This window comes from Papio anubis, chromosome 7, assembly GCF_008728515.1.
Source record: "Papio anubis isolate 15944 chromosome 7, Panubis1.0, whole genome shotgun sequence".
NCBI classification, from domain to species: domain Eukaryota; kingdom Metazoa; phylum Chordata; class Mammalia; order Primates; family Cercopithecidae; genus Papio; species Papio anubis.
In genome coordinates, this window is record NC_044982.1 from 118,047,581 (window position 1) to 118,335,938 (window position 288,358).

The 288,358-nt window shown below is 39.4% G+C and overlaps 4 protein-coding genes and 2 pseudogenes across 13 annotated transcripts; 3 read left to right on the plus strand and 3 right to left on the minus strand.

Moving 5' to 3' along the window:
* Positions 1-21,933: 21,933 nt before the first annotated feature.
* Positions 21,934-183,295, minus strand: LRRC49 (leucine rich repeat containing 49). Of its 7 annotated transcripts, XM_021940672.2 has the most exons (16): positions 182,798-183,295; positions 182,104-182,160; positions 179,800-179,887; positions 174,751-174,853; positions 171,002-171,205; positions 163,247-163,313; positions 155,776-155,919; positions 138,779-138,840; positions 103,882-104,029; positions 87,624-87,707; positions 83,556-83,719; positions 66,869-67,106; positions 65,508-65,693; positions 62,619-62,728; positions 33,918-34,071; positions 21,934-22,609 (listed from the first exon to the last, which is right to left on the minus strand). In XM_021940672.2, exons 1-16 carry the CDS (start codon positions 182,843-182,845, stop codon positions 22,406-22,408), a joined length of 2,061 nt encoding a protein of 686 aa, XP_021796364.1. In that variant the 5' UTR covers positions 182,846-183,295; the 3' UTR covers positions 21,934-22,405. The 7 variants fall into 7 exon arrangements, with proteins under 7 accessions (XP_021796364.1, XP_009208787.2, XP_031524383.1 ...); XM_021940673.2 differs by lacking the exon at positions 182,104-182,160 and having other exon boundaries at positions 21,940-22,609; positions 182,798-182,959; XM_031668521.1 differs by lacking the exon at positions 174,751-174,853 and having other exon boundaries at positions 21,940-22,609; positions 182,798-182,956.
* On the minus strand, positions 58,250-59,194 carry LOC108586757 (annotated as a pseudogene). The gene has a single exon (XR_001904441.3). The product of XR_001904441.3 is annotated as a peptidyl-prolyl cis-trans isomerase A pseudogene (transcript).
* Positions 183,296-183,308: 13 nt separating the features above from the next.
* Positions 183,309-194,617, plus strand: THAP10 (THAP domain containing 10). Of its 2 annotated transcripts, XM_009210526.2 has the most exons (4): positions 183,340-183,896; positions 193,031-193,178; positions 193,289-193,464; positions 194,241-194,617. In XM_009210526.2, the coding sequence occupies exons 1-4, from the start codon at positions 183,468-183,470 to the stop codon at positions 194,274-194,276; spliced, it is 789 nt and encodes a 262-aa protein (XP_009208790.1). In that variant the 5' UTR covers positions 183,340-183,467; the 3' UTR covers positions 194,277-194,617. The 2 variants fall into 2 exon arrangements, with proteins under 2 accessions (XP_003901184.1, XP_009208790.1); XM_003901135.2 differs by having other exon boundaries at positions 183,309-183,896; positions 193,289-194,617.
* A 19,688-nt stretch (positions 194,618-214,305) lies between these two features.
* LOC101004094 lies at positions 214,306-215,698 on the minus strand (annotated as a pseudogene).
* Positions 215,699-220,394: 4,696 nt separating this feature from the next.
* LARP6 (La ribonucleoprotein 6, translational regulator) lies at positions 220,395-242,149 on the plus strand. 2 transcript variants are annotated; one of them, XM_003901134.3, is made up of 3 exons: positions 220,395-220,765; positions 237,163-237,373; positions 240,572-242,149. In XM_003901134.3, the coding sequence occupies exons 1-3, from the start codon at positions 220,566-220,568 to the stop codon at positions 241,634-241,636; spliced, it is 1,476 nt and encodes a 491-aa protein (XP_003901183.1). In that variant the 5' UTR covers positions 220,395-220,565; the 3' UTR covers positions 241,637-242,149. The 2 variants fall into 2 exon arrangements, with proteins under 2 accessions (XP_003901183.1, XP_009208785.1); XM_009210521.4 differs by lacking the exons at positions 237,163-237,373; positions 240,572-242,149 and adding an exon at positions 222,911-223,206 and having other exon boundaries at positions 220,481-220,765.
* A 32,685-nt stretch (positions 242,150-274,834) lies between these two features.
* LOC103885919 (60S ribosomal protein L29-like) lies at positions 274,835-276,591 on the plus strand. The gene has a single exon (XM_021940671.2). The coding sequence runs from the start codon at positions 275,651-275,653 to the stop codon at positions 276,122-276,124; it is 474 nt and encodes a 157-aa protein (XP_021796363.2). The 5' UTR covers positions 274,835-275,650; the 3' UTR covers positions 276,125-276,591.
* The last annotated feature ends 11,767 nt before the right edge of the window (positions 276,592-288,358 follow it).

Here is a 288,358-nt window from a genome sequence, read left to right on the forward strand (position 1 = left end):
TGCTATAATGAGCTGGGAAGTTTTTTCTCTTTTTCCATTTTCTTGAATAAGATTAGGAAATGTTTCTCAACCTTTTTTTTTTTTTTCCATTATACTCACTCCCTCCCCCAGGGCCTTTTTAGGCGTTTTTTTTTTCTAATCTTCCACCATAAGTTTTTTTTTTTTTTTTTTTTTTTGAGATGGAGTCTCGCTCTGTCGCCCAGGCTGGAGTGCAGGGACCGGATCTCAGCTCACTGCAACCTCTGCCTCCCGGGTTTACACCATTCTCCTGCCTCAGCCTCCCGAGTAGCTGGGACTACAGGCACCCGCCACCTCGCCCGGCTGGTTTTTTGTATTTTTTTAGTAGAGACGGGGTTTCACCGTGTTCGCCAGGATGGTCTCGATCTCCTGACCTCGTGATCCACCCGTCTCGGCCTCCCAAAGTGCTGGGATTACAGGCTTGAGCCACCGTGCGCGGCCCCACCATAAAATTTAATACCACATACTGTATCTGTGTACCATGACCCTTTACAGGGCAGAGACTATTTTAATATGTAAGATTTTTTTTTTTTTTTTTTTTTTTTTTTAACCTCCTCCTCTAAAACTAATTGATTTCAATCTCAATGAGTTTGTAAAGCTTTTACCTAGAAAACTTGCAAATGGAAAACCTTCTGGATTACAGGTTTTGGGAACAGGAGAGCTTTGATTACCATTTCACTTTTTGAATGCTTGCTGTTCTAGTTGATGTTTGTATTTCTTCTTGGGCCAATTGGGAATTTAATTTTGATCCCAGAAATACAGAGCTGGTACATACTAGTATGGCATCCTTTCTGGTGGATCAAGTGTCCATCTTGATGAGTCAGTGCCTAAGATTTACGTGTTGCCGAGTAATTTAAATACTTGTAGAACAAAATCTACCTAATTTAAGATTTAAAAGATATGAAAATATAGTTATTCACAATATTTTATTTTTAAAAAATTTCTTATGCATCTGCTATTATTTCCCCATTTATAATTCTGTTTTGTTTATTTATATCATCTTTCCTTCATCTTGAAGAGTCTTTCCAGAAGACCATCTTGTTTATTTATTTATTTATTTATTTATTTTGAGACGGAGTCTTGCTCTGTCGCCCAGGCTGCAGTGCAGTGGCACATCTCGACCGGGTTCACGCCATTCTCCTGCCTCAGCCTCCCGAGTAGCTGGGACTACAGGCGCCCGCCACCACGCCCGGCTAATTTTTTGTATTTTCAGTAGAGACAGGGTTTCACCGTGCTAGCCAGGATGGTCTCGAACTCCTGACCTTGTGATCCGCCCGCCTTGGCCTTCCACAGTGCTGGGATTACAGGCGTGAGCCACCGCGCCCGGCCTTGTTTATCTTTTTAAAGAAGCAACTTTTAATTTTGTTATTTTGTCCTCGGTAAGGTTTTCCTTTTAATAAAAACCAGCCCCAAAATAATTTTTCTAACAAAAAGCAGCCAGAAAAATCAAGCTGCAAGCATAGATAAACAAGCTGCAAGCTTGTATAGGTAAGTGCCAGCAGCTGTGCCAATAGAGAAAGAATACCTGGAAGCCAAGCGTATTCAACATGGAGGTTTCCTCTTCCCTTTGTCTCCGCGTGTTCAGATAACATGGCGCTGGCCAGGTAAAGACCCATTTGCATAATAAAAAGTTAGGGTGGGTTGGCCAGCTCGTCACAGCCTATGTAAATGACACACCTGGTCCAACCAATCCACTACGCCCTAGGTAAATCAGACACTGCCTCCTCAAGTTCGTCTGTAAAACCAACCGCATCTCACCCTAAACCCAGAAACCGCTCGGGCCTTCCTCTGCAAAAGGAAACTCTCTCTCCTTTCTTTCACCTATTAAACTTCTGCTTTTAAACTCACACCTTGTGTGTCCGCATCTTCGATTTCCTTAGTGCAAGACAACGAACCTTGGGTATTTCCCCAAACGACGCCACTTCAGTATTACTGTTTTTCATGTTCTTTACTTTGGTTCCTGCCCTTAATATTTCCCTATTTCTAATATCTTTAGTTTGTTCTGATTTTTCTTCTTCTTCTTGAATTAAACATTTGGCTCTTTAGTTTTCAATCTTTATTCATTCGTGATAAATTTATTTAGATTTATAAATTTCCCTCTATTACTTTAGCTATGTTCATATATTTTGGATTAAATGCCTTCAGTTTATTCTGTTTAATATTTTGTGAGCTTCTTTTTAATCTATTGATTATTTAGTTTTATGCTATTTAATATCCAGAGTTATGGGATTTTTAAAAAGTTATTACCAAGAACTGTGAAGAGTATTAAATTTTATCTTACTTGCAAGTTAACAAACCAGCCAGTCACAGTTTCAAAAATGCTGGCAGAAGACATAAGACTCCTGGATCAGAGACAAATAATTTAATTACTTCATTTTCTCATTAGTTCCCCTTGCTTCACAAGCCCCACAAGAGTGATACATACATGGGTCCAGGAGGATGCTGGAGGTGGGATTAAGTAACAGCTGAGGAACCCTGAGTTTAGGAAACTCCAATAAGGAGGCTATTAGCCAACCCACCCGACTGCTGCCTCAGTGGGAGATATTATCTTCATTTTACTGGACAGCAAACAAACCTGCCCTCTGCCATGAAGGGAGATACTATCTTTATTTTCCAAGGCTGTTTGCTATATAAACATCTTTGAAAATACAGTCCAGAACAAAAGTTAACAATGCCTCTGCTCAAAAGATATGCAGAAACATGAGAAATCCATGCAGCATTCTCTCCCAACTATTATTCTTTTGTAATTTATTTCTAACAAAATTGCACTGTGGTCAGGGAACACAGTCTGTGCAATATAGATCTTTAGAACTATTTATGCAGAAGGGTGGGGAAAGTTTCCATGAGTTTGAGCACCACACACCACACAACCTGCAGACCAACTTCATTCCCAGTATCCACACCAGGCATCTCCTCTTTCAGGGAATCTTCCTTAAATATTAGGTTGCAATCCATTTTGTTGAGGGCCTGGAGAGAAGGTGAATGAGGAAATAAATGCCTTAGGGCAACTAGTCATCATAACATGTATTCTCACCAGATTCTCAACCTGGCAGGATCTTGAGGTTGCAATGATATTCTCCCCACCTCCCCAACCTTTCTGTCCCACCTTCCAACACACACACACACACACATACACACGCACACACGCACACCCCTGGCATTTGGGCTGCTCTTGCTAATTTCTGTTCTACAGAAGTGATGAGGCCAGAAAAGTGATCCTGCAAAGCAATGTAGGGGACAGGTAAGAGCAAAATTTATCCTCCATAGCTGCACCTACTGCCCTACCGTGTCCCAATCCCAGACTGCTATGAGCTTCTAAACCATCTCACAACTGTCTTTGGTCTCCTCTGGCCTTCTCAGAGTTTTTATGTTAATTCCTCAGACCATGGCTTCTTTCCCACTTTCAGTTTCTCAACCCTGGCTGCATATTAGAAGGACTTGAAAGGTATTTTTAAAATGCCATTGTCCAGATTCTGCTTCTGGAGATTATCATACAATTGGTCCAAGGAGGGATCCAGATTAGCAATAGATTTCAAACCTTCTTGGGTGATTCTAATGGGCAACAAAGGTTTCAATCGTTGTCTGTAATTTCTACTGGGTCAGTTTTGGGAAAGGGACCTCACAGCCCAGGTTTCTTAATTTTCTTGTTCAGGAACTAAAAACCTATATTTTGTTTAATGCTGAAATTATTGAACTCATATACCTAATAAATACAAATTTTAAAAAGAAGTTATCTTGATGATTTAAGATGACTATAATTTGATTACATTATCTTAAATCATTTAAAACGCAATTATAAATTCACTATGATTTTTCCCCAACACTTCAAATATTATAAAACATTCACAAATGCAATGACTACACAGCTTATTATTAATATTACACTTACACTTGAACCTATTCTAAAGTCTCAGAACAATGGACTTATTCATTTCTTTGATAATTTATGTGCTTGTTTTATACCTTCCTGGGGGATATTAGTATACTTATTTTAATATCTTCCTAGGGTTTCAGTAATATATTTTTATTTCTTCCCAGGGGTGGAATAATATTACTAGACCCAAAAGAAAAAGTATACGTGCTTGGCCCAGCCAAGGCTGCAGGATCTGGATTACTGGCTGATCCATTTTTGGTCTGGCCTCAGGACTCATCATCAGGCTGAGTTAACTCCTGGTGTTACTACAATACAATTTTTAAAGTCACACCTTCACTTAGGTTTTATTTTTTTACAACCTGGTGTCTTTCAGGAAATGATGTACTTTTAAAATCTCACTTGGCCCAAGTTACAAAATCTTGCAAGGCCCTATCAGTATGATATATTGACTTGGTCTGCTACCTTTTTAAAGAATTACATATTCCTTACTGATGTTTTATTAAAATGAGCAGGGCCATCTAGTGGTTTCATTTCCTGTGAGATGAGACATTGTGTGTGCGTAATATACTCTTTCTCTTTGGGACATGTGACTAATTCCTCTGTTTGGAAGACCCTTGCTATGGACAAAATGTTTGTGTTCCCCCCAAATGTATATGCTGAGATTCTAACCCCAATATGATGAGATTAGGAGATAGGGGCCTTTGGGGGTGATTAAATTATAACTGTTCTCAAGAATGGGATTAGTGCCCAGGTAAAAGCAAACCCAGAGGTTTATTCATCCCCAGCACCATGTGAGGACACAGCAAGAAGGTGCCATCTATGAGAAACAGGCCCTCATCAGACACTAAATCTGCTTGCACCTTGATCTTTGTCTTCCCAGCCTCTGGAACTTTGAGAAATCGGTATTTGTTGTTTATAAGCCACCCAATCTATGGCATTTTGTTATAGTAGCCCAAATGCACTAAGACAACCCTGTTGGATCTTTCTTCTACTTGGTAATTTTGTGTGATCATTTATCTTGATTAAATATGGAATTTTTTGTTGCTTAAATTATCATATGTTAATCCCAGTACCAACCAATTCAGTCCTCCCTCTTCTTGAAGGAGGTTACTTGGTTCCATAATTTTATTTTTTCCTCAGAAATAAATATGTGCATATATATCTTTTATAGGAAAGTAATTCAATAGGAGAAATAAAATCGCCATATATAAACAATGTTCACTTGTTAAAATCCATTAACAAAAAAACATTCATAATTGGTTACCTATTTTTTATTACAACCATATTTTTGTACTAATTATGTCAATTGTTGAGTATAATTATGAATCTGTGGACTTTTATAGACTTAACATGTTCCAAGTAACCATAATAATAATATTTCATGCTAAAATTATCACAGCTTAGTCCATGGAAACCTTGAATTGGATCTTTGGCTTTTTGATATTGTCCCTAACATTTTAAAAATAAGATTTTTACTTTCTGGTAATAACAGGATATTCTAGGCTCATTCTGATTTTTTTAAATTTCTCTGAACAAAGAGTCATCTGTCCTCTGTAGAGTTCTGGTTTCTGTTACTTGACAATAGTATTAGAATGGTGGTTATGGGTGGATGCATAAAAAAGGAGACAGGCAAAAGTCCTGCCAAAGCTGTTGACCTACTTGCACTTGAAAATGGGACTTTAAAAAATAAATCATGGTTTCCAAAGATTTTTCAAATTTAAAGATGTATGTATTAGTCCATTCTCACACCGCTATAAAGAACTGCCCAAGACTGGGTAATTTATAAAGAGAAGAGGTTTAATTGACTCATAGTTCCATGTGGCTAGGGAAGCCCCAGGAAACTTATAATCATGGTGGAAGGGGAAGAGGCACTTCTTACATGGCAGCAAGTGAGAGAGAGAGTGAAGGAGGAACTGCTGGACACTTATAAAACCGTCTGATCTCGTGAGAACTCACTCACTATCACAAGAACAGCATGGGGTGTCGACACCGCCCATGATCCAATCACCTCTCACCCAGTCTCTCGCTCGACATGTGGGTATTATGGGGATTGCAATTCAAGATTTGGGTGGGGACACAAAGCCATATCAATGTTATATTGCTGAACTCTACTTTCCTTACAGTAAATGGTATTATCTGATACTAAGACTTTCTCCCCAGTAATAGCAGCCAGGTTAATAAACATATATGCCCCTAACACAGTCCAAGTACTATCTCTGCTTTGAGGGCTGCAGGATAGCATGAGATAAGCTGGATATAGCATGTTCCTCTTTTCTCCTTGTCATAGGGCCTTAGCTGTTCCTTGTCAGAATAGCTTACATGCCTTGCCACATAATACCACTGGAAATAACTTTGTAGAGATTGAGATTAATAGAGGCATTTTTTTTTAACGGCCATGAAGGTCTTGGAAGATGAGGACACAAAGAAAGACTGAAATCTGCAGACATTCAGACACAAAGGGACAAAACGATGACATCCAGAGAATAATGGAATGAGAGGGAGGGAGTTGTGTTTTCATGATGAGAAATGTGTGGGAGAGTAAGCACTGAGGGGATGGAAGAGAAGATAGCAAGAGGGCTACAGAGAGATTTGGGACAAAAAACAAAGGGCAAGATGACAGATTTGGAGAAAATGATTGATGTTGAGAGAGGATTTGCAGCAAGATATGAGAAGATATGAAAAAACAATGTGGGGAGACTAAAGGAAGAAAAGTGGACAGAAAGAAGAGAAAAAAAGAGAGCGAGATGCTTCCATAGTTTCTGTTTGGGACAATAAATACAAGCTGTAAATTCACTGACTGAAACAACCAGCTAGATTTGAATGGTTTTAGCTGAACTCAAATCCATTATGTAGGATATAGACTAATTAAGGTCTGAGCTCTGTGGGATTAGGGACATATTTCCATTTTCTCTTTTTGCTTGGCTCTGCTGGGTATCAATCATCAGGCTCATGTTTGGCTGCAGCATCTTCAAGTCCATCTCATTGGTCATTGTAGAGTAACAGGCTATGTAAGTTCAGCTACTACACCTCACTTCCCACCAACCATGGTGCTGATGACCTCTGCATTCTTACATTCCATGCTGGGATTAGCTGAAAGTCAAAGGTCTTGCTTGCCACACACATGGTTGATGAGTTCTATCATGTTACCATCTCCATCACTGTCAGCAGTCTATTCCACAGGGTGGAAGTCAGAAACAGGAATCTTACTAATACTTAAAGCCTTCAGTCTGCATCACAGTCTTATGAAATGCTTGGCTACTGGCCACCTTCTCTTCCCATACAGCAATTCATGTTCAGCTGGACACATGAGTAGTGATTAACATAGAAGTGTTGGAAGAATGACTCCCCAAATCTGCTACTCCAATGTTGGCTTGGGAAGAACGGCATAGGCCTTGTACATTTAAAAATGTGTAAAGGTAGCATTTTCAAAGCTGATTGCAAAATTTCTTTGGATTTTTCTTCTGGTTCTCTTGTTGCAAATTGTTAATTTTGTTAATTGAGACTTGTATCACTGGGGCCCCACCCAAAGTGAGACTTGTATCACTTTCTCATGGTGGTGAGTCTAATGTGGACTCCTTTCCAGATTTCAGGGAGAGGAAAAAGGGGTAATGGGTCCAGGGTCAGCATCTTCCTAAGCATTGGACCCACAACTTAGTATGCAGAAGACTCATCTGGGAGCCTGTTAAAAATGCTGGGACCCACCCACAGAGATTGGGTCTGAGGAAATGGAATGGAGGCAGGCAACCAGACTGTAAGATTCCCACAAGTGGTGCTGAGATAGGTGTCCCAAAGTCATTCTTTTTTTAAAACATGAGTTTTATTATTATTTTTTATTGACATATAATAATTGCACATATTTATGGGGTCTAGTGTTACATTTGAATACATGCGTTGAAACATGTATACAGCGTAACTAGCATATTACTCAGGCCATTCTTTGAGAAATGTTTCCCAGGATAATGACAGTAGGTCTTTGCTTACAAGGTGTCTTGCCAGTCCTAAAACCACCTGTATGATCCCCCGCTTGTGACAGGCACAGATGCATCTAAGTTTTCCTCTCAGACCACATTTCTTACTGTCACCATGGTCAACATCAGTTCTCAAGACAGACACCTGATCACTATTAAACTTCACCTGCATCGCTAATGTAGACTCTTCTTGAGCCCCACACGTTATTTAATATAGGTGGTCCTATCTTTTACTGCACAATGAGTCCCTGTATATCTGCTAAGAATCCAAAAGTTGAAGAGGAAAATTTATGTGTTATGGAAGACTTTCATTCCCAGAGAGCCAAAACAAAAAAAAAAGATAAAATCCATAGTAACATGTCCTGCCTTTTGGATTCCATCTTTGATGATATATTTCCAGCATTTTGTACATGTTCTTTACATTTTGGTCTTTTCTTGCTCTTTATGGCACTTTCATCATGTTTAATGATATCCATCTTTGACTCTATTGTAGTACCTGTGAGGTTTCACTTCTTATCACCAGTATCAGATTTACTTTTTTTTTTTCTACTCTCTGTGCTGTGCACACATGGTGATGCTTATAAGACTGAACAGTTGGCTGCCAGGCAGAGCCACAATGGAGTAGCTCAGAATGTTCTTTGATGGCTGGCTTATAAAAGCCTGAACTTCACATCTGGGAGGTGCATAGGACTCAAAACTGCAGGATGTAAGGATGTTAAAAGTCAGAAGCTGAGAATCGTCTCTAAAATAGGAATCCAGCTTAAATGAAACTAATTTGTCTAGGCAAAACCCAAGATAAAGCTTTATTACTCATTCAGATATTTTTCTTTTGGGGAGGTTGGGAGAGGAGACAGAATCTTACTCTGTCACCCATGCTGGAGTGTGGTGGCATGATCTCAGCTCACTGCAGCCTCCACCTTTCAGATTCAAGCAATTCTTGTGCCTCAGCCTCCCAAGTAGTTGGGATTACAGGCACGCACCACCATTTCCAGCTAATTTTTGTATTTTTAGTAGAGACAGGGTTTCACCATTTTGGCCAGGCTGGTCTCGAACTTCTGGCCTCAAGTGATCTGCCCACCTCGGCCTCTCAGAGTGCTGGGATTTTGGGTGTGAGCCACCATGCCTGGCCTCATCCAGATATTTTTCTAAGTGCTGGAGATACAGCCATGAACAAAGGAGACAGACATGGGTAGGGAACTTACAGACTGGAGGATGAGACAGGTAGGTAGGAGGGAAATTACAAATAAACTCTGTGAAAGATGCTCAGGATATTAATTAAGAAATGCATTCGGAAAACAAAAAACAAAAACCAGCTCTTAAAAATTAAAATTATAATAGCAAAAAATTAAAAAATCAACATGGGAACTTTCTGCTTTTAGTAATGGAGGACTATGTTATTTGAATTAACTATGTCACTGGATAAAAATTTTAAACAGTTAGATAAAATATATTAAAACTTTAAAATCATCGAAGACAAAACATGACTGTAAGGAATTATAAAGTCAAAGTAAAGTAAAAATGTGAATCCAGAAAGGTAAAAGAGCACGGAAGACACATTGACCCTCTGATGCTTGCCAGTCCTGGAAAACTAGGACTTTTGTTTTGATAACATCACAGAGAGATGGAAACAGAACTAAGAATCCAACAACCATAAAATTAAATTTCAAGCCCTGAACTTGGGTTTAAGATGGTCCCATACTAGTAGTGACCCCATAGTAGACTTTACTATATGATTGTTATATTCTAATGAAACTTTTTTGAAAAATAAAGGTGAAATAAAGACATTTTCAGATTTTAAAAACCTGGCTGGGCATGGTGGCTCAAGCGTGTAATCTCAGCACTTTGGGAGGCCAAGGTGGGCGAATCACGAGGTCAGGAGTTCGAGACCAGCCTGGCTAACATGGTGAAACACATCTCCACTAAAGATACAAAAAAAATTAGCCAGGCATGGTGGTGCATGCCTGTAGTCGCAGCTACTCGGGAGGCTGAGGCAGGAGAATCACATGAACATGGGAGGTGGAGGTTGCAGTGAGCCCAGATTGTGCTGCTGCACTCCAGCTTGGGCAACAGAGTGAGACTTCGTCTCAAAAAAAACCCCAAAAAACCAAAAAACCTTAGAGAGTTCTCCATCACAAGGACAGCACTAAACATTTCTAAAGGCTATGTAATATTTAGATTATAAAAGAGTGATTCCAGAAGGAAGTTCCGAGTTATAAGAAGGAATGAAGAGCAAAATATGTGGCGAATATATGAGGAGCTCTAAATGATTACTGACTTAAAAAAAAACAATAATATCCAATGGGATTAAAATACATTGGATTAAAATATACATTAATAATGCCATATAGCCTTTCCGCCCCAGCGTTGCTGGGCCTGCAGGTCTCTGTCGAGCTGCCGATGCGGGTCTTTTATTCTGCAGGATGGGGTTTGTTAAAGTTGTTAAGAATAAGGCCTACTTTAAGAGATACCAAATCAGTATAGTATTGGTATAAAAACAAACATACAAACCAATGGAACAGAATCCAGAATCCAGAAATAAATTCACATATTCACAGCCAACTGATTTTTGACAAAGGCACCAAAAACATACATTGAGGGAAAGGACACCCTTTTCAATAATAGTGCTGGGAGAACTAAATAGCCATATGCAGAATAAAATTAGACCCCCTACCTATCACCAAATATAAAAATCAACATAAAATGGAGTAAAGACTTAAACATGAAATAAAAAACTATAAAAATAAGAGAAGTGCCTCACGACATTGATCTTGGAAACAATGTTATGTATAAGACCTTAAAAACATAAACAACAAAAGCAAAAATTGACAAATGGTATTACATGAACTAAAAATCTTCCATACAACAAAGGAAACAACAGAGGGAAGAGACAACTGTAGAAAGGAAGAATATATTTGCAAACTATTCCTCCAACAAGGAACTAATATTCAGAATATGAAAGGAACTCAGACAACAGGAAAAAAAATCCAATCAAAAAGTGGGCAAAGGAAATAAATAGATATTTCTCAAAAGAAGACATACAAATGTCCAAAAATGTATTTTAAAATGTTCAACCTCCACTAGTCATCAGGGAAATGCAAATCAAAACCACAAGGAGTATCATCTCACCTCAATTAGAATGGCTATTATTACACACACATACACACACACACACACACATATGCTGGTGAGGATGCAGAGAAAAGGAGCTATTATACATTGTTGGTGGGAATTTAAATTAGTACAGCCATTATGGAAAACAGTGTGGGGATGTCTCAAAAAACTAAAGATAGAACTACCACATGATCCAATGACCCCACTGCTGGATTTTTATCCAAAAAAGAGAAAATCAGTGTATCAAAGGAATACCAATAGCTGTAACCTTGTTTATTGCAGCACTACTCACAATAGCTAAGATATGGAATCAACCTAAATGTCCACCAACAGACAAATGAATAAAGAAAATGTGATATATATACACACTGAAATATTATTCAGCCATAAAAAAGAATGAAATCCTGTCATTCACAGCAACAATAATGTGCCTGGAGCACATTATGTTAAGCAAAATAAGTTAGCCACAGAAAGATAAATGCTGCATGTTCTCAATCAGATGTGGGAGCTAAACATTTTTTTAGCTCATGGAAGTCACAAGTAGAATTGTGGGTATTGGAGGCTAGGAAGGGTAGCAGGGAGGGGAACGTGGGGAGAGGTTGGTTAACAAATACAAAATTACAGCTAGATGGAAGGAGTAAGTTCTGGTGTTCTACAGCACTGTAGGGTAAATATGGTTAATGATAATTTATTGTATATTTTCAAAAGACTAAAAGAGAATTTTGAATGCTCACAACACAAAGAAATGATAAACGCTGAGGTGATGGAATGCTATTTATCCTGATTTGATCATTACACATTATATACATGCATAGAAATTCACTCAATATCCCATAAATATATATGATTATTATGTATCAACTGAAAATAAAAAAAAAATGCCGTATTAAAAAAAGAGAGGGGAAGTAGTTTGAGTTAAAGTGTTCCAAGGTCCTTGTATTTTCCAGAAGGATGATAAAGATATTGATTAACATTAGAAACCAATGTTAATCAATGAGAAGGTAAAGATCTGTGATATAAGTTCTAGGGAAATCATTTATAAAATAAGAAACTGAGTGTATAACTTCTAAATTCATAGAGGGGAAACATGGTTAAAAAATACCCAGTAATTTTAAAAAAGTAATTGAAGGGAAAAAAGAAGTAAAACAAAACATGGAATAGGTGGCACAAGTAAAAATACATATCAAAATGTTTAATTTAAAATCAGTTGATTTTGTTCTTAAAAACTAATTTCAACTTTTAAAAGGCAAGATTGTTGAATTGGATACAAATATAAATTTAAATTATATATTATTTAAAAGAAACATATCTACAACATAAGAATATAGAAAGGTGGAAATTAAATCATGCAAAAAGATCTCATTCAAATATTAACTTTAAAAAGTTGGTATACCTATGTTAATATTGAACAAATTAGAATTTAAGGCAAAAAGAATTTTTAGAGATAGAAGACTCATTTCATGTCAAAAACATCAATTCAACAGGAAGATATGTCAGTTTTCAATTTGTATATACCTAATAACATGCCCTTAATAAATGCATAAAGCAAAAAATAATAGAGTACTAGCAGAAACAGACAAATCCACAGTCTTAGTGGAGATTTGAGTCTTTCAATAATTGATAAGAACAGCCAGAAAAGAAGACAGATGATTTGAACACTATAGTTAAGAATTTTCACCTAATTAATATACACAAATGTTATGGTCACCTTTTGGGAATGAGACAGACCCCTCAGTCAAACTTTGGTTCAGATGTTAATACTGATGACACCACACAAACACATACACCAAATAAGCCATGAAATGGTTTATTACTCACATAATGGGGCCAAATACTTGGAAACGGAACAATATACCTATAAGTAACCTCTGAGTTAGGGAAGAAATCACAAGAAAATTTAGGATATATTTCAAAGAATATGGCTTTTCCACTTTTCTTTTAGAAAACAGAGTAGGAGAGAACACAAAGCACAACAGAAAATTTTTACAGACCAATATCACTAATAAACACAGACACAAACACTTTTAAACAAATATTAGCAAATAATACTCAGAAATATGTTAAAGGTTAATATATAATTACATTATCCTAGTAATGCAAGGTTGGTTTAACATTTGAAAATCAATCAATGTAATCAATAACATAAGAATAAGGGAGAAGGACTATATGATTATTTCAATAGACGTAGAAAAATATCTGATAAAAGCCAATATTCTTTCATTCATGATAAAAAATTATCAGCGAAGGCCGAGATGGGTGGATCATGAGGTCAGGAGATCAAGACCATCCTGACTAACACGGTGAAACCCCCTCTCTACTAAAAATACAAAAATTAGCCGGGCGTGGTGGCGGGCGCCTGTAGTCCCAGCCACATGGGAGGCTGAGGCAGGAGAATGGCGTGAACCCGGGAGGCAGAGCTTGCAGTGAGTGGAGATTGTGCCACTGTACTCCAGCCTGGGAGACACAGCGAGATTCCGTCTCAAAAAAAAAAAAAAAAAAAATTATCAGCGAAGTAGGAATAATAGGAAACTTTCTCAGCCTGATAAAGGCTATCTGTGAAAACCCTACAGCTGGCTGAGTATGGTGGCTCATGCCTGTAATCCCAGCACTTTCAAAGGCTGAGGTGAGTGGACTGCTTGAGCCCAGGAGTTCAAGACCAGCCTGGGAAACATGGTGAAACCCCATCTCTATTAAAAATACAAAAATTAGCTGGGCATGGTGGTGTGTGCCTGTTGTCCCAACTACTTGGGAGGCTGAGGTGGGAGGATCCCTTGATCCCAGTAGACAGAGGCTAGAGTGAGCCATGATTGCACTACTGTACTCCAGCCAGAGCAACAGAGTGAGACCCTGTCAAAAGAAAAAAAAAAAAAAAAAAAGAAAAAGAAAAAAGAAAAAGAAATAAAGAGAGAAAGAAAAGAAAAATTAAAACCTACAGGTAAACTTATAATTGAACATTTTCACTCTAAAATTAGGGAAAGAGACAAAGGACAATAATGACCACTCCTACCACTTTTTAAAAAGACATCAAACTGGCAGTCCTAGCCTGTGCAATGAGGCGAGAAAAAGAAACAAAATGTATACAGACTGGAAAGGAAGATGTAACACCATCTTTATTTGTAGAAAAAATGATTTTATCTGTGTGGAAAATCCTAAGCAATTAATATTGCATGTTTACAGAATACAATGCATAAAGTCATTATGGTAAATTCTCATTATTTATGGTGAATATGGTCTCTAAAGTTGTCCTGAACATAAAATTAGTGAATACTACTGAACATTTGCTCTGATGGGAAATATAGGTTTAAGTTCCTGTGAGACTCTGGAACAATATTTTTAGTCAACTAATACTTAACCTTGTTATATGTGTGTTTCTGTTTAACGGCATCATGAAAAAAAAATATATATATATAATTGATTTATCAACATCAAACTCATGGCCAACAGCACTGTAACTCATGCCTCAACAAAGCTTATCTAACACATCCTCTGTGATGTCAGGCACATCTTCTTATGCTTGGGAGCATTAGAGAGCACTTCAGGCCTACCCCTGGGGGGCACTGTAAAGAGCAAAGTCAAAAAGCACAAAATGCACAAAAAGCACAAAAAGCAACAAAAAGCACAAAATGCAATAAACATGGCATTAAATATACTGTGAAAAGGATACTTGTTTACTTTCTGATAACTGAAACAAGAAGGGAGAGTATTGCCTTGATTAACCTCAGCTGGGAACATGTGCACTGGGGGCTCAAATTTGTCATCACTTTGTATATATCCACAAATGAATGTGGGGACTACAAATGAATTTTAGTGAGTAGGCAAATTATACAAAATCTGCAAATAATGAGGATCAACTATATATAAAAGTCAACTGTATTACTATGTATTTGCAAAAAAAAACTTGGGAATGAAAATTTAAAATAACTTTAAAATAGCAAAAAATATAAAATGCTTAGGAATAAATCTGCTTCAGAATAAAATTTAAACTGAAACCTACTAAATTTTGCTTTTAAAATGATCTAAATTAATGAAGAGCTATCCCATGTTCATGGATTGGAAGATCTTCTCCAATTCATCTATAAATTTAATATAATCCCACTAAAAATCCTAAAAGTCATTTTAAAAATAAATTGCCAAGCTGATTCTAAAATGCATATGGAAATGCAAAGACCTAGACTCACTAAAACAATGAAAACAATTTTGTAAAACAACAAAATTTGAGGGGTTATATTACCTGTCTCCAAGGCTTACATAGAGCTACAGCAATCAAAACTGTGCAGTAAAATTTGTGTAAAAATAGAAAAACTAAATAAATGAAATAGAACAGTAAGTCTAGAAAGAGACCTGCACATATATTGGTCAATTAATTTTCCAAAAATAAAATTGCCAAAGCAATTCAATGGGGAAAAAAGCCACTTTTTGCACCAAATTTTGCTGGAATGCTGGGTTTCTATAGAGAAAAGAAAATGAAGTTGTATCTCTACCTCAAACCATTCACAAAAATTAATTCAAGAAGAATTATGGTCGTGAATGTAATAACTATAAAGCTTCTAGAAGAAAGTAGAGGAGAATATCTTTGCAAACTTGGGGCAGGAAAACTGTTTTAGAGAGATTATAAAAGGCACTTGACATAGAAAATTGATGAATTGGACTTTCTCATAATTCAAAACAAAAGCATTGTATCTAGTATGTATAAAGAACTTACATGTATCAATAATAAAAAGACAATTCAAGTTAGAAAAGTGGGCAACAGATCTGAACATTTACTTCATAAAAGAAGATATAAAAATGACCAAAAGACACATAAAAATGTGATTAATATCATTACACATCAAGGAAAATAAAATTAAAGCAACAACCTGAAGAGGCCACACTAGAATAGCTGAAAATTAAAAAGTTCAAAACAACAGATGTTGGCACATATGTGGAGCTACCAGAACTCTCTATACATTGACGGAAGGAGTGTAAAATTGTACAATCACTATTATAAAAATTTAATGGCAGTTTCTTATGAAGTTAAACTTCAACTATTCTGACTCAGCAGCTCCACTGCACAAAAGGATTTGTACAAACATGTCTTCAATCACAAGAGCCCCAAATTGGAAACAACTCAATAGAATGGATAAGAAAACCATGATACATTTATACTAAGAAATAAAAAATTATTGGTACATGAAAATATGAATGATTCTCAAAAACATTATGTTGAGTAAAACAAGTCAGACACAAAAGAGTACCTATTATATGCTCCCATTTACAGAAAGTTCCAGAACAGACAAAACTAATCAATGGTGAAAGAAATTAGAATAATACTTGCTTATAGGGGATGGCCAAGGATTGACTAAGAAAACTTTTCTGAAGTGATTAAAATGTTGGAATTCTTAATTGGGATGTTGATATTTTCAAAATTCATCAAATTATACACTTATGTGCATTTCTCCATATGTAAACTTTATCTTTTAAAAAAAATCCTTGAAAGATCTCTTCTGTACACAAAAAGCCACTTTCAAGTACACACACATACACATACACACACACAGAGGCTCACTAACACATTAGATTGTAAAAAACGAAAGTCCTAATTGTTAGTGAATATATGGAACAACTGGAAGTTGTATTCTCTACTTGTGGGAGTGTAAACTGATACGAATCACTTTAGAAAGCAATTTGACAATATTTAATGCAGTTGAATGTGTCCATATGGCTCAGCAATTCCACAGTTAATTGCGTACTCCTAAAGCACGCATGTGAACAGGCATATTCAATGCAGCATTGTCTGTACTAGTTTTAAACTAGAAATCTCCTGATGCCCACCAACAGGAAAACAGATACATAAATCACTCATGAGCTGTACAACCCAATATCAAATAGCAGCAAAAATGAAAGAAGTGGAACTACTCCCATCAATGAGTATAATCCTCAGGAACATAATATTGAGTGAAAAAATGCAGAAGAATACATATTGCATGGCCCCATTTATATAAAATTAGAAAATATAAAAACTTAATTCAATAAGCTCCCTATGCATTTATGCATACATAGGAACAGCCAGAAAATATGAATGAGGCCAGGTGTGGTGGCTCATGCCTGTAATCCCGGCACTTTAGGAGGCAGAGGCGGGCGGATCACAAGGTTAGGAGATTGAGACCATCCTGGATAACATGGTGAAACCCCGTCTCTACTAAAAATACAAAACTTAGCTGGGCATGGTTGTGTGCTCCTGTAATCCCAGCTACTTAGGAGGCTGAGGCAGGAGAATCGCTTGAACCTGAGAGGCAGAGGTTTCAGTGAGCCAAGATCATGCCACTGTACTCCAGCCTGGCAATAGAGCAAGACTTCGTAAAAAAAAAAAAAAAAAAAAAAAGAAGAAGAAGAAGAATATGCATGAATAAGCACAAAATTCAGAATAGTGGTTACCTGGAGGGAGGGAAAGAAGGTGCACAGGGGCTCCACGTCTACTTGTAATGTTTGATTTTTAAAATCTGAAGCAAATGTGGAAAAATATTAAGATGTTATGCTTGGTGGTAGATACAGGGCATTTATTTGAGACACGATTCTTCAGGCATTTCTGCACACTGAAATATTTCAAGATAAACAAAGAGAAGAAGTCGACTCTCTAAGGGCTCAGGCTTAGAGGCACTTGTATATGGGATTAATAAATAGTTTCATTGTCTCCTGAAGAGAAATGGCAAACTATTCCACTCCCCAAGGAGTATATTTATTCTTTAGGAGTAATTTATTCTTTGGAGCTTTGAATATACCTTAACTCTTTCCATAAAGGATTTGAGGTATTTTGCAACAAACGACACGTACAATGAATCATGAAAACATAAACATAAGTAGAAAATCAGGATCAAATATACTAAACATTCCATCAATACTGGTTAACACAGTTGCTGTGATTAAATTTCAAACTTGGCTCTGAAGTTCTTGGCAACAGTAACCACTCCATCTCCATCTGACCCATAAAAGCAGATTATAAAAACTAACCTTTGTTCTTCAAGATTTAAATAAAATATTTTCCTGAGTAGTCTGTCTTTATTCTATTTTGCATTTTGCCTGCAGCTAACTAGCCAGATTCTCTGTCCCCCTTCTTTCTCTTTTCTTTCCTTTTTAAATTTATTAAATAAACTGTGAGATGGGAGAATAAAGCCCAGGTTTGCCCAAAGAGATGAATAGGATGTTTTTTGGTCTGTCAACAAACTGTTAATGATAGAAAATCATGGAATCAAACCAAGAGAAAATATAGGTGAATCATTAGCTGCTTTCTGAATAAGCAGTAAATTCTGAATTATGATGAATGAAATCACAAAGAAAAACAATAGGAGAAAAACAGAAGGAAAATCACAAAGAAAAACAGAAGGAAAAACTCAGATAAAAATGAAAATAAAAAGGCAAGTACAGATTGGGTGCGGTGGCTCATGCCTGTAACACCAGCACTTTGGGAGGCCGAGACAGGTGGATCACAAGGTCAGGAAATCGAGACAATCCTGGCTAACACGGTGAAACTCCGTCTCTACTAAAAATACAAAATAATTAGCGGGGCATGGTGGCAGGCGCCTGTAGCCCCAGCTACTCAGGAGGCTGAGGCAGGAGAATTGCTTGAACCCGGGAAGCAGAGGTTGCAGTAAGCCAAGATTGTGCCACTGCACTCTAGCCTGGGCGACAGAGTTAGACTCTGTCTCAAAAAAAAAAAAAAAAAAAAAGAAGGAAAAGAAAAGGCAAGTACACTATGATAATCTTATTTAGCAAGTGAAAGGTTTATTCTCTTAAATATAAAGATAGCATAAACAAGTACTGCTATATGCCAATGACTCCAAATTCTACAATTCTAGCCCATCTACACTTCTCAACTCCCAACTCATATTCACACCTACTTAACACCTGCACTTGGATATTTAACAACCATCTCAACATATGCTGAGATGTGTGGTATATCTTCTATATATTGTACATGTTGAGATACATTGTGTATTCCATAAGATGGAATTCCTGATTCTTCCTCCCAACAGATGTTCCATTCACAGATTGCTCTCATCTCAGTTGATGGCAACTCAATCTTTTCGGTAGTCCGAGCCAAAAACCTTGGGGCCATCACTGACTAATGTTTCTCATACTCCATATGCAATTCTGTCAGTAAAGCTTGTTGGCTTTATCTTTAAAATACACCCATGATCCAACTACTTTTTGACACCTCTGCCGCTACCACCTTGATCCAAGTCACAATTATCTCTTGCCTAGAACAGGGCAGCACCTTCCCAACTGGTCCCCCTAATTTATTTATTGTCCCCTCCTGAAGTTGATTCTCTACACATTATTGCAATGAATCCAGCTGCCAATATTTTATACTTTAATATGTATATCCTTAAATAATACACAGTATTGTACATGTGTACTTATACATTTATGCTAGTATTTATACTGCACACAATGTCTACAACATGCTTCACATGTAGACACAGTTGAGAAATTCTCATCTTTTATTTCCTATTCCTCAGCACAATGACAAAACATGAAAGTAGATCAGGAACGACCATGGGCATCAAAATTCTTCCCAGATGCCAGATCCTTAAGACTAACAGTGAATGTGGGTGCTGTTTACTATTTATTGGCTGAAATACCCTTAGGTGTGTTTTTTTTTATCCTCTCTATGCCTCAGTTTTCTAGTGTTCAAATGGGATTGCTATCATATATATATCGCAGCGTTAGGAAATTAAATGAGAATGTATATAAAGAGCTGATAATAGTGCAAGACATTGCTCAACGAATCTTTGTTGTTAAGATGGTTACTCACTGAAGAGAATATGAATCCCAGTGCATTTCCTGCCCGATCAGGAATAGATCAGGAGCATGGTAGGGCTGCACTGTCTTATGTGCCAGGCCTTCAGTGGAATGATGCTCAGGAAGTGAGGAGCTGATACCAGCACCATCCTCCGACTCAGCAGCACAGTTAACCAGCCTCAGGTCCACCTGCACACGTGGTAACCATCCCCAGGTCTAGCAGCACACTTCACCATCCAGCCACTGTACCAGAACATGGGGTAGAGTATCTCCCTAAATGGGAGTACTGAATGCTTCTGCTTTTGAGGCAAATGCAATTTTGTTTCTGCATAAGATCCCTTTTGGAAAAAAGCAATTCTTCAGCACACATTAGCCTAGAGAGTCTCAGACTGTGGATTTGCATCTCTTCCCCTTCCCTGAAAACCCTGGAAAATTCCAAGTAGAAATGGCAATTTGTTCCCTAGATCACCACTCACTCACAACATAGGACCCTCACTTGATCCCTAACCCAGCAGACCCAGGTCTCCTTGTCTTTTTATCTGGGGATTATCGTCACCCAGGAACTTCAGAAAGCAAAATGAGCTTGGAGGGTAAAACTAGATGGGAGGACCGCCATTGGAAGTTTGAGACCAGACAAAATAAGGATTCAAGAAGTAGAAATCAGTATGGGATGGTGGGAGCAGGTAGGAGCGAAAGGGAACTCAGGTAGGAAGGAAGGAGAGACGAAAGCTGAGGAATAAAGAGGCTTGGTTTCAGGGACAAGAGAAAGACCCTATTACCAGGCCTGAAGCAGGTCTGGGTAGAGCCAGCAGTGGCTGGGACTGCTTGCTGCCATTTCATTGAATGCTGACTTAGTGTTCCTAAAATTCCCAGGATGGCTGGGCCAAGAAAGCATGTGAGTGTCAAGTCTCTTTAGCATCAGGGATGGGAGGGTTAGGGGAGGAGAGACATGCAGGAAGCTGGACAGAGTATTAAACAGCCAGACCATTCACCTGCAAAGCCTAGAGTGGGAAGACTCCCGAAGAGTCACAAGTTCTTACGTCTTTCCAATCTGGCAGAAGTCCACAGACAATACACTTTTGGTTCTCCTCTCAATATCACTTTCAAGCTGGGATCTCATTTCTATACCAAACAAGACATAAGCCCCAGGAGAGATAACTGTTTACTAGCCAGATGAGAAATGGTCCATATGTTTCAGTTTGGAGAGGCTAAAGGATCAGAAAGCAAGGCTAATAGCTCCTCTGTCCTAGGGCACCAACCCTTTCAACCTACATCCGAAAGAGTAATAATTAAAGCTCAATGTATTGGGTGTTTGCTGTGTGCCAGGCATGACGAAAAATGCTTTACATGTATTGTTTCTTTTGATCCTCATGACTATCTTATGAAGTGTGTGCTATTAGGAGGAAACTGAGGTTACACACTAGTAAGCTGATGGCCTAAGTGCCAAGATGAAAAAACCAGGACAGCCTTTTAAGGCTATGATCAGAAAAATGGTAACCTGTTAAAGTTAAGCATTCCTTCTGGGAGAAGAGTAATTAAGAGATCTTAAGGATGTGGGTCTTTCTCAGAACCGCAATAGCAGCTTACCTAGCTTCCTTTCAGGTGTCTCTGCAAGTCTCTGCACGTCTTTGCTGTCGTACATCTTCTAGTCCTGTTTTCCCATATCCTGGTGGTCCTGCTGACATAATAGCTGCTAGGTAAAATCTAAGCAAACTGAAGAATTCAGTTTATTTATTAAGATTGTTTTTCTGAAGTGGCATAATCTCTAGCTATGGTAATAGGCTCCTACTACCCTTCTCACCAGCATGAATTTGATCTTCAAATGAAATTTTAAAAATTAGAACCCTTCACTCATGCATCCCTAATACTTCTGAGGCACAGGTACACATGCATGTCTATTAAGAGCCCCTGAGAGCTAATAATGGAAGGAAACACCTTGCAGAGAAGCAGACTTACTGATTTGTAACAGCATTTTACAATCACTCAGGATCTCCTAAGACAAAACATTTTCTTCCTATCCCAGTTTTGACTCATTTTCATATTTTCTGTCCATAGTGATTCCCAGGACCTCCTGTGGTTCCCTGAGAATGCATCCCTAGAAGAATGGGGCATCCTCCATATAGGTGAACAGCAGGAACCGTACCTAACTAAAGAGGAACATACAATAAATATGACAATTCTGACTGAATTGAGGCAAACATACTTTATTTTTACTAATTTATTAGTAAGTTTATTCTTCACTCATAAAAAGAACATATTTTTGGTTTTGAAATCATGACATAAAATAAAAAGGGAAATAACTGAAAATTATCAGCTAAAAGTAGGTAGATGCAGCTCATGCTGAATCATCAGCAAATACTACGTGCTTTGGGCTGTAGCAGGGCACCAATCAAAGCAAGAACCAAGGATGCAGTGCCACGCCAGCTCTGAAAACTGCTTAGCTCCCAGAGGTTGTTTGGTCATCACATACAGGAAATTAATCCTTCCTTTCTCCTTTCCTTCTTAACTTTTAGCTATGAGAACAGTGGGCAATAATGCTTTAATACTAGTCTTTCTAGTTTATAGGATAGTGTTGTTGTTTTAACATGTATAACCTGCATATTTTCAACCTTCAAAAAATAAAACTGCCAAAATCAACTGTAACTAAAGGCCATCTTTATTTTTGGTCTGTTATCTGCTGTAGGCAGAGCTTCATATAGGAATTTTTATTGCGAATTTCTATAACTGCATCCCTAACAAGCTCAATGAACATCTGTGGCCAAAGCTTCTGCAAAGCCTCATTTTTCATGTTGATTTCTGTGGCTTCCTTCACAAGGTCTTCTATATATGTTTTACAGAATTTCTTCTTTTCCTTTATTTCCTGTTTAAAAAAAAGAAAGTTTTGCATTAAATCATAACTAATCCAAAAGTCAAAGCAACAATTAGCGGAACCACAAAAAATGGAAATAATTTATTCTGACCCCCATCCCTCCCCCACCTACTCCTCAGAGCAGGAATTCTTTCCTAGTCACTGCTGACAGAGAGTTCTGCTTCAGTAAAGATAACAACAAGGGCCTCAGTCCTTCTCAGTCTACTCCTACCTCTGTTGGACAGCTCTGCTAGAAAATGTGTTTCTTTACTGGAATTGTTGAATCATAAGTACTCTTTCTCCTATCTCAGTTCAGGTCATTTAGCTCATACAAGTCAGCTGAATGCAGACTCACAGATTCCTGTGGTAAATGTATCAGGATACAGATAGTGATAATTTCAATTGGTATGATATTAGTTAATATCTATGTAACACTTTAAGTACCTATACTCTGAATTTACCCTCTATTACGGAAAAGCATAAAATGGTACACTACACTGACTTATGCAGCCTTGACCATTTGGAGAAAGTTGGGGGAAAGTGTACAAGGAGGAAGAGTAAACATATATAAACCTGGGATCCAGTACATTGCCTTCTAAAGAAACAGGTCTCCCACTCAACTTCTGGGTCTGGCAGTGTGCAAATGAAAAACCTGGTTCTAAACACAACAGAGGAATTTTGGGGCCAGAGGATATTTGAGCATTGTGCCCCAATTTCATCACAGAGGCTAAAACAAAGTGATTTTGTTTAATGCAAGAGTTTAACATTTATTTTGGCTATTGATACTTCTGGAGAGCATCAAGGCATGATCATGGAAAGTATAATATATATGGAAGAATCAGTGTAACACATCAGATAATCAGAATTATAAGGGAAGTAATGCACATCAATGAAGAAGGAAAGTAATAAATATCAACGAGACAATAGATTTAACTACTTGGAAAAGGATCCATTTAAATCTCCAAGTCAAATCAAAACACCAAAATAATTTCAAGATAAATTAAATGAGTTAAATTTAAAATATCATAGGCCAGGCATAGTAGCTCACATCTGTAATCCCAGCACTTTGGGAGGCCAAGGCAGGAGGATCGCTTAAGGCCAAGAACTCAAGACCAGCCTGGGCAACATAGTGAGACTCCATCTCTACAGAAAAACAAGAATAAAAAATTTAGCCAGGTGTAATAGCACATGCCTACAGTTCCAGGTACTTGGGAGGCTGAGGTGGGAGAATCGTTTGAGCCCAGGAGTTCAAGGCTATAGTTTCAGCTATGATCATGCCATTGCACTCCAGCTTGAGTAACAGAGTGAGACCCTGTTTCTAAAAAAAAAAGAAAAAAAATTTGGCCCGGGGCAGTGGCTCACATCTGTAATCCCAGCACTTTGGGAGGCCAAGGCGGGTGGATCACTTGAGGTCAGGAGTTCGAGACTAGCCTGGCCAGCATGGTGAAACCCCATCTCTACTAAAAACATAAAAATTAGCTAGGGTTGCGGCACACGCCTGTAGTCCCAGCTACACGGGAGGCTGAGGCAGGAGAACTGCTTGAACCTAGGAGACGGAGGTTGCAGTGAGCTGAGGTCATGCCACTGCACTCCACCTGGGTGACAGAGCAAGACTCTGTCAAAAAACAAAACAAACCAAACCAACAAAATTCTAAAAATTGCAGATATTGTCATTAAAATTATACCTACGAAGATTTCTAGGAAGTCCTAGCCAGAACGGTCAGGCAAGAGAAAGAAATTAAAAAGCATCTAAATAGGAAAAGAAGTCAAACTATCTCTCTTTGCTGACAATATAATTTCTATGCCTAGAAAATCCTAAAGACTCTGCCAAAAGGCTCTGGAACTGAAACAATTTTAGTAAAGCTTCAGGATATAAAATCAATGTACAAAATTTAGTAGCGTTTCTATACACCAACAACATCCAGGCTGAGAGTGAAATCAAGAACACAATCCCACTTACAATAGCCACAAAGACAATGAAATACCTAGGAATACAGCTAACTAAGAAGGTGAAAGATCTCTACAAGGAGAACTACAAAACACTGCTGAAAGAAATCAGAGATGATACAAATAAATGGAAAAACATTCCCTGCTGATGGATTAGAAGAATCAATATCATAAAAATGGCCATATTGCCCAAAGCAATTTACAGTTCAATGCTATTCATATCAAATTCCCAATGTCATTCTTCACAGAATTAGAAAAAAATTCTAAAATTCATATGGAACCAAAAAAGAGCCCAAATAGCCAAAGCAATCCTAAGCAAAAAAAAAAACAAAAAAAACAAAAAAACACAAAGCCAGAGGCATTATGCTACCTGACTTCAAACTATACTATTAAGCCACAGTAACCAAAATAGCTTGGTACTGGTAAAAAACAGACACATAGACCAATGGAACAGAATGGAAAACTCAGAAATAAAGCTGCACACCAAAAACCATCCGATCTTCAACAAGGGTGACAAAAACAAGCAATGGGAAAAGGACTCCCTATTCCATAAATGGTGCTGAGATAACTGGCTAGCTATATGCAGAAGACTGAAGCTGGACCTTTCCTATCTTTCACCATATACAAAAATTAAAAGGGATTAAAAATTTAAATGTAAGACCTCAAACTATAAAAATTCTGGAAAACTCTTCTCGATATTGGCCTTGGCAAAGAATTTTTGGCTAAGTCCCCAAAAGTAATTGCAACAAAAACAAAAATGGACAAATGGGACTTAATTAAACTAAAGAGCTTTTGCACAGCAAAAGAAACTATCAAGAGAGCAAACGGACAACCTACAGAATGGGAGAAGATATTTGCAAACTATGTATCTGACAAAGGCTTAATATCCAGAATCTATAGGGAATTTAAATCACCAAGCAAAAACCAAATAACTCCATTTAAAAAATGGGCAAAGGACATGAACAGGTACTTCTCAAAGGAAGACATACAAGTGGCCAACAAGGATACGAAAAAGTGCTCAGCATCACTAATCATCAGAGAAATGCAAATCAAAACCACAGTGAGATACCACCTCACACCAGTCAGAATGGCTATTACTAAAAAGTGAAAAGACAACAGATGCTAGCAAGGCTGTGGAGAAAAAGGAACTCTCATACACTGCTGGTGGGAATATAATTAAATTAGTCTAGCCACTGTGGAAAGCAGTCTGGCGATTCTTAAATAACTTAAAACAGAGCTACCATTTGGCCCAACAATCCCATTACTGGGTATATACTACAAAGAAAATAAATCATTCTACCAAAAAGACACATGCACTCGTATGTTCTCTGCTGCACTATTCACAATAGCAAAGACATGGAATCAACCCAGGTGCCCATCAATGGTAGACTGGATAAACAGAATATAGTATATATACACCATGGAATACTAACTACATAGCCATAACAAAGAGTGAAATCCTGTCCTTTGCAGCAATATAGATGGAACTGGAGGCCATAACCTTAAGCAAATTAATGCAGAAACAGAAAACTAAGTTGCATGTTCTCACTTATAAGTGGGAGCTAAGCACTGAGCACACATGGAAGACAGGAACAACATAAATATGGGAACAATATAGACGCTAGTAGGGGTGTGGGTTAAATAACTACCTATCTGGTACTCTGCTCATTACTAGGGTGACAGGATTCATACTCCAAAACCCAGTGTCACACAATACTCTCATGTAACAAATCTGCACTGTACCCCATATCTAAAAGATAAAATATTTAAAAGTAAAATAAAATAAAAATAAGAAAGATTCGTAATAAGAAAAAATGCTTACATCATAATGTTATGTGAAAAAAATAAAAATGTTCTGATAGGGTTTGGGTTATAGGAATGTATGATTTGTCAAAACTCAGCAATTGTACACCTAAGATGTACATTTCACTATGTAAGTTTTACCTCTAAATGGTAAAATTTACAAAGAAAAATACTCTATAGAATACTGAATTCCAATTAATGAAATGCACGCTAAATTATTTAGGCAGAAGCACACTAATGTCTGCAATCACTGTGAAATGAATTTAAAAAATCCCAAGGTAGACTGATGGAGGGATAGATACATAGATATGTGATAAAGTAAGTACACTGTATAGTACGATGCTAATAGTTGAGTGTAGGTTTTGGATATATGGATGTTTATTGTAAAATTCTTTCAACTTTGCTGTATGTTTGAAGTTTTTATTAAAAAGTTAGAAAAGAATGCATAAAAACTATTGAAGGAAATATATTGAAGTCTCATTAAGATTGTTTCTGAGTTCTTGGCTCACGCCTGTAATCCCAGCACTTTGGGAGGCTGAGGCGGGTGGATCACGAGGTCTGGAGATTGAGACCATCCTGGTTAACACGGTGAAACCCCATCTCTACTAAAAAAAAAACAGAAAAAATTAGCCAGGTGTGGTGGTAGGTGACTGTAGTCCTAGCTACTCAGGAGGCTGAGGCAGGAAATGGAGTGAACCCAAGAGGCAGAGCTTGCAGTGAGCCAAGATTGCGCCACTGCACTCCAGCCTGGGCGAGTGAGACTCCGTCTCAAAAAGAGAGAGAGAGAGAGAGAGAGAGAGAGAGAGAGAGGAAGGAAGGAAAGGAAGGAAGGAAGGAAGGAGGGAAGGAAGAAAGAAAGAAAGATTGTTTCTGAGTTCTGAGAATATTAGTATGTTTTCCTCCTTTTTAATATGTTTCTTCTTTTTCCCAATGCTTATGATTTTTAAATTTAATTTAATTTAATGTAACTTAATTTATTTTTTGGAGACAGGGTCTCACTCTGATGCCCAGGCTAAAGTGTAGTGGCATGATCTCTGCTCACTGCAACCTCTGCCTCCCAGGCTCAAGCGACCCTACCACCTCACCTTCTTGAGCAGTTGTGACCACAGGCGTGCACCACCACACCCAGCTAATTTTTGTATTTTTTTGTAGAGACGTGGCTTTGCCATGTTGCCTAGGCTGGTCTCAAACTCTTGAACTCAAGAAATCCACCCACCTCAGCCTCCTAAAGAGCTGGGATTATAGGCATGAGCCACCGCACCTGGCCCAAATGCTTATGATTTTTAAAACAAAATATGTTTTAAATTCCTGATTAATTAATGTAAGTTAATAATAAGTCCAAATTGCACTAACTTTCCTTAACAGAGGCATATTTTAAGAATTTTCTTATGACATATAAGGCACCTCTAAGTAATCACCATTCATGGGTCAACATGCTGATTTGATATAGTCATGTACTAAAACAATAAGTCACAGATTGACCAATCACAGAAGTATGTACAGATTTTGATGTGTGATAAGCAACAAATGGTTCCAGCTGGCCTCTTCTCTGATGAACTTCTCTCACTCTGAAATACTACAATTTGAACCTTAGCCACCTATATATACTAAGTTAGCTTGTTGATGAGAACAGAATGTAGCTGCTCCCTTTTAGCACTCAGTAAATCTGGACTACAGAGGAACTCCTACAAAGAAGGACAAGTGTGAATCACTAGAGATCAGCAACATTTTAGTTTGCTCATTTTAGAGCAATATTTTACAAGCAATGCATTTACAAGTAGAAGGCACAGAGCACATTTAGTGAATGCTTCTTTTACAGATTTCTAAATTGCTTAAAATAGAATTTTGAATTTAAAAAGACAAAATTCTAGTTAAGATTGGAAGATTTTTTATAATAATTTAGGATAACAAAAATTAAAACAAGTAAATGATATATTTTGTTAAATCACTTACATATTATACAAATGAAAATAATTCTTCATAACTGGCACAGTATAATTTACAGTGCTTTAAAATTTTCTGCTATAGTTACTTCCATTGTTTCTCTAGGAACATGTTGATACAGAATTGTATCTTCTATAATAATCCTTGATTTAGTAACTGTGTTTGAAACCGCATTTTTACTTCATCATTTCTCCTCTCCTCCAAGCCAATTATTCTGCATCTCCTTACAATATACCCTATAACTTATCAGGTGTCTGCCAGGACAACTCACTCAGCCTGTCCAGGATGATCCCATTGAAAGCACGTTAGAGACACCTCTCTTGCCCTGACCTGTCAAGGAGTTGTTGCTCCTTGGGTAATGCTTTTTCCATTCCCAAATGCTTTCATATACTCATCTCCTTTTGTCTCACAATATCCCTGTGGGATTCATAAAGCAAGTATTTTACAAGTTCAATCCTGATGAGATAAACTCTATACAATATTGCTTATATTATTTCATTAAACTAGAATTTTGTTGTTATGAAGATGGTTTGGGAAAAAGAAGGTCAACAGTGGGGTTTGTTATAGAGCAATTTTAACTACAATGGTACTTGTATTGGGATTTAATCCATATCTCCATTTTATAAATGGGAAACAAGGTCTATAGAGATTGAGAGATCTGCTCAGGATTAAGCATCTTCTATTAATACTTCCATAGAGAAAACTCTCTAATCTAGCCCTTGAAGAACTTACAGTCTAGTTGGGAGATGGCCTGCACATATAAAAAGTTAACTAAAAACATAAAACAGTAGATACATGCTGAGTAAAATGTTCAGACAGCAAATTACGAACAGTGCTCAGAAAAGAGAGAGCCCTTTGCAATGGGATGGTCAAGAAAACTTGAGAAAGCACCATGATATATTGTGAACGTGTCCAAGGTCAGAATTAGGACTCCATTCCAGAGGTGGCTCAGTCAATAATTCAACATGACCCTCAGTAACTCATCTGAGTTTCCAGTTTTCCTCATCTAAGAATAGGATTACATTCTTTAAAGTCCCTTTCGGCACTATGATTCTATGTCCATCTTAAATCTTTTTTAGATGAGTCAGGAGAATAGATGGACAACTACCAAGCAACAGATTTATGACATGTATAATGAAAAGGTCTGCTTAACCTGATTTGGAAGAACTTACCTCAATTAATTTTCTCAACAACTCAGGATGTATGGAAGACAAACTGAGCACTTTGTGCTGCAGTGATTTAAATATTTTTCAAGATGTAAGGAGCGTGGTATAAGTGAAGGAATGCTAGGCTGTGAGTCGAGAGAGTGATTAAGGGACTTGAGCAAGGTCTTTCAAGTACTCAGAAGTAGAATCAGGGGCTCGAATCCACATCTCCTGATTGTTAGATTAGTGTTTCTTTCCAAATATTTTGGGGCTTCAGATTCCTTCTTTCCTCTTTAAAATTTCTCAAAGCAGGAGTCAACATTCCCTGTCTTTACTTCCTGTCTTGCCCTGACCCGTCAAGGAGTTGTTGCTCCTTGGGTAATGCTTTTTCCATTCCCAAATGCTTTCATATACTCATCTCTTTTTGTCTCACAATATCCCTGTGGGATTCATAAAGCAAGTATTTTACAGGTTCAATCCTGATGAGATAAACTCTATACAATATGGTTTATATTATTTCATTAAACTAGAATTTTGTTGTTATGAAGATGGTTTGGGAAAAAGGTCAACAGTGGGGTTTGTTACAGAGCAATTTTAACTATAATGGTACTTGTATTAGGATTTAATCCATATCTCCATTTTATAAATGGGAAACAAGGCTTACATGACTGCACTGAAGCTATCTGTTTTTAAAAATCTGCATGCCTGTAGTTTCAGCTACTTGGAAGGACGAGGTAGGAGGATTTATTGTGCCCAGGAGTTCAGGGACAGACTGGGCAATGTAGAGAAAAAAACCACAATCACCTTGGATGACTGTCCAATTTACCAAAACATTTTCCTTTATGGTTTGTGCATCTATGGTGTTAAAAAATCATAGCCAACCCAATCAAGATCATAAAGATTTTCTCTCCTTATTAAAATAAAAACTTGAAACTTTTGCTTTTAATACTTGGGTTTTTATTTGGTCTGGAGTTAATTTTTTGTTGCATGGTGCAAAGAAGGGGTTCAATATGCTTTTCTGATTGAATATCCCATTTGGTCAGTATCATTTATCCCATTAGACTATTTCTTTACAACCACCCTGTTTTAATTGGTAGGTATTTATAATATGCCTTAATATCTAATAGTGCTAGCCTTCTTCTCATTGTTCTTCTTTTTAGGAGTTTTTGTAGCTAATTATGTTTATTTTTCCACATGTACTATAGTATCAACTTGTCAAAAAGCCTCAACAAAAAAGTTTTTGGTATTTTCATTGAAATTAAATGAAATTTTTAAGTTAACTTAAGGAAAATTGACATATTTTGCTTGAGATTCTTATCCAAAACATGTTATGTTTTTCCATTTGTATAAATCTTTTGTATGCTTCACTAATGTTTGAAAAGTTTTCTTTTTATAGATCCTGTATATTTATTATTAGGTTATTGTAAGATACATTATCTTTCTGTGTTGCTACTGTGAGTTCGGTTTTTCCTTATATCTTCTTTCTGCTTATTACTTGTAATATGGAAGCTGTTGACTTCTGCTACATTACTGAATTTTCTTATAGCTTTTTATGATTTCTAAATTAATATTCTTGGGATTTCCAGGTATTCAATAATATTATCTGCAAATATAAGTTTACTGCCTTCTTTTCAAATAACCATTGATTTCCTTCTCGTTTCATTGTATTATCTGTATTTAGAAAAATATAATAGTGATATTAGGCATCCTTGCTTGATACTTACTTCAGTGATGCATTGGTATTCTAGTCCTGTCTAACAAATTACCTCAAACTTGGCAGCTTAAAAGAACGTGCATCTATCAGCTCAGTTTCCATGTTTCAGGAACCCAGGCACGGCTTAGCTGGGTATTCTGCTCAGGACTTCATAAAGCTGAAATGAAGGTGTTGGCTAGGTTGTGTTTATTTCTGAAGCTCAGAGTCCTCTTCTAAGCCTAAGTGGTTGTTGGCAGAATTCAGTTCCTTGCAGCTGTGGGAATGAAATCCCTGTTCTCTTGTTGGCTGCTGGTCTGGGGCTGTTCTCAGGTCCTAAAAGCTTCTTGCAGTTCCCTGCCATGTGGGCCTCTCAAAACATGGGGGCTTATTTCTTCAAGGCCAACAGAAAAATCTTTCAGGGAAAGCCTGAATCCTCTCTTTTTTTTTTTTTTTTTTTTTGAGAAGGAGTCTCACTCTGTTGCCCAGGCTGGAGCGCAGTGGTGCGATCTCGGCTCGCTGCAAGCTTCGCCTCCCCGGTTCACGCCGTTCTCCTGCCTCAGCCTCCCAAGTAGCTGGGACTACAGGTGCCTGCCACCACGTCTGGCTAATTTTTTTGTATTTTTAGTAGAGACGGGGTTTCACCGTGTTAGCCAGGATGGTCTCCATCTCCTGACCTCGTGATCCGCCCGCCTCGGCCTCCCAAAGTGCTGGGATTACAGGCTTGAGCCACCGCGCCCGGCCGCTTGAATCCTCTTTTAAAGGACTTGCCAGATTAAGTCAGACTCACTCAGGATGATCTCCCTCTTCATTAACTCAAAGTCAACTGATTAGGGATATTAATCATGTCTGCAAAACCCCTTTACCCTTGCCATATTCTACTGGTTAAAGGCAAGACACGGGTTTTACCTACACCCATGGGAGGGGACTATACAAGGTATGGATACCGGGGTGTGGGGATCACAGAGGCCACCTTAGTTAGAATTCTGCCTACTACTTATGCTAGTGTTTCCAGAGTTTCCCCATCAAGCATAACACTTACTATCCAATTTCCATTTATCCTATTGATTGAGTTACAAAATTAAGAATAGGTATTGAATTGTGTGAAATTTCTTTTCAATGTCTATAGAAAGAATCATGATTTTTCACATTAGATCTATTAATTCACTAATACTGAATTTTTCCTGCCTTTCTAGGATAAACTACTCTTGGGTATAATGTTTGTTATTCATTTAATGTTCTGCTGTATTCTGGCTGACAATATTTTAAAAAGAGTTTTGCACCAATATTTTTAAATGTATGGTTTGGCTTTTTTTTTCCCTATGCAATGCTGGCATTTTTGGAATCAATGTTATGCTGTCTGTATTGAAAACATGGAAGAGTTTTCCTTCTTTTTCAATACTCTCAAACAATTTTAAAATCATTAGAATTCTCTGTTTCTTAAAGAGTTGGTAGATTTTACTGTGGAACTGTTCTTGGTTTAAATGCAGCTCTTTGATGTTTTACTAAATTTCTTTAATGTAAATTGGCATGTTTAGATTTACTAAATATAGTTGGCCCTCCATATCCATGGGTTCTGCATCTGTGCATTCAAACAACTGCAGATTGAAAATTTTTTTTAAATCACATCTGTACAGACTTTTCTTGTCATTATTCCCTAAACAATACGGTATAACAACTATTTACGTGGCATTTGCATTGTAGTATTATAAGTAATCTAGAAATGATTTAAAGTATATGGGAGGATGTGCCTTGGCTACATGCAAATACTATGTACTATGTCATTTTTTATCAGGGACTTGAGCATCTGTGCATTTTGGTATCTGCAGGAGATCCTGAAACCAATCCCCCATAGATACCAAACACAACTATATACATATTAATTTTTTCACTCATAGAACCAGCTGTATTCAGGAAGAGAAGGAGACATAATCCTGCCACCTTGGCTTTCATTTTCTTCTTTTGGCAACACTGGGAAACCCCTATTGGCCAAAGGATTACGTTCAATCTCTTTCGCATTGTTCTCTTACTATCTTTCTGGTCTCATCTTTTAACACTGTCTACCTCAATCTCTGAACTTCCACAACGATGACCTGCTTATAGTTCCTGGCCCTCTCCTTACATGTTTTATACTTCTATGCCTTATTTGCACTGTGCTATTTGCCAGAACTGCCTCTTTTCCCTTTGCAATACAGCTATATTTTATCTTTTAAGACTCATAAACAAGACACTCTGAACCTCTGACCACATAAAACATAACGGTTTAGTTCCCATTTTCCTGGCTAAGTGCTATATTAGGAATAGAACAGGTTGAAATTGTATGATTAAGTAATTATAAGAAAATGGTGTAGAATGAAAGATACGAATTAAAACATCAATGGCCCCAGTAAGGCGAACAAAAACGGAGGTCCTGCTGTGTTCTCTGATGGTCTGGCATGACGTAGCTAAGTACCTACAGCAAGCCTATAACCTACTTCTTACACAGATTGGGACCCTTGGTTCTGCTCTGGGTTCTAGATTTTTGCTACAGATTTACAGTACAGATTTCTTTTGAACATTTTTTTCTTCTGCTGAAATAACAATACTGAAACCCTTGGTTCTTCTTCATTTCAGGGCTCTATTTCTCCCTAATTGCCTGGGTACCTTCTGTCCCCGGCTTTGTAATATAAGGTTGACAAATATTCCAAAACAAAAAAGTTATCTTAACTAAGGGTAAAATGTACAACCCCCAAATTCCAAGCATGTGGGATATATCCTGGCATTAAATTGCAAAGATTAACAGTAGTTTTACCTCTAGCTTTTCATTGTAAAAGTCTCTCGTAGTATAATTTAATGTAGCACGATTTGTGTTTTCTCCTACAAGTCTTTTGCTGTCATTATTTTCTTCGTTGATAATACCAGGTTTTTTTCCTTTGGATTCTAGCAGATATCGAAATTGCTTTTTCCTGTAGAAAGACAGTAAAGAGATTTAGAGAGTTACTTATCAGACTTACTAAAACATGTCTATTTTTTGTTGACTTTAGAGGGGAACATATACTTTTTTGAACATATTATTTTAATGAGTTTGAGTTTATGATTTATTTGAGTTCAGTTTGGTACCCCAATCTTTCTACTAATTAATCTATTCAATCCCAATTGTTTTATCCATAACCTACCAGTCATCAATGAAAATATGTCTCAAGCATTTCTAAAATGGAAAGCACTCTCCTTTAATAAAAATCAATACAAAAATTAATCACAGAGCACAACACAACCCAAAAAGATATAGTAGGTCAAACTTTCAAAGTCTTTATGTCCCATAAAACATGCTAATTACCACTTATAAATCACACAAATGGTTAATAATTCCATTATGCAGTTTGGTAATATTACTCATAGCTAGAAAATGGAATGGGATCTTGGCTCAAGTTTAGGCAAAACCAAAATAACCCAAAAACCAAAAACCTCCAATTGTGAGCATATCATGGGAAGATTCTAGTAGGAGGTTAAATATTGAAACAAGAAGCCTCATTTGATTATGAAGAGGAACATATACAGTGATCACAGTATAACTTACAGAGCCATCAGCCATGATTCATCCTCATGAAGGTGGATTTTTGGCTTCCACCACTTAGGATGTCTCAAAATGATACTACTACTTTACTGTGAACTGTATACTGAAGACTGAGGGCTGAAGAGGAATTTAACTTTTTTAAAAATTTATTTTTCTCTGATCTAAAAGTATAACACAATCATTTTAGAGATTTTAGGAAGTACAAATTTGAAAAGTATAAAGAAATGGATAAAAACCACCCATAAGTTTTCATAAATTAATGATGTTCACATTTGAACAGGTAACCTACAGAATGGGAGAACATTTTTGCAACCTATCCATCTGACAAAGGGCTTATCTAGAATCTAGAAAGAACTTAAACAAATTCACAAGAAAAAAAAAACCCCATCAAAAAGTGGGCAAAGGATACAACAAACACTTCTCAAAAGAAGACATTTATGCAGCCAAAAGACATATGAAAAAATGCTCATCATCACTGGTCATTAGAGAAATGCAAATCAAAACCATGAGATACCATCTCACGCCAGTTAGAGTGGCGATCATTAACAAGTCAGGAAACAACAGATGCTGGAGAGGATGTGGAAGAATAGAAGTTCTTTTACACCGTTGGTAGGAGTGTAAATTAGTTCAACCATTGTGGAAGACAGTGTGGCAATTCCTCAAGGATCTAGAACTAGAAATACCATTTGACCCAGCAATCATTACTGGGTATATACCCAAAGTATTATAAGTCATTCTGCTATAAAGGCACATGCATACATATGTTTATTGCAGCACTATTCACAATGGCAAAGACTTGGAACCAAAATGCCCATCAATCTTAGGCTGGATAAAGAAAATGTGGCACACATACATCATGGAATACTATGCAGCCATAAAAAAGAATGAGTTCATGTCCTTTGCAGGGACATGGATGAAGCTGGAAACCATCATTCTCAGCAAACTAACACAGGAACAGAAAACCAAACATCACATGTTCTCACTCATAAGTGGGAGTTGAACAATGAGAACACATGGACATAGGGAGGGGAACATCACACACCGGCGCCTGTCAGGGGGTGGAGGGCTAGGGGAGGGATACCATTAGGAGAAATACCTAATGTAGGTGATGCGTTGACGGGTGGAGCAAACCACCATGGCACATGTATACCTATGTAACAAAACTGTACATTCTGCACACGTACCCCAGAACTTAAAGTAGAAAAAAAAAGATCTTTAAAAAAGTAATACTAATATTCACATTTGACATATTTCCTTGCAAACCTTTTCTATACATTTTTGTGAAAAATTAAGATTGTACTAAACATACAACTTTGTATACTGTTTTCACTTAATGCTATATAAGTATTTTCTATATCATTAAAAATTACAATTTTAATACCTGAATAAAAATCAACTGTGATATATATCACAATTTACTTAATTGGTTCCTCTTATAGGATAGTTACATAGTATAATTTTCTCACCTTTGTAAAGAAAAATGTGAATAACATATAAATCTTTATTTCTATTTATTTTATTTTAAGTTCCAGGATACCTGTGCAGGATGTGCAGCTTTGTTACACAGGGAAACATGTATCATGGTGGTTTGCTGCACCTATCAACCCATCACTAGGTATTAAGTCCCACATGCATTAGCTATTTATCCTGATGCTCTCCCTCCTCCTGCCCCCTGGTAGGCCCCAATGTGTGGTGTTCCCCTCCCTGTGACCATATGTTCTCATTGTTCAGCTCCTACTTATAAATGAGAACATGTGGTGTTTGGTTGTCTCTTCCTGTGTTAGTTTGCTGAGGCTAAAGGCTTCCATCTCCATCCATGTCCTTGCAAGGGACATGACCTCATTTCTTTTTATGATTGCATAGTATTCCATGGTATATATGTACCATAATTTCTTTATCCAGTGTATTGCTGATGGGCATTTGGGTTGACTCCATGTCTTTGTTATTGTGAATAGTCTTGCAACAAACATACATGTACATGTTACAATAGAATGGTTTATATTCCTTTGGGTATATATCCACTAATGGAATTTCTGGGTCAAATTGTATTTCTGGTTCCAGGTCTTCGAAGAATCACCACACTGTCCTCCACAATGGTTGAACTAACTTACATTCCCACTAACAGTGTCAAAAAGTGTTCCTATTTCTCCACAGCCTCACTGGCATCTGTTGTGTCTTGATTTTTTAATAATCGCCATTCTGAATGGCATGCGATAGCATTTCATTGTGGTTTCGATTTGCATTTCTCTAATAATCAGTGATGTTGACCTTTTTTTTCATATGTTTGTTGGCCACATAAACGTCCTCTTTTGAGAAGTGTCTGTTCATGTTCTTTGCCCACTTTTTGATGGGGTTTGTTTTTTTCTTGTAAATTTAAGTTCCTTGTAGATTCTGGATATTAGGCCTTTGTCAGATGGGTGGCTTGCAAAAATTTTCTCCCATTCTGTAGGTTGCCTTGTTTGCTCTGATGATAGTTTCTTTTGCTGTGAGGAAGCTCTTTAATTTGTTTAGATCCCATTTGTCAATTTTTGCTTTTGTTGCAATTACTTTTGACATTTTCATCATGAAATCTTTGCTCATGCCTCTGCCCTGAATGGTACTGCCTAGATTTTCTTGTAAGGTTTTTATAGTTTTGGGTTATTTAAGTCTTTAATCTATCTTGAGTTAATTTTTGTGTAAGGTGTAAGGAAGGGGTCCAGTTTCAATTTTCTGCACACGGCTAGCCATTTTTCCCAGCACCATTTATTAAATAGGGAATCCCTTCCCCATTGCTTGTTTTTGTAAAGTTTGTTGAAGATCAGATGGTTGTAGATGTGTGTTCTTATTTCTGAGATTTCTATTCTGTTCCATTGGTGTATATGTCTATTTTGGTACCAGTACCATCCTGTTTTGGTTACTGTAGCCTTGTAGTATAGTTTGAAGTCAGGTAGCTTGATGCCTCCAGCTTTGTTCTTTTGCTTAGGATTGTCTTGGCTATATGGACTTTTTTTTGGTGCCCTGTAAGTTTTAAAGTAGTTTTTTCTAATTCTGTGAAGAATGTCAATGGTAGTTTAATGGAAGTAGCATTGAATCTATAAATTACTTTGTCCAGTATGGCCATTTTCATGATATTGATTCTTCTTATCCATGAGCATGGAATGTTTTTCCATTTGTTTGTGTCCTCTCTGATTTCCTTCAGCAGTGGTTTATAGTTCTCCTTGAAGAGAAAACAAGCAGTTCTCCTTGAAGAAGTCCTTCACTTCCCTTGTTAGCTGTATTCCCAGGTATTTTATTCTGTTTGTAGCAATTGTGAATGGGAGTCCATTCATGATTTGGGTCTCTGCTTATCTAATATTGGTGTGTAGGAATGCTTGTAATTTTTGTATATTGATTTTGTATGCTGAGACTTTGCTGAAAAGTTGCTTATCAGCTTAAGAAGCTTTTGAGCTGAGACAATGGGGTTTTCTAGATATAGGATCATGTCATCTGCAAACAGAGACAGTTTGACTTCCTCTCTTCCTATTTGAATATGCTTTATTTCTTTCTCTTGTCTGATTGCCCTGGCCAGAACTTCCAATACTATGTTGAATAGGAGTGGTGAGAGAGGGCATCCTTATCTTGTGCTGGTTTTCAAGGAGAATACTTCCAGCTTTTGACCATTCAGTATGATATTGGCTATGGGTTTATCATAAATGACTCCTATTATTTTGAGGTACGTTCCATCAATGCTTGGTTTATTAAGCGTTTTTAACATGAAGGGATGTCGAATTTTATTAAAGGCCTTTTCTGCACCTATTGAGATAATCATGTGGTTTTGGTCTTTAGTTCTGTTTATGTGATGAATTACGTTTATTGATTTGCCTATCTGAACCAACCTTGCATCCCGGGGATGAAGCCAAAGTGATGGTGTTGAATAAGCTTTTTGATGTGATGCTTGATTTGGTTTGCCAGTATTTGACTGAAGATTTTTGTATTAATGTTCATCAGGAATATTGGCCTGAAGTTTTCTATTTTGTTGTACCTCTGCCAGGTTTTGGTATCAGGATGATAATAGCCTCATAAAATGAGACAGGGAGAAGTCCCTCCTTTTCAATTGTTTGGAATAGTTTTGGAAGAAATAGTACAGAATAGAAGGAGCCAAGAGGGCCGAATAGGAACAGCTCCAGTCTGCAGCTCCCAGCTAGACCAACACAGAAGGCGGGTGATTTCTGCATTTCCAACTAAGGTACCCAGTTCATCTCATTGGGACTGGTTAGTGGGACTGGTTAGGCAGTGGGTCCAACCCACAGAGGATGAGCAGAAGCAGGTTGGGGCATCACTTCATCTGGGAAGTCCAGGGAGCCAGGGACCTCCCTCCCAGAGCCAAGGGAAGCTGTGAGGGACTGTGCTACCCAGCTGGGTTACTATGCTTTTCCCATGAATTTGCAATCTGCTGATCAGGAGATTCCCTTATGTGCCTACACCACCAGGGTCCTGAGTTTCAAGCACAAAACTGGGCAGCTGCTTAGGAAGACACTGAGCTAGCTGCAGGAGTATTTTTTCATACTCCAATGGCGCTTGGAACCCCAGTGAGACAGAACCGTTCACTCCCCTGGAAAGGGGTCTGAAGCCAGGAAGCCAAGTGGTCTCACTCAGTGGGTCCCACTCCCACGGAGTCCAGCAGGCTAAGAACCACTGGCTTGAAATTCTCACTGCAAGCACAGTAGGCTGAAGTTGACCTGGGAGGATCAAGCTTGGTGGGGGGAGGGGTGTCCACCATTACTGAGGTTTTAGTTGGTAGTTTTCCCCTGACAGTGCTAAGGAGGCTGGGAGGTCTAGGCTGGGCATGGCAAAGTGACTCTGGCCAGACTGCTTCTCCAGATTCCACCTCACTGGGCAGGGCATCTCTGAAGGAAAGGTAGCAGCCCCATTCAGGGGCTTACAGACAAAATCCCCATCTTCCTGGGACAGAGCACCTGGGGAAGGGGTGGCTGTGGGCACAGCTTCAGCAGATTTAATCGTTCCTGCCTGCCAGCTCTGAAGAGGGCAGCTGATCCTGACAAGAGAGATTATCCCAGCACAGTGCACAAGCTCTGCTAAGGGAAAGACTGCCTCCTCAAGTGGGGTCCCTGACCCCCGTGCCTCCTGAATGAGAGAAACCTCTCAACAGGGGCCAACAGACACCTCATACAGAGGAGTGCTGGCTGGCATTAGGCCAATGCCCCTCTGGGATGAAGCTTCCAGAGGAAGGAGCAGGCAGCAATCTTTGCTGTTCTGCAGCCTCTGCTGGTGATACTCAGGTGAACAGGGTCTGGAGTGGACCTCCAGCAAACTGCAGCAGATATGCAGAAAAGGGGACTGACTGTTAGAAGAAAAACTACAAACAGAAAGCAACAACATCAACATAAAGGATCCCCACATAAAAACCCCATCCAAAGGTCATTAGCCTCAAAGATCAAAGGTAGATAAATCCACAAAGATGAGGAAAATCCTAAAACCAGAACGCCCCTTCTCCAAATGATTGCAACTCCTCCCCAGCAATGGCACAAATCTGGACAGAGAATGAGACTGACAAATTGACAGAAGTAGGCTTCAGAAGATGGGTAATAAACTCCTCTGAGCTAAAGGAGCATAGTCTAACCCAATGTAAGGAAGCTAAGAATCTTGATAAAAGGTTACAGGAATTGCTAAGTAGAATAAACAGTTTAGAGAGGAACATAAATGACCTGATGGAGCTGAAAAACATAGCATGAGAACTTCATGAAGCATATATAAGTATCAATAGCTGAATCAATCAAGCAGAAGAAAGCATATCAGAGACTGAAGATTAACTTACTGAAATAAGGCATGAAGACAAGATTAGAGAAAAAAGAATGAAAAGGAATGAACAAAGCCTCCAAGAAATATGTGACTATGTGAAAAGACCAAACCTACGATTGATTGGTGTACCTGAAAGTGAAGGACAGAATGGAACCAAGTTGGAAAACACACTTCAGAATATTATCCAGGAGAACTTCCCCAAACTAGCAAGACAGGCCAACATTCAAATTGAGAAAATACAGAGAACACCACTAAGATATTCCTTAAGAAGAGCAACCCCAAGACACATAACTGTCAGATTCTCCAAGGATGAAACAAAGGAAAAAATGTTAAGGGCAGCCAGAGACAAAGGTCAAGTTACACACAAAGGGAAGCCCATCAGACTACCAGTAGATCTCTCTGCAGAACCCTACAAGCCATAAGAGACTGGGGGCCTATATTCAACATTTTTAAAGAAAAGAATTTTCAACCCAGAATTTCATATCCAGCCAAACTAAGTTTCATAAGTGAAGGAGAAATAAAATCCTTTACAGACAAGCAAATGCTAAGGGATTTTGTCACTACCAGGCCTGACTTACAAGAGCTCCTAAAGAAAGCACTAAATATGGAAAGGAAAAATTGGTACCAGCCACTGCAAAAACATACCAAAATATAAAGACCAAAGACACTATGTAGAAACTGCATCAACTAATGTGCAAAATAACCAGCTAGCATCATGATGAGAGGATCAAATTCACACATAACAATATTAACATTAAATGTAAATGGGCTAAATGCCCCAATTAAAATAATCAGACTAGCAAATTGGATAAAGGGTTAAGACCCATTGGTATGCCGTATTCAGGAGACCTATCTCACTTGCAAAGACACACATACGATCAAAATAAAGCGATGGAGGAATATTTACCAAGAAAACGGAAAGCAAAAAAAGCAGGGGTTGCAATCTTAGTCTCTGATAAACCAGACTTTAAATCAACACAGGTCAAAAAAGACAAAGAAGGGCATTACATAATGGTAAAGGCATCAACACAACAAGAAGAGCTAACTATCCTAAATATGTATGCATCCAATATGGGAACACCCAGATTCATAAAACAACTTCTTAGAGACCTACAAAGGGACTTAGACTCCCACGCAGTAATAGTGGGATATTTTATTTTATTTTATTTTATTTATTTATTTATTTTCATTATACTTTAAGTTCTAGGGTACATGTGCATAATGTGCAGGTTTGTTACATATGTATACTTGTGCCATGTTGGTGTGCTGCACCCATCAACTCGTCAGCACCCATCAACTCGTCATTTACATCAGGTATAACTCCCAATGCAATCCCTCCCCCCTCCCCCCTCCCCCCTCCCCATGACAGGCCCCAGTGTGTGATGTTCCCCTTCCCGAGTCCAAGTGATCTCATTGTTCAGTTCCCACCTATGAGTGAGAACATGCGGTGTTTGGTTTTCTGTTCTTGTGATAGTTTGCTAAGAGTGATGGTTTCCAGCTGCATCCATGTCCCTACAAAGGACACAAACTCATCTTTTTTTATGGCTGCATAGTATTCCATGGTGTATATGTGCCACATTTTCTTAATCCAGTCTGTCACCGATGGACATTTGGGTTGATTCCAAGTCTTTGCTATTGTGAATAGTGCCGCAATAAACATACATGTGCATGTGTCTTTATAGCAGCATGATTTATACTCCTTTGGGTATATACCCAATAATGGGATGGCTGGGTCATATGGTACTTCTAGTTCTAGATCCTTGAGGAATCGCCATACTGTTTTCCATAATGGTTGAACTAGTTTACAATCCCACCAACAGTGTAAATTGTTCCTATTTCTCCACATCCTCTCCAGCACCTGTTGTTTCCTGACTTTTTAATGATTGCCATTCTAACTGGTGTGAGATGGTATCTCATTGTGGTTTTGATTCACATTTCTCTGATGACCAGTGATGATGAGCATTTTTTCATGTGTCTGTTGGCTGTATGAATGTCTTCTTTTCAGAAATGTCTGTTCATATCCTTTGCCCACTTTTTGAAGGGGTTGTTTGTTTTTTTCTTGTAAATTTGTTTGAGTTCTTTGTAGGTTCTGGATATTAGCCCTTTGTCAGATGAGTAGATTGCAAAAACTTTCTCCCATGCTGTAGGTTACCTGTTCACTCTGATGGTAGTTTCTTTTGCTGTGCAGAAGCTCTTTAGTTTAATTAGATCCCATTTGTCAATTTTGGCTTTTGTTGCCGTTGCTTTTGGTGTTTTAGACATGAAGTCTTTGCCCATGCCTATGTCCTGAATGGTATTACCTAGGTTTTCTTCTAGGGTTTTTATGGTATTAGGTCTAACATTTAAGTCTCTAATCCATCTTGAATTAATTTTCGTATAAGGAGTAAGGAAAGGATCCAGTTTCAGGTTTCTACTTATGGCTAGCCAATTTTCCCAGCACCATTTATTAAATAGGGAATCCTTTCCCCATTTCTTGTTTCTCTCAGGTTTGTCAAAGATCAGATGGCTGTAGATGTGTGGTATTATTTCTGAGGACTCTGTTCTGTTCCATTGGTCTATATCTCTGTTTTGGTACCAGTACCATGCTGTTTTGGTTTCTGTAGCCTTGTAGTATAGTTTGAAGTCAGGTAGTGTGATGCCTCCAGCTTTATTCTTTTGACTTAGGATTGTCTTGGAGATGCGGGCTCTTTTTTGGTTCCATATGAATTTTAAAGCAGTTTTTTCCAGTTCTGTGAAGAAACTCATTGGTAGCTTGATGGGGATGGCATTGAATCTATAAATTACCTTGGGCAGTATGGCCATTTTCACGATATTGATTCTTCCTATCCATGAACATGGTATGTTCTTCCATTTGTTTGTGTCCTCTTTTATTTCACTGAGCAGTGGTTTGTAGTTCTCCTTGAAGAGGTCCTTTACATCCCTTGTATGTTGGATTCCTAGGTATTCAACATTCTTAAAGAAAAGAATTTTCAACCCAGAATTTCATATCCAGCCAAACTAAGTTTCATAAGTGAAGGAGAAATAAAATCCTTTGCAGATAAGCAAATGCTTAGAGATTTTGTCACCACCAGGCCTGCCTTACAAGAGACCCTGAAGGAAACACTAAACATGGAAAGGAACAACAGGTACCAGCCATTGCAAAAACATGCCAAAATGTAAAGTCCATCAATGCTAGGAAGAAACTGCATCAAATAATGAGCAAAATAACCAGTTAATATCATAATGGCAGGATCAAGTTCACACATAACAATATTAACCTTAAATGTAAATGGACTAAATGGTGCAATTAAAAGACACAGACTGGCAAATTGGATAAAGAATCAAGACCCATCAGTCTGCTGTATTCAGGAGACCCATCTCACATGCAGAGACATACATAGGCTCAAAATAAAGGGATGGAGGAAGATCTACCAAGCAAATGGAGAACAAAAAAAAGCAGGGGTTGCAATCCTAGTCTCTGATAAAACAGACTTTAAACCATCAAAGATCAAAGGAGACAAAGAAGGCCGTAACATAATGGTAAAGGGATCAATTCATCAGGAAGAGCTAACTATCCTAAATATATATGCACCCAATACAGGAGCACCCAGATTCATAAAGCAAGTCCTTAGAGACTTACAAAGAGACTTAGACTCCCATACAATAATAATGGGAGACTTCAACACCCCACTGTCAACATTAGACAGATCAATGAGACAGAAAGTTAACAAGGATATCCAGGAATTAAACTCATCTCTGCAGGAAGCAGACCTAATAGACATCTACAGAACTCTCCACCCCAAATCAACAGAATATACATTCTTCTCAGCACCACATCACACTTATTTCAAAATTGACCACATAATTAGAAGTAAAGCACTCCTCAGCAAATGTACAAGAACAGAAATTATAACAAACTGTCTCTCAGACCACAGTACAATCAAACTAGAACTCAGGACTAAGAAACTCAATCAAACCGCTCAACTACATGGAAACTGAATAACCTGCTCCTGAATGACTATTGGGTACAAAACGAAATGAAGGCAGAAATAAAGATGTTCTTTGAAACCAATGAGAACAAAGATACAACATACCAGAATCTCTGGGACACATTTAAAGCAGTGTGTAGAGGGAAATTTATAGCACTAAATGCCCACAAGAGAAAGCTGGAAAGATCTAAAATTGACACCCTAGCATCACAATTAAAAGAACTAGAGAAGCAAGAGCAAACATATTCAAAAGCTAGCAGAAGGCAAGAAATAACTAAGATCAGAGCAGAACTGAAGGAGATAGAGACACAAAAAGCCCTCCAAAAAAATCAATGAATACAGGAGTTGGTTTTTTGAAAAGATCAACAAAATTGATAGACCACTAGCAAGACTAATAAAGAAGAAAAGAGAGAAGAATCAAATAGACACAATAAAAAATGATAAAGGGGATATCACCACCAACCCCACAGAAATACAAACTACCATCCGAGAATACTATAAACACCTCTGCACAAATAAACTAGAAAACCTAGAAGAAATGGATAATTTCCTGGACACTTACACTCTCCCAAGACTAAACCACGAAGAAGTTGAATCCCTGAATAGACCAATAGCAGGCTCTGAAATTGAGGCAATAATTAATAGCCTACCAACCAAAAAAAAGTCCAGGACCAGACGGATTCACAGCTGAATTCTACCAGAGGTACAAGGAGGAGTTGGTACCATTCCTTCTGAAACTATTCCTATCAATAGAAAAAGAGGGAATCCTCCCTAACTCATTTTATGAGGTCAACATCATCCTGATACCAAAGCCTGACAGAGATACAACAAAAAAAGAGAATTTTAGACCAACATCCCTGAAGAACATTGATGCAAAAATCCTCAATAAAATATTGGCAAACCGAATCCAGCAGCACATCAAAAAGCTTATCCATCATGATCAAGTGAGCTTCATCCCTGGGATGCAAGGTTGGTTCAACATAGGCAAATCAATAAATGTAATCCAGCATATAAACAGAACCAAAGACAAAAACCACATGATTATCTCAATAGATGCAGAAAAGGCCTTTGAAAAAATTCAACAGCCCTGCATGCTAAAAACGCTCAATAAATTCGGTATTGATGGAACGTATCTCAAAATAATAAGAGCTATTTATGACAAACCCACAGCCAATATCATACTGAATGGGCAAAAACTGGAAGCATTCCCTTTGAAAACTGGCACAAGACAGGGATGCCCTCTCTCACCACTCCTATTCAACATACTGTTGGAAGATCTGGCTAGGGCAATCAGGCAAGAGAAAGAAATCAAGGGTATTCAGTTAGGAAAAGAAGAAGTCAAATTGTCCCTGTTTGCAGATGACATGATTGTATATTTAGAAAACCCCATTGTCTCAGCCCAAAATCTCCTTAAGCTGATAAGCAACTTCAGCAAAATCTCAGGATACAAAATCACTGTGCAAAAATCACAAGCATTCTTACACACCAGCAACAGACAAACAGAGAGTCAAATCATGAATGAACTCCCATTTACAATAGCTTCAAAGAGAATAAAATACCTAGGAATCCAACACACAAGGGATGCAAAGGCCTACTTCAAGGAGCACTACAAACCACTGCTCAGTGAAATAAAAGAGGACACAAATAAATGGAAGAAACATACCATGCTCATGGATAGGAAGAATCAACATTGTGAAAATGGCCATACTGCCCAACATAATTTATAGATTCAATGCCATCCCCATTAAGCTACCAATGACTTTCTTCCCAGAATTGGAAAAAACTGCTTTAAAGTTCATATGGAACCAAAAAGACCCCACATTGCCAAGACAATCCTAAGTCAAAAGAACAAAGTTGGAGGCATCATGCTATCTGACTTCAAACTATACTACAAGGCTACAGTAACCAAAACAGCACGGTGCTGGTACCAAAACAGAGATACAGACCAATGGAACAGAACAGAGCCCTCAGAAATAATACCACATATCTACAGCCATCTGATCTTTGACAAACCTGACCAAAACAACAAATGGGAAAATGATTCCCTATTTAATAAATGGTGCTGGGAAAATTGGCTAGCCATAAGTAGAAAGCTGAAACTGGATCCTTTCCTTACTCCTTACACGAAAATTAATTCAAGATGGATTACAGACTTAAATGTTTGAACTAAAAGCATAAAAATCCTAGAAGAATACCTAGGTAATACCATTCAGGACATAGGCATGGGCAAGGACTTCATGTCTAAAACACCAAAAGCAACGGCAACAAAAGCCAAAATTGACAAATGGGATGTAATGAAACTAAAGAGCTTTTGCACAGCACAAGCAACTACCATCAGAGTGAGCAGGCAACCTACAGAATGGGAGAAAATTTTTGCAATCTACTCATCTGACAAAGGGCTAATATCCAGAACTTATAAAGAATTGAATCAAATTTACAAGAAAAAAAACAAACAACCCCTTCAAAAAGTGGGCAAAGGATATGAACAGACACTTCTCAAAAGAAGACATTCATACAGCCAACAGACACATGAAAAAATGCTCATCATCACTCGCCATCAGAGAAATACGAATCAAAACCACAATGAGATACCATCTCACACCAGTTAGAATGGCAATTGTTAAAAAATCAGGAAACAACAGGTGCTGGAGAGGATGTGGAGAAATAGGAACACTTTTACACTGTTGGTGGGACTGTAAACTAGTTAAACCATTGTGGAAAACAGTGTGGCAATTCCTCAAGGATCTAGAACTAGAAATACCATTTGACCCAGCCATCCCATTACTGTGGATATACCCAAAGGATTATAAGTCATACTGCTATAAAGACATATGCACACGTATGTTTATTGCGGCACTATTCACAATAGCAAAGACTTGGAATCAACCCAAATGTCCATCAGTGACAGACTGAATTAAGAAAATGTGGCACATATACATCATGGAATACTATGCAGCCATAAAAAAGGATGAGTTCCTGTCCTTTGTAGGAACATGGATGTAGCTGGAAACCATCATTCTCAGCAAACTATCGCAAGAACAGAAAACCAAATACCATATGTTCTCACTCATAGGTGGGAATTGAACAATGAGATCACTTGGACACAGGAAGGAGAACATCACACATCGGGTCCTATTGTAGGGAGGGGGGAGGGGGAGGGATAGCATTAGGAGATATACCTAATGTAAATGACGAGTTAATGGGTGCAGCATACCAACACGGCACATGTATACATATGTAACAAACCTGCACCTTGTGCACATGTACCCTAGAACTTAAAGTATAATAATAAAAAAAAAGAAAAAAAAAAGAATTCTTAGAAAAGTGAAAAAAAAAAAGTAATAGTAATTTTAGTAAAAGGTGCCTTAAATTTATTAATTCTCTTTCAAATGAAAAAAATGAAAATGGAAAGTTAAAATACAATCAAATCTTAAATATCTTTATTTTAGAAAGCATAATAAATATTTTTATTTCTACAAAAAAAAAAGTCAAGAAACAGCCGATGCTGGTGAAGCTGGGGAGAAATAGGAGTTCTTTCACACTGTTGGTGGGAGTGTAAATTAGTTCAACCATTGTGGGAGACAGTGTGGTGATTCCTCAAGGATCTAGAACCAGCAATACCATTTGACCCAGCAATCCCATTACTGGGTATATACCCAAAGGATTATAAATCATTCTACTATAAAGACACATGCACATGTATGTTTATTGCAGCACTGTTTATAATAGCAAAGACTTGGAACCAACCCAAATGCCCATCAGCGATAGACTGAATAAAAAAATGTGGCACATATACACCATGGAATACTATGCAGCCATAAAAAAGAATGAATTCATGTCCTTTGCAGGGACACGGATGAAGCTGGAAGCCATCATTCTCAGCAAACCAACAGAGAAGCAGAAAACCAAACACTTCATGTTCTCACTCATAGGTGGGAGTTGAAAAATGAGAACACTAGGACACAGGGGGGGAACATCACACACTGGGGCCTGTCGGGGGTGGGGGCAAGGGGAGGGAGAGCATTAGGACAAATGCCTAATGCATGCAGGGCTTAAAACCTGGATGACAGTTTGGTGGGTGCAGCCAACCATCATGGCACATGTATACCTATGTAACAACCTGCATGTTCTGCACATGTATCCCAGAACTTAAAGTAAAAAAAAAAAAAAAAAAAAAGTACAGAATAAAAGCTCCTCTTTGTATCTCTGGTAGAATTCAGCTGTAAATCCATCTGGTCCTGGGCTTTTTTTTGATTAGTAGGCTATTTATTATTGCCTCAATTTCAGAACTTGTTATTGGTCTATTCAGGAATTCAACTTCTTCCCAATTCAGTCTTGGCAGGGTGTATGTGTCCAGGAATTATCCATTTCCTCTAGATTTTCTAGTTTATTTGCATAGAGGTATTTATAGTATTCTCTGATGGTTGGTTGTATTTCTGTGGGGCCAATGGTGATATCAACTTTATCATTTTTTATTGTGTCTATTGCATTCTTCTCTCTTTTGTTCTTTATTAGTCTAGATAAAGGTCTATTTTATTAATTTTTTCCAAAAAAACAGCTCCTGGATTCATTGATTTTTTAAAGGGTTTTTTATGTCTCTATCTCCTTCAGTTCTGCTCTGATCTTTGTTATTTCTTGTCTTCTGCTGGCTTTGGGGTTTATTTGCTCTTGCTTCTCTAGTTCTTTTAATCGTGATGTTAGGGTGTCGATTTGAGATCTTTTTAGCTTTTTGATGTGGGCATTTAGTGCTATAAATTTCCCTCTTAACACTACTTTAGCTGTGTCCTAGAGATTCTGGTATATTGACTCTTTGTTCTCAACGGTTTCAAATAACTTCTTGGTTTCTGCCTTAATTAATTATTTATCCAGAAGTCATTCAGGAGCAGGTTGTTCCATTTCCATGTAGTTGTGTGGTTTTGAGTGAGTTTCTTAATCCTGAGTTCTAATTTGATTGAGCTGTGGTCCAAGAGACAGCTTATTATGATTTCAGTTCTTTTGTATTTGCTGAGGAGTGTTTTACTTCCAATTATGTGATCAGTTTTAGAGTAAGTACCATGTGGTGCTGAGATGAATGTATATTCTGTTGTTTTTGGGTGGAGAGTTCTGTAGATCTATAAGGTCCACTTGATTCAGAGCTGAGTTCAAGTTCTGAAAATCCTTGTTAATTTTCTGTCTCAATGATCTAATGTTGACAGTGGGGTGTTAAAGTCTCCCACTATTATTGTGTGGGAGTCTAAGACTCTTTGTAGGTCTCTAAGAAGTTGTTTCATGAATCTGGGTGCTCCTGTATTGGGTGCATATACATTTAGGATAGTTAGCTCTTCTTGTTGAATTGATCCATTTACTATTATGTAATGCCCTTCTCTGTCTTTTTTGATCTGTGTTGGCTTAAAGTCCATTTTGTCAGAAACTAGGATTGCAACCCCTGCTTTTTTTTTTTTTTTTTCTCTTTCAATTTGCTTGGTAAATTTTCCTCCATCCCTTTATTATTTCATTTTATTTTATTTTGTGTGTCTTTGCACGTGAGATGGGTCTCTCGAATACAGCACACTGATGGGTCTTGACTCTTTATCCAGCTTGCCATTCTGTGTCTTTTAATTGGGGCATTTAGCCCATTTAAGGTTAATATTGTTATGTGTGAATTTGGTCCTGTCATCATGATGCTAGCAGGTTATTTTGCAGACTTGTTGATGTAGTTGCTTCATAGTGTCATTGGTCTTTGTACTTCAGTGTGTTTTTGCAGTGGCTGGTAATGGCTTTTCCTCCAATCTCTTCTGGCTTATAGGCTTTCTGCTGAGAGGTCCACTGTTAGTCTGATAGGCTTCCCTTTGTAGGTGACTGGCCCTTCTCTCTGGCTGCCCTTAACATTTTTTTCTTCATTTCAACCTTGGAGAATCTGTTAATTATGTGTCTTGGGGTTGATCTTCTCATGGAGTATCTTACTGGAGTTCTCTGGATTTCCTGAATATGAATGTTAGCCTGTCTTGTTAGGTAGGGGAAGTTCTCCTGGATGATATCCTGAAGTATGTTTTCCAACTTGGTTCCATTCTCCCTGTCTCTTTCAGGTTCCCCAGTCAGTTGTAGGTTTTGTCTTTTTACATAATCCCCTAGTTCTCAGAGGTTTTGTTCATTCCTTTTCATTCTTTTTTCTCTAATCTTGTCTGCCTGTCTTACTTCAGCAAGACAGTCTTCAAGCTCTGAAATTCTTTCCTCTGCTTGGTATATTCAGTTATTGATACTTGTGGTTGCATTGTGAAGTTCTTGTGTTTTTTCAGTTCCATCAGGCCTCTTATGTTCCTCTCTAAACTGGTTATTCTGGTTAACAGCTCCTGCAATCTTTTAGCATGGTTCTTGGCTTCTTTGCATTATTTTGTCAATTCATCCATATCACCTTCCACCCAGTTCTGTGTCCTTGCTGGAGAGGTGTTGGGATAATTTGGAGGAGGAGAGGCATTCTAGTTTTTTGAGTTTTCAGTGTTTTTTTCATTGAGTCTTTTTCATCTTTGTGAGTTTATTCAGCTTCGATCTTTGAGGCTGCTAACCTTTGGGTGGGGTTTTTATGGGGACTTTTTTGTTGTGCTGTTGTTGTTGTTGTTGTTTGTTTGCTTTCTTTCAACAGTCAGCCCCTCTTCTGTAGGGCTACTGTGGTTTGTGGGGGTCCACTCCAGACCCTATTTGCCTGGGTCCCTCCTGCACTTGGAAGTGTCATCAGTGGAGGTTGCAAAACAGTAAAGATGACTGCCTGCTCCTTCCTCTGGGACCTCTGTCCTAGAGGGGCACCAATATGATGCCACTGGGAATGCTCCTGTATAAGGTATCTGGCAACCCTTGCTGGGGGGAGTCCCACCCACTCAGGAGGCATGAGATCCAGCACCTGCTTAATAAAGCACTCTGGCTGTCCCTTAGTGGAAGGGGTGCACTGCACTGGGAGGAATCCCACTTGTCTGGACTACCCAGATACCTCAGAGCCAGCAGGAGAAAGACTAAGTCTGCTGATCTGTGGAGACTATGGCTGCCCCTCAGGGGCTCAGTCCCAGAGAGATCAGAGTTCTGTCCCTAAACCCCTGGCTGGAGTTGCTGAAATTCCTGCAGGGAGGCCCCACCTAGTAAGCAGGATGGGTTACTGCAGTGATGGCTGCCACCCCTCTCTCTGGGAGCTCAGTGGTCTTAGGCAGCAGTCAGATGCAGTGATGGCATCTGCCCTTCCCCTGGGGAGCTCAGTCATCTTAGGCAGCAGGCAGCTGCAGTGATGGCATCTGTCCCAAGGAGGTAGCAGGCAGCCTCAGTGATGGTGACTGCCTCTCCCCTGAGGAACTCGGTAGCCTTAGGCAGTATCCAGCCAAGTGGTCACTGAGAATATGCACAGCTCTATTCTTGAGATCCAAGGCCCTGGTGGCATGGGCTCATGAGGGGGATCTCCTGATCTGTGGGTTGCACAGATCCATGGAAAAAGTGTGGTTTCCCAGGCAGGGTAGCACAATCACTCACTGCCTCCCTTTGCTGGGGGTGGGAGCTCCCCTTGCCCTGTGTGGCTCTCAGGTGGGCCATCGCACCACCCTGCTTTTCCTCTCTCTCCATGGGTCATGCCAAATGCCCAGTCAGTCCCAATAACAGGGCCTGGATACCTCAGTTGCCGGTGCAGGATTCACTCACCATTTTGTTCTTCTCAGTGGGAGTCTCCGACCGCAGCTACTGCTAATTTGCCATCTTGGCCCCTATTTCCATTTACTTTCTTTACTGATTTTCTTTAAATTACAAAAGTAATGCCTATACACATCTTATATCATTTTTATTAGTCTTTTCACATAATCAACTTTACATTAATACTGTTTTAACATCATTTCTTTTTCTTTAACTTTCTTCTGGATTATTTTGCTGCTTTTTTGCTACCTTGGTGAGATAAGTGTTCTAGCGCATTCATTTTCAGCTTTTATTCTTTCCTACTACACCCATGTCAAGGTTGTCTCCATTTAGCACCACTTTAACTTGATCCCACAAGTTTCGAAATGGGTATTTTTATTATATTTCAGTTCAAGGTAGTCTCAGATTTCTATTATGAAATTATCTTTAACCTGTGGGTTATTTAGAAATGTGTTTCTTAATTTTCAAATATATGGAAATTTCCTGGTTATCATTTTGTAGTCAGGTTAAAGATGACTGCATTTTGAATAGAAAACATGCTCCATGTGATTTCAATTCTTTGCAATCTCTGGACATTTGCTTTATGAATAGTATTTGGTCAATTTTTTTAAATGTTCCATGTATGCTTGACAAGAATGTGTAGCTGCTGGGGGCAATGTTCTCTAAGTGGTAATTAGGTCAAATTTATCACATTATTCAAGCATTTTATATCCTTTTTCTATTAATTACTCAGAGATGTATTAAAACTTCCCACTAATTGTAATTGTGGATTTGTAGTTCTGTCAGTTTTGGGATTATACATTTTTAAGGTTATGCTAATAAGTGCATACAAATTTAAATCTCCTATAGTTTTCTAGTGAACCAAACCTATCATCATTTTGAAATGATCCTTTTTATTTCTAGTATTACTTTCAACTTTCAAGTCTATTGAGTCCTCAATAGCTACTCCATTTTTATTTTGGTAGTATTTATGTTGTTTATCTTTTCTCACTTTTTTGCTTTCAACATTTATGTAAACATATTTCAGATGTATCTCTTGTAAACAACATGTAGTTGAACTTCATTTTTTTATTCAGTCTGACAATCTTAGCATTTTATTTTTTTGGTTTTTTTTGGAGATAGGGTCTCGCTCTGTCACCCAGGCTGAGGTGCAGCTGCACGGTCTCAGCTCACTGCAACCTCTGCCTCCTGGGTTCAAGTGATTCTCATGCCTCAGCCTCCTGAGTAGCTGGGATTACAGGCACATTCCACCACACCCGGCTAATTTTTGTATTTTTAGTAGAGACGGGGTTTCACAATGTTGGCCAGGTTGGTCTTGAACTCCTGACCTCAGGTGATCTGCCTGTCTTGGTCTCCCAAAGTGCTGGGATTACAGGCACGAGCCACCAGGCCCGGCCAATCTTTGCATTTCAATCAGAACAATTAGTATATTTGCATTTTATCATTAAGATAGATTCATTACATTGATGGTTGTATTATGGCTTCCTTGCATCCATTTCCTTTACAATGTGATTTTACAGCTACATAAGGCCTACTCTCAGGCCCCTTAAGTATTGCTCTGTTATCTGATTTGACCAAAAGAATGTGGGTTAAATGATGGTATGTCAGTTCTTAGCATAGGACTCAAGAGGCCTTGCATGTTTCTTTTTCTTTGAACCCTGCCTCTGCCCAGGCAGATTTCTGGAGTATGAGAGACCATGTGTAGCAGAGACAGGTTGTCCCAGCTAAGGCCTTCCTAGACCAGGTTACAGCCAGCCAACCCTCAAACAAGTGAGAGAGCCAAGGTTAGATCAGCAGAGTTGCCTACCAATCCACAGGTGACTACTAATACATGAGGACCCCAGCTGAAGGCAGAAGATCCACCTAGCTGACCTATAGACTTAAAGAAAAAAATAAATGCTTCTTGTTTTAAGCAGTACTGGTAGTGATAGGAACATACATGCTGATATACCACTATTTATGTTTAAATCTACCATTTTCTTTTCTTTCTGCTTAATCCACATGTTCTATTTTTCGTTTTCTCTTTGCCTACCTTACTAATTTAGAAGCTATATATTTGCTTATTATTTGGTTACCACAGAAATTACAACACGAACAACATTAACCCACTAATATATAAAGTTAATTGCTATATTTATCTCCATCCCAGATAATACAAGGTCCTAAAATACAATATCTCCATTTACTCCTTCCTGCTACATATACTACTGTTGCAGTGTATTTTAATTTTATATTTTTAAACCCCACAAAATGTTATTACTGTTGATCTCTAACAACCTTGTCCAACCTGTGGCTGACGGGCCACCACATGTGGTCCAGGATGGCTTTGAATGTGGCCCAACATAAATTTGTAAACTTTCTTATGAGATTTTTTTTGTGATTTTTTTTCTAGCTCATCTGCTGTCATTAGTGTTAGTGTATTTTACGTGTAGCCCAAGAAAATTCTTCTTCCAATGTGGCCCAAGGAAACCAAAAGATTGGGTACCCCTAATTTATATGGCCAATGTTCATTTAGCCTTATCCAACATATTTAGTACTTTCCTTGCTCCTTAGCTTTTCTTGCATCTCAGACCTTCTAACTGGGGTCACTGTCCTGCCTTAATTATAAGCTTTATAATTTCTTTTAGTGTAAGAATACTAATGGGAATTCTCTTAGATTTTGTTTTTTATTATTTTGTTTCAAATATCTTTATTTCACCTTCATTCTTAAAAGACATATTTGCTGTGCATAGAATTCTAGGTTGGTAATTTCCTTCAGTACATTGAACACATCATTCATTATCCTATCTTCTGGCTTCCACTGCTGCTGTTACGAAATCAGTTTGTTGACCTCCACTCTTTTCAAGGTAACCTCTCTTTTCCTGGTTGTTTTTAAAACTTTTCACCTTATATTTAGAATTCTGTAGTTTCACTGTGATGTGACTAGGTGTAGATTTCTTTTCATTTATCCTTTTTGTGATTAGCTGGGCTTATTTAATGTGTGGTTTGTGTATTTCATCAGTTCTGAACAATATTTGCCATTATCTGTTTTAATATTGCCTCTACTCTATGCTCTCCATTGTGTCTTTTTGAAACTTCAGTCAGATGTTAAACCTTCCAACTCACTTTATTCTCCAAATTTCGTAGCCACTTTCTCATATACTCTATCTTCTTTCCTTTTTGTACTACATTCCAGAAAATCTCTTCTAGTCTGTCTCTCAGTTTATGGATCTCTTTTCAACTGCGTCTAGTCAGCTGTTAAACCTCCTCATTAAATTTTAACTTTGTGTATTACATTTTTCATTTATATAATTTATTTTGGTTTCCTTTCATGTCTGCCAGATCATTTTTCACAATTTCTTATTCTCTTCAGATATTTTCAAGCTTATCTTGTATATCATGACATATACTAGGCACAGTCGTTTTATAGTCTATGCATGATAATACCAATATTTAAAGTATTCATGGATCTGCTTCTGTAGTCTGTGTTTTCCTTCCAGTTCTTTTACATAATGTCTTATTTTCTTGTGTGACTGGTTATTTATATTTTCATTGTATGCTGGTAATTGCCCTTAAAAATTAGCCATGAGGATTCTTTCAGACAAGGTGAAAGTAGCTTCTTCCAGAGAGGAGGTACATTTGCTTTTTCCAGATATTTACAGACAGTGATATTTAAACTTTTATATTATTTTAAACTAGCTATGTGTTATGAATTCAGGCTGTACATCTATATGAGGACTGCTTTTTGTTTACATTTGCTTAGGGACAACTTTCCTCTTTTCTGCTCATATCAAGGCAACTTTCCTTGGAAATTCCTGAGTGGGGAGAAGAGGTAGGCTTATTTCTGACCTGATGGTATAGCCACTGGGGTTTCATTTTAATCTTAGGAAGATGTCAATTTATATTTACCACTTTAGATGGAGCCCTGGGCTTTGATTTCCATCATTTCTACTGTTCTAGGCTAGCAGAACAAAAATGTATGTTTCCTTGAAATGCCTCTGGATCAAACAGTCTCTACGATATGATAAAATATACATTTGGTCTTTGTCCATCCCTGTACTCTCTCCATTCCCATTTCCTGGCAAAAAGTTCCTAAAACCCTTGGAATTGCAGGAGTAATGAGAATGTTTTTATGCTAATGAGATGGCTGGTACCTGAGGTGTGTGAGCAAGATAGCTTTAGGATGGGCGCTGGGCACTGGAAAGGCCAAGGCATAATTAGAGGGGTGGGACCCTCAGCCCCATCGCCAACCTCAGGGGAGGGGAGAGGAGCTGAAAATTGACTTGATTACCAATAGCCAATGATTTCATTTATCATGCCTACATAATGAAGTCTCCATAAAAACCCAAAAGGACAAGATTCAGAGAACTTCTGGATAGATGAACACGTGGAGGTTCCTGAAGTGTGGTATGCCTGGAGAGGGCATGGAAGCTCTGTGCCCCTTCCCACATGGCTTGCTCTATGCATTTTTTCCATCTGGCTGTTCATCTGTATCCTTTGTCATATCCTTTATAATAACTGGGTAAATGTAACTAAAGTGTTTCCTTGTGTTCTGTGAGCCACTCTAAGCAAACTAATAGAACCTCCCCAAGAAGGGGGTTGTCAGAATCTCACTTTATAGCTGATCAGGCAGAAGCACAGGTCACAACTTGTGCTTGCAACTGGCATGTGATGTAGGGAGGCTGGGTTTGGTGGGGAGGAGCTGTCTTGTGGGACTGATCTTTCAACCTGTGGGATCTGACACTATCTCCAGGTAGGCAGTGTCCGAATTAAATTGAATTAGAGGGCACCCAGCTGAGGTCTGCTGCTGAATTGCCAGGCTGGTGTGTGGGGAAAACCCCCTCACGTATCTGGCATCGGAAGTGTTGAATGGTGTGTAAAAGCAGGAAAAGTAAGTTTGTTTCTAAGAGCTTTGTGTCTACCTTAATTTTCAATGTTCTCATTTTCCCATAGATTCTGGCCTGGTAATTATGTTATACCTTACTGGCTCCCCAAAACTTTTATGAAGGTTTTTATTTTGTCTAGCATTTTGTATTGTTTTTAACTCAAGGAATGGTAAAAACAACCAAACTCATCATTTTCAGAAACAGAAGTTCAATATATTCCTAATCTTATACAGATATATACAGAGTAAAACTCAAAAACTACTCTTTTCAAACCGTACAGACATAGAATAAAACCTGAAAATCATTCTTCAACTACTCTACCACCACTCCTCATATCTATATCCTCCCAGGTGTTCATCCTGTCAACTCCCTTTCTGTGTTTCCATATTTTTATGTCTACATATTTGTTATGTTGTTTTAAATAACATTGGGTCATAATGTAAATAGTTTTATGCCGTATTTCATTCAATGAACTGTCTCTGGATCATTTCATGTCAGAACAGGAGAGTTACCTCAATCTTTCTCCCCCCCTCCTCCTTCTTTTACAGTCATATTATCTACTATAATATAAATAGTATCATATAGATTCTGCATCTGTAAATGTAGAAGTATTATGATATACTTAGTTTTACCAATTATTTGGCATTTGTTTACTTTCCAAAGTTAAGTAACTACAAACAATAAAGCATGGTAGCCTACTACATAAATAACTTGTGCATATGTGTATTTCAATAGGATATACTCCTAGTACTAAAACTACCGGGTTCAAATATATGTATGCTTTAAATTTTGATAGACATTGCAAAACTACCTTCCACCAAAAGTCATGTTACACTTCTACCAACATGTACAGTGTACATCATCCTAAATACTAAAAAGTCATTGATATTATTGCTTTTTAAATTTTTAAGTTAACTCATTGGCAAAAATGACATCTCATTATTTTAATTTAAGTTGTATTTCTCTGATGACAAGTGAGTTTGGGCTTACATTATCTGGCTATTCATATTTCTTCTTGTGAGTTTTCTCTTTATATGTTTTGTCTTTTTTTTCCTATTATCTCAACTGTCTTTTTTCTTACTAAATTTGTAGGGTTTCTTAAAAATTTTGTTAAACATGCTGAAAATATATTCCCTGTCTGCTTGTATTTTCACTATATGATGATCATATAAAACTGTAAAAATGTGAGCTAGATGTTACAAACCTTCAGGAAGTATGAGAAAGTACAGTAGAACATTTTCATTAACATGAGATGATAAATGCCTTTCTAAGATATAAAATGTATCTTGTTTTAGGGTCCTGAAAAATCATACTGGGATTTTTTTTGTTGTTGTTACTTAGTTTTTATTTCATAATCATAAACTTAACTCTGCAATCCAGCTAGGCATGGGAGAGAACAAGGAAAACATAGAACCCAAAGGGAACTGCAGCGAGAGCACAAAGATTCTAGGATACTGCGAGCAAATGGGGTAGAGGGGTGCTCTCCTGAGCTACAGAAGGAATGGTCTGGTGGTTAAGATAAAACACAAGTTAAACTTATTCGAGTTGTCCACAGTCAGCAATGGTGATCTTCTTGCTGGTCTTGCCATTCCTGGACCCAAAGTGCTCCATGGCCTCCACAATATTCATGCCTTCTTTCACTTTGCCAAAGACCACATGCTTGCCATCCAACCACTCAGTCTTGGCAGTGCAGATGAAAAACTGGGAACCATTTGTGTTGGGTCCAGCATTTGCCATGGACAAGATGCCAGGACCTGTATGCTTTAGGATGAAGTTCTCATCTTCAAATTTCTCCCCATAGATGGATGGACTTGCCACCAGTGCCATTATGGCGTGTGAAGTCACCACCCTGACACATAAACCCTGGAATAATTCTGTGAAAGCAGGAACCCTTATAACCAAATCCTTTCTCTCCAGTGCTCAGAGCACAAAAATTTTCTGCTGTCTTTGGAAACTTGTCTGCAAACAGCTCGAAGGAGACGCGGCCCAAGGGCTCGCCGTCGACGGCAATGTCGAAGAACACGGTAGGGTTGACCATGGCTAGTAGTACAGGACTTTCCTCGGCGGCAGCGTCTGCAAAGCGCCATACTGGGATTTTCGATTGAGAATTAAGTAAATTTGTAATTTAATTTGGATAAATTGGCATCTTTACAATATTAAGTCTTGGAATATGTTAACATCGTAAATATTCATTTTTAAACTTCCTTTTTGTTCCTAATTGTATTTTCATTTATTTATTTAAGAGACAGGGTCTTGCTCTGTCACCCAGATCAGAGTACAGTGGCGCAGATCACGGTTCACTGCAGCTTCAGCCTCCCACGCTCAAGCGATCCTCCCTCCTGCCTCAGCCCCAACAAGTAGTTGGGACCACAGGCGCGAGCCACATGCCTGGTTAGTCTTTGTGTTTTTTCTAGAGATGGAGTCTTGCCATGTTGCCCAGGCTGGTCTCAAACTCCTGGGCTCAAGCGATCCATCTGCCTCAGCCTCCCAAAGTGCTAGGACTACAGGCATGAGCCACCATGCCAGGCCTGTTCCCAATTTTATTGTGTATGTCAGAGTTACTTTTTATAAGGTGTATTTTCTGGTATTTCATAGTTTCTTTGCCTCTATAAATGGGGTACTTTTTCTAATACTATTTTCAACAGCTTATTATTGGTATGAAGAAATATTAATTATTTTGATATGTTAATCTAGTATCTGGCCTCATTGTTATATATTCCGATTGATTCAAAAAGTTTAATAGTTGAATTCTCGGATTTTCTGGAGAGTCAGTGTTTGCTTTTATTGGTTAACTATTCTCTTTCAAATTCTTATTTCTTTAAAAGCTGCTATTATCTTTATGAACTTCTTTTTTCCAATTTTTAGAATTTTGCCTTACTTTGGTATTTCTCTAGGTTCCTGAAGTAAAAGCTTCATTCATTACTTTCTAATCTTTCTTGTTTTTTAACAACTACATTAAAGATATACAATTTCCTGTCAGCACAGCTCTGGTCACATCCCAGAAGTTTTGACATATAGTATTCTTATTGTCAAACTCATTTATATATGATTTATTATTTTAGCTTTAATTTCCTCTTTAATTCAAAAGCATTAAAGTATTTTTAAATGCTTTTTAAAAAAGGATAAAAAACAAAAAAAAAAAAGATAGAACAAAAAGCAAGAAGATAATTCAAGAGGTTCATAGAAACATAGAGTAAAAAGTATCTATGTACTTTGGAATCCTAGTGTCTCCCTCCAATTCAACACTTAGAGGTAAGCATTTTGAAAAAATCAACTGTCCGTGGCAAAATTGTCTTTCATGAAACCAGTCCCTGGTGCCAAAAAGGTTGAGGACTGCTGCTGCATATCATCACATTTCTAGTCTTTTCCCACAAAGTTATCTCAAAGTCTATGACTTTGATCAAACTTTTTTAAGTTTAAAGGCATTTGTATTTTGTTTTCTGGAAGCTTGCATCTGCTGTCTACCCTACTTCCCATCCCAATTCCAACTAGGTAAGTTTTTGGCTATCCTGACCCATTATTTTCTAATTTTATAATATTATGATTAGAAAATGTGATTTGTATGAGTATGCTTTTTGAGATACTTGAAGATTTACTTTGAGTTTAATGTATGATCACCTTTTACAAACATTCCATAGATGTTTGAATAAAATATGTGTTTTTTTTTCTGAACTGGGAATAAGGTTGTCAGCACAAGATTTTAAGTATATTTATTTGATAAAATGTGTTAACTATGTTATTCAAATCCTCTATAGTCTTTCTTATTTTAGTTGATTTGATCTGATCTATGAGAGAAGCATATTAATATCTATTACAATAACTGAAAAATTTGTCAATATATGCTTCTATTTGTTGATATGTTTAAAAGCTGTAGTCTTAGTTACACTGTTTCATAACTATTTTCTGGTGGATTGTAGTTTTTAGTGTCATCAATTCTATCATTATTAACTACTAATATTCCTGTATTTGTTTGTTGTTGGCATTTAGCTCATTATACATTTTCCATCCCTTTGCTTTAAGCCTTTAGGGGTTTTTTAGAGGTATCTCTGATAAAACATATTTTTAATTCAATCTGAGAGTTAGTATCTATTAATAGAAGACTTTATTAATATTTATGGTGATAACCCAAATGCTATTTTTTTCTTCCTGCTTTTTGTTGATCACTGTTTTCCTTTTAGTAGTTTAGGAATTATCCATCTAATCTTTTTCTAATGAAAACCCTTAATATTTTAATACACACAAATGTGTATTTTTCCATCAATTTTTGTTTTTAATTAGTACCTATTATCTCTCCTAAACAGGGAAAGAAAGTAAACTTTAACTTCCATTCTCTTAGGATTTTCTTGGATTTTTATTTTTAGGTTATTTAATCTTTTTAACATTATACATTAATACTTATTCAGACAACTATAAATTTTACTGATTTCTTTCATTATGTAGGCATTGTTTCTTGAATTCAATGCCTCCTTTTTTTTTTCAGAATGGTTTTGTGGGTTTTAGATGGGATTTATATTCCATCAATCAGATACACCTGGGTAAGATTTAAATTCAGAACTGGGCTAAGTGGGGAAGTAGAAGTAGCATGCAAAAGACTCACTTTGTTAGTGTAAATTACAGTAGGGTAACATGGTTCTGGAGCCAGATTCTGGGAAGCAGAGTAGGGAACTTCCTGATCCCCAGCGCAGTTAAAGTGGTATGATCCTGGTGCTCACAGCTGGGACAACAGTCTCCTGTTGTCCTTGACTGTAGCAAAGTGTTCCATGACCACAGCAAGGAGGCAGTTTCCTTTGTGGGCTTGTTCTATGGTATTCTGGGAGACATCTCTGGAGGCTCAGTCTAGAAACTGCTTCCTCAACGCTTTCAAGTATTTTGTAGATGTCTAGTTCCTTGCTTACTTTAACCAGAGTGACTTGTATGATCTGTAACTGAATCATGGCTGGTCAACCATCCTTGACTATTTCTTCATCCCTGCTCCACCACGTCAGTTAGTGTGTTCTGTCAGGTTTCCTCTTCTCCATCTTGCTGCCTTGGCTCAGGCCCTCATAATCTCTCCTGGCCTACAGAGTAACCACTTGATTGGTCTTTATTACTTCAACCTCTGCCTGCTCAAATGGCAGTCTTCTAGAATGTAAATCCAATTATACGATTGCTTGTGCTTCATTACAAAACACAAGTTTTCATTTTTGCTTGGCATAGATTGGAAAGCTCTTCAAAGTCAGACCACAATCAATCTTTCTAGCTTCATTTCCTATCACTTATTCATAATCATCCCATGTTCCAATTATACTCAGCTATTTACAATTACTTGTGCTTTTGCAGATATCTTTTCCCCATATCCTCTACCTGAAAACTCCTACTCATTCCCAAAGAACTAGATAAAATGTTATCTCCTTTGTGAAGCCTTCCCCAGTGTTCTTCCAAAATGTGGTTAGTCTCTCCTACGGCCCTCCCTTATAGCACCTGAAACGTTATGTTTTCATTGCTTGTGTATATCTTTAACTTATTAGACTATAAGCCATATGAGAATAAGGATCATCTCATTTAATATCCCCAACACTTTCAATAGGGCCAGTCTAGGATACATGTTTATGGAACACATAATTAGCATAGTTAAGAGGTACGTGGAATTTATTTCTTTTTCTAGTGTAACAGTGATTCTATAAAAAACTATAAAAATTAAAGGTTACCTGGCATCACCCAGAATGGAAATCAGACGATACTGGGGTAACTCAGAAGATGCTACATGTGCTAGGATTCCAAAGAGCCTTTCAGCCATTATCATATCATTCTGTGTCACCTGAAGAGATACGATAGAAAGGGGTAAAAAAAAATGACACCATCTCTTAGCTGGATAAAACTAATACAATCCCAAAGAGAGATCCAGATTAAATATTATCTTGTAAGCCCACAAAAGCACATTCTCCTGTGCTGTAGAAAGAAGAGTTTTCATTGATATTTTTCTTTCTTGAGTTAAAAGAAGATGTACAATTGTGGTTCATGATGATGGAAGTTGATTGGAGGTGATGAGTTAGCTCTGATTTAGAAGCTGTCTTTCCTGAGAATTACACTTCAATTTTTAGTAATTTTTTTTTTCAGAAATCCTATAGCTTCTTGGATTAGAATGATTTAGAGGAAAAAAATTCCCACGTGTCAATGGGATAGATGCATTTTAATAATATATCAAAGATAAGCCAAGGTGTTGGACATACCTTGCTCCTTTAGAGATAATTTTGTCCCTTCCTGAGAGATGGAACTTCACTGAATTAGCAAGGATGCTCCCGTTCATTCTATCAGTCTTTATCCCCAAAAAGAATAACTTGTCACAAGTATACCCTACGAGGACCCATTCTTACATTAACCAAGAAAGTACTAAAAGCTGAAAGCAGTACCTGTATTACTATCTGAGGATATTTTCTTTAATACAAAATAGGGTTGCTTACATTTTAAATACTGTTTTTTTGTCAAGAGCCAATTTTGCGCCCTACAGAACAATCGGCAATGTCTGGAGACATGTTTAGTTATTTCTGGACATTACGGGCATCTAGTGGGTAGGGACCAGGGTTGCTGTTAAACATGTCACAATGCAGAGGACAGCCCCCACAACAAAGAATTATCTGGCTCAAAATGTCAACAGAGCCAAGGTTTAGAAACCCTGGTATAATTAAATTTTAGATCTTTTGAAAATTTGTTCCTGACACTAGCTGTAATACTCTTCACAGGCATTTTCTTAAAAACAAACCAATAATTCACAAACATCTTATACATATGAATCAGTGCAGGCTAGCTCTCTTCCCTTCCCTGGATCTTAACAGTTAAGGAGGCTTCTGTCACTTCAAATCCTTCCTTAGCTAATAACTAAGTTGTGTTTGGTCCAATATAGTCACCTAGTGGCCAATGCAGGCCACTACTCCATGTTTTCTTCTTGATGCTCATAATTCAATTTAATTCTACCTCAAGCAATATCATTCTTTTTTATACACGGAGAAGTAAAAATGCAGTGTAACATTACTATGTGAGGTCAAGGACTTTACAAATAGGAATATATATTAGGTATTTTAATAAAGTGTCAAATATCCCTGGCATTGGGATTTTCAGAAATTTAAATCAGAATAAATTATATTGGTTCTTTCTAATTCTTTCTAATTCTTCTCCACTTTACATAACTATACTATTCCTTCCTAATTCAAAGTTTGATAATAATGGGTATTCTTCTAGTAATGATCCATATCTGGGTAAATACACTATTTAGGGTTAACTGATGTAACGGTTTGTTACCTCAATTAAGGGAGAATCACTCACCCATAGTAAAAATAACCATTCTATTTCCAGTCTGAGCTAACTTTAGAAACCATTAGGACTAATTATTAGGTCCTTCCAGGGACTCACAACCTCACCTCTGGGGAAGTACCAAATAGTATACATGAATACACAAGACTGAGCCAACCCTCTTGAGAACTAGCTGGAGAAATTAAAAGTCATCTGAAGATTCAGATTTACCCAACATGTTCAGCAGATGGCTGATTCTGAGGTTATGGAAATACCATGGTTGATGCAAATTTCATATAGCTGCTTGTACATTGATCCAGAGATGTACAGTCTCCTCATAGTATGCTGAATTTTTGGAGTTAAGTATCTGCCTGTAGTGTATCAGCTGCAGGGAAATACAGTTACTGTGCCAGAAAGTTGATTACAGTTAATCTTACAATAAAGAGGTCTTCCGAATTTCAAGAGATATTGTAATAAGACTAACAACATATTAAAGATTTTTTTTTCCTTTGGAAGAGTATTTAAATTCAGTAGAGGTAGAAGCATAGCTTCTCTCTTTTCTTCCAAATTAGTATTTTAAAAGAACATGGCTTTTGAGTAGCTGGGGGATTACCTTGTGACAAGCTTAGCAGAATCAATAATAACTTTTCACTAATAATTTTCCAGCTATTCAGCTCCACACCTGAGTTACCCAATGTAGTCATGGCACAGTGGTTGCTACCAGCTATTAACAAAGCAGTCCAGACATTTACTTATACTTATTTTATTTTCTTTTTCTCTTATTTTCACTTTCTTTTATCTTTCTTCCTGGCTTATTTCTCCTTTTCATCTCTTCTTTTTGTAAATCATGTTCTTCCTCCTCTTTTTTTTCCATTTTATTCTTCCCTTTCTCTACCACAATACCCTTATTAGTTGACATTTAGGTTTTACTTCCTTATCCCCTCTTGCATACCACGCAGTCTGCAAAGTACTTTGAAAAATACAAAGATCACATTACTTATAAAACAGTTATTTTTTATTTTTATTTTTACGTCGCCCCACCATTTTATTTCACTGAATGCTTACAAACAACAGTATAAGCATTTGCCATTCACTACAACCTGGTTACTATTTTATTTTTATAATTTGTTTAGTTCTTTGGAAGTTTTAAAATAGATTCTTAGGTTTTTTGACATTTTAAATGCCTATATTTAAAAAAAAAATGTCTCAAATGTTCTATCATGGTTACTTAAATTTCTAACCATTTAACGTAACTATTTCCCCTAAGAAAGAATATTTTTATTCTATAGTTCATCTAGTTTTTAGCTTACCTCTGTTCCATTTATTTTCTGCATACTAAAATGGCTTAGCCTAAACAGTACATAGTATTTCCAGAGTGTAAAATTGACAACTGGATTTCCTTGAGGATCAATTGTCAACTGGTCAACACGACGGAGTTGTGCTAGTGCATTAAATTGCTGCAGCATCACAAGATTTGTTTCCTTGAATTTAAGGTGCTGCAATGATAAAACACAAATACAGATTGGAACATTAATTTTAACCATATTGAAATATTAACATTAAAGCTTCACTAATCATTCCCCAAGTAAATATGTAAACTTTAGGCTTAGCAAGTATGTTTTCAATTACATTAAATCAACTGAATGTACTAAACTTACGTAACTTTAATTCATCCAATGCACCATTGATGGAATCCATCCAATATTGAATTCTGGGTGACTCTTTCTATAAATGACAGTCTCACTTATAAACAAACATTCTTTAAAGTTACATAAATATCAAATAATGCAGATTCAGGAATTATTGATTTTATGTGCTTTACATTGACATTAAATAAATGTTTTAAAAAAGACTAGAAATGAAAATTTCAGAGCTTTATAAATACAGGCCCCACAATTTTCCTGAGAAGAACTAGTTAGTTGTGATTACTTGTATCTTGCCAAACACTATGTAGGATAGTTACACTAGCTACAGAAAAATCAAATCACTAAAACTGCAATGTTAATGCAAGCATTCTGTCTGTGAATCTAGATGCTCTTTTCTAAACACACTGTCTCCACCCCTATCTTTTTTAGGGAGAATGAAGTGAAAATAAAAACAAAAACCCACCGAAAAGGCAGGTGAGGGAAGTCTCTTGGCTGACAGAGAAAAACACAACAATAATAAGAGATAACTCATTATAGAAATCACGGTTTCTACAAATGCATACTAAATAATACAATGACACCATAATTGAGGAAGGCTAATTTCTCAAAGTAATTTTAATGAGCTATTAAAATTATTTTCAACATTGTTAGGGGACAACTGTAAAAATTATATAATAAATATACATTTCACCATTACCAGGTATAATAGGTGAATACATAAGGCTATGTGTTAAGGTGAATCCTTTATAAAGTAGAAATAAATAACTTCAATAAAATTATATCAGTCTTTTTCTACTCCACAAAGGATCATTTTTTTTCGAGATTTAATTTCAAATGTTAACATAAAACTTCAAGGCCATTTATGAATACTAATTTAAATCCTAGCTCAAGAAAATTAACACAAAACTTTAATCTTCCTGCCAGATAGAAACTACATAAATAAAAGTTAAAACAGGTCTTTGGCCTGAACACACAAGTCATTGACTAAGAACAATTCAAATGTACTACTAAAAGGAAATATTTACCAGAGAATTAGGAAACTTAATCTTCAGTTTAGGAAGCACATGGACGATTTCATCAAATTCTATGAAAGTGAAGGAGACAGTTGTGATCATTCCTGCCGTTTGAACACTCCAATTCCTATCCAGAGATTCCAGTGCTCCTGAGCCATATAGGGAAAGTGTATCCCCATCCACTTCAACAAGGTATGTGTCTATGACAGATAAACCTTGTAAAGCATTGTTGAGTCCTGAGTCTAGAGGCCTGGAAAATCCAAAGTATGATTTTAAATGAAAGACATCATGCAGAATACCTAACAGTATAATGACCTGTCAGAAAAGCTCTTCACAATTTTATATTCTTTTTTCATTTCAATAATTAAACCTAGAGCATTAAAGACTAATTTTCAATAAACTATCTGGAAGTTTTGTACTATTCTAATCATATATTTTAATTTAAAAAGAGGCACATTATGAACAAAAAGATCACCTCTGAACCCAAATTATTTCTATCCATGAAAGATAACTAATATTCCCTTTAGTTTTAAAACAACCTGTTTACTACATTATGGTTATCTTTTCATTTCAATACAGATAGGTTTTCCCAATCTATAAATTTTTCTGACTAGAAAAAAAGTGCAGTTTACAAATTAGTATTTCTATAGTAAGAACCATACATATAAAAATATATTTACAAACCAAGTAATAACTGCTAAAAATAGTTTATTTCTCAGAGGTTGTATTGGGGGTAACCCTAACTTTCTACTTTTGGATACTTCAATGGTTTTTGAAATTTTTAAAGTGTATACTATAGTTATAATCAGTAAAATCAGTGTAGATTTCCTCCTCACTTTGAAATAAGAAATAGTGAGAAGGAATCATTATTTATATTTTATATATATATATATATACCTGCTTCTCATACTGCACTGAATTTGGTAATTATTATTTCCAAGGTAGAAGCCACATTTTTTATATAAGGCTATCTAAATGATAGCTAGCGAATAAATGAAATATCTTAATCCAACTCATATGTTCTGCCTTGTGAATAGAAATGTAACTATTTGTTTTACCTCAAAACTTAAACAAAGCATGGTTTTTGTTTCTGCATTTTCCTTCTGGGATTTCTGCTTTCATCCAGTATTTATTTGACCCTACTAAAATTAGTGTCTCACTCTTATTTGTGCTCCCATGGTCTTTGGTACACTCCTGGAACACACTTCTCTTAACTATATTACAATTTTATGCTTACAATTTTGCCTATTATTCCAGATAATGAGTGAGGCTAGAGATTGTATATTTTTTCATCTTTGGGGACGCAAAACCTAGTAATTAGCTTTTAACAATGTATACTGAATGAATTATTAAAGATCTTCAAACATTTTACAGTGTTGATGTTAAGGGATAAAACTAAGAAAGCACCACTGTTGTTTATCATACTTATTTCAGAGGTACCAGCTAACCTTCTACACATTTGTTTATTCAATAACAAGATGAGTAATAACATCAGTCTACTTTAAGTGAATATGCAACCAAGAAAATACAAAAAGGCTCGATTTCTACCAGACTAGTACTTAAGACAATGATTATTATGTGACAAAAATCAAATATCCAATGAGTAGTAGTATATGAATTGTCTTAGATGATAATCTTAGAAAGGTGAAGGCTGATAATAGGAAAAACTAACTTAACAATTAGTTCCATACATTTTGCTTTGTGTGATACATTGAGTTAGATTACATCTCATTGAGGTTGATTATATAATCAATACTGGAACAGAACAAAGGACAGTTTCAGTGCCACTAAAACAAAGAAGGCTTGATGAAAAGAGTGCATACTGCTATTACAATACTTGCCACATTGTACTGCAATTACTTGTTGCCTTATCTCTCTTACTAAACACAGTGATCCTTGTGACAAATTGAAATTTGTCACAATTACTATAGTAGATCCAAAATCTAGTATAGCAGCTAGCACGCGCTCTGCTCAATACATATTTCTTGGATGAATTAATGAAGTGGGACAATGACGAAGTTTTTAATGAGTATGTATCATATCTTAAGAAGGATGTTTGAACCATAAGCTATGGTTTCAGTAAAGGGGCAGACTCAGTGATATAGGCACAGAATAAGGGTTAGCAAGAAGGTTTACCCACATAGGGACGCCTGATGGCCACAGCAACCAGCAAAAAAGTTTAATGTAAAAATGATGGGGAATCAGAGTTATGTATCAAAAACATCAACAAATCCTTTGGGAAATGATGTTGCTCCACATCATATATTTAAAAGTGTCTTGCCTTTCTTTTTCCACATAATTAAAAGTTTAAGAATATAAGTTCCACAATAAAAAGTCTGTCATCAGAAAGGGATTATTTATTTTGTGTAAAGGGCTTGTCAAGTAAACTGTTCAGGAAATAAGTGACATAATAAACAAGGTTACGTTCAGCAAAACAGTGACATGGTTACAAAACAAAGCAGAATTTCCAATTTATATAGCTATTACATGCCCATTTGGTAAAAACAAATGGCAAGTCTCCTGGGCTGCAGACAGGCTCATCTTTTTCACTAGGAAACGTAGCACCTAGTAAATAGGCCATATAGCACCTAACCCATTTCAGTTATTTTCTGAAGGAAGCTTTTGAGTTTAGCCTTAAACTCTGGCCAATGTTTACAAATTTGCGCCTCTGGGAAAGTGTGTTCGGAGCTCCATGAAAAAATGACTTAGCTTGCCAAACAATGTTTATATATTGGGGATTGTTCTTCTAGTTTTCCTTGTATCCTTAGCAGATATGGGCACATCATTTTAGTTATACATACACACATATTAATTAATTAACTAATTAATTCTTTCTTTAATTCACCAAACATGTCCTGAAAGCCCACTCTCTACAAAACACTGTGCTAAGAATTTTGGCAAATGCCACTAAATCATGTGTATTGATAAGAACAATCAACGATGAGATCATACAAAGGTTTCTGGATATAGCAAAATTATTGCTCACTTTTACTGGGTGATAGTTTCAGAAATATAACTGCTCTAATCCTACTCAGCAATCAACCTAATAAACACATGGGATATAATTTTTAAACTAAAATGACCTCAATATCACATTAAACAAATAGGTTTTTGTGGAGAGCTTATTATGTGTCAGATATTGTGTTAAGCATTGGGGATATAAAAATAAATCAAGATATATTTGCCCTCAAAGAGCTCTCAATCCGGATGGGTGGAGTGGAGAGGAAGATGAATATATATATTAAATATAATATAATGTGCTTATTGTAATATAATGAATATTTAAACCATATGCTAAGGGAACACAGAGAAAGGAATGACTAATTCTTCCAGAGGGGAAAAGTCAAGTTTAAAAAGGAAGGTTGCGTTTGAACTGATCCTTGAGAGATAAATAGCAGATTTTTAGCAGGAGCAGAAGTTGGGAAAACAGAATGAAGAAGGGCGCTGGAATGATTACTTTAAGTTCAGGGGCATGTGTGCAAACCTGACACAGATTTCATTTTGTATGGAAAATAAAACCTGATTATGTATAATATATTTATGTAAGAATAATTTCTTTTTTAAACTTTTAAGTTCAGGGGTATATGTACAGGTTTGTAACATAGGCAAACTGTGTCATGGGGGTTTATTGTATAGATTATTTCATCACCCAGGTATTAAGCCTAGTACTCGTTAGTTATTTTTCCTCCTCCTTCCACCATCCAATAGGCCCTGGTGTGTCTTTCCACTCAGTGTGTACATGTGTTCTCATCATTTAGCTCCCACTTATAAGTGAGAACATGTGGTATTTGAGTTTCTGTTCTGTGTTAGTTTGCTAACGATAACGGCCTCCAGCTCCATCCATGTCCCTGCAAATAACATGATCTCATTCTTTTTTATGGCTGTATAGTATTCCTTGGTGTATATGTACCACATATTCTCTCTTTCTTTCTTTTTCTTTTCTTTTCTTTCCTTTTTTTTTTAACACAGTTTCACTCTGTCGCCCAGGCTGGAGTGCTGTGGCACAATCTCAGGCCACCGCAACCTCCGCCTCTCGGGTTCAAGAGATTCTCATGTCTCAGCCTCCCAAGTAGCTGGGATTACAGACATGTGCCACCATGATCAGCTAATTTTTGTATTTTTAGTAGAGACGGGGTTTCACCATATTGGCCAGGCTGGTCTCGAATGCCTGACCTCAAGTGATCTGCCTGCCTTGGCCTCCCACATTTTGTTTATCCAGTATATCACTGATGGGCATTCAGATTGATTCCATATCTTTGCTATTGTGAATAGTGCTGCAGTGAACATACATGTGCATGTGTCTTTATACTAGAGTGATTTATATTCCTTTAGGTATACACTCAATAATGGGATTGCTGGGTTGAACAATATTTCTATGACTGGAACACTAAAATACGGGGCAGGAACATTGAAACATGGAGGGGAGTAGGAGCTGGAGATGAGCCTGAAAAGTCAGATTTTATCCTGCATGGTTCAGAAGCAGAAAAAGGTTTTTAAATTTAAAAAGTGATGAGATTATATTCAACACAAGTTTTTAAGAACCTGCAAAGTATCGTGCATGAATCTAGGTACTGGTGTTAGGGATACAAAGATGAATAAGATATGCACTCTGCTCTCAAAGACCCAATTCAGACAGATAAGTCAATCAACTTTGTGGAGGACATAGTAGGGAGAGGCTGAATGTAGGGGATGAGCAAGACCATTGCAAAAGTGTCAACTAGACCATATGCAGGCATAACAAAAAATGGTATGGTGTAGTTGAAATGGCAATATCAAGAAAATGAGATAGACTTCAGTTCAAATTCCAGATCTGCCATTGGTAACTGATGACTTCCAGGGCAAGTTACTTAATTATTTGAGTTTCAGTTTCCTTGTATGTAAATGATTATCATAATACACATATTTTCAGAGTTGTGAAAATTAGAAAAAAATATTCTAAACTATGCCTCATACTTAGCTCAGTACATTTTCATGATTATTAATAAAAGAGAACATAGATTTATCAGACATTTAAGAATAAATAAAAGTAAGAGTTAGTGATTGACTAGAGAATGAAGGAAAGGGTGGAATTAAGTGTGACTCAAATTTCTAGAGTGGGTAACTGGTCATCTGACCCAGTTTCCTACCTCTGTCTGCTCTAAATTTGTACTCTAAGAAAGCTGGTATTCTTCTCTGGAGGATCTGTTTAAAATTTGTTTTCCCATAAAGTCCAATACATTTCCAATTACATTCTCCAACTGAAATATTAATTATATAATAGCAGGCAGAATGACATCAAATATGAATTCTCTTCAAGATTTTTAGTGGTTAATTTTAAGTCCAAAGTTTCATCTATTCAACTTGATCTTTACATAAGAATAAGTCAGGAGGCTGGGCACAGTGGCTTATGCCTGTAATCCCAGCTCTCTGGGAGGCCGAGGTGGGTGGATCACAGAGTCAGGAGTTAGAGATCAGCCTGGTCAATATGATGAAACCCCATCGCCACTAAAAATACAAAATTAGCTGGGCATGGTGGCGCATGCCTGTAATCCCAGCTACTTGGGAGGCTGAGGCAGGAGAATCGCTTGAACCCGGGAGGCAGAGGTTGTGGTGAGCCGAGATTGCACCATTGCACTCCAGCCTTGGTAACAAGAGTGAAACTCCATCTCAAAAAAGAAAAAAAAAAAGTCGGGAAAATACCCTATGCCTTTTCAATAAGGGACTCTAAGAAAAGACAGGGTGACTAGCTCAATGCAATAAAGTAATGACTCTGAAAGCCAGGCTAAATGTAGAACATACTCTTAAATGTCTAGATGAAAAGAGACATTATTTAGGAGGATTATGATTATTTTTTTAACCTTTAGGCTTTTCATAACAGGCCTGAACAGAAAGACTTAAAGTATTGCGGAAGATTCTTTTCCCAATGAATAAGTGGTGCTGATTCCTATAATAATTTATTTTTTGAATTTCGATTACAACATTCATAGGTGTGAAAATTCATTGTATGCATTATATTTTATTATAGTAGTGTTGGCTAAAATACCACAGTGTTCGTAGACAGGAAATGACCAAAAATAAACCAGCTTCACTGCATGCATCCAATGTAAGCAAAAAAAAAAAAAAAAAAAATTACACCAAGTACTTTCCAATTCCTGCCAGAGAAAAGAAACCTGCAATATGTCATTTTACTGGAGAGCTGTCCCAAGTACAGTGAACAGTGAAATCATTAGTGGGATATAGCAAAGTTTTAGAGAATTTCTTCCCTTTTTGTGTCTATAATTTTTTCATGGACACTTGTTTCCAGGCATTTAGTTACACACCCATAAGCCAAAGGTTACGGAACATTGTAACCCAAGAATTATCCACTTTTTTGGCATTATGAAATACTAAAGACTATAAATATAAATGATTATTAAAAATGGAAAACCTTATGTAGTATTAAAACACAAATTGAAACACTAGGTAAGAAACTTTGCGGCCCTCTGACTAGCTTTGTATGTTCAGAAATAGTTAAATTGTATCATTCAGGGTCCCAAATGATAAAATTTAATTATCTTTTTGAAGACTTACAGAAAATGTAGAAATATAACCTCTAATGTTTAAAATTCTTCACTTTGTACTTTCAGATAAAAATAGCATACAGACTAAGCCCATGTGTTTAAAACCTCTCCCTCCAAGACCCCATTGAAGAATAGTAAAGTAATCAAAAAGACATAAACCCGCAACAACAACAAGCGCAGCAGGGGAAGACTATTGGCAGCAGGAGATTTCAGAAAATTTCTGGAAGCTAGAAAGAAAAAGTGTTAAATGATGAAGAAGGATAAAAAAGGGCTATATTCTCAAATAAGCCCTGGAAATAAGAAAAAGATGGCAGCCAAATTGCTCAGTGGAACTCTGGAAAGCAACAAACAGTAAGTATGATGGAGGATGGGAGTGAGAAGTGAGACTGAACACAGGGGCATTAACTGAAGATCTGTAAAAGGTCTCTCCCACCTACTTCTCTCACTGCCAACAAGTCTCACAGAGTGGCACTGCAGTTCAGTGAGAAAGGAAGAACACTCAATAAATAGCACTAGGGTAACTGATTATTCCTATGCAAAGAAAACCCCTCCCCACCCAAATCAGACCTTAACCTCAAATATAAATATCAATTACCGGTATAATAAAAAGTTAAATATAAAAAGGCCAAATGTTAAACCTTTAGGAAGACAAAATGGGAGAATGTTTTTAAAATTTCAAAGTGGTAAAGGAATTATTTTCCTAAACACAATCTAAGTGGGTAAGCCATAAAGGAACAGGTATATATTTTTGTGTCTTCAGTATATAAATGGTATTTAAAGTCAAAGCCATGTAGGAGATTGCCTGGGGGAAAGCAGAGAGTGTAAAGACAGCCCAGGACCAAAATCCGAAGAACTCTACCATCAAGAGGTTGAGAGGACAGAAATACTTGAAGATATGAGAAAGACACATAATACAAGAAAAAAATCAAAGGCTACTAATAATGATATAAAATGATAAACTATAAAGAATGGCCAAAAGCAAATGATGACTCTAAATTAGATTACAGAGACAGGCTTCAAAAAGAGTAGATTCTAGAAGTCAGAATGTAGAAACAGCAGTAAATTTCTTTGTTCAATTTTTTTAAAAGGCAATCAGAAACTCCAGAAAAAAACAAACTATATATGAAAAGCATGGCTCAAATATGAAACAAACTAAAATGTGGCATGGGTTTGGACAACTTTTAAGGTATAATGAAGAGGGGTCCATTTGGATTTGATGCTATGACTATTCTTAGAGCGGCTTAGGAAGCAGAAAAGGAGACATAATCATAGCTTAATCCTTTACCGTAAAGTAAAAGATTGTTATATTATAGAAACTTAAATACTGTTTACCAGTTTTCAAGTTTTAAATGCTACCAACTGACAAAGTTTTATGATTATAGAACAGATATAAATGACATTAATCTTGAAATGTAAAAGTATAGCTCATAGAATATAGCCAAATTGGAATCCCGAAGAGAAAGCAAAAATGCTAGAGTAGGGAACGCCAAAACACTCCATCCCTCCACAAAAGCAACAAATATGCTAGCAACAAAAAACCCCCAAAAACAAAATCAACTTTTTCAGAAATCTGGAATCTAATAAATTACAAAACCAGGGAAACAATGAAGAAAAGAAAAACTGTTGAATTTCAATAAGAGAGTTCTGAAGCATTTTAACTTACCCTGTTACCACTCCCCACTCCCCAGCTTGGTGGTGGCCTTGAAGTTGAACAGCCCACATTCCTGGTGCAGGGTGCTGGCAACAGAGGAAGCAATATAGACCGTATTTTCAAAAAACTGCAGTTGTGTGTTTTGACATGTTTGGTGACTCTCTGAAGGATTAGCTCAAGGGCTTGCCTTTGGATCACTTGCCTTGGAGCTTCCCTAGGGCTGAGGTGGCTTCTAAGTGGCATTTGTTGAAAGTATTGAAAGGCAAAAATGTATTAGCTGCCACCACACTGGACAAGGGATAGTAGTTGCAGCAAGCAACAGACAGATCAAAAAGGCTGAGAAGGAAGAGGCTGGGGAAGGAGATGTCTGGGAGAATAGAGTTTTGAGAAGCTCCTGTGAGTCCAGGGAATCTAAAAGGCCACATGCATGTCCAGGGTCAGACACATGTTTGGAAAAGACCTGAGAAGACACTAATCTTAACCCTAAACTTAACCCCTGGCTGATCTTCAGGTTTTACACAAGCAGGAATGAAGGTTAAGGCAGAGTGGCAAACTGTCTAGATAAGCCATGAAAGACTGCCTCAAAACAGAACCAATCTATAGAGGCTGGGAGAGGTTTATTTTTTCCTTTTTTCTCCAGGCATTTAAGAAAATCTCTGAAAATCACTAACTGACCACTAAGCTAATGGAACAGAGATTTCAGTGGGTATACATGATAAATAATATAGTCTTCACAGAAATAATTAGGAAAGTCATTAAACAAATAGAAGACAACAATCAAAACAAGCAGCAACAACAAACCCTAGGGGGGAGGAATGATCTGATCTCCAGAGTTGTCACATAAATGTCCAGTTTCAACAAAAAATATGATGCATACAAAGAAACAAGAAAGTCTAACCCACTCACAGGAAAAAAGAAATGAACGGAAACTGTTTCTGAGGAAGCCCAGGCATTGGACTTACTAGACAAAAACTTTTAAGTCAACTATTTTAAATATGCTGAAATAACTTAGGAAAACCAAGAGAATAATGTCTTACCAAATAAAGAATATCAATAAAGAGATGGAAATTAAAAAGGAATCAAATAGAAATTCTGGAGTTGGAAAGTACAGTAACTAAAAAACTCTCTAGAGGGCTTCAACAGCAGATTTTAGTAGGCAGGAGAAAGAATCAGTAAACTTAGATAGGTCAATTAAATTACATAGGAGTGAGGGAAAATAAAGAGTAAAGATAAATGAACAGAACCAGGAAAACTGTGGGACACTATCCAGCATACCAACATAAACATAATGGGGGTTTCAGAAGGACAGACATGAGAGAAAAAAAAGCAGAAAGAATATTTGAAAAAACAATGGCCAGAAACTTCCCAAATTTGATAAAAGACATAAAACAACATATCCAAGAGGCTCAATGAACTCTGACTAGGATAAACTCATAGATCCACACCAAGACACATTATAACCAAACTACTGAAAGACAAAAATAAAGAGACAATCTTGAAAGTAGTGAGAGAGAAGTGACTCATAATGGACAAGGGATTCTCGATAAGAATAACAGCTGATTTCTCATCAGAAATCATGGAGACCAGAAGGTAGTGGATGACATATTTAAAGTGCTGAAAGAAAAAAAAAAAACCTGTCAACCCAGAATTATATATGGCAAAACTGGACTTCACAAATAAGAGAGAAATTAAGACATTCCTTGATAAACAAAAGCTGAGGGAGTTTATTGTTAGTATACCTGACCTACAGGAAATGCTAAAGGAAGTTCTCTGGAAATTAAAGAACACTAGTTGGTAACTTGAAGTCATATGAAGAAATAAATAACATCAAGAAAGGTAATTACACAGGTGCATAATAAAAGCCAGTATTACTGAATTTTTAGGTGGTAATTCCTTTTTTTAAAATATGATTCAAAAGAAAAATGCATTAAAAATAATTATAAATCTATAATGTGCACACAATGTTTAAAGATGTAATTTCTGAAAACAGTAACAGAAAAGGGAGTAGAGCTAAACAGAAGCAAAGTTTTTATATACTACTACAACTAGATTGGTATTAATTCTAACTAGCTGAATTAAAATGTTAATTGTAATCCCCAGGGTAACAACTAAGAAAATAGCTAGGAAATGTATAGTAAAAAGAACAATTAGGGGATCAAAAAAGGTACACTAAGAAAATCAGCTAAATACAAAAGAAGAAAGCAATGAAGGAATTGAGGGAGCAAAAAACAATATACATCAGATAGAAAGCAAATAACAAAATGGGAGACATATGTCTTACCTTATCAGGACTTCAAAGATTAAACTACTCAAATTAAAAGGCAGAAATTAGCAGAAAGGATTTTCTTGTTTTCGAGATGGAGTCTTACTCTGCTGCCCAGGCTAGAGTACAATGGTGCAATCTTGGCTTACTGCAACCTCGGCCTCCTGGGTTCAAGCGATTCTCCTGCCTCAGCCTCTTGAGTAGCTGGGATTACAGTATGTGTCACCACGTCTCGCTAATTTTCATATTTTTAGTAGAGATGGGGTTTCACCATGTTGGCCAGGCTGGTCTCGAACTCCTGACCTCAGGTGATCCACCTGCCTCAGGCTCCCAAAGTGCTAGGATTACAGGTGCGAACTACCACTCCCAGCCAGGATTTTTTTTTTTTAAAGATCCAAGTATATGCTTTCTACAAGATTAAAAGACACAAATAGGATGAAATGGAAAGAATAGAAACAGATATTCCATGCAAACAGTAACCAAGAGAGCCAGAGTATCTACTAATATTATGTAAAAAAGATTTTATATCAAATATTTTTATGAGAGTCATGGAAGAACATTTTATATTGAAAAATTGGTCAATCCCTAAGGAAGGTATAACAATTACAAAGGTATATGCACTTAACACCTAAAATATATGAGGCAAAATGGACAAAGTTGAAAGAAGAAACAGTTCTATAATAACAGTTGGAGACTTCAATACTCTACCTTCAATAATGGATAGAACAACCAGACAGAAGATCAACAAGTAAACAGAGGACCTGAAGTACACTATAAAACCAACTAACAGATTATGTATAGAAAACCCCACCCAACAACAGCAGAATACATATTCTTCTCAAGTATGCATGGAAAATTCTCTGGGATAGACCATATGTTCATCTATAAAGCAAGTCTCAATCAATTTAAAAAGATTAAATTCTACAAAATATCTTCTCCGACCACAATGAACAAATCTGGAAAATTCAGAAATTAAACACTGCAGTCTTAAACAACCATTGGATGAAAGAAGAAATCACAAGGAAAATTACAAAAGTACAGTTGATAGAAGTTGCAATGTACAAAGTGGGAAAAATACAAAGGATAGACTCATCTTGCAAATGCAGACTTGAGGGCTATTGCCTATAGTGGATGAAACAAAAAAATAGAGATTTAGATACATATTACAAAAGCTACCAATAAAGCAACTATAGATATATAGTTTGGGGAGGAAAAGAGGTGAGGAAGCTGAATCTTCATCTATTATCACAAGTAGTATATCTGAATCTTACAAATTTAAAAAACTGCATAATATACATTTAAATAAGTGGTAGAAAAGGAGCCAGTAAAATACCACTTAAAAAAAATAAAAGAGTAGCCACATACATAAAAGGAAAATCAGGTGAATGAGGAGTTTCAACTATGTCAAATGCTGTAAGAAGGTCAAGTAAAATAAGGACTTACAGTTCAAAAAGTCAAACTGAATGCTCTGGTTAAGAATTCCTTGTTTAGACAAAATGCAAGGTATAATAAGTTCTTCTAGAAATATCTCTAAATTTCAGTTCTAGGAGATTTTACAGGAATCAGATAACTACAAACTAAACTGAAGAAAAATCTACAACCAGTAGAAGTTGTAAGTAACTGATTTTGCATTATAATCCCTATGAGTTATATACTATCTGTCCTAAAATTTTATTTTTCTACCTTCATGTATAAATATCTTCTGTGGCTACTCAACTTGCTAGTTTTTAGGTCATTAAAAAAAAGAATCAAACTAAGAGAATGTAACAGTGTTTCCATGACACTTTAAACATACATTTGTAGAAAGTAAATCTTTTGCCAGAAATTGTGGATCCCCTTCCTAATGATTCATCATTACACTTTACATCCTCTCCATTGAACCCCTACATCTCTTCTCCCATCTCTCCCAAACTCTTTCTCTATGCTTCCTTCTTAAAAGCTAATGACTTTGTGGAACTCCTAATAAAAATTCTGAAACTCTTGGCAGTAAGCATAAGGCACAACAATTTTCACTAACAGATACTTCCTCTTTCTCTTGGAACAGCTTGCTTGTTTTTGAGACCATAAAGACCCTATGATTTTAAATTATTTTAGAGGGTCATAAAATGTTTGGTCATATGCCACTTTAAAAGTTCAAAATGTCATGAAAGTCATGTTAATAGTCTGCAATCCACTGATCAGAGATAGTTTTGCCAGATAAAAGAGTCATTTAATAAAAAAGATACTCCTGCATTCACTGAAGCTGCCAAAACTAGTAAAACTTAAACAGTGAATAGCTGTGTCACAAGAGAACACGATGCATGGCCTCTGGTACCGTACCATACCTTGTTCTACCATCAGTAACTTCAATATCTACAATAATGGCTTCAATGGATCTTCTTTATTCTGGTGACCTTCACTTCTACTCTTTTCCAACAATCCGCTCTGATAACCACAATAATGGCTTCCATATTGCTTAGATTTCATTACTTAAATGTGTTCTACCTCTAAAATATTTAACCTCAAAAACTTACTTTGACCATAAATTCCCACTATTCCATCTCGTTTTTAATGCTCTTACTTTATATGCTCCTCATCTGCAACTTTAATCAGACTTCCCATCCCAGAAACAAAATTTTCTTCCAATCTGTTGCCAACCTTCTGTTTTTTAATTCCTTAAAATCTCGCCTAGACTATCTGACCCATCATTTCTACTTTTTCCTTTATCATCACACTTGAATTTTTTTATTCCTTGCCTTTGATCCCTTGTCTCTTTGTTGTTTATCAGACATTTAGCTTCTCTTCTGTTATACTTAGCTACTCTGCGCTCTTGGAATAAACTCACTCAACCATTCAGGCTAAAGTTGCTATAATTTCATGGTCTCTAACCTCATTTAGTTCCTCAGAATTTTCCTTCAGACTTTCAACATTTTCCCAATTAGCTCCCTCTGGATATCAAACAAGACCTGTTTCTTAAAAAAGTGTCACTACTGTTAAAACAATGCTAATTCTTCTGAAATTAATAAGTAAACTTAAATGTGATTTGAACAAGATTCTCACCATTTCTTTTCTATTTAGGTTAACTGATTTTAAAGTTCATATGAGGCTGGGCACAGTGGCTCACGCCTGTAATCCCAGTACTTTGGGAGGTCAAGGCGGGCACATCATTTGAGCCTAAGAGTTCAAGACCAGCCTGAGCAACATGGCAAAACTCCACCTCTACAAAAATTACAAAAATTAGCTGGACATAGTGGTGTGCGCCTATAGTCCCAGCTATTAGGGAGGCTGAGGTGGGAGGATTGCTTCAGCCCAGGAGGCGAAGGTTGCAGTGAGTCAAGATCACGCCACTGCACTTCAGCCTGGGAAACAGAATGAGGCCCCGTCTCAATAAATAAATAAATGAAGTTCATATGGAAGAATAGGTGTGTGACAATTGAACTTGAAAAGAACAGTGGAAACCTATTTCCCCTACAAGTTGTGAAAACTTACGACAAAATTACTATAATCAAGAGTCTGGTATTGGCATTAAAATAGGTAAGTGAAATGGGTAGTCCAGAAATATATGTACATATTTACAAAACCTTAACGTGAGATAAAGATGGAATTCTCGTGAAAAAAGAATAGTTTAATTTTTATTTATTTTGTTTATTTTTTTCTGAGACGATGTCTTGCTCTGTCACCCAGGCTGGAGTGCAGTGGCATGATCTCGGCTCACTGCAAGCTCCGCCTCCCGGGTTCACGCCATTCTCCAGCCTCAGCCTCCAGAGTAGCTGGGACTACAGGTGCCCGCCACCAAGCCTGGCTAATTTTTTTGTATTTTTTGTAGAGACGGGGTTTCACTGTGTTAGTCAGGATGGTCTCGATCTCCTGACCTCGTGATCCGCCCGCCTCGGCCTCCCAAAGTGCTGGGATTACAGGCATGAGCCACCATGCCTGGCCAGAAGAATAGTTTAATTTTTAAAATGCTATTAGCAAATTGAGTAGTCAATTGAAATAAAATCAAGTTAGACCCTTATCTAACACTGTGTATAAAAATAAGTTTGAGGCCATGTACGGTGGCTCACGCTTGTAATCCTAGCACTTTGGGAAACCGAGGCAGGAGGATCACTTGAGGTCGGTAGTTCAATACCAGCCTAGTCAACATGGTGACACCCCATCTCTATTAAAAATACAAAAATTAGCCAGGTGTGGTGGTGGGCACCTGTAAAGTCTCAGCTACTCAGGAGGCTGAGGCAGGAGAATCGCTTGAACCTGGGAGGTGAAGGTTGACGTGAGCCAACATCGCGCCACTGCCCTCCAGCCTGGGTGACAGAGTGAGACTCCGTCTCCAAAAAAAAAAAAAATTTGATGGATTGAAGGACTTTTAGAACCTTACTATAATTTTAGAATAAAAAATTCCAGATTACTTGGATAAACTTGAAACTGAAAAAAATAATTTTTAAAAAAGAAATTAGAAATAGAACTGACATTTATTATTTCATAAATCTAAAGCCCAATGCTATAAAGTTTTAACATTATAAAGTGTTATAGTTCTAACGAAGTAAAATTATATTTTGCCATTTAAATAATATTAAATATAGCTCCAGGGCTATGTAAGAGTGGTATATTAGTTATATAAATTGTCACTTCATTAGAATTTTTATTCTTGCTTTATTTTTGTAGCTGAAAGAGCTGAGGAGGTCTACATGTGGATCCCAAGTGAGCTGAAGGAAATACACTGATATAAGTTAATTCTATAGCTAAAAGTTAAAAAGCATATTTGCCTAAATATATATTAGACTCTAACTGCAGACAATTTCCAAAACATTATTCTCATGTCACTCAAATTAATTCCTTCACTATATATTTTTTGCATATGAAAGGCTTAAAGACTTCCAGCTAAAAACCTGAAGTAAAAGCTATATTATATTTAATTTTAAAAGGTGTTTCAATCAGAGTTTAGTTAAGGTAATAAGACATACATGCTTCATCAAATTAAACAAAATTAAAACGTATTCTATCTTTGATTTTTAGGCTTTATTTTAAAATTATGTAAATATAGTCAGCCCTCAGTATCAGTGGGTTCTGCATTCATAGATTAAACCAAATGGATCAAAAATATCTGAAAAAAATTCCACAAAGTTCTAAAAGCAAAAGTTAAACTTGCCACATGCTGAGTACTATAACAAATCCATGCAAATCAAGTGATGTGTAGGCACTGTATTAGATACTATTTAAGTAACCTAGAGATGATTTCAAGTATATGGCAGGAAGAGTGTAGGTTATATGCAAATACTATCCCATTTTATATAAGGGAATTGAGTATCTGCAGATTTGGGTATTTGCAGGGGTCCTGGAATCAATCCCCTGTGGATACTGAGGGGCAGCTGTACAAATATATATTTAAAGTATACATGCACTATAAAGATATAGATGCTTTATGTCCCTCTGAATTTACTTGATTCCAATATGCTTTTCTGAGAGGAAGAGAAACATGTGGAGTCTAGATAATGCACTCAGCATTGCTCATAAACCTAGGGATATGTTATCATGTGATAAATGTATCATAGAAGAAAAGAGGTTGTGAGCCACTGGAATAGAAGTATAGATCACAGCTGGAGTAACTTTCAGATTACATGCCCTGTTGTTTACTACGAGTAGTTAAAGAGTAAGGTTTTGTGCTGGCTGCTGAGGACACAGCAGGAGTCAAGTCAATCAGGCAGGATTCCTTTCCTTATGAAGCTTACATTCTAATGGGGAAGACACACATGAAACAACTATCTACCAACTTGGAGTTAGGGAAGGCTTTTTTGGAAGATGTGAAGTTTAAACTTCAGACCTCTATGGGTGAGCTGAAGTTAGCTAGGGTGGGATCAGAGAAATAGTGCAGGGAAGTGGTTGGTGTCAGGGCAGAAAAACACTATTCCTATAAGAAAAGTTCTGAAGTAGGAAGAAACTGAACTGAAAGACAGTGATGCTGCAATAGCAGAAGAACATGGTTGATGGCATGAGATAAAAGAGATGAAGTGGGCAAAAGACATCATAGACTATATTTAGCAACCTAGACTTTTCCCTATAAAAAATATGAAATGCCCTATGAAGGGTGTTGTATTAGGAGAGTGTTGTAGTAAGATTTATATTTTCAATTTTTCCATCTTAATTTCTAATTTCAGCAAGTTTTCTTAAGAAAACTCTTTTAAAATAATTATATGTAAAATGATTTCTAATTCCCACTCCAAATTCAATTATCTAAAGATGCTCGTATCTTGAAAGAATACCATTGCATACCCTGTTTCCTCTGGAAATGCAGAGAGGGTGCTTCCATCAATCTGACAGGGATCCTGAGCAGAGTCAGAATCTTTTCTATCTTCATTTGTAGCAATATTGGCTACTCGTTGTTGTTGCAAGTCCCACTGTCGAGCTACGTTGTTAATTGTTAACCTTTTCTTCTCCTATTAAAAAGTTAATTGTGACAAAAGTTATATAATGCAATTTTTGTACCAGAAGTGACATCTAAGGGGCATATTGTTTGTACCTTCTTGTAATACTTTTAAAAGGAACATGTCCCTTATAAGTAGATACCCAATACATTCTAAAACAAGATTCAAGAGGCCTGTATTTACTCTCTGCATCCAAAATCTCAATAATCATCTAACACTCTAAAGGAAAAAAAAATGCAAACAATTATTGCTCTTTAGGAACTTAATTTTATTAAAAATAAATATACAACCAAGTAGAGATTAAAAATTCAAAATCTGAAATTTTAATTTCACAGAAATTTTTACATACTTAATGTTACCTGAAGTTTTAAACAGAAATTTATATGCCTCTAACATAGTAAGAAAAACCTAATGATATTTTAGTTTTTCTACTCAATAATTAAGACTGGTAAGGTGAAATAATCTTGGAGGGTGGAAGGGAAGGAGTTGATCAATGTTCCAAGTTTCTCAGAATAAATTATAATGTCTGAAATTTAAAAATTATTCTCTAGACTATTAAAAGAAATTGTACTGGGTTGAAGTGTCTCTAGATAACTAGTACCATTCCAGATGAATAGGAAAGAAATTAATTCATTATAAGCAATGGATGCCTTAAGGTAGTGGTTCTCAAATTTCAGGGTACCTCAAATCACCTGGAGGTTAAAACGATTGCTGATTTAGAGTTTTTGGAATAGTGTTTGAGAATTTGAATTTCTACCAGGCTCCTAAGTATTCTAATATTGCTAGTTCATGGACCTCACTTTGAGAACCACTGACTTACAGCATTGGAGCTCAGTCCTCTCATAGAAACCCTGTTGTGAAAAAGCAGATCTAGACTACTGAAAGAAATTGTGCTAAATTGAAACGTTTCTATTCAACTTATATACATTAATAGAAAAAAAATCCCTATTTTGGTAAAGTTTCCATTATCAAAAGATACTACTTAATTACAGTCTATCAATTAGATCAGAATGCTGAAAATAGACACTTTCCTTTTCCTCTTTACTAAGACTACAATCCTGCATTGAAAAATCAGCTGAGTGTGACACTGACCCCTCTTCACCTGCTGGCCCTGGAGCCAGAGAAGGCTAGTAGGAAGATTCTCTGGCCACTCCTTCAGTACATGTAGAATAATTCTTTGTAGTTGTACCTGTTTGCATATATTTGAGTAATTTTTGGTTATCTAAGATTTTAGCATGTATGCATGACATTAGATAGGAATAAAAAGTGATATAGCTTGTTTAATTAAAACTAAAGTTTTAAAAGTTCTATTTCTGTTTTAAAAATGTTTTTTGGGGGAGCGCAGTGGTGCTTACTTGAAATCTCAACTACTTGGGAGGCTAACGCAGGAGGACTGCTTGCAGGAGTTGAAGGCTGTAGTGTGCTATGGTCACACCTGTGAACTGCATTCCAGCCTGGGCAACACAGCAAGACCCCATCTCAAAAAAAAAAAAATGTTTTGGGCCTGGCTTTCTTTTTTTCGGTTTTTTTGGTGTTTCAAATTTATGTGCACAATTCAGTGGGTTATATTTAATATGTATATACTTTGGGGACTTTTTGACATTCTATGCATGTGCTCCTTATATAAAGCAAGTAGAAATCTGCGATTTTTAAATAAAAACATTTTTCCCTATTCTATAATAAAAAGGCTTCTTACCTTAAGGAATTCTATTTAAGTTACTTACTGATGACTATGCCAACCCAATTTTTAATCTAAGCAACTGTTTTTTTTTTTTTTTTTTACTCAGTATCAAGGCCACTTTGAAAGAGGCCAGGGCAGTGAGTTAATGGATGATGGTTCTCATGTTGGCTTCATGCATTTGGATTTCTGGCTGGCAGGGGTAGGCGAAAGAAATATTCGGAATGAGGTAGATATAGCAGTGCTTAGAGAAAGGGCATAAAATATCTTTAGACCACTGAGTATGTTAACAAATTTATAACAAGATAGTCTTTGAAAATGCAAACGTTTTCCTATATTAGTGCCAAAGTTAAGCTTCTTTAATTTGGGTTATTAAAATCAGATAATTACCAGGTTGACTAAGAGAATGATTAATTTTACTGGGGCCAGGAAAAGGGAAGACATATTTTAAGACAGAAGTATAGCCTGTCTTAATGTCAGGTGGGGATTAACGGCTGGCCAGGAGGACACATAAGGGCTCTGGGCATCTGTGGAGGGGAAAAAAAAAAGAAGCAAAAGAAAGGTTAGAGAATGCTAGAGATTCTGCAAGGCATAAGGGGGTACCCAAAGTAAAGTGTAAAGATCACAGAGTCATTTGGGATATCAGCGACAATTATGTTTCTAATAGCTAGGTGCCAATAAATGGCCAAGTCTGTGCTAAAGTGACAAATATTTTAGAAGGTGCCAAATTCCAATTTCTGCCATTTGAGTCTATTTTTCATGGTCCAGGCAAGACCACACCAGTATATGCCATAAGTTTCACTTTCCTTCACTTCTAAGGTTACAAGGAAAATGAAAAGCAACAAGGCAGAAGACAGTATCTATACACTCTTCCTGTACCCAATCCATCCCATTTTCTTTTTTTCTTTTTTTTTTTTTTTTGCATTCTTCTTTTTTTTTAAATTGTACTTTAAGTTCTGGGATACACGTGCAGAACGTGCAGGTTTGTTACATAGGTATACACATGCCATAGTGGTTTGCTGCACCCATCAACCCATCATCTACATCAGGTATTTCTCCTAATGCTATCCGTCCCCTAGCCCCCCGACCCTCTGACAGGCCCCGGTGTGTGATGTTCCCCTCCCTGTGTCCATGTGTTCTCATTGTCCACCTCCCACTTATGAGTGAGAACATGCAGTGTTTGGTTTTCTGTTCCTGTGTTAGTTTGCTGAGAATGTCCATCCCATTTTCTTAATGATCAATATCTAGAGTTGCATGAGCAATCCTCAGCAAATGCTGAGGGTCTGTTGTATCATGATTCCAAATCTGAGTTAGGGCTAGAATCTGGATCTCCTGATTCCCCATGCTTTTCCCCTTACTAAAAATAAATATAAGGAGTAAACCTCATAACTAAAGAGTCCTATTTAGTGACATTTTGTTTTGTCTCACTTATTTTCCTCAGGCTGCACTTAATTCCTGGACTCAAGCAATCCTCTGTCTTAGCCTCCCAAGTAGTTAAAACTTCAGGTACATACCACCTTGCCTGGCTAGTCATTTTTTTTGAATTCTGAGTGCCATTTTAATTTTAAAAAGAAAAGCATCTATATAGAACATGAATGAGTAATGATAATCAGGGTGATGTCCTTAATTTTAGAATATAGCATGATACATATTATGAACTATAAACTTTAAGCTATCTTTACTTATACTTTGTGTATAAAATATTTAAAAGAGAATATTTTATTTAAGGAAATTAATATCTGCTAAATCATTTAAAACCAGTTTAAAACAAATTTGCATTCTTAAGTTCCACAAAATCTTTATCACTTCTATATCATAAACTTTTTAAATTTAAAAAGCTATCATTAAAAAAAAATAGCAGAGCTCATTAAAATACATCAGTAAAGATGACAGTCAATTACAGTACATTCCAAAATGAAGTGAATATGCCATGGGATACACAAGATGATGCACTGGTATGAACTAAAAGCGTTATAACTTCAATTATATTTATTTTTCATCTCTTCCTTTTAAAACTAGCTTTTGCATTTATTTTATAATGTATATCATACTGTATTTAAGTACAGGTTTATTTATAGATAATAACTTGTAAAAGTTTTAGGGGTGCATACATTCTGTTGATAGGAATAAAAAACTTACAAAGTTTAGAAACCACTTTTCCAGTAGACTAGCTAGCCAGCTTTGGGGTATGTGTGTCTATGTGTGCACACACATCCACGTAGACATCAGAGAAAATACCTTAAGCAAAGATTGTTTATGACTTTCCCGCTTCTTCTCTTCCTCTTTTTTGGCTAAAACAGATGCCATACGCCTTTCTTCTTCCTAAAAGACATTTTCCAAAAAGTATTATGAAGAGTTGAATCATTTTTTAAGGCTAAATATCATTGGTCCTATTAAGTACAGTTTTCTTCTTGAGAGGCATAGTATTTGCTAGCAGAAAATATACTCTCAAAGAAAAAGTTAGTATGTTTCTCTTTATTTTCTTCTTCCCTCCTAATGCTAAAAATCTGCGCATTCCTAACTCTGTTCCCAGCTCTGGAGGTGACATGAACCTAGCTCATACAAGAAAGGAAAAAGAATGAGAAGAAAAGGATATGTATGTTTGCATAATTTTCCTTTTGTACTCTGTGCATCATGGTTCCACATAGGTTTAAAGTTTCTATCATCAAGATAAGAAGGATAAAAGTAATACATCTAACAATATTGACTGGATCTGTGATAGAAAATCAGAACTTTTTTGATGAAAAAAACAAGGGTAAATATCTTTTAAAACTCCAATTATATTAATAAATTATTCTCCATTAATATAATTACTTTTGGTTTGTTTTTAAGTTGTGTTGCCCAGTCTCATTTTTTAAATTCTAAAAGCTATGAAATATAGCATGATGACCGTAGTTAATAATCCTGTATTATAATCTTGGCATTTGCCAAGAGAATAGATCTTAAATGTTCTCACTACAAAATATATATATATATAATTAGGTGAAGTGATAGAAATGTTAACTAACTTGATTGTGGTAATCATTTTATAAAATATATCAAATCACCACACTGTACACCTTAATTTTATATAGTTTTTGTCAATCATACCTCAACAAAGCTCAAAAAAGTAGAATCGACAAAATAACATAGACAGTTTACAAAAATGCTTAAAAATCAATCATAATCCCATACACCTAACTCAAATCTTACAATTTCTGTGTATCAGTTGATAATATTCACTATGAGCAATTTTTTAAAGGTTATAATCTATATACATAATCTGGACCATTTTTCCCCCTGAAGACTATCTGATTTTAATAAATTATAACCATGTAACTTTTAATTTTCATTACCAAAAGATTTGCAGATTCTCAAAATGATAAGATAATTTGAGAAGACAATTTATTCATAAAAGACAAGCTTGAAAACATCTTCAGAGATAGGAAACCATAACAAGTAACTTAGCAGATTTGAAGAATTACTCTTTTAGAAACAAAAAATTCTAAGAATTGAAATTTAAAATTCAACAAAGGGAGATTTAATAGCAGATTATACACAGCTGAAGACAGGATCAGTCAACTGGAAAATAGAGGATGAGAATGTTTTCTATATGTTTTAGTATCAACCCACATATTTCTCTATCATAGCACTTAACCTGTTTCATTTTAATTATTTCTGGTGCTATCCCTCATGCCTCCCACGCCATAAAATAAGCTCTATGAATGCATGAACCATGTCTGTTCAGTAATTTATTAAAACTGAAACTGCTACATCAAATGGTAGACATATTTCTCTCCTTTTGATATGTCTGCAAACTGCCCTCCATAAATGCAGTTCTAATTTACACTCCTACCAGATTTCAACATTTGATTTAAAACCTGATGGTTAGTCATGAAAGCTGTTCACCAAATATTCTTGTGTCTTCGCATGTCCAAGACACATTGTGAGATAGCACTTCTAGCCCACTTGAAGTTAGATGTGGCCATGTGACTTGCTTTGGCCAATGTCATATCGACAAAAGTGACATGTATTTACTTCTGGTTGAAAACTTTCAAAGACAATGTATGATACAACTATTCTCTCTCTCACCTTGCTGTAGCACCTGCAAAACTCCACAGGTGGGTACTTTGAAAGCCTGAGTACTAGAATGAGGACAACACAGAGCAAAGATCCAAAATCACACATCATAAGCAGACAGGTATTAGAAGCCTGAAATAAACTTTGTTGTTTTAATTCACTGAAGTTAGAGAAGCTGTTATTGCAGCACAATCTAGCCTGTGCAGACCAGTATATATATGTTATATTAGAATTAAAGAAAGTCAAAGAGACTATGAAAATGTGTTCTAGAAGATGGACCACTATACATGCTCCTGAAAACAAAGAAAAACCCTAGATTAAATAATTATATTTAAAAATGCACAAACAGACACCAACACAGAGTTAAAAAAGAAAACTGAGAAAGCATACACTAGACAATTCTAATTTTAGAAATAAGGAAACGAATGCTCTAAGACAGTAGTAACTTATATGAGGTCACATAGCTAGTGACAAGGCCAGGATCAGGACCAGAAGCCATGGCCTGCTAGAAACAAAATTCATATTTTTTTAATAATAAAGATATATTTAAATTAATTTTACTGATTTTAGATAGATAAGAGTTTAGAACTCAGAAGTGATCTGCCATATGTTTTAGTTGTTTTAAAGGAAATGGAAATGTAACGTAATTTTAGTGAATTTTAAGTGTCTTTTACAATATGGAAAATAATAATAATAATAATTATTATTTTTTAAGACAGAGTCTTGCGTCTTGCTTGTTGCCTAGGCTGGAGTGCCGTGGTGCAATGTCGGCTCACTGCAATCTCCATCTCCTGGGTTCAAGCAATTCTCATGTCTTAGCCTCCCGAGAAGCTGGGATTACAGGCATGTGCCACCATGCTAGGCTAATTTTTGTATTTTTAGTAGAGACAGGGTTTTACCATGTTGGCCAGGCTGGTCTCAAACTCCTATCCTCAAGTAATCTGCCCACTTCAGCCTCCCAAAGTGCTGCAATTACAGGCATGAGCCACCAATGCCCTGTTGGAAAATAATTATTCTTAACTTTTAAAAACTAAATAGAGGTAATGAGGAGAAATAAACTAAATTAAAAATGCAGAACTTTGAATCCTAGCTTCAATAATTCTGTTAAATTCTTTTATTCAGTAAATACTGATTTGGTACCTACAGAGTACAATCTATTTTAGAATAAAGTGTTTAAAAGAGCAAAATATATTGATGTTCAATTGTTGACTCATCTATAAAATGTGAACTAGAAACAGATTGGTTTTTCAAAGAGCCAATTTCAAACAGTACTGGAAACTGTATGGATCACGTACTGCACATACTTATGAGATGATTTCATCAGATTTTTGAAAAGAATTTGAGCTTCTATTAAAGGCAGTAGGGCTTTAAAGGAAAGCTAAACCTTGGAAAACTGGATTTACACCAAATCAATTCAAATACTGAATGTTTTAAGGAATTTATGTATCTGAGAGCTATATTTCAGCCCAAATAATTACTGAGTAACTAAACTTAGAAATAAAAATAAACCTCTAATTGTGAAGATAAGTTATAAATCTGTTGGTAAGAAAGAAAAACTAAAATTCTGGCATCTTCTTGATAATAGTCCAATTTCTGGGACAAAAGCCATATTCTTTATATAGCAAAAAATAAAAATAAAAAAATTAAATAAATTCGGGGGGAATCTGGGACAAAAAACTACTTTTTCCTCACTTCGTTTTGGCCATGCAGACCCAATACAGAAATGATTTCAAGTCAATGAAGCCATGCAGTGATTTAATAGGTGTTTGATAACCTAGATTATACTTTGTTAGCAGATATTAAGGCCTAAAACAATGCATATATTACACAAGAAGACTTGATCCAAAATAAATAATAGTAGTCCTAATATAGGCAGCAATTTATTTTATGAAATTTAAAAAATCAAATGGCAAGGTGTGTTTTAACCATATACTTTAGTTATAAACATTATTTTCTTTGAACATACAAAATATTAAAACAGACTTTAAAATCGTAGGGTTTTTTCCCTCAAAGAGATGGTCAATAATTTTTACTCAAACAATCACTTTTAGCAAACAAAACTGACTTTTTTGCAGGGTCACACCTAGTGTTAGAGATTAGAAGTCATGTCCCCTGACTTCTGGTCCAGGGATATTATCTGTAAAATGCTGGAGAGGGAAATAGCCAGAACAGGGTAGGTTATGTTGCTGTAACAACTTCAAAACTTTCACTGGCTTATGATTTTAAAACAGTTTAGTTCTTGATCACGCAAAGAACACTGCAACTGTCTTCAATGTAGTGGCTAAGTATTCCTGAGTACTTCGATCTGATGACATCCTCAACTTTATATAGGCTTCCACAGTGACTACCACATGGGAAGGAAGCATGAGAATCACGCTTTTAAATGCTTCTGCCTGGAAATTATATACATTATTTTTGCTCACATTTCATTGGCCAAACATCTTCCCGCATGTCAAAAAGGAGGGGAACCAGAGCATATTGGTGAACATTAAGTAATGTCTACCAAAACAGAAAACTTACACCTGAGATGAGCTCCTTTTTTTTTTTTTTGTGTGTGTGTGTGTGTGAAGAGCAAATTGTAAACAAGTTCACACTAAGCCAATTAAATGTGAGCTTGAGGTGAAAACTTCAGACATTGTTTGTTTCTGAATTGTGTTGTTGTTTTGTTTTGAGACAGGGTCTCATTCTGTCCCCCAGGCTTGAGTACAGTGGCGAGATCTTGGCTCACTGCAGCTTTGACCTCCTGGATTCAAGTGATCCTCCTGCCTCAGTCCCCCAAGTCGCTGGGACTACAGGTGCATGCCTCCACACTCGGCTAAATTTTTTGTATTTTTTGTAGAGACAGGGTTTTGCCATGTTGGCCAGGCTGGGCTTGAACTCTTGACCTCAAGCAATCCACCTGCCTCAGCTTCCCAAAGTGCCAGGATTACAGGCATGAGCCACCATACCCGGTCCTGTTTCAGAACTGTGAGAATACTGCCTGCATTCACAAAATGCTGCCTTAGAAATAAAAAAGAGAAAATTCTGCCTCCCAGAATTTTCTATACAAGGGTCCTTGTTCTAGCCCCTCAACATGTGTCTATTCTCTCTTTTTTTTGAATAGTTGTGAAAACAGGTGAAGATTACTGGGATATCTTCCTTATGTCTTCTCCTTTGTCAACTAATCATGTCAGATTCTTTGGAAATGCTCTAGTTTGTTGTCTGCCCTCTAAAACTAGTAATAGTTCAGTGTAATCTGACCATTGTAGAAAAAAATGGGATGGGACTGTCTCCATTTTCTGAATTCTCTTTTTCCATAAATGAATAGTTTTAAGCCATATTAACTTTTAATAATCACATCTCATAATTAATTCAACTTGAATTTGGCAATTCCAAGTCACTTTAATACATGCTGCTAAGTCTAATCTTCTATAATATACTATATTTGTACTAAGAATTGTTTTGCTTGATTGTTGCTATGGAGTAAAGTCCAGGATTTTCAATTCATCTATTTTTTTTATGTTGTTAAATTCTGCTTACTTTTCTAGACTAGGCATAAACAAACTTTTTTCTGTAAAGGATCAGATAGTATAATAAATATTTTAGGCTTTGTGAGCTATATGTGATCTCTATCTCATATCCTTCTTTGTTGGTCTTTCTTTTTTTTTTACAATGCTTTGAAAATATAAAAACCATTATTAGCTTGAAACTTGTACAAAAAGTGGGCTGCCAGATGGATCTAGCTCATAGGCTGTAGTTTGCCAAACCCTGTTCTAGACTATGAAGGTACTTTTGGATTCTCATTTGATCAACCAATATATCAAGAACTCTAATTTCTCTAGTTTCTGTCATTCACATACTTTACCAGAATAACAAATATTTTCTCTTAGACATTAATAAAAATGTGAATAGAATGGGCCGGAGGAAAAAAGCCTCATGGCATGCCAGTACAGATTTCTTTAAAGGCTGGCATTAATCCATTACTTCATGTTCTGTAAGTACACTTGAATCAAAAATCTATATAACCATGTCATATAATTTACTCAAAATGATGCCATGAAAGACTTTGTCAAATGTTTTGCTTAAATACCAAAACACTGTCTATAGCACTCCTCTGACAAGGTTTATTTGTAATTTCTAGGGCAGGAAACTAATTTTTTTTTCTGGAATGAATTGTTTTTTAGTGAGCTAATGCTGCCTCCTAGTGACCAATTCCCAAGTACTCACAAACCATCTTTTTATTTTATTATTTTCTTTTGAGACAGAGTCTCCTTCCGTCACCAGGCTGGAGTGCAGTGACGCGATCTCGGCTCACCGCAACCTCCAACTCCCTGGTTCATGCCATTCTCCTGCCTCAGCCTCCTGAGTAGCTGGGATTACAGGCACACACCACCATGCCCAGTTATTTTTTGTATTTTTAGTAGAGATGGAATTTTACCATGTTGGCCAGGATGGTCTCAATCTCCTGACCTCATGATCTGCCCACCTCAACCTCCCAAAGTACTGGGATTACAGGAGTGAGTCACCATGCTGGGCCATAAACCATCTTTTAATAATGCAATTTAAATTTATTTCATAATCAACATCAAGTTAACTGCCACAATTTGTGGAATTTATATTCTCTACTTTTGAGATAAGAAAACCCACCATGCCACAAAGTCACTGTAGCCAGACTGCCTCTCTAGATTCCTCCTCTATGAGCACAGCATCTCTGAAAGAAAGGCAGCAGCCACACTCAGGGGCTTATAGATAGAACTCCCATCTCCCTGGGACAGAGCACCTGCGGGAAGTGGCGGTTGTGGGTGCAGTTTCAGCAGACTTAAATGTTCCTGCCTGCGAGCTCTGAAGAGAGCAGCGGATCTCCCAGCAGAGTGCTCGAGCTCTGCTAAAGGACAGACTGCCTCCTCAAGTGGGTCCATGACCCCCTTGCTTCCTGATGGGGAGACACCTCCCAGCATGGGTTGACAGACACTTCATACAGGAGAGCTCCGTCTGGCATCTGGTGGGTGCCCCTCTGGGACGAAGCTTCCAGAGGAAAGAGCAGGCAGCAATGTTTGCTGTTCTGCAGCCTCTGCTGGTGACACCCAGGCAAACAAGGTCTGGAGTGGACCTCCAGCAAACTCCAGCAGACCTGCAGAAGAGGGGCCTGACTGTTACAAGGAAAACTAACAAACAGAAAGCAATAGCATCAACATCAACAAAAAGGACAACCACGCAAAAACTCCATCCGAAGGTCACCAACAGCAAAGACTAAAGGTAGATAAATCCATGAAGATGAGGAAAAACCAGCACAAAACGGCTGAAAATTCCAAAAACCAGAATGCCTCTTCTCCAAAGGATCACAACTCCTCACCAGCAAGGGAACAAATCTGGACGGAGAATGAGTTTGACAAACTGACAGAAGTAGGCTTCAGAAGGTGGGTAGTAACAAACTCCTCCAGGCTAAAGCAGCATGTTCTAACCCAATGGAATGAAGCTAAGAACCTTGAAAAAATGTTATAGAAACTGCTAACAAGAATAACCAGTTTAGAGAAGAACATAAATGACCTGATGGAGCTGAAAAACACAGCACAAGAATTTCATGAAGCATACACAAGTATCAATAGCTGAATTGATCATGCAGAATAAAGGATATCAGAGACTGAAGATCAACTTGATGAAATGAAGTGTGAAGACAAGATTAGAGAAAAAAAGAGTGAAAAGGAATAAACAAAGCAGCCAAGAAATATGGCACTATGTGAAAAGACCAAACCTACATTTGATTGCTGTACCTAAAAGTGACAGGGAGAATGGAAGCAACTTGGAAAACACACTTCAGGATATTACCCAGGGGAACTTCCCCAACCTAGCAAGACAGGCCAACATTCAAATTCAGGAAATACACAGAACACCACAAAGATACTCCTTGAGAAAACCAACCTCAAGACATATAATTGTCAGATACACCAAGGTTGAAATGAAGGAAAACATGTTAAGCACAGCCAGAGAGAAAGGTCGGGTTATCTACAAAAGGGAGCCCATCAGACTAACATTGGATCTCTCTGCAGAAACCCTACAAGCCAGGAGAGAGTGGGGGCCAATATTCAACATTCTTAAAGAAAAGAATTTTAAACCCAGAATTTCATATCCAGCCAAGCTAAGCTTCATAAGTGAAGGAGACATAAAATCCTTTACAGACAAGCAAATGCTGAGGGATTTTGTCACCACCAGGCCTGCCTTACAAGAGCTCCTAAAGGAAGCACTAAATATGGAAAGGAAAAAACAGTACCAGCCACTGCAAAAACAAACCAAAATGTAAAGACCATCGACACTATGAAGAAACTGTATCAACTAATGGACAAAAAAACCCCGCTAGCATCATAATTACAGGATCAAGTTCACACATAACAATATTAACCTTAAATGTAAACAGGTTAAATGCCCCAATTAAAAGAAACAGACTGGCAAATTGGATAAAGAGTCTAGACTCATCGGTGTGCTATATTCAGGAGACCCATCTCATGTGCAAAAACACACATAGGCTCAAAATAAAGGGATAGAGGAAGATTTACCAAGGAAAATGAAAGCAAAAAAAAAAAAAAAAAAAGCAGGGGTTGCAATCCTAGTCTCTGACAAAATAGACTTTAAGCCAACAAAGATCAAAAAAGACAAAGAAGGGCATTGCGTAATAATAAAGGGATCAATTCAACAAGAAGAGCTAACCATCCTAAATATATATGCACCCAATATAGAAGCACCCAGATTCATAAAACAAGTTCTTAGAGACCCACAAGGAGACTTAGACTCCCACAGAATAATAGTGGGAGACTTTAACAGCCCATTGTCAATATTAGACAGATCAATGAGACAGAAATTTAATAAGGATATTCAGGACTTGAACTCAGCTCTGGACCATGTGGACCTAATAGACATCTACAAAACTCTCCACACCAAATCAACAGAATATACATTCTTTTCAGCACCACATCACACTTATTCTAAAATCGACCACATAATTGGAAGTAAAACATTCCTCAGCAAATGCAAAAGAATGGAAATCATAACAGTCTCTCAGACCACAGTGCAATCAATTAGAACTCAGGATTAAGAAACGCACTCAAAATCGCAAAACTACATGGAAACTGAACAACCTGCACCTGAATGACTACTGGGTAAATAACGAATTTAAGGGAGAAATAAAGAAGTTCTTTGAAACCAATGAGAACAAAGATACGATGTACCGGAATCTCTGAGTGCTAACACAGTGTTTAGAGGGAAATTTACAGCACTAAATGGCCATAAGAGAAAGTGGGAAAGATCTAAAATTGACACCCTAACATCACAATTGAAAGAATTAGAGAAGCAAGAGCAAACAAATTCAAAAGGTAGTAGAAGACAAGAAATAATTAAGATCAGAGCAGAACTGAAGTATATAGAGACATGAAAAACCCTTGAAAGAAAATCAATGAATCCAGGAGCTGGTTTTTTGAAAAGATCAATAAAATAGATAGACTGCTAGCCAGACTAATAAAGAAAAAGAAGAGAGAAGAATCAAATATACACAATAAAAAATGATAAAGGGGAGATCACCACCGATCCCAAAGAAATACAAACTACCATCAGAGAATACTATAAACACCTCTATGCAAATAAACTAGAAAATCTAGAAGAAATAGATAAATTCCTGGACACACACACCCTCCCAAGACTAAACCACGAAGAAGTTGAATCCCCGAATAGACCAATAACAAGTTCTGTAATTGAGGCAGTAATTAATAGCCTACCAATGAAGAAAAAGCCCAGGACCAGACGGATTCATAGCTGAATTCTACCAGAGGTACAAAGAGGAGCTGGTACCATCCCTTGTGAAACTACTCTAAACAATAGAAAAGAGGGACTCCTCCCTAACTCATTTTATGAGGCTAGCATCATCCTGATACTAAAACCTGGCAAAGACAAAACAAAAAAAAAGAAAATTTCAGGCCAATATCCCTGATGAACATCAATGCAAAAATCCTCAATAAAATACTGGCAAACCGAATCCAGCAGCACATTAAAAAGCTTATCCACCATGATTAACTCGGCTTCACCCCTGGGATGCAAGGCTGGTTCAAGATATGCAAATCAATAAATATAATCCATCACATAAACAGAACCAATGACAAAAACCACATGATTATCTCAATAGATGCAGAAAAGGCCTTTAATAAAATTCAACACCGCTTCATGCTAAAAACACTCAACAAACTAGGCACTGATAGAACATATCGCAAAATAATAAGAGTTACTTATGACAAACCCATAGCCAATATCATACTGAATGGGCAAAAGCTGGACGCATTCCCTTTGAAAACTGGCACAAGACAAGGATGCCCCCTCTCACCACTCCTATTCAACATAGTATTGGAAGTTCTGGCCAGGGCAATCATGCAAGAGAAAGAAATAAAGCATATTCAGATAGGAAGAAAGGAAGCCATATTATCTCTGTTTGCAGATGACATGATTGTATGTTTAGAAAATCCCATCGTCTCAGCCCAAAAACTCCTTAAGCTGATAAGCAACATCAGCAAAGTCTCAGGATACAAAATCAATGTCCAAAAATCAAAAGCATTCCTATACACCAATAATAGACAAACAGAGAGCCAAATCATGAGCAAACTCCCATTCAAAATTGCTACAAACAGGATAAAATACCTAGGAATACAACTTACAAGGGATGTGAAGGAGCTCTTCAAGGAGAACTAAAAACCACTGCTCAAGGAAATAAGAGAGGACACAAACAAATGGAAAAACGTTCCATGCTTGTGGATAGGAAGAATCAATATCGGGAAAATGGCCAAACTGCCCAAAATAATTTATATATTTAATGCTATTCCCATCAAGCTACCACTGACTTTCTTCATAGAATTAGAAAAAACTACTTTAAATTTCATATGCAACCAAAAAAGAGCCCACATAGCCAAGACAATCCTAAGAAAATGAATAAAGTTTGAGGCATCATGCTGCCTGACTTCAAACTATGCTACAAGGCTACAGTAACCAAAACAACATGATACTGGTACCAAAACAGATATACAGACCAATGGAACAGAACAGAGGCCTCAGAAATAATGCCACACATCTACAACCATCTGATCTTTGACAAATTTGACAAAAACAAGCAATGGGTAAAGGATTCCCAATTTAATAAATGGTGTTGGGAAAAGTGGCTAGCCATATGCAGAAAACTGAAACTGGACCCCTTCCTTACACCTTACATAAAAATTAACTCAAAATAGATTAAAGACTTAAACGTAAGACCTAAAACCATGAAAACTCTAGAAGAAAACCTAGGCAATACCATTCAGGCCATAGGCATGGGCAAAGACTTCATGACTAAAACACCAAAAGCAATGGCAACAAAAGCCAAAATTGACAAATGGGATCTAATTAAACTAAAGAGCTTCTGCACAGTAAAAGAAACTATCATCAGAGTGAACAGGCAACCTACAGAACAGAAGAAAATTTTTGCAATCGATCCATCTGACAAAGGGCTAATATCCAGAATCTACAAGGAACATAAACAAATTTACAAGAAAAAAACAACCCCACCAGAAAGTGAGGGAAGCATATGAACAGACACTTCTCAAAAGAAGACATTTATGCAGCCAGCAAACATGAAGAAAAGCTCATCATCACTGGTCATTAGAGAAATGCAAATCAAACCACAATGAGATACCATCTCACGCCAGTTAGAATGGTGATCATTAAAAAGTCAGGAAACAGCAGATGCTGGAGAGAATGTGGAGAAATAGGAACGCTTTTACACTGTTGGTGGGAGTGTAAATTAGTTCAACCATTGTGGAAGACAGTGTGGCAATTCCTCAAGGATCTAGAACTAGAAATACCATTTGACCCAGCAATCCCATTACTGGGTATATACCCAAAGTATTATAAGTCATTCTACTATAAAGACACATGCATACATATGTTTATTGCAGCACTATTCACAATAGCAAAGACTTGGAACCAAAATGCCCATCAATCTTAGGTTGGATAAAGAAAATGTGGCACATATACACCATGGAATACCATGCAACCATAAAAAAGAATGAGTTCATGTCCTTTGCAGGGACATGGATAAAGCTGGAAACCATCATTCTCAGCAAACTAACACAGGAACAGAAAACCAAACACTGCATGTTCTCACTCATAAGTGGGAGTTTAACAATGAGAACACATGGGCACAGGGAGGGGAACATCACACAGCAGGGCCTGTTGGGGTATGGAGGCAAGGAGAGGGATAGAATTAGGAGAAATATCTAATGCAGATTACGCGTTGATGGGTGCAGCAAACCACCATGGCACATGTATACCTATGTAACAAACCTGCACGTTCTGCACATGTATCCCAGAACTTAAAGTATAATAAAAAATAAATAAATAAAGTAATACTGCAAAAAAAAAAAAAAAAAGGTTAGTTCATCTTACCTTTCAGCTGCTCCATTATTCTACACCCCTACCTAGACACAACTCTCAATGGCTCAGTGATTTATTCAGTGCTCTAGATTAAGGACTGCCAAACTCTAGGACACAGGCCAAAGTCAGCCACCTGTTTTTCTAAATAACATTCTCTTGGAACAGAGTCATGCTTATTCATATATGTATTGCCCATGCCTTTTTTCATACTACAATGGGAGAACTGAGTAGTTTCAACAGAGAATATGCAGGCCCCAAAGACTAAAATATTTACTATCAGGTCCTTTATAGATAAAATTTGCCAACCCTTGCTCTAGATGTGGGCCTGAGTTCCAACTTATTTATTCACCTATCCTAAGTTTCACTTTTATCTTATTAATCTTTATGTAATCTTTACAAACTAAAACCCATTCTTCTTAAGAAAGATAAAGCAAAATAGGAGTTGAGGCCAGTGATAGATGGCATCATATTATCTCTTGCCATTCCTCTGGATCAGATGCCCAGAGTCTTACTCTGATTAATCTCCTTGCTTCTCATCTCATCACCCATCACATCCTCTCCAATCCATCTTCAAGGCTGAACCCAGAAAGACAGTCTTCTTAATAGGCAAATCCAATTTAACTACCTTGAACTCTTCAAGGGTTTCTCCTACTATGTCCAAGACAAAAATCTAAACTCCTTATTATGATATAAAATGCCCTAGCCCTTGCCTGTCCTTGCCTGTCAGACATACTTGCCTCCCTCTATGCCCCTCAGCCATGTACATTCAATGCTTAGCCATTTTAAACTGCTGTCAGCTGCTATATTCTCTCAGCTTCCTTCTGTATTTTGCATGCCTTTATTCTCCATAAATCCATTCTCCTTCTTCTTTACCACTCTTAAAGTCTTGAGTCAGTCATTTTCTCCTTTGAAACTTTTTTGTTTTTCAGGTAGACTTGGGATTGCTTTGCTCTTTGACATCACTTTGCCCTGAGTATAAGTGTGTTGACACAAACATATATCTCTATTGATCCATCTAGCAATCTCATCTCTCTCGATTGCCATTTTGCATTGTAATCCGGCTGCATGGTTGCCTCTGCAGATGACTGCAAGTAACTTTAGAGCATGAACTGTGATTTTGCTCTTTTCATCTATATTGTCTAATATATATCCTAGTACAGAAACTCCTGAGTTCAAGATACCTAAGCGTCTCAGGGACTTTTTCCCAGTGCCTCTAGGCCAAAAGAAATATGTGACAACTCTGTTTACTAAATAGTTAGGTCCAAACAATTTAGTATGTATTCATGGTCTAGCAATTTAGTAGCAATTAAAAAATAATATATGTAAATAGAAAGAAAAAATTTTATATCATTTTTAAATAACCACAGCTACTTATCAATGGAATGTGTAGAACCAGGAGGATGTTATACAACTTCTCAAACAGAGAATCACATTGGACACTGCCACCCTCATTTCCTGTTCCACACTGATTTTGGCAAGGTATTTATTTTTATTACAACAACTACTGAAAATTCAGCTTTTCAAAGATAGGATGTGATTGAAAGAAATATAGTGTGAACTAATGTTGAAATGGTAAACTGTTTGAGCTACTAATTTGCTCACAGTCTCACAAATGTCAAATCTCACTATGTTTCCCTTGGAAGTTAAAAATATTCACTCCCTATGAGTTCACTGCAGCATCCTCTGCATGCAGTTTAGGAAACACTGCCCCAATGCACAGAAGTTCATTAAATACTTGTGTAATCCACCACAGTAAGAATGTTTATATGGTAATTTACACAAAAATTCAATTAAGATATTGTTTCTTAAAAAGCAAAAATAGTTACTGGCATCAGCAAACTTTTTCAGCCAGATAATAAATATTTTGAGCTTGTAGGCCATATAGTATCCATAGCAACTACTTGACTCTGCCGTTGCAGCATCAAAGCAGACATAGATAATACATAAATGAATGGGCATCACTGTGTTCCAATACAACTTTATTTACAAAAACAGGTAGCCAGCTCATAGGCTGTTTGCTGACATTTGTTATAAAAAGTCCTTTAAAAAGGTACAGCTTCCACATTAAAATTACTAAAAAGTTATAAACAAAAGGTGAGACTAAATACCATAAGTCCATATAGATATGAATGAATGAATAAATTTAAATTTTTATGAGGAATGGGATTACAAAGGGAAAAAGAGAAACTTCACAAAGAAAAGTTTGATAGAAATCTTCCTAAAGTAAGCATCCTCAATAAAGAGATAAATATGAATAACATGTTGTAAAACATGCTGGTCTAAGATGCAATGAGAAGAATACAAAATCACTAATATGATATTAATGCCAAAAACCTATAAGTAAAAATTAATCATGAGGAAACATCAAAAAATCTGAATTGAGGGTCATTCTACAAAAAAACTGACCTGTAATCTTCATAAATATCAGTCATGAAAATCAAAGAAAGAATGAGAAATAGTTCCAGAAAAATGATGACTTTAGAGACATGACAACAAAATTCATCTATAATGCAATGTATAATTCTAAATTGCATCTTTATGCTATAAAGAACAATATTGATATAACTAGTAAAAGTTGAATGTGGTGTGAGAATTAGATGTTAGTAATCTGTAGGTGCCAGGCAAGAAAGAAGAATGGTTTCTGCCCTTAAAGACTATATATTGTTTGGGTAGACAAGACTGACAAATAAATTCACTATGAGGAACGTACCACATAATTAAGTACTAATTTATATAAATGAGCTAGCTCTAAATCTTATCCCACTCATCTCAACCTCATTAGAAAGAGCAATTTAAGAAGTAGCAAAGATGCTTAACTAAGAAAGACATGGCGATAAAGGTAAAGAGTTACCACAAAAGTATGAAACAGTGTTGACACTATAGAGCCGAATTAACTAAGAGGACAAAGAACCATAGCTCCACCATGGAATAGAGAGAGAGGCAGAACCCTAGAAGACCTCTGGTATCCATCAATTCATCCACACTTTTAGCTATTAGCTAGCCAACTTAGAGGTCCACAGTATTGCTGAGGCATAAATGAAAACTGCACACATTGTGATCCTAATATACAAAGAAATAGGTCAGTTGGCAACTGCATAAACCTAGGTGATCATCAGAATTCACACGAAAAACAGCAGTTCAAAAGAGAGAAAATAGGTAGAGGCTTAGGATATTTTTCTAGGTCAGAAGCTATCGAACTGAGATTATTAAAATGCATTTTCTAATAACAAATAAACCTGGTCAAAGAAACAAAGTTAAATAAGTTTATTTAATTACAGAACTTCTTGGAGCCTATAATACGCTAATACACATTGTACACCTAAAAAGAGGGGGATATTGTGCACAGCATTCCACTTAGATCAGAAACCATATTAAAACACCTAAGTGTAGAAAATATCTTAACATGGAGATACAATGAATAAAAAGAGGTAGCTACTTTGGGAAGTATAACATCAACAATAACAACTACATACAAATGCCTCCTAAAAGCCTCGCAGTCTAAGGTGTAGTACCTTATTTTTTAAGGTGTAGTAGTACTTTATTTTATCTTCACGACAACCCTATGACATAATTCTGATCCCCATTTTACTTTGAGTAAAATGAGGTATACAAAGGTTAAATACGTTGCCAAAGGCCTATGGCTAGAAAGCAGTCAAGCCAGAATTCAGATGCAGGCAATCTGGCTCCAGTGTCCATGCTCTTAACCACTACGCGTTGTAACTTAACAAAATTCTCACTCATTCATTTCAAAATAAATTATTAGTTGGATATTAAGCAAGAATGAAAAATAAACATGATGATTAATTTAAACAGAAGGCTAGGAATTTTTAAAGTCCTGTTCAATTAAACTGGGGATGGGGTCAGGCAGTAAAAACTACATAACTGCAATTATGAAGTACACAATCATGATAACCCATAGTTCAGTAAAATTAAGAAGCATTTCAGGCAAAGAATATGCCCCCCAATTTCCTAATCCACACTAAGGACAACAACATGGTGAACACTTTGGAAGGGTTCTCACCGTGATTCTCTTCATATCTAGCTGGCGCAGCTGCATCATATTCTGAAGGACAGTGTGTTTGTACCATGACTCTTGAGCTATGGGATTGCCATCAAAGGTGATGTCAGAGAGGGAAGAAGAGTCAGCAAGGCAAGAAACACTGTCAAAACTGCAGGAGAGACAGAAACCACTGATTATTCTGAGGTCTTAAAATGATGCTTTCATTTTTAATAGACTTTATTTTTAGGACAGTTTTAGATTTACAGAAAAATTAAGAAGATAGTACAGAGAGTTCCCCTATTGTTTCCCCTATTGTTACCCAGTTTCCCCTATTGTTAACATCTTGTGTTAGTATAGTACATTTGTTACAATTAATCAACCAATATAAACATATTCTTAGTAGCTAAAGCCCCTATTTTATCCAGGTTTCCCTTAGTTTTTATCTAATGTCCTTTTTCTGTTCCAGGATCCAGTTTCCCCTATTGTTAACATCTTGTGTTAGTATAGTACATTTGTTACAATTAATCAACCAATATAAACATATTCTTAGTAGCTAAAGCCCCTATTTTATCCAGGTTTCCCTTAGTTTTTATCTAATGTCCTTTTTCTGTTCCAGGATCCCATGGAGGATATCATATTACATTTAGTTGTCATACCTCCTGAGGCTCTCTTGGCTGTGTCAATTTCTCAGACTTGCCTTGTTTTTGATGACTTGACAGTTTCGAGGAATACTCATCAGTTATTTTGTAGGATGACCCTCTATTAGGATTTGTCTGACATTTTTCTCATGATTAGATGGGGGTTAAGATAACTCCTTTTTTTTTTTCTTTGAGACCAGGTCTCACTCCGTCATGCAGGCTGGGTTTCAGTGGTGCAATCATAGCTCATCCTAACCTCAAACTCTTGGGCTCAAGCAATCCTCCCACCTGAGCAACCCAAGTAGTTGGAACTACAGGTGTGTACCATCATGCGTGGCTAATGTTTTACTTTTTATTTTGTCTACAAAATGAAAAGGGTCTCACTATGTTGCCCAGGCTGGTCTTGAACTCCTTGGCCCCCCAAAGTGCTGGAATTAACAGGCATGACCACTATGACCAGTTGGTATATATTATTAAAATGACTTATTACTGTTGATGTTGACCCTGATCAACATGTTCAAGGCTGAGGCTGAGATTATGTTCTTCAGGTTTCTCCAATGTAAAGTTACCATTGCATCCTCTCCTTTTCATACTCAACTATTTGTAAGGAAGTCACCATGTGCAGCCCACACTTAGGGAGTGGGAAGTTAAGCTCCTCCTCCTTGAGGACAGAGAGTCTGAACTCATATATATTTATTTTATGCTTTGGGTTATTATCCAATACAATTTTACTATTTTCTTGTTCAAATTGTTCCAGCTTTGGCCATTGGAAGCTCTTGCAATTGGCTCCTATGCCCCTTTGGCTCCCATCGATGTGGATTTTTTTTTCTTTTTCTGAGCACTTTCTTACTTTCTGGCACTACAAGATTTTGACTCAAGTATTTTCTAGACGAATTCCTGCCATGGTCCTAGTATCAGCCATTTCTGAGGAGCCATAGTTCATTTTATTGGAGGCTAGTATTAGAAACAAAGATCTGGGGGCTAAGTGTACTTCTTGCTACTGTGGGGTCATTTCCTTTAGTCCCTCTCAGCTGACACAGCAAAAAAATATATGTGTGTACAGAAACCTGTGTATATGCATATATCTATAAATATTTCTCTAAGTAACCATCTGTGCCATCTGTGTCTATATTAAGCTAAAGATGAGTTCATACTGATGTTTCCAGCTCTAATCCATCACCAAATGAACCATTCCAGCCTCTTTCCCTTGCTTATCTGAAAGCTTCTACTTCAACAAGAAGTTTGGCTTCAAACCATCAACTCTCCATTTACTTAATTATTCAATTCCAGTATGTATGTATAGAGGTATCAGAATTTTTAATGTGTACCCCCAACGAGAAACAACTTTATCAACTAAAGTACAATGATTAGGTGTAATTGCTTTTGCATTTAGTCTTACAGGCTCATTTCCAAAGTTTCTTAGGTCAGTGCCTTTTCCCCCACCCCTTTAGGGAGGTTGTTTCATATATTTGTAATGCAGTTAGATTCTCTTGTCAGTCTGCATTCCTTTCTGAGATCCTCTAAACTCCTAAGTGATTTTTTAAAATTTGCATATATTAAGGCTTACTTTTTATTATGTAAATTTCTACAGGCTTTGACAAATGCATAATGTCATGTATCCACCATTAAAGTATCTTAGAGGGGGCGGAGCAAGATGGCTGAATAGGAACAGCTCCAGTCTCCAGCTCCCAGCGTGAGAGACACAGAAGACAGGTGATTTCTGCATTATCAACTGAGGTACTGGGTTCATCTCACTGCGGAGTGCCGGACAATCGGTGCTGGTCAGCTGTTGCAGACCAACCAGCGAGAGCTAAAGCAGGGCGAGGCATCACCTTACCTGGGAAGCACAAGGGGGAAGGGAATCCCTTTTCCTAGCCGGGGGAACTGAGACACACAACACCTGGAAAATCAGGTAACTCCCACCCCAATACTGCGCTTTAAGCAAACAGGCACACCAGGAGATTATATCCCACACCTGGCCGGGAGGGTCCAACGCCCACGAAGCCTTACTCATTGCTAGAACAGCAGTCTGCAATCTAACCGCAAGGCAGCAGCGAGGCTGGGGGAGGGGCACCCGCCATTGCTGAGGCTTAAGTAGCTAAACAAAGTCCTGGGAAGATGGAACTGGGTAGAGCTCACAGCAGTTCAAGGAGGCCTGCCAGTCTCTGTAGACTCCACCTCTGGGGACAGGACACAGCTAAACAACAACAACAACAACAACAACAACAACAAAAAGCAGCAGAAACCTCTGCAGACGCAAATGACTCTGTCTGACAGCTTTGAAGAGAGCAGTGGATCTCCTAACACGGAGATTGAGATCTGAGAACGGACAGACTGCCTGCTCAAGTGGGTCCCTGACCCCTGAGTAGCCTAACTGGGAGACATCCCCCACTAGGGGCAGACCGACACCCCACACCTCACACGGTGGAGTACACCCCTAAGAGGAAGCTTCCAAAGCAAGAATCAGACAGGTACACTCGCTGTTCAGCAGTATTCTATCTTCTGCAGCCTCTGCTGCTGACACCCAGGCAAACAGGGTCTGGAGTGGACCTCAAGCAATCTCCAACGGACCTACAGCTGAGGGTCCTGACTATTAGAAGGAAAACTAACAAGCAGGAAGGACACCCACACCAAAACCCCATCAGTACGTCACCATCATCAAAGACCAGAAGCAGATAAAACCACAAAGATGGGGAAAAAGCAGGGCAGAAAAGCTGGAAATTCAAAAAATAAGAGCGCATCTCCCCCTCCAAAGGAATGCAGCTCATCGCCAGCAATGGATCAAAGCTGGACGGAGAATGACTTTGACGAGATGAGAGAAGAAGGCTTCAGTCCATCAAACTTCTCAGAGCTAAAGGAGGAATTACGTACCCAGCTCAAAGAAACTAAAAATCTTGAAAAAAGTGGAAGAATTGATAACCAGAATAATTAATGCAGAGAAGGCCATAAACAAACGGACAGAGATGAAAACCATGACATGAGAAATACGTGACAAGTACAAATATGCACAAGTACAAATATACGTGACAAGTGCAAATATGCACAAGCTTCAGTAACCGACTCGATCAACTGGAAGAAAGAGTATCAGCAATTGAGGATCAAATGAATGAAATGAAGCAAGAAGAGAAATCTAAAGAAAAAAGAAGAAAAAGAAATGAACAAAGCCTGCAAGAAGTATGGGATTATGTAAAAAGACCAAATGTATGTCTGATTGGGGTGCCTGAAAGTGAGGGGGAAAATGGAACCAAGTTGGAAAACACTCTTCAGGATATCATCCAAGAGAACTTCACCAACCTAGTAGGGCAGGCCAACATTCAAATTCAGGAAATACAGAGAACGCCACAAAGATACTCCTTGAGAAGCGTAACTCCAAGACACATAATTGCCAGATTCACCAAAGTTGAAATGAAGGAAAAAATCTTAAGAGCAGCCAGAGAGAAAGGTCGGGTTACCCACAAAGGGAAGCCCATCAGACTAACGGCAGATCTCTCGGCAGAAACTCTACAAGCCAGAAGAGAGTGGGGGCCAATATTCAACATTCTTAAAGAAAAGAATTTTCAACCCAGAATTTCATATCCAGCCAAACTAAGTTTCATAAGTGAAGGAGAAATAAAATCCTTTACAGATAAGCAAATGCTTAGAGATTTTGTCACCACCAGGCCTGCCTTACAAGAGACCCTGAAGGAAGCACTAAACATGGAAAGGAACAACCGGTACCAGCCATTGCAAAAACATGCCAAAATGTAAAGACCATCAAGGCTAGGAAGAAACTGCATCAACTAACGAGCAAAATAACCAGTTAATAACATAATGGCAGGATCAAGTTCACACATAACAATATTAACCTTAAATGTAAATGGACTAAATGCTCCAATTAAAAGACACAGACTGGCAAACTGGATAAAGAGTCAAGACTTATCAGTCTGCTGTATTCAGGAGACCATCTCACATGCAGAGACATACATAGGCTCAAAATAAAGGGATGGAGGAAGATCTACCAAGCAAATGGAGAACAAAAAAAAGCAGGGGTTGTAATACTAGTCTCTGATAAAACAGACTTTAAACCATCAAAGATCAAAAGAGACAAAGAAGGCCATTACATAATGGTAAAGGGATCAATTCATCAGGAAGAGCTAACTATCCTAAATATATATGCACCCAATACAGGAGCACCCAGATTCATAAAGCAAGTCCTTAGAGACTTACAAAGAGACTTAGACTCCCCTACAATAATAATGGGAGACTTCAACACTCCACTGTCAACATTAGACAGATCAACGAGACAGAAAGTTAACAAGGATATCCAGGAATTGAACTCATCTCTGCAGCAAGCAGACCTAATAGACATCTACAGAACTCTCCACCCCAAATCAACAGAATATACATTCTTCTCAGCACCACATCACAATTATTCCAAAATTGACCACATAATTGGAAGTAAAGCACTCCTCAGCAAATGTACAAGAACAGAAATTACAACAAACTGTCTCTCAGACCACAGTGCAATCAAACTAGAACTCAGGATTAAGAAACTCAATCAAAACCGCTCAACTACATGGAAACTGAATAACCTGCTCCTGAATGACTACTGGGTACACAACGAAATGAAGGCAGAAATACAGATGTTCTTTGAAACCAATGAGAACAAAGATACAACATACCAGAATCTCTGGGACACATTTAAAGCAGTGTGTAGAGGAAAATTTATAGCACTAAATGCCCAGAAGAGAAAGCTGGAAAGATCTAAAATTGACACCCTAGCATCACAATTAAAAGAACTAGAGAAGCAAGAGCAAACACATTCAAAAGCTAGCAGAAGGCAAGAAATAACTAAGATCAGAGCAGAACTGAAGGAGATAGAGACACAAAAAACCCTCCAAAAAAATCAATGAATCCAGGAGTTCGTTTTTTGAAAAGATCAACAAAATTGATAGACCACTAGCAAGACTAATAAAGAAGAAAAGAGAGAAGAATCAAATAGACACAATAAAAAATGATAAAGGGGAAAGCACCACCGACCCTACAGAAATACAAACTACCATCCGAGAATAATATAAACACCTCTACGCAAATAAACTAGAAAATCTAGAAGAAATGGATAATTTCCTGGACACTTACACTCTCCCAAGACTAAACCAGGAAGAAGCTGAATCCCTGAATAGACCAATAGCAGGCTCTGAAATTGAGGCAGTAATTAATAGCCTACCAACCAAAAAGAGTCCAGGACCAGATGTATTCACAGCTGAATTTTACCAGAGGTACAAGGAGGAGCTGGTACCATTCCTTCTGAAACTATTCCTATCAATAGAGAAAGAGGGAATCCTCCCTAACTCATTTTATGAGGCCAACATCATCCTGATACCAAAGCCTGGCAGAGACACAACAAAAAAAGAGAATTTTAGACCAATATCCCTGATGAACATCGATGCAAAAACCCTCAAAAAAATACTGGCAAACCGGATCCAGCAGCACATCAAAAAGCTTATCCACCATGATCAAGTGGGCTTCATCCCTGGGATGCAAGGCTGGTTCAACATACGCAAATCAATAAATGTAATCCAGCATATAAACAGAATCAAAGACAAAAACCACATGATTATCTCAATAGATGCAGAAAAGGCCTTTGACAAAATTCATCAGCCCTTCATGCTAAAAACTCTCAATAAATTCGGTATTGATGGAACATATCTCAAAATCATAAGAGTTATTTATGACAAACCCACAGCCAATATCATACTGAATGGGCAAAAACTGGAAAAATTCCCTTTGAAAACTGGCACAAGACAGGGATGCCCTCTCTCACCACTCCTATTCAACATAGTGTTGGAAGTTCTGGCTAGGGCAATCAGGCAAGAGAAAGAAATCAAGGGTATTCAGTTAGGAAAAGAAGAAGTCAAATTGTCCCTGTTTGCAGATGACATGATTGTATATTTAGAAAGCCCCATTGTCTCAGCCCAAAATCTCCTTAAGCTGATAAGCAACTTCAGCAAAGTCTCAGGATACAAAATTAATGTGCAAAAATCACAAGCATTCTTATACACCAGTAACAGACAAACAGAGAGCCAAATCATGAATGAACTTCCATTCACAATTGCTTCAAAGAGAATAAAATATCTAGGAATCCAACTTACAAGGGATGTAAAGGACCTCTTCAAGGAGAACTACAAACCACTTCTCAGTGAAATAAAAGAGGACATAAACAAATGGAAGAACATACCATGCTCATGGATAGGAAGAATCAATATCGTGAAAATGGCCATACTGCCCAAGGTAATTTATAGATTCAATGCCATCCCCATCAAGCTACCAATGAGTTTCTTCACAGAATTGGAAAAAACTGCTTTAAAGTTCATATGGAATCAAAAAAGAGCCCACATCTCCAAGACAATCCTAAGTCAAAAGAACAAAGCTGGAGGCATCATGCTACCTGACTTCAAACTATACTACAAGGCTACAGAAACCAAAACAGCATGGTACTGGTACCAAAACAGAGATATAGACCAATGGAACAGAACAGAGTCCTCAGAAATAATACCACACATCTACAGCCATCTGATCTTTGATAAACCTGAGAAAACAAGAAATGGGGAAAGGATTCCCTATTTAATAAATGGTGCTGGGAAAATTGGCTAGCCATAAGTAGAAAGCTGAAACTGGATCCTTTCCTTACTCCTTATACGAAAATTAATTCAAGATGGATTAGAGACTTAAATGTTAGACCTAATACCATAAAAACCCTAGAAGAAAACCTAGGTAATACCATTCAGGACATAGGCATGGGCAAAGACTTCATGTCTAAAACACCAAAAGCAATGGCAACAAAAGCCAAAATTGACAAATGGGATCTCATTAAACTAAAGAGCTTCTGCACAGCAAAAGAAACTACCATCAGAGTGAACAGGCAACCTACAGAATGGGAGAAAATTTTTGCAATCTACTCATCAGACAAAGGGCTAATATCCAGAACCTACAAAGAACTCAAACAAATTTACAAGAAAAAAACAAACAACCCCATCAAAAAGTGGGCAAAGGATATGAACAGACATTTCTCAAAAGAGGACATTCATACAGCCAACAGACACATGAAAAAATGCTCATCATCACTGGCCATCAGAGAAATGCAAATCTAACCATCTCACACCAGTTAGAATGGCAATCATTAAAAAGTCAGGAAACAACAGGTGCTGGAGAGGATGTGGAGAAATAGGAACACTTTTACACCGTTGGTGGGATTGTAAACTAGTTCAACCATTATGGAAAACAGTATGGCGATTCCTCAAGGATCTAGAACTAGAAGTACCATATGACCCAGCCATCCCATTACTGGGTATATACCCAAAGGATTATAAATCATGCTGCTATAAAGACACATGCACACATATGTTTATTGCGGCACTATTCACAATAGCAAAGACTTGGAATCAACCCAAATGTCCATCGGTGACAGACTGGATTAAGAAAATGTGGCACATATACACCATGGAATACTATGCAGCCATAAAAAAGGATGAGTTTATGTCCTTTGTAGGGACATGGATGCAACTGGAAACCATCATTCTCAGCAAACTATCACAAGAACAGAAAACCAAACACCGCATGTTCTCACTCATAGGTGGGAACTGAACAATGAGATCACTTGGACTCGGGAAGGGGAACATCACACACCGGGGCCTATCACGAGGATGGGGGAGGGGGGAGGGATTGCATTGGGAGTTATACCTGACGTAAATGACGAGTTGATGGGTGCTGACGAGTTGATGGGTGCAGCACACCAACATGGCACAAGCATACATAGGTAACAAACCTGCACGTTATGCACATGTACCCTAGAACTTAAAGTATAATTTTAAAAAAAAAAGTATCTTAGAGAACTGTTTCATGACACTAGAAAAATCTGCTGTACTTTAGCCATTTGATCTCCTCTCCTCCTCCCATATCACTGGCAACCACTGATCTTTCTACTGTCACTACAGTTCTGCCATTTCTAGAATGTTGTATACTTGGAATCATGTAATATGTAGCCTTTTCAAATTGACTTCTTTCACTTAGCAATATGCATTTAAGTTTCATCCATGTCTTTCTGTGCCTTCATAGCTCATTTCTTTTCCTCACTGAGCAATATTCCATTGTATGGATGTACCATAGTTTCTTTATCCACTCACCTACTGAGGACATCTTGGCTGCTTCCAGTTTTTGTTGATTATGAATAAAGCTGTTGTAAATATTCACCTGCAACTTTTTGTGTGGGCATAAGTTTTCAACCCAAATGGATAAATACTCAAGAGTATAACTGCTGGATATTACAGTAAGACTATGTTTATTTTAGCTTTGTAAGAAACCACCAAACTGCCTTCCAAAGTGGCTGTATCATCTTGCAATCTTGACAGCTCCCCATCCTCACCGGCATTTGGTATCTGTGTTCTGGGATTTCAGCCACTCCAAGAGGTACATAGTGGTATCTCATTGTTTTAATATGCAATTCCCTAATGACAAAAGATGCTGAGCATTTTTTCATATGCATACTTGCCATCCATGTATCTTCTTTGTGTTTTCAGCTCTTTTGCCCATTTTAAATTGGATTCTTTCTTTTCTTACTGGGGAATTTTAAGATTTTTTTGAAAATTTGGATACAAGTCTTTTATCAGATATATGTTTTGCAAATATTTATCCCAGTCTGTGGCTTGTCTTTTCATTCTCTTAACAGTGTCTTTCACAGGACAGATGTTCTTAATTTTAATGATGCCCAACTTAACAATTTTCTCTTTCATGGATCCTACTTTTTGGTCTTGTATCTAAAAACTAATTGCCAAATCCAAGGTTGTCTGGATTTTCTCCTAAGTTTTCTTTAGAAGTTTAATAGTTTTGTTTTACAGTTAAGTCTATGATCCACTTTGAGTTAATTTAGTGAAAGGTGTAAGGTCCATGTCTATATTCCTTTCTTTTTTTCATATGGACATCCAATCGTTCCAGTACCATTTGTTGAAAAGACTATCCTTTCTCTATTGACTTGCTTTTGCTCCTTTATCAAAGATCACCTGACTATATTTATATGGGTCTATTTCTGGGCCTTTTATTTCGTTCCATTGATATATGTGTCTACTCTTTCACCACTACCACACTGTCATGATGACTGTAGTTTTATACGGGATCTTTATTATGTAGCTTTGAAATGATTTAAACACTTAGTTTATTTACTACATGAATGACACGTGTTTTGCTGTGATAAGAACATGAAGTTTAATTCCTCTCCCTGTAAGAATGTTCTATCACTCCTCATCAGACCACATACATGAGTTATTGGGCTCAACTACTGGACTCTAAAAACACATATAAACCCAAGATTTTGACAGATTGATAACTTAGGCTTTGTCGGGGCTACTCTATGTCAGACACTTCTCCAAAGACCAAAATATCAGACTAGCAGGGTTGCTGTCTGGCAGCCTTTGAACTATCCTCCAAAGCCCAGCAACACTGGCACTGCTTGCTAGTGTTGAGGGACCTTGCACATTGTTATGGATGTACACTGTGGTGATCAAACCATCCCTCCTGAAACCACATATAGAAAAGTACTCTCCAAACTTTGATTAGACTTTACATCTGCAGAGGCATGCTTCCATCCTAATTTAGCAACAGACTTTAATAACTGGACTCTAAACTAAAATGGAACTCGTTCAATATGTGGATAACGTACTTTATCTATTGAGTATATTCCCTGTGATGTTTGTTCCTGTTATTCTTCCATTCTTTGAGCATTATGAATAAACATAATAAGCTCTTTGTATGGCAATAAACTGTGTGATTTGTGAAAACATACTTTGATCATCTGTTTATTTTAACAATAGAAAACATTCTTGCAAAAGGTTAGTGTGAATCCTCCAACTTTATTCTTCAGTATTGTGTCACTATTCTAGGTCTGGCCTTTTCATATAAACTTTAGAATCCAACTGTTGATATCTATAACCTATGAGATTTTGACTGGGATTTCCTTCCCTCCCTCCCTCCCTTCCTCCCTCCCTCCCTCCCTCCCTTCCTTCCTTCCTTCCTTTCTTTCATGGAGTTTCGCTCTAGTTGCCCAGGCTGGAGTGCAATGGCACAATCTTGGCTCACTGCAACCTCCACCTCCTGGGTTCAAGTGATTTTCCTGCCTCAGCCTCCCAAGTAGCTGGGATTACAGGAGTGCACCACCACGCCCAGCTAATTATTTGTATTTTTAGTAGAGACAGGGTTTCACCCTGGCCAGGCTGTTCTTGAACTCCTGACCTCAGGTGATCCACCCGCCTTGGCCTCCCAGAGTGCTGGGATTACAGGCGTGAGCCACCACTCCTGGCCAGGATTTTCATTTTTTAAAGAAATAATCACTTTTCTAAATAATACCACAGGGCACCTTGGTAAAACTCATTTATATTACAGTCATTCTCATTCAGTACACAAATACTTTACAAATACTTTATTTATTCAGGCACTAAATTACCAGTGCTTTATAGTACTATAAATACTTTATTTATTCAGGCACTAAATTAAATATCTCTTCTCGCTGTGTCACGAAAAGCTAGATTATAAAGAATATTCATGGTATAGAAAATAGTAAATAGGTACTAACAAGGTTGAGGCAAGTTCTACAGCAAGAATAAAGTTCGCTGTTTTTATTGTCATATTTAAGTATTTATTCTATGTTTTCCTCACACTGAATGTAAAAAGACACCCTGCTATTAATTATTTTACTTCAGAGCTTATCTTTACCAATCTGAAAGGTAAACCTCACGATTTATATGCAACTCATAGTGTTCGAGACATGTTTAGATAAATATGGGAAGGCATTTTTTTTTTAACAAACTAGTATATGAAGGTGAAAATGTGAGTTTATAAATTTAAACTTAATCATCACTTCAAGTATAAACAAGCTTGAACAAACATAATTTTTCCCACCTAGCATTGCCAAAATTCATTTTCTTCATCAATATAAAAATCTCAGAACAGTTCCTGGTATTTGTGATGGCTTTTTCTCTCCTTCCCCCATGGTTGTGTACATAAAGCTTGAATCAAATAAAAATGCTTCAGAAGGCAATGTTTTATTTCTTCCACCTTGTTAAAGTGGACTAACTCATCACTTTCCCTCCACAAATCTGCTTCTCTATGTGTATTTTCTATTTGATAAATGATGTCACCATCAAACCAATAATTGAGAATGGGAACTCTAAAGAGTCATGAAGCGATTTTAAGCAAGGTGGGTAATATGATCAGAATAGTATTTTAGAAAAATCACAACTTAATAACGTCATGGAGGGTATATGAAAAAGAAAAGAGATAAGAATCAAAAGCTAGTTATAAAGTAGATTGCGGTAATAGAGGTGAAAAACAAGGCTTAACATGTTAAAAACCAAGGTAGTAGTCAGGAGAGTAAAGAGGGGATAGGTTCTATGGAAGTTTAGAGTATAGCATGGACAGAAATTAGTAATCATTTGGATGTGATAAAGAAAGGAATCTAGAATAACTCCAAGTTTGTCTCTCAAGTGAACAACTAGAGTTATGGTTACAAGGGTTCGTACTCTGTCAAAATTCATTGAACTCCACACTTAAAATGTGTTCATTTTATTATAGGTAAATTATATCTTTAAAAATTGATTTACAGAGAAATTTTAAATTATAAAAAATATATATTTGACAGATTATCTTTTCATCTATCAAGTCTCCTTTTCCTGGAACACTGTTATTTTGGTGGCCAATGGCTATAAAGACACAATTCAAAAGGGTTTTCACTAAGTTTTCCTGCAGCTACCACAGGATGGGCTCACTAATTTCAACCTTAAGGTATTAACTAATGTGAAGAGCAGAGGTAAGAGAACCAGTAGATGTTGAAGAGTATTTTTTTTTCCAATACTCAACCTAACTCAATAGAATTAAACTGTAAGTTTCTTGAAGACTGGAAAGACACTGTGACCACTGCCCCAACACCTAACTTAAGACCTATCTTTAGTAAGTGTGCAATAAAGTTTTGGTGAATGAACGAAAAAATGTGATGAATTTAAATAATTCCAAAGGGCTTATCCTTGATTTTAAAAAAGTGAAGGAGTGAATTTTCTTACACTTTTCTTGGAATTATTATTTAAAAGATAACACATGATATTTAAGCATCATTACAATACACATTACTAATTAGGCAGATGCACTTAAAAGTGAAAATAATATATACAAAAGCACAGACAAGCTGGAAAACTTAATTTTATTATAGACAGATTCTAATTTTATTGCTATTTACTATTTATTTACAAGCTAGATTGTAAAGTCTATGATCCGTTTCTTATTGCTAAGTATAATTTTAAACTAAAGTGATTGTAACTGTTCCCAGCCCTGTCTCTCAAGTATTCCTTTGGGGAATTAAATTGATCTAATAATTGCCAATGGAATTGGTCTAATAATGGGTGGTGTCACACACAAAACTAAACAGTAGTTTCATTTAATTAAATACAAAGCACTTTTTTATGTATAGAAGAAAAGAATATGCCCAGTACACATTATAAAGAATTTCAGAGATCTAAAAGACCTGTAGATGCCCATATGGTCTATGTCTATAATTCAAGCACAACAAAAAAGTGGCATCAGGAATGGGGACATCACTGTGATCCTCAGCAGGTACTATCCGGGCAACTGCTCCCAGATCAGCTACTACTGTTGACACTCAGACTGAAGTCTTTATGCTTTGAATAGTTTTATTAAAGTAAAAATAAACCTGTATTTGATCCAGAAGATTCCTCACAAAATTTTATTTCCATCTGCCAGGCATTTGACCAATAAACATGCCAGACATTCCTAGAAGCTCACTGACAAAGACTATATGATTTTAAAGACATTCGCTAACCAAATAAAACAATACTCTTAAGTACAAATACAGGCTAATGATGGGTTATGTTTTACCTAACCAAAGAAAATCAAAAGCAGACTGTTTAAAAAAAGAAACAAACCTGGAAATAAACCAGTAAGTATAGTGAAATACTAGCTTTTAAAAACAGTCTCTCTCTCTCTCTCCACTCCCCTTCCTTTTTTTTTTTTTTTTTGGTGGAGGGTTTAAGAACACTCAATTGCTCTCATCTCTTTAGAGTAGCAAGAATGAAAAAGCTTTGGTCTAAAGGCTGATATTTAACTTATAATTGACTTTAATCTTTTTCCAGATTACTCATACATTTGTTCTTCCCCTAGTAGTCTCCTCACGTTGCCACATCTGCTTCCTATCTGCTAAAGAACCTATAGAGAAACAATCTGTCCCTACTGACCAAAATTCACATGCCAAAAGGAAAAGAAAATATTTTAGTCCATTTTATGCTTACTTCATAAAATACAGAGAAATAAATAAAATTCCCATATATGCATGTATCACACAACATAGATATTTAACTAACAATTCCTAAATATCAGTCAAATATCTCCAACTAGAAATCTTCCTCCTCTAAGTAAGCTAAGTACTTTAGAAAAGGGGGTTTTACTCTTTTATACCAGCTAGGTACCATGATCTTGAAATAATCTTAATGAAAAGCTCACTTATTTTATATTGATCAGTGAGAATTTTACTATTTGCCTAGAGGGCTAAAGTGAAATGGAACAATAGAATAAATCATCAACTGTGCTCACGAGGACTGAAATATATATAACTGACAAACATAAAATAACTAGAAAGATGTATAATATATGATCAAATATTAAAGAGTAATGCACAGTTAAAGAAAAGTGCACATAATGCAGGTATTTGTAGTCTGAGAGAATGATGAACTAAAACTACTGGTCTCAAATGCATTCACAATCTGCTAAAAAAACAAATGAGGACTACATAGAAAAATAAATCAATAAATAAATGTAGGAACTCAGAGAGGGAAACAGAATGTAGAAACTGACCTTGATGCTGTGACGGCATTTTGCTAAACCTAATGAAATTGAGATTTGGTTTACATGATCTTCAAGGCTGAGGGATAGAAGACAATCCTAGGAGCCACTCAAGTTGGAGAGTCTAACTAGTAGACACCTGTTGATAAGTCTGGGACCCCAAGAGCAAGATCCTCAAAATTTGATTAGTTATAAACTTTCTTACTGACAGCCCCTGAAATATTGCCTAACTCAAAGCTTGGGGCTAAGACTAGAAAGGGTAGAAAACTTTTCCCTGATTACTTGTAACCACAGACCACAACTGTCCCAGGGAAAAGTCTTCAGGGGCTTTATCTGCTAAGATAACATGGAGCTGTCATCTCCTAAGATAACAATGCCTTCTTCTGGAATACTTCTTGAAGGACCTGCCTGAGGCTGTTTTACAGTTAACTTTTTTTTAATATGTAGGAATACATTCTAAAATAACAGTAAAATGTATGGTACAGTTGGCCCTCCATATCCATGGGTTCTACATCTATGAATTCAATCAACTTCAGATTAAAAAAAAAAAAGAAAATTCCAGGCCTCCTGCCTGTGGCACCTCCAGCCACAGCAACCCACCCATCCATGGTTTCCCCCTGCAGAAGCGACCCTGCCCATAGCACCCCCAGCTGGAGTGCCTCCCGGCCAGAACACCTCCACCACCTCTGCTGGCGCACACCTCCCAAGCCCACGGTGCCCTCTACCAGAGCACCTCCCACCCTCAGTGCCCCTGCCAGAGTGCCTTTTGCTCACAGCACCGCCCACTGGAGCACATCCTGCCCACAGTGCCCCTGCTGCTCCTGTTGGAGCACCTACACCCATGCCCCATTTGCTGTCCCCTATGGAGTGCTGTTGTCAATGGTCTGGGAACACCTCAGCCTCTCTATCCCAGCCAAAGCTCAACCGTGAGAGACCAGAGGACAAAGCTGCTGACCCAGTCCCAGTCCCACAGGGCTAGAGCATGCATCCCAGCAGTGTGGAGCTGAGCCTTGCCCCCTAAAAGCATCCAGAAATGAAGCGATTCAACTATACCCAACTTACACCACAGTCAAAAAACCCTAAGGGCAATAAAGATCATAAAAACAAAAAGCCTCACCCAAAGGACAACAACTTCAAATAATAAAGAATCATCAACTGTCACAGAAGAAAGACCCAGCACAAGAACTCTGGCAACTGTAAAAGCCAGTGTGTCTTCTTACCTCCAGATGATCACACTAGCTCCCCAGTAGTGGATCCTAACCAGAATGAAATGGCTGAAATGCCAGGCAGAGAATTCAGAACCTGGATGATAAGGAAGCACACAGAGATACAAGAAAAGGTTGAAACCCAACCCAGGGAAAACAGTAAAACAACCCAATAGTTGAAAGATGACATAACCATTTAAAAAAAGACCAAACTGAACTTCTGGAAATGAAAAATTCCAGGAATTTCAAAATACAATTGGATGCATTAAAAGCAGAACAGACCAAGATGAGAAAAGAATCTTGCAGCTTGGCCAGGCACAGTGGCTCACACCTATAATCCCAGCACTTTGGGAGGCCAAGGCAGGTGGATCATCTGAAGTCAGGAGTTTGAGACCAGCCTGTCCAACATGGCAAACCCCATCTCTATGAAAAATACAAAAATTAGCTGGGTGTGGTGGCACATGCTTGTAGTCCCAAGTACTCAGGCGACTGAGGCTGAAGAATCACTTGAACCCAGGAGATGGAGGTTGCAGTGAGCCAAGATCACGCCACTGTACTACAGTCTGGGTGACAGAGCAAGACTCTGTCTAAAACAAACAAAACAAAACAAAAAAAACAAAAAAAAAAAACCTCACAGCTTGAAGGCCACTCCTTTGAAGCAACACAGGCAGACAAAAATGAAGAAAAAAATAATTTAAAAAATAACGGAATCTCTGAGAAATAGGGGATTATGTAGAGACCAAACCTATAACTCGTTTGCATTTCAAAAAGAGGAGAAACAACAAGCAACTTGGAAAATGTATTTGAGGATATAGTCCATGAAAATTTTCCCAATCTTGCTTGAGAGGGTGACATACAAATTCAAGAAATTCAGAGAACCTCTGTGAGATACTATGCAAGATGACCATCCCCAAGACACAGTCATCAGATTCTCTCAATGCAAAAGAAAAATTCTTAAATGCAGCTAGAGAAAAACTTACAAAGGGAACCCCATCAGGTTAACAATGTACCTTTTAGTAGAAACTTTATAAGCCAGAAGAGATTTGGGGTCTGCTTTCAATATCCTTAAAGAAAAGAAATTCCAACCAAGAATTTCATATCATTCCAAACTAAACCACATAAGCAAAGGAGAAATGAAATCCTTTCCAGACGAGCAAAAGCTAAGGGTATTCATTACCCCTAGACCTGCCTTACAAGAGCTTCTAAAGGAAGCGCTAAACATGGAAATTAATGAATGATATCTGCCACCATAAAGACATACTTAAGCACATACTTAATTGATATTATAAAGCAACTATATGATCAAGTCTACATAGTAGCCAGCTAATAGCATGATGACAAAATCAAATCCTCACAGTCCAGTACTGACCGTGAATGGAAATGGGCTAAATGCCCCCACTTAAAAGGGATGCAGTGCCAAGTTAGATAAAGAAGCACAAACCAACTGACTACAGTCTTCAAGAGACACATCTCACAAGTAACGACATATATAGGCTCAAAGTAAAGAAATGGAGAAAGATCTATCAGGCTAATAGGAAATAAAAAACAGGGGTAGCTATTCATATATCAGATAAAACAGGCTTTAAACCAACAATGATCAAAAAGGACAAAGAAAGGGCATTACATAATGATAAAGGGCTCAATCCAATAAGAATACTTAATTATTCTAAATATATACACACCCAACCCAACAGTGGAGCACCCAGATTAAAAAAAAAAAGTTCTTAGTAATCTGTGAAGAGATTCAGACAACCAAACAATAATACTCAGGACTTCAACCCCCACTAATAACATTAGACAGATCATCAAGGCAGTAAACCAGCAAAGATACTCCGGACTTAAACTTGACACTTGACTAATTGGACCTAATAAGACATCTACAGAACACTCCAACCACCAACAAGAAAAATATACATTCTTCTTGTCTGCATACGGCACATACTCTAAGACTGACTACATGCTCAGCCACAAGGCAAGTCTCAGCAAATTCAAAAATCAAAATCAAATCAACCACACAGGTGGACAACAGCACAATAAAAATAGCAATCAATGTTGAGGAGATCTAACAAAACCATACAATTACATGGAAGTTAAACAATTTGCTCCTAAATGACTTTTGTGTAAAGAACAAAACTAAGGAAGAAATCAAAAAATTATTTGAAACTAATGAAAATGGAGACATAACATATCAGAATCTTTGGGACACAGCTAAAGCAGTGTTAAGAGGAAAATTTATAGCACTAAATGTCCACACCAAGAAGTTAGAAATATCTCAAACTAACAATCTAATGTACCTAGAGGAACTAGAAAAACAAGAGCAAATCAACCCCAAAGCTAGCAGAAGAAAAGAAAAGAAATAACCAAAATCAGAGTTGAACTGAATGACATTGACTGAATGACAAAAATCCATACAAAAGATCAATGAAACCAAACGGTGGTTCTTCAAAAGATTAAAGATTTTAAAAAGATTGAAAAGATTCATAGACCACTAGATAGATTAATAAAGAAAAAAAAAAGAAGACCCAAATAAACACAACTAGAAATGACAAAGGTGACATTACAATCAACTTCACAGAAATACAAAAAAAATCATCACATTATTGCTCATACCACTATGCACACAAACTAGAAAACCTAGAAGAAATGAATAAATTCCTGGAAACACACAGCCTCCCAAGATTGAACCAAAAAGAAATTAAAGCCCTGAACAGCCCAATAATGAGCTCAGAAATTAAATCAATAATAAAAAGTCTACCAACCAAAAAAAGCCCTAGACCAGATGGATTCACAGTTGAATTCTTCCAGATATACAAAGAAGAGCTAGTACCAATCCTACTAAATGTATTTCAAAACATTGAGAAGGAGGGACTACTCCCTAATTCAGACTACAAAGCCAGTATCATTCTGATACCAACGCCTAGCAGAGACACAGAAAAAAAAAAAAAAAAAAAAAAAAAAAAGCTTCACGTCAACATCTCTGATGAACACAGATGCAAAAATCCTCAACAAAATACAAGCAAATCCAGAAGCACATCAAAAGTCTAATTCACCATGATCAAGTAGGCTTTATTCCTGGAATGCAAAGTTGGTTCAACATATACAAATCAATTAATGTGATTCACCACATAAACTGAATTAATTACAAAAACCATATGACCATCTCAATAGACACAGAAAAGGCCTTCACAAAAATTCAAAATCCCTTCATGTTAAAAACCATCAACAAATTAGGCAACGAAGGAACACACTTCAAAATAATAAGACCCATATAACATAAACCTATAGCCAACATCATCATACTGAATGGGCAAAAGCTGGAAGCATTCCCCTTGAGAACTGGAAAAAGACAAGGATGCCCATTTTCACTACTCCTATTCAACATAGTACTAGAAGTCCTAACCAGAGCTATCAGGCAAGAAAAAGAAATAAAAGGAATCTAAATTAGGGAGACAGAAAGCTAAACTGTCTATCTGCACAGATAATATAATTCAATACCTAGGAAAACCCGTTGACTCCATCACAAGGCTTCTAGAACTGATAAACAACTTTAGTAAAGTTTCAGGATACAAAATCAATGTACAAAAATCAGTAGTATTTCCATACACCAAATAATGTCTAGGCTCAGCAAAATCAAGAACACAATCCCATTTATTGTAGCCAGAAAAAGAGTAAAATACCTAGGGATACAACTTACCAAGGAGGGGAAAGATGTCTGCAATGAGCAATACAATGCATTGCTGAGAAATCACAGGCAACATAAACAAATGGAAACACATTCCATGCTCATGGATAAGAAGAATTAACATTGTTAAAATAACCATACTACCCAAAGCAATTTACAGATTCAATGCCATTCCTATAATACTACCAATGTCATTTTTCATAGAATTAGAAAAACTATTCTAAAAATCACATGGAGGAACCAAAAGAGAGCTGGAATAGCCAAAGCAATCCTAATAAAAAGAATGAATCCAGAGGCGTCACATTACCTGACCTCAAACTATACTACAAAGCTACAGTAACTGAAACAGCATGATACTGGTACAAAAACAGACACATGGACCAATGGAACAGGATATAGAACCCAGAAATAAAGCCATACACCTACAACTACCTGATCATTGACAAAGTCAACAACAACTACCATGGGGAAAGTACTCCCTATTCAATAAATGGTGTTGAGATCAACTTGCTAGCCACATGTAGAAGACTGAAACTAGACCCCTTCCTCTCACCATATTCAAAAATTAACTCAACATGGACTAAAGACTTAAATCTAAGACCTAAACCAATAAAAACCCTAGGAGAAAACCTAGGAAATACCATTCTGGACACTGGCCTTGGCAAAGAATTTATGACTAAGTCTTTAAAAACAATGCAACAAAACAAAAAATTGAAAGTAGGACCTAATTAAACTAAAGAGCTTCTGCACAGCAAAAGAAACTACCAACAGAGTAAACAGACAACCTACAGAATGGGAGAAAATATTTGCAGACTATGCATCTGACAAAGGTCTAATATCCAGAATCTATAAAAAACTTGAATCAGCAAGCAAAAAACAAATAACCCCATTATAAAATGGTCAAAGAACATGAACAGACATTTCTTAAAAGAAGACATACATGTGGCCAACAAATATATGAAAAAATGCTCATATCATCACTAATCATTAGAGAAATGCAAATCAAAACCACAATGAGATGCTGGTGAAAAGGGAGAACACTTACACATTGGAGAAAAGGGAACACATACACTGCTGGTGGGAATGTAAAATAGTCAATCCATTGTGGAAAGCAGTGTGGAGATTCCTCAAAGAACTTAAAACAGAATTACCATTTGACCCAACAATACCACTATTGGGTATATATCCAAAGGAAAATAAATCATTCTACCAAAAAGACATATGTTCATCACAGCACTATTCACAAAAGCAGACATGGAATCAACCAAGATGCCCATCACCAGTGGACTGGATAAAGAAAATGTGGTACATATATACCATAGAATACTACACAGCCATAAAAAAATAATGAAATGTCTTTTGCAGCAACATGGATGCAGCTAGACTCCATTATCCTAAGCAAACTAACATAAGAACAGAAAACCAAACACTGCATGTTCTTACTTATAAGTGGGAGCCAAACAATGAATACACATGAACACAAAGAAGAGAACAAAGACACTGGGGACCACTTGATGGGGGAGGGTGGAGAGAAGGCATATCTTAGAAGTCCACCTATCTGGTACTGTGTTCACTACCTTGGTAATGGGATCATTCACATACCAAGCCTCAGTGACCCGCAATTTACCCATGTAACAAACGTGCACATGTACCCCCAAACTTAAAATTTTAAAAATAAATAAAAATAAAATGTAAAATAAAAAATTCCACAAAGTTCCAAAAAGTAAAACTTGAATTTACTGTGTGCCAAGTACTACATTGTATTCACACAAATGAAGTGATGTGTAGGTATTGTAATAGGCATTGTAAGTAATCTAGAGATGATTTAAAGTATACAGAAGGATGTGCATAGGTTATACACAAATATTATGCCATTTTATGTTAAGGAGCATTGGTGGATTTTGGTATCCATGGGAGGGGGCGAGTGGATTCCTAGAAACAATCCCACAAAGATATGGAGGGAAAACTATATAGTACATCATAAACCAAAAACATGGTCACTTATTATAATTAACAAGTATTGTGTGCCATACATAACTGCATATGCTATGCTTTGATATGACTGGCAGCTCGGTAGGTATGTTTACATGAGCATCACCAAAAACACATATGTAATGAGTTGCGCTATGATGTTATGATGGCTATGATATCACTAGACAATAGGAGTTTTTCAGCTCCTATATAGTCTAGGTAACCACCATTGTAAATGTGGTCCATCGTTGACCAAAATGTTGTTATGCAGTGTATGACTATATAGGTATGTGTGTTGTATGTAAACCTAAAGTGTTTCAGAAAGACCAGGGCTTGGCAAACTACAGCCCACAGGCCAAATATGCTCTATCACCTGTTTTTATATGGCTCACAAGTTAATAATGGCCTCCATGTCTTTAAATGGTTAGAAAAAATGTCAAAAAAGACTATGTCATAAGTGAAAATGATACGAAACACAAATGTCAGTGTCCATAAATAAGTTTTATTTAAATACAGCTCTACCCATTCATTTACATATTATTTATGGCTGCTTTTGTGTTACATAGGAAAAGTTAAGTACTTGAAACAGAGACCACCTGGCCTGCAAAGAATCATGTACATGATACCAATCTAAGTTATCTAAATACACACATACACACATACATATACACATGCATATTTCCTAATTCTATCCACTGAGATGGCCCAGAAATGGTGATACCTCAAAAAGGATAAGCACACCTTGCACTCAAATCTCAGTTTCTAAACAGCATTCTCCACTAAAAGTCATTAGAACTCTTTGGAGAAATGGCTGATTCCAGAGCTAGGATTGCAAAAGTATAAGATGAGCCTGGAACAATTTGTTGGGCCAGAAGGGAAGAAATAACTTAAAGAATGAGGATACATCAAAAGAGAACAGGAGTCTGCTTGAGAAATCAGAGAAAATTTGAACATCAAAATAAATAGTAATAGTAAAGGATTACATCCCTCTTTTGTTCCCTGTATAAAAAAAAACTTTGCTAACGGAATCATAATTCCTGAGAGCTAAAAGTATGACCTGACCCCCTGTAATATTAATACAAGTACATTTTAACAGATATTCACAGCTTTAAAAAGCGTGACTCGAAGGATTAATGCCTTAGTGGGAGAATGAAAAGCAGTGGGTAAAGCAAACATGCTCTATCAGGAGTGCAATGAGGTAAAGTTAGACTTAGGCAGAGGTATGTGTGTGCTTATCCATAACGTGTTAATATATATTTGAGAGATATGAACTCTCTGAGAGGGACAGAACCATGCTGTGGAGTAAGGAAGAACCTCTAATATCTAGGTCAGGCAGACAGATGGCAAAGAGGGGTGGCGGAGAATTGAAAGTAGAACACACATGAACACACACGTGCACACACGTACACACACACAGGAAATGGGACGAAATGACCCAAAGTAATGGAGTTAGCTAGTTCTAACACTAATGTGAGCAAAGGCATGAAAGAGGAAATAAGTTTATTGGACATCTATTGTTATTATCTTCTCTCCCAACTTCCCTTCCCTTGGTAACAAAACACCCTTTTCCTGTAGTAAACCCAGTCCACAGACTGATCCCACACCCGTTGTCCTAGGGGATAAGGACCATATGTCCCAGGATTCAGTATGTTATGTATGTCCCTGGCTGCGGTGATTCATTCCAAGTGAGCACCTGATGTAAACAAATACAATCAGAATCCTCTGCAGCAGTGCTTCCCAGACTGTAATGTGCATTTAAATCAGCAGGCGACTTTTTTAAAATGACAGTTCTCACCCAGAAGGTCTAGGGTAGGGCTTGAGATCCTGGGCTTCCAATAAGCTTCCCAGTGATGCTAGTACTGCTGGTTCAGGGACACAATTTTGAACATTAAGGCTCTTCAGAACCTTCTGCCAGAGCAATCAGGGACGAAGCACTCTTTATACTAGAGCTGCTAAGTGACAGACTGTGATTCTCAGGCTGTTGGCTTTTCCAAAAGCTGCAAGGTTTTTTTTCATATTTCTGTCACTCACATCTTTGTGTGTTCTCTGTCATTAGGTTATATACTCATAGAAAACAAAAGTCATATGTTTAACTTCTGTTACACTCCACAATGCCTTTTTTGGTGTTTTATACATAAAGATGCATAATGAATGTTCTTCAACAACCAACTTGGAAAAAAACTTGAATTCTTTAGATGAAAGAGATGGAGAAGGTATTTTAATGAAATTGTAAAGGACAGGAAGGAGGAGGATCAGCTACTAGCTATCACTATTGAGGTAAAAATAACACATCCTCAGGATATCCCTAAGATAACCTTAGATCCTAAACCCATCCAGCTATGAAAAACTGGCATCACTCATAATCCCTGAAGTAGGTCATTTTGGAGAATAACAAGCCAATACCCATGAAATGCCAAAAAGCAAGCCCCAAAAACAAGTTCAAAGAAACTAGCAGAAAAATATTATTAATCTTATTTCACATTTACTGAGTGCTTCCCAGGATATTCCTAAACCAAAAACTATGGTCTCTAACCTGGGGGTCTACAACTGACATTGTCTATTTCTTTTTAAGCCATAAAAAGGAAGTTTTATGGAAATAAAGGGGACTATAATAGAAATTTCCCAAAAGAGAATTATAAATGGCCAAAATATAGATGGAAAAAATCAATCAAGGAAATTCATTAAATTAAAAACACAATGAGATATCATCTCACACCTGTCAGGATGGGTATTTTATCAAAAGACAAGAGATAAGTGTGGGTGAGGATGTGGAGAGAAGAAAACCCTTGTACATTGTTGCTGGCAATATAAATTAGTACAATTGTTATAAAAAAGAGTATAGAGGTTCCTAAAAATATTAAAATTAGAGCTACCATATGAACCAGCAATTCCATGTCTGGGTATATTCCAAAGGAAATAAAGTTAATATGTTGAAAAGATATCTGTACTCCCATGTTCATTGCAGCATTATTCACAATAACCAAGATACAAAATCAACCTAAGCATCCTTAAATAGATGAATGGATAAAGAAAATGTGGTATATACGCACAGTGGAATACGGTTTAGCCTCAAACAGTAGTAAATCCTGTAATTTTTGACAACATGGACAAACCTGGAGGATATTATGCTAAGTGAAATAAGTCAGGCACAGAAAGACAAATACAACATGATCTCACTCATATGAGGAATCTAAAAAAGTTGAACTCAGAGAAGCCGAGAGTAGAATGGTAGTTATCAGGGGCTATGGTCATGTAGGGTGATTGGGGAGATGTTGGTCAAAGGATACAAAATTTCGTTTGGACGGGAGAAATTAGTTCAACATGGTGATTATATTTAATAACAATGTATTGTATACTTGAAAATTGCTAAGACTTCAAATGTTCTTTAATAAAATCTTTAAATAAGACTTTAAATGTTCTTATTACAGAAAAAGATAAGTATGTGAAGTAACATATATGTTAATCAGTTTTAGTCATTCTATAATGTGTATCTATACATATCTCAAAACATTATCTTGTATACCACAAATATATACAACTTTTATTTGTTCATTTTAAAAATGTTTAAAAACACAAAACCAAACAATGCCCAGAGACTAGCTGACAGTTCTAAACTACTCTTTAAGATATTTCGGGGTGTATAATTAAGTCACTGTGATACCTTTCTGTGTATCCAGGATAAACAAGCCTAACTGTTTCACTTCCAGAAGCATCCTCCTTATGGAGAATCCCACCTTCCTTATTGGCATGCAAGCAAATTTTTAAAGAAGAAAATAGCCTCCTCTTTTAACCAAGCCCAGTGCCCTTAGTGATCAGGCAATTATTTTCCTTCCTGAGCAAGCTGAGTTTCATCCCTACAAAAAAAAAGTCATCTATAATACTAAAAACAAATATAAAGGAAATAAATTCAACCCATCTAATAACCTAGACAGACATATACACACACCCACACACAGGTTGTTAAATACAGAAACAATGTATTGTTGATTTAAAGGGAATTAATATTCTTTAAGTACCAGACAGGTAAATGGCAGAGATGATATACAATCATGACAATTCGAAAATCTGGTAGATAGAGCTTGCAGTTTTTGCCATAACAGCATCAGACTCACCTTCCCAATGTAAACAACTATGAAACCGGACAAAATATATGAAGCAGATGCTGAACAACAGACAGCTCAGGGCCGTGATACTTGGGAGAAGACAGACATATAAAAGCCACATTCATCTTGGCTTTCTGCCTGAAGATACTTTCCAGATCATAGCACAGGGAAGGGGAGCTAGAGAGAGAACAGAGGTGTCACTGGGTAGATGAAATAGAAGTCAGAAACTGGGTCTGCTGAGGCTACTGGAATTTGGGTGAAGGGGAATGGAGAGGAGGGAATCTTGTAGAGAAGGAACTCCAGAAGTCTGCATAGGGGTCTCTTGAGTATTTGGCTAAATATTAGGATGTGGGTACACAGGGTGTAATTCCACAAAGCCTAGCAAAATATAACTATTGAGGGTCTGTGAGATGAAGGGTATCTATGGGTCACATGGAACTGGGAGACACTGCAATTCCAGCCAAACAGAGTGAAGAGACATCAATGAATACCCAGATTATATATCTGAAGTCCAAGAACGGCCATGCCTTAGGTGTAAGGCGACTCCGTGTCAAGAAACAATGTGAATATTTTCATGTTTCTGCATGGTAAGGGCTTTCTGAGCAAAGAAAATTGGCACTTTGATTAAAGGGTGACTGAATAGATAGAAATGATAAGAGCAACGTGGACATTCAGGCCGGGCACAGTGGTTCACACCTGTAATCCCAGCACGTTGGGAGGCCGAGGCAGGCAGATCATCTCAGGTCAGGAGTTTGAGACCAGCACGGCCAACATGGTAAAACCCTGTCTCTACTAAAAGTAAAAAAAGTAAGTCGGGCATGGTGGCGCACACCTGTAGTCTCAGCTACTTGGGAGGCTGAGGCAGGAGACTTGCTTGAACCCTGGAGGCGCCGGTTGCAGTGAACCAAGATCGCATCAGTGCACTCCAGCCTGGGCGACAGAGCAGTGAGACTGGGTCTCAAAGAAAAAAAAAAGAGTAATATGGAAATTTTTCTCTAAGTACTATGTGTTTACATTTCAAAGGGTATCAAAATGTGGAGCCATTTGCTTACATTCCAAAAGATTATTGGCTAAAACATCTTTGACTTTTCTCTTCATAGAGGATTTGTTTACATTAGGAAGATAAGGTCTCAGTTTCTCTCTGTGTTCTCTCTTTCTTTCCTGGAGGGGAGAAGGTGTAGTTGTGTAAGCAGCTTCTACATAAGCTTCAAGATTAATAATTTGGGGTTTCTCTCATGTACTAGAGGCCCCTCCTCATACATGCAGGTGACATATGCATTTATCACATAGCACCATGGGAAAAAAAAATGGAGCATGGGAAACTAACACAAGATATTCTGCAGGTAAATAATCAGTCTACCTTGGATACACAAATCTTGTGTTTACTGTCATAACAAAAAATATATATATACATATGTTACAGTAAGTAGCTAGCCAGGCTTGAGCAGGGCTGGAGAGGGCTCCCCAGCAACCAGAAATGTCAGGCGACCTTCAGGTGATGGTCAGGCAGTTGTTACACTGTTTCTCTAAAATAAGAATTGGTTGCAGCAGGCACCAGGGAAAGGCAATCTCCTAATAGACAGAAAAAACCCTGAAACTGATCATTAGTAGTTTCCCAATAAGATCTACTGATAATTAGTAGCTTCGCACTGGAGTTGGGCCAGTGGGTTCAAGCATGTGCATTAAGAGGCAAAATGTCAGAGTTTAACTGGTATATGACCTTCTAGGAACAGTTGACTGGTAAGGGAAGAATGCCTCAAGTGAGCATGTGTACAACTCCAGTAAACACACCGTGCATGCAGCCTCTCCCAAATGCAGGCAGGCCACTGTGCATGTGGACAGCCCACCGCAAGGGAAGAATCAGGGGAGAAGGGATGCAAGACCTGGGAAGTATGCCAACGTACAAAACTCTAAATCAAAGGCCAAACTGGGCACTTGATCTCTCAAGTTGCCCACTTGGCCCTCTTCCAAGTGTAATTTACTCCCTTTCATTACTGCCCTAAAGCTTTTTAATAAACTTTCACTCCTGCTCTAAAACTTGCCTTGGTCTCTCTTTTTGCCTTATACCACTCAGTCAAATTCTTTCTTCTGAGGAGGCAAGAACTGAGGTTGCTGCAGACCCATACAGATTTGCCACTGGTAACAGATATAAAAACATATTACTCTAGTTCTATAAGAAGGATCACTTTAGATCTTCCTTAAAAAAAAAAAAAAAACTAAACTAAACTAAAAATAAACCTCAACAGGATCAACCTGATTCTCTAGTAGTTATCAAAACAAAACTCAATAATCCTTAAATTTCTCAACAGAACATCCACAATGCCCAGAATACAATAAAAAGAATTGCCAGATGAGGAAGAAGCAATAAAAATGGAAACATATATTAACGAGGAAAAAAAGTCACTATAACAGTACCAGAGATGACACAATGTTGGAATTAGTAGATAAGAACTTTAAAACAGCTATTTTTATAGATTTTTAAAATCTATACAATCAGGTAGATATTTTTGCTTCTGACAGAGGGCTATCTTACCTTTGCATCAAATGAGTTAGGAAACAGCTGAAGCAAGGTCTCTGTTTTTCTCTCCCAACTTCGAGTTGTCCCGCCTTTCTGGACCAAACCAATGTATTTCTTAAATGTATTTGATTGATGTCTCGTGCCTTCCTAAAATGTATAAAACCAAGCTGCACCCCGACTACCTTGTGCACATATTCTCGGGACCTCCTGAGGGCTGTGTCATGGGCCATGGCCACTCATATTTGGCTTAGAATAAATCTCTTCAAATATTTTACAGAGTTTGACTGTTTTCATTGACACTACCTCAAATACCTTTTGGAAGTATTTCTATAATATAAGTACAAGAAATGCACTAGGGGAAACTAGTTACATATCTTAAGTTTGTTTCTAAGTGGATTTTGAATTTAATCTACTTATACTTTGTTTCTGAATATTCTTTGAATTTCCATGCCTTTGTAAAACAAAATACAAAGAAAATCATAAAACGTATGTTGGTCTCAATTTATCATACTTGTTTATTTCTGAACCTAGAAACACCACCCAATATGTAATCATGAGTAATTTTAAGGCCCTTGTCTTTAATAATATACACCAACATTTTTCCTGCAACTTTTAGAACCTTCACATGAATAAAATCCAAAGGGACCTTTGGTACATCAGTGTTTTCAAAACTGCTACCTCACTGCCATGAATAGCTATCAGCCTCTTAACTATGTGTGTGTGAACTCAGACTGACACAAGGTATGCAAGCAGCCTGCTCCCAGGCCTTAGATTAATTTTAGTTCAAGAAGCCTTTTTTTTTTTTAGAAAAACTCTCTCTCTTACACACACACACACACACACACACACATCCCCTTTACAGTAACGAAAATGGTGCCTTACAATTATAGAAGAGTATCTGGAAAATTTCCTGTGAGTTTGCAATCATATATATATTTATAAGTTGGTTGAGAAGGTACAGGTAAAAAACCCTCCAATTGACTCATAATGTCCATTAAAGAAAGGCAATCTTTTAGTAGAAAACAATTACAATTTTGGAAAGATTAATTTCAACAACATTTTATAAAATGGAGTTGGAGAGCATACATGGTATCACTCCCCATTTTACAATGTTATAAATAAAATCCATGAGAGTATCTGTATGTATTTTTGTACTTACAGAATTAATGCTTTAAATGGTTATAGGTGCTGATATAAGGAAGATAATAAAAGAAGGTATGTAATAATAATTTTAAAAGTGACTGCTATACATTAGGTTTTTTTGCTTTTTCTCTGCTTCAAAGGTAATGCAAAAGGAATACAACAAATATAATAGAGGGTCCCCAGTTTCCCCATTACCTTGTACATTGGCCCCCTTTTCTTTTCTTTTTTCTTTCTTTCTTTTTTTTTTTTTTTTTTACTGTCTACTACCCCTGCCCCACAAACTCTGACTCTTCAGTAAATTGTAAGGCTTGCGGAAAAATCGTCCTCAGAAACTATCATTCTGATGTTTATTGGGACCTCACGCAAGAGGCATGAAAACAGGAAAACCCTCAACAGTGAGGGGTGGTTAAATCCAAAAACTGCTGCTTAAGATAAAATCACAAGGTCACATACTCAACTTTTCAATAGCCTATACAAACTCTGACTCTGTTTCAGTCACAGAGTCACCTGGTTTTCAGGGGCCCCGTAATAATACATCCGAATGAAGCCTTTAACCTCTGTTCCTGTCATTTATATAATTTCAAGATGGCAGTAAACTCTACACGCAATTTAGTAAATTAGAAGATATAAAGCAAATGTATTCTGTTCATTTTAAATGCTAGTTTAAAGCAAATAAACTTATAAAATTTACAACTGTGCAAAATGCTGTAAAGATGTGTATGGCATATAAATAAATTGATTTCTAATGTTCATTTACCTCTACAGAAACATTAATAGAATAATCTTACAAGTGTAAATGGCAGTAATGCTGGTTCCCTTAAATCAGAAGAAAATCTCCAATGTCTTCAATCATACTGCCACTTGACAAGAGTACGTGGTGTTAACATCCTGCCTATATAGTCAATAATCTGTCTAGCATGACATCAGCAAATACATTTGAACTAATAGAAATAAGAAGTCATTTTGACTATAATACAAAAATAAAACAATAAAACAAAATAAAAATTAACTAAACTGAGTAATCCTTAACTTGTGTAAAAAAATTAAAATAAGACTTTATATTAGAGTATAAAGCATTACAACCAGAACACAATCATCTATAACAAACTGAATGTCCTAAGAACAATGAGGAAAATAAAGTTAGTTCATTTTAAACATAGTTCTATTTTATAACATTTCAGAATAATTTTTGCTTTTGATCTCTAAAAGGAAAAACAGCACTTTAATAAAGTAGCATTGAAATAAGATACAATGAAAAACTGTAGAAAAATTATTTTAGTATAAGTGCTATGTTTCAAATAAAATAAATTTCGACCCAATAATTACATCAGCCCTGAGGATGGTCAAACAAATTGATCTTACCTCAACATCTATTTTTCTGAAGTGGTAGAACATATCTGTCATTAGTTGTGAATATCTCTTTTCACCTATTTTCTAACTGAAAGAATTCAAAAGCTGTAGCTAGGCCCTACAGTCAGACCTACTAAGGCACTACATGCCACCTTACCATACTCGGAGGGGTTTACTCACAAAGAAGGAATAAAGCAGCATGGATGAAAACAAATGCCCCTATTTTTAAATCTTGTTTTTGTGCCCATTACATTATGCCCACCACATTTAGAAAAATGCAATTAAATGTTTGTCTGAAGGTGAATCATACATCAACCACTTGGTAAACCCCTCAAGAGGAGTTCAGTAGATAAATGGGTACTGATAATGAAATTTCCTTGACAAGCATGTAGTCATTTCTCAAATTTAAAACTTAGCAGATGGTCAGAAAATATCTGTCAATAGTTGATTTCCTCTGTTTAACTCAGTAAGAAGATTTGCATATCACTGATTATCTGTTAACAAAGGAAAAGTAAAGGCATTCTAACAGTATGCTGCATACTAGAACGAAGGGAAATGAATTTCCGTCAAGCCAAAATAACATAAGTGACACGTGCAATCCTGGAAGGTACAGGAGTAAAACCTTATATCTCATCTACAGGAATACTATCTAACAACTTGAGCTCATAAAAAATATCCATATATTCTGAAGGTCAGTGAAATAATTTCCTCCTTAAAATATCAACTAGTACTAAATTAGACACCTGCAGGGCAGTTTAAGTTTTCCTAAATAGAAATAGATTCTTTTCTAGAAATATAATTGATATAGGGTGATTTATCAAGTTGAAATATAGCTTAAGAAAAATGCAAGGAGAATGATTTCCTGATAAAGGTAAAATTATACACCATTTTCAGCAAAATTTTGAAAATAGCCTAGAGGATTATCTTGACTTGGAGAATAGTGAAGAAGGAAAAGTCACACCCCAAACCGTGTGCTTCAGTGACCTTTAACCATACTATATGTACTAACAAAGGTCATTAGAGAACTTAAAACAGCATTCCTTCCTCAAAACAAAAAAAAAAAGAGAAAGAAACCTAGTTTAAAATTTTCAGTGACATCATAAAGAAAAAGCTGAGTCCAAACAACATTGTCTTACTAAAGTAAGAAAAGAGGTATGAGAGGTCACCCTGGCAGAGAATTTTATCAGTGACATAGGTTAGAAATTCCAGTACAAGGTGACAATAAAAAGCAACACTATTTTTGTCAGTTTTGTTGTTTTTAAATGCCTTACAGAAAATGAACCTCCTTAATGTCTATATCCTGGGGCACACCACACCCACCACCCTACCCCTGATACACCTCACTGCATAAATAAAAGGTTTAGTTTCTCTAGAAATTATGGGCAAGATCCTTACTGACAAATCAGTAAACTAACCTGGAATCCCAAAACAACTGCCAAGAGAACTTTGATTTGCTTATGGCTTTAAACCTCACAGGTCCACGCATTAAACACAGACTAAATGACCTAGTAATAACATAAAAAAGGACATACCAGAGTTCTTAGATCACACAGAAAACTATTTCCGTTTGAGGAATTAAATTCTTCTTATAAATCTTTTTTTTTTTTTTTGAGACGGAGTCTCGCTCTGTTGCCCAGGCTGGAGTGCAGTGGCGCGATCTCAGCTCCCTGCAACCTCCGCCTCCTGGGTTCACATCATTCTCTTGCCTCAGCCTCCCAAGTAGCTGGGACTACAGGCGCCTGCCACCACACCCAGATAATTTTCTTTTTGTATTTTTAGTAGAGACGGGGTTTCACCCTGTTAGCCAGGATGGTCTCGATCTCCTGCCCTCGTGATCCACCCACCTCAGCCTCCCAAAGTGCTGGGATTACAGGTGTCAGCCACCGTGCCCGGCCTCTCCTTATAAATCTTTTAAATATAGCTAGTAACACCTGTACTAAGAACCCATACATGCTAGATGCTGAAGAGGGTGTAGTGAGCAGTATAGACATATTCTTCTGCCTTTGTCAAGTTTACAGTCTAACAGAAGGGACAATATAAAATGAAAGTACAATAAACTCTAACACTGCAATAATAGTGGAAATATAGGAAGCTATAAATGCATGTAGCAAGATCTCTCAGAATTTTTCAAATTTTTTCATCTAACCCACAGTAAGAAACATATTTACATTGTAACCCAGTTTCCACATTGTCTATAGTAAAATAACATACATACATATGCATACATAGACATACCCATATATAATTAAAACTGGAAAATTTTTATGAAACAGTGTATGCTCTTAAAATGTGTGACAAATTCTGATATTTTCCATTCCATTTTAATTTACCTGGTTTTAAATCACTAAATTGACCTTAGGATCCCTATATGGGTTTTGACCTGAAGTTAAAAAACACAGACCATTGGTATTTTTAAGTCAGCTGCAGTTTTAAAATAAAGGTACAAATTCCTGAGCCCTACTTTTAAGTTTACTACTGAATTAGGGTCCATGATAGATAGGTCCCAGAAAGCTGGGACTGTAAAACCTGGCAACTCTATTGTGCCAGGATATAGAAGAACAATTGTGCCTTGAATATATACTGTAGCTATCACTACAGGTTATCTGACAGCCCAGCTATCTGAGATATCTGTATCTTGAGTAAAGTTCACAGAAATGTTTTCAAAGTTACTCTCTCTGATTTTTCCCTCCTCAGATCTAATATATTCGTTATACCACCTCCTGGACCACAAGCGTCAACAAAAACAGAGCAGGAAATGCACTGTGCCTCAAAAGCAGATCTGCTGGAAACACTAGAGGATGGTATACTGTGAAAGCTATATAAAAACACAGAGAAAGCAATCACAGAGAGAATAAAAGCCTCAAAATTGTTGGCTGACTTCTATCTTTATTTTCTTGAGAAATCACACTTTTTAAAAAGTTATAAATATTAATCTCATTAATCTTAACTTTATTTTGCTGGGTGAGCGGAACTCCTTTCCAGGTTGGGAAGAAAGTTTTCCAGATACAGGCAACCAACACCAACTTCCTACAGAGCTAGGCGTTTAGGAGTTCAGAAATTCAGATATCCTGGGGACCTGGGAACATCATAACCCCTATATAACCAAATTTACATCTCTCTTTAAATTACTCCCCATAAACAAGAAGCAAAAGAAGTAATGAGTTCCGCCACAGGTGGGGGGAATCTGTAAGTTTGTAGTATCTTAAACAGAGAATATTTCACATATTGTAAAAATGAGAGACTATCTCTTCTCCAAAGAGTTGTTCATGATTTTTAGGAAGAAATTCCCTTAAAAAAAAATGAGTGACCCTTCCATTGCCATTGAAAAGAAATTCTACCTCCCCAACAAGATAGAATGGCACCTGGAATGTCGCATTCAAAATACACTAAGAAGAATATGAAAAGTCTATCAAAAAACTTCAATATTTTTTTCCCACAGAAGAGAAAAAAGAGAAAGAGTAACAGTATTTTCTTTAAAATAATGTCTATTTGCAAAGCTCACTGTCTTTAGATAATTTCTATCTTTTAGAGACATAGTACAGGATGATTGGGTTAAAACAAGTCTGATGGCAGACATGCAAAAAACATGCCAACAGACAACACACAAAAATTAAACTGGTTTTTAATACACAAGCATAGACCTGGAGTTCAGAAAAAGATATGCTCTAAATCTTTTTATATATATTTTTTACCCTCTTATAAAAGCAGATTCAAAGAACAGCCTTAAAGTGAAACTAAAGAACGGCGGGGGGCATTAAAAAGCCCAGTTCAAACTAAGTGGCTCCTGGGAAGGAGGAGAAGGAAAGAATTAGAGAAAAAGTAGGGGCCCTTTTGCATTGAAAAGTCTTACTGTATGTCTCAGCTTCAATTCTAAATGAGACATCATCTCAATATAAAGGATAATATGCTTCAAATCGTTAGAAAACTAAATGTATACATTTCTATATTCTAATCCACTGTCTCTTAGCAGCATTAATTTTAAGTAGAGATACTAAGCTAGAAGGCAGTTTGGCCTAATTAGCAAGTGGCTCAGTGACAAATATAGCCTGCTGTATTAAAATTGCTTAGTAGCTATACAAATTGTAGCTGATAATTTATGAAAGAAATTCTAATTCAACTGACCAGTGCTGTGAATGTCAAACAAAGGACAGCAAAATATATGTTGAAATTTCCATGTACTCATGTTTTACAAAAGGACAACTCTAAAGCATAATTAAATCAAAAGCACATGCTATATTAATTTCATCATCTTAGCATTACAGGCAAGAATACACACAAGAGCTTTGCTTTTCCACAAAGAACTTTGTCTTATCATTTTCTAATTTAAAATCTTCCATGCTAGTAAAATTCTCCAAGGTATTTCCAATCTTAATCTAAAGTGCTAGAATCCATACAATCAAGTTATAATAAATGACAACTTGAGAGTTTCCACTTACCTAGATATATTGTTGAAGCTGAGAAAGAGATGTTGGAGGCAGGGCAAATTATCCACATCTCTCTGGAAGAAAACAGAAAGCAAAAATTAATCAGATGAAAGAAAAAAATACTATAAATATCTTCTTGCTAAGCTATTGAAATATATAATCATTTCTATTTACTGCAACATTGCTACCTCACTGATTTCTACTGGTCAGTGAGCTCCATTCTCCTCCACTGCAGATTAAATGGGAGGGTTTCAGTACATCCGCAGAACAAGCTGCACCACTCGCAAGGTAAAAAGCACTGAGGAGACAGGGAGAGATGCTGCTGCTAGCCTCTTTAAGCGTGCTTTTGGGAAAGATGCCAAAATGCTACTTCAGCATTTCAACTGTAGCACAAATACAGTATGATCAAACATTTGTTAAAAAATCACTGTTAAAAAGAAGCCATTCAAAAGCCTTAACATTTAAATTTATACAGTTAGCCTTCTAAACAATAGTGAGAATTTTAAAGCTATTTAACTCACTATTCTGAAAACCTTGGAAATAAACCATCAGTTACAAATGAACCAATACATTAATGATTCTCCCATAAAACCAAAAGCAAATAATGGTAAGTGTCACTGAAGGGCACTGTAAGGGCAATTTCTCATCCAAGCTCATATCAGAGGTTCTTACAATAGGAAATCTACCTGTTATATTTATGTACACCACTCCAAAAACACACCACTGCTGTTTAAATACAGTTAACCTTAACAAATATTGAATTGTTTAGGACCAAATTATTAAAAAAAAACACACACAAATAAAAAATAAGTAAAAGCTACCTAATCATGAAAAGACATAAACCTTCTGAAAAGATTTATATATAATGGAGTAACAGAATCTTACAGAAGCTTCATAATTACCAAGTCTACAACCTTATTATTCGCCTAGAAAAGTGACCAATTGAGGTTATTGCAGGGGGAGAATAAGGGTGTGGTGGGAAGGTGGCCCAGGAGTACATACAGTCAGTCCCTAGAGGCTGAGACAGGGAAAGATTCCAGTTACCCTGACTTCCAGTGCTGTGCTCCTCAAAGTATTACATACTGCCATGTCTCATATAAAATGTTTTTCAAAGGCAGCATCATTTGCAGTAATTCTCAGTTATATTAATTTGAATAATACAAAAATAAGTATATTTGACATGTTATTGTGACCAATATTTAAACCTAAATCAAAACTTGTTTCACTGTTTCCATAAATCATCGTCTTTCTTCCTCCCCCTCCTTTTCTTCCCTCCATTTGAAAACTACCATTTCTAAGACCTGAGTAAGTTTAGGCAAGTGCATTAAAATAATTGACAAACCTAGCTTTTCCCAAAATGCTGTATTTTTTTGTTATTAAAAGAAAATATAAAAGTGATAGAATTACGACAGAATCACTTTTTAATGGTTTTTCAGAGAGCAAAGGAAAAATGAAGCTGCCTTGTTTTTCTACCTTCCCTATGTACTATTCTCCAAACTTCTCTCAACCCTTTAGACCCTAAACAGTGTAAAATCAATACAATAGTCCATGATCAAAACACTGGCTATGTATACCATTCGTTTGACATTATCATTCTCAGGCCCACTCCCACAAAGCCTATTCTGCAGATGTGAGATAATGATTTTTAGAGCTTTTCATGGCCAAGGAGTAAGTCTATGGAAACAGAAGGGCAGCCAAATTTCCCTCAGTAGGTGATATAGTTCAAATGTTGGCAAACTTTTAAAATCATCTCTTTCAGCTAATTCTCTCTGATATTCCCACAAATGGAGAAGGAGTGATAGACTAGTGGTATAGGGCTCATTTCACTCCAGGGCCCTAGTTTCCAAAGGAAATGGCAGCCTACTGTCTATCTGGTCTCTAGAAACATGAAGTCACAGCCAGACTGAAAACCCTCTGTAATCCTAGGGAAATCTCTTCTCCCAAATTCTTCCTGGAATCTACCTGATATATTTCTAGGCACAAATCATTGTTACTGGCACTCAACCTGGAGAAACGGAGAGGCAGCAGCTTTTAAAAATACATTTTAAATCCTTTGAATCAAGGCATCTCATTTAAAAAATACATTTGTCCCTTTGAGCTCCAGCATGCCATCTTCAGAGATTATAAACACCTTCTAAGACATAACTTTTGTCAATTAAAATATAAAACTCAAATTCCATCAGGATATAATTTGTGAAAAAAGTTTTTTAAGTTTGATAAAATTACAATATAATTATTTAATCTTTGTTTAATGAGAGAAAATTTTACCACAAGTCTTTATCAAATTTTCAAAATCATTAAATGTCATTGCCTAGTTGAGTTATCAAAAATATAAAAATATTCACAAGTTGAAACATTAAAATACAGAATTCAATTCTGTATATCCTCATAATCACTTACATAGATAGCTTTCCAGAACTTTAAAAAGCAAATAATTACCCACAATCATTTTTTGTTGTTCCACATTTCATTTCTGTAAGAAAACATTCATTTTCTCCAAATTTTTAGCAATTCTGTGATATACTTTTGTAATGAAACTCTAGCATTATAATAGACAAAAAGAAAACACCATATTTACCATATCAATTATCTATGTATGCATTATTTACAGAAGAAAGACCCGTTAAAAACTACTAGGGGATGGCTCCTCCAATATGAGAGAGTAAACAAAAGATGGGATATATATAAGATCGAGGGAGTACAATTCATCATCCAGGAAAGGCAAAGAGAAATCCAACGATGAAATCTGTATAGCAGGGCTAAATGCAAGCAGGCTACATTAGACAGAGGACAGGAGGCTCTAGAAGGGTATCTCCAAGAGGTAAAAATGAAACATAGATCACCTGAAGTCTTTGCCCATACAGAGAGGAATTTTAGGGTTCTGTTGAAGAGTTTGGACATTAATTAATGATAGTTAAGCCCTAAATTGAGACAGTTATTAATCTCAGGGAAAACAAAAGTTTAACATCATGGTCCAAGACTCACTTTGAAAACCTCACCTTGCTTTGTCAACCATCCTAATCTATTCTATCATAAATCTATCCATTTTCATTAAGCTCCTGCACTGAAAGACCTACCCTAAACCAAAACCCCAAGAAATTTCAAACTAAATCTCCTGTCTTTGCCTTTGAAGATACAGCCAAGGCGATGTCAAGGCAGTGTGCTTTTACTTGCCAGTAATAAATTCTCCTTTGCTTTATCAACTAATCATTCTGGTGGTACTCTGCAGGAGCCAGCACTCAATCTGCTTACCTGAAAATTATTTTGGAATGACAGGGAAAGTGGAAATGGGGGTTAGGGATAATGTAAGAAAGCTAAATTCTCAACTCTTTAAGAAAAAGTATTTATTTTACTGTCAAGCATTAAATACCCCTAACATTTCTTTTCTGGAGGTAACTATTTCAGCATCAGAGAAACTATAACAAAGCAGCCAGAATGTTAACATACCTAAGATGAGAGAGAAAAAAATGAAATAAAATGTTTACATGTAAGGAAATATTTATAGCTCATCTGTTATTAATTTCTTCATTATCTTAAATGTATTACTTTTAATAGAACATAATACTGAAAATAATATTCAAAACCTGTTTCAAGTAAAATTAAAAACTATTTCATGTATTTGGAAAATATAATCCTTTGAAAAATAGACAAAATTATTTACCACAAGATTATCTGAGAGGATTATAATTCTTTATTTTTCAAAAGAATACTGACTTGTTTTCTGAGAAAAATGCTTGTCCTACTCTGCTCAGGCACTGTTGTCCATATCCCTAAACTGCATAAAAGAACTAAATGGCCAGGTGCGGTGGCTCGCATCTGTAATCCCAGCACTTTGGGAGGCTGGGGCAGGTGGATCACCTGAGGTGAGGATTTCGAGACCAACCTGACCAATATGGTGAAACCCCATCTCTACTAAAAATACAAAAATTAGCCAGGCACGGTGGCATGTGCCTGTAGTCCCAGCTACTCAGGAGGCTGAGACGGGAGAATTGTTTGAACCCGGGAGGCGGAGGTTGCAGTTAGCTGAGATCGCACCTCTGTACTCCAGCCTGGGCGACAGAGCAAGACTACATCTCAAAAAAAAAAAAAAAGAATTAAATGATTCAGCAATCTGACCACGTGGGGGAACATCTATCACTGGAGCTATTTTTAGAGCAGCTTCCTCTAGAGGAATAAGGAAGAAGAAAGGTGAACAGATAAGGATTTTGACATGCACCATGTAGGGCAAAGATGACTATAATAAAATCACAGCTACCCTCATTTTTACTATGTAGGCTTTCATATGAAACAAGTTAGAGTAAAAATATACAGGGGTAATTGTTCTAACTTTGAGAGCTGTAAACAGATCCATTCACAAAGCATCAAACAAGCTTGGAAACAAAAAACAACAAAGTATTCCTTTTTATAAGAAGACTTATTAAATTAATTCCAGAATAACTACTTGCTTCACCCATCACTTTGTGACACAGACACATATTATATGAGGACTAATAGCTGCAAGCCATCATATGAAAACTCTAATCATATATATAAATGCCAATGAAAAAAGTCCATTACTTGGCTCTGTTATCCAAAGGCATTAATGTGCTTATCCAGTTTTTGTGCTTGTTTGCTACCCATTACACAGCAATAGATATCAGTCAATTCAGCTACATCTTACTCTTCCAGTCTGATTTTCTTCTACACACTGTTTTATTACCCCAGAGCAAAAACTGAAAGGGAACTTAAAACCAGACCAGTAAGAAGGTACTGATATGCTGACTAATTAGGGAAATGTCCAGTCTTTATAATCTAGGAGAGTTAGATTTAACAGCTTTGAGGAAATCAACAAAAAGCCTCAATTTTATAGCCACAGGCTTTCCCTCACTGGAATTTACAGTTCCAATTTACATCACAAACATCATCTAAAAAGACCCCTCATAAAAAACGGTACCTGGCATTCATGACCCTAACACTCCTGGCAAAACTGTCTGGAAAGACACGAATTCAACTCAGGCTTTGCAACATCCTGACTATTCCAAACTACTAAACTATAAAGAAAAAATTACCGTGAGTAACAGTCAGTAGAACTTTCAGGCAACAGATGTGGAAATGCCAAAAAATTAAGAAAATATAGTAACTTGATAAAGACTATGGAATATTTATTTTTAAATTTATAAGAGCAATGAAAGAAATGAAAAACAAGAAAAAATGAGGTACATATATGCCTCGTTTAATCATGCTTTGCAGCTATTGTGCTTTTTTAAAATTTTACACATTGAAGGTTTGTGGCAATCCTGTATCAACCAAGTCTGTCAGTGCCATTTTTCCAACAGCATGTGCTCACTTCACATGTCACATTTTGGTAGTTCTCACAGTATTTCAAGTTTTATTATTATTATATTTGTTATGATGATCAGTGATCTATGATATTACTATCGTAATTGTTTTGGGGCACCACAAACCGTGCCCATAGAAGGTGGCAAACTTAATCAACAAATGTGTCTTCTGACTGCTCCACTCACTGGCACTTCCCCCATGTCTCCCCCTCTCCTTGGGCCTACCTTTGCCTCGAGGCACAACAATATTAAAACTAGGCCAATTAATAACCCCCACAATGGTCTCTAAGTGTTCAAGTGAAAAAACGAGTCACAAGTCTCTTACTTTAAATCAAAAGCTAGAAATGGTTAAGCTTAGTGAGAAAGGCATGTCGAAAGCTGAGATAGGCTGAAAACCAGACCTCTTTCGCCAGTTAGCCAAGTTGTGAATGCAAAGGAAAAGTTCTTGGAGAAAATCAAAAGTGCTACTCTAGTGGAACACACAACTAATAAATAAAAATAACAGGAAGAAAGTTTGAATGGTCTGGAAGGATCAAACCAGCAACAATATTCTCTTCAGCCAAAGCTTAATCCAGAACAAGGCCTTAACTCTCAGCAATTCTAAAAAGGCTGAGAGAGATGAGGAAGCTGCAGAAGAAAAGCTGGAAGCTAGCAGAGGTTGGTTCATGAGGTTTAAGGACAGAAGTCATCTCAATAACATAAAAGGGCAAGGTGAAGTAGCAGCAAGTGCTGATGTCAAAGCTGCAGCAAGTTACCTAGAAGATCCAGCTAAGATAACTGATGAAGGTGGCTACCCTAAACAACAGATTTTCAATATAGATGAAACAGCCTTCTATTGGAAGAAGATGCCATCTAGGACTTTCATAGATGGGGAGGTGAAGTCAGTAACTAACTTCAAAGCTTCAAAAGACATGCTGACTCTCTCGTTAGGAGCTAACAAAGTTGTTGACATTAAGATGAAGCCAATGATCCTCTGCCATTGCAAAAATCCTATGGCCCTTAAGAAATGTGCTAAATCTACTGTGCCTGTGCTCTATAAACAGAACAACAAAGTTGTATGCTGATGACAGTATTTCTGTCTGCAGCATGGTTTACTGAATATTTTAAGCCCACCACTGAGATCTGCTCAGGAAAAAATTTTCCTTTCAAAATATTACTGCTCATTAACAAAGCACCTGGTCACCCAAGAGCCCTGATGGAGATGCACAAGGAGATTAATGTTGTTTTCATGCCTGCTAACACAACATCCATTCTGCAGTCCATGGAGCAAGGAGTAATATCAACTTTCAAGGATTATTATTTAAGATATACATTTCATAATGCTTTAGCTGCATTAAATAGTGATTCCTCTACTGGATCTGGGCAAAGTAGATTGAAAACGTTCTAGAAAGAATTGACCATTCTAGATGCCATTAAGAACATTCATGATTCATGGGAGGAGGTTAAAATATCAACATTAACAGGAGTTTGGAAGAAGTTGATCCCAACCCTCATGGATGACTTTGAGGTATTCAAGACTTAAGTGGAGGAAGGAACTGCAGATGTGGTAGAATGGGCAAAAGAACTAGAACTAAAAGTGGAGCCTAAAGATGTGACTGAATCGCTGCAATCTCATGACCAAACTTGAATAGATGAAGAGTCACTTCTTATGGATGAGGAAAGAAAATAATTTCTTAAGATCGAAACTGCTCCTAGTGAAAAGATGCTATGAACATTGCTGAAATGACAACAAATAATTTAGAATATCACATTAACTTAGTTGATAAAGCACCAGCAGAGTTTGAGAGGATGGATTTCAATTCCAAAAGAAGTCTTACTGTGAGTAAAATGCTATCAGACAGTATCTCATGCTACAGAGAAATCTTTCATGAAAAGAAGGGTCAATGAGGCAAACTTCATTGTTGTCTGATTTTTACGCCACAGCCATCCCAACCTTCAGCAACCACCACCTTGATCTGTCAGCAGCCATTAACATCACAGCAAGACCCTCCCTCCACCAGCAAAAAGATTAAAATTTGCTGAAAGATCAGACGATCATTAGTACTTTTTAGTACTAAAGTATTTTTGAATTAAGGTATGTACATTGTTTTTAAAGACATAATGCTATAGCACATTTAATAGACTACAGTATAGAGTAAACATAACTTTTATATGCACTGGGAAACTGAAAACTTCATACAACTCACTTTATTCCTACATTTGCTTTATTGTGGTGGTCTGGAACCGAACCCACAGTATCTCTAAGGTACGCCTACATTAGAAATAAAGAAATCTGGGCGTTTATGAAAAAAATTCATGTAGAACTTCTACAAAGAAAAAACTATGATCATTTTTAAAAACTCAATGGATGGACTAAAAATCAAATTAGACAACTTGAGGATAAAGTCAGTGAATTCAAAGGTAGAACCAGATAAGTGATAAGAATGAAGAAACGAAACAGAGAGAAATAAGAATGATGAAAATTATAAGAGAGATTGGGAAACAAAGAATAGAATGAAAAAGTCCATACTATATCTAGTAGGTGTTTAAGAAGTAGAACGAGAGAAAGTGGAAGTGCAATATTTGAAAATATAAAGACTCAGAATGTTCCCATAATAAATGAAAGATACGTGCCAGGTGCGGGGGGCTCATGCCTGTAATCCCAACACTTTGGGAGGCTGAGGCAGGTGGATCATTTGAGATCAGGAGTTTGAGACCAGCCTGACCAACATGGTGAAACCCTGTTTCTACTAAAAATACAAAATTAGCCGGGCATGGTGGTGCACATCTGTAATCCCAGCTACTCGGGAGGCTGAGGCAGGAGAATGGCTTGAACCCGGGAGGTGGAGCTTGCAGTGAGCCAAGATCACACCCTTGTACTCCAGCACAGGCAACAAGAGTGAAACTCTGTTTCAAAAAGAATAAATAAATAAAAGAAAATAAATAAATAAATACATACATAAATAAATGTTACAAATCTGCAGATTCAGGAAAGACAAATATTAGGTATGCTAATAAAATTACCACATTTTATTAAATCTAACATTATCTTACAACTATTTTATTCAGCATTTGGGGAAAATAAACTTATAATTAACTTATAGTAGAATAATATATCACTTAAAATTTGTATTTATTACTGAAAAAGCTCTTCTAGATTTACTTAACCAGATTTTTTTTACTGAATATCATTTTTATGCATACATAAAAAGTAAGTTATCACAAAATAAAGTTGAACTTCTAAAATATTTCCACTTACTATACAGATGTGGTAGAAAGGGCAAAGGAACTAGAACTAAAAGTGGAGCCTAAAGATGTGACTGGATCTGATATATAGTAAGTAGACAAACAGATGGAACAGAATAGAGGGTCCAGAAAAAAGATCCATTTGATTAGTACTAGATTTCAACATAGACAACAACAATTTAATTCAGTGGGGAAAGCAAGTTTTTTTAAATAAAAGGTAATGAAGAAAATAGATATTCCTATGTGGGAAAAATGAACTATAATCCCCTACCTCACAGCATACACAAACTTAATTAAAAATGGATTACAGCTGGGCATGGTGGCTCATGCCTGTAAACTCTGACACTGTAAGAGGCCAAGATGGGAGGATCACTTGAGCCCAGGTGTTCGAGACCAGCCTAGGCAACAAGACAAGACCCCGTCTCTACAAAAAATTTAAAAATTAGCCAGGTGTGGTGGCCTGTGCCTGTAGTCCCAGCTACACGGAAGGCTGAGGTGGGAGGACTGCTTCAGCCCAGGAGGTCAAGGCTGCAGTGTGCTATGTTCAAGCCACTGCACTCCAACTTGGGCAACAGAGTGAAATTCTGTCTCAAATAAATAAACAAACAAATGAAAATAAAAATGAATCACATACCTAAATAGAAAGGTAAAACTATAAACCTTCTGGAGGAAAATGTAGGTGAACATAGTCATAATATTGGGATAGGCAAAGATTTCTCAGACTGGACACAAAAGATAAAAACAACTAAAAACAACAAATTGATAAACTGAGCTTCACTAAAATTAGAAGTTTCTACACATCAAAAACACTGTTAAGACAGTAAAAAGGCAAGCCATGGAGAAAATACACTCTCTCTATATATATGTATATATCTCAAACAAAGGACCTGAATCTAGAATGATAAAAAGATAACCTAATTTTTTCAAACAGGTAACAGATTTGAACTGATACTTCATAAAAGATGAAAAGATGCTTGAAAAGACGTACAGCATCATTAGTAATAAAGAAAATGCAAACTAAAAGAACAATGAGAATCACAGAATTGTTAAAATTATAAAGACTGACACACTTTGGCAAGGATATTGAGCAATGAGAACTCTCTGTTGGCTACTGGGAGTATAAAATGGTATAATCACTTCATAAAACTGGTAATTTCGAATAAATTTAGACACCCACCTACCCTATGGCTCAGTAATAACACTCTTACATATTTACCTAAGAGAAATGAGAGTATTTGTCCACCAAAATATATATGTAAATTTAAAACTATGGCCATGTTTGGTGACTCATGCCTGTAATTCCAGCACTTTGGGAGACTGAGGCAGGAGGATCAGTTGAGCCCAGGAGTTCAAAACGAGCCTGGGCAACATAATGAGAACCTACCTCTAAATAAATAAATAACTTTTTAAAACTGCAAGAATATCCACAGCAGCTTTATTTGTAAGAGTCAAAAATTGGAAATAACCAATGTGCCTGTGAACAGAAAAATGAATAAGCAAATTGTATGATATTTCTACAATGGAATACAGCTCAGTAATTTTTTAATATGGATGAATATCAAGACATTATGTTGAATATACAAGAGAGTACATAATCTTTATATGTGTGCTTTTCAAAAACAGGCAAAATTAATCTACAGGGATAGAAGTCAGAATATCTGTGGGGCAGGGGAGGGTACTGACTAGAAAGAGGCACAAGGGAACTTTTTGAGGTGATAGAAATATTTTATATTTTGATCTGAGTGACAGTCACATGCAATTACTCAGATTAAATAGAAGTTATTGAACTGTACAGTTGATTGTGTATTTTATTGTACCTAAATTATCCCTCAACAAAGTACAGAGGAAAAGTCTTCATATTTGGATTTAAACTTCTCAATCACTTTTCAACTAATAATGTGCATGCTTTTCACACAATATTGTCTTCTATGCCATTAAAAACATTGATGATGCAGTATATCCTAAAAGTGTCTTCCATTATTGTCTATGGGATTTTCTTCCAAATACTGATACCCATTCTATATGTTTTGATTTTGTAAGATAAGGAAAGCACCAACATGAATTGTTCACACAGCTTCTTGTTATTTTGAAATTTCTTTCATCTATTCCAAGGGGTTTCCTCAATTTATTCTGCCTTCAGTTGCATTGCTTGACACATGATAGGCAATCTCTCTGAATCTATCTCAGTAACAAATGTAATACAGCTTCAACAATACATGGCTATCTTCCTTTTAAAGTATTTGAGTGTTAATTAGCAAGAGAAGGTAGAATTGGGGCCATTCTTCCAATGAAAAATAATTTTTATCATTAATATTAAACTTAATGTCTTTGCTGCTCTATTTCCATAGCTTTTTGAATAGAATGTTTCATTTTAATGCCAAATCATGGTGTAATATTTTAAAATGCATTTTGAACAGTGACAAAACTCAAAACATATAGTACCAACAACTGAAATGACAATAGTATAAACAGCTATAACCAAGTCCACATATAGTTAAGCAATGAAATTGCTGTAGCCTGTATAACACTGATTTAAGCATGCTATAGATTGTAAGACATATCTAGATTTCAGAGTTGTTGGAATATGGGAAATGTGTGTTTCAAATTAATAAAATAAGATAGTTTCACACCTAAACATATCATAGTAAATCTGAAGGACTTCAAAAAGAAATCTTACAAACTTAAAGGCAACCAGAGGAAGGAAAAGAAGATACCCTACACACACACACAAATGATAGTAGACATTTTAATGACAATAACAGAAGCTCAAAGACAATGGAATATGATATTCAAACATCTGGGAAAAAATAACTGTCAATCAAGTCAAATCATCAATCATGAATAAAAGCAAAATAAACTCATTTTTTAATAAACAAAAACCGAGAGACTTCAGAGTTATCTTAAAGAAACTTTTTCTAAATGATATATTTTGGGAAGAAGGATAGACAGAGATGCAGAAAGGAGTGATGAACCCAAACAAGCATGTGAGTGAATCCAAATAAGCACTGACTGGAAACAATAGCAATTAAAATGTCTAATTTGGGGGGCAAAAGAATAAAAAGAAAATACTAGGCAACAAAAACATGTAAAATGGAAAGGTTACTGTATTAGATTCTAAGGTCCTTATCTGATAAGAGGGTAGAGATGTGTATTAACTCTGTGATTTAAGTGAAGTGTATATTTTAAAATGCTAAGAGTAACCATTAAAGTGAATAAGAAAGAACAGAGAAAACACCATCAACCCAAAATAAGACAGAAGAAAATAAAAACATAGGGAAAACATAACAAGTAAGAAGCATGAAATAACATCAAAGTAAAAAATCTAAATATATCAGTAATCATAATTAGTATAATAGACTAAAGTCTCTGGTTATGACAGATTCTCAGATTATATGTTTAAAAAGGAGGCTATGCATTCTTTATAAGAAAAAGGTTGGAAGTTAAAGAATACATACTTGATATGCACTGAAAAAAAGACTCAGCATCTTTTCTCTGATATTCCTGCCATACGCTTTACAAATGTCAATGTCATGAAATACATAAAAAGACTCTTCCAGATTAAAGAAGACTAAGGAGATATAACAACTGAATGCAATGCATGTCTTGTATTATCTTTTGCTATAAAGGACATTATTGGGACAAATGGCAAAATCCAAATGAGATCTATAGATTAGATAAATGGCATCATATCAATGTTAATTTCCTGAGTTTAATAGTGGTACTATTGTTATAAGACAATTTCTTGTTTTTAGGAAATACATAACAGAAGTATGTGGCAATAAAGAGGCATTATGCCAGCAACTTACTCTTAAATGGTTGAAAAAAAGTATATATTAACTGATATACAGATAAGGAAGAAGGGAGAAAGTAAGCAAGAGAGAAGATAAAGCAGATGTAGCAAAATGTTATCATTTAGAGAATCTGGATGCATTTTGTACTGGGAATTCTTTATACTATTATTACAACATTTTCTGAAGTTATATCAAATTAAAAATTTTTCTTAAAAGGTTAGGAAATAAAAAAGATATACCAAGGAAAAATAACCAGAAAAGCCTGGTATTAACATTAAATAAACATTAAGGTAATAAGTATTATTAGTGTTCTGTTATATCCCAACTACCTAGAACAATGCCTGGCATATAGCCCATACTCGTAAAATACTTGCTTAATTAAGGAGTTAGCAATAAAGAGAGTTAATACATAACAATAAAAGCAACAATTACCAAGAAGATATATTAATTTTAAACTTGTATGCTTCTAGAAACGTAACTTCAAAATACTGACAAATAGTTGACAAATACATAGACAGTAAGCATCAACTATAGATACTAACCACATACCAGGCAATAAATAAGTAAATAAAAACCTCAGCAAACTTTAAAGTACCAATTACACATAATCTACATCTACTAGTCACAATGCAATTAAATTAGAAAAGAATGACCATAGAATAAAAAATCCATACATTTCAAAATGTTAAGGTGTACTTCCAAATAACACATGGATCAAAAAAGAAATCACAATGAAACACAGAACTTAGAAAATGCTTAGAACTAAACAATAAGAAAAATACTAAATTTCAAGACTTATGGGAAGAAGCTGAAGTGATTTTTAGAGGGAAATTTATAGGCTTAAATGCTTTTATGAGAAAATTTAAAAGACTGAAAACTAATATACAAAATATCCAACACAAAACTTGAGAAAGAACAAGATAAAACAAAGGACATATACAATTGTTGGTAATATTAGTTCCTATTATTTTGGGGATATCTGAAATGTTTCAGGATTTTTTTTAGTTTTATTAATTTTTTGCTTTAAAATTTTTTATTATTAATTTTAATAATAAAAAAATTTTGTGGGTACATAGTAGGTATAGGTATTTATAGGGTACATGAGATGTTTTGATAGAGGCATGCAACGTGTAATAAGCACACCATGGACAATGGGGTATCCATCCCCTCAAGCATTTATCTTTTGAATTACAAACAATCCACTTACATTATTTTAAAATATACAATTAATTTATTATTGACTATAGTCACCCTATTGTGCTATCAAATGGCAGGTTTTATTCATTCTTTCTATTTTTTTGTACCCATTAACCATCTCCACCTCCCCTCAACACCTCACTACCCTTCTCAGCCTCTGATAACCATCCTCCTACCTCTATATCTATGAGTTCAATTGATTTGATTTTTAGATCCCACAAATAAGTGATAACATGCGATGTGTGTCTTTCCATTCCTGGCTTATCTCGCTTAACGTGATCTCCAGTTCATTCATGTTGTGGCAAATGACTGGATCCCATCCTTTTTTATGGCTGATTACTACTCCACTGTGTATATGTACCACATTTTCTTTATCCATTCATCTGTTGATGGACACTTAGGTTGTTCCCAAATCTTAGCTATTGCAAACAGTGCTGCAACAAACACAGGAGTGCAGATTATCTCTTCCATATACTGACTTCCTTTCTTTTGGGAATATACGCAACAGTAGGACTGCTGGATCGTATGGTAGCACAATTTTTAGTTTTCTTAGGAACCTCTAAACTGTTTTCCACAGTAGTTGTACTAATTTACATTCCCACCAACAATATACAAGGGTTCCCTTTTCTCCACATTCCTGTCAGCATTTGTTATTGCCTGTCTTTTGAATATAAGACACTTCATAATTTTTAAAGACAAAGATGCCATACAAACTAAAAATATTTGGTTTGAAATTTATAAAATTTCAAAAACAAAGATTGGTAAATAAACAAACAAGCAATAATTTTTCTACATCAAAAACATCACAGAACGTTTCTCTTCAAGAAGGCAAGTAGGTTGCATTTGTTTCACCTTCTTTCCAAGATTCAATGGGTGAAGCAATAAAAATACGTACAAATGAGTACATTCATGAAAATCCTAACAAAAGAGTTATCATTAACTGACCAACACTTCTGATGAATTTCAGGCAGTTGAAAAGCTGATGGAACCTTACTGGAGATAACCCTGGGCAGGAAGAACTGCAGCTCAGAACTGCAAGAGAGATGTTGTACTCAAAGGCAGCAATTCTTTCTGACTGAATGCCATCTTACTCCATGCTGGGTCAGTGCATACAATGAACAAGCATGGACTATGGTGAACTGTGCTGAATCAAGTAGGTGTATAATTAAAGATCTGTCTACTCAACAGCTATTTTTAGAATACCAACAAACCCACCCACTCCCACTCCTGTCATGAATATAAACATGTACAGAGCAGCTGGCTGAAGAAATCCTCAGCTAGAGCCTAAGCCAAACAAAATAGAGTATTTGTCAAAAAAGGATGGAAAGTGTGGGTGTTTTATCTATAGAGATGATTAACCACCTCTACATAAGAATCAGAGGGAAAAAAGAAATGGCAGTTTCACCTGGCACAAATGAAAACAAAGTCTTTCTACCTCCGAAAGTAAAGTCTTATTTTGGCAGTCACTGAGTGAGTCTGCCTTTTCCCTTTCACTTACACTAAAAGGAAATTCACAAATGTGTGGGATTCAAGAACTTACACAAATCTAGCGATCATTCTAGAGTGAGATCTTATGGTTAAAAAGATCTACTCAACTGCACAGGATACCCAGATACTCCTTAACATGGTCCTTCATTTAAAGATTACCAGCTACTGAGGAAAATCAAAACCATGAAAGAATAAAAAGCAAAAAGAGTAAGTGTGGTGACTGATCCTGGAAAAAAAAATGATGGAAAAAAAAGTATCCTCAGATTTTAAAGTCCCTTGAATATTTTAAGAAAGAGATGCTTTGAAAAAGAAATAAGAGTTGGATGAAGTTTATTTATCCATATATTTCACAATATATGGATATAGTAAATTTGATATATAGCAAATGACTGCAATTAATATGCATGATACTTACTGTCTTTTTAACTTTTAGAAATTAATACAATTTCCTCTTCCATAAGTTGTTTACTGCTGCCTAAACTATAACAGTAGTGATTAAACCTAATACTCAACGGAAAATTCAGTAAGCAATTTCCTGAATATGCATTATGCACTTTCCAAACGAAAGCCAAAATATAGGCAGGAATATGCTAGGGCCAGTAGATTCCTGTTCCCTACTCTAACAAAGCGTTTTGGAATCTTACCAGACCCAAGGTCCTAAGGACAAATTAAGTCCTGACTAAGCAGTTCTTGGAGATTTAGCAACGTAACAGGTTATCCCAATCTGAATGTCTTTTAAATAAACAGTCCAGTTCCAGTATTATATCTAATCTGGGAAGAGCTCGACAGAAAGTAGAAGTTCTGGAATAAATCTGTATCTTGGATAGCATACCAAAATTGTCCTAACCTTCTAGAAGAGATGAGCATTACCTGACTCATATTTTCTGGGAAACCTTCAAAATAAAACCAATCTGTACTATGAGACCTATAAATAAGGTATCATCTGTCCCCCAGCCTTTTCAAGTGTACCATTTACAGTACACTTAATTCTTTACAAGGGGACTCAATGTTGAAAGAGTTAAGAGTTATATTGTGTCTTTCAAAGTGCATAAATGATACCAGAGAGGACCTAATGCAGTTTTTCTATAGCATTTTAAACAAACGAAACTTCTTAAAAGAGCAAATAATGTTCCTCATTACCTGTATCATATCACAAAGCAGAACAGTTATATTTCTAATGCTCTTCACATATGTACAAATACAAAATATCTCAGCATCAAGTTTCTATTTAGTTGCTGACCTTCAGCAAAATCATAAATTTGACCAAGTTCATCTCAGAGTTCCAGAATTCCCTTTCCATAGTTTTGCCCCCACAATCGAACTCTTTTTCCTCCTGCTCACATGCCAGTTCTCTACCATATTCATGTCTTTTTTCAGAGTCAATAAACCAAAAACACCCTAGAGTCAAACTGGTCCAATGTCCTCATTTTAGAAAAAGCTAAACTGAGGCCATGAGAGTTGTGATTTACCCAAGGTCACACAGCTAATGAGGGAAGAAGCTAAGACCAGAATTAGGCCTCTGATGCCCTATGCAATGCTTTTCCCACCATACCAAGCTGCTTCTTTAAAAAATGCAAAGCATACAATACTTATGTGTATCTTCACAACTCTCAACCTCACGTCTCTGTGCCTTTTCCCTCTTGGTACAATAATTTCTCAACTTTCAGTCACTAGTAACCCTCTTTCTTATTAATTCTATACCCAAGACAAAACAGGAAAGGATTTACTACTCATTTACACCAAATGATTCATTTTCTGATAATACTTCTATTGTGTTTCTAACATTATATTTATTCTTTAAAATGGAAAATACCTCAATACCTCCCAAATCAACATATTACAGAGCTTAATAATTACATCCACAATTTAAATTCAGAAAAAAACTAAATAACCGCAGATTCTTACTTTGCAGAAAGTCATATTACAGCATTTGTTTCAATTCTTTGAAAAAAAGCCACAAAGTACATATCAATTCCATTTTAATACTCACCACAAAAGTGATTTGATTGTGTCGCAAGTTCAGTTCAGTTAATGAATCCAGCCCATTAAGATTATCAACGTGACTTAAAAAGTTCCTAGCAAGATTTAAAACTCTCAACTCACACAAATGATTAATATTTTCAATTTTGGTAATCTGTTAAAAAAAAATAGGAAAAGGATGATTAGCAGGCAAAAGCCTAAAATACACATCTTCTAAAAACCCTAAAAATAAAATATTCAAAGTCACTGGATTCAGTGGTAAGTTTATATGTAGACATTTAAACATCTATTTTCAATTTCCTATGTTGTAGATAACATGAAGTCATGTAACTTGTGAACATTAGCTAAAAGATCATATTTTACAATTTGACCATAGTAAACACTTGAAGTAAATGTCATCAAATAATCAATTAGTCCATTGGGCAACTTTAAGTGCCCAATCTGTCCCAGGTTCTGTGCAGGCTAGCTACATACTACCTGCCAAATAGAAACATACTGTAATCCCAAGGCATAAGCTCATCATGTTTTAATAAAGCAAGTCTGGCCTCTGACAGAAAAGGCAAGGGAAAGGAATGACATCAAGTTACCCTTGTTAATTCTATTTAAACTGCAAGATCTTGAGAGCAGTCAAGTCTGAATGGAAAGGGTCAAGGAACTAGGATTCCCAGTAGAAGATGAGGGTAATTATTTTTAATTAATTGAAAGCTGCTACATTAATAAAGACGGAAAATATTTAGTGAGGGTACAAAATGGTGAACACTGTTTAAAACAAGAGGACTTGAATCATGGAATATGCATGTGCATATAATGTTACGGGATCTTTGGGGTGTCATTTTTCTGACCAGAAACCTCTGTGGCCAATGGTGCCTTTGCCCGAGTTTTGTTCTGGCCCACTGAGCTCATTTCACCTAACCGCCCTGGCAGGCTGCGCTCAGCTCATGCTACTGGCCTGGGTCCCATGTCTGCTAAGGGCAAGTCAGGTGTGGAACTGCGAACGGAGTGAGTGAGCATGGGGTCTGGCCACTGTGCACAGTCAGACATGCTGGCTGCTACGGCGGGGTAGGCAGCTCCAGGTGCTGACACGGGCACCAGCTCTCTGCGAGGCTGTGGCTGGACCAGGAACACTGCAAACAGCTTCCACAGCTGGCACTGAGGAACACGGTGATACCCAGAAGCTTGGATATGCGAGGAACCTCAGGGTCCCAAAGAGGGAGTCACAGCCCTGGTTTGGGGAGCTCCCAAGTCCAGGTGACCCAAAGGGCCACAGTTTCCTTCTCTTTGCCTGCAACATGGTGAGCGAGGGGCATGTCTCAGCCCTGTTGTGTTATAGCTCTTTTAGCCTCACCATTCTGTGGGTCCCAAATTCTGTGGGTCCCAGGTTCTTGTCCTGCGACCAGGAAGAATGAGGTATACAACAAGTGGAGGGTTAGCAAGACAAACAGGAGCTTTCTTAAGTGATAGAAGAACTCAGAGGAAACCCACAGGGATCAGCTCCTTTCCACAGCCAGGGTGTTCTGATGAGTGTTCAGCTCCTAGCAGAGAGGGTGGCTCCTCTCTACCAAGGAAGTCATCTTGACAAATGTTCAGCTATCAGCAGAAAGGGCAGCCCCTCTTTGCAACTGGTTATCCCACCATCCCTGCAGCTGTCAGCAGAGAGGAGGCCCTAGAGTACTTTGCTCCTCTCTACAGCTGGTTATGCCAATGTCTACTCAGCACCGGCTGAGTCTGGGGCTTTTATGGGCTTCAGGGTAGAGGAAGTGTGTGCTGATTGGTCCATGGGCAGTCATTGGCAGGCCCAGAAAAGGTACCACAAGTTCCCACTCCAGTCAGTGGGACTGGCAGCCTGGCCTGAAGGTGGGGAGTCACCAGGGACCTGCCCGCTTCTGCTCAGGAAACTGTCTGCCTCCTGCTGCTGTTCATGGTGCCCAGGCTATAGGTATGAAGGGGCACCTGCAGGCCAGCACCTAGCTGTCCTCAGCCCCCCTCGGATTCCCTTCTATGCTTGTTGGTGCCAAAAATTCAAAGGGAGCTAAGGTGACAAAGGGCTGGTGTGTAAACACTGCCCCAAGCATCTGCATACTTGGCCAGGCTGCCACAGCATCCAGGATTAACCACAACTTTGCTCTGAGATTGGAGCAGGCACTGACAGGGAGAATCCAGACAGCAGAAGCAGACACTTCAGAACCTGTTGGGAGAGCAGCGGTGGAGCCTCCTGGGTCCCCAAGAGTGCAGAGATGCCTGGGTCCACGGCTGCAGTTTGGGAGGCTGCAGCTGTACCCAGGAGGGCAAGGCTCCTGCCTGCTTCCTGGCCCCAACAGCACAGGGATGCCCAGGTCTGCAGCCATGGCTTGGGTGGCTGTAGCAGCACCCGGGGAGCTCCTGACCCAACTCGGAAGGGGTGGGGCTCCCACTTGTCCCCAGCTCCCGCTGGCTCCATGGAGCCTGCAGCCCCGGCCACGCCTCCCTGCTGCAGCTGGCCTGATGGCAGCAGCCACTCCAGATGGCCTGCTGCTGCCATTAATAATCAGCACTGAGGCCAGGCAGGGTGGCTGACACCTGTAATCCCAGCACTTTGGGAGGCTGAGGTGGGTGGATCACTTGAGGTCAGGAGTTTGAGACCAGCCTGACTAACATGGTGAAACCCCGTCTCTACTAAAAATACAAAAATTAGCCGGGCACGGTGGCGTGTGCCTGTAATCCCAGCTACTCAGGAGGCTGAGGTAAGAGAATCACTTGAACCCAGGAGGCAGAGGTTGCAGTGAGCCAAGATCACGCCACTGCACTCCAGCCTGGGCGACAGAGCGAAACTCCATCTAAAAAATAATAATAATAAAAAATAATAATCAGCTCTGAACTGCAGCAGAGAAGTTTGAACTGCACACTAAGGAGAGGGTAAGTAAAAACTAACACTGTGAAGTGATGAGAGCTCAAAGTGATGTTAAGCTCCACTATTATAAAAGAGCAAGTATAGCACAATGGGATGAGTTACTGCATGACACAAGATAGAAGTCCTCATGGAGGACTTCATCAACCTGATGAACATTAAAATGAATTTCACCGTCACTGGAGATTAATTTGCTCATTTGTATTACCATCACAGTATATTTGAAATATTTTCACTAACAATTCAAAGCAGATGTTAGCTAAAATAACTTTTCTCAGATGTCTAATCTATATTTCACATTGTTATTTGGACACTCTTATATTCAAGAAACACCATCTAGGTTCCATCCAGTTTCCAGAAAAGAAACGTTTATTATAAATTCAATAATATATAAAAGTAACCTGTGACCACATTTAAAATGTGTTCTAAGATTTTTGATTTAACTAATGTAAAATAAGATAAAATTATATAAAATTTGAAAAAGAAGAAACAAGATTATCAGTATTTACAGATTATAAAACTGTATAATAAGACATGGAGTAACACATTTTAAAACTAAACAGGTGATAGAATTCAAAATGCAAGAAGCCAGTAAAAAGCAAAATAGATACCATAGAAAAAGAAATCAGTAATGTCAGTACAAGCTTAGAAATCTTGCCAAAATGCTAAGGAAAAACAGAGAGGAAGAATAAAAGATAAGATGGAGAGATGGAAGACAAACAATATAGATATAACAAACATAAATGGAAAGAAGGAGTGTTTAAATATAGAAAACTTTCCTGAGCTCAAGAAATATATAAATATATAGAGTTATGGGGGACAATTGTTGTATGATCTGCATGGTGTGTTTTCTCCCTTCTGCTAATAGTTCTGGACATTTCTTTTAGAAAACTACCCTTCCACATGGTCCTGGTGGGGTTTACAATTAGAATGCCTGCATTTAGTTACCTTCTAGTTAGAAAAGTCTGAAAAGAAACATGGTTAATTCCTGTATATAGACCCATATTTTAAAAATCACTAAGAATATTATTTGGCTTCTTGGTTTAAAACCCAACAGGCCAGAATCATGTACAACATCTGCTATGGAGTAAGGTCAATTACTTGTTACAACCATGGACAAAGTCACAAGCATAAAGCAGATAATAGAAGCTTCAGGCAAAGGGTTGTATAAAGTGACAGCATAGGTCTTGATTGATTGATATACTTCGCAGCAAGAAAAAAGATGATGGGAATGTTGGAAAGCCCATTTATGGGTCATACGGATCAGATAGAGTCCCAATATAGACTGCAGGGCTGCTTAACACATCTAGGAAAGCTGTATACTCCAGTATTAACCTTTGTGTATGAGAGTAACCTAGATTGCTCTGCCTGGATAAAGATAACCTTCCCCCCTAGCAATACAGAAAGGGCAAGTGTTTGCTTTCAGGTAAGCAGCCACAGAAATAGCAGGCTCTCCCTGGAGGAAAAGATACCACTGAAAGAACAGATTCTTCTTGAAGTACATCTGTGTCTATGTTAAAGCAAAAATTCACTGAGAGAAAAAATTACAGTTAACCAACACAAGATCTAGGTTAGAAACTCCTAGTCAACCTCCTAGATCCCTCTGTATTCACTACTCACATACAATTAATTGCTAAGTCTTGATGTTTCTACTTTTTAAATATTTATCCAGTCTGCCCCCTTATCATATCCTTATTGCTACTACTTTAGTTCATACCACCATCAGTCTCACCAAGATTATTATAATTAGTTTCTCTCAACTATTCTGTCTCCATTTCCCCTCCTTCCGTCTCTACTTCCCACTCCATTTCCTGAACACCACCATCATTACTCAGAATGATTTCACATCCATAAACCAATTATGTTTTATTTCACAGTGTGCACCAAGCATATTTTTATTTCCAATAGAAGTAAATTCAGAAGACAATAAACATTCACTTAATGTCTTTTAGCTTTTTTACTATAAGATGCTGAATTTTTAGAATTGGACATTAGTTATTTCATCTAGAATAGTTCCTTCCTGGCTTTTTAGAAACCTAAGGTCACTAAGACTGTATCTCTGCTTTGAAATACTGTGAATTTTTGCTTATTGGATTCATATATTATGAAACAAGACTCAGATTTCATTTAAAACTTCCTTCTTCCAGTTATAGAACATTTGTACTGCACACATTACTTCTCAAGGTTCTTCCAGTTATAGAACTTGAGAAGTAATTTGTGCAGTACAAATGTTTAACACACACAATATCACAAACATACACTGAAATTATAAAATACGTAACACAGGTCAGCTAACAAGGAACAGACATTTTGCGTCAACACAATGATTGGTAACTAATGCCTATACATAAGTTACAGATGAAATGATATGGTATTCTTTGTCAAGTACTCTTGCAGATCTTGGGTAGTACTCACAAATTCTTAAAGATATATTAGAATTTGAAAATCATATGTTTATTATTGCTCATATATACACTTTAAAATAAACAAGAAAAATACTGCTATCATAAAATGTTTCATTTATAAACAGTTTTTAAAATAGAGGATAAAACACCAATTCATTTGCCTGGCATACAAAGCCCTCCACAATCTAGCCATTGCCTACCTTTCTAGTCTCTTCTCTCAACATCCTTCCACACATGCTCTGTTCTCTGGTGGTAAATACTTATTGTGTTGTTTTCCATCTCAGTGCCTTTGCATATGATATTCTTTTACTGTCAATACTCTTTAATTCCCCTTCCCCTTCCACCACCATCTAACCAAATAACTTCTCCTCTATTGGACAGACAGTAACTAACCTGCAGAGCCAGACAATTCCCAGGCCATCATCATTCCTCCCACTCACTACACGCACACACAGACAAACACATGAGGCTGGAACTAGATTCGAACCTAATAGATGTGGCCTATTAAATCTATCAAGGTTTTTATTAATTACGTTAGCTTTTCACCAAAACTACCGAAACTAACAGCTGTTAGAAAGCCTAGACGGATCACACTGAGGTTTGCACCTGACCAACTGTAAGCAGCTGTGAAAGACCTTGTTCATCAACAGGCAGGGATTCCCAGATCATCCCAGGATGTAGGCTTATCACTGCAGAAGAGACTTTACATTCCACATGAGTATGTAGCTCATGTAACTATTTATAAATATTACATTTCTTTTTTTCTTTTTTTTTTTTTTCAAGATGGAGTCTTGCTCTGTCGCCCAGGTTGGAGTGCATTGGCGCGATCTCGGCTCACTGCAAGCTCCGCCTCCCGGGTTCACGCCATTCTCCTGCCTCAGCCTCCCGAGCAGATGGGACTACAGGCGCCCGCCACCAGGCCCGGCTAATTTTTTGGCTAATTTTTTGTATTTTTTAGTAGAGACGGGGTTTCACCGTGTTAGCCAGGATGGTCTCGATCTCCTGACTTCGTGATCCTCCCACCTCGGCCATAAATAATACATTTCAAAGACAAAAATTTAAATGGATGAGCAAAGGACTGAAAAACAGCCAATATGATCTGACAGAGAAGAATAAAGAGAGGGAACATAAAAAATAGATATAGAAATTCAGACAGATACAGGAGTAGACAAACTGAACAAATTGGGAGCCTAGATTATATAGTAATCAGGAAAATATAAATCAAAACCACAACGTGATACCACTTTATACCAATTCAATCAGAAAAAAATTAAGAAGTCTGACAAGTCCAAATATTGAAAAGAATAGGAAGCAACAGGATTATGTATTAGTGGTATGAGTACCAACTGGTACAATCCCTCTAGAAAGCAATTTGGCATTATCTTCTAAATTTAAACATTTAAATAGCCTATGACTCATCAGTTTCACTCCTATATACTCTAGAGTACATATGGAACATGTAGAAGAGGAGACATGTACAAGAAAGTTCGTAGAAGTACTGTTCATAATGGCAAAAAAACAAGATAAAACAAACGACAACAACAAAAACAGGAAACAACCCAAATGTCTATCAATAAGACACTGAAGCCAAAAGGTTTTGTATAGTCTTACCATGGAACATACAACTATAAATAAAGCTATAGCTACTTGAAATAGTTAAATCTCAGTAATATAATGCTGTATTCAAAAAGCAAACACTAGATGAAAACATATAGTATACCTTTTTTAAGTTAAGAGACAATACTACTAAAGAATATATTATTTAGACACACCTATATGTGACAAAACCAACTGAAAAACCCACAAAGGAATGAAAAACATGAAATCTAGAATAGTGGTTACCTGTGATGCAGAAGTAAGGAGATGGAATAAAAAAAGAAATACCTAAGTAGACGAAAGTCAGTAATATTCTAGGTCTTGGATTGAGGTTGCAAAATGTGTACTTTAAAAATAAGTTAATAAAAAACAAAATTGTCATAACTATAAGAATTCCAAATGTTTTATAAGCTGTATCTGTCATTTACTGCTGAGGAGTTACCAAATCTTCTATAAATAACCTTGATGCCTTAGAAATTTCAGTGAATCAATAAAGAAACTCTTGAAAAATTCAATGCAAGTATGATTCTTAAAACTTTTATACCATTTTCCTGAACTTTTTTTCAAAAAAGAGAAATGAAAGGGCTTTACAATACCTGATTTCCATGAAGATCCAAGACATCTAAGCTTTTTAGATTCTCCAGATTTGAGATTTTCTTGATTCTGAAAACCAGAATAAGTAGAATAGAAATATGGATGTATTACATCTATCTGTAAATCAAAGTATGCTAAGGCGTAAAGGTGTACCTCATTTTAATTTACTCTATCTATACATATATAGTTATATATGTTTAACAATAATATATTTCCCTCTGATTTATTATAATTTTTAAAAATGCAATACCACTCAAGAGAAAGAGAGTTTAAATGTCATCATTAGAAAAGAACAATCCTATGTCTAAGAACCTTAAGTCAATGCACTTATTCAAGGCAGTTCTTCACATTAGAATATAATCTAAACTCCTTACTTCTGCCTACAAGGCAGTAACCTGGCTGCTGACTCTTCCGCCAGCCTTATCTCCTACCACAGGCTCACTCACTCACTCTGCTCCAGCGACAGAGGCATTCTTGCTGTACCTCTAACCTGACAAGTACATTTCTACCTTAGGGTATTTATTCTTGCTGTTCCTACTCCCCTAATGTTCTTCCCTCAAAACTTCACTTTATTCAGGTCTCAGATCAAACAACTCTTCAAAGATGCTTCCAGATGACCCTATTTAAAATAGTTTTCCCTTCCTGTCCCCATTACACTGTTTCCTTTCTCTGCTTTGACTTCACAGAATTGATCATAGCCTAAAAATATATTATTTTGTGTTTACATTTTAAAAAAATCTCTTGCCAAATCAAAATGTGAGCTTTAAGAGGACATTCTGACATGTTCTCTACTCTATCCCCAGCACTTATAACAGTACCTAGTGCCAAGTAGGTACCCAAAAAATATTTGTTTAGTGAATGAACGAACATACTAACTAAATGAATAAGTTGTATGCACAAGGGTATTCATAACAGGATTCTTTATGACAGAGACAAATTGCATACCACCTAAGTGCTTTCTACTGGGACCTGCTCAGTTTGTAAAATGCTTATATTTTTTTGAAATTTTTGATATGCCAGATGAGAACAATGGTAAAAAAAGAACAAAAAATGAAGTTCATACAACCCATCTTTATCACCATATATTTAACACCATCGATTTTTGTTGTCCTTGTTTACTGCCTCAAAGAACCATTTCCACCTCTCTAAGTGTTTTCAGAACTTGGATCATCCACTGAATAATATATATGTTATCTATACATAGTGTGTATATATGTGAGATATATATAGTGTGTATGTATATACATACATACTGATCATTACCATGTAAACATTATGCAGACTTAAACTTAATTAATTTCTGTCTGCACTTGATCTCAGTTATCTTATATCATTGCCAAATCAAGAATTATATTACAAGCCAATTCAATCCAATTCAATTTATAAAAATATTTCTCGGCCAGGCGCGGTGGCTCAAGCCTGTAATCCCAGCACTTTGAGAGGCCGAGACGGGCGGATCACGAGGTCAGGAGATCGAGACCATCCTGGCTAACACGGTGAAACCCCGTCTCTACTAAAAAGACAAAAAACTAGCCGGGCGAGGTGGCGGGCGCCTGTAGTCCCAGCTACTCGGGAGGCTGAGGCAGGAGAATGGCGTGAACCTGGGAGGCGGAGCTTGCAGTGAGCTGAGATCCGGCCACTGCACTCCAGCCTGGGCGACGGAGCGAGACTCCGTCTCAAAAAAAAAAAAAAAAAAAAAAAAAAATATTTCTCATATGCTCACCATGTATCATCGTTGTGTAGCTGTAGATCTTCCTCACTCCCTTATCACACACACACACCACACTGCCTTATGACCACCACCTCCTCATCAGTCTCCTCTCACATCATCACCCTGACAGAATCTGTACCCTACCCCCTGAACACTCCTACCTCACTTCGTCCAAACCATCAGCATTCTTCCAGACTCACTGGACTCTTTCACTAGCCTTCACCTAGTGCCAGGCAATTAATAGTATCCTGTCTAGAATTTAAATCTCTCAAATAGCTAAATTAATAGCCCAACCAGATAGGAAAACAGGTACAACTTTCTTTCTTTTTTTTTTTTTTTTCTTTTTTTTTCTTTTTTTGAGATGGAGTCTCGCTCTGTCACCAGGCTGGAGTGCAGTGGCACAATCTCGGCTCACTGCAACCTCCACCTCCCAGGTTAAAGTGATTCTCCTGCCTCAGCCTCCCGAATAGCTATAACCACACGTGCGCGCCACTATGCCCAGCTAATTGTTGTATTTTTAGTAGAGACAGGGTTTCACCATGTTGGCCAGGGTGGTCTTGATCTCTTGACCTGGTGGTCCACCCACCTCGCCCTCCCAAAGTGCTGGGATTCCAGGCATAAGCCACCACGCCCGGCCCAGGTACAACTTTCAACACAACTTTTCCTCTCCCTGCTTTGCTCCTGAAATACCTAAAACAGTTGCAGAAAATTATAGTACCCTAATCATATGGCTTAGGACAGAGCCAGGCGTTCTAATAGTAACCTGACCTCATAGCTATTAGAGAAGCCTTTTATTCCATTCCTTTATACTTCGAAGTTCACATTCCCTAAAACAGTGGTTCTCAAATTTCTGGATTTATCAGAATCACCTGGAGTGCCTGTAAAAACACTGTTTATTAGTTTCTCTTACTCTCCTTTGAACCAGCTTTGTCATCCTGCTGGTTCCCACATTATTGAATTAATTAAAATGCTGGCCTGTGATTACTATTTGTCTGAGAATTATATTTTTAACACTTTGAAAATTATACATCAGGGATAATAGAGATTATATCAGCCCAAAGTTCTCTGATTTGAAGAACCAATGTAGTCTGTTTCTGTCTTTATCAGAAATCCTGAGCACCTTTAATGCCCTTCAATCAGAGAAACCATCATGTGCAGTATGTATTCCCTCAGAATTCCACCAGGGCCTCACATATTCACTCCCTATCTGTTGTGACTGCAACTTCCTTTGCAAAATTGAGAAATCTAACATAACTGACTCCATCTTGCTTCTAGTCATACAAGCTGTCTTTGCTCATTCCTGCACATAGGCCAAGCTAACTATGGGAAAAAATTTAGTTTACAGTTTAACTTTAAACCAAGGATCATAATAGTCCCTTCCTGAAACTAACCTCATCTTCGTTCAGGAACCAAAAACATCTTCATAAAACTAATGAAAGACCACAAGGTTAGAATTATGTTAGGGGCCTGAATTCTGCTAAGACTGAGGCATAATTAAATGATAACCAGTCATTGTTTTCTAACCTGCCTTTTTGTAATTGCTTACTGCTCAGGAATCACAGAGCCAATGGTAATAAGATTTGTGACTTCCCCAATTTCCCCTATAGATAACATTGTTAATGAAACCTAAGACTGGTATTTGAGGTATTTTTCAGATATATTTTCAGATTCTGGTAGACCAACTGATACCACCCAGACTGGTGATTTCCACTCAGGAACTGACTCAGTGCAAGAAGACAGATTCAACACCCCTGTGATGCCATCCCCAATCCAACCAATAAGCAGAACCCATATTCCCTAGCCTCCTGCCTGCCAGACAAGCCTTGACAATCCTAGTCTCCAAATTCTTAGGGAGGCAGATTTGAGAAATATCTCCTCCTCCATCCTGCTCACTTGACTGCCTTGTGATTATTAAATTCTTACTCAGTTGCAACACCTGCTGTCTCAGTATATTGGCTTTTCTGTGCAGCAGGCAAGAAGAACCCACTGGGCTATAACATGACTTCTGGTATTAGTTTAGCTTTGACACATAGCTGCTTTATGACTCTCACATCAGATTTGGATCACCCAGATGAACAGGAAGAAAAACAGACAAGTCGTTCAATCAGTTAAACCCAAGACCAACCAAACATCTTGCTTTCTTGTTCTCATGAGTTGCCTTTGCCATAAATTCTCTTCCCACCCCCAAACACCTGAAATGACCTAAAAACATACCCAATTCTAAAGAATTCAGAGGTAAACGAAGGCATCAGTTGACCTAGAAGACCCCCACTGGTCAGGTTATGTATTGATGTGAGGAATTTGCAGAATCCTAGCCAGTGCCCCCACATTTGACCATTTTTACATTAACACCAATGTGACCTGAAAGATTTATTTAAAAAAGAAGCTCTTCCATTGAATAGAAACTGAAACTAGAAAAAGATGAGGCCCACCCATCACCTGAGACCTCTAGGGATATATCACAGCCTGTCTCTGCAGGCCACATTATGTTACCGATGCCAGGATAAAGACCTCACTACAGGACCTATAAGAAGGCTCAGCTTTTCAGGTGTCAGAAACAAATCCTTAAGTGGGAAACTTCAAGGAGTCAAAAGGAAAGAAACAGAGAATCCCAGGTTCTAACAGAGAGTTTTGATCTCTAATCCTGGGTGATCAGAAGAAAATGCAGAGAAGTTCTCTGCATTCGCCTGTAATGACAAGGGTGGTAGAGGACCTGGAGAGGATAAGCAGGAGATACTGAAGGCAGAACAATTAGAGAACAAGAACTTTGACAGCAATGTGGGGTTGGGAGTTCTTTAGTATCAATGGAAACCTCACATACAGAACCTGAGCAAGGTTCTTTCTTAGCTTTAGAGTAGAAATCTTTGTTGGAGTTGCCTGAACCCAGAGGCACGTGATTGCCCTGGATTTCCATATATGGTTCCACTGCCTTGGACCAAAAGACAATGCAGAGTAATGTGGAAAGGAGAAAGCTTTCTGAAGTTGACCAGCAGGAAGCAACAAATCATCTAACACAAACGCATGAAGAGACAGGGTAGCAGATGTACTTCCCTCTTTACCAGCATCCTCAGCCAGGTTTGCCTACCATTCACATGATAGATTTCCATCTTCACAGCTCAAAGGCCTCTTGCTGTGACAAAGTCAGCTGGCTGGAGAGCACTTGGCATTTGTTTTAGGTATCAGACTTGCATTTTACTGACACTTCAAAAACATGCAATAGGGGAAAATATGGAAAGTTTTCTTCTGACTCATTTTCTTTTTGATTCAAGAACACTAATAGTTCTAGAACTGTTCAATAGCTACTCCTTTATGTGAAAAATAAAATAAGATTAAAACCAAACAAATAACAAAAAAGATGGAAGAGTAGAAAGAGGAAGAAGAGACAGCATTAGATTGCTTTTACTTCACTAACATAATGATATAGTAGAAAGGCATTAAGTCTCTTAGAGTTGAAAGAACAAAAAGACCTTAAATAAAGTCAGAAGCTCAGATAGACTGGTGGCTTCAAGGCACAAGTTATCAAAAACGACAACTTAAAGGGTTAATTCTAAGAAGCCAGAGAAGCGGAAAAGTACAAATAGAAAGATAGATCAGATGGAAAGATGACTTAAAATGGTAGGAACCAGGAACAGCGCTTAAATACTAGAGAAAGTGATTTTAAATATCACTAAAAATATTAATTCAAGGACTAGAAGAAGGGAATAATGACAATGGTATTAAAGAATAATTATAAGCGAGGCAAAGAAATCAGTAACTCTGAGGATCAGAAACTAGTAAAGAAATCTGGGCAAGAGAATAGGAAGCACCTAGGCAAGAGAATAGGGAGACTAGGGAATGCCTTAAATGTATGAAAAGTGAACTTCCCTTCTCACCTTACTCAGTGAACTGCTCTGGTGGCATACCCTTATTGTATAGACTTTGTATATATCTAACTTTGCAAAAGTCACTTTGCCTTTCCATTTCTCCATCTGTAAAAAGAGGAAGCTACTCTCTGAAGTCACTTCAAGCTCTAATACGCTATGATTCTATAATCTCCCTGCTATGATTTGAATATCTGACCCCACCGAACATCATGTTAAAATTTGACCCCCAATGGGTTGCCTAATAGCAACATAAACAGACTAAGATATGCTCCAAATTTGCTCAGACTACATAACGCTTAGCTTAACACTTGAACTAATTATGGGTAATAAACTACACTGATAGGAGCCTTCATAGAAACTATGGAGGACAAACAAGAGACTAGAACTCTGGGACATGATATTGGGAAAACTATCTTATATTATCATTGGGTAGTGAGAATAAAGACAGCCAAGGCTCAATACACAACACCCCAAACTATGGTACATTGGCATACTGAGTAATTTAAGCTGAAGGAAATTGAGAAAATCATATAAGGAGGAAGCTCAGGCTGGGTGTGGTGGCTCACGCCTGTAATACCAGCACTTTGGGAGGCCAAGGCTGACAGATCACAAGGTCAAGAAATCGAGACCATTCTGGCCAACACAATGAAACCTTGTCTCTACTAAATATACAAAAATTAGCTGGGCGTGGTGGCACACGCCTATAGTCCCAGGTACTCGCTACTCAGGAGGCTGAGGCAGGAGAATCACTTGAACCCGGGAGGCAGAGGTTGCAGTGAGCCAAGATGGCGCCACTGTCCTCCAGCCTGGTGACAGTGCGAGACTCCATCTCAAAAAAAAAAAAAAGGAGGAAGCTCACTCTCTGACCTTCTCCCACCTTTCTTCCCTAAGGCCATAAAAGGAATTCTCTGATCTACCTACCCTACCTTAAATTTAAGATACCTTTCCTAAGCTCACTCTGTGAGCTTCTCTCACCTTTCTCCCCTGAGGCCATAAAAAGAATTCTCTGATCTATCTTCCAGATAGATAGAAGTATCTGATCTATCCCTTCCCTTTGTGGGTATAGGGCAGGAGTCCTCTGGAATGAGGGTCTTATGACCCTCATGAAAGGAAGCAATGGAAGTAAAATACATAATATACCCCAAAAAAGGGAATGAAGACACAGAGACACCAAGAAGAATCTGAACAAATAGACTTTGCTAAGTTCCCCCAGTTTATTACCATTAGCTCATACCTCCTTTTGTCCAATCATACTGTCCACTTGCTATCAAACCTAAGCATAAAAATACACAGTTTTCCCTGTTTTGGAGGATATTCATTTATGAGGGCTCTTGTGTCATGTAAAAGTTGTATTAAATAAATTGTTAATGCTTTTCTCTTGTTAATCTTTGTTATAGAGTGTCAGCCATGAACCTTGAGATGGGTGAGGAAAAGATATTAGTTTTTTTCCCTGCAAGGAGTAATCCAAGATCCATGCTAGGGTGGGAGGTGGGGAAAGATGGGGGAGGAGAACCTAGCCTGGTTATGATACTATATCTAAACTTCTTCATTTGATAATATAAAAATCATTTTTGGATTTTACTATAAAGCCCTTCTTTGTAGGCATTGCAAAAGCTATTCAGTAAAATAGAATGAAAAGTAATGAATGAATCTCAAAGAACTAAGTCAAGAACTGTATAGTTGCACTACATAATAGAGTTGTATAAAAGGAACTGGGGAAGTTCATATAGGATGTAATGTTAGATACAAACTGAAACTACCGTCTGAAAAAGAATCAATTCGTGATTTGATAATCACAAAGTATCAAGTGTCTACCCTTACTCAAACACTGGGAAGAGTCACAAGTGAAATACATAAGCCTAAAGTGAATACACATGTTTAAAGTAAGTTCCAAGGAAACAAAATCAAGGCCAAAGTCTGCTATTTACTCCCTATAAGATATGGCACTGAAAAGCAATGGAAGTAAAATACATAATAAATGTTACTTGGTGTGACAAATTGTCAAACTGAATCTCATGAAACGAATTATGACTGGATCTTAGTCCACTCAAATAATTCAAATAATTTTTAAAAATTTTTAGCCTATTCATTTCTTAAGTATTATTCAATTCTAAGTTGTCATCTCCACATTAATCCTACACATAACATTAGGTTACAAACAAACACTGCTCTACAAAGAATACCTGTTTTTCCCCAACAGAAGGACACGAAGGCATCTCAGAGTAGAAAGCCCACTGATTTCTTCAATCTGGTTATCATATAAATCCAACGATATTAACTTCTGTAGATTAGAAATATTTTGTATCCGAGTTATAAAATTGTGTTGAAAGTTCAACAAACGAAGGTGGTCTTCCCCATTGATGATAGGACATACGGTCAGCTTTTGTCTAGAAAAAAATGTTAAAAAGTTAATTAGGTTATGATTCAGCCACCTACCTCCTCTTACAAATATTAGTAGTAGTATCTTTGTGCTCTCATTCTGTGAGGAGAAAAAAATAAGTTGGACCACTTCCAACCCCCATGAACTAAGCGACCTATATTTAATTGCAAATCATTCACAAAAAAAAACCAATAGACTTTGACAGGGTTTATTATTAAAATTATGTCTAAGCTCTCATTATATTAAAAAACTCAAATATAATTTTTTTCACATGAAATTGACTTAACATGAGAAAACATTCAACATAATTGTCTTTTGTGATAGAGGTTTAAATGACTGAATCTTGTCACATAACCAGACAAGTGCCCTTGGCATCAATCCACTGATGTAACGACTGCCCAGGCAACTAAGTCATCAGAGTTAAAGACATATAAAAGGGTCTCTCAAGGAATCATAGACTGCTGAGCTAGATGACAGCTGCAAAAGAGCAAGAAATTCGGCCATCTACCATTCGATTTGATTAAAAAAAAATTCATACTGAGATTTATTAATGACAAAGTGGTCCTTAACATTTCCTCAGAAACTAAGATTTTACGTATACGTTTACATGCTCAACACTTTGAACTTTGCAGAACATTTAGAGTCCTACAGGGTTGACGAAACCTTAAAAATATATGCTTTCAGCTGTATTTAAAACAGTAAGCCTCTATTATGCAAAATGTTGTAATGTATTACATGTGAAGTAAGTAAGTTCAGGGCCCTTTAAGAATTCTGGTAGTAAAATAATAGGGGCAGACAGGAGGTCCTGCATGATTCTAGTCTGAGAGGTCAAAAGGAGTCTTCAAGGAAAATACAGCTCTATCGGAGTGTGAACAACTCTAATACGGAAGTTTATTAGAAATACTCTCTTTCTGTAGAAATCAAGTGAGCTTTAAAGAAAATAAATAAATCAGAGTGTTACTAGCATAACTGAAACTATGAAAGTGATCAGAATCTTCCTGATAAAGAGAAAAAATAATGATTCGCAGAAAAAAAAAGTAACTGAATGTTAATGGCTAACAAAGATATGATGTTTAAAAATATAGATTCTGAAGAAACCTGTTAAAGATAAAGAAAAAGAAAAGGAAATTTTGGGCAATAGTTTAATTCTTTTAATGTATCGTTAATTTTATAATTCATTTCATGTATTCAATTATTTTATCACAGAATATTTAAAATTCACTTATATATTCAATTATTTTATCACAATACTTTATCCAATTATTTTATCACAATATTTTATCCAACTATTTTATCACAACTGTGATAAATCAATAAATTTAGTATATAAATTATAAATTAATAAATTATAAGTATTCTACCTTAAAATTTGTATCTTTGTGCATCAGCTTAGCAAAAAATTGAAATCGTCTCACTTCTGCTTCAGTCTTTTTCTTTTTCTCTTAAACTTACTGATATTCCCCAACTTCTATTTCATCCAATTCTTGAATCGGTCATCACTAAGATAGGAAAATAAATAACCTACAACCTCCCTCTTACATAAGCTACCATAGATTGAAATAAAGTCACTTTCTTTGATACTAAACACAGTGGTTAAGTCCCAGTGCCAAGGCTTACTTGTATACCACTTAACCCCACAAACCTCTGTCACTCCAACAAAACAAGCAAGCAAACATACGTAATAACCAGAGAACCAGTGCCCTCAAGGGGAGTTTCTAGGCCTACAAAACTCTTGAGTTGCTACACCTCCTACCCCATTACTGATACATCTAATGGACTATGCCTTTGCTGCTGTGTTTCCTTCTGGGGGCCGATAAGCTGTCTTTCTGGTACTCCAGGGCTAACCTAACTCCCAAAAGAGCCAGAGCCTAGCTCTTCTAAGTAGTTCTTCTCAGGGTTGGATTCTGCTCTTGACCCCTCAGTCCCTAGCTAAGAAGCTGCAAAGCATGGCATATCTGCCTTTGGAAATCACTGGCACTACCCACTGGCTCTCAAAAGTGATCCCTGAGTTAGTTTCTTGCTGCTAGCCAAACTTTCTTGACTGCACATCCTGGTTCTTGTCAAGCAGTGCCTAACTTTATATCTTTGTGATTCTGTCATTTCACAACCAATGAAGTGGAGTCAGTTCTCTTAATCCTGACTTTCTTGATAAGCAAGTCTCTGCCTGATCAAAGTTTGCTTCTCCACCCCAGAGGCCCATGCTGTTAAGGACCCATCTTCACAATTGCCTGAGTCACCCCAAGCTACAAAGGAAGTGCCTAACTTGTTATGTCATAGTCTTAAAAATACTGGCTCCTGTTAATATCAAGTAACATGAAACGGAAGGAAGCTGAGGTACTATTCTTGGCCAGTCTTTCAGAGATCAAAAGAAAAGTTATCAAAAAAAATCCCTCAAAACATTTTAAAATATAAAATATAATGAAAGTTATAAATATTAGACAGCATTCTCAAAAACCATCTATACCGCAAAGATGTCATGAGCGATATTGCCCTTCAGTGTTACTTTCCATACAAAAGAACATGTTGGAACCTCCAGCAGTTTTTCCCAACTATAAACACAGACAGTTCATTATAATTTGTTGTCAGATGTGCACTGCTAAGCTAAAGGTATGCAGAGCAGAGATGTTTTCTCTGCTGGTTACACCACTGGGGTAGAGGTTGGGATCTTTCATCCACCATGCTACTGTGGATAGTTTCCTAGATGTAAAGATGGGGATCAAGTTCTAAATATATTCATTCATTAAAAAAATTTTATCAAGAGCATGTTTTGTACCAGGTTCTGTTCTAAATATCAAGAATACAGAACTGGACAAAAATTTCTGTGCTTATGGAACCTGTATTCTAGCAGGAGACAGACAAAAAACATAGTAAGTAAATAGTTATTATGTTATAGGGTAATAAATGCTAAGAAGAAAAATAATGAAAGCAGAGAAGGGGGCTGGAGACTTCAGTGTGTAAGGGGTTGCAATTTTGGAGAGGATGGCCAGAGAAAATCATCCCTGAAATGATGACATTTGAGCAAAGATCTGAAGGCGGTAAGGGAATGAACCTAAAGATATGAGGAGGAACAGCATTCCAGGCAGAGGGAATAGCAAGTACCAAATTCCTGAGGTATAATCACTCTTGGTGTATTCAAGGAACAGCTAGGAGGCAGGTATGATTGGAGCAGTGAGTGAGGAGAGTGTAGGAAGAGATTAAGCCAGTGAAGTAACAGGAAACTAGACTGGATAGGGCCCAGGAAGCTCATGTGAGGATTATATTGTAGTTTTTTTCTATACTAAAATCCATTTTTCATCAATGTCATATTTTAGAATTGCTGTAGTACTCTTGCGGAGTATAGTCAAGCTCTTTTATTTATATAGATATAAAATTCCTCACCATACCTCAGGAAGGAGAAGCAAAAAGTTGGTTTAAAAAAAATGATATATCTAAATAGGAGAATTGAATAACTGGGGAACAGGAGGAAGGAGGGAGACTTGCATCTTTCAAATCTTGTACCATGTCTATGTATTACCTAGTCAAAAAAAAGAAAATAAAATAAATTGTCCTCACCTTTCTAGGCTCAACCTGTCTGAGTAAAGAATTTTCTCTTCAGAAGAACGTTGAAGAATAGGAAATGATGACAATGATGAGCTCACCAAATTAATATGATCACCTATTAAAAATGATATACAAATTACTTAATTATGAAAAGCCTTCAAAGTCTTGAAACTAAAGTCACCTTATATTTGGAGAATTTTGGCACCATAAATATCTTATCTAGCAAGTATAGTTTCCATAGCTCTCCACATTTGAAATTAATTACTAAGTTGAATCTGTTTATTTCCTTCTGAAACCTAAACTATGTGTTCCATGTATGCCAAATAATTTTTCCCTTGCCTTACAGATTGGTTAAAAGTACAGAACTACTCCAGTGCTATCTTTATCCCTTTGGAATCCTAACTGCTTGTCTTAAATTCTAACTCTCTATAACTAAAATGATTGTCCCTCATTACCAGATATATTTGGGCCAGCGCTATGACAGCCCTGCCAGATTCTGGATTTTGAAGGTATTTTTATGGAAGAATCTCCAAATGCTGACAAGGAGCTCACGGTAGTTTTCATTTCCAGCCCATATAGTTCTGTCACATTTGTTGTGGATGAGATGCATAGGAAATACACAAAAAGTAGTTTTGGATAGCAGATGTAAACCTCGCATCATCTCTTTCTTTGTATGTTCAGACACTATTAGTAGAGAATATTGCCAAGATACCAAAGTGGATGTCAGTAAATCTAGTATTCTCATAGTTAGGGTCCACGGAGTATATGACACCCCTCTAAGGTTTATAGGCTGTTTGTTAGATGGTGTGCTTGCCATTATGTAGCCTTCAATCTAACAGACTGAAATTAATAAATACACATATGAAATTCATAAATAGAACAACATACATAAATGCAGAATAAAAAGAATACCTATTTGTAAATTTGCACATAAGTGTGTCTGGTTATTTTTTACTTAATGAAGGTGGTTACAGATGGGTTTGGGGGAAGGTGAATATTAAGATATTTTCTAAAGAACTAGAAGAATGTAAATGGTCAAGAAGGAACGATGAGAAGTTCCAGAAATGAGGTAAGATTTGAGTAATGGGTCAAATGTGACAGTCTGAATGCCAGAGGAAATCTACCGTATTTTCCTCTATGAAAAGAAAATCTTCTGAGCAGCAACTGATGTTGAAATGCTTAAGGGCAGCAGTAAGTATAATAGTAAAATAGAACCTGAGGTTACCACAGAATTCTGCTGTTGAAACTAACAAAAAGATCAAAACCAAATCTAGAAAGCTAACCTACTTTTTGGGAGGTCACCAGACAATGTAATGACAACTTAAAATCAAGTTCTATATAAATCATATTAAAAAGCTATAAGGCAATGGCATTTGCTAGCTTCCTCAGGTCTGCAAGGCATAAACTGAAGTATCTCAACCCTAGTTTCTTGAACAAAATATCAGTGCTCACATCCCACTTTTCTGAATATTATGAAATATCAAGATAATAATGATGTTCTAGAGCATAAGCATTCAGAATTGACATCATATTCACCAACAAACTGATTTTCTGGCATGATCATATGCTAGCAGGATACCTAAAAGCAACAAGTCAGTAAACTGATTTGGATATCAAGTCAAGATGGTTAAAAAAACAAAAACAAAACAAACAAAAAACAGTCTAAAGACTGACTGCAGTCTAAGAATTAACTAATTAAAGATTAATTGGTCAACTAAAGATAAAAGATTGAAAAACTCCAAGCAGCAGACAACCTCAATTTCTCTTGTTAGCATTAGTCAGGTTTTGTGAATTATTTTGCTAAGGCTTCAAGGCAATCCTCAATATTTAAGAGGCAAATTTAAACTTTACAAAACTTGAGATACAGATGCAATAATCAAAGATTAAATTTAATTTACACTCAGTGAATAAAGGAATTTTATCCTTAAACTTTCTAGCTCTTTTTATACACAGAAGTCATAATCAATATCAGCATAATGAACTTACTATCAATGTGATATACTGCTTACAATAAACAGAAAGCCATAAGAATGATTAGGGTAAAAGGCCTTAAATCTACCACACAAGATCTTCTAAATAACTGAGAACCAGAGAGATCCACAGTTAAAATATCCACATATATATGTGGGTATATAAACACCCACATAAAAACTACATTACTATGTGGCAAAATTTTCATTGTAACAGTTTGTTACTGTTTATTTCATTTTTCTTCCTTTTTGAGACAGGGTCTTGCTCTGTCACCCAGGCTGGAATGCAGCGTGGCATGATTACTGCTCCCTGCAGCCTCAAACTCCCGGGCTCAAGTGATCCTCCTACCTCAGCCTCTCTAATAGCTGGGACTACAGGCATGTGCCACCACACCCAGCTAATTTACGTATTTTTTTACAGATAGGGTTTCATCTTATTGCCCATGTTCAAGATGGGGTCTTGAACTCCTGGGCTCAAGCAATCCACCCATCTTGGCCTCCCAAAGTGCTGGGATTACAGGTGTGAGCCATAGCAACCGGCCTGTTATTATTTATTTCTTATATTACTATTTAATTTACCAGATATGTAGCCCTTGTCTTCCCAATTAAATTTACAAGCTCCTTGGGTGATGAACCTCATTTTACATTCTTTATATTCTTGGTAAAATCTAAATTCAGTAGGCAATCAATAGACAAATTAATTGTTTTTCCAGTTTACTAAGACTTAATTGAAAATCTATTTTGTGTGTGTTATTTCTGTTTAAAAAAATCTCAATATAAATAGCATCTCAAAGTGTTAAGAAGTATAATGGTCTAAATTTGGTAAGAATGTTCATTGCACTGCATGCTAGATACACAGATGGCTGGATGGCTGGTTGGATATATGAATATATAGATGAGGAGATGGATGCATGGATGGATAAATGAACAGATGGGTGGATGGACAGACAGATGGATGGATGGATGGCATAGTACATATTGCCATATATGTGCGTCCATTCGGTCCTGTCTTTGAGATTGTTTTGGTAACGAAAATCTTAACTCTAGATTTTCCAGTGATTTATCATTATCTTAAGAGCAAAGTATTGCCTCTTCCCTTCTACACACATATTTTAAAATTCCTAATTAAGGGATTTAATCAATAAGGTCAGGTTAACTGAAATTTTATTATATAGTAGTTCCTGCAATATATGGCACTTATAGAATCTCAAAGACACAGGGGTTAACTCTTAGTATTACAAGAAGCCTAAAAGAAATCACATATGAAGTTTTAAACTCACTAACTTAAATAAAATATCAAGTGTCTTTACTTTTGACTGAGAGTACCACTGGTTAATTTGTGTGGACAGGCTATCATATGTTTGATTAATTTTGAAAAATAAGAAATGGCTGAAATTAATTATCATGTTTGGGTATCAAGATAGTTTATTAGACAGACATCCCTAAGCTTTTCCTGATGAAGTGCTACTTATAATTTTTCCAAAATTTTATGCCCTTGGAAGTAAAATTTGAGTACAAAAGTCAAGAAAATAATTAAGTTGTCTGGCCTTCTTTGCACGAAACTGCCTGGAACTATTGAGGGAGCACATTGAAAGCAACCAGGTACACATTTAAGACATTTTAAATGAGTATCCTGTCACAGAACCTAATTTTGAATAAATTTTTTAAATGAAAAACCAATTAGGTTTTTTTTCCCTAAAGAGTTAATTCATACTAAATGGGTCATTACTTATGTATAAAACTTTATTCATCTCTCAAGTTCACAAAATTCAATACATCCATACTATTTCCTCATTAGCAAATATCTAGTAACACTTTACCACTTAAATAAATTTGCCTGGCCAGCCATCCTCAAATCTGTTTACTAACTCCCTACTTTAACTCAAGAAAAGCTTAGTGAAAGTACTTAATTTTGATTCGTGATTTCGGGAAAACTTTTAAGATATTGTTACTAAAAATGTTAAGGAAATTCACAATGCAAGCATAAAAACTCTTGTTGAGGCTTCACATCTATAATTCTGTACCTAAAAGAGTGACTAGCATATAATACTTGCTTTATAAATATCTACTGAACTGAATCAAAGAAGGCAAAGATAGATGCTTCCTGAACTGTGGAATTGCAGTTAGGCTGATGTCATGTCCAGCAATTGGTCAAGACAAGAGTGTAGAATGTAGGAAAGAGAAAAGATATGTCAGATTAGATGGGTCCAAGAAGTTGGCCCAGAAATAAAAAGAGAGAGAAAATTACCCAATATTTAAAACCACCATATGTTCCCACAGTAATAACATGAACAACCTGGAAAGGTCTATATTGATTGGCCCTCTCATATAAACTCCTAAGAGGTAAAGGCAGTTTTGTATATGTGGAGTCAGAAGTGTTTAACATGAGCACATTACACAAAGCTAATGGCTGTCAGCAACAAACCAAGATTCAAATGTGAAGGAAATTTTTCCTTGATTTGAAAAATATAACCAGATCATATGAGGCACTATTTGTCAAAAGATGACCCACAAACCATATACCTCAGAATCACTTGTGACATTATTAAAATGCACATTTCCAAATCCCACTCAAGACCTACAAAATCAGAATGGGGAAGATGGAGAGGGAGCACTAAGAATGTGCATTTGTAACAAGATCCCAAGTGATAGACACTAAAGTTTAAGGCCTTTAATATAAAATCTATAATTATATGTGATAGTAACAGGGAAAGATTGTTTCTTCTCTACTGCTGACTTTCCATTCTTTCCTTATTTCCTTAATATTTGTGTTCCCATACGCTTACTCTCTCTGATTAGCAACTTCCAAATACTGTTCTAATACAGTATCTGAAACATTCTTTTTCCATTCTCTAGTGTATAGCCCACCCTTAAAGGAAAATAATAACAGCTTTTTCCTATATTGGAAATAATCTACTATGCTATATATATACAACCAATGATTTTTTTAAAAATACCAAACCAATTTGGTCCCAGTGAACCATTTCATTTTAAATTCAAGTTTATTTGGATCTAGTAATTCAACATTATTAAACAGTTAATATTATTTAAAGATGATGAACCACATCTGATCTCTACTCACTGACAATACCTTGCCTACTTGAGTAGTTTCTTTCAAGGTCATGTTGTAAAAGTCTACCGGGGAATGATGATGTGTCTTTATTTAGCTTGAATTCAACCTGAAAAACATTATTAAAGAAAAAAATATTTGGAGGCAAATTTAACACTAAGCAATGAAGATAATAAAAAAATAACATATAATAACTGATACACATGGTACAGTGTGGATGAACCTTGAAAACATCATGCTAAGTCAAAGAAAACTGACACAAAATACCACATAGGCAAATCCATAGAGATGCAAAGCATATATATGGCTTCTAGGCATTTAAGGGAAGCAGGGAATGAAAAGTAACTGCTTAATGGCTATAGGGATTCCACTTGGAATGATGAAAAAATTCTGGAACTAGATAGAGGTGATGACTGCACCTCTATCATTGTATTTTACCACACACAAAATCAGGGTCAATTTTATGAGGTCAGATAAAAGATACTCCAAGCTGAGACACTTCCAATCCCTCCATGCTCTCACCACAAATACAATGATTAAAAGAACCATTTGCTACAAAAAAAAAGCACACAATATAAATAAAATGCTGTTGAAAAACATCACTGTTTTGATCATTATAATCCCTTTAAATGTCCTATTATAACATAATACAATTGTATATTTAAGTCTTCTAAGAAGGGTTTTCACTTGATCTAAAACTGATCTAAAATAATTATCTGGTAGGAGGAATGAGAAAAACAAAACCAAAACAACTTCTTATGATTAGCCACAAAAAAACCCAAATATGTACCCTGAATAAATTAAGATGCTTCTAATGTATCCACACTATAAACATTATGTTGCCATTTGCATTATATCCTTAGGAATTATATGACCTGAAGGTATTTTCTCTGAATAGATGTCCACACAAGAGAAAGTGAATGGTTTGGAAAAAATGTTTAGATGAGGCACACAGTCCCTAGAAACCTTATAATGGTGGGAAAGGATTTGTCCAGAGAAATCAATTAGGAAAGCTCTGGAGGGTATCCATTATGCTTGATTACAATAAAGAATATTTTTAAATTAATCTAACTGATGCTTGAGATGATCAAATGATCTATTTTCCGAGTGTTCACTATTTTCATATTCATATATAATGTCATCAACAGCTGCCTCCTTGACTAACAATGTCCTTCCATTTACCTTCCTCATGCCTTTTTTTACCCTTCTTCATGCTGTTATGTGTGAACTCTGCCCTTCACTTTAGAGTTCTTCCAGTGATGCCTATTTAATAACTTTTTAGGAAACACCTGAATTGTGATGGTTAGAGGTTTCCAACATGGTCAAAGGAGGAAAAATCATGTTGTGTCTTGAGACATAGTGTGTAGAAAGTAGGTGAGTATAAATGCTGAGGTGAGACAGAAGGAAAAGAGAAACATGTTTATCTCAAAATCTCAAAAATTAAATCAAAAGCCAGAAATTCTAGAAATGCTAGAGACATTATGGGCAAATAGTCTGGGGGAAAAAATCTCATATTCATATTGTAACTTCTAAATAACATTAAGTCTAACATGTGTCCACTGCTAACCTATTTTTTTCTTCCCTGATTTTAAATGGGATGTGTGGATATGCCCTCCCAATTACCATTTTATCTAAGGTGTCATCAGTAGAAAGACATACCATTATTTTACCCTCTACTAAGAAAGAAAAAAAACCTCCCCAATTAAACTATGACATGCCATCAATTTTAAGAAGGCTCCTGATTTCAGAAATATGTAAGTATCACTGGGTGCGGTGGCTGTCGCCTGTAATCCCAGCACTTTGCGAGGCCAAGGCAGGTGGATCGCTTCAGCTCAGGAGCTCGAGAACAGCCTGGGCAACATGGCGAAACCTGTCTCTGCAAAAAATACAAAAATATTAGCCAGGCTTGGTGGCATGTACCTGTGGTCCCAGCTACTCAGGAGGCTGAGGTAGGAGGATCACTTGAGCCTGGGAGGCAGAGGTTGCAGTGAGCCAAAATTGTGCCCCAGCGCCCCAGCCTAGGTGACAGAGCTAGACCCTGTCTCAAGAAAAAAAAAAAAAAGTGTAAATGTCAAAACACACACACACACACACACACACACACAAAAAAAACCTTACCTTTTGTAATCAATAAAATAACACTAAGTTTTTTAAAGAGGGCTATTTTGGCTTTATGTAGGCAGAAAGTAAGAACTAGCTTTAAACTGGAAATCAAAGTAAATCTACTTAAATTTTTCAGTTTAGAATCTACTCTTAAATCATGCTGCTATTTGTGTAGAAAATAAAACAATCTTCTATTTAAAGGCCAACCTTCTTAAATCTTACTTTGTTTTTTTCAGGAAGCGATGATGTTTGAATAACCAGATGAAGCCCACAGTTCACCTGAAATGTAAAAATTAAACCATAAAATTTGCTCTTCATACACAAACACATATTTCCAAAAAAAAAGGTACACATAAAAATATAACAAAAAATTAGAACAGAATGCTCGATTTCTGTTTCTGGTAAATGATCTTGTTCTGAGGATTTGCTGAAAACAATAAAATCACATCTAAGAATTAAAAGGTTTCACTGATTTATTTTCCAAAATGTCGGCAGCAATTTAACCCTCTAGTTAGTACTCAGGCTTTCAACATTTGCCATTCGGGTCTAAATAAATATCCCAATGGGACAGGTGAAAGAGGTGGGACTCCCTAATGATAAATTATCTTCACAGTCAAAAGGAAAAGAAAAGAAAAAGGAATTGACTGGCCAAAGGAATTTAAATAAACCCGAGCCTTTCACAGCAGACCAGCTCCACCTTCTGGGGAGCCCAGATCCTGGACAAGACTTTGAGTACCTATCATACAATATTAAATTGTGCCTTGGTCCAGCCCACGAACCTCAAACGCCGGTCAGACAATAGCTTGAGCAGACCCAGCGGCCCCGGTCCCAATAATACAGCCCATCTCCTAGGACAAAGACGCCAGTCAGAAAGAGTACCAATGGGAAGAAAGAGAAAGTAGAAGGCCCAGCTTACGTTGTTCGCAGCCCGGCCAGAAACAGAGCGATATTTCCCGGGAATCATGATAGGAGACAGTCCAGGATCTCTGTTAGATCTGCCTTCGAAGTGACGCTACAGCAGAGATTCAAAGAGACCCGAAAGAGGTCATCTCCCAGGCAACCGGCTCAGGGTTACCATGGAAACGGCCATTTCCGGTCTGGACCTCTCCCGAATCCATAGGGCCACGCAGTTGTTGTAGCTTCTGGTTGTATTCGTGAGAGCCCAGTGCGTCACCACTTCCTCGTTCTATTTTTCCGGCCTCATAAAAACAGAGCGGGAGTATTGGGAGGAGGATAAGCTTGGGAAGAGCCTGGCCACATTGGTGGCTATGACAACCACCACTTCCGGTCCGTTCCTCTTTACGGCCTACCTCAGCGCTGCCCGCGCGAAATTTGTATCCCTCTGCTTGTGTCCACCTGCTCCTGGGGAGCAGTGCAGGGAGGAGGAGGAGGAAGACATCGAAGAGCCCTCCCACTGGGGGCCCCAGATCGCCACTTCCGGTGGCCAGAGGTAGGGAAGGAAACGATCCCGACCCAGAGGGGACAGGTGAGGAGGAGAGGACGTGCCTCGCCGAGGCAGCTGCGAGGAGCGTGCCCAAGGGCGAAGGTCCAGGGAGCCCGGCTCCCGCGCACCGAAGACGGCCGCCATGCCGGCCCGTTGTGTGGCCGCCCACTGCGGCAACACCACCAAGTCTGGGAAGTCGCTGTTCCGCTTCCCCAAAGACCGGGCCGTGCGGCTGCTCTGGGACCGCTTCGTGCGGGGCTGCCGCGCCGACTGGTACGGAGGCAATGACCGCTCGGTCATCTGCTCTGACCACTTTGCCCCAGCCTGTTTTGACGTCTCTTCGGTTATCCAGAAGAACCTGCGCTTCTCCCAGCGCCTGAGGCTAGTGGCAGGCGCCGTGCCCACCCTGCACCGAGTGCCCGCCCCGGCATCTAAGGGGGAAGAGGAGAGAGACCAAGCAGGCCGCCCGGACACGGGAGGAGAGCTCCAGGCAGCCAGGCATTCTGAGACTGTCCCAGATCCAGTCTCCTGTACACGTCCACGAGCTGGGAAGCAGGCTGCAGCTTCACAGGTAAAGAGAGACCACCGAGGGTTTTGGAAGGACCCCTGGACTCTGACTGGGCTCCTCCACTTAGTCTCACCTTGGGAAAAGCACCTCATCTCCAAAGTTCCTGTTTTCTAATCTGCAAATTTAGGAGTGTACTTTAGAGGTGATCTCCAAGGTCCCATTTAGCACTAACACTTTGGAATTAAGTAACCCAGTTAATTCCTTCTAACTGCTCCTCCCCAAAAAACACACACACACACAGCCTTGTCCTGCAGAGTACTGAGTTGCTTTCACTCCCCGCTCCAGGGTTTTTAAATAGAAAGCGTTTAATTTGAGCAAATCTCCAGGATTAGGGTGCTTGAAACTGTGTTTGCATAACATTACATAAGCTTGGAGGAAAGTCCCTTATTTGTGTCACAGATGATGGGGCGAAGGAGATGTGGAGCTACAGATGAAGATGGAGCTTGCTAATAAATCCCTTCCCACCCCTAAACTTCCTTTTGACTGATACTAGCTCTAGCTGCCTTTAAGTTCAGTATCCCTGGTGAGCTGAATTTCCCCATCTTGCTCTCTTCTGCCTACTTTTCTGTTCCTTCTAAACATTGTTTGCACTTATTTTGCATCTGGTTACTACTACCTTCTTCCCCACTTACCATTTTAAAGAAAACTTTCCAGCCTTCCTTGTGATAAACTTCAGCCTTACCACCATGACACAGATTAAATTATAGCAAGAGGTTAGTAATTTCCTCAGGAGTTTGTAATCCTTACTTAGGTCCAGTTGCCAGACCAACACTCTTTCTGCAGTACTAACCTGCTTCCTACATTGGGGTGGGTGTTTAAGACCCTTTAATGGCATCCTGCAATTATTAAGATAAAGAACAAAATTATTAACCCAATTTACATGGCCCCCCATGCTTTTTCCCCCTGCATACCACACTAGCCCTATCCAAGGCCACTGTCCCTGTTGCTCACCGTGTACCATCATGCTGACCTTTCAGTTCTTGGACATACTATATTACTTCCTACCAACAAGACTTGCTCAGTTGTTCTATGTATTATAATATCCTGGAACTATGCCCCTCCCACTCCCATCATTACCAATTAAGTCTTTTTCCCTTAAAAGTCAGCTAAACATCTTTCCCCTTGATCACTTAGTTCTATGTACTCTCATTCTTCGTGTACTTCATGTGATTCAATAGTACAGATACTTCAGTAGCACTTACCATAATTGCCATGAAATAATTGTGTAGTTTGCTTAATATTTGTTTCTCACATTAGAATGTAAGCTCCATGAGAGCTAGGATCATGTCTGATTTCTTTGCCATTGTATTGCAGTGCCTAAAACAATATTTTCAAATTTAAGTAGTTGAATAAAAATTTATGGAATGATTACATGATTATAAGAACAATTTTTTTGCATTATAATTGAATTTTCAATTATCTGCCAGTTTCCCTCCTCACCAAGCTGTATATCTGTCAAGATAGCTGTCCTTTCCTTGAACCATCTGTCTACCATCACCACCTATGCAAACTTTGTCCAAACATGTACATCCATGTACATATATATGTGTATAGCAAGAGAGATAAATACTAAACATGTGCCCCACACATCCCCCTACACCATTTTTCTTCTTCATAATTATACAACCTAACCAAAAACTTGGAGAAGAAAAGCCAAGCTAGTCCAACAACCAGTCTTTATAACCCATCAAAACTAACCATTGGGAAACAGATCCAGCATACATAATAAATCTGTTTTCCATTTAGTAAGTGTAACCAGCCAACATTTATAACAATCCATAGTACATTAATATACTTGCTGAATTACGAGAAAAATGCGTGTGAGTTCTAAAATAGTCACTTTAAAAGTATATAAGGTTAAAAAAAAAAAAAAAAGATTTTGAGTTAATAGCAATAAATGTTCAGCCTGGTCTGGATAGAGAACCCTAATCACATCGCTAAAAAATTGGCTTGTCTATCTGACTTCTTCCCCCACCCAATGTTTTTCTTCCTAATCCCAGGACTAGCTGTCTACAAATCATATTTCCAGTCATTCTACAACATTTATTGAGGAGCTATTGTAGTCACTGTTCTGGGTGCTTGGTGCTGTATATAGATAAATACAAATGTGAATGTTAAATATCCTTGGGGGCTTCAGAAAAGATAAGACACCACTTCCAAGGAAAGAAAGGGGCTTGATTATTGTTTTCCCTTAACTGTTAATTGTGTATTCTTTTTTTAAAAACCCAACTGAATTTTTTAAGTTGTTTACTTGAACTATAGCAAATACACAGAAAAGTGAACAAATCTTAAGTGGACAAGTATTATCATAAACTGAACATGTATAACCACAACCCAGGTCAGAGAAACAGAACATTGCTAGCACCCCAGGAGTCACTATATCCATATTATTGCATATAACAGTAGTTCATTTTCATTGTTATGTAGTATTCCATTGTATGACTATATCAAAATTTGTCTGTCTATCGTTGAACATTTGGGTTGTTACCCATTGGAAATATCATAAGTAATACTACTATAAACTCTCTTGTACATGTCTTTTGGTCCACATGTGCACACATTTCTGAGGAAATCTACCTAGAATTGCTGGGTCATAGTATTAAACTTCAGTAGATAATACCAAATAGTTTTCTAAAATACTTGTACAAATTTACACTTCTACCAGAAGTACGATAGTTTCCATTGTTCCACATTCTTGCCCATATATGGGATTTCTAGTCTTTCACATCTGAGTCCATTTGCAGAGTGGGTAGTAGTGTTTTTGTTTTTCATCCCCTGATTACTGATGAAATTAGTAAGGAAATACCTTTTCAAATATTAATTGGATATTTGGGTAGCTTTCAGTGACATGCCCTTTTAAATCTAGCCCATTTTTCTAGCCCATTAGTCTGGCTTTTCTTGTTGATTTAGAATTTTTAATAGATTCTACCTCGAAGTCCTTTTTCAGTTAAATGTTATCATTTCCCACTGTGGGTTGCCTCTTGGTTCTTAATAATGTCTTTTGATGTACTGAAGTTCTTAATTCTGATGTAGTCCAAATTACCAATAATTTTCTTTATGCTTAATACTTAAAACATTCTACTATGCTGTTTGTAATAAACTTTGTTGTTTTTACTTTTTATATTTAGATCTAATTCAGAATTGATTTTTGTGTTTGGTGTGAGGTAGGATTTAAGTTTCATTTTTCCCAACATTGATACCCATTTGACTCAGCATCTTTTACTGAAACTACTAGCATTTCTTCTTGGCCTTGCAATGTCAACTTTGTCATAAATCAAGTGCCCTTTATATGCATAGGTCTGTTTCCACATACTTTATTCTGTTTCACTTATCTGTTTGCCTGTCTTAGCAAAAATATCACAGTGTCTTATATAGCTTTATTAAGAATTAATATCCAATTGATTAATACCTCTTGTTCATATTTGTGGATATTTTGACTATGTTGGGCTCTTTAGATTTCTAGATACATTTCAGAATTGGTTTGTCAATTTTCACAAATTATGTACTAGGATTTTGATTATGACTCCATGGAATTCATAAATGAATGTGGGAATAAATGGCATATTGACAATATTGATTCTTCTAATCCATGAACACATATCTCCATTTATTTGGGTTTTTAAATTTCTCTTAAAAGTTACTCATGGTATTTGATATAGAGGTCTTATATATCTTTCATTAGATTTATTCACAGCTATTTGATTTTGCTACTATAAGTGGTATTTTAAATTTTATAATCTATAAGTATATATTGATAAATTAATTTTTGTTGAACTTGTATCCAAAAATCTTGTTAAACTCACTTATTAATTTCAATAGTTTATAAATTCTCTTGAATTTTATACATGTACAAAAATATCATCTGAAAAAAGTGTTTCATGTTCGTGTTTTTATTTCATATTCTTCCTGTTGCACTGGCTTGAACTTCCAGTACAGTGTGGGGAACAGAAGAGGTGAGGGGAATCCTTTTCTCATTCCTAATTTCAGAGGGAAAACCTTTAATATTTCCCCATTTGATATGATTTTTACTATACTTTTTTATAGCTCTCTTTGTAATAAAAAGAAATGTTCCCCTTTATTCCTATTTTAAATTATAAATGATGGTGAATTTTATCAAATGGTTGTTCTGAATCTATTAAGGATAACATTTTTATTATGTTAATATAGTAAATTATAGTAAATTATATTGCTTGATTTTAAAATATAGAATCAAACTTGCATGGCTAAAATAAACTCAACTTGGTCAAAGTGCTTTATTCCTTTCCCATATTGCTTAATAAAATATTAGCTAAAATAAAATATTTAGGATTTTTGTATCGGTGTGCATGAGTGAAACTGGTCTACAGTTATTTTCTTTCTTGGAATGCCTTTCTCAGGTTTGGTATGAAGATTATGCCAACAGATTTGGAATTGTTCTCTCTTTTTTCATTCTCTGGAATGTTTATATAAAATGCCATTATATATGCATTAATAAATTTGGTATTAATATTTGGTAGAACTCATTGATAAGACAGGAGTTTTCCTTTTGGAAAGGTTTTTTATGATGGATTCAATTTCTTTGTTATAATATTATTCAGAGTTCTTTTGTTTATCCATATTGATAAATAGTATTTTGTTTATCCATTTTGATAAATAGTGTTTTTTAATTTGTCTGTTCCATCTAAATTTTTAAATGTATTGACACAAAACCTTCATGATAATCTTGTATTTGAAAAAATTCTGTTTGAGTGAAGTAATTTTTGCTTTTTCATTTTTTCTTGATCAGCTTCACCAGATGGGTTATTGATTTTTTTTTTTTTCTTTTTTAGACGGAGGCTCACTCTGTCACACAGGCTAGAGTGCAGTGCCTCAATCTCAGCTCGCTACAACCTTTGCCACCAGGGTTCAAGCAATTCTCCTGTCTCAGCCTCCCGAGTAGCTGGGATTACAGGTGCCTGCCACCATTTCTGGCTAATTTTTGTATTTTTAGTAGAGATGGAGTTTCACCATCTTGGCCAGGCTGGTCTCAAACTACTGACCTCCAGTTATCCACCTGCCTCAGCCTCCCAAAGTGCTGGGATTACAGGCGTGAGCCACCGCGCCCCACCAGTTTATCGATTTTTATTAGTTTTTTCAGAGAAGAAACTTTGCCTTGTTGATCTTCTTTCTAGAATTTTTTTTCATTTATTTCACTTATTCATTATTCCCTTCCTCTACATTTTAAAATTTTGTCCACTGCTCTGTTTTTAACTTCTTAAGAAGTTAAATTATATCATTGATTTTCAGAATTTTTATGGTGAATGGTAAATGGCGCAGCTAAGTTTCACAAGCTGATTTCCCAAATGTAGAATTCAGTAGAATGGTGTTGATAGAGGAGAACCTGGGTCCTGAGAGGGGGATATGTTCGAGATATTTTGTGGAATACTTTTTGCATGATATTAATAAATCCAACCTAAATTAAGCCCAATTAATTTTTTTATCCTAATATGTGCATTGAAGATTGTAAGTCCCCACCTAACATGGCTTTACTGAATCTTACAAGTTTTAGGTATGGAGTATTTTTATTATTATTTAGTACAAATTATCTAATTTCCATCGTGATTGTATATTTTATTTGAGGGTTAATTAGAAGTATATTTTTTAATTGCCATATCTCTGGGCATTTTTTAGTTAAATTTTTGCCATAGATTTCTAGGTCAATTACACTGATGCCAGAGAAACTACAATATATGGACTTAATCTTTTGTAATTTGTTGAAACTTGTAACATGCCCAAAATAGTTTTTTAAATGTTCCATATGTACTTGAGATGAATGTGCGTACTGCACTTGGATAGTGTTCCGCTATGTCTATTAATCATATTTAAATTTCCTATATCCTTTTGGAATTTTTATCTTATTCAATTAATTACTAAGAAAGTAATGTTGCAATCTTCCACTGCGATTTTGAATTTACATATTAATCTTCAAATTCTACCCATTTTGTGGTCTATATCTTGAAGTTATTAGGTTATTAGCAATGTTATTAGGTATGTATATATTTTGAATCAAACTTGCATGGCTATGTTACTAGGTATATAGTGCTAATATAGCAACACCAGGTTTCTTTAACTTAGTGTTTGCATAGTACATCTGTTTCCATCCTTCTACTTTCAGTCTTTTCTGTGTTGTCCTTAAAAGTTTAGGCATGGCCGGGCACGGTGGCTCACGCCTGTAATCCCAGCACTTTGGCAGGCCAAGGCGGGAAGATCACGAGGTCAGGAGATCGAGACCATCCTGGCTAACATGGTGAAACCCCGTCTCCACTAAAAATGCAAAGAATTAGCCGGGCGTGGCGGCGGGCGCCTGTAGTCCCAGCTACTTGGGAGGCTGAGGCAGGAGAATGGCGTGAACCCGGGAGGCGGAGCTTGCAGTGAGCCGAGATCGCGCCACTGCACTCCAGCCTGGGCGACTGAGCGAGACTCCGTCTCAAAAGAAAAAAAAAAAAAAAAGTTTAGGCATTATTCTGTCTTATGGTTACTCCATTGAAGAGAATGTATCTTTTTTCCTCTGACTGCTGTTAAGTTTTTCTCTTCATTTTCCAGTTTTACTGTAGTGTGCATAGGTTTGGTTTCTGTTGTTTTTATTTTGATAAATAGAAAAGGTTTATAGTACTTTTGCAAAACCATGACTTAATGCCTTTTATCCATTTTGATAAATTCTCAGCTGTTATTTGTTCAAATACTGTGTCTGCCCCATTTTATGTTATACTCTGAAATCTTATCCCCTATGTCTATTATGACGTTTTCTGTATTTTCTGTTTTCCTTTTGTCTCTTTCTGCCTCATTCTAGATATTTTCTTTTGACTCATGTCCTAGTGGATTAATACATGCTTGGAAATTCTGCCTCTAAGCTTTTAATCTGAAGAAGCAATCAGATATCTACACAGGAGATTTATGTTCAAATATTTCTAGTAATACGGATTGTTTTAATAAATTGTAGTATATCTGTATAATACATTCCTATGTGGCAATAAAAATTATGATGTAGAATATTTAATAACATAGAAAGATGATATATAAAATAAGTGGCAAAACTAGGTTATAAAGCATTATATTATCTCAATTTTTAAAAATACACAGACAAAGACAAAAAACATCAAAATATAAAGTTTTAGCTATGGATTGTGAGATTATGACAAATTTTTAGTTTATTTTTGCTTCTCTGTATGATGCAAATTTTTGCAGTAAAAAATGTATTATTGTTATAAAGGGAACAAAAGTTATTTTTCAAACCCTGATTAAATTTCTAAAACTCTATTTTATCCAGAATACATCTTTTTGTAAAGAAATATGTGCTTATTCTGGACTTTGACAATGCTTGACTTAGACGTAGATATAACTAGTGAAAATTGGTCATGATTTTTTAAACATGGAGATAAACCCTTTGAATAAGAATCGTGTTACAAAGGGACTCTTCACAAAAATTTCTTTACAAAGTATCTTTTTTTTTTTTTTTTTTTTTTCTGTGTGTGGGTATGTGTGTGTTTGAAACAGAGTCTCACTCTGTTACCCAGGCTGGAGTGCAGTGGTGTGATCTCTGCTCACTGCAACAACCTCTGCCTCCCGGTTTGAAGCAGTTATTGTGCCTCAGCCTCCCAAGTAGCTGATGTGCCACCACACCAGCTAATTTTTGTATTTTAGTAGAGGTGGGGTTTCACTATGTTGGCCAGGCTGATCTCGAAATCCTGACCTCAAGTAATCCACATGCCTCCACCTCTCCAAGTGCTGGGAGGCATGAGCTACTGTGCCTGGCCACAAAGTTTCTTTAACTTGGGTATCAATAGCCTGTGGCCTATGGTACAGCCACCAAAGACACCTACTAAAATATTTTTTCAGTGGTTTGAAGGCAGCTGCCACTACTGCTAAACACTTTAATTTTGTTTTCATTTCTCTATCACTTATTTTCTCTCCTCCCAGGCCCTCTTGACTTTTCCAGATATTTCTTACCCTCTTCCACATAATCTGTAGGTACCCTGTCTTATATTACCTTTTACATATCAAAACCCTCCCTCTTTCTACCTCTGACCCATATTACTTCCCCCACAAATCAAATTTCACCGCCTGGCACAATGGCACACGCCTGTAATCCCAGCACTTTGGGAGGCTGAGGCAGGCGGATCACCTGAGGTCAGGAGTTTGAGACCAGCCTGGTCACCATGGTGAAACATTATCTCTACTAAAAATACAAAAAATTAGCCAGGTATGGTGGCAGGCACCTGTAATCCCAGCTACTTGGGAGGCTGAGGCACGAGAATTGCTTGAACCCAGGGGGTGGATGTTGCAGTGAACCAAGATCATGCCTCTGCACTCCAGCCTGGGTGACAGACGGAGACCCCTGTCTCCAAAAAAAAAAAAAGGAAAAGAAAAGAAAAAAATCCATTTCACAATGTAATTTTTCTCAGGAAAGTATTAAAAGTCATTTATCTTATTAAAGGAGTCCTCTATAAAGTATAAAGAACAAATGATTAGGTTTTCTAGAATAATATGACTGCTAAGATATCAAATTAGTTAATACTAATAATATTATCTCGGCTGGGCGCGGTGCCTCACGCCCATAATCCTAACACTTTGGGAGGCCGAGGCGGGTGGATCACCTGAGGTCAGGAGTTCGAGACCAGCCTGACTAACATGGTGAAACCATGATTCTACTAAAAATACAAAAAAATTAGCCAGGCATGGTGACGCCTGCCTGTAATCCCAGCTACTTGGGAAGCTGAGACAGGAGAATCAATTGAACCTGGGAGGCGGAGATTGCAGTGAGCTGAGATCGCACCATTGTACTCCAGCTTGGACAACAAGAGCAAAACTCTGTCTCAAAAAAAAAAAAAAAAGTATTATCTCTTCTAGCTGTTGATTTAAGAAAAAAATAATTAGTTGTAAGCAAATAGCTTATACATTCTGGCTGACCAGAGTTCATGATTTATAAGTGGAAAAAAGACAGTATGGCAGAATTCATGAAAGCTTGGACTATAGATTCACCTTGCCTAGGTTCAAGTATCAGCCTTACTAATATGTGACTGAAATTTTTCAGCTATACTCTTTTACTACTTGTAACTTTTGAAAGATAAAACCCTATAAGGTAAACTTTAATATGTTTCTCCTCCAATTTATATTTTTAGATTACATGTGAAAATGAAGTTGTGCAAACCCAACCCCATGCTGATAATCCATCTAATACTGTCACTTCAGTACCTACTCACTGTGAAGAAGGCCCAGTGCATAAAAGTACACAAATTTCTTTGAAAAGGCCCCATCACCGTAGTGTGGGTATGTTTTGACTCTTCAATGGATTAAGCAATTGAATCGATCTTTTGTATATTAAAGATATATGAAAAGCAAAGTCTAACTCATAGGTACTTATGCTTATTCTCTTTCAGGTATTCAAGCCAAAGTGAAAGCGTTTGGAAAAAGACTGTGTAATGCAACTACTCAGACAGATGAATTGTGGTCTAGAGCTTCCTCTCTCTTTGACATTTACTCCAGTGATTCAGAAGCAGATACAGACTGGGATATCAAGAGTGAACAGAGTGATTTGTCTTACATAGCTGTACAGGTGAAAGAAGAAACATGTTAAAAACTCAACATCAAATGCTCTGATGTGCTATAGATTTTCAAATCTTTACTCACATAATTATCTCTTTGCTATTATAAATCTTTCACCTCAAGATAATTTGACAGTTGAGTATCAGCAACATTTGTTTAGCTCTAAGGCAAAATTTGCTTGCTTGCCAACACAATGAAGATAATCCCTATCCACAAACATGCCTATTCTCTACTTTCACCTTTTTTTTTCTTTCTTTTAATCCTTTTGGTAGAAATCAGATTACAAAGCAAAACCACAATATCAACATTTCCTAATCAAAATTAAGCATTGAATATTTATTTAAGCTTAGTTCAGAAGCAGTGCTCCTACGGGACTTGACATTTGCTAGTTAGAATGTCACTACTCTTCTAAATAATTTGAAGGTATAGAGCAATAACACAGTAACAGTGAGCACAGCCAAGCCTGACACTACTAAATGATTTGGTAGTGAAGCCAGGACATCTACCCTTGACTATTTTTTATGTTATTTACTTATTAGTTTGTCCATTTGTAACATATATGGATCTGTCCTGTGAGCATTTCTGATGAATCTATGGTTCTTACAGAAATTTTTCAAAGGGAATCAATTTAGAGAAAGAGTTTTCATATACTTACATTAACTTATTAATGAAATCTGTTTGCATCAGTGCTTACTGCAACACATTAATTAGCTTGATTAATTTAGATTAGAATCATTAACATCATGAAAAAAAAAATACTACATTTCTAACGTATTTCCATTGCAGGTGTTAGGTTTTTTTTCGTCGACACTTCTCTTTTGAATTCTACATTTGAGAAATAAACATGGAAATATTAGCTGCCCCGTCTGCCATTCACCAGGAAAAATTTCTATGGCAATTTTGGACCATGAAGTAAACTGTTATAATAGTTTCTGAGAACCATACTATAACTTTGATCTTCCATTGAGAATAACAAAAATAAATATCCATTTTACACCTCATATGTCTTGTTAGTTCTGGATGATTAGAAGAATTTGCATGTATTTTTATCCTAGAAGGTTTAAATAATACATCAAAGTTATTTTCTTCCAAATCTAATTTTATGTCTGCTTTAATTTGAATAGTGTAATTTTAATTTTAAGGAAAATAAAATAAAATATTAATAGGAGTTGTGAGCCTGAACAATGATTGTGTAAAAACATAGCATTATTATTACTTTCATTATTGTTATTGCTATTTTGACTTGAATTTGAGATGACTGTTTTTTGTTTGTTTGCTTGTTTGTTTGAGAGACAGGGTCTTGTTCTGTCGCCCAGGCTGGAATGTAGTGGTGCAATCATAGCTCATTGTAACCTCAAACTCCTGGGCTCAGATGATCCTCCCACCTCAGTCTCCCAAGCACCTTGGACTATAGGTGTGCGCCACCATACCCAGCTAATTTGTGTTTTAAATTTTTTGTAAAGATGGGGTCTCACTACGTTGCCCAGGCTGGTCTCAAACTCCTGGCCTCAAGCAATCCTGCCACTCGGTCTCCCAGAGTGCTGGGATTACAGGCATGAGTCACTGGACCTCGCCTGTTTTAAGAGAGCATTATGTTTTAAAATGAATCATATAAATCTTCTGAAGCTAAATACCATCAATAAGTACCCTTTGAGCTTTGAAATAGCCTATCTCCTTAATTCAAACCATAATGAAGTTACATGCCCATTTGTCCCCAAATTTCACTGCCATGAATCTACTTCATTTCTACATGTTAAACAGTTTTGACAGCCATGTCAACACTGTTTTTTCACTCTTCACTTAGTTTCCTTCTTCTACCAATTGAGTATTTATACTTGATTTGTTGATTTACATGATTTCATAATTTATTGTGTAATGTTTCACTGCCCTACACAGTAAAAGGAAATACTGGCTTTATTTTAAATGACATATAAGGAACTCATAGTTTATATTATACTGCTTGATTTTTGCACAAATAATTTTAATTTATTTTGTTGCTAGATCAGTTTAGTGGGAGGGTAATTTAGATTTACCTTAGTACCTCCCATCTCATTCTTCATTTATTTATTCATAAGTATTTATCAAACATATACTCTATGCCGGACAACTGTTCACTAAGGATACATTGGTGATTAAGACAAAGATTCTGGCCTCTTGGTGCTTACCTTTTAGTGGGGGAGCCAGACAATTAACAAGAAAACGAATGAATAATTTCAGATAGTGATTAGTGCTTTGAAGAAGATAAAGTAGAAGATGTTAATTGAGGTGGGGGGAGAGGTTTGTTGAGCTGTTTTTGATAGGGTAATCAGAAAAGACCTCTCTAAGGAGAGCATGTATGATCAGAGACCTGGATATCAGAAGGAGTGACCATGCAATGATCTGAGGGAAGAGAATTCCAGGTGATAGGAATAGCGGTTGCTCTGGTGTGTTTGAGGAACAGTAAGAAGACTAGGGTGGCTAGAGATAATGAACCAGGCAAAGAATGGTAAGAGATGAAGTTGGAGTGGTATATAGGACCAGACCATGTTACGGTATCAGAGGCTGCAATCAGGAATTTTTATTCTGGGCTTAAATTCTATTTTAAATGTGTTCTTATGACTGGTTTAATTATCTGCCAGTATTTATTTCTTAAACTTACTTGAAAACACATGAAAAATCATTGGACTTCGGCCGGGCGCGATGGCTCAAGCCTGTAATCCCAGCACTTTGGGAGGCTAAGACGGGCGGATCACGAGGTCAGGAGATCCAGACCATCCTGGTTAACACGGTGAAACCCCGTCTCTACTAAAAAAAAATACGAAAAACTAGCCGGGCGAGGTGGCGAGCGCCTGTGGTCCCAGCTACTCGGGAGGCTGAGGCAGGAGAATGGCGTAAACCCGGGAGGCGGAGCTTGCAGTGAGCTGAGATCTGGCCACTGCACTCCAGCCTGGAAGACAGAGCGAGACTCCGTCTCAAAAAAAAGAAAAAAGAAAAAAAAAGAAAAATCATTGGGCTTCAGGTGAGAGATGAGGGACATGTCAAGAGTATGTGAACGTAAATCTTATTCAGTCAAAAATATTCCTCTGTGGGACTTCTGGAAAGCTGCAGTCTTATTGGTCTGAGGAATCAGAGGTAGGAATTCAGTGCTGCCAGAGTGAAAAGTGATGGGGCAAGTCATGGCAAAGAGGAAACCCAGAGGGGAGGAGGCCCCAAATCTCTTATAAACTCCACCCAAACCTCTGACTAATCATGAGCTATGCCTGTGTGGTGACCTCTGGGGGCCCAGCATAAAACAACAGGTGCAAGTCTTAGCATCACAGTGGAAATAGAGTTTGGAGTTTGAGTCCAGCCAAGTTAACCAGCTGTTACAACAAAATTCAAGTGTTTAGGAAGAAGATAACAATTTGTCATCCAAAATGTCCTGTATAAGATATAAAATTACTAGTCATGTGAAGAAATTAGGAAGTGTGACCTAATATCAAGACAGAAAGGAATCAATAGAAACCAACCCAAAGATGACCAGAAGTTGGAATTGGTAGACAAGAACTTTAAAGCAGTTATTATAAATATATTCCAAGAGGAAAATGTAATCACAATGAAGAGATAGGAGGAATCTCAACAGAGAAATGGAAACTAAAAAAAGAACCAAATGGAAATTCTAGAACTAAAGCAGACAAGCTATTGAAACTGGCACAGGGAGAAACAGAAAGTCTGAAGTGCCTGTATCTGTTAAAGGAATTGAATTTGCAATTATAATCCTTTCCACAAAGAAAACTCTAGGCCCAGAAGACTTCACTTTTAAATTCTATCAAATAACATAAGAAAGAATACCAACCTTATACAAGCTCTTCTAAGAGAAAAGGACTAGAGAACACTTTCCATCTCATGAGTTCAGCATTAACCTATTACCAAAACTAGGCAAAGGCATTGCAACAAAAGAAATTATAAACCAACATCCCTTGTGAAGTTATATGTGTATCTTAACAAACTATTAGCAAACATATCCTGCAATATATTTTAGAAATAATATATGACATCTAAGTAGAGTTTAGCTCAGCCACACAAGGTTAGTTTCACATTCAGCAACCAATCAACGTAATTCACCATATTAAGAGAACGAAAGAGAAAAATCGTGTCACCTTCATCTTACTAGATTTTAAAAACATTTGACAAAAGTCAGCATCTATTCATGATAAAACCTACCAACAAACTAAGAATAGAAAGGAATTTACTTTCTTCACCTAATAGCAGCCATGAATATATGCCACTAATATCCATAGGTAATGTTCCCTTACAAGCTTTATCCCTACATCAAGAAAAAGGTGAGGATGTCCATTCTTCAACACTTTTATTCAACATCATACTGAAGATCCTAGTCGGTGCAATAAAGGCAAAGGGAAAAAAAGGAAAGAAGGCAGAAAGGAAGAAAGATGGAAAAACAAAATGCATAGATGCCAAAAGGGGAGAAATAAGTTGTCCTGAGATCTCGCTCGAATGCCTGTATTGAGGCATGGTCGATCTGCCTACTGTAAGTCTTCACCGGGTTTACGCCATTCTCCTGGCTCAGCCTCCCGAGTAGCTGGGACTACAGGCGCTCGCCACCTCGCCCGGCTAGTTTTTTGTACTTTTTAGTAGAGACGGGGTTTCACCGTGTTAGCCAGGATGGTCTCGATCTCCTGACCTTGTGATCCGCCCGTCTCGGCCTCCCAAAGTGCTAGGATTACAGGCTTGAGCCACCGCGCCCGGCCAAGTTGTCCTTTTTTTAGAAATGATATGATTATGTACATAGAACCTCCTAAGAAATCTATTAAAAAGCTACTAGAACCAATAAGTGAGTTTAGCAAGTCAAATGTGCAAAAATCAACTTTATTTCTATATGCTAGCAATGAACAGTTGGAAAGTGAGATAAAAAACCAGTTTCATTTACAATATGGAAAATGCAAAGAGTTTAAAATAACAAAGTGTTGGAGGGCAATAGCAACTGGAACTCTCCTACATTGCTGGTAATAATATAAAAATACTACAAGCACTTTGAAAAACAATGTGGCAAACTTTCATGAAGATAACATACCCATATCATTCCACCAAACAATTTCACTCCTGGGTACTTTCCCAAGAGAAAATACATGTCCACACAAAGACTTTTACACAAATGCTCGTAAGAACCGAAGTCTGAAAACTCAAATGTCCATCAACAGGTGAGTGGATAAGGAAATTGAAGTATAACCAAATAATGATCTCTTAGAAATAAAACAAACATATGCAAAACAATCTGGATGAATTTTGAAAGCATTATGCTGAGTGAAAAAAATCCAGGCACAAATAAAAGTACACATTCTATATTTCTATTTGTATAAAATTCTAGAAAAGAAAAAATCAAATCTATAGTGACAGAAAGGAACCCATCAGTGGTTGCTTGGGACTAGGGCAGGGGGACATTCCCTGCAAGAGTACGCAAGGAAATGTTTAGGGCAGATGGAATGTTTTATACCCCAATGTGATAAGGGTTACATTAACACATGAATTGTATTAATAGTTGTATGTCAATTATACCTTCATAAAGCATGTTAAAAAAAAAAAGCAATACACTATTATTTTGCCAAATGACTAGTTCAAGCAATAAAATCTGTAGTTTCTTAAGGTAGGCTTCACAAAATAGGTGAAATTGTAATGGTCCTTTAAGGAGAGGGAGGATATAAATATGCTTTAAAACCCAACAGAAAGAACTGAAGGCACAGAAAAAGTCAATAGAGACATGGATGCTTAAAAAGCAAAGGATGAGTGAGAAGGGGGGTGGCATCATTAGACTGAAGATTTACAAGGGAGTTCTGAAAGATTCAGACCGACAAGCAGAATGTTGCCAGAACAAGAGGAATGGCCTTTAACCTTTGGGCACCGAATGAACTTTTCAGATTTGGAGGCAGGAAAGTATGTCAGGCAAATGAATCTGGAGGATAGTGCAGGAAGAATTGGAATGGATTAAATTTGTTGGAGGTGACATGCCTTTGCAATAGTCCTGGCTTGAGCCGGTAAAAGATTGACCTAGAGTGAGGAAAGGCAAAAAAAAAAAAAAAAAAAAAAAAAAAGGAGAAGATAGAAAAGGAAGAATTGACTGGACATGGTGGTTACTTTATGGATTTGTGAACAAGGAAAGAGTAAACAATGAGTTTTCAAGCGTGAGTAACAAGAACTGGCAGTACTATTAGTAGACATAAGAAGGAGCCAGTCTGGGGAGAAAGGTGCTGACTTCAATGTTAGAAATGAGTTGCCTGAGAAACCTACCCTGACCCTACGCTTACCTTCTCTGAAGACTGGATGAAATGTCACTGCAGACTACCAAAGCATGTCATGCATAGCCCATCACGGCATTTATCATCTTGTGTTGTAAGAGACTGTTTACTAATCTCCCCCACTGGACTCTGCACAACCCGAAGGTAAAGACAGTAGTTAACTGTGCCAAGCACTGTTCTAAGGATCTAAGGGGTTTCCAAATGTTCTTCCTACATAGTAAGTGTTTACGAGTATTTGCTAAATGAATACTGAATGTTGAGTTTCAGAAGATAATGAAACAGGAAAGCAGATGTGTTTCTCAGGCAATTAGAGTAGTTAGCCATAGAGATGCAGCCTTCAAAGGCATTTACATGAAAGTGATCCTTGAAACCATCATGTAGGATCCCCTAAAGGAGAATTTTTAAACCTCCTGTGGCACTTAAAGTCTTCATTATTTACCTGGCAAAACTGATCTGAAAATGAGAAGCAGGAGAGACTAAGAAAATGCACCCAAGCCTGTCTTATCCATTAATTGAATTAACTTCGGAATATTCAAGAGTTGGCTCTGCAGATAATATGCTAAAAAAAAAGAAAAAAGAAAAAAAGAAAGAAACTGTCTAGCACTTGCTGCTTGCATCTTCCCTTTATGTACCAAGAATCATGATCGGTGACATTTAGGAAAGTGGGAGAAAAAAATTCTTGGGACATGGCAACAGCCTGGATGCTTCCTTCACCCTGGCTGAATACTGAAGTTCCAATCTAGGCTCCAAGACACTTATCAGCTATAGTGTACTTAGATAAATTACATTATCTCTCTGGGCCTGAGTCTACTCCCATGCAAAATTGTGATTTTAGTACCTACATCATATTTCTGTTGAGAGGATTAAACGAGTTACAATAGGAAAAACCTTAGAACACTGCTGGGCACATGGTAAGTGTTCCACAACTCTTAGCTAGAGGCAGGAAAGGATATTGACTAAGAAGATGGACTTTGTAACCCACTACCTAGGTTTCCATTCTAGTTCTGCCAATTGCTAGGCAGGTTACTTTGCCTTTCTGGGCTGTTCCCTCATCTGTAAAGTAGGGATGTTTTTAGTTCCTCGATCATAGGTTTGTTGTGAGAATTAAATATATGCTAACCACTTAGAACAGCGCCTGACACATTGTAAACATTATGTTAAATATGACATATAACCCATCAACCCCTTGCCCATATATCTTGATTCTGAGGCCAGCCTTCAGTTATGTCCAGTCTCTTTAGTGGTCTCTCATTTTAGTGAATAGTTAGTACACTGGATGTTTTCTAAGTTCATTTCACAGAGACACTAGATGGAGTTGCTGAGCTAAAGCACCTAAGAACTGCTGGGCAGCCGAATTGGAATTTTGGAGCTGAATGGAACTTTAGGGATGATCTAGTTCACACTTTTTATTTTGTAGATGAAGAAACTGAAGATCAGAGAAGTTATCTGGTATAATCCCTGCCTGCAAAATGAAGCTGGATGTGCTTGCAACTCTTACTTAGTGAAATTGTCTAGAACCATTTGATCAAACTCAAACGATCCTGTAAGCGCCACAGGGGCATGCCGCTGTTGTTGTTCACTGACTACTCTGTCTACAACGCCTAGCATGTCATTCGGTTAATATTTGTTGAAGAATTATAGGGATCTATCATGTTTTTAAAGCTTTAGAGATTGAAAATCTTCCTCGGTACTTGTTCCAATGCTTTCTGAAGGGGATTCCTCCTAATGTAGACTTATTCCTTTCATATATATGTCAGTCCTTTTCTTCTTTTTCTAGATTCCCAGAAGGTGTTATAGCTAGAAAAATCTTCCAGTTAAAATGCCTCGTTTTGTCAATGAGAGAATTAACTGAGGCAATTTGTCCATACTCACAAAACTGATTAGTGGCAGAACTGAGATTAGAATTTTCTCTAGCTTATCATCTAAAAACCAAAAAACGCAAACTGCTTCAAGAAACTGTCAAACTTCTTCCACCTGCCCTTTAAATGTTCCCTAACCTTGTCTCCAGGTCATAGTCTCCAGCTTATTATCAAATTATCAATTTGATTACTTCCCTCCTGGAGCAGGCTTACTATTTACATCCTTCCTTTTCCTGACCCCAGTTCAAATAACTAGCCTACTCTATCATTGCTGCCCACCCACCTGCCCTTTGTACCTCCTGGCTCTTAATCCCTGTCTTTGAGAAGAAAAGGTAGATCCTCTTTCTCACCTGAACCAGCAGGGATGGGTTTGCAGATATTCCTCCCTGATTAGTGTCAGAACAGAAGGATCCCAGACGTCTAGAACACTTCCAGGATTGTTCCAAGATGGTGTTTGCAGTTCTGATCAGAGTCCCAAAAGTTATGTTGGGCTCTGAGATAACATAACCCGGGGAAATCCCCAAACAGAAGGTTCCCTAGCTGGACTAAATGACATTCACAGACTGGTTTGCTAACAACACCCAGGAAATGTAGAGTTTCTACAGCAAGGACTGTATCCTTGATATCTCAATCCTTTTCTACAGTTCCATGTATCTATTGGTTTATTTCTTTACTAACCTTACTACCTAGTTGCAGTAGATTGTAAAAACAGCCAAAAATTCTTCCACTCCCATCAAGAGGTAAAATCGATTTCTCCACTTCTTGACTTTGGTTTAGTCATGTGACTTACTTTTGCCAATAGGACATTAGCAAAGGTAATATAAACTGAGGCTTTAAAAGTGGCTTGTCCTCTTGCTGTGTTTGGAACTCTAGGTCTACCATGTGACTGAGTTCAAGCTAGCCCACTGTGGATGAGACTCCATGTGGAGAAGCAGCTGGTCCCTTGCAAAGAGCCCTCCGACTGTCAGACACATGAGGGAAGTCATTCTAGATCATCTGGCTGCCTCCAACATGCCAGCTGACCAGAGAAGGATGAGAAAGTCCAGCAAATCCGCCAAGCATGCCCAGACAGAAGAGCTGCCCAGTCAACCCATGCAACTGTGAGATGAATTAATGCTTGTGTTTTAGGCCATTAAATTGTAGGGCTGTTTGTCATGCAGCAAGCACTACCTGATACACTAGTGGTAAAGACTCCCTAAAGAAAAGGCAATCACTATCTTCCTGTTCCCTCCTCACCATGACCCTCTGTTTTTTATTCTTGTATAACAGCTTTAGTTAGTATTTTGACCGTATATGATGTTTTAGTTCAGTGAGGAGATAGCAGAGCATAATTGTTACACAAAATTATGTCAACTGAATGTGTAGACTTACCTCATCTTGGCAATCCATTTTTAAAAGTTATGTCAAGTTGGCCGGGCACAGTGGCTAACACCTGTAATCCTAACACCTTGGGAGGCCAAGGTGGGTGGATCACTTGAGGTCAGGAATTCAAGACCAGCCTGACCAAGATGGTGAAACCCTGTCTCTACTAAAAATACAAAAATGAGCTGGGCTTGGTGGAGGGCACCTGTAATCCCAGGTACTTTTGAGGCTGAGGCAGATAATTGCCTCAGGAGAACCCAGGAGGCGGAGGTTGCAGTGAGCCGAGATCGCACCACGGCACTCCAGCCTAGGTGACAGAGTGAGACTCCGTCTCAGAAAAAAAGTTATGTCAAGTTTATAAGACATTTTGAGCCAGAGTCGGTTCTCTCACATGTCTTAGAATCTCTTGGAGAAAAGGTCCTCTTTCTCTCTAGGGTCTCCATGGCTGAAGATGCAAATCACTCTCCTCGGTGGATATGAGAGCTTTCTGAGATGCTGCCTATGGAACTTCTCTGGTCTCAACTTCCTCTCTTTTAAAAATGTCAGCAATTTTTCCTTCTTGACAATTACCTCATCCTTTCAGAACACATACTTTTGGAAACCCTAAAGTGTATCACAACTTTATCTTCGACATCATCTCAAGCTTCTAAACCCAGTCCCAGAAATGGACCCTTTGGAAAGTTACTTCCCAAGCACTTATTCCCTAGGCTCATCTCTTAGCATCAATATGAATGTTTTTTCAGTCATTCAACAAACCAGAGATAAAACTAAGCATGGCAGAATCCATCTCTGCCCTCAAATATCTTATAGCATATCTTTCTTAAAACAAGTTGCAATCATTTTTTAGTTACAATTTGATTCCCGGTGGGGAAGAAATTGAGATGATGACCTTGAAAAGGTTAAGAATTACCTACTGCTGGCCAGACGCAGTGGCTCACACCTGTAATCCCAACACTCTGGGAGGCCAAGGTGGGAAAATCACCTGAGGTCAGGAGTTTGAGACCAACCTGACCAACATGGAGAAACGGTCTCCACTAAAAATACAAAATTAGCCAGGCATGGTGGCACATGCCTGTAATTCCAGCTACTCAGGAGGCCGAGGCAGGAGAATTGCTTGAACCCGGGAGGTGGAGGTTTCAGTGAGCCGAGATTACACGCCATTGTGCTCCCGCCTGGGCAACAGGAGCAAAACTCCATCTCAAAAAAAAAAAAAAAAAAAAAAAAAAATTACCTACTGCTTATACCAAATGGTCCTGTCTTGAACTGTATCACTCTTTGGGATTGATACAACTTCACATGAACCTCAAGTGTCACAAAAAAGTGGTAACCAACTATAGTGCATTTGCTCATGTTTCTAAAAATGGTAAACCACAGTTGAGCTAGTGTGATACTGCAGCAGAATTTTTATGACAAAGTGTGGGCTGCTCTGCAGCAATCCCTCCCAATTCAATTTGCTGATGACTCATCCATTCCAATCTTCATGTTTATAAATCGATGGAGAAAACCATGCTCTATATCTTTTATTCTGCATCGGTCTTTGCTGTTGGAATTCTCTTAGCTCAGTACAGAAAAAGAATTTTGCTTGGACACACTCCAAACTTAAATTGTCCTCTGGATTTTGTACCAAACTGAAAGAAACCAAAGAAAACCTCTCAGTTTCCTGAAGCTCGGAGTGTCAGAAATAAAAGGGTCTGGATGTAGGGGCTAGTGAGCAAATAGGAAACTTTCACTAAATAATTTTTTTTTTTTAGCTTTAGCTCATGATTTTAATTTTAATATTTTTCTGTTAATAAAATCAGTAATAAACTCAGTGTGGGAAATTGATTTTAAAAAAACAAACACATACAAATAAGCAAATAAAAATCACTTGTTAATTTAGCACTCAATTGCAAAGAAGAGAAACCCATTCTCATTAGCTCAAGGCAAAAAGGGAGAATATTGAAAGCATAACACAGACAAGGGTATTACAGTTTAATATTTACAACCTCTCCCCATTGCCTGCTTTTTAAGAAGGATTTGTGCCTGTGTGGGTGGGCTCCTGCATGTGTGTGCTGCTTAGCTCCTGGGCCTGTATTGTGTTGACAGTAATCGCTGATAAAGCAGCAGACCTGTAGTAGCCTCCTCTGCTTGCACACAGCCTAAAATGCCCACTAGCCCTACTTCAATATATGTACATCCCACAGCTCTCTAGCCCTAGTTTCTGGGGTTAGCAGTAAAGCGTTTGATAGACACTCACTAGTAGGTTCACCTTGGGTCACATGTCCATACAGCCAACCGCCTACCACTGAAAGGGTGGGATCATGTGGTTTAAATATGTCAGCCTAAGAGCTCCTTCCAGAAGAGGATATTATGAAGAGGGGAGGCTTCGAGTGGGATAGATTATTTTAGAAGATTAGGCAGGGAAGAAGTGAATGATATCTTAGAACAAATATAATACTATCCAGAAATCATCACTGTTAACATGTCAGTGTGTTTCCTTAGTTGGTATGCTGTTTGTAGAAGTACATATGTATTATATAGTTGATAAATGATACATGTAGCTCTATGATCTTAGCTTTTCACATATTACAATAATTTATCATAAACATTTCTTCTTGTCATTAAATTTTTTTCTCCAATTACTTTACTAACACTCCACTGTAGAGATATTATTATAACTGATAAACTATTGGATATTCATGTGATTTCCAAGTATCTATCGTTTTACGTAAAGCTGCCATAGACATCCCTGTACCTTAATCTTCATGCATATTTCTGATTATTTTCTTAGAGGTACCTAGAAGTGGAATCAATGCCTAGAAATATTTATTTACCGCCAATTTGTTTTCTAAAATGTTTATACCAACCTGTACTCCCAGTGACAATGATTAGATGAGGTCATCTCATCTTAGCATCAGCCCTTACCTATTTAGAAAAACAAAACAAAGCATGAAACTGAAGCTTGTCACTGTATATAGTTTTTGCCTCTCCTTGTATTTTATTCGATTCGGCATTTGGGTTGACCCAAGTTTAAAAAAAGTTTAAAGCTGAGATTCTTACTGTCCCCAGACCAGCTGCATCAGCATCACCCGGGAACTTGTTAGAAATGCAAATTCTCAGGCCCTACCCTAGACCTACTGAGTCAGAAACTCTGGGGATGGGAGCCAGAAATCTGAGTTTCGACAAGCCCTTTGGGTGATTCTGATGCATGCTGCAGTTGGAGAGCCACCAGCTGAAAGCATTGAAGAGTTCTTCCTAAGCCCTCACAGTGTTTCCCTAATTCTGAGCGCCCAAATATCATTTTCTCGGCCCTGACCATTTATAAGGGACAGTGTGATGTAACATAAGGGTAAGGGGTTTTAGTTTAGAGGGCCTGAGTTGTAAGAACTGAATGGCTCCCTACTGGGTGTGCATCCAAGCACAAGTCATAATAACTTATTACACTGTCATAGCTTACATTTCAAGGTGAAAATTTCTCTCTATCATTGAGCCCAAATACGACACTGGAAGGAAGTTTTAGCTAAGGTTACCCCAGATGTTTCATGGTTACACAAGAATACAAAACAAAACATGTTTTCCCCACAGAATGAAAACACAATATAAGTTTTCTTTAGCAGCTGTGGCTGGAGATTGCAAAATGGAATAGTCTGGCCACCCTCCAAGCCATTAGCACCCCCTCCCTTTCCCCCAAGGGTGAAAGACAATCAAGCCAAAGAGAAGGAAAAATACTCTGTTTTCAACTTCACAGCTAATACCCAGAAATGGAGCTGCTGGAGTATCTGGGATGTGTCAAAATAGAGATGACAGAGAGGAGTACAGAGCACCTCACCCCACAACCTCTAGATCAGACTAGTCCACTTTGAATGGCTCTCAGAGGCAGGACCCCAATATTCATCTCAAAGAAATGCGTGCCAAGATTGCAGGCATTGTGGTAGATGTGGTCGAGAAAATTGGGGAGCAAAAGTCTTTCCAGTGCCTTTCATACAGCACTCCAGCAATGATTGTCTTTTTCACCTGGATTTAATAATGCCCCCACTTCTGAGACTGTTTAGGACTGTTAGGCCCATGGCATCTTCAGAAGAGTACAGGGTGGGATGGTGGGAACAGCACAGATTTGGAGTCTGACAGCGTGAGGATAAATCTTTATGCACTTCCATATCCCAGCCATATAACCTTTAGCTAGTTACTTAATTTTGCTGAGCCTCAGTTTTCTAACAATACCTCACTGGGATCATTGTGACTTGGGACTGCTGCAAGGGTTAAATGAGGTCATAGGTCAAGTACACAGTAATTGCTCCAAAAATGGCCATTCCCGTCATGTCCTGGACAGTACTTTGGTGTCTTCTTCACCCTGATGTGAAGGACAGGAAAAATACTCTGTTGACGCTCAGAAGAAAAAAACAAATCTCATGATGCATTTCAAAACTTCTTCATAGGAAGTTCTTTTCTTCTCTATGCTCTTGTCTATCATTCTTTTGATACTTCGTGGTGAAGTATCACCTCTTTCTCTGGAGTGTGTTTGATATGAGGATTCCTGTCACAAAGGCGGGCCTATATGACTCAGCACGGGTCTCAACTGGACCTTCTTCCAAAGAGGGTGAATGGAATGAGAGAGCAGGCATTGAGATGTGCTGTCTTCCACTTGGACCTTGATAGCCTTGGGCACTGGGCCTTCAGGAATCCGTTCCGATTAGCCTCCACCTGAGTTCTCTATAATCAGGTACCCAATGATACAATAAGTCCATTACCAAATCTTTAACCCCAAAGGCCAGACTTTGGGGTTAAATCTTTCCAAAGGCCAGACTTGGCCTTGAGTCGATCTGGAGTTCAGGCCGGGTTCAGAATTATACCTTATTTCAACTTCCCAACCCTAACCTCTCCTTGGCCAATCATTTAAATGACCCTGGGGGATTCAAATCTGGAGAATAAGGCAAGGACTGAATGAAATTATTATGTTAATTTCTGTCCAGTTTAATTAAATTTTCTTAAGGTGTGATTGATTTCCTTAGGACCTTGGTATATGGTCCAGTGCTGCTTAGCCAATGGATTAAGTATCTCCAGATTCCCAGATATTTTTCTACCCTTATCTGTATCCCCTCACTGCATGAAGACCCTGAGGACTTAGAAGTTAAGGTCTTACTTTGATCTTGAAGATGATTTAAACTTCTGGAGTCTCATTTGTAAGGCCAGAACAGTTGCACAGAATGCTTGTTAAGATTTCTATGCAGGAACCTAACCTAACAATACTCAGTGAACAGGGGTATGGAAATTACCAGTAGGCTGCAGCCTTACTATTTCAACATGTCTTAGTGGCCGGATATGGTCACTCACACCTGTAATCCCAGCACTTGGGGAGTCTGAAGCTGGTGGATCATGAGATCAAGAGATGGAGATCATCCTGGCCAACATGGTAAAAACTCCTCTCTACTAAAAATACAAAAATTAGCCAGGCATGGTGGCGCATGCCTGTAGTCCCAGCAACTCGGGAGGCTGAGGCAAGAGAATCACTTGAACCCGGAGGCAGAGGTTGCAGTAAGCCAAGATCACACCACTGCACTCCAGCCTGGGCAACAGAGTGAGACTCCATCTCAAAAATAAATAAATAAATAAATAAATAAATAAATAAATACTTGACATGTACCAGAACTATGGGGATACAATGAGATTAGAGTAATGAGAAAGATATACATGTCTCTGCCTTCATGGAGTTTACTACCTATTGGGAAATTCAGACGTCAAACAGAGTCAAAAATATGATGCATATTGCAAGAGTATAACCACAGGATGTTATATTTATTAACCAAGTGTGGCTGCATAATATTGGATTATTCATTTTAAATAATGTTTCACTTTATGCCTTGCAACCATTCAAGCAAATATCCAATTCCATACCTCCTTGCCTCTAGGATGACCAATTCATCTTGGCTTGCCCAGGACTTTCTTGATTTTGACATTGGAAGTCCCATGGCCAGGGAAAACTCTCAGTCCTCAAAAAACCAGACAGGTAGGTTATACTTCTTGCCTCAGGGAAAGTCTGGGGGCAGAGTTCTCTGGCTTTTGTTTTCAAAAGCCTAAATTCTTTAGGATAATGGACATGAATCCTTCAAAAATTCAATGTCATGAAGCAACAATAACAATATAAAATGGTGGAGGGACTATTCTAGATGTAAATAAACTAGAAGGACATAAACAGCAAATGCAATGTGTGACTCTAAATTGGATCCTGGTTTTTGTTCTGAAGCATAACAAACATTCTTGGAATGAAACATTTTGGGGAAATGACTATGAACTAGATATCAGACAATTTTACAGAGCTATCAACAGTTCTGTTAGATGCAACCACAGTATTGACTGTGGTTTTGTAGGTGAATGTCTTTCTCTTTAGAAGACAGGCTTTAGTACTAAGAGGTGAAAAAAAGATGGTGATAAATTTTTAACGATTTTCAAATTCAGTAGAGTGTATAAGAATGTTCATTTTATTATTATTTCAACCTTTCTGTATTTATGAAACTAATACAAAGTTTTGGACAAGAAGTCAGTAACCACTGAGGAGAATAGGGATTTGGGTTAAGAGAAATGGCCAGGCATGGGGCCCACACCTGTAATCCCAGCACCGTGGGAGATCGAGGCAGGAGGATTGCTGGAGGATCCAAGTTCGAGATGAAAGAAACTTGTCCCTGAATTGGAAAAGACTTCTTCCAGAATGGAAGCAGGAGAAAAAAGGAAGAAAATGACTGTGTGCTGGTGGTGTTGACTCTAGGCACATGGGATTATAGAGGGCCTAGCAAAGACCCTAGTGCCCCAAATTTGGCACTGAAGCAGCTAAGAGAGCCCTGACTTAATGATATGGACATCTCTGTTGATAGATTCCTGGACACACAGATGACTGATGAGCAGACACCTGGAATTTTGACCTTAGCCCAAGTTATGAGAAGAACCCAAATTGAAATTGAGATTCCATTTCCATCACCCCAAAGAGTTACATTTTCTCCACATCTGAGTTTATGGACGGTATTGAATGTCCTGTACACTAAACTGGCAAATCCAGAAACGTTCCCCTGAGTGATATCTTAGCTAAAATCTGAAAGATTCGAAGTTGGTCAGGTAAAAAGGAGAGAATAAACATGTCACGCATCTGAAACCGCACATTTAAAGCACAGAAGAGTGGTGCCTTGAGATAAACTAAGAGAAATTCAGTATGGCCAGAGCAGAGGGAATGAGGGCAAGATGGACACCAGATGAGGGTGGAAAGGCAGCCTGGAGCCAGAATGCACTAGACCTTCCAAACTAGGCAAAGGAAATCACTCACACCTCTCCCCTCAGGAACTCCAGGGCCCTGCTCCTTCCCTCCCAATGCCCCATCCATCCTGGCGCCCACGCCTCAGGGCGTCTCAGTGTCTTTAGAATGTGCAGTCTGGGCTACAAATTAGAAGTCATCCTGATTAGGCACCAATTTCTTGCTGTAAAAGTGATGACAAATGGAGAGAAAGCGAGTCTGTCACCCATTCCGGGGGGAGCTCTTTCCACTTGCCTCCTTTTACCCACTAATGTTATTAATACATGATCCTAGCTCCTCAAACACTGCCCAAGTATCTGTGGACATTCCCCGGGGGTGTCTCATATGTGTTCATAGATGAATCTAGCTAGTCACCACCTGGTGTCTGCAGGTGGTCTCTCCTTTACTGCCCCAGCCTCTGCCAGACAATACCTTGTCCAATGGGCACTACAGGCACTTCCCTGGGCACAACTGTGTCCACCAGGCACCAGAGTCTCCTCCTGCAGCTGATGAGTGGCACAGGAGGTGCCAAAGCTGTGAGATGTTATTGTGAGCAGTGGCAAAAAATGCCTCCCCTTGTGATGCGCACCCTCAGATAGTGGGGTCCCAAAGTCATATTCCTTCTGCTGAAATAGTTTATGGGGGTGATAGGGAAACAGGTCAGTTTTCATGTACAGTCCCCTAGCTTTCCATGGGGCTCAGATATATGACCACAGAGGTTGGGGAGCAGGGCCTTGGCCCACAGGCAAACAAACACATATCAGATACTAGTCTGTCCCCCAAATCACTCATCCTTTCTGACAATGGAGACTTTGTTAGTGGATCAGGCTTGTGGTGCCTGGCTCCTATTTCTCCGGGATGACTATTCTTCTCGGAGGAGCTTCAGTCCCTCCTGTAGGGATTTTTGGATCTGCTAACTGGTTCTCTGAATATGCCAGAAATCTGAACTCCAGCAGAGGTCATAGTTTGGGCTCCTCCTGGGACCCACAGCTTTTGTCTGTCTTCTATTAGACCAGAATACTTGAGGAAAGGATGGGGTCTTACTCGCTCTCATATCCTTGAATGGTGGCATGGGCCTGGCATGTAGGAGATGTTCAGTTTGTTATTTTTACTGAAAGACCATCCCATACCTTCGGTCAGTGGCCACCAAACTTCAGCTTGATGGAAACCACTTGGGAGATAGTGAAATACACATATTTCTAGATTGTATCTTCAGAGATATGACTCATTCGATCTGGAGTGAAGACGCAGGAATATACATTTAAATAAGCTCCTTAGTAATTCTGATGCACGTGGTCCTCGAATTTCACTTTGCCTCTACCTTAGGCAGGCCTGAACCAGGGCCACTATTAGCACAAAGGGCCACTTCAGCTCATTGGGGAGAATTAGAAATAGTTACTCTTCCCCCTCTAATTGCACCAAGTCCGAGGCCAGGGTGACAGATTGATGAGCACAGTTTAGGCAGTCATTTCATCCCTTTATCCCCTTTGCCAAGCATCCTTGTGCTGTGCACAACCTGAACAATTGTTTGCAGCAGCCTGGTCTGATGCCTGCTCCTGCGAAGAAATAGTGCACATGAGAAATGCATCTTCGAGTCACCCAGTCCCTCAGTAAACTCTAGGAAGACGCTGGGGTTGAATTGTGCTGGTTATTAGCACCTGGAGATCAGATGAACCAGTAGCCAACGTCTCCAGACCTGTTGGGAGGAACCTGAAAAATATGGCTTGAAAGATCGAACACAGAGGTCTTGAATTTGGCTGCATGTTGGAATCATTTTGGGAGCTTTGAAAGCTAGGTCTGATGCCTCGGTCTTAACCCAGAACTTAATTGGCAGAGCATCAGAATTTTTTTTTTTTTTTTTTTTTTTTTTTTTTTTTTTTTTTGAGATGGAGTCTCGCTCTGTCGCCCAGGCTGGAGTGCAGTGGCCGGATCTCAGCTCACTGCAACCTCTGCCTCCAGGGTTCAAGCTATTCTCGTGCCTTAGCCTCCTGAGTAGCTGGGACTACAGGCACATGCCACCATGCCCAGCTAATTTTTTGTATTTTAAGTAGAGACAGGGTTTCACCGTGTTGGCCAGGATGGTCTCGATCTCCTGACCTCGTTATCCACCCACCTTGGCTTGCCAAAGTGCTGGGATTACAGGCATGAGCCACCATGCCTGGCCAGCATCAGAATTTTTAAAAGCCCCCCAGGTGATTCTAAGATTCTAACATGCAGCTTAAGTTGAGAATCGCTGACCTAATGGAGCCCTCACCGTGATCAGGGAGAAGCACTGACTGCTGTGTGTCTTCCTGGGGAATGGAGGACCAGGGTGGGCTCGCTCTTCAGGCCGGAGTAGGCAGCTGGCTCTCTTGCTATATGTGGTCCAGCTTTGTATAAGTTCTTCAGGTTTTCCCTCAAGAAAAAAGTGAGAACCTGTGCCTGTGTTTCTCAGAATTTCTACCAATCACCTTTATACCTGTGGTTACCGATCACTCACCTAGATCTAGTCCTTCTTTCACCCCTTTAAAATAGAACCCATCTCTTTTTTGTTTTGTTTTGTTTTGTTTCTTTAAGACAGAGTCTCGCTCTGTCGCCCAGGCTGGAGTGCAGTGGTGTGATCTTGGTTCACTGCAACCTCCACCTCCCGGGTTCAAGCCATTCTCCTGCCTCAGCCTCCCGAGTAGCTGGGACTACAGGTGTGTGCCACCACGCCCGGCTTAGGGTCTCCATCTATTTTTAACATGTGACATTCCACATCAGTTTGATAAACCAATCCTCCACAAGACATAAATGGCAGGTAAAGCTCAAATATAAGCTCCAAACTATGTGTCAAAACAACTTGATAATATGCTACACAGAAATTAATGAGAGCAAGACGTTATTTTTAAATGGTGGGACCCAAACTAGGGATGTTGTTGCTTTGTGGGGAGCACCTCAAACTTACGGGAGTGGGAGACAGTACTGACGGCCTTTTAGAAAACCCCACTGTTTTTACCACCTGCAGCAATGACCTGACTTCCATTGATAATGCTGATAATGCTATTCTTCTGAAGGGAGAGAAGAAGAAGGAATAAAGAATCTAGTTCCCCCACTAGAACACGAGCTCCTATGCTAATGGGGAAACTACATTCTATTCCTTTTGGACTCCTGCATCATTCTTACCACATAATTTGCATGCTTTTGCCATGCAATAAATGTTTAAGTTGTTACATTCCAATTCAACACCAATTTATTGAGTAGCTACTATATCCTAGGCCCTGAACTAGGTACTTCCGTGTGCTATACAATTCAATCTTGTATTAATATTAGGCATTAGTATTAGATATTAAGTAGGATATAGGTTAAGTCTGTGACAAAAATATCTCAAAATACAGTCTATTAGACAAGGTATGAGATTCTTTCTTTCTAAAATAATGATGCAGATTATGGCCCAGCAAACAAGCACAGAGCGTGTTTGTTGCTTCAACTCTCCTTAACATGTGACTTCCATCCTTGGATTGGACAAGACAACTTTAGCCAGTGGGTAGAGGAAAAAGCCAGAGACGCACAACCCAGAAGTGCCAGAAAACATTTCTGTTCACATCCTATTGGCCAGAATTTAGTCACACGATTATACCAATATGCAAGGCAGGTTAGGAAATGTAATCACTAATTAAGTGGCCATATAGACATCTAAAACTGGGGATTGATATTGTTAGACAAGAAAGAATAAATATTAATGGACAATTCTCATAAAAATCTCACACCTATGGATAACTATCTTAATTCATAATGAAGTTAGAAATAAACTATAAGGCAGAGTACAATGCCATATACCTGTAATTCCAGAACTTTGGGAGGCCAAGAGTTAGAAACCAGCCTGGACAACATAGAAAGACTATCTCTATAAAAAACTTAAACTGGTCAGATGTGTTGGCATGCCTGTAGTCCCAGCTACTTGGGAGGCTGAGGCAGGAAAATAGCTTGAACCCAGGAGTTTGAGGATACAGTGAGCTATGATCACTGCACTGCACTCGAGCCTGGGTAACAGAGTGAGACTCTGTCTCTCTCTTTTTTTTGACAGTTGGCAGGGCTAGCTGAGGTTTTATTTTTGGACCAAAAAAAAAAAAAAAAAAGAAGCAATTGAATTGTTTTGTAGCTGGAGGCACGGGCAAGGGGGGTCCTCAGGCAGTAAACTCCCCTGCAGGTGGGCTGAGGGCTAGGGCTGAGCCTCAGGTGGGTCTCCTGTGATACCCTGCACAGCGGCCTCCCTCCAGGGCCCTGGGGCAGCCGGAGGAGGGGTAGGCTGGGAGGGGCTGCCGCGTCTGTTCACTTAGGCAGGACGTCAGAGGACTGGGACACCAGCTTCCCATCGCGGGTCTCGATCTTCTTCAACCACAGCCCTGGTGGAGCTGGTGCGGCTGAAGGAAAGCTGGAGCCCGCGCCAGAGTCAGAGCTGGAACCCAGGCTGTAGCTGAGGCCAGGGCTTGTGAGGCCCCCATACGTCGAGCTTAGACCAACTGTATAGCCGCTGGTGGTCTTCATATGGCTACTCATGTTCTGCATCCCAGACTCCAGACGGCCCTCCTCGGCCTCCAGCAGCTTCCTGTAGGTGGTGATTTCAATGTCCAGGGCCAGCTTGACATTCATCAGCTCCCGGTACTCACACAGCTGCCACACCATATCCTGCCTGGCCCACTGCAGAGCGGCCTCCAGCTTGGACAGGTTGGCATTGGCGTCCTTAACAGCCAGCTCCCCATGTTGCTCTGCATCTGCGATGGTGGCCTCCAGGGAAGCCCTCTGGCCTTTAAGGCCCTTAATCTCAGCCTGGAGCCAGCTGATGCTCCGGTTCATCTCCAAGATCTCAGTCTTTATGAGTCGCAGGTCATCCCTGGGCTTCCCAGCCAGCATCTGCAGCTCCTCATACTTGATCTGGTGCATGCTCTCAGCGTCCGCCCAGCTGCCATTGGCGATCTCCTCGTACTGCACCTTGACCTCAGCAATGATGCTGTCCGTGTCCAGGAAGCGGCTATTGTCCATGCACCACACACATGCAGCACCACACACATATCGGAGATCTGGGACTGCAGCTCCCGTATCTCCTCTTCATACAGCTGCCTGAGGAAGTCGATCTCGTCAGCCAGCCCTTCCAGGGAAGACTCCAGCTCTACCTTGTTTGTGTAAGCTTCATCCACATCCTTCTTGATGAGGACAAATTCATTCTCCATCTCTGTATGCTTATTGATCTCATCCTCATACTTGTTCTTGAAGTCCTCCACCAGCCCCTGCATGTTGCCAAGCTCCACCTCCAGCTTCAGCTTCTCCTGGCTCAGAGTCTCCAGCTGCCGCCTAAGGTTGTTGATGTAGCTCTGGAACATGTTGTCTATGTTGCTCCAAGCCGTCTTCCGCTGCTGCAGGAGGCTCCACTTGGTCTCCAGCATCTCATTCTGCTGCTCCAGGAACGGTACCTTGTCTATGAAGGAGGCAAACTTCTTGTTGAGGGTCTCGATCTGCTCCTTCTCCTGGATGTGCACAGCCTGGATGTTGGGGTCCACCTCCAGGTTAAGGGGGCTCAGCAGGCTCTGGATGACTGTGACAGCAGTGACACACACCCATACTGCTGGCCCCACCACCCGGCCTCCACCCAGGCCACCCCAGAAGCTGCTGCTACCCACTTGGGAGAAGCTCAAGGAGCTGATGTGGACACTGGGCCCACTTGTGTAGGAGCAGCTGCTGAAGGCCGCGGGGACCAGAGGTTGACACCCTGTAGGACTTCTGGGTCACCCTGATGGACACGGTGGAGGCAGGAGTGGAGGCAGGTGGGCTGAATAAGGCAGAGATTCCAGAAGGAGCGGAGAAGCTTCTTCTTGGTCTTTTTTTTTTTTTTAATTGAGACCCAGTCTCGCTTTGTCACCCAGGCTGGAGTGCAATGGCACAATTTCGGCTCACTGCAACCTCCACCTCCCAGGTTCAAGCGATTTTCCTGCCTCACCCTCCCGAGTAGCTGGGACTACAGGCACCTGCCACCATGCCCGGCTAAATTTTTTTAATTTTTAGTAGAGACAGAGTTTCTACTACTACTACTGTTGGCCAGGCTGGTCTTGAACTCCTGACCTCGAGTGATTTGCCTGCCTCGGCCTCCCAAAGTGCTGGGATTACAGGCGTGAGCCTCTGCACCCAGCTGTGAGACTCTGTCTCGAAACATAAAAAGAAAAAAAAACACTATAGAAAAATGCTGGTTTCTGGCCCAGGGAAGTCCTCCATTTTGTCAGTGTATTCAGGATTAGGCTGGCTCTGAAGTAACACTTCTGCAGACCAGATTCAACTTATAAGAGTATGGCATCTAGAAAAAAAACCTGATTTATTAATTTACAATGGAGCAATATATACATTCAGCAACTAGAATGTTTGTGTTTCCCATTCAGGTCTAGGTTTTCCTGGTATGAAGGTTCTTGGAAGGCCGCATCATAATCTACTAGCATACACTGAGTGTCTCATCTGGGCCAGGTCTTTGCTAGACATTTTTCACAAACAACCTAGTTTGATCTGTGTGCCCAACTCAATTAAGTGAGCATCATTCAGGACATTTTACAGGTAAGAAAACTGAACAGCAGAGAGGTTATGAAGCCAAGAAGCAGCAAGGCTGGAGTCTGAATTCAGATCTATTTGATAACAAAGTGAGCATGTTTCCATTATCCCCTGCCGCTTATGTGTGAGCTTTTCTAGCCAGTTTCAAAGCATCCTTGGGGATGTTTTCACTGGCTGTGCCTCCCTGTATGGATTTCTGTCACAGCATTTAGTGCATAGACACAGTCTTATTATTGAAGGCTGTCTTTCCTAGGCTCCCTCCATCTCTTGGTATTCATGGATCATGTCTTAGGCATTTTACAAAATGGAGTATAGCACAGGTCCTGGTATTTGGTACATGCTTAAACAAATGATTAAATGAGTCCTCTTAACCTACAGTTAAAACTGACCTCTTTTTTTTTTCTTTAATTTGAAGATGGGATCTCTTTCTGTTGCCCAAGCTGGAGTGCAGGGGTGCCATCATGGTTCACTGCAGCCTCGACCTCCTGAGATTAAGGGCTCCTCCTGCCTCAGCCTCCCGAGTAGCTGGGACTGCACTTCTTCTCTTCAACACTTAGCCTTGTCCCAACTTCCCAGCTTCACCACAATATTTTATTCCAAGTCCTTTGTTTCCAGCTGTAGTGCCAGGCACACTCAAAAATATTTCCAATTGATTCCAAACAACACCCTTGTATATACTGGAAAGGTCTTCTAGGGTTGAGTTTTTCCTTCAACCTAATCTCAGTCCATCCTGATGGCTTGTCAATGTATTTCCTTTTGTTTCATCCTCAGGAGCTATGGAAAAAGCTGTTTCCCATTGTGAGTTTACTATGAAAATGAGCTGTCAAGATTCCAGGGAAGGGAAAGATGCCAGCTCCAGGCTGAGGTCATGATTTTGTTTAAAGAGGCTTTGCTAATCATCTCAGTGGTGATGCAAACTCCCTGCAACAATGTTCAAGACAGGCCTGGGTGGGACTGGTCTCCTTCCCCTGCCACAGCTCTGGGGAGGAATAAGCTGGAAACCGGAAGGAGCCCTTTAAAAGCCCTGGTTTCTTCACCAGTGACACAAACAGTGGGTATGTGGGTAGGACTAATCAAAGCAAATCAGCAAGTGTTCCCAGATGCAAGGCTCCCTGCTAGACAAAATGGGGTGCAACAAAGTGGAAGAGTAGGCCCTTCCCTCTAAGCCTCACTGAGACTCACTCTCCTCATTGCAAAAGTGATCAAGTTGGACTTCTCCCATGAAGTACCCCTAGTGCAGATGAGGGTTTCTGTCCTCCGCTCCTCTAGACATTATTCTAAGCCAACTACTATAAATGAGAAACTTATGTGAGTTGCCTTAAACATTCTGTGCAAGTTTTGCATTTGATTTCACAGATATTACAAGTTGTTTTAATATACACGTTGTGGCTCTTCTCTCAAACATCTAAGTAAAATTGATACCCCAGAAAGATGCCGCATATTTATCCTATGACTTAATGGGTACCCCCAAGAGTACCCATTCTTGGGTACTCTGCCAGACTACCCATTCCCTACCAGGAGCAGCTCCGAGCTAGATGATCTCTGACATTCTTTCTAGATCCAAAATTCCTTTATGAGGAGTCCGAAATAAGTAATAACAGAAACAACATAGGCAGATATGTTTGAATGTAAGGGCATATAAATTCAATTTCTTTTTTTCAAAACTCTCACCAAGTAAAACACTTCTGCAGCCCAGATTCACCCACCAACTGTCAGTTTTCAAACTATATTTTCAGAATCTATATTTTAAGAAAAGTCCCCAGGGGACTCTTATGATCAGGCATTTGGAAACCCTGAAATGACATGTATGAATTGTTCATAAACTATAAAACCTGAGACGAATGTGAGCCATCACTGTGGGTAGGGATAATAACCCCTGATGTCTTTGCCACGCGAGATGGCTTAAATGAGACAGATAATGGGTATCACTTTGTGAAAGTCAGGAACCGAAATTATCAAACTGGAAGGCATGGTGGCTGATGCAGCTCTGTCCTTCTGAGCCTCATCACAGGTCTGTGCAGAGGACTTATAGCCTCTGTAGCCCTGGAGGGAGGCACAGCTGGCTGGAAAAAGATGTTGTCAACCTCTTGCCTCTTCCTTTCCCAGTAGCTCAGATCCAGGGCTGTGAGCTGTTCTGGTGCACAAACAGCAATAGCACCAAAGGTCTCTCTCTCTTCCTTTACTTACTTATTTTAGGACCTCTTCTATCAAAAGAGAGATCCGAGAAAGAAAGGGACACAGATTCTAGTGTCCTTAAGAAGAGGGACTGTCCTCGCTGGGCCCCTGGATCTCTCCCCAGCCCTGCCCAGAAACCCAGGACCCTATACACGGTGTTCTTTTACAAGGACACTGCCCTCCAGGAGGCCTCATTTCCTGAGCCTATCCTAACTTGCTTTCCTATATCAGAACAAATGTATTGGTCCAGGGTTCTGTTGTTTGGGGGTCCCAGTGTGGAAAATTAATATGATAAATTATGTTTAAGGCTCTAAATAAAGTGCTACACGAAAGCAGATTCAGGTCTTATTCATTTGCCCTGCCCCGCCCTGCCTTGCCTTGCCTTTTCTTTTCTTTCTTGGAGTCTGGCTCTGTTGCCCAGGCTGGAGTGCAGTGGCACGATCTTGGCTCACTGCAACCTCCGCCTCCCAGGTTCAAGTGATTTTCCTGCCTCAGCCTCCCGAGTAGCTGGGACTACAGGGGCACGCCACCACGTCCAGCTACTTTTTGTATTTTTTTAGTAAAGACGGGGTTTCACCATGTTGGCTAGAATGATCTCAATCTCTTGACCTCGTGATCCGCCAGCCTCGGCCTCCCAAAATGCTGAGGTTACAGGCGTGAGCCACTGCGCCCCACCGGTCTTATTCATTTCTACGCTCCTGTCCCTAGTTTCTGGGTCACATTTGGAGGGGTGGGATGGAACTCAATTTGAAGCTACACGTGTAAAGGTGGCAGTGTTTTAGAACATCCTGACGTTTCAATAGCTCCCTTTATTCATTCAACAAATATCTGAGAGCATACTATGTGCAGGGCATACTCTATAGGCCCTCGGCTTTCGAACTTTTGTGAACTTCAGCATCACCTAGAGGCCTTGTTAAAACACAAAGTTCTGAATCATAGATTCTGATTCAGGAGGTCTGGATGAGCCCTAAGAATCCAATTTCTAACAAGTTCCCAGGTACAGCTGATGCTCCTGATCTGGGAACCACACTTGGAGAAAAACTGATACAGGGCATGGCAGGAGCCAAGCCCCTGATTTAAGACACGATCTAGGGTGGTTATTATGTCAAAGAGACTAACGATGGAGATTTTCTCATCTTGGCACGTCAGTGGGGAAGACACGCAGGAGGCCTGGAAGCCCCTGGAGCTGTGGTCTGCGCCTGCCACCCCCGGAGTCAAGCACAAACAGAAGTCAGCTGTGCTGTGCCCATCCCTGCGGCGCCGTGAAAGTAGGCGCAGGAGGAGGGAGCCCTGACGCCTCTTCTCCGGCTAGGGCCCCACAGCGGCGAGAGGACGGAGGGAGGGATCGGGGGTCGCGGGGATCCTTCCGGGACAGGCCTCCGCGGGAGGAGCTCCGGAAAGCCGCTCTCCACCTCCGAGGCCCCGCCTGCGCGGGCGCTCCGCTAGCGGTCGGGGTGGTGGTGGTGGTGGCGGCGGCGGCGGCGGCGGCGGCGCGGGGCGGGGCGCCGCGACCCCTGTTCCTCCCCCGGGCCGAGCGGCGGGCGCGCTCGCACCGCCCCCGCCTCCTCGTTGCAGTCGCTGCCGACCGGCTGGCTGGGCCTCGCGGCGTGAGGACCCCGGCAGCGCCGCAGTCCCGCGAGCCATGGCCCAGTCTGGCGGGGAGGCTCGGCCCGGGCCTGAGACGGCGGTGCAGATCCGCGTCGCCATCCAGGAGGCCGAGGACGTGGACGAGTTGGAGGACGAGGAGGAGGGGGCGGAGACGCGGGGCGCCGGGGACCCGGCCCGGTACCTCAGCCCCGGCTGGGGCAGCGCCAGCGAGGAGGAGCCGAGCCGCGGGCACAGGTAGGCGCGGCGGCCGGCCAGGGAGGTGGGCCCCGAGGGGGCGCCGGGCCGCGCGCGAGTTCGGGGCGCTCACTGCGCGCGACAACTCCGTGGGCAGAGGGGGTTGAGTCAGCCCCGCTGCCGATGAAGCAGCTCCGGGCCGAGCCCCTGAGTCAGAACCGGCCCGTGGAGGCAGCCGGTGCCCCAGTCCGCAGCTTCGTCGCCCCACCGAGGTTCCCAGGGCTGGCGGCCGGGATCTGAGGGGCCCGGACGTGGGGATGTTGAGGGATCCAGGAGGAGGACTTTCACGGGCCATCCAAGCCACCCGCTCCTCTGGAGGAGGCCTCTTCTCTGTGGGCTCCCTCAAGACACCACCCCCTCCATCCCCGCAAAGTGCATCCCTGCCCGCCTTCCCCTCTCCTTGCGAGTGGTCCCACTTACCCTTCACTGCCAGCATCGCCCTGCCTTTCCCAGTCCCGCTGGCCGCGCTCAGTCTTTCGGTGGTAGCAGGCCAGGTACAGCGGACACTTGCTGATGGGGGATTCCAGGAGATGGGATTTCATGGTAATTTGAGACGGATGCAGGACTTGCTGCTTTACATCCTCCCGCTCTGGGGGATTCCCATTTTCACACAGCCTTTCCCACCCGACCTTTATGTTTGCATCATCATCTTGCTTCCTTGGGTAGGTGGGTTCCTGGGTTTTGGGTAGTTTGGAGCTGCTATGGCACCTGTCTAACCTTGTCCCGGGTCCTGAGCTTTGTCCGCAGGCACCTTGGCTCCTGTCCACTAATGCCCAGACCCTTAAGGACTGGGGTTTTGTTCCTGCTGTTGAAAGGAGATACAACATAGACATAGACATGAGAGTGGGAAAATGACAGAACTTGCACAATTCTGGGGGATGCCAACAGGCACTTGTTAGGAGCTTTCTTTCTTCTAGGACCCTTTCCCAGGCGTTTAGCTGTTAACGTTCTGCAGGATTGTCCTGGCAAGCATATATCTACTTCATTGGGAGAATACTCAACTTAAGGGTGGATGAATACTGGGCCTAGAGCCATTCTCTATTACTGGCTGACCCTTCCCCAGGTTAAAGGGTCAGATTTCTGGACCCCGAGATTCGGGGCAGACCAGTAGAGACAGTTATTAGGGGAGAAAAGTCAGCCCACCAGGGTAGGGCAGGAAAGCTGGACCATAGCATATGACGCGGTAGATAGATCTGTGCTTTATAATGCAAGGCCTGATTCATTTAGCTCTGTGCTAAGTACCGAGAGCGTAAAAATGATGAACCCATAGTCACTGACAGCTCACAGTCTTGAGAAGGCAGTCACCTAGTTAGATAATATCAGAGTACGTAAAATAGCCCCGAGTAGCTTATCCTTATAACTTTATTTTCCTGCGGCAGTGGCAAATAGCCATCCCTATCCTGAGGGCTAAATTTGTGAGATTGTATCATTAGCCAGGATTAAAGCTCTACTTATGTTTAAGGCCTGGAAAGATCCCCTATGGAGGTCTAGGAGAAACCAAGCTTCAGTATGGGTGGGCCTCTTGCCTGAACCCCTCTTGCTCTTCCTCCAGAATTCCCAGCTCCCATGGCTTGAGTCTCAGCAAATGTTCAGTCTGAAGCCCTTCCTGCTGCCCACTGGCATAGAGTTGACCCCAGAAAATCCCTGGGGTTCTTCAGGGAGCCGACAGAGCCCAGTGGGCAGGCACCCAAAGCACGAGGAGATGTAGCCAAGAACAGGATTCACACTATCCCCTGTTTGGGCCCAGCCTCGCATGGCAGCAGCCATCACCTGATGTGAATGTTCTCAGCTCCTGGAGCCTACAGGAGAAAGCCCAGATTCCTCAATCTGCTCATTAAGATGCGACACCCACTCACATCATCTCCTCAGCCCATTGCTTCCTTCCCTGCTCCCGCGATTCCGTCTAGTTGCCTGAGCACAGGGGGCTATTTTGTGTCTACATGTCTCTGCACCCCCACCTCTAGGTCCTCTGATTGACTGATTTCTAGTCAGCCTTTAAAACTTTGCCGCCTCTTCTCCACCCACCCCCAATCCCCACCCCAGAGCTGGCTGTGTTTCCTTTCTTCTCTGTTGCTGTAGTACTCTGTACATTTTATGCCTAGCACCTTCCACAATTGTGATTCTATCATTGTGTCTCCCTCACAGGGATAGGAGCTCGGTGAATTCAAGGACCATGCTTGCTTCCTTCATTGTATCTTCAGCACCTAGCACAGCACCCAGCACACAGGACATATTTGTTGACCGAATGCATATCTCTGTCATCACACTCACTCCATGGTGTTGAGATATGTGTGTTTCCCCTCCCCTAGACAGTGAGATCCTTGAAGGCAGCTGCCTTATCTTACTCCTTTTCATATTTCCATACCTAGCCTAATACCTGGCTTATATAAGGGAACAGAGAATAAACGAATAATAAAGAATAGCCTTTACAGCCTCTAAAATGTTCATGGATCATCTCCCCACATCTCATTCATTAAAAAGATGCCTTTCCTTTTATTCTCACCTTTTTAACATACATATTTTCAAACATAAACAAAATATGAAAAAAACAGTACTATGAGCATTCATAGACCCATCATCTAGATTTAACACTTAATATTTTGCCGTATTTAGTGAGTGGATATATAATGTATGTGTTTTCCCCCGAACCATTTGAGGTATGTTTTACACAAGATTGTACCTTAAATACTTCATTTTGTAACTCCTAATAATGACATTCCCTATAAAGCCCTAACACTATTATTGCAACTGAGAAAATTACCTATCATTCCCTAATATAATCCTGAAGATAAGCTAATCGCCAAGTTCCACATTCAGGATTCCCCAGATTGTTCCACAATTGTCTTTTACAGCTGTTTCTTTTTCCCCCTCAAACCAGAATATGGTCTGGGTTGAGGCATTTGCTTCTTATGTCTCTAGAATCTATTTATCTAGAAATTTCCACCATTTTTTTTCCCTAATGCTGTGCTATTTTGGACAGAAGAGGCCAGATATCTTGTTGAATGTCTCACATTTTGGATTAGTCTGGTAATGTTCTCATGGTCTTATTTTACTTGCTCCTTTGTACCATGTGCTTCTTATAAACTGGAAGTTAGGACTAAGATTTTGATTTGATTCTGTTTAAACATTTTGGCAAGAATGCCTGATACTCTGTGCCTGGAACTTTATGTTGCATCACCTCAGGAGCCATCTCACCTTTAGTGATGCTAAATTTGACTATTCGATTAAGGAGATTTCTCCATCGTACAGGTTGTCTTTCCCTTTGCAGTTAACAAGTTATTTGTGGGCTTCTCATCCTGGGTTCTGTTAAGTTGATGTGTCACATGTATTGATTTGCATATGTAGATCCATGCATGCATCCCAGGGATAGATCTCACCTGAACATGGTGAATGATCCTTTTAAGATGCTGTTGAATTCAGTTTGCTAACATTATGCCGAGGATTTTTGCATCTATGTTCATCAGGGATATTGGTCCATAGTTTTCTTTTCCTTGTCTGGCTTTAGTATTGGGGTTATGCTGGCCTTTTGAAATGAGTTTGGAAGCATTCCCTCCTCTTCAAAGTTTTAGAAGAGTTTGAGAAGTATTGGTATTAGTTGTCCTTTAAATGTTTGGTGGAATTCAGCAATGAAGCCATCAGGCCTTGAGCTTTTCTTTGGTAGGAGATTTTTGATTCCTGATTCAATCTCCTTACTTGTTATTGGTCTGTTCAGATTTTCTGTCTCTTCATAATTTAGTCTTGGTAGGTTGCATGTTTCTAGGAATTTGTGCATTTCTTCTAAGTTATCCATTCCTCTTGCAATATTCTTTCCCCAGTGACTTTTCACCTAATTATTTTAGCATCTATTGATGATCCTTACCTAATTTGGTTATTTCACCGGGGATTGAAAATTGAGGATTTTCTAATTTTCACATTTTTTTGTACACTTATTAGCTAGCATTGCTCTATTTTTTTTTTAAAGAGTTTGTCTCATCATCTGGATTGAACAAAAGTTTCTCCTAAAGAGGCAAAAAAATGCTTAATTATTTCCCTTTAATTACAGTTTTCAAAGAGATAATTTGATATAATAGTTACACTAAATAATTTAAATGAGGGTTCTTCCTCAAGCTCATACTCTCCCTCTCTCTCCAATTCATGGATTTGTATTTATTCACTTTTTAATAATTAGTCACAGTCATTTCTGGTGCTCAAAATGCCTATATTGCAGCTAGCAGACCCCCTTGAAACTGGCCTCCTTGTGTCTTTTTGTAACATGCCCATTAGTCTTTAAGCACTTCCTTGCTTTCTGGTACTAGATATTCCAGGCATAATTTGTACTTTTCCTACTCCAGTCATGGAATTCAGCCATTTCCACAGGAATCTCTGGTTTTTTCAAATACTAGTAAGAAAGTATTTAGAAACCAAGACCTGGAATTAAGAAAGCTAACTTCTGCCAGGGTATTGTTGCTTTCAGAGCCTTTCAGTGGACAGAACTAAGATATATATATATATATATAATTTTTTTTTTTTTGAGACAGTGTCTTGCTCTTGTCGTCCAGGCTGGAGTGCAATGGCCCAATCTTGGCTTACTGCAACCTCCACCTCCTGGGTTCAAGCAATTCTCCTGCCTCAGCCTCCTGAGTAGCTGGGATTACAGGTGCCCACCACCATGCCCGGCTAATTTTTGTATTTTTAGTCGAGATGGGGTTTCACCATGTTGGCCAGGCTAGTCTCGAACTCCTGACCTCAAGTAATCTGGCCGCCTTGGCCTCCCAGAGTGCAGGCATGAGCCACCAACCCTGGCCTCTACTTTTTTGTTAATGTCAATTTTTTTGTCAGATGTGGAACTAAGTACCTTATATATGTAGTCTCTACTCCGTACTACAAATCATTATTTAGACCTGCAGAGACATCCACTAGTTGTATATCCCTTTCCCAGGCTCAAGGGCTTATGCCAGAACAGCATTGCAGAAGACAGGGTCAGAGAGGAAGTTCATGTCTCTGTAATAAATATATAAGAACCCATGGGCCACCCAAGCATAAGATGTGACCCTGCTAGCACCATCCAAAATATGGTTTGTAAAAGAGTGATGCCTTTAACAAAGTTGAGAACATACCTGTATATGTTTTTAATCTGTCTCAGTGAAGAATCTTTATCTTTTGAATCTACCCTGGTGTTTTTATATTGCATTATCAATTTGCCCTTTTTAAACCATTTCACATTCATTATCTTGTTCTAGAGGTGAGTCAAAAGAAATCTCACACAGACAGGACCTGGACCCTAATGTTTTTCAGAAATGATGTTTCTCTTTTGTGTTTGGTACCTTCCTTATTGGTGTCCACCATTTTCTTGGTCTTGGTGGTCAAAATACCACATTCCGCCATCTACAATGATAGATGATGCGTCTGAGAAATCATTCCTGGATTGAAAGTTGTGGTGAGGGTCTCATTATTCCACCATCTTAGTTTGGATATTTTCCTCCTGTAGGGTATCATTTGATTAACTGTGCAATCAGTATAACCAGATTCGATATTTTATGAAAAAAGTAGCCTTGGATGTTTTATGCTACAAAGCATTTTGTTTCTCTAAATCATTTACAAATATGATACACCTGTAATCCCAGCACTTTGGGAGGCCAAGATGGGCAGATCGCAAAGTTAGGAGTTTGAGACCAGCTGGCCAATATGATGAAAGCCTGTCTCTACTAAAAAATACAAAAATTAGCCAGGCATGGTGGCGCACACATGTAGTCCCAGCTACTCAGGAGGCTGACACAGGAGAATCGCTTGAACCCAGGAGGCAGAGGTTGCAGTGAGCCAAGATCGTGCCACTGCACTCCAGCCTGGGTGACAGAGTGAGACAACATCCAAAAAAAAAAAAAAAAAAAAAATTCAACACTGATTCATGGAACCCAATTATCTGTTTTAAAATGTACCCCTTTATTTCTACCCATTTCTCACAGGTTTATAGCTATAACAAAAGACCTCATCACTCCCAGTTTACAATGTTTTACAATGTTTTATTAAAAAACAAAATAAAGCAAAACCTTAAGTGTAAAACTTTTTCAAGCCTCCTTGAAAGGCCGTTGAGAACATATTCATCAGAAACCATCCTTCCTCCCTCCTGATAGGATCCTGATAGGTATGATTTGCCCTCAAAACTGTTTGCTTTACATTGGTGATACATTTTAAATTCCCATTACGTGAAAGGCTCTGGGGTAATACTATAATGAAAGAAACCAGCTCGAGTTCTACTCTCAACTCAGTGTTCAGGCTGCTAATAAAATATGCACACAAGTAGCTATAATACAAATATAGATAAGTATTGGGAGAAGTAGAAATGACTTTTTTTTTCCTAGGAGAATTGCATTTAAGATGGACCTTAATGTGTGACTAGAATTTAGACCCGAGAGAGAGGAGCAAGGCATTCAGAGACAGAAACAGCAAGCTCAAAGGCACAGAGTCCAGCAAGTTTGTGACACTTACAGATAACTATGTCTTTTTGTTTGGAGCAAAGGATCTGAAAGGACACCGATGGAAATAAGTTTTGACGCTGGTTACAGCCAGATTCTAAATGAATCTGAATAAGGAACTGAAGACTTTGTGGGTTTTTTTTATTATTATTCTGTATGTATGTATGTATGTATGTAGTTTTTGAGACAGGGTTTTTTTTTTATTATGTATGTATGTATGTATGTATGTATGTAGTTTTTGAGACAGGGTCTCACTCTGTCACTCAGACTGGAGTGCAGTGGTGCGGTCATGGCTCACTGTAGCCTCGACCTCGTGGGCTCAAGCAATCCTCCCACCTCAGCCTCCCAAATAGCCTGGACTACAGGTGTGCACGACCATACCTGGCTAATTTTTAAATTTTTTGTAGAGACAGGGTCTTGCTACGTTGCCCAAGCTAGTCTTGAATTCGTGGCCTCAAATGACCCTCCTGCCTTGGCCTCCCAAAGTGCTGGGATTACAGGTGTGAGCCACCATGCCTGGTTGGGAGCTGAAGATTTTGAATTTTATTTAACAGGAAATAGAAAACCTTTTATTATTACTATTAAAGTAAATCAGTGACATCAAGTAAAGCAGTGACGTATTCTAGCTGTTCTTCAAAACATTTAATACAGCACAGAGTGGAGGAGGCTGTAGCCTAAAATATAACACGGGAGGTGGCAGGAGGTGGGAAGACAGAACCCTCGAAAGACTCTGGTTGGGAAATATACCAAAGATGCAGGAGTAAAAAGGGCTACAAATATCTGAAAGGTAATTTAAATTCTTCCTTTAGAACCATTTCCTAGCCTCTCTGTCTGCCAGTGAAAACTAGCAGGTATTTTATTTTTAAGGGGGGAAAAAAAAGAGACAAGATTATTTTCTAAAGGAATTGAATGAGCTCACTACGGAGATCTAGGGATGCGAAAGCAGAGCTGGCAGCTGCAGAGTAAAGCCTTCCCCATTTGAGTAGAGCCCCCAGCTTAATGATTCCCTGCCTGTTCACCCTCATGTGAAGCCTGCCACTTGGCGTGCCCCACCTGTGTGCATAGCGCCATCTAGGAAGAAAACCAGTGGGAGTGTACAACTTACAACCCTCCAAGAAAAAGCACACGTACCTTTTGCCTTCACAGTGAATGGCTGTGGAGTATAACTCCCCACACCCTAAGTGTAGGCTGTGTACGGTGACCTTCTTCCAAAGAGCACAGTATGGGAATGGGGATAAAGGCAGTAGTTTTACAGGGGAGAAACCTGACAAAAGGTACCTCAGATAGCTGATCAAGGTTAACTTCCACAGTGATCATTCATGTTGATAGCATGTACCCTGACAGGATGTGCTGAGAATGGAAATTTACCTCTGTGGTCCTCCTCCCCAAAACCCGTAATCCCAATCTAATCGTGACAAAGAACATCAGAAAAATCCCGATTGAGGGGCATTCCACAAAATACCTAACCAGTACTTCTCAACGCTGTCAAGGTCATCAAAAACAAGGAAAACCGTCACAGCCAAGAGGGGCCTCAGGAGACATGACAGCTTAATGTATTAATGTGTTGTGGTGTCCTGGATGGGATCCTGGAACAGAAAAAGGGACAATAGGCAAAAACTAAGGAAATCTGAATAAAATATAGACTTTAGCTAATAATAATATATAATGAACTAATGAACTAATTGCAATTAGTTCATTGGTTGTAACATGTGTACCATACTAATGCAAGATATTTATAACAGAGCAAGCCTGGGTGTATATATGGGAACTCTCTGTACAATTTTCACAACTTTTCTGTAAATCTAAAACTATTCAAAAATAAGTTTATTAAACTCTTTAATAAAGAAAAAATGAATCATTTATTAGTCACATGAAGAAAATCAGTGGCATGAAAGTTAAATGGAAGAACTGACCCCAAAGGATACAGAGGTGATGATGTTGAAACAAAGGACTCAAAAATGTATAATCCAACTGGGACCCTGAGAGTGAATTTAAGATACTGTATCCACAAAACAAGAGTAGGAAGCTCTTAGAAGGCAATGATCTAAGGACCAAAAAGAGTTCTTAGAAACTAAATAAATAACTACTAAAATTTAAAAATTCCATAAGAAAGGTTAGAATATAATGTCAAAGAAATCCCTTAGTGTGTAAATTACAAACAAAAACAAGGACAGATCATATGGAAGGAAAAATAAACATAGAGGACCAATCCAGGTGGTCAGTCAACTAATAGAACTTTAGGACAAGAAATGTAATCTTAGCAAATGACTTAGCCCTATTAGGAAACAGTGTTTACATCGTCATAATAATAAAATACAACTGATTGACTTTCAATTTTCAGTACGTAGCTATAGATAAAATATAGAATATTAGTTACCTAATAGAATGATATATTATGAACCATGGCAAAATGAAATAAAAGTACATCTGATGCAATATAGAAGGTTGGAAATAGGTGAGATGGAAGAGAGGATAGGACAGTAGTGTGTATTAATATATCATATGTAGCAAGAAATTGAAAAATACTTTTTAATGTTTATGGAATAAGAAACCACTTAAAGTTTATTATTTTAAAACATAAATAGGGCCGGGCATGGTGGCTCACGCCTGTAATCCCAGCACATTAGGAGGCTGAGGCAGGCAGATCACATGAGGTCAGGAGTTTGAGACCAGCCTGGCCAACATGGTGAAACTCTGTCTCTACTAAAAATACAAAAATTAGCCAGGTGTGGTGTTGCGTGCCAGTAGTCCCAGCTACTTGAGAGGCTGAGGTGGGAGAATCGCTTGAACCTGGGAGGCAGAGGTGGCAGTGAGCCGAGATCGCACCACTGTACTCCAGCCTGGGCGACAGTGAGACCATCTTTAAAAAAAAAAAAAAAAGGCTGGGTGTGATTGCTCATGCCCTAATCCTAGCACTTTGGGAGGCCAAGGTGGGCAGATTGCCTGAGCTCAGGAGTTTGAGGCCAGCCTGGGCAACACGGTGAAACCCCATCTCTACTAAAATACAAAAATTGGGGCCAGGCATGGCAGCTGCCCTGTAATCCCAGCTACTCAGGAGGCTGACACAGAAGAATCATTTAAACCCCGGAGGTGGAGGTTGCAGTGAGCCAAGATCATGCCACTGCACTCCAGCCTGGGCAAGAGAGTGAGACTCCGTCTCAAAAAAAAGAAAGAAGAAAAACACCAAAACCACAAATAGAAGGCTAATAGAAGAACCAAAATGAAAAGAAAATTTTAAAAATTTGAAGAAGGTTATTTAGGGACATAAGTCATAAGTGACCCCAAATCCTCATTTTATATAGTAAGACATGAATAGAGAATGACTACAGTTGGCAAGTGAGAAATAGAGCTATAAGCATATTTTATAGAGCTATGAGATAACTCTCCTAAGAACTAAATGGCTGAAGAGAAGTTACCTCTAGGGAGGAAGGGTGGAGTGGGGAATTATTGGTTTCTTTATAAGTTCCCTACTATTTTATTTTAGTTTTTGCTATGTTTATCTATTACTTTAATTTTTTGGAATCATGTTTCGATGAGATATTGTGTCCAAGGGAGAAGTAATGAGGATGGTTGGACTGGCAAAGAGAGAACAGATGGGAGACCCTTCAAAATGAAATAAGCACTTTATAATTGACTAAATGTGGGGGCAAAAGAGAGAGTGAAAGGATACATCCTACGTCTTGAGCTTAAGTACATAGAAGAGTGAATAGGGAAAGTAGTTGGCGGGGTGGATTGGGAGGGAAGATACATGATTTTCACAGGATGGTTGTAATCGACAAAAAGTTGACAATATTCAGACTTAAAGGATATAAACTTAATATTCTTAAAAGATATGGTATATTTTCCCTTTTGAAGGCTATTTCACAAACAGGAAACAATGCAGCCTGCTCCTGGATATAACATAGGGTTTCCAACTCCCCCAAGATCCCCCTTTGGAGATGCACAGTTGCTGCTGACAGCACTCATGCAGAGGGTGGAGTCCTCCAAGCCCAAGAAGCTCACCTCTGCACTTGCATAGGGGTTTATGTCACCTCCACAGTATCACCCACCTGTTCTGGAATCTCTGGCTATCTGCCTGTCTGCTCAGTGGGTGCAAATAATTGATGCAGAGTCACCCCCAATACATTATGGATAGTCTACTGTGAGACTGTGTGAAAGGAAGGTCAACTTCCCAGATAGAATGCCTGTTGATAGGCCCAGGCTTCAGTCCTGCCTAAGGTCAGGTTCTGCAGAAGGTGAGAAGTTAGATTGTGGACATATTTAATCTGATACTACATCAGATTGTCCTAGTGCAGTTATGTCTCGCATGCAGTTAGGAATCGAGGACTGGAGCTCAGGAAGGAGAGGAAGGTGTGGGGCGGACAGGCTGGTGGGGGTAGATTTGAATTTGATGAGCTTATAGGAGCTGAAGTGTAGAGATTGCTAGGGGATAAAGTGTCAGGGATAGATACTTGGGTAACACCTACACTTTGAAATGAAGAGCAACCAGGCATGGTGGCTCATACCTGTAATCCCACCACTTTGGGAGGCTGAGGTGGGTGGATCACTTGAGCCCAGGGTTTCAAGACTAGTCTGAGCAACAAGGCAAAACCCCATCTCTACAAAAAAAAAATAGAAAAATTAGCCAGGCATGATGGCACATGCCTGTAGCCCCAGCTACTTGGGAGGCTGAGGTGGGAGGATTGCTTGAGCTGTGTTTGTGCCACTGCATTCCAACTTGAGGCGACAGAGCAAGATCCAGTCTCAAAAAATAAATAAATGAATAAAATGAAATAAATGGAGAGAGAAAGAGGAGACATAGAGGGCAGTAAAATGGGGACAAGAATCAGAAAAGAATAAGTCACATAAGCCCAGGGGGAGAGTATCAAGAAGAAGGTGGTCAATAGTGTCAGATCCTGCATCGGGGCAAGAGGACTGTGTGAGGCCATTCTTGCATTGCTGTAAAGAAATATCTGAGACTGGGTAATTTATAAGAAAAGAGGCTTGATTGGCTCTTGGCTCTGCAGGCTGTATAGGAAGCATGGCACTACCATATGCTTCTGGTGAGGCCTCAGGAAGCTTACAATCGTGGTATAGAAGGTGAAGGGAGAACAGGCACATCACATCATGAAAGCAGGAGCAAGAGAGACAGTTGGTGATGGTGGGGGTGGGGGGAAGTACCACATACTTTTAAATGACCAGGTCTTACAAGAACTCACTATCAAAAGGGCAGCACCAAGGGGATGGTGCTAAACCATTCATGAGAAACCACCCCTTGATTCAACTACCTCCCACCAGGCCCCACCTCCAACACTGGGGATTACAATTCAACATGAGATCTGGCTAAGACATACATTCAAACTATATCAAGAACCAAGATGGAGAAGAGACACCTGGATATGGCTACAAGTTCTTTGATGGATGTCTAGAGACACAGAAGAAGCTGGAGCAAAGGTTGGGAAAAGGGAGAAGGGGTTGCCCAATGAAGGTCTAGAGAAACTTGATTGGATGAACTCCATCTTCTCCATCCAGTCTGAGATAGAATCATCTGCAGGCAGTAACGCAGACATGGCAGGCCTTGGGAAGATTGGGAAGCTCTGGAATAAGCATTAGAGAGATTGAGAAATTATACTGTCTTTCTTCCGTTATGCTTTATTTGTTTATGAGTTTACCTTTTGTCATAGCATCTATTGCTGTGGTTTGGGAGTAGGACTAACTTGCCTGTGGCTCTCTTTGGTAGTGCAGTCACTTCTGAGATACTAGCTATTTGTAGTAAGTTAGACCATTTTGCCAATACTCCTGAGTCTGCTCAAAACTCTTCACTGGCCATTAGCACACACCTGGCCCCATCCCCTGTGATTTATTGACATCTTTGTTAGCTGGGCCGGGAATTCCCTTTGCATTTGTAGTTATTTTGTCTGTTATATTCAACTCATCTGTTTTTTGTTTTTGTTGTTGTTGTTTGTTTGTTTTGAGATGGAGTTTCGCTCTTGTCACCCAGGCTGGAGTGCAGTTGTGCAATCCCGGCTCACTGCAACCTCCATCCCCCGGGTTCAAGCGATTCTCCTGCCTCAGCCTCCCAAGCAGCTGGGATTACAGGCGACCACCACCACATCAAGCTAATTTTTATATTTTTGTTAGAGGTGGGGTTTCACCGTGTTTGCCGGGCTGGTCTCAAACTCCTAACCTCAGGTGATCCGCCCGACTCAGCCTCCCAAAGTGCTGGGATTACAGGCATGAGCCACTGTGCCTGGCCTCAACCCATCTGTTTTAATTACTATTTAGGGGATAAACTTTCCCTAATAAAGTGAAATTTGTTCTGTCCTCCTTGCATCTCCTTTTTCATCCTATTGGTTGTCCTGCTGATGTTTTGCCTTCGGGATGTTTTGAGGACCTCTTTTCTCCATGCAGTGTTGCTGAGGTTACTATTGTATTTGGCTGTTTAAGTAATAGAAAACCCAACAAGTGAATTAAACAAATTGGACTTGATCTTTCTCATGTAATAATAAAAAATCTGCAGGTAGATAGTTATAAGAGCTTGTCCAACAACGTAATAATGTCAGGGCCAATAATGTCAACAAATCAGGCCAAGCCAATTCTCTTGGCCTTTTCCTTATGGTAGTAAAATGGCTGCTACAGATTCAACCATCACATCCACATTCAAAGAAGATAAAAGGGGAAGGGGCAGGGCCAAGAGATTTTCACTTAAGTGTTACCGGCCATAACATTTAGTTTTTTTAGCCTCTAGAGTAAAGACGGCAATTGAAGCCGGGTGTGGTGGCGGGCGCCTGTAGTCCTATCTACTTGGGAGGCTGAGGCAGGAGAATGGCGTGAGCCCAGTAGGCGGAGCTTGCAGTGAGTCGAGATCGTGCCACTGCACTCCAGCCTGGGCAACGGAGCAAGACTCTTTCTCAAAAAAAAAAAAAAAAAAAAAAAAAAAAGAAAAGAAGAAGAAGAAAGCAATTGAGAAAGTGTTTGCTATTGGATGTTGGGTGAGTCAGCTTAATGCCTGATTTTTATCATCCCATTTTAACAGGACTTAAAAAAAAAACTTTAAAATTGAGTCTCCCTGTTATTTTCTTCACTATACCTTTTTTTTTTTTTTTTTTGAGACAGTCTCGCTGTGTCACCCAGACTGGAGTGCAGTGGTGTGATTACTGCTCACTGCTACCTCCACCTCCCAAGTTCAAGGGATTCTCCTGCCTCAGCCTCCCGAGTAGCTGGGATTACAGGCATGCACCACCACACCCAGCTACTTTTTTGTATTTTTAGTAGAGATGGGCTTTCACCATGTTGGCCAGGCTGGTCTTGAACTTCTAACCTCAAGTGATCCACCCACCTCAGCCTCCCAAAGTGCTGGGTTACAGGTGTGAGCCACTGCGCCAGGCCTCTTCACTCCGTATTTACCTTGAGACATCAATAAGGTATTTTAAAAGCCATTCCCAGGCTGCCTACAGGCAAATAGCTAAAACTCTTTATTTTTAATCAACCAATGCCTATATTTTATACTAATTATAATTTCTGAATTTGAAAAATTATTAAATAGATTTATTTGCTTTTTTCTCTCTTGCCAGAATATTTTTTTCCCTCATTTTGAGTATTCCACAGTTGCTTCTTTTCTTTTTTTTTCTTTGTGAGGCTGAGAGCCAATGAAAATTTTGTTGAAGGACATATATGTATGTGTCTTTTCCAGCTGTAAGCGATCACAGTAATGGGCCTGTTGAGATTACTGGTCCTGACACTGAGTTGCTAAACCAACTCCTCTAACTACCTACCTGCAACTTTCCGCTAACTTCTAATAATGGCATCAGTTATGATGTGGATAATCAGTATTCTCTAAATGTTTATTGGTTTGAAATTGTTATAATCCCCTTATGAAAGATTAGCCTTCCTAAGGAAGCTCTGTCCAGGATTGCTTTGGCTTGTTCCCGTCACCTAATGTTCTTAGGGAGAGGGAGAGGAGGAAGTCTACCCAGGTGGCGCTGCTGGTAGTGGTGGGCTTTATTAAGAAGGGCCCGGTGACGGGATTGTTTCCAGAGTCCATTGCAGGGTCCTAGCAAAATATATAAGCTATTATGTATACTGGATTTGGAGACAGAGGATTTGAGTTTAAATTCTAGATCTGCCTCCTATGAATGAGTGAAGGAATTTATCTGTGCCTACTGAGCTTTAAGGGTATGCTAGGCATTCTTCTGGATATTTTCATGTATTAATTCATTGAATCTTCACAACACTCCCATGAGGGCAGGGACTATCATGATTCCCAATTTACAGGTGATGGAACTGAAGTGAGATGCAGTGGAGTTCCTTGCCTAAATTTACTTAACTAATAAACAGTGGTACAGGTTGAACATCCTTAATAAAAAAATTCAAAATCTGAAATGCTGTAAAATCGGAAACATTTTGAGCCACGATGACAACACAGGTTTAACATGGGTTAAAAACTGAGACAGTGACACCTTTGCTTTCCGCTGGTTCAGCAACTTTGTTTCATGCACAAAATTATTAAAAATATTGCATAAGATTACCTCAGGTTATCTGTACAAGGTATATATGAAACATAAATGAATTTGCATTTAGACTTGGGTCCCATCCTTGAGATATCTCATTACGTATCTGCAGATATTCCAAACTCTGGAAAAATCGGAAATCTGAAACACTTCTGGTCCCAGGCATTTGGGATAGGGGATACTCAGTCTGAACCAAGTATTTGGACCCAGGCAGTCTTAACTCTAAAGTCAGGACTCCTAGAGCCAGCAGCCCTAGGAAATTGCACTCCCGTCTGTAATTCCAGCACTTTGGGAGGCCAAGGCAGGTGGCTTGAGAGGCAGTGATCATGTATCCACATGGAGATCGCACCACTGCACTCCAGGTCTTGTCCTGAACCAGCTAAGAAATCAAACTTTTATTCTTTAATAAATATGGAGGATCTTACTGAAAGGTCAAGTGACTCTGCTATACTGTCTTCTAGAAACTAGGATTTGAGGGGATGGAGTAGAAAAGGAAGAATAAGAGAGTATATGTGAAAAACATTTTGCCATATGTGAAAAACATATGGGGGCAGAGCGCCACTTACATGTCAGCAGAGGGTGTTGTTATAATAATAATTATTCTTATTTTGAGACAGGGTCTCACTCTATCAACCAGTCTGAGGTGCAGTGGTGCAATCTTGGCTCACTGCGACTTAGACCTCCCGGGCTCAAGCTCTCCTCCCACCTCAGCCTCCCAAGTGGCTGGGATTATAGGCCTGCACCACCACACCTGGCTAATTTTTTTGTGTTTTTTGTAGCGACAGGGGTCCCACTGTGTTGCCCAGGCTGGTCTCAAACTCCTGGGCTCAGGCTGCCTGCCTTGGCCTCCCAAAGTGCTGGGATTCCAGATGGGAGCCACGATGCCTGGCCAGTTATTATTTTTATGATCCTCCATGCTTGTTAAAAATGAAAGATTGACTTCTTAGCTGTTTGGGGGCAAATCTCTCCTTTTGTGACCATGTGACCCAGTGTTATCACCTAGGGCTGCCGTAACAAAATACCATGCGCTGGATGGTTTAGAACAACAGAAATAAATTGTTTCATGGTTCTGGAGGCCTGAAGCCTGAAATCAAGTGCCCTCTGAAAGTACTAGAAATGGATCCATTCCAGGCATCTTTCCTCACTTCTAGTGGCAGTCTTTGGCGTTCCTTGGGTTTTGCAGCATCACCCCAGTGTCTCCCTTCGCCTTCACATGATGTTCTCTCTGTGTGCATGTCTGTGTTCAAATTTCCCCTTTTGATAAGGACCCCAGTTGTGTTGGATTAGGGGGTCTACCCTACTCCAGTAAGACCTCATCTTAATTAATTGCATCTGCAGTGACCCCCATTTCCAAATAACATCATATTCCAAGGTACTGGGGGTCAGGACTTCAACATATGAATTTTTGGGGGACACAGTTCAACCCCTAACACCTGGTGTCTCCTTCTGGTCTCAGTGGCACCACTGCAAGTGGAGGCGAGAATGAGCGTGAGGACCTGGAGCAGGAGTGGAAGCCCCCGGACGAGGAGTTGATCAAGAAACTGGTGGATCAGATCGAATTCTACTTTTCAGATGAAAACCTGGAGAAGGACGCCTTTTTGCTAAAGCACGTGAGGAGGAACAAGCTGGGATATGTGAGCGTTAAGCTACTCACGTCCTTTAAAAAGGTGAGGCTTGGTTCTCAGAAGCTGCTTCAAGGATTTCAAGTGTGTTTTGGGTTGTGGTTCTAAACATTTTTTTTTTTACTCCCTTGAAACCTGATGACAAACAATTTTTAAAATTAAGTCTGTGCCTGACAAAGAGAAAAATAGCTAGGAGAAGGGATTTAGGACTGTTAGGAATACACTCCCACACTATTAAAAGGGTCCTGGGCATTGGGACAAATCTCAGCTGGCAGCAGTTATGAAAAAGTATTACTTGTTCTTAGTAAAGTTCAGGCACTTTTGCCAGGCAAGTGGGTGGCCGGGAGGATGCGGTACCAGGACAGAGGGACTCGATGGTCTTGAGAGATACCTGCCAGACCTAAAATTATATGAAATCCAAGCTTTTCATTTGTCAAGTTGAATAAGTAAAGGGAGAGAATGAGCACCCAGCTCTATCAGAAATGAACCTTCTCTTAGACACAAATGCTCTGCCTGTGTGGCGCCATCGTCCTCATCTATACAATAGGGAGATGAGATTTGTAATTATTGCTGCCATCTGGGCAGCAGACTGCTTGTCCCTGCCATATATAGATCCAGTGTTTGGGCTGTGTACTGTCTACTTCTCAGAGAGTTGACAGACGAGTTGGAATAAGAACTCTGTGTCTCCCTTGGGGGAAGTGCATTTACTAGAATGGAAAAGCACCACGCGGCCTGTTGCATAACGGGATGCGTAACAAGTGGGTCCCGGCCAAGTTGTCTGTGTACTTTGTCAGAGAGCACTGGAGGAGAGCTTTTCTCCTTGGACCTCTTCCCTGCCTCACCCACTGGTGTACTCTGCCTGGCCCTCTCACTCTTTTTCCTTTATTCATTCATCAAATATACTCATTGTCTCTGCTGAGTGCTGTGCCAGGCGCCAGATGTACAGAATGAAGATGGTACTCCCCCTGTCCTTGACAAGCTCACAGTCCAATAAATGAGAGAGATCTGAAAGATTACAATGTGACCACGTACAGTAGGACAAAAGAGAGAACACAGTACTGTGGGGTGCTAATTGATCAGAGCAACTAACCCTGTCTGGAGAATTGAGAAGTCTTCCCAGAGAAGGTGACATTGAAATAGGATTTTGGAGGATGAGTAGGAGTTTTCTAGGTACAGGGGAATGGAAGGGATATTTTAATGGCCAGAGAACAGTGAGCAAGCCTTCATATGAAAAGTGTTTGTGGGGGATTCCAAAATGAAGCAGCCAGTGGAATCATCCCGCACGTCTCCTTATTCCTCCCCAGGGACCCCGAGAGTCAGCCTGTTTTGCTTTCCTCTTTAAGCTGCCACTTATGGACCAATTTAGGAATGTTCTTCTCTGTTGAAACCTGGCTGCAGAGTACAGACAGACTGCCTAACACCTCCAAAATCAGAGCAAAGATCCTTTTCATTCTGAAGGATTTCCTGTTAATCACAAAAGGGAAACATACATGACAAAGGTAAAAAACACAGGGAAATTACAATGTTTCTGAAACCTTAGAGTTCTTCTAGTAATTGCACAAGGACGAAAGCTCCCTGGTCCCTTTTCTCAGGTGCTACCTGGACCTTCCTTATGAATGGTCACGGACCCAGGCTTAGGATGCTCGGACTGTAACCGAGATTTTCCAGTGGACCTTGCTTCTGGCTCAGGAGGGATATTCAGTCCTTGCAGAGCCTGCTTCTCTTGCAACGAAATGTGGTCCCCCACAGACTTCTGTAGCCTTCTGAGTAAGGCAGTGCTGTGGTTTCCCCGGGTGCTCCTAGCTCAAGCTTCACGCTTAGGAAATTGTCTCTTTTTATCTCCCAAGTGCTCCCTCCCTAGCTGTTTTTGGAGAAGGCTCCACCATGTTTCACCCCACAGTGAGCCACTGCCTGGCTTTCCCCCAGCCTCACACTCACCTGCAGTCATCAGCTTCACCCTTTCTGGATTCCTCAACTCTGTCCACCTAAAATCCGACCCTTGGCCTGGGCCGCCTTCTCTGTGCCCTTGGCCCTGTGTTCTTCTAGTAGCCTAAGTCTGAGCCATTTCACCCAGAGGCTGCAGGCTACAGTGGACAGTACTATCTCTCTAGGAGCCTGTGTATAGTAATGGGTCTGCCAGGGTTTCCCCATCCTGCCCAGTGAGTGAGCCTTTCCTTCTTGAATTTCATGAAGTTCCTGCCTTATGCTCAGAGGCACCTGGAGTTCCCAGTTCTTTTGCAGAGCAGCTGTGTTGGCCTGTGCTCAGAGGACTTAGGGGGATCTCGCCATTACGGGCTCAGGTCACCCACCCCACCCACCTTCACTATTTCTTTGGGATGACTCATTCTCCCTGGCATTCCCTTCACCGGAAGTGGGCCTCTAGAAAATTACTGTTTTACAGTATAAATATAGCTTTCATATACTACAACATTGATACACACAATTTCCACCAACAGAGGAGGAGGGAGGGATTATTTCACCATTCTTAGTGAGGCCCAAGTTGGATTTAATTTCAAGTTGAAATAGTTCATGTCATTCTCAGGAGATATTACAGTGAAATGTGAAAGATCTTTTGGAACCTTCTCTGTATCAAATGCCGAAATGCAGAAATGCTGCTTTAGAGAAGCATTTGAATGTTAAAATCTCCAAATCGTATCAAAATGATGACACGTAATATTTGAAATAATGATAGCACATGATAATTGAGTGCTCACTGTGAGCTAGACACTGTTCTGTTTTATATGTAAATGAGTTTGTATGTGTCTGTACATACATATGTACATGTATATATTTATTCGTTTAATCTTCAGGACAGCTCTTTGAGACGGCACTATTAACATCTCCATTTTCCAGGGCAAGTTGAGGCACTAAGAGGTTGAATAACTTTCCAAGTCTCACTGCAAGCTAGAGGTGGGTCTTTGATTTGTGTATACAACAGCCTTGTTCCAGAGCCTGCAATTTAACCTCTAAACTTGCACAGAATAGAGTATTTCCATTTTCATGGAGAGTTCTGTTGGACAACACTGCTGTGGTGCCCTTGTTTGAAATTGTAGAACTTGTTTTCATTCACTTATTCATTCACTAGATTTTTGAGTGTTTACACATACTACGTATGATTCTAGACACTAGAATACAGGGATTCTGGTGTTACAGGGATAAGGAAGTGAGAGAGGGAGCTTATAGTGTACACAGGGATGGACAAGGGCATTAGATACTATTTCAGATTTGCTTTCTGTTCTGCAGGTGAAACACCTTACGCGGGACTGGAGAACCACAGCACATGCCTTGAAGTATTCAGTGGTCCTTGAGTTGAATGAGGACCACCGGAAGGTGAGGAGGACCACCCCCGTCCCACTGTTCCCCAACGAGAACCTCCCCAGCAAGATGCTCCTGGTCTATGATCTCTACCTGTCTCCTAAGCTGTGGGCTCTGGCCACCCCCCAGAAGAATGGCAGGGTGCAGGAGAAGGTGATGGAACACCTGCTCAAGCTTTTTGGGACTTTTGGAGTCATCTCGTCCGTGCGGATCCTCAAACCTGGGAGAGAGCTGCCCCCTGACATCCGGAGGATCAGCAGCCGCTACAGCCAAGTGGGGACCCAGGAGTGCGCCATCGTGGAGTTCGAGGAGGTGGAAGCAGCCATCAAAGCCCATGAGTTCATGATCACAGAATCTCAGGGCAAAGAGAACATGAAAGCTGTCCTGATTGGTATGAAGCCACCCAAAAAGAAACCTGCCAAAGACAAAAATCATGACGAGGAGCCCACTGCGAGCATCCACCTGAACAAGTCCCTGAACAAGAGAGTGGAGGAGCTTCAGTACATGGGTGATGAGTCTTCTGCCAACAGCTCCTCTGACCCCGAGAGCAACCCCACGTCCCCTATGGCGGGCCGACGGCACATGGCCACCAACAAGCTCAGCCCTTCTGGCCACCAGAATCTCTTTCTGAGTCCAAATGCCTCCCCGTGCACAAGTCCTTGGAGCAGCCCCTTGGCCCAACGCAAAGGCGTTTCCAGAAAGTCCCCACTGGCGGAGGAAGGTAGACTGAACTGCAGCACCAGCCCTGAGATCTTCCGCAAGTGTATGGATTATTCCTCTGACAGCAGCGTCACTCCCTCTGGCAGCCCCTGGGTCCGGAGGCGCCGCCAAGCCGAGATGGGGACCCAGGAGAAAAGCCCTGGTGTGAGTCCCCTGCTCTCTCGGAAGATGCAGACTGCAGATGGGTTACCCGTGGGGGTGCTGAGGTTGCCCAGGGGCCCTGACAACACCAGAGGATTTCATGGCCATGAGAGAAGCAGGGCCTGTGTATAAATACCTTCTATTTTTAATACCAGCTCCGCTGAAAACCACCTTCGTTTTCAAGTTTCTGACAAATATCTGGCATGACAGAATGGAATTCATTCCTCTTTGAGAGATTTTGTATACCTATAGACCTCTTAATTTATCTATCTGTAATATATATAAACCGGTACGCCATGGTTTGAAGACCACCTTCTAGTTCAGGACTCCTGTTCTTCCCAGCGTGGCCACTATTTCGATGATGGCTGATGTGAGTGAGTGTGATGGCCCTGAAGGGCTGTGGGATGGAGGTTCCCTTGGGAAACTCTGGCAGCATCTCTCTTCTTTGGTATGGAGTTTTTCCCTTCAGTGACTGAGCTGTCCTTGATAGGCCATGCAAGGGCTTCCTGAGAGTCCAGGAGAGTTACCTTGTGCAACAACAAGTAGTTAAGCCTTTAGCATGGTGTCTTATAGGACCAAATCGATGTTACCTGTCAAGTGAATAAATAATAAAACACCCCACTGGGAGTGCTGACTTTGAGGTTATAGATTGTGCCTGACAAAAGTCTGTGCCTGTCTAACAGAGCTGTGGGTGGCATGTCATGAGGCCCTGAGGCGATTAGCAGAGACATCTTTCTTTTCTTTAAGAGAACATTTAAAATTTTTTTTATTTGTACACATTTATGGGCTACATGAGAAACTTCGTTACATGTTTATAATGCATAGTGATCAAGTCAGGGCACTTAGGGTTCCTCACTATACCCCAGGGCAGCCCCAGGGTTCTCCTTGGGCTCCTGGCAGCCTGAGAGGTGTCTCATCACAATGAATTTTACTGAGCAAAGGCCGCTTGGCATATACTGAGGGTGTACAGTCCAGGACCCACAGCATCGATCTTACCCGGGAACTTGTTAGAAATCCAGATTCTCAGGCCGACCCCAGGCCCACTGAATTAGAAAGTCTGGGAGAAAGTTCTGGAATTTGGGTTTTAACAAGCCCTGCAGGTGATTCTGATGCATGCTAGAGAACCACCGGATGGACAAAGGCTGCAGGACTTGAGGTCAGTCCATTTGACCCCCACATCTCTCACTATTTTGTGACCTTGGGAAGGTTACTAAGCCCCGTGAACCTCATCATCTCCCTGTGAATTGCTTTGTCATGATGTCCATGTCTGGAATGCAGCTGGCCCTCCCTAAATGTTAGCTCTCTTCCCTTCTTACTTGGGTTCATGTTTGTTATCATCAGGAGCTGCCTTGGTGTAGCAGAAAGAGCACTGGCCTAGATTCCAGTGTTGGCTTACGCACTGGCTATTTGTCAGGATTTAATAGAGCTTGTTAATAATTATGGAACACTGATTAGGTGCCAGGGACCATGCTAACAGCTTTCCATGCATTATCTCATTTAATCTGCCCAACAAGTGCAAGAGAAATGTTCAGGTGTTATCTCAATTTTATTCCAGAAAAAAAACAGACTTTACTTGGGTAATTAACTTGCCCAAGGCTGAACAGCTAGATTGGTAGAGTTGGGCTTGAAACTAGTGGTCTGGCTTTGGAGCCCACATTGTTTAACCACTAAGTGGTGGTCAACATTTCTGATCTTTACTATCCACATTCAAAAAAAGAATCCACTATTAAAAGGTGCTAATATTTATTCAGCAGCTTCCTACGTGCTAGGCATTTGGTTAGACACATTTCACTTACTCTCAGTGTCCATCATAAGGTATTATTATGCCAGTATCACACATGCAGCTGCTGAGGTAGGAAAATAATACCCTAAACTTGTGAAAATGGACAAAGATAGTATATCCTAAATGACACAGGTCTATACAAATTAGCAGGTGATTATCATCTGGATAGTAAGGTGCTGTGTCCCTTAAGATGCAGAAGAGTTCCAATAAACTGGCAGATGCCTCCAGGAATGTCCTGGATTTGCCATTTCCACCACTACCAGCTGTAGGTGCCTGAAGGCTTGTGCCTGGACCGCCAGGCCTCCTGACCTTGGGCAATGCCAGGGCCCCCTCCAGCCCCGCCCTATACTTCCCTCCCTGAGTCTGCTCCCATCGCCTCCTGCCTGCTGCTTCCCTGCAGCCACTCCACCTGCTCCTTGGCCATCAGGCCATCTGGGCTTCACCAGCTCTTCTTGGCCAGTGACATTCAAGGCTGTTCCACCCTATTATGCCTGTTATACAAGCCACAGCTCTATTTTTAGATTAACCCTCGTGGATCATAATTACTTTCAAAAATATCTACACCCCCACCTTTACATGTGAATACAGATGAACTTGGCCTTCCTTCGGTCGCATTGCCCTGTGTGACATTATAAAAGAACACTGAAGTGGGGGTCAGCAGATCTGAGGTCGAGTCGTGGCTTTTCTACTAAACGACTGTGACCTTCAGCAAGTCATTTGTTTTATTGGTTCACAGTTTTTCCCACAAACCAGTGAATAACAACAAGATGTTCCTTAAATAAGGTCATATATGTGCAAGTGCTTTCTGAATGGAAAAGTACTTTGTAGGCATTACTCACGACTTATCCCGCTCTCTGATCATCACCTCCAAAGACAAGCCTCCTTTTGCTGCAATTCTTAACCCTGGCCTCACATTAGAGTCACCTAAAGAGCTTTTAAAAATTGCCTATGGGGCCAGGCACGGTGGCTCACGCCTGTAATCCCAGCATTTTGGGAGGCCGAGGAGGGCAGATCACGAGATCAGGAGATCGAGACCATCCTGGCTAATGTGGTAAAACCCCATCTCTACTAAAAATACAAAAAAATTAGCCGGGCATGGTGGAACGCACCTGTAATCCCAGCTACTTGGGAGGCTGAGGCAGGATAATTGCTTGAACCCGGGAGGCAGAGGTTGCAGTGAGCCGAGATCACACCACTACATTCCAGCCTGGGCAACAGAATGAGACTCTGTCTCAAAACAAAAACAAAAACAAAAACAAAAAAAAACACCTGCCTATAGGCCAGGCATGGTGGCTCATGCCTGTAATCCCAGCACTTTAGAGTCGCTTGAGGCCAGGAGTTTGAGACAGCCTGGGCCACATAGCAAGACCGTGGCTCTACAGAGATAAAAAATTCGCTGGGCGTGGTGATGTTTGCCTGTAATCCCAGCTGCTAGGGAGATGGGTGGGAGGCTCGCTTGAGCCCAGGAGGTCAAGGCTGCAGTGAGCCAAGATCACGCCACTGCACCCAGCCTGGGTGACAGAGTGAGACCCTGTCTCAAACAAAACAAAAGAAAACAAACAACTGCCTCTGGCCATCCCTGAGATATTCTGATGTAATTGGTTCTGGGGTGAGGCCAGCGCGTGAGCATTTTTTAAAACTCCTAGTGATTCTTGCCTGTAATCCCAGCTACTCAGGAGGCTGAGGCAGAATTGCTTGAACCCGGGAGGCAGAGGTTGCAGTGAGCTGAGATAGTCTCACTGAACTCCAGCCTGGGCGACAGAGCGAGACTCTGTCTCAAAAAAATAAAATTAAAATAAAAATTTAAAAACTCGGCCAGGCATGGTGGCTCACGCCTGTAATCCCAGCACTTTGGAATGCCGAAGCGGGTGGATCACATGGGGTCAGGAGTTCGAGACCAGCCTGGCTAACACAGTGAAACCCCGTCTCTACTAAAACAAACAAACAAAAATAGCTGGGTGTGGTGGCGAGCGCCTATAGTCCCAGCTACTCTGGAGGCTGAGGCAGGTGAATGGCTTGAACCCGGGAAGTAGAGCTTGTAGTGAGCCGAGATCGTGCCACTCCACTCCAGCCTGGGCGACAGAGCAAGACTCTGTCTCAAAAAAAAAAGAAAAATACAAAAATTAGCCAGGCGTGGTGGCGTGGGCCTGTAATCCCAGCTACTCTGGAGGCTGAAGCAGGAGAATCACTTGAACCTGGGAGGCAGAGGTTGCAGTGAGCTGAGATCGTGCCATTGAACTCCAGCCTGGGCAACGAGAGCAAAAGTCCGTCTCAAAAGAAAATTTGAAAATGAAAAACTCGTAGGCGATTCTAATGGGCAGGCAGCATTGGAAAGCTCTGGCCCACTGGAATGAGGAGCACATTAATTCCCTCCTCCTTTTTCAAGGCTTAGTCCTGGTCTCTTGTAGGTGTTCCAGGGGTCTGAGCACTTTGTTGATGAACCTGCTCCTTCTAACTCTCTGGCCAAATCTTCAGCTGGGGCATGGGCTTCCTGTTTGTTAGCATAGCCAACTTTTCTTAAGTAGCTTGACTGAGAAACTCAGCCAACGGTATTTTTACAGATGTTTCATTATTTTTAATGAAAACCAGTTCCCTCTCCACACTAGGACACGAGGCCTGCTGACCATCTCCACTTGAGGTGCTGGCAGAACATCTACAAGCTACACATATCCAAAACACTACCTTGTCCGCCCTCCCTCCTGCTCCATACACATGCCCATCTGCTCCTTCCCTTGACTTCCCCATCTCAGCCAGTGGCATCACCATCTCCCGAGTCACCCAGACTGGAGACGAGGCCATGTGGAATACGTGAGGAATGCAGGTTCTGAAGACCAAGTGACCTCTGACTAATGACTGAGCCTCCCTATGTCTCAGTTTCCTCTCCAATAAATAATAGATAATAACAGTAGATAGTAATAATTCCTATTTCATACAATTTGTTAGAATTAAATGAGTCAGGCCAGGCATGGTGGCTCACGCTTGTAATCCCAGCACTTTGGGAGGCCAAGGCGGGTGGATCACTTGAGATCAGCAGTTCAAGACCAGCCTGGCCAACATGGTGAAACTCTGACTCTAGTAAAAATACAAAAATTAGCCAGGCCTGGTGGTGCATGCCTGTAGTCCCAACTACTCAGGAGGCTAAGGCAGGAGAATCGCTTGAACCTGGGAGGCAGAGTTTGCAGCGAGCTGATATCAAGCCACTGCACTCCAGCCTAGATGACAAAGTGAGATTCCATCTCAAAAAAAAAAAAAAAAAAATCAAATGAGTCAATACTTGTAAAATGCTTAGTAATTTGCCTATGGTAAACGCTCAAAGAACGTGAGGCTACCATATTTATACCTTTCCCTTCCAAATCTCCCGTATTCAATCAACAATCTAGAACTTCCATTTTTGGCTCTGAAATATTTCTTACATGCTCCCTTCTCCCCCAGTGCTTACTTAGTTGCACATACCCTCCTCCCAAGGTCTCTCTGTCTCTAAGCCTCTGCGTTAACTTATCCGCCATCATGCTACCAAACCTGTCTTACTAAAATAGGGTTCTGGTCGCATAACTTCCTTATTTCAAAAAATAAAAATAAAAAATTGCTGTCTGCTGCTTCCTGTACAGAGAAAAAGAGCCCAACTGCCTGTTATGCCCTGCTGTGCTGTGTGCTTTGTGGGGAAGGCTCTCTGAACATTCCTCCTTGATCCACCACCCGTCCGACTCTGGGGTAACTTCCTGAGCTGGCAGGCCTGCTTCATATCCCGAATATGTGACCATGCCTGTGTCTCATTTACTATTGCATCACTCCAGGGTGTGGCTGGGTTGAAAAAGGCTGTGTTTGGTTTCTGCCACACAAGACAGACACATGAGCAAGTACTCATTGAAGACATATTGTTCATCGATTATTTTTAAATACTTTTTCCGTAACATGTGAGCTAGCTTTTCCCAGTAATTTTCATCCATCTACTCTACTCCTTGTAAGTTGTAAACATAACAGAAAAGCTACCTAGAAACTAACAGCAAAGATCTAAGGAAGAAAGGATTGAATCAACAAGGAATGTGGACTTTTTATTCCTAACACTGACATAGATCCTGGTGAGTGCTAGTTCCTGTAATGAAAAAATAATTCTGGGCCAGGCGGGGTGGCTCACACCTGTAATCCCAGCACTTCGGGAGGCCAAGGCAGGCAGATCACCTGAAGTCAGAAGTTTGAAACCAGCTTGGTCAACAGGGTGAAATCCCATCTCTACTGAAAAATACAAAAAATTAGCCAGGCGTGGTGGCATGCGCCTATACTTGGGGGGCTGAGACACGAGAATCACTTGAAACCAGGAGGCAGAGATTACAGTAAGCCAAGATCTCACCACTGCACTCCAGCCTGGGGGACAAAAGCGAACCTCCCTCTCAAATAATAATAATAATCCTGTAAGTGACAATCTTAGTACTTCATCCTCATGAAGCATCCCTCAGGATGACAGTCATGTTGATTGCATCAGTCCTTTGCAATTCATTCTGGGTCAGTGGGAAATATATCTGGAGTGTGTAGACAGCCCATTGGTGAACCAAGCTACCTTCATTTGGACCAAGGTCCAGTTGAGCAGCTGTTTGCACAACACCCCAGATTTGGAATCAGCTGTGGGATGAGCAGAAGCCAGCTAGATATGCGCCTTGTGATGGCACGCAGATATTCAGTTCAATTTCACAAAGATCTCCGCCAGGTAAGGTGGCTCACGCCTGTAATCCCAGCACTTTGCGAGGCCGAGGCGGGCGGATCACGAGGTCAGGAAATCGAGACCATCCTGCCTAACACGGTGAAACCCCGTCTCTACTTAAAAAAAAAAAAAATACAAAAAATTAGCCGGACGTGGTGGCGGGCGCCTGTAGTCCCAGCTACTCGGGAGGCTGAGGCAGGAGAATGGCGTGAACCCAGGAGGCGGAGCTTGCAGTGAGCCGAGATCGTGCCACTGCACTCCAGCCTGGGCGACAGAGTGAGACTCCGTCTCAAAAAAAAAATTTTTTTTCACAAAGATTTCTGAGCAACTACTATGGGTAAAAGCAGCAGGAGGCTGAAGTGCTTTGGATGAAAGATAAATCCTAGGTGATCCTTTTCCTTACCTGTAACTGGAGAGTGCAGTAGGTGCAGGCCTGCCTTCCCAATGCTGTATTTACAGTTAACTCGCCTTTAAAGATGAATTTGGGAAGTTCAATTTGTTATGGTTGTTCAAAGCGGTAGCCGGAGGCAAATTCCTCCCATTGTTTTGCTATCTCGGTGCCCTCTAGTGTCCAACCGGGACATAGCTTTATCTAAACATGATAGCCTGGCACCTGCTCCGAGCTAGGATATGCTCCTGTGGTCGGGGAACAAGAAAGACCAGTTGAAATTCCAGCCTTGCCGCTTGCAGAACTCTCAGGCCTGTCTCACTTCTCTAAGCTTCAGTTCCCTCACTTGTAAAATAAGGATGATAATGCCTACAACATCAGGGGTTTTTTTGTAACGAATTAAGGGATGATACATGGAAAGCATGACACCATCCTACCATAAAGAAATTGCTTCCAAAAATATGCCATCACTAAAGCTCCCAGACGTAAACTCATCCTAAGTAAGCAGGATGGGAAAGACTAATCTAGCACACTCCTCCCTCTGTATTTTAACCAGTTGTTTATGCACCATTTCCTTGCTGAATTATGAACAATGAGGTAAGAGACCATGTATCTCCACACATCTTACAGTGCATGGTCGATGGAAAGATCTCAGAAAACATTTGTTGAAGAGGTACTGAATAAAAATGAATTCTTCCTGGCCTTAAAAATATTGTAGGGTGTAATATAAATTCATCGTTTCCAAATATCCAAGCCTACTCTCTTGCAGAGCATGTAAATCCTAAGGGCTCTATAATTCAACACTGTTTGGCAACTTCTCCTTGTCCTGAAATACTCCAGCTCTGGAATACACCTTGGGGTAGCTGTAGGTCTCATTGTAAGCTATGGAAAAGCATATTCAGCATGATAAAATCTGGGATGAGAACTCTTGAGCTCTGACTCCCTGATGCATCTGAAAAACATGAGTGAGCTCCTGGGATGAATGGGAAGAGCTCGGTTAATAAGAGTGGTGGCCAAAGGCCAGTAAGGACCTTCAGAAGTCAGGACCCAAGAGACCTCCTATATTGCCTCTCCTATGTGTAAAATGAGAGTGATGGTCCCATCCTGAAGCCCCTGGAATACACTTTGACGGGCCAACTCAATCAACAAGTGCCCAGATGATATATATATATATATATTTTTTTTTTGGAGACAGAGTCTCGCTGGGTTGCCCAGGCTGGAGTGCAGTAGCGCGATCTCGGCTCACTGCAAGCTCCGCCTTCTGGGTTCACGCCATTATCCTGCCTCAGCCTCCCAAGTAGCTGGGACTACAGGTGCCCGCCACCACACCCGGCTAATTTTTTTGTCTGTTTTAGTAGAGACGGGATTTCACTGTGTTAGCCAGGATGGTCTCGATCTCTTGACCATGTGAACCACCTGCCTCGGCCTCCCAAAGTGCTGGGATTACAGGCATGAGCCACCGTGCCCGGCCCAGATGATTTCAGTTATAGAAATGTGATTGAGGCAGGTGCAGATCACCTGAGGTCAGGAGTTCGAGACCAGCCTGGCCAACATAGTGAAACCCTGTCTCTACTAAAAATACAAAACTTAGCCGGGCGTGGTGGTGGGCAGCTGTAATCCCAGCTACTCAGGAGGCTGAGGCAGGAGAATCGCTTGAACCCGGCAGGCGGAGGTTGCATTGAGCTGAGATTGCACTGCTGCACTCCAGCCTGGCAACAAGAATGAGACTCGGTCCCCCCTCCCAGAAAAAGAGAAAAATATAGTTGAGTCTGTCGTGTGTTAAGTCGGCCATGACTTCAGACTTCAGTGAAAAACATATAGCAACTGTTATAAATAGGAATACATTTTTTCTTTATACAAAAGTTATTCTTCTAACACCGTAAGTCTACAAACCCACAATAAATAAAAGAAAATAAACAAGGCTGGGCGCAGTGGCTTACGCCTGTAATCCCAGCACTTTGGGAGGCCGAGGAGGGTGGATCACCTGAGGTCAGGAGTTCGAGATCAGCCTGGCCAACATGGTGAAACCTCTTCTCTACTGAAAATACAAAAATTAGCCAGGCATGGTGGCAGGTGCCTGTAATCCCAGCTACTCAGGAGGTTGAGGCAGGAGAATCGCTTGAACCCGGGAGGTGGAGGTTGCAGTGAGCCAAGATTGCGCCACTGCACTCCAGCCTGGGGGACAGAGCGAGACTCCATCAAAAAAAAAAAAAAAAAAAAAGGAAATAAGAAAGAAAATAAACAAGACAGACTAGTATATCTTTTACTTTTTTTTTTTTTTTTTGAGACGAGTCTTCACAAGAGGAAGAAGCAGACTTTGACATTAAGAACCGATCAGAAGCTGGTAATCACAGATTTATGGAGTGCAACATCTGTTGTTCATTTAGTATAGCCTTAAAACAATTAAAGGAAGATTGAGGCTATAAAACTTCCAAGTTCTTAAAAAATAACAACCTCACAGGGGAACTTAACAGTTGGTCAAATTAAAGTGCTGGGCCTTATAGCCTTTACTGACTGGCAAATAACCAGATTTGGGGCCATGAAACGATTGTGAAGAACTCTGGAGGGGATTTTGTCTCTGCATCAATCCAAATCATGCTGTCCATGCAAGGAGAAAAGAGCTGGGTCACTTATGTAAAAAGCCGAGATCCCTTTGGGACAAAAAGTAGAGCTGTACTAAGATCTTATTGTTTAAAAAACATCAAAAATAAATTACCCATCAACTACAGCACACTACCTGTTTGAAAAATCATGTTACTTGTAATGTGCTGGTAAAATTAATTGAACATCTGCTCCCTGCCAGGAACTGTTTGAGTTGCTAGGAAAAGAGGAATGAATAAGACTCAGGTACATCCTGTGTTTATTGCGCTTATATTCTTCTGGGGGGAGGCAGGCAATATACAAGTAAATGAGATAATTTCAGACAATCGTTTGGAAAAAATAAAACCATGTAAAGGGCTAGAGAATGACAGTAGGTAGGAGTGCAGAGCTATTTTTAATTTTTATTATGAAAAATTTTCAAGGACATAAAAATGGAGAATATTGTGAACTCTAGTATGTTCCCTAGATTCAACAATTATCAATTTTTTCTACATTTACTTTTGTTGTCCCCTTTCCTATCTTTCTCGCTTTCTTTTTTTTTTTGTTAAGGTGTTTTAAAACAAATCCCAGCCATCATTCATTTCATCCCTATATATGTTAAGTATGCATCTCTAAGGGTCAGACAAGGTTTTAAAAAACTGCCTTAAATAAATTTACAATTCATAAAAATTATATTCTATAAATTATAAACTTATAAATAATATAATAATATATAACTTGACATTTTAATGGTAATTATAGTTATATAAATTATATCTCATATAATTATGAAATTAGAAGTTATAAAATGATTACTAACCATTAAATAATAACATTTTTAAAATTATATAAATAGCCTATAATCTAATCACTTGAACTTGGTAACTGAATTTAGGTGCTTGTTTTTCCATCTTTCAAAAAATTATCTTTATTACAATATAACATGCTGTTGAAAAGTAAACAGACCGGGCACAGTGGCTCACGACATTTATAATAGCTCCAAAAAGCATGATATACTCAGCCATAACTCTAACAAAGTATATATGCAGGATCAATGTGCTAAAAACTACAAATTACCAAAGACCTAAAAAATGAGGAGATATCCTGTTCATGCTTTAGAAGAGTTATTGACTGGGCACGGTGGCTCACGCCTGTAATCCCAATACTTTGGGAGGTGGAGGTGGGCGGATCACGAGGTCAGGAGATTGAGACCATCCTGGCTAACACGGTGAAACCCTGTCTCTACTAAAAATACAAAAAATTAGCCGGGCGTGGTGGCAGGTGCCTGTAGTCCCAGCTACTCCAGAGGCTGAGGCAGGAGAATGGCGTGAACCCGGGAGGTGGAGCTTGCAGTGAGCCGAGATCGTGCCACGGCACTCCAGCCTGGGCGGCAGAGCGAGACTCCGAGACTCCGTCTCAAAAAAAAAAAAAAAAAAGACATACTATAAAATAAAACCACAGTGATCATAACAGTATTGACTAGAGGATAGATACAGAGATCAATAAAACACAATAGAGATTCTAGAAATAGATTCATAAAATATGTAATTTTAAGGAGTTTCATTGAGGTATAATTGACTTACAAGAAACTGCACATATTTATAGTATAAAGACTGATACATTTTGATATATGTATACATATGTAAAACCATCAGCCCAATCAAAATAATAAACATATACATTATCCCCAAAAGTTTCTTTGTGTCCTTTAGTAATCCCTTCTTTCCTCCCCTCTCTACTTCTCCACCTCATCTCCTGGCAATCACTGATCTGCTTTATATCATTTATATTTGTTTATATTCCTTGAAACTTTATATTAATGAAATCATATAAAATGTACTTTTTTGTCTTGCTTTCTGATGATTCTTTTGAGAATCATCCATGTTGTAGCATGTATCAATAGTCCATTCTTTTTTATTGCTCTGAGGTATTCCATCATATCCATGTACCATATTTTGCTTATCTATTCACTTGTTGATGGTCATTCAGGGGTATACTATTTTGTCTATTACAAATAAACCTGATATAACATTCATGTACAAGTCTTGTATGGACATATGCTTTCATTTCTCTTAGGTAAATATCTAGGAGTTGGAATGGCTGGATCATATGGTAACTATGTGTTTAACTTTTTTTTTTTTTTGAGATGGAGTCTCGCTCTTTTGCCCAGGCTGGAGTGCAGTGGTGCTATCTCGGCTCACTGCAAGCTCTGCCTCCCAGGTTCATGCCATTCTCCTGCCTCAGCCTCCTGAGTAGCTGGGACTACAGGCACCTGCCACCATGCCCAGCTATTTTTTTGTATTTTTAGTACAGACGGGGTTTTACCACATTAGCCAGGATGGTCTCCATCTCCTGACCTTGTGATCCACCCGCCTCAGCCTCCCAAAGTGCTGGGATTACAGGTGTGAGCCACTGCGCCCGGCCTATGTGTTTAACTTTTAAAGAAACTGGCAAACTGTTTTCCAAAGTGGTTGTATCATCTTACATTCTCATCAGAAGTGTATGATTGTTCCATCTTCATTACACCCTTACCAACACTTAGTATGATTAGTCTTTTTAGCCAGTCTAAAAGATGTGTGGTGGTAACTCATGGTTTTAATTTTCATTTTTCAAATATTGATGGTCTTTTCTGAATGTTAAAGATTTTTTAATGTGGTTATTTGTCATCTATCTTCTTTAGTGAATTTAGTGTTCAAAGTTTTGACAAAGATATGAAAACACTTCAACAGATAGTGCTGGAACAACTGTATATTCATATGCAAAGTTTGAATCTCAACCTATATGTCACATAATATACAAAATTTAACTGTAAATGAACCATAGAACTAAATGTAAATTTTTAAAGCTATAAAAGTGTTATTTTTATAAGTGTAAAAAAATAAGAGAAAATCTACTGTGATTTTGGCTCACAAAACAAGATTTAAAAAAACATAAACTAGGCCAGGCATGGCAGCTCACACCTGTAATCCAAGCATTTTGGGAGGTTGAGGCAGGTGGATCATGAGGTCAGGAGTTCAAGACCAACCTGGCCAAGGTGGTGAAACCCCATCTCCATTAAAACTACAAAAATTAGCCAGGTGTGATGGCAGGCACCTGTAATCCCAGCTACATGGGAGGCTGAGGCAGAAGAATCGCTTGAACTTGAGCAGCAGAGGTTGCAGTGAGCAAAGATCATGCCACTGCACTCTAGCCTGGGCAACAGAGTAAAACTCCATATCAGTCAATAAATAAATAAACTAGAATTCATTTAATTAAAAACTTTTGCTCTGTGAAAGACACTAAGAAAATGAAAAGATAAGTCAAATATTTGCAAATCACATATCCGAAAAAGAATTTGTGCCCAGAGTATATAAAGAGCTCTCAAAACTCGTCAATAAGAAAACAACATTTTTTTTTTTTTGAGGCGGAGTCTCGCTCTGTCGCCCAGGCTGGAGTGCAGTGGCCGGATCTCAGCTCACTGCAAGCTCCGCCTCCCGGGTTCACGCCATTCTCCTGCCTCAGCCTCCCGAGTAGCTGGGACTACAGGCGCTCGCCACCACGCCCAGCTAGTTTTTTGTATTTTTTAGTAGAGACGGGGTTTCACCAGGTTAGCCAGGATGGTCTTGATCTCCTGACCTCGTGATCCACCCGTCTCGGCCTCCCAAAGTGCTGGGATTACAGGCTTGAGCCACCGCGCCTGGCCGAAAACAACATATTTTTAAAAAATGAATAAAAGATTTGAATATGCACTTCATCAAAGAAAATATATACATGGGAAATAAACATATGAACAGTTGTTCAACATCATTAGTCATTAGAGAAATGCAAATTGAAAACCACAATGAGATACCATTATATACCAATTAGAATGGTAAATATAAGAAATGCTGATAATACCAAGTGCTGAAAGATGTGGAGCAACTGGAACTCTCATATGTGACTGGTTGGAATGCAAAATGGTGCAGGATGGGCACTCTAGAAAAGGCTGATATTTTCTTACAAAATTAAAAATACATTTACCATTTGACTCAGAAATATCATTTGTAGGTATTTCTTATACAGAAATGAAAACTCACATTCACAGAAAAATCTGTACATAATAATAGTGGCATTATTCAGAATTGCACCAAACTGAAAACTACCCAAATATTCATCAACAAATAAGTGGATAAACAAACTGTGGTACATCCACATAATGGAATACTACTCAACAATAAAAAGGAATGAGCTACTAATACACTCAACAATGTAGATGAATATTGAATGCCTTATGCTAAGTGAAAGACACCAGTCTCAAAAGATTTATACTGTCTGATTCCATTTGTGTGGCTGTCTGGAAAAGGCAAAACTATAGGAATAGAAAACAGACCAGTGGTTGCCAGAGTATGGGAGGAAAACTGACTGACTACAAAAGGCCAACATGAAGGAATTCTATTAGATACTGAAATTGTTTTGTATCCTGTTTGTGGTGGTGATTACAAGACTCTACGCATGTGTGAAATATCATAGAACTGGACAACAATGGGAGTGAAGTTTACTGTAAGTTTTTAAAAGTAATAAAGGGCTGGATGTGGTGGCTCACGCCTGTAATCCCAGCAGTTTGGGAGGCCAAGGCAGGCGGATCACGAGGTCAGGAGTTCGAGACCAGCCTGGCCAATACTGTGAAACCCTGCCTTTAATAAAAATACAAAAATTAGCCGGGCATGGTGGCGTACGCCTGTAGTCCCAGCTACTCAGGAGGCTGAGGCAGGAGAATTGCTTGAACCTGGGAGGCGGAGGTTGCAGTGAGCCGAGATCGCACCACTGCACTCCAACCTGGACAACGGAGCAAGACTGTCTCAAAATAAATAAATAAATAAATAAATAAATAAATAAATGTAATAAAAATGATTGATTTGTGGTTTCAGGTGTGTATGCAGCCTCACCTATCCTTATAAGTTCCCTGAACCTGAAGTGCTTGGTGCATGAACTAAAGGCCAGTGTGGCTGGAGCTCAAAGAGCTTGGGAGAGAGTGTCACACAGCGAAGTCAAAGAGATGGGCAGGGTCAGCCATAGAAACACTTGGAAAGGAATCTGTGCTTCTTAAAGATCATTCTGGCTACTATGTGGAGAATGGGTATATAATAGTAAATTATGGGAAAGGTGCTTCTCCATTTTAAAAAAGTGATAAAGAGAAAAGCAATCTTATTTTGAGAAGAGAGACCCAAATAATGGAAACATTTAACTGTGACTGAGGACTGGGAAGGAGAAGAAAACAGTTTGGCCTTTAAAATGAGGTTCAGCTTTGTGGTTAGAGTTTCCTTGTTTGGCCAGCTCCACTGGTGCGGGACAGGGCTTCTTCCAATGTGTTTTCTTGGCCTTCTGTTTCAGAATAAACAAACATGGTGTCTCCAAACTATTCAAAGGGTCCCAGGTATTCAGGGTGGCCCGATCCAGACCACAGAAGCTTTCTCACAGGTCACAGCTTGGGCCCTGTTGCTATAAACACAAGATACAGGAGGCCCGAGCAAGTCTGAACCCCTCCCAGAGCTGTTTTCTATGCCATCCCAAGTCCTCATGGACAAATGAGGCTTAACCATGGAGAACAGAGCTTCATGGGTAGGGCTAGCACCTCTGATCTCAGAAACACTGGAAAATGAGCGTGGTCAAGGCTGTTGGGAGCCCCACGAATCACTGCTTGAGGGGGCTTGACATGGGATGGCTGGCAGTGCAGACAGGAGATGATAGTTGAGAGCCAACAGAGGAGTCTGTTGGACCCTCCAGCTGGCAGCAAAAATGCCAACCCAAACCCCCAAGTCCATTCATAAAATGGCTGCGAAGACATTAATCCTGATTTTTAAAAAGAGAAAGACTTCAGCCTGAGCTGAGGGAAGCCGATTCCTCCTCCTTTGCGGTTACGGGATAGCTGCAAAAAATTGTGAGATTATTCAAAATTTGATAGGCTGTGAGCATAAAAAGAAAAATGTCTCAAATGCATAACAACAACTTTTAAAAGTAACATCTACTCCTAATAGCAATGTTTTATATAAGAATAGTAGGATACCTTGTGTAATGGGGGTGCCAAAATCTCAGAAATCACCATGAGATAACTTTTCCATGCAACCAGAGCACCAAAAAAAGAATAGAAGGATAGTTCCATAATATAACCAAAAAGCTTCCACATGCACATCAAATGACTGCTGGCATCACGCTCAAAGGGAAGACACTCATGAGCATTCCTGTGGCATCAGAGGAAAGACAAAGGTGACTGGCATTAGCACTGCTTTTGTATTCTCTTCTGGAAGTGCTATCAAAGTCACTAAGAGAATGAAATAAGAAATACAAATATTAGGAAAAGAAACAAGATCATCAATTTTTGCACATTTTATAATCTTCTACCTAACGAAGAAAAAAACAAGAAAATAAATTTAAAATCTGTTAGAGGCCAGGCGCGGTTGCTCACGCCCGTGATCCCAGCACTTTGGGAGGCCAAGGCAGGCAAATCACCTGAGGTCAGGAGTTCAAGACCAGCCTGGCCAACATGGCGAAACCTCTACTAAAAATACAAAAATTAACCGGGCCTGGTGGCGGGCACCTGTAATCCCAGCTACTCGAGAGGCTGAGGCAGGAGAATCGCTTGAGCCCAGGAGGCGGAGGTTGCAGTGAGCCAAGATCACACCACTGCACTCCAGTCTGGGTGACAGAGCAAGACTCTGTCTCAAAAAAAAAAAAACTGTTAGAAATAATAACAATGGCCATTCAAAGAGGTCATTTCATTTCGTTCCTGGGATGCCTCTGAACCTTTCCTGCTTTATTTCTCCACTTGGTAATGGGCAAACATCTCCTCAATAAAAAGGCTAGCCTGTCCCCATTGACATCTCTTAGCATGATGACTGCAGCCAAGTCTCATGGCTCAATTTCAGTTTCCCTTTTAAATGGAAACCGTTTGATACCTTTTGCTCATGCAGTCCTGAAATCTTTGAATATGCTGAAAGAAAGCAGGGAGTTCTGACTCAGAGATTCAACCCTCTGTCTACACAAACATTGGTGACTACTCTACTGAAAAGCAAAAAGAGCAAAAAAAAAAAAAAATTTTAAACCAATAACACAAGAAAACTCAATAAAAGACTATTGGTTAGTGGGTTCCCCAGCATGTCCCGCAAAATGTTTTTCATGTGTTCACCATTGTCCGTGTTCAGATTACCAGGACCAAAATGACACCTGGGCAAACAGAAAACAAAAACAAGACCTGAGTTGGGAGTGAGGAGAGGCAGAGTCAAACCATGGATACCAGGAGGAGTGGCTCTGTTGCCTCGAGGATGTCAGTAGTCCTTGACACACTCTGGTCTCAGTTTCCTCATATATAAAATAAAGGGCTAGGACTTGGTCTATGACTTCAAACTTGTCATACCTGGACAATTTTCATTCTGCTTACATTTTCCAATTTTTACCACTGGTCTTAAATTCGCACGTTCTCTTTATCACATATGTCTGCATATATATGGGGAGTCTCTGTTTGAATATCCTGCTGTCACCCAAAATGAATTGAGTTAAAAATCGTAACTCTAGACCAGCCTTCTCTGTCAACCACCTTTCTCTTTCCCGTTTGTGAAATGAAAATATCTTGGGCCCCCAAAATCACTAAACTAAAGGGAAAAGTCAAGCTGGGAACTGCTTAGGGCAAACCTGCCTCCCATTCTATTCAGTCACCTCTCCGGTCACTGAGATCAATGCATGTCTGATTGTCACTTTGGAGAGGTTAATCAGAAACTCAAAAGAATGCAACCATTTGTCTCTTATCTACCTACCATAAGAGGTAGCCCCCTGCCTAGCTTCCAGTTGTCCCGCCTTTCCGGACCAGACAGAGCCAATGTTCATCTTACATATGTTGATTGATGTCTTATGTCTCCGTAAAATCTATAAAACCAAACTGTGCTCTATCCATCTTCGGCACACGTCATCAGGACCTCCTGAGACTGTGTCACAGGCCTGCGTCCTCAACCTTGGCAAAATAGACTTTCTAAATGAACTGAGACCTGTATCAAATTTTCAGGGTTCACACCTTTATCTCAGTAATAAAGGAATTTATGCTGTAACCTAAATGGCAGCTTTCCCTTCTTAAGGGTCACATGCTCCTGTATTTGGTGGCGGTGGGGTGGAATTGTCTTCCTACTCCCATATCTCAGTTTTCCCCTGGCCTCCATCCCTCTGAGCTCTTTTGCCTTCCAGCAGCTCTGGGTTCCTTGTGGTCCCAGGCTCAGGTCATCACTGGGCAAGCCTGTCCCAGCATCCTGCTGCTTCCTGTGCAATGGTCTCCGAGAACCGAGAGGCAGGGAATGTGTCTCTCCTCTCTTCACGACATAATGACACAAAAGTGAATAAATATATCCAACTTTACTCAAGGTGGGAAAATTAAAGAAAGTCACAACATATAACAGAAAATGTTAAATGGCCACCAATACCATTTTTCTTGTGTTCCCAAGAAAAACCATTCAATGAATTAAACGTTTCGTTGAATGATTTTCCATAGAAAACCGGAGACTCTTTAGGTGGTGCTCTTCAGTTTTTAATCTTGATCTTTTGACTTTATATCTACCTTTCTTTCAGAGACACAGCCTCCTTCAAACCTTCCCCCTCTGGGGTGTTGCTGTGGTTCAAATGTGTCCCCCCAAAGACATTAAGCTTAATCCCCAGTGTAACAGTATTAAGAGGTGGGACCTCTAAGAGATGATGAGGCCACGTGGGCTGTACCCAGTGAGTGGATTGACACTGTTATCATGAGATTGGGTTCATTATCGCAGGAATGGGCTCCTCAGGAGAAGATGACTTCAGCCCCCTTCCCTCTCATGCATGTGCACTCTTGCCTGTGTGATGCCCTCTGCCATGTTATGACAGCAAGAAGGTCTTCCCAGATGTGGCAACTAGATCTTGGACTTCCCAGCCTCCAGAACCATGAGCCAAATAAATTTCTGTTCATCATAAATTACCCGGTCTATGGTATTCTGTTGTAGCCGCAAAAAGTCCACTAAGACAGGTATGTATCCTCTCCTGTGTTTGAGAAACCTCACCTCCCTACCTACAGGGACTGGTCTATCACACAAGGCTCTCCCACACCCTACCCAACTCCCCCTGAGAGTTTATTTAGCCAAGTCTTAGTTATTCCATTCAGAATGGCACCTGGTAGCTCAGCAAACTGGTCCAAGATGAACTTGGGCTCTCCAAGTCCCTCAGAGCCAGACAAGCTCTGGGGGATGTGGGGATTCGTGCTTGTTCCCCTTTAAGTTGTCCCTACCAAAGTGAATGGAAAAAAGATGTCTTTATTCTTCCTAATGCTCCTAGAATAATAGTTGGTGCATGCACACACTCTCCCCGTGACAAACATTAATTCCCAGAAATAGTATAGATTTTACCCTTAAAAAGAAAACAAACCTTTTTTTATCAAACTGTCCATACTCTACCAGGCTGTTCCTTGGAGTTTCACTGTATATTATTTTGGTGACCAGAATGTATTCCTTTGCTCAATTATCCATCCATCCTACTTTCAAATGGTGCTCCCTTTGACTGACCAAGAATAAGAAAAGGGGCCTGTTGACCATATACCTTCACTAGTAACTTGTAGAGCTTCTCAAAGATCCCCCGTTGCCCCAGAAGCTTGGAAAGTATTATTTATAATGTGAGAGACAAATGAAGTTTTTAGATGATGGAGCCATGTATGCTGTTCTCCAATTTCTGTCCCAATGTGGTGAGGGGGCAGAGGGGTGTGTGTGTGTGTGTGTGTGTGTGTGTGTGTGTGTGTGTGTGTATGTGCATGTAGGAATGTTGGGAGGGTAATTCTTCCAGTTGTAATAGCAATAAAAATGGTGATGCCTGACCCATCCTAAATTTTATAGCACCTCTCATTCTTGACCCAGAGAGCTGTAAAAATACCAATGCCTCACCCTGAACTATTAAATCAGAGTCTCTGGGAGGTGAGGCCTGGGCATTGTGGTTTTTAAAAGCCTGCAGGTGATTCCAGTGTGCAGCCAGGGCTGAGAACCGCTGATGTGTAGGGCTGGGAAATTGCCACAGCTGGAAAAAATCACCTTTTGATTCACCTGAAATGAATGATGCAGCATAAGGCAGCATTGTTCCATCAGGTTCCTTTTAGCATCCAAGATTCCAGGTAAAATTTCAAATAGAATGGGGTGTGAGGGTACTGGCTTTCCACCATGCAGTTGGTATGGAGGGTCTGGAATGGCAGCCACCACCAATCCCAGGGAGAGGCTCCCACAGCATAGGCAGACCCTTGTTCTTAATGTAAAGTTATGACTGCAATTACTGTACAGTGCCTAATACAGACTGGACCTCAACAAATAACAGTACTTCAAATAAATACGACCAGTTACTCTCTTCTACCACAAGATGGCAACATATCAAGACTCACTCTAGAACAATGCTCACGTCTCAACTGCCAAAATGAAAGGGATGCAAGGTTGATAAACGATGAAGCCTAGGTGGGTTTTCCTTGATTCCTATTTTTCACCCTTTATCTTTTTAAATAAGTGGAGCCGGGAGCAATGGCTCATGCCTGTAAATCCTAGCACTTTGGGAGGCCGAGGCAGGAGGATTGCTTGAGCCCAGGAGTTCCAGACCAGCCCGGGCAACATAGTGAGACCAATATCTCTACAAAAACTAATTTTAAAAAATTAGCTGGGTGTGGTGGCATATACCTGTAGTCCCAGCTACTCCAGAGGCTGAGGTGGGAGGATTGCTTGAGCCTGGGAGGTCAAGGCTGCAGTGAGATGTGATTGTACCACTGCACTCTAGCCTGGGCAACAGAGTAACACCCTGTCTCAAAAAAAAAAAAAAAAAAAAAACACAGTGAGAACATAGTGAGTTCACATGGCTCATGTCTCTCCTACAAGGCTGAGCTGCTTGGTTGACATCTGTATGCTCATGGGATCTTGGAAAGGTAGGTCAGTACCAAGCATGAAACTATTTTATATAAGGACAGTAAACGACCCCAATTTGGTTTTTCTACCAATAAATCATCTGCTGTATGCCATGAGACACATTTCCATGTCACCCTGTGCCCTAGCTTTTTTCATGCACGGGGGACTTTTGAGAAACAACTGATTTGTGGAAACACAGATACATTTGGGTACATATCAATTAAATAAGACCTCTGAGAACAAGCTCCCCTTAATAAAGCTGGCCTTGGGACCAGGGAGGTTGACCTTGGCACCGGGGAGGTTGGCCTTCTCCGTGTGTTGGAGAGGAAGCACAGTGACATCTCATGACCAGCTTTTGATTGATTGAGATCTGGGCCCAGCTGCATGAAGGACTATACTCCTGGTGTTTAAAAAAACCCATAAACTCAGACAATCAGGGCCCCCACTCTGTGTTGGCTGTGTGCGTCCCCTGGGGTCCATGTGCAGGGGTCACAGACAGACAGATCATGCCAAAGAGGCAGGGGTTACCTACTTGGCCATCTGCTCCTGCAGCATCTGAGCTGCCCGCAAGACAAGTCACTTGACCCTGGGGGCAGAGGAAGATGAAGTGGCACACAGGGGTGGGTTGGCCCGATGGTGTGAGCCACTTACCTTCTGACTGAGCCACTTACCTTCTGACTGCTCCCAGGAGATGAATTAGAAAGGTCTGGGCTTAATAACTATTTAGACATGAAGCATTGGTCAAGATACTTTCCATAGTGATGTCTGTAGGTCTCATCCATAGGTAGCAATCCTGGGGCTAATCCCATCCTCTACCTTTTTGGACCCCAGGTCTGTACTGCTCAATGCTGCTCAGGGATAAATTGTAAATTCACAGTCCTCGGTGCAACTGTGCAATCCTTTGAACTGCCTCTAGGAAGCATCCTTTTCCATCGCCACGATGGCTATTCCAGACCTTTCCCACTACTCCTTAATTTCCATCCTTACCTCAAGTCCCCTCTCAGCAGATGGCTTTGCCTACTAGCTCCCAGAAAAAATTGAGACCATCCTGCCTGGTCAGGCATGGTGGCTCATGCCTATAATCCCAGCACTTTAGGAGGCTGAGGTGGGTGGATCACCTGAGGTCAGGAGTTCGAGACCAGCCTGGCCAACATGGTGAAACACTGTCTCTACTAAAAATACAAAAATTAGCCAGGCATGGTAGTGCGCGCCTGTAGTCACAGTTACCCAGGAGGTTGAAGCAGAAGAATCACTTGAACCCGGGAGGTGGAGGTTACAGTGAGTCAAGATAGTGCCACTGCACTCTAGCCTGGGGGATAGAGCGAGACTGTCAAAGAGAGAGAGAGAGAGAGAGAGAGAGAAAAGAAGAAGAAAAGAAAGAAGAAGAAGAAGAAGAAGAAAGAAAGAAGAAAGAAAAGAAAGAAAGAAGAAAAGAAAAAGAAAAGAAAGAAAGAAGAAAAAGAAAAGAAATTAAGGACCATCGGTATGAAATCCCTCAACTTCCAGCTTCCCTCCCCACGAAATTTGGATCGCCAGCCCTCCATCCATCCCGCGCAATCCGAAGATTGTGCCATCTATATGAGAGACCAAAATCTCTTCCCGTGCCCTGGATTCAGTGCCTTCACCTCACATGTTTCCTGGGGATCTTGCTCTTTCTTTCATCTCTCTCTGGTTCTTTCCGTAATGCACGCTTTCATAAAAATTCGAAGCAGAACGAAACAAAGGCCTCACTTAAGGCTGTCTATGACCTGTAGTAGCACATTCATCCAGCCTGCTTCCAGTTCCCTCAAATCCCAACTGCTTAGCTCAGATGTGGGGCAGCAGTATTAAAGACACAAGGGAAATGGGATGGAGTAGAAACCCCTTCCCCTCTCCTTCCCGCCCTTCCCCACTGGTAGTCTGTTACCACCAGTAGCAGTAGAACAATAAAATAAACAAAGGGGTCAAACAGTAGCACCACCATGCACATGTGATAATGACCTTGTAGTCTCTGACATTCAAGCTGGCATCAGATGTGTCTGCAGGCTGCTGAGGCTGTGGGCAGCAAGAGCCTCTGTCCTAGGTTGCCCCGGGCTTTCCCTTCTGCCAAATCATGCCTTTAGCTTTCAATACCAAGGCCACAGTGAAAACAACCAGGCAAGAAGCCTGTCCTTTCTGAGGATGAAATGGGGACAGGAGCAGCAGTGGAAATAGCATTCAGGGATGGGAGGTGGATCTGCTCCGGGCTGAGGTCAGCGTGGGTGGCTCAGTGGGTCTATGCAGCCTTGCAGATGAAAGGGGTTCCAGAGGAGACCTGGATTATTGTTCATGTCATTCCCCATCCCCACGCTCAGAATCTAGTGTGGGAAATCTTCCAGACTGGCCTCAGCCACCAGCATTTTGCCCCTCCCTCAGGCCTGAGTCCTGCAGTCCCTCTCTGCAGTTACTGTTCCCAGGGCACTGACCCAAAAGCCTCCTATACTTCAATTTTCCTAATCATTACAACAAAAACATCCTTGCCAGCTCATCCTGTATGTCCAGCAATATGCTAGGTAACCCACGTACATTATCTCATTTAATTTAATCACCACTGACTCAATGGAGTACGTTTGATTATCTTCATCTCATGGAGGAGGAAACTAAGAGATGGAGAAGTCAAGTCTTCTTAGAGAACTTTACAGAGCTAGTGAGCGATGGGACTAGGATTCGAAGTCTGGCCTGTTTGACTCCATGCTCTCTTCATTCTACTGCCCAAATATTTGTAAGGAGTATGAGTTTGTTCTAACACACTCAGAAGCAACAAATGTAACATTACAAGTGTGACTAACCCTCACTAGACAGGGCCAGCAAGATGGCCAATATCTTTTTTTATTTTTTTATTTTTAATAGAGAAGGGATTTTGTCATGTTGGCCAGGCTGGCCTCAAACTTCTGACCTCAAGTGATCCGCCCGCCTCAGACTCTCAAAGTGCTGAGATTACAGACATGAGCCACCTTGCCTGGCCCTCTATCATAACCCATTTCTCCAAAAAAGAAAAAAGAAAAAAGAAAAAAAAAGGCAGCACTCACATGATAAAGCCTTATGAAGTGTGAGAGGAAGTGAGGCAGAGAAATAGTGAAAACCAAACAGGTGCAGTGTCTCACACCTGTAATCCCAGCACTTTGGGAGACTGAGGCAGGTGGATTATTTGAAGTCAGGAGTTCAAGATCAGCCTGACCAACATGGTGAAACCCTGTCTCTACTAAAAATACAAAAAAAAATTAGCTGGGCATGGTGGTGCATGCCTGTAATCACAGCTACTCGGGAGGGTAAGGCAGGAGAATCACTTGAACCTGTGAGGTGGAGGTTGCAGTGAGCCAAGATTGTGCCACTGCACTCCAGCCTGGGCGACAGAGCAAGACTCTGTCTAAAAAAAAAAAAAAAAAAAGAAGAAGAAGAAAAGAAAAGAAAAAAATAAATAGTGAAAACCAACAAAATGGGATAGTAAAGCTGGCTGTGGTACCCCATGAAATAGAATCACCAAGCCACACTAGAGTCTCTGGGGAGGCCACATAAAACTACTGCACCTCAGAGCAGTGTGTTGGGGAGAAGCATCAAGAACCTATCTGTTGCTTGCGTCTCTCACTGCTCAAAGTTCACACCATGGGGCATTAGCTGCCCCCCACTTTGGGTTGCGTACCTGGGCCAGCCTCAGTGGACCTAGGTAAGGTTGGACATTGAAGTGGGTACTGGAGCTGTTTCAGCTCCTTCCCGTCGCAGTAGGCATAATGAAGGCCATGCCAAAACCCAGCACTCACCCCCAGAGTGGCTGAGACAGCCTGCTGTGTTGGGAAGTGGGGTATCGGTGGCAGCAGGGGCTCTCCCTCGTGCAAGTGGCCAGGAGAAGGCCTTGGGGGCAGGCAAGTGACCTCAGGCAGATCTGGCTCTCCATTTCTTTCAAGAACAAGTCTAAATTCCTTATCATGGCATCCAAGGCTCTCACCCTTTCTTTCCGACCTGGTCCTCTGTGCCTCCACACCACCTCACTTCGGTGCCACTGTTTGCCCACGAAACTCCTACATATAAAGGAGAAAAAGGGACCTCTCTGAGTGGTCCCAGCTCCGGAGGCTGTGGGTTTGGCTGGCAGAACAATGTTTTGGTGTAAATTGGAAAAATTAAACAATTGTTCTTCCTGGTTTCAGCTCATGCCGGAGTGCACAGTGGATTTCAACATGCCCCTTGGCCACCCATGCATGGAGGCCTTGCCAATCATACTAAATCCCAGGTGAGGAAATATGCCAGAGAGGTGGAGGCTCTTGCCCACGTCACACAATCGCTTAATGGCAGACCCAGAGGGGGGACTCAGCTCCTGACTTGAACTGGGCTTCTTTGCCTCCAGCTGGGCAGCCTTGAGATCACCCCACCCCCAACCCACATAAAAACAGTTTTTGAAAATTTCCAGGTGCGTCTGGCATTGACCCTGTGTTCTGCCCTGTTCGGTGCCCATGGCTATGAGAAAAGGCCTGCGGCCCAGCTTTCCCTTCCCCACCCATGACCTGTAGAGAAGAGGGCCCTGGGCCTTTGCCAATGACCTCATGGGGAACTGCTGCCTGCTGACTTCCTGTTTTTATATTCTTTCTCCTGTGCTTATTTTTTCTGCTTTGTTGTTCTTTGGTCATTTATGGTTCTCCTCCTGTAGCCTACTCTGCAAAAACTGAACTTTATTTTTTTGTGATTATTTTAAATACATGTTTCTATAAAGAGACATTATACTTTCTTTTTTCCTTTGAGGAATTGGAGTTGAGTGTTATTTCTCCCCCCTCTTTATCTCCCTCCTCTTTCCCATGCTTCATTTCCAAAACTAGAGTCTTTAGGTTTCTTAGCTTAGAAAAAACAAACTCAAAAGCTGTGTCTACAAGTACCATGTGAATTCCAGGATTCTTTCTCTAGTAGAGATCCCTCTTCTGCTGGATGCTGGAAGAGTCGAACAGGAAGAGGTCTCCTAGCCTTCCCACCATTGAAATTCTTAGCTATCAAATTTACAAGTCCCTGCTTGAAAACTGTGTGGGCTCTCCATTTCTTCCAAGATGAAGCCCAAATTCCTAAGGGTGATGACCCGCCAAAGAGCCCAGTGAAGCTTTCCAACTTGATTCACCATTATTCCATTTGTTTCTACACCCTCTCTTCCACCCCGTTTCCTCTATTCCAGCCACAGTGCAGTTCTCACCTTTACCGAAACCACTGTGCTCCTTCATGTCTCTGTACTTCTGCACCTGCTCTTCCTCTGCCTGGAATCCTTTTCCCATGGATTCTTATTGATTCTTCAAGTCCTAATTCAAATTTCACCTCCTCAGGAATGCCTTAGCCAACACCTCCAAGCTGAGTTTACTACTCTTTCCTCTATGTTCCTTCTACACTTTGTCCTGAAGAGTAAATATAAATGTATTTGAGAGCCATTTTTATTATTCTAGTCTCCTCTTTCATTGGATTACTCATAGGTATTTATACCTACTTATAAGTGTTTCTGTCAGGCATAAATGGCTTTCTTACCTATTCTGTGTATGCACATAAGTGTGCAAAGCCCTTGGGGGAAGGTGTGAACTGAAAGGTTGGCCATTCATATGTTGATTTCCCAGAGAGAGGTTGTAGATTATTTAACAAGAAACCAGAACCTGGGGCAGGTAGAAAAAGAAATGCTGTGTCTTCAGGGCCATGCCTGTCAAAACATAGTTTATGAACCACCTATGTCAGAATCACCTGGTGGGGCAACCTTTAAAAAGTTCTGATTCCTGGGGCTGGCCTTAAATCTTATGAACCCAGGTTCATAGGTTCCAGGAATCTGCATTTCCATAAACCATCAAAAGATTATCTTGTACCAGAGTTTGAAAACCACTGATCCGGGTGCTTTGGGAGCTAGAGTTCATATGCCACAAAACTGTGCTTGTCAAGACCATTAGTTGTCAAACTTCCTGAATGTCTACCTTAGTGGCTGCTTTTCAAGCCTCATCTGAATGCTGTCTTGGTGGTGGTATCTGATGCACTTGAGCATTGCCTGATTTTGGAAACTCTTCACTCCCTCACCTTCTATGATACCGCTTGTTCTTGGTTCATACCTTAGCTCTTTAATCCCTCATTTCCACAATCCCTGTCTGGGTCCTCTTCCTCCTAATGCCTCTTCACTCTTGGTTCTTCTTTTGGGTCTTGACCGTGGCCCCATCTGTGATATTCCATACCAGACCTACAGCTTCCGCCGCCACATGGAGATGCTGGTGATGTTTAAACTATTTCCAGGCAGATGCTCTCCTTGGCCTCCCTCCTGTACATACAACTCCCTCCTGGAACTCTCCACCGGATGGCCCCAGGCATCTCAAATCACACATTTCTAAAACTATTCTGTGTATCTTCCTCTGGTTTCCTATCTTTGTGGGAGACATCCTCCGGGACACTTAGATACCAGAGAGTTACCCCGCCCCTGCCTCTGACTAGCTGCATCACCTTGGACAAGTTACTTATTTCTCTCTGCCTGCATTTCCTCACCTGAAATACAGACATATGGCAGTGCCTGGTTCATTGGGTTGTGAGGATTAAATGAATTCATGGTTATAAAGTGCTTAGAACAGTGGTATGCTGGAAGTGTTTAATAAATCCAGGCTATTAGGCTGGGTGCGGTGGCTCACGCCTGTAATCCCAGCACTTTGGGAGCCTGTTGCAGGTGGATCACTGGAGGTCAGTAGTTTGAGACCAGCCTGGCCAACATGACGAAACCCCGTCTCTACTAAAAATACAAAAATTAGCCGGGCATGGTGGCAGATACCTGTAATCTCAGCTACTCGGAAGGCTGAGGCACGAGAATCACTTGAACCCAGGAGGTGGACGTTGCAGTGAGCCAAGATTGCGCCACTGCACTCTAGCCTGGGCAACAGAGCAAGACTCTGTCTCAAAAAATAATAATAATAAATAAATAAGTGCAGGTTGTTAACAAGGATGATGATGACACTAATAAATATTTAGTAGTTAACATTCATTTTTATCATCCTGGTCTCCTGCTCCCTCATTGCTCAACCACAAGGCAGTCACTAAATCTATTTTCTGTCTTTAGCATCTCTCCTTCTCTGATACCTGCCACTGTTTCCCTATCACACCAGCTCTACCTTAGGCAGAATGTCCTCATTTCTTCCCTGTTCTTGTCTAGGGCTGGTCTCTCACCTAGACTCCTGTCTCTTTTCTCGCCTCTGAGGCTCTTTGGAGGCAAGAGCCATGCTTTACTCAAACTCTTAACCTCCTCCAGCACCAACTGACTGTATATTAGGAATTTATTGAATAAACAGATGAAATAGAACAAATAGATATAAGGATGGGTGAACAAAATCATTGCATTATATGGAAATCTTCAAAGGGGTAAGATGCCTTATGAATCAAAGTGGTAGGCCGGGCACTGTGGTTCATGTCTATAATCCCAGCACTCTGGAGGACCAAGGTGGGCGGATCACCTGAGGTCAGGAGTTCGAGACCAGCCTGGCCAACATGGTGAAACCCTGTCTCTACTAAAAATACAAAAATTAGCCAGGCATGATGGCAGGCACCTGTAATCCCAGCTACTCAGGAGGTTGAGGCAGGAGAATTGCTTGAACCTGGGAGGCGGAGGTTGTGGTGAGCCGAGATCGTGCCACTGCACTGTAGCCTGGGGGACAAGAGCGAGACTTCCTCTCAAAAAATAAATAAATACATAAATAAAATAAATCAAAGTGGTAATGGATAATCAGGGATTTGGAAAAACAAAACTCTAATTATGGTGTAATCTCCAGAAGGTGTTTCTAAACAGAAAAGTAGCAATGGCCTAATCAATGATGTTAATGTGTTGGAGGAAGCAGGTCTCCCAGAAGAAATGAGGTCTGCAGAGATGTCAGAAGGGGAACCAATGTCTGCAAGTGGTCAGCGTGCCTCCAGTTGTGCTCAAGGGACAGAGACGCTGGGCCTGAGGTCAGGGCTTTTCCCACTGCTGGAGAGAGCACTGTTGTGGGGCAGAGATGCTCCATCCGTCCTTCTTGACTCGTGTGAAACGTTCCCTCTGAATCTTCTCACTTCCTTTCTTCTCACTCCATGCTTTTCACAGGACCAAGCCTTTCTGATGACTCATTTAGTCTGGGGAGCAGATAAGAACTGCCGTATCCCAGGAAGTCTTTGCATTTCATTTTACTGTCAGTCTCTCATGAACCTGATTCTTGTAGGTCTGTTCCCAAGAGTCCAGTCAGCTCTGGACACACCAACAGCACTGAGTTTCTGGACCTACGAGGCTGATGACACGACGGAGCCATGGTAAACACACTCTCAAACTGCCCCAGGTAATCTGCTAGTCAACCAAAGTCCCAAATTGTGAGCCTCTTCAGTGTATAATTGTGTTCTCCAGTGACGTAAATAATGCTTGGTTGTGTCTACTCAAAGTGTTCTGCCTTCACTGTCACTGTTCCTGGAAAATGTGACCTAACTCACTGGAAAAATTCCTTGCCAGTTGGCCCACCTAACATTCAACTTGAATAGTTCTGCTTTTTTGGCCTGGTGCGGTGGTTCATACCTGTAATCCCAGGACTTTGGGAGGCTGAGGTGGGCGGATCACCTGAGGTCAGGAGTTTGAGACCAGCCTAGCCAATGTGGTGAAACCCCTCTCTACTAAAATCTAAAAAGTAGTTAGGAGGCTGAGGCAGGTGGATCACGAGGTCAGGAGAGATCAGAGACTATCTGGAGCTAACATGGTGAAACCCTGTCTCTACTAAAAATATAAAAAATTAGCTGGGCATGGTGGTGGGTGCCTCTAGTCCCAGCTACTCGGGGGGCTGAGGCAGGAGAATGGCGTGAACCTGGGAGGCGGAAGCTGCAGTGAGCCGAGATCGTGCCACTGCACTCTAGCCTGAGCGACAGAGTCAGACTCCGTCAAAAAGAGCAGCAGGCATGGTGGTAGATGCCTGTAATCCCAACACTACTTGGGAGGCTGAAGCTGGGAGAATCGTTGAACCTGGAAGGTAAAGAGATTACGGTAGAGCTGAGAATGCGTCATTGCACTTCAGCCTGGGAAACACGAGCGAAACTCCATCTCAAAAAACCAAAAAACAAACAAAAAAAATAGTCCTGCTTTGTAAATTCATTGACCTGTGATTGATAATATGGAACAAGAATGACAAATACATAGCATATATATTGTCTCCACTCCTGTCCATGTTCTTTGCACACACCACTAATGAATTTGACTTTCTTTTCCATTTGTTTTGCTTGTTTATTTTGTTATTGTTGTTGTTTTTATATGGAGCCTCACTCTGTCACCCAGGCTGGAGTGCAGTGGCTTGATCTCAGATCACTGCAGCCTACCTCCCAGATCCAGTGATTCTCCTGCCTCGCTTCAATGCTGGGACTACAGGTGTGCACCACCATGCTCAGCATATTTTGTATTTTTAATAGAGATGGGATTTCACCATGTTGGCCAGGGCTGGGGTCTCGAGCTCCTGACCTCAGGTGATCAACCTGCCTCAGCCTCCCAAAGTGCTGGGATTACAGGAGTGAGCCATTGCGGCTGGCTGGCTTTCTTTTCCATTAATTTAGCCTTCAAATTCTTCTTATGACAGTCGTCCAAGAAAACACTACCAAAGTTGATAGATTAGCTGTAACATAATATTTACTATTTCTCACTTAAAGGTTTCTATTAATTTTCTAAAAAGAAGTGGCATCCCAGTGATATATTACTGCATAACACATGAAAATTCAGTGGCTTAAGACTACAATTTTACTTGTTCATGATTTTAAAGGTCAGCAATTTGGGCTGGGCTCAGCTGGGCAATTCTGCTGACTTTGGCTGCAATCATTTGGTGGTTTGATGAGGACTGGACGCTCTAACATGGCCTCAGTCACATGACCTGTCATTAGAGCTGGCTGTTGACTGGGCCAGGTATCTGCAGCAGGCTCACTTAGACTTCTTTATATGGTATTTATGTTTCAGTGTATAAGCACATTTCAAGTTCTTGCTTATAATGTGTTTGCTAAGGTCCAATTGGCCAAAGCAAGTTACGTGGTGGAGCCCAGAGTCAGTGTGAAAGGGACTCCATAAGCACATGGATTGAGAGAGGCATGATTCACTGGGAGCCATTATGGTCATGATATACCCCAGACAGGGTGGTATTTCATTTATCAGAAACTTACTGAGTGCCTACTATACTGTGCTTGGCACTGAGTATAAAAAGACAAAGCAATTGAGAAGAACTTTGAAGAATGGAAAGGCTCTAACTTGTTGGAAAGGGGGAAGAAGAACACACCAAACACCCTAGCGGAATCACTGTGGATGAAATAATCCTCTTGTTTATGTATGTGTATGTGCCAGAAAAAAGAGGAGTGTTGAATTGTTTAGATAATTTTTTCTATTCGCTATTTTATGCAGGTTTGTTCAATCTAGGTTGAATGAGTAACTCTATTGCTTTCCATTGGGATAAGTGTTCCTTAAAGCTTTTCTTCAGACTCTTAAAATATTGAAAACAATTGCATAAGTGTATCCTTCATGACCACAAAGAGCTACTTGAGATTATTTTTTCCCCTAGAATCTTGGCCAACTCTGAGACTGAGGCCCAGGCTTGCAAACTCTGATATTTCCTCCCTCTCTGCATTCCTGCCACCCACAGCTGCTCCAGTCCAGAATGAAAGTTCAGAGGCCAAATACTTATGATCCAAACAGCCTCTCCAGCAGTGATGGCAAAGAGACAGCTTCACTTAGGAAAACAAACAATCATGCCTTCCATTTATATAGCTCTTTAGCTATTTTTTTCAAGAAGTGTTCACATCCTTTCTCTATCAGATTATCCCCAAAACTGAGGTGGGCAGGGCATGTTTTAACTGATGGGGAAACTGAGGTCCAGACAGGCGAATTGACTTCTGCAATGGGTGACAAGGCTGAAGAGAGAGCTCTGGCTTCCTGATTCCATGCCTTGGTTTGCCCTGTGGACCACACTGCCATTAACACAGATGCATGCTAGCTCCAGTTCTAAAAAGCCTGCTTTCAAAACCCTTCTGGAAGCCAGGAGCAGTGGCTCATGCCTGTAATCCCAGCACATTGGGAGGCCGAGGCAGGTGGATCATATGAGATCAGGAGCTTGAGACCAGCATGGCCAACATGGCGAAACCCCGTATCTAATAAAAAATACAAAAATTAGCCGGGTGTGGTGGCGGGCGCCCGTAATCCCACCTACTCTGGAGGCTGACGCAGGGAGAACTGGTTGAACCCGGGAGGCGGAGGTTGCAGTGAGCCAATATTGCACTACTGCACTCCAGCCTGGCGACAGAGCAAGACTCTGTCTCAAAACGAACCAACCAACTTTTCTGGAGTTTTCTGCTCCCCACCTTAGAGTTCCTCTAATAACCACCCCACACTTCTTTTACTTTCCACTCATATCAAAAGAATGAGGAGAACACATCAAACCCTTCCCTTGGTGCTAGCTTCTAAACCTTTTCCTTCCAGAAAATAATGGATTGTGTTTGAAGTCCCAACTTCCAGCCCACAGCGGTCCAGCCAGTTTCTCCTGCTGGAAAACAGAGGCTCAAGGCCACTTTCACTGTGAGTTCTCACCTTACCTACTCAAAATAAAACAGGAGAAAAGTGAAAATTAACATCCAGAGAAGGCTTGGAGAGGATAAGCCACCACCCAAGAGTAAAACGCAGTTTGAGAAAATGCAGTGTCCAGGTGACAGGAGACACCTCACCTTCATGCTGCTAGATGGTTTTGGGTGAGACGCACACCTCCTTTTACAGCACTGGTCACCTTCTGCTCAAGCTCACCTCCCTAAGAGGGATGATTTTCTGCATCCCCGCCCTGAAGCACAGGAACCTATTGGAAAGCTAGGACTTGCAAATTTATTGATTCTCATAAACTAGGTCAGGAAGATCAGAAATGGCAGTAATGGCACCTCCTCCCCATGTTTCTTGCTCGTGGCAGACATGGGAATCTTTCTGGCTGAGAATGGAAGTGGCCTTAGAGTGCTTTTCAGTAGGACCATTGAGGCAGCTGCCACCGCTTGATTAGGCTGGCATGCTGGATGAAATGTATCTGCCAACTCTGTAGTTCCTGCTGGCCAAAGCCTTGCAGAAAGTGAGTAGAAGTGGGGGAATTCTCCAGGTATACATGAGGTGGACATTCCTAGCTCCTGGAGGCCCCCATGTTCCAGGCTTTAAAAGCAAAGGAGCATGGTCACCTATAAACAAGAGCTTGTTGCTATCCGAGAGGCTTTTGGAAACTGAAGGGCTTTGACAATAGCGAAAGTCAAAGATTGACTTGCTAACTCTCCAAGGCATTCAGATGCGATCAGTTACTGGGCAGCCCATCTACAAGATTCAGAAAGTGTAAAAGACTGTCAAAAGTCATGAAACAATGCTCTGAACCACATTACTAGAAAATTATTAAATGAGTGAGGAAAAGATCAAAGTAGTGAGAACAGGACGGGATGGTAGCGCCTGGTTAAATGATGAAGAAACAGGAGCAGAGTAGGGAGGCAACTTCCTCAAAGACGCACCTTACATCGCTGGCAGAACTGGAGCCCAGCTTCCTCACTCCCAAGCCAACTCTCTTTCAACTTCAATGCACACCTTCCTCTTTCCTCTACAGCCCCACTTGTATTCCTCTACAATTCCTTACCTGCCCCAGCAACTCACCCAGCCGCCATTCTCCTTGGGGGAGGATTATTAGCTTACAGATTTAGTCACAAGCTGATTCAATTTAAATTGTATTTCTAAGGTGGGGTTGGGGTTGGGGGTGGGGATCTCGATCTGCTTTCTACTTTTTTTTTTTTTTTTCCCAGGAGACAGAGTCTCACTCTGTCACCCAGGCTGGAGGCTGGAGTGCAGTGGCACAATCTCGGCTCACCACTGCAACCTCCGCCTCCCAGGTTCAAGAGATTCTCATGCCTCACCCTCCCGAGTAGCTGAGATTATAGGTGCCTGCCGCCATGCCCGGCTAAGTTTTATATTTTTAATAGAGAGAGGGTTTCACCGTTGGCCAGGCTAGTCTCACACTCCTGACCTCAAGTGATCTGCCTGCCTCAGCCTCCCAAAGTGCTGGGATTACAAGTGTGAGCCACCTCATGCAGCTTTGATCTGCTTTCTACTGGATATGACAATTTGTACTTCTGTTCTGAGGCCTTTGAATTGCACTCCAAATACCCTCAGGGCAGAGATGTTAAGTGAGAAGCAGGCACTATTTGATAATGGGCCAGGACATTCCTATAGAATTTCAAAAACCATTTGTATTCCAATTCACCTGTAGCCAGCAGAGAAGAAGGTATGCAAAGAGAAGAGAAAGAAGGATGCAATGTCCACATATGCTAAAGGTAGGTAAGTATGACAGGTCTGATACACACACATGCATTCCAAAGTATCCCACACTTGAGGCTCCAGAAGATGGATAACTCCTATAGATGGCTTTTAATGAAGAGCCCTTGCTTTTACAAGAAGTTATAATTGTGGCTTCCATTCTCATAGCTGGTATCTCCAACAGTCACATGAGGATGGAGAGTCTCTTCCTTGTACAGAGCAAACAGCACGGCCCCTGGAGCTCACTGGCATGGGTTGTCCAACTCCCCACTGAAGGCTGGGAACCTTTTAGTGTTAATTCAGTATTTTAGGCCAATATCTGGGTTTATTTTTCCCAACATACAAATATGAAGGAGCTTCAGCAATTTAACTTCTGGAAATTTATCCAATGAAGGGGTTAAGAATTTATGCAAGCTCTTCTGGTCCTAGGAGCTTTGGGAGCCGTGGCTTACAGTGCAGACACGGCCAAGTCCAAGAACCACACCACACACGACCAGTTCCAAAAATGGCATAGAAATGCGGGTGGACTCCAAGTTCCTGAGGAACATGCCCTTTGCCAAGAAGCACAACAAGAAGGGCCTAAAGAAGATGCAGGCCAACAGTGCCACGACCATGAGTGCACGTGCCAAGGCTATCAAGACCCTCATAAAGCCCAAAGAGGTTAAGCCCAAGATCCCAAAGGGTGTCAGCCGCAAGCTCAGTCGGCTTGCCTACATTGGCCACCCCAAGCTTGGGAAGCACGCTTGTGCCCACATTGCCAAGTCGCTTAGGCTGTGCCAGCCAAAGGCCAAGGTCAAGGATCAAACCAAGGCCCAGGCTGCAGCTCCAGCTTCAGTTCCAGCTCAGGCTCCCAAAGGTGCCCAGGCCCCCTACAAAGGCTTCAGAGTAGAGATCTCTGTCTGCCAACATGAGGACAGAAGGACTGATGTGACCCCCCTGGGCTGCTGTCTGCAGGGGGCTGGTGTCCTCCTGTGCTATTTGTATAAATAAACCTGAGGCATGAAAAAAAAAAAAGAATTTATGCAAAGATTTAGCTGCATGGATGTTCATTACAACAATTATAATTGAGAAAAAGTTGCAACAACCTAAGTGTCCAACAACAGGGAACTGGCTAAATCAACTTAGTACTTCAGGTGGTAGGAAAATATGCAGCCATTAAATGATGCTGGCAAATGTATCTACAGCCACAGAAAATGTTAGGTAAAAGAGGAGAAATAAAGCACAAAGCCATACTACAGGATGGACCCGTTTTTGTTTGAAAAAAGTACATTAGTGTGTGTATCATATATGCTATATATACTCAAATATATTACATATATACATATATATATGTATTTACCTAGGAGGGTGTACTAATAATCTAAAGTGGCATTAATAGTGATGTTTAAGAGAGATTATGAGTACTTTAACATTTATTAGTATTTCTGATTTTTCTGTAATGAGAAGTAATACTTTTTTTTTTTTTGAAAGGAAGTCCTGCTTTGTAGCCCAGGCTGGAGTGCAGTGGTTCAATCTCAGCTCACTGCAACCTTCGCCTCCCAGGTTCAAGAGATTCTCTCCTCTTGAGTAGCTGGGATTACACGTGTGCACCACCACCCCTGGCTAATTTTTTGTTTTATTAATAGAGATGGGCTTTCACCACATTGGCCAGGCTGGTCTCGAATTCCTGACCTCAAGTGATCCACCTACCTCAACCTCCCAAAATGCTGGGATTACAGGCATGAGCCACCGTGCCTGTGGAGCGGTGGTACTTTTTAATAAGAAAAAGCAATAAAAGAAACTTTATCTTGAAAAAGACAGATCCTTGCCTATGATCATTGAAGTTCAATCAGGCTCAAGAATTCTATAAGGAAACAATAATCCCTATAGAACAGGGGTGGGTGGGAGGAGAGCAGGAGGCCACTTCCTGCTGAGAGACCTGGAGAAGGAATCATTTCCCTTCTACGTTGGCCCGTGCACTCCATGTAAATATCCTCTCCACCCAGGTCTTGCTCTGTCCTGGACTTACTCATCACTAGCTTATTACGGGCCTTATTTTGACTCACTGTTCAAACATCACTGAAAAGGAATTTCTTTTTAACCACAGCATCCACATGAAGAATTCTGCTAAAACTCCATTTTAACTGAATTTCAGCACACAGATGACTTAAATTAGCTACACTGGCCTGGGAAGAAGCCCCCAAATCCCCAACATCCGGAGCAATTGCTGCTGGTAGGCTTGATCAGCTGGTGGATAAACCCCTTCTCCTGTCCCCACCCTCCCCCAGCCTCTCCACCCACAAAGCCCAGGCAGCAATTTGTGAGATGTTTTCCTCTCTTCTTGAATTTCCATCGTGAACTGGTTACTGTGGTTCACGCCTGACATGCCTCTGTCTCTGCTCAAGCGGTTAAAAGTAGAGAAACTTGTTGCTTCAGAGGCCACAGAGAGATTTAGGATGAGAGAGAGCTGTAGGTGAACTGTGAGATCTCATGTAACCGCCCACCCTGGGCGTTTGGGGATAGCCTCCATTCCCTCATCCTCTCCTCTGAATGCTGATTTTCCTGTTTATCCTTCTTCTCAGTCACCCTCGAGGGAAGCTCTCCCACCCCCTCTCAATTGTTAAAGAACTTCTGCGTGGGCTTCAACATTCTCTTGGTTGGCCCCTTGGGAGGGCCTTGATATGCTCTTATTTTTTCCTTGTATGTTTAAGGCCCCCTGGGGCCCTCTTGACCCTTGTGGGCTGGTTACATTTGGCTCAAGCTTGAACTCCATCGCCCGGGACCAGAGGCAGAGTAGGGGTGGTGGGAATGAGGTGGGGAGGGTTTTCCTACATTCTTAAAGATAATATAATAACATCGTGGCTAAGATGGAAATATGTTAGAGGAAGCAAGATTGTGAGAAAGATGGAAGAAAGCAGCTCCCACCACCCCACCAACCGATGGTGAGGACTCTGCTGCCCCAAACCCTGCCAAGACTGAGCCACGCCTAATTGTGGCCTAGATTGTGGATGTGTGCCTACCCACCAAGAGGAAAGCCAGAACATGCCTGCATGGATAGAAGGGATTCCCTCTTAGTTGAGCGGTGAAGGGGTGTGGGAGAGCAGGGAACCATGACACACCATGTGTCTCTTCCCAAAGGGGAGAAGCCCCTGTGAACCTACCTCAGGGGTCTGCTTGATGAGGCCAACCCTATCCTACTCTTTGTCCTTCATTGGACAGCATTTGTCAAGCATCCACCATACGTCAGGTCCAAGGTTCCATGCTAACTGGGGAAAGTGAGGCGATCAAGCAGCTTATCTAAGGCTTATCCTCCAGCCTAGTTAGTAGAAGAGCTGGAAGACAATAGTGGCTCTCACTCCAGAGCCCTCACACTTCACCTCTATGCCAGAGGTTTGAATGAAGGGAAGATCTCCTATGTGTTTCCCAGGCTTTGTCCAGGCTGCCTGCAACGTCTGCCTGTGGGATCTGACTTCCCAGCAGCTGGGATCAGCCAGCCTACAGAGCAAGCAGAGCACCCTGAGAGTCTCCAGTGGGGTTGCCCGCCTGGTTGGCTCCTGGTCTCAGCAGACTCCTGCTGGTGGTGCGCAAGCTGGGTATTTGTGTGGACAAGTGAATGTTCACCTCCAGTTCTCAGGACAAACAGTGCTGCACCAGCTGGCTGGGATGTTTGGAACTGGTGTTTCCACTCAACAGCACAACCCAGATTTAGGTTCCCAAAACTTTCTAAGCAGCCGCCCCCTTGGATCTTTAATCCTTCCTCCTATGTCCTTCCTGCCACCTGTAGTCTAAATTTAGTGACAAGCACAGCAGAGCACCTTCTGCCTGGGCCACTTTGGCAGGTCATGGAGCCACTAATAAGTGTGTACATGTTCCATCTCTTCAGGGCCACCCATGCAGGTGAAGAGCTTCTGGGGAGCCCCACGATTATCTTCCTGGTAGGGTCTCCTGCCCTGTGAGTTTGCTTTTTTCTTTTTCTTTTTTTTTTTCTTTTTTTTTTTTTTTTTTTGAGATGGAGTCTCGCTCTGTTGCCCAGGCTGGAATGCAGTGGCAAGATCTCGGCTCACTGCAACTTCTGCCTCATGGGTTCAAGGGATTCTCCTGTCTCAGACTCCCAAGTAGCCGGGATTACAGGCGTGTACCACCACACCGGCCTAATTTTTGCATTTTTAGTGGAGACAGGGTTTTGCCATGTTAGCCAGGCTGTTCTCAAGCTCCTGAGCTCGGGTGATCCGCCCGCCTCGGCCTCCAAAAGTGCTGGGATTACAGGCAGGAGCCACTGCACCTGACCAGTATTTTTGTTTTGATAACAATAAAAGTTTGTTAATAAAAATATTAGATGAATATAAGCAAGAGAGAATCCCAGCATCTGGAAATACCACTGTTAACATTTTGGTCTATTTCTTTTTTCTATCCATTTTGTTTGTTTATGGAATTGAAATCGCAAGATACAATCAATTTTGTTTGCTTGCTTGTTTGTTTTTTTGAGAAGGAGTCTTGCTTTTGTCACCCAAGCTGGAGCACAATGGTGCAATCTCAGCTCACTGCAACCTTCTCCTCCCAGGTTCAAGCGATTCTCCTGCCTCAGCCTCCTGAGTAGCTGGGATTACAGGTATGCGCCACCATGCCCAGCTAATTTTGTATTTTTAGTAGAGATAGGGTTTCACCATGTTGGCCAGTCTGGTCTTGAACTCTTGACCTCAGGTGATCTGCCCGCCTCAGCCTCCCAAAGTGCTGGGATTACAGGCGTGAGCCACTGCGCCCGGCCTAATTTTGTATCTCATATTCTTGACTTACCATTTTTTGAAATAAGCGGTCTTCAAGTCTCTGTTTCAAACTGTTGAATACCATTTGTTAACACAATATTTCATCATTTCAACATGCCATGACTTCTTCACCATTCCTCTGTTCTACAAGTGTAGGTTGCTTTCAGTTCAGTTAACAGTGATGAACATCAAATCCTAATGAAACATTGAATTTTTTCATAAAGATTGATTCCTGGAAATGGGTCTCGGTCCGCTTCAGGCTATTCCGTATTATGATCTTCATGCCTGAAAAGATATCTCGATTCTGCTGAATCTAAAGTGGTCAAACAACATTATAAAATTAAATCAGTTCACGTCATCGTCGCGAAAAGAAAGAAAGAAAGAAAGAAAGAAAAGAAAGAAAAGAAAAGAAAAAGATAGATCAAGGTTCACTGTAGATTACCAGCTAAAGGGACAGGTCAAAAAGGGAGAAAGTGAAAACTTCGCAATGCACAGAGAAACAACTTTTATGAAAGGGTTTTGGAAATGACAGCCTATTGAGACTTATTCCACATCAAATGAGGAAGCCATCTCTTCCTCTGCTCTCACCTCCTGGAAACCGTCCTCTATCCACTTCTAGAACACAGGGCTAGAGCAGTGGCACCAGCCAGCTCCTTGGGAACATATGACACTGTTCATCATAGTCATCATCCAAAAGGTAGAAACATACTAGTAGGAAGAGACCTTAAAGATTCTTTGGTCCAATCCCTCCCTTTATCAAATCAAAGTCTACAAGAATGAGGTGACTTATTCAAGAAGTGATTCACAGCTGGTTTTGGCATTCCATATCTCCATTCACATTTGATGACAAATAAAAACAGTTGACTTGATTTGAAGGCACAATCCTTTTATGCATGATTCCTTGTACACATGTGTTCTTGTATTCATGTTTCCCTTAAGATTTGAGGGTGTGGCTGATGTCACACAGGTGTCTACAGCGCTTAGAAGATTAAAAATCTGATTTAATAGGTTTCAGAGTGTCCTGGCTGATTGGTATGCATTACTAGGGTGAATCGTTTCTCATGTCTTTGCTAATTTTCTGGATGCTCTCAAAGGAAGTTAATTAACCTGAGGCCTCCATCCAGCTGTGCTCCAATTCAGCTGATCTTGAGGTATCATGACCTGTCAGGGAGAGAATTATAACATGTAGGTATGAAGCCTTCTCCTTTCATATACACTGGGACACCTGAAATAGGTTGAATCTCAGACACATCCTTGCTGTTAAAAACTTAATCATTATTCAAAGCTGAGTTCAAATCCCATCCTTTGCAGGGAAAAAAAAAATCTATTGAACCACCTAGGCGAAAGTGTTCACTTTGCTTTCTAAATTCTAGCTGTATGCCAGTGGTTTGAACAAACTCTATGAGCATGATGGTTTTTAACTTCAAAAAAGTGTTCACAGAACCTGTATAATAATTGTTCTTTTAGCATCTATGTATGTATGTATTTTTCCTGCCTCACATTTATTCATGCAAATAGCTCAGGAGGGCACCAGCCCCAAGCAGACAGCAGCCCAGAGGTCACACCAGTCCTTCTGTCCTCATTCTGGCAGACCAGGCCTCTACTGGGGAGCTAACCGTGGGTGCCCTGTGAGCACCCAGGAGCCTGAGCTGGAGCCAGAACGGAGGCTGGAGCTGAAGCCATGGTCTGAGCCTTGTTTTGAGCCTTGGCCTTTGGTCAGCAGAGCCTGAGACTCCTGGCAATGTGGGCATGAGCACGCTTCCCAAGCTTGGGGTGGGCACTGCAGGCAAGTTGATGGGACTTGCAGATGACCCCCTTTGCGATCTCGGGCTTAACCTCCTTGGGTTTTATGAGGGCCTCAATAGCCTTGGCTCTCGCACGCATGGCCTTGGCATTGCTGGCCTGCATCTTCTTCAGGCCCTTCTTGTTGTGCTTCATAGCGCATGCTCCTCAGAAACTTGAGGTCCACCCCCTTAAGAGATTCATATGTTTGTGATCAGGGTTTCTTGATGCCACTTTTTTGCCATTTGGGGGACTGGTTGCGTGTGGTATGGTTCGTGGAATTGGCCATGTTGGCATTATAACTCACAGCTTTAAAGCTCCTGGGATGGGAAGAGTAGCATCTGTCTTAAAAGTTCATGATGAACAAAGGATAGCAAGAAATTCTAGGCTTTTTTTTTTTTTAAGACAGAGTGCAGCTCTGTCACCCAGGCTGGAGTGCAGTGGCCATCTCAGCTCACTGCAAGCTCCGCCCTCCTGGAGTTCCGCATGCATTCTCCTGCCTCCAGCCTCCCGAGTAGCTGGGACTACGAAGCCACGCCACCTCGCCCGGCTAGTTTTTGTATTTGCAGTAGAGAGGCGGGGTTTCACCGTGTTAGCCAGGATAGTCTTGATCTCCTGACCTAGAGTGATCGCCCGTCTCGGCCTCCCAAAGTGCTGGGATTACAGGCGAGCCACCCGGCGCCCGGCCAATTCTAGCAGGCTTTATAAGGCTACTCTGTTTGCCAAAATCACAACATATATTTGAAAAATAAGTACAATAGTCCCCTCATTATCTGTGGCAGACACACTCCAGGACCCTTCATGGATGCCTGAAACCTTGGATAAACCTAATTGCCATCAGTTGAAACATGTTCTGTACATATCTTCCACCCACAAAAATTAATGCCTTTTCCATCTTAACTAGGCACTTACCACACACTGTGGCAGTAACTTTTGCAGTTTGAGGTGTGACAGCAAAACTAGTACAAACTCCTTATCATAGCTTTTTTCTTTTTTTTTCTTTCTTTATTTTTTTTTAGACAGAGTCTTGATCTGTCACCCAGGCTGGGGTAAGAGGCGCAATCTGGGCTCACTGCAACCTCCGCCTCTTAGGTTCAAGCGATTCTCCTGCCTCTGCCTCCTGAGCAGCTGGGATTACAGGTATGCACCACCACACCCGGCTAAATTTGTTTGTATTTTTAGTAGAGATAGGGTTTTGCCATGTTGGCCAGGCTAGTCTCGAACTCCTGGCCTCAAGTGATCCACCTGCTTTGGCCTCCCAAAGTGCTGGGATTACAGATGTGTGCCACCATTCCTGGCCTTTATCATAGATTTAAACAACCTCATCATGTGATATCTTTTCTTTCCTTACTAAGTGGACAACTTTTATCTTTTCGCTCAAAGGAACACTTGATGGCTTCTCTTTGGCATACCCGAATTGCCAGCACCACTACTCTTTATGCTTTGGGGCCATTAAGTGCAGTAAGGCCTCACTTAACATCATCAGTAGGTTCTCAAAACTAGAACTTTAGGCGGGTGCTGTGTATGCCTGTAATCCAGCGCCGGAGGCAGTACAGTGCCTGAGGTCGGAGTTCAAGACCAGCCTGGCCAACATGGAGAAACCCCCTTCTACTAAAATACAAAATTACAGGCATGGTGGCACGTACCTGTAATCCCAACTTACTCGGGGGCTGAGGCGGAGAATGGCTTGAACCGGGCGAGGTTGTGGTGGTGGTGTGTCACTTTCCTCCAAACCTGAACCTTTCAGAACAAACTCCATGCAAAAAGAAGAAAGAGAGAAACTGGGACTTTAAATTGAAACAACTTGCTCTTGAATTAAATCAATTTTACCATAGGTTAATGATACAAACAATAGTTCAGTTCCCTCAGCATATTTCTGGTGACAAAACTATCACTAAACTTCTAACTATAAGCCAAACTACTCATATTAAACCTTACAATAAATGTGAGCTATGGATGTATTTAAGAAAGATTATTAAACGCAAGTAAGATAATTATTTACCTTTTTATTGCAGTTCAGAGTCATGGGTAGCTGGAGCCTGTACCAGCAGCTCAGGGTGCAAGGTGGGAACCTACCGGGAGAGGGTGCCATTATCTCACAGGGTGCACCCACACCCACACTCACACCCACACTCACTCATCCTGAGATGAGGTAGACATGCAAATTCACCTCATGTGCATATCTTTGGGATGTGGGAGGAAACCCACGCAGACATGAGGAGAACAAGCAAACTCCACACAGATGTCGGCCTCAGCCAGGAATAGATTTTTTTTTCTTATCAACATTGTAACAGGCTGGGGCAGTGGCTCATGCCTGTAATCCCAGCACTTTGAGAGGCTGAGGCAGGCAGAGCACTTGAGGTCAGGAGTTCGAGACGGGGGTCTCTACTAAAAATACAAAAATTAGCCGGGTGTGGTGGTACGTGCCTGTAATTCCAACTGCTCCAGGGGCTGAGGTAGGAGAATTGCTGGAACCCGGGAGGCGGAGGTTGAAGTGAGCCAAGATCAAGCCACTGACTCCAGGAGGGCACTCCAGCCTGGGCTGACAGAAGCCGAGACTCCAACTAAAAAGAACAACGTTATTCAAGGACTTGTTATCCTGTAAAATAAGAGTCACTTGAACACAAGCACCATGACATCGTGACAGTCGTCTTATAACAGAGATGGCTACACGAGTGACTAGTGACTAATGAGCAGGTAGCGTCTGCAGTGTGGATCCACTGAACACAGGGAGGTTCCACATCCCAGGCTGGATAAAGTGGGACAGTTCACATTGTAAAACTCATCAGAAGGTTATTTCTGGAATTTCCCATTTCATATTTTTGAACCTTGGCTGACTACGGGTAACAAATGTCAGAAAGCCAAACCATAGGTAAGGGGGGAGGGGACTACCATCTGAGACATGTCTGAGTCATCTTACAGATAGAAGGATTTGTGATGCTTGGCATAACCCATAGTTTACAAGAGGTCCAGGGTCCAAAGATTGGGAACCACTGACCTATTGCATTTATTGACAATGAATCACAGGCCTGGCAATGTTGCTTGCAACTGTCACCTAACTCTTCAGGTCGCACTGTCTCCCTTAATTACACTGAATCTTTCCTGAGGACAGGATCGTCCACTTACATGCCTTTGTACACCCACAATGCTAATGGACCCACCCGTTGAGGACCATTAATTGAGGACTACCCATGAGGAGGACACTGGGAATACATGGGAGGTAGAAAGTGCAAGGTCCAGTTTCCGCCCTTCAGATCTCACATCTGATTAGAGATATGGCAAATGACTTTAGAAACGAGGTAACAATTTAATGGCTAAACTCTAGACTGAAAGAGAGATTATGGGATAGATTAGGAAATGAGTTGAACAGATGCTGACTGCTGTGAGTACAGAAAAGGAGGAGCTAGAGCATGCCGCTGAGCCGGAAAAATATGTAGAGGAGGGGTTTGAGTGTGTGAGCCTGAAAAAAGATTAGTTCTCAGGCACACCTTTCAAGCCCTGGAGGGACTCAGAGAATAACTGAACGAATACATGCATAAGAGAAACACTTTCGGTCATTTACTCTGAGATAGGCACAAAGTGAAACCCTTACTTTTTTTTTTTTTTTTTTTTTTTTTTTTTGAGACGGAGTCTTGCTCTTGTCGCCCAGGCTGGAGTGCAGTGGAGTGATCTCAGCTCACTGCAACCTCTCGCCTCTCCTGGGTTCAGTGATTCTCCTGCCTCAGCCTCTCGAGTAGCTGGGATTACAGGCACCCTTCACGTTGGCTAATTTTTGTATTTTTAGTAGAGACAAGGTTTTGCCATGTTGGCCAGCTGGTCTTAAACCCCTGACCTCAGGTGATCCACCCCCCTCAGCCTCCCAAAGTGCTGGGATTACAGGTGTGAGGCAATGCACCTGGCTGCGAAACCCTTACTCTTAAAGAATAGCATTTACTCTGAAACATACAGAAGTCAATTTTTTGAAGGTGGCAGTGGATGAAGAGGAGATGTGCCCTGAATCCCATAATCTCTTAAGATGTTGCTGGGGTCCAGAAATTGTTTAGGTGAAACTTTCACGGAAGAGAGCACTGATGCTCCAATAGTGAAGTGAGTTGGCCAGGATCATACAATCAGTCAGTAGCAGAGCTGGACTTGACCTCTGAGAGCTGGACTTCAGGGCTAGTGTTCTTTCCACTTGATCTTGTTACTCCTAGAATCCCCTCCTTTTTCTTGAACTTGTCAAAACAATTTATCTAAAAGGAGTTTGCCCAAGCCGAATCCATCACATCACCCTGTTCTAATTAAAATGCTAGATGGTCTTTCTTCTCTTACTATCTGAACATGCCTTAATCAGAAATTAGGAGCAACTCCTGGGTCCTGGCCAATGCTTCAGAGAATCTGTATTGGCACCCGCCATGCTAAAACCATCGTTGTTAAAGACAAACTGCTAATTACAAAATCCAAACCACTGCTTTGTGGGTTGTGGGGATCTCAAGAGAGTGGGTCGGAGATGGGGTCAATTCTGGAGAGGCCTCCTTTATTGTCATTGATTTTTGATTTTTGGCCACAACAGAGAACTGCCTCCTCTTTTTTTTTTTGAGACAGAGTTTCGCTCTTGTTGCCCAGGCTGGGCCACGGTGGCCAGCTCAGCTCACCGCAGCCTCAGCCTTCTGGGCTCAAGCGTTTTCCTGCCAGCCTCCCCAAGTAGCTGGGATTACGGGTGCCGCCACCATGCCCAGCTAATTTTTTGTAGTTTTAGTGGAGATGGGGTTTCACCATGTTGGCCACGCCAGGCCGAGCTGCCTCCTCTTGGATGCCACAAACCAATTAGGTTGGGGACCCTTCCAGGGAAGCCACCTCCATCTGGTAAATATTTGGGCAGCCTGGGTGATCTGAAAAGTCACTGGGGGGATTGCACAGTGGCTCATGCCTGTAATCCCAGCACTTTGGGAGGCCGAGGTGGGTGGATTACCTAGGAGTCAGGAGATGGGGCCATCCTGGCTAACACGGTGAAACCCGTCTCTACTAATATTACTAAAAAAAAATTGGCAGGAGTGAATGTAATCCCAGCTATGAAACTGAGACAGAAAAGAGCTCTTAATTTCAGGGCTGAAGGTTGATGAAAACGCGATCGTCTCGTACACACTCAGCAAGCAACTGAAGCAACTCTATCTCAGAAAAAGAGAAAAAAAAATCAACCCCAAATCACCAGATCATCTATAGGCTGAAGTCAAGCTGCTGGGTTAGTCTGTTCCATTAAGAAGTAACTGGCAAATTATCTGCCAAGGGATCTTGGTCTCTCCTGCATAGTTTTGTTAACTCACTGATAACTTACTTTATCATTATGAAAGAGTCTACACCTTTATACTTCCTCTTCCCTGAACTTCCCCAACCAAGCCTTGCCCTCAGAGCCATAATTCATTAATTCACTCACTCAACACATTTCTATGCAACCCTTCTTATATTCCAGTCATTGAGCTGGGTGAGTACAGTGTAGTCACTACTGATATTGTCTACTAGGTGATACGGCTTCCACCTCTAATCCTACCTCTCACTGTGTGAAAGGCAAGACATTTGCTTTTCCGGTCCCTCTCCCTGTCCCTCTGGTTCAATCTCCTCACCTGTAAAGTGATGGAATTGTAGAAAATGGTTCCTTTTGATTCTCTCTGTATCCTTCAGGGTCCGGTTAGGAGAAAGAAATCACACAGTATTTGGAACAAAAGTTTAACACAAAAAATTATTAACTAGGGCCAGGCGTGGTGGCTTATGCCTGCTATCCCAGCACTTTGGGAGGCTGAGGTGGGTGGATCACGAGGTCAGAATTCAAAGACCAACCCCAGCCAACATGGTGAAACCCGTCTGTACTAAAATACAAAAATTGGCTGGGCATGGTGATGCACACCTGTAATCCCAGCTACTCAGAGGCTGAGGCAAGAGAATGGCTTGAAACCTGGAGGTGGAGGTTGCAGTGAGCCGAGATAGCGCCATTGCACTCCAGCCTGGGCGATGGAGCGAGACTCCATCTCAAAAAAAAAAAAAGAAGAAAAAAAATATTAACTAATAGCAGGGAGTCAGCTGTTAAAGTGTAAAGTGAACTCTGAAGAATACAGGAATACAGATAGAGGGAGCAGCTTAGGGTCCCTCTAGGGCTCAGGCTCAAGGAACAAGAAAGGGACAAATTGGAGAGTCTCACAGCTATCACGGAGACAGAGATTTCTTAGAGAAAGGTAGAGCTATCACCATGAATGGCCCGGAGGAGTTGCTGGAGTCGACAGACTGGGGTTGGCAGGCAAGCAGGCATCCACTGGGTGCTAGAAAATCTTGTTGAAAGGTCAGGAGATGAGACCATCCTGGCTAACATGGTGAAACCCGGTCTCTACTAAAACTACAAAAATTAGCCGAGGCCGAGGGTGTGGGGCACCTGTAGTCCAGCCTTTCCGGAGAGGAGCTGAGGCAGGAGAATGGTGCTGTGAACCCGAGAGGCCAGAGCTTGCAGTGAGCTGAGATCGTGTCACTGCACTTCAGCCTGGGTGACAGAGCAAGACTCTGTCTCAAAAAAAAAAAAAAAAGAAAAGAAAAAGAAAATATTGTTGAGAAGCTGCACATGGGAGTGCTGAGAAGCCAGCCAGGACACTTGTGGAACTTGCCAGAAGCTGCCTGTGGGGTTAAAGTGAAACTTGCTGGGGGTGAGTCCCACCCTTGATGACAGGGGAGCCACTGT

Coding starts and splice junctions, on each gene's coding strand:
- THAP10 (XM_009210526.2), top strand. CDS start 183,468: ATGCCGGCCCGTTGTGTGGCCGCCCACTGCGGCAACACCACCAAGTCT. Junction 183,897..193,030: donor AGCAGGCTGCAGCTTCACAG/GTAAAGAGAGAC, acceptor TTATATTTTTAG/ATTACATGTGAAAATGAAGT. Junction 193,179..193,288: donor GCCCCATCACCGTAGTGTGG/GTATGTTTTGAC, acceptor ATTCTCTTTCAG/GTATTCAAGCCAAAGTGAAA.
- LRRC49 (XM_021940672.2), bottom strand. CDS start 182,845: ATGATTCCCGGGAAATATCGCTCTGTTTCTGGCCGGGCTGCGAACAAC. Junction 163,314..171,001: donor CTTCTGTTGGGGAAAAACAG/GTATTCTTTGTA, acceptor TCTGGTTTTCAG/AATCAAGAAAATCTCAAATC. Junction 138,841..155,775: donor ACAATCAAATCACTTTTGTG/GTGAGTATTAAA, acceptor GTTTTCTTCCAG/AGAGATGTGGATAATTTGCC.
- LARP6 (XM_003901134.3), top strand. CDS start 220,566: ATGGCCCAGTCTGGCGGGGAGGCTCGGCCCGGGCCTGAGACGGCGGTG. Junction 220,766..237,162: donor GAGCCGAGCCGCGGGCACAG/GTAGGCGCGGCG, acceptor TTCTGGTCTCAG/TGGCACCACTGCAAGTGGAG. Junction 237,374..240,571: donor TACTCACGTCCTTTAAAAAG/GTGAGGCTTGGT, acceptor TCTGTTCTGCAG/GTGAAACACCTTACGCGGGA.
- LOC103885919 (XM_021940671.2), top strand. CDS start 275,651: ATGCGGGTGGACTCCAAGTTCCTGAGGAACATGCCCTTTGCCAAGAAG.